The sequence below is a fragment of the Phalacrocorax carbo genome, chromosome 2 (assembly GCF_963921805.1).
Source record: "Phalacrocorax carbo chromosome 2, bPhaCar2.1, whole genome shotgun sequence".
Lineage (NCBI taxonomy): Eukaryota > Metazoa > Chordata > Aves > Suliformes > Phalacrocoracidae > Phalacrocorax > Phalacrocorax carbo.
Genome location: NC_087514.1, coordinates 112,437,400 through 112,703,116, shown reverse-complemented (window position 1 = coordinate 112,703,116; position 265,717 = coordinate 112,437,400). Strand labels below are relative to the sequence as shown.

At 44.3% G+C, this 265,717-nt stretch overlaps 4 protein-coding genes and 1 gene segment (V, D, J or C); all 5 read right to left on the bottom strand.

The window, feature by feature from the left end:
- Positions 1-2,407: 2,407 nt before the first annotated feature.
- LOC135312023 (uncharacterized) lies at positions 2,408-5,511 on the bottom strand. Its single transcript, XM_064443878.1, has 4 exons — positions 4,867-5,511; positions 4,468-4,746; positions 3,051-3,113; positions 2,408-2,940 (listed from the first exon to the last, which is right to left on the bottom strand). Exons 1-4 carry the CDS (start codon positions 4,907-4,909, stop codon positions 2,576-2,578), a joined length of 750 nt encoding a protein of 249 aa, XP_064299948.1. The 5' UTR covers positions 4,910-5,511; the 3' UTR covers positions 2,408-2,575.
- Positions 5,512-24,231: 18,720 nt separating this feature from the next.
- Positions 24,232-27,343, bottom strand: LOC135312022 (uncharacterized). The gene is made up of 4 exons (XM_064443877.1): positions 26,698-27,343; positions 26,299-26,577; positions 24,882-24,944; positions 24,232-24,771 (listed from the first exon to the last, which is right to left on the bottom strand). The coding sequence occupies exons 1-4, from the start codon at positions 26,738-26,740 to the stop codon at positions 24,407-24,409; spliced, it is 750 nt and encodes a 249-aa protein (XP_064299947.1). The 5' UTR covers positions 26,741-27,343; the 3' UTR covers positions 24,232-24,406.
- Positions 27,344-44,439: 17,096 nt separating this feature from the next.
- On the bottom strand, positions 44,440-46,619 carry LOC135311785 (Ig kappa chain V-VI region NQ6-8.3.1-like). The segment is given in 3 exon segments: positions 44,440-44,804; positions 44,915-44,977; positions 46,331-46,619. Coding segments are annotated over 2 exon segments (408 nt in total).
- A 21,253-nt stretch (positions 46,620-67,872) lies between these two features.
- On the bottom strand, positions 67,873-71,895 carry LOC104047394 (uncharacterized). The gene is made up of 5 exons (XM_064441799.1): positions 71,759-71,895; positions 70,332-70,399; positions 69,933-70,244; positions 68,517-68,579; positions 67,873-68,406 (listed from the first exon to the last, which is right to left on the bottom strand). The coding sequence occupies exons 1-5, from the start codon at positions 71,893-71,895 to the stop codon at positions 68,042-68,044; spliced, it is 945 nt and encodes a 314-aa protein (XP_064297869.1). The 3' UTR covers positions 67,873-68,041.
- Positions 71,896-112,246: 40,351 nt separating this feature from the next.
- Positions 112,247-237,002, bottom strand: AMPH (amphiphysin). 4 transcript variants are annotated; one of them, XM_064443873.1, is made up of 22 exons: positions 236,889-237,002; positions 177,529-177,609; positions 165,679-165,733; positions 158,946-159,040; positions 155,899-155,994; positions 154,433-154,540; positions 153,958-154,043; positions 151,926-152,001; positions 150,935-151,017; positions 148,174-148,312; positions 146,541-146,669; positions 141,576-141,683; positions 138,304-138,327; positions 136,645-136,668; positions 133,990-134,022; positions 132,552-132,602; positions 130,354-130,470; positions 123,707-123,763; positions 119,603-119,752; positions 118,089-118,355; positions 116,208-116,309; positions 112,247-113,430 (listed from the first exon to the last, which is right to left on the bottom strand). In XM_064443873.1, the coding sequence occupies exons 1-22, from the start codon at positions 236,955-236,957 to the stop codon at positions 113,323-113,325; spliced, it is 2,058 nt and encodes a 685-aa protein (XP_064299943.1). In that variant the 5' UTR covers positions 236,958-237,002; the 3' UTR covers positions 112,247-113,322. The 4 variants fall into 4 exon arrangements, with proteins under 4 accessions (XP_064299943.1, XP_064299944.1, XP_064299946.1 ...); XM_064443874.1 differs by lacking the exon at positions 119,603-119,752; XM_064443876.1 differs by lacking the exons at positions 123,707-123,763; positions 130,354-130,470.
- Between the last annotated feature and the right edge of the window lie 28,715 nt (positions 237,003-265,717).

Genomic DNA, 265,717 nt, shown 5'->3' with positions numbered 1-265,717 from the left:
TTTCCAAAAGTCCAGCCAAAACAATGTTCAGATGTTCAGATGTTCAGAGCCTGCGGAACTGGAAAACCACCATAATGGAGGTATTTGTGTTCATTTGTGAAGGCCCAGACGCATTAAAGGAGTATCTCACAGGATACTGAGGATGTGCACTCTGTCCTACCGCAGAACTCAGAGGCACAAAACTGTCTCAGTTTTTCTGACGTAGCTGTCAAATGGCAAATGGCAGCTTTCCTCAAACTTGTCTTTCATCATAGACCCTGATTTGTAACACTCAGTGCACCTAACCCAAAGGGCCTGAGAGTCTCTGCTTGCCAGGTGCACGGCCCCTGGCTGAGGATTTAACTTCTGCCCTGGACACACCAAGTGAGAAAGTGTGACAATAACATTGGGCTTTCTGGGGTGTTGTAGAAATTTGTCAAGAGCGAAATGCAAAGGAAGGTAAAAAAACAACACATGAAGGAGAGTGTGCAAGATCATCTGGTCTTCCCTCCTTTTAAATTCATGTAGGTTTTTTTTTAAAGAAAACACAGAGGGGATGGAGGTGTCTTTCTCTGCTAGCTCCAAGGATTCTAACAGAGAAGAGAAATTTGCAGTTGACATTTGTTCAAAGAGACGGGTGTGTTCACTGTCAGGGGAGTGCTTTCAGGACAATCAAGCTTTCCTCTTACGACAATCAAGCCTTCATCTTAAGAGCCATGTTCACTCTATTTACACTGAAATGACTGGGAATCTCCGATTTGTGGATGTTGCAGATATGGGTCAGTACTGAAATGTACTGAGTTCAGAACTTGCGGTTCAGAGTGCAAAATGACCTTTTTGTATGGCTTCTCTTTGCTGATCTAATGCTGTGACACCTTGGTAAAACCAATAGGCACAGTAGTAAGTGCCAGAATCATTCAGCGTTAAATATTTTATCCCAAGAACATAGAGGGGGTCTGATGAAGGTTTCCAAACTTCAAATCTCCTTTTATCACCACTATCATCAAAAACAGGTGACTGTCCCGACATGTACAGTATCCTCTTTGGTGGCTCCCCAGGAAGATGTTTGTACCAGTGCACAACGTCATTGGTTCTCATCCGGCAGTCCATGGTGACATGGCTGCCCTTCACCTGCGTCCGGAGCGCTGGGGTTTGCACTGGCACTGCCTGCGTGTCTCCACCTGGAAGGGGAAGCAGAGAAATTGTGTGAAGGGAAGAAACCACTGGAGTTTGGAGCCCCGACTGTGCTCTCGGCACACGGGAAGGAGAGGGGAGAGGAAAAAGGGCTTACGGGACCACAGAGAACTTGCAAGAAGGACTGGGAGCAGCAACATGTTGCCCGTGTGGGTTAAACCTGGAAATGAAATGGAGAGAAAAACGTTATAAAGCCCTTCAGGTGGAGAAAGCTCCAAACAAGTGGGAGGAGGAAATGACTCATTTGTCACATCCAATGGTCGTTCTTCAACTTGCTACCATGGCGGGGGGTTAAATTTATCGACAAGCTAAACCCCATCAGCAACGGTGTAGAAAGGAGCTAAAATAGTCAATTTGAAGTAATTTTACTTCCTCTATCAATCTGCTACATTCCTCTCAGACTTACGTGCTGAGCTCACACATAAAAAGTCCAGTGGTTCCGTGTGGCCCAGTGGTGAGCAGTGAGTGCGTGCCGTCACCCGGCGAGCTGAGGGGAGGTGCACGGTACGTGAGTGGGTGGGAGGCATTCCCCCATGCCACTAGGGACCTCCTTTTGCTGTGTCAGCTTAGTCACCCAGCTGCAGCGTGCTGAAGTGCCCAGGGTGCTCCTGTGCTGATGCTGCCCTCCACTGAACAGCGGGAGGCCATCACCCTCCAGTTACCGGGGCAGCTGCACCATGGGAAGGCACCTTTGCTTTGGTTTTGCATGTGGGAGGAAATGCACAGCCACAGGATTTCATTTTGAAGTTTGGATAAGATGCAAGCACCTCTTGGAAAGGAAGACTGGTAAACAAAAGCGAGGCTGGTGAGGGCTGCTGTCAACAGCCATGGCAGAGGGTCATCTCGATGCGTGGGGCTGATGCTGTGGGGCGCTCCCTTGTGACTGGTGAGCCTGGGGTGCGAGGGTGTTGAGGAGATTAGCTGCTTTGGCCTCCCTCCTGCTGGTGGTTGGCCACATGCAGCAAGCCGGTGGTAAGCGTGTGTTGCTAACTGGCTTGGAAAGGTGCCCATGAGCAGAGGGCTCAACGGAGAGTCAGGCAAGGAGAGACCCCTGCCCCTGTGTGTTGGCAATGGAAAGGGTCCCTCTCTTCCAAGAAAGAACTGTTGTCAAGTCCTTAATTTTGTCAGGCCTCCCTCACTCTCAGGGGAGTGCTTAGATGACAATCAAGCCTTCGTCTTAAGAGCCATGTTCACTCCATTTATGTTGAAGTGACTGGGACTGTCTTGTTTCTGGATATTACAGACATGCGTGAGTACTGAAATGATATGGTGATCGTTATCATCATATGTTTAGCGTTTGTCAGAAACAAATTGCTGTAATCCTTATCCAGTTGCAGAAAATCATGAGAGGGGAGTGGAACAGGGAACCCTCTGGATTTTGGCAGAGTTCAGATCTTGTGGTTCAGAGTGCAAAACGACCTTTTTGTATGGCTAATCTTTGCCGATCTAACACTGTGATGCCTTGAAAAAACCAGTAGGCACAGTAGTAAGTGCCAGAATCACTCGGCGTTAAATAACCTATCCTAAGACTATAGAGGGGCTTCGTAGAATGCTTCCGAGTTTGAAATCTCCTTTTATCAGCACTGTCATCAAAAACAGGTGACTGCCCCGACATGTACAGTATCCTCTTTGGTGGCTGCCCAGGAAGATGTTTGTACCAGTGCACAGTGTTATCGGCGCTCATCCGGCATTCCATGCTGACAGAGCTGCCCTTCACCTGCCTCCGGAGCGCTGGGGTTTGCACTGGCACTGCCTGCGTGTCTCCACCTGGAAGGGGAAGCAGAGAAATTGTGTGAAGGGAAGAAACCACTGGAGTTTGGAGCCCCGACTGTGCTCTCGGCACACGGGAAGGAGAGGGGAGAGGAAAAAGGGCTTACGGGACCACAGAGAACTTGCAAGAAGGACTGGGAGCAGCAACATGTTGCCCGTGTGGGTTAAACCTGGAAATGAAATGGAGAGAAAAACATTATAAAGCCCTTCAGGTGGAGAAAGCTCCAAACAAGTGGGAGGAGGAAATGACTCATTTGTCACATCCAATGGTCGTTCTTCAACTTGCTACCATGGCGGGGGGTTAAATTTATTGACAAGCTAAACCCCATCAGCAACGGTGTAGAAAGGAGCTAAAATAGTCAATTTGAAGTAATTTTTCTTCCTCTATCAATCTGCTACATTCCTCTCAGACTTACGTGCTGAGCTCACACATAAAAAGTCCAGTGGTTACATTCTGGCCCTTCCCAAGGACGTTCTCCTGACCTCAGACACCCCAAAGCTGTCCCAGAAGCACGTTTCAGCAGCCTTTCCTAGAACATACTGCCTGCTTTGGTAGCACAAATCAGGTAAGTCATAGTGAACTGTCACCTCTGAGTCTTCCTTAAAGCAGCTCCAAACTGCCTCGTCCCCTTATCCATCTACCCCAGACACGGTGATGTGACGCCAGGGTGAAGCGTGCGTGTCTCCCAGGCAGCCGTTTTCTGCCCTCTGCTGTTGCTTGTACTTTTCCTCATTTCAGAGCCCTGCAAAGGTGCCCTGCACAGGCTGCATGGCAAACGGTCACTTGGGCAGCAGCCACCACACAGCACTCTCTACGCTGGGAATGATTTCTCATTTTCTGACCCAAAAGAGATAATCAACTTTGGACTGCTGTAGTCTGCAGCTTTCTCTCGTAAATGATCTTCACAATAATTTCTTGGGGCCGTCTTTTCAGGAGAGGCACAGTATTACAGACCCTTGCCTATAACAAGGGGTCCTAGGGCGTATCGGTGTTAGAAGCAGCCCTCCTCATCACTGAGTGACCATCATCAATGAAACATTAGGGTGGGAGTGATGAGTGAGGAGCATCACCAGTATCGCCATCGTGACCTGGGTGTGAAGTCTCCCAGGCTACCTCTTCAGTGCAAATATGCCCCTCCTGTGCTGCCTGCCTGCCATTTGCTTCATTTTTGCCAGCTCAGACTGTATGTGGGGAAGTATCTGCCTTCTTGAAAGACAAAACTGTGCCACTGTCTACTTTCAGCTGTAACGCCATCACGCACAGGAGGGCTCCTTTTCCCCAGCACAGCGCATTATACCAGTTGAGGTGCAGAATGCTGCTTTTCTGTGCTTTTCTCTCTGTCAGTTATTTAGACTTACATACGCAGCATGAACCTGTTGTGTTGTTTTAGAGGCAGGAAGGTGCAATGGTGTTTCCCTGCATTTGACAGAAAGCCTGCCGCTCAGGGTAGAGGCAGCTTTGTGTACGGGCTGCCTGTGCTCTTCTGGTTCTGTGGGACTCCCAGTAGGCACAGTAGTAGGTACCTTCATCGCTGGAGTCGATGTCCCTGACAGTTAAAGTGCAGACATCTGTGTCTTTCTTTGAAGACCCAAACTTGTTTCTATAGGAACTGTCATCATAAACAGGTTGAGCTGATCCGATATACAGAATCCGTTCGGGAGCTTTGGGTGGTATATGTCGGTACCAATGTATATACGCAGACCGGAAGTCAGATATGCCCTCGGCTTTACACTCAATCCGTGCAGTTTTCGTTTGCCGTTTGGTAGTAGATACTTGGCTCTGCTTCAGAAGCACTTGTCCATCTAGAAAGAAGGAGAGAAAACACAAGGAGCGCTCTTAGCCTGCTGTTCACTCACACTCGTAAACAAGGGGTACCTCCTGCCGCTGCCCCGTGCCATGCTGTGGTGACAAGGGGAACCTACGAGACCAGGCTGCAGCCAGAGCCAGGAGCGGGAGCAGCAGCATCCTGATGGCTCTTGCTGGCGTCTGCCTTCAGGAAGAAGGGGACAGATCTCCCGACAGCAACGGAGAGCTGCTGCGGCTGAGGAAAGGAAATGACTCACTCGGGCATCATCCGGAGAGGCTCCGCTGGCAGCAGGCAGGTGACGTTGAGAAAAAGCAGCGTGGCTGCACCCTGCTGAATGTTAACAGCCCGATTATAGCTTTTACACAAGCAGCACAAACTCACCTGATTTCGCTCACTCTCTCTCTCTCTCTCATGCACTCTCCCCCCAGATTACTTTAACTCATTTAACAAAGTAATTGTGTAGTCTGAAGCAATTTTACCACTGCTTGTAAAGTAGTTGAAGGCTGCTAAACAATGTGTGGGGTCAGACGCTTTTCCTCAGTCCCACTGCCAATAAAAGGAAGCAGAAGTAAGAGCCTGAAGCTTAATGAATTTGAAGGCCCTCAAACTCCTGCTCATCGCACAAGTTGAATGCCAAAGGCCAGGAGACTACACAGCACCATCTGGGAGCTCAGAAGGAGGATTGCTGCGCTTGTGACTGTTTCTTGTCACAGGTAAGGTGAGAGGTTACAGCCCAGAGCGGCATCTCCAAATGTACCTTGTGCCAGAGGCTGGGCATAGGGTCGGTCTTTTGGGATCAGAGCACAGCGGTCCTGTGACCTTAACAATCAGTTGTTTGGCTGCAAACAGAAAGGGGTGAAAAAACTTCAGCTGTCTTTCTGTTTGAACAATGGAAGTCTGAGGATCTGTTTTATTGTTGCTGTTTGTTTTGCAGGCTAGCTGCCACGTTGGACGAGAAGCCCCGCTGAAGTCAGTTGAGAGACTTGTGTTTTTTAACTTAAATGAGGGTTTGATCCTCTCCAGATGGAAAACAAAGAGAAACTAAGACAAGATTCTCTACCTGCAGAGGAGTACAAAATGAGTATCTGATATCTGCAGTCCTGAGCGGTGCTTCAAGTTTGTTTTCACTTGCACCCCTCTGTTCTGCCACACAAATGGTGTAACTGGGGACTTATTCCAAAGATGTAGCTTGAAGGGTAGTGGGCCTAGAATGATTTTTCCTTCTGCCAGCTGGCCCACCCGGCCGCCCTGTAAACCCACCCAGAGACAATCCAGCCAGACCTATGAAAACGCCACCTTGTTGTTGGTGACGTGAAACCAGAGCTCTGCTGGTGCTGACTGTAGCGCGTGTCTGCAAAGCCCGCGCTAGCTCAGCAGGTCTCTTGGATCTGGCTGCCTGTACAGTGTGTCTGATTCAAGGCCGATGGCGAAGGTAGGGTGGGGGTGTTCCTGCGTGCGGTCAAACACTTCAGGCTCCGGTTCAGGAAGCAGAGCACGTCTTTGTGCAGGCCGCCTATGGCCTTCAACCGCTGTGCATCCCACCTCGCACAGTAGTAGGTAGCCGAGTCTTGCAGAGTTACTTTGCTCACTGTCAGGGTGCAGACAGATTTGGCAGGGTCCTTCTCAAGACTAAATTTCCTCTCATCGGACTTGTTTTCAAGGAGTGGCCTGGAGGACATGTAGGCAATGCGCTCGGGCGCTGCACCGGGCCTCTTTCGGTACCAGTGAATGAACAGGTTGTTAAAATCAGGATGGGAGACATGGCAGGTGATTAGCACTGTTTTGCTTTCTGGCTTGGTGATGGATCTTGGGGTTTGCTGCAAGACTTGTGCAGACCTGCCTGTGTGAAAGAAAAGGAAAGATGAAACCCACGAAGCTGAGATAAGAGAGTGTGTCCTTTGCCCCTGGTGGACATGCAGGCATAGGGGTGAGCAGGGCACGCACAAGAAAAACCAGCCGCCAGGAAGAAAAGAAAATACTCAGCAGCCACATTGTCACTGCCCTCCTTATGGCTTCCTTTCAGGGACAGGGTCAGGACCAGACTCAAGTGGTGGCAAAGCAGTTCTGAGTGGCAATGAACCACCCAGTGAGACTGTGCCAACTGCGATGTGTTAAATAATTATGCACAAACCATTTCCTTTGATTGACACTTAAGTAGAAGGCAAACAAACAAAAACAAAACAAAACCCACCCATTTAAGAAGAGAGCCCACTACTGAGGCAAACATTTTTCTTTTCCCCTCTTTCCCCCAAGAAATTTGCTTAGATGATCAGTAATGAGTCTTTTTTTTTTCTTTTTCTTTTTTCTCAACATACAATTTCTGTGCTCTAGCTTTCAAAGTCCGTTCTTCATACCCAGATTTTAAGGTACATTAGCTATCAGAGGGCAGAACAGAACAGATGTCCCTTGAAAGCAGGCAAAACTGCTGCCCTAAATCCCTGAGACCAGGAAGCATTTCTGGGTAATTGCTCCTGTATGTCTGTTTGTACAGACATACACCTCCATGCACCTATTGTTGCCTGCTGCTGGAGGCAGAGCGCAGGGTTGCACCCTGCACCAGGCAAGGAGGGACGTGGGGTTACACTTTGCCTCTACCTCACGCTGGTGATGCAATTCCCTTCTGCCTATCCTTCCAGGTTAATCACCTAAAGCAGCCAAGCAGGGCTTGTATGGTATTTTTCACAACTTGTCACCCTAGTGTATTCTTGCAGGTCTGCTGAGCCTGGCAAGCAGGACCCTGGAGTCAGGTGAGGTTTCCAGCCCTTGGGAGAACAGAGGAAGTTTTGTGTTAGCTGCCTGATGGTTTTCTAAGGATGTGAGGTCCCAGTAAGTGCAATAGTAGGTAGCCTCTTGCTGCTTTTTTATTTTATATCTTGTCAGAGTACAGGTGGACTCCATCCCCGCCTTCTCGTCCCAGAAAATATCTCTGTAAGATTTGTCATGAAAAGAAGGGTCCCCCATTTGCATGTCCAGAACGCACTTTGTTGTTCCTCCAGGGTTGTGTTGGTACCAGTGGAGGAAGGTATTCAGAAAGTGTGACCCAGAGAAACGGCAGCTGATCCGCACGGTCATTTGCACGGCTCTGCTGGTGGAACGTTTTGGCTGCCTGAGGCTTTGCATCCATCCGCAGGGAAAGCAGAGAAACAGCACTGTTGTGACAGCAGCAACCAGCCCCCAGGGCTCAGAGATTGTCACTCTCCCAAACCCCTGCAACTTACATCACCAGCAAAGGGCTGATGCAGCCAGAAGCACCTTCAGCAGCAACTTCTGGGTCGTGTGATGCCAAGCCTGCCTCCGTGAACCAGCCAGGAGCAGAGTCCGTCCCCAGCAGAAGGGAGCAGCACATAGGAGGACAAATGAGTGATTCAGGTGGCCATCACCCAGTGGCAGCTCCTCTAAATGCCTTGAGCTTTTTGGGGCCATAGGAGGTCTCCTCTGCCTCTGTATGAAGGTTCCATGACCCACTGAAGTTCCCAAAGGTAAGTCCGGTGTGAGCAACTACAGCTTTTCTTTAAGGAAACTGCCTCAGGACTGTACCCAGGTCCTGGGACTGTAGCCCTTGAAAAGTTGAGCCAGAGCCACTGAGGAAGGGCTGTGAGTCAGATCAGCTCCAGCCGTATATTGGGGTGTGAAGGTTCCAGCGCGGAGGTCACACTGGTGGGCGGTGAGTCTGTGCTGTCCCCCAGAGGTCTGCAGGAAGTGGGAGGCATTCCCCCATGCCGCTATGGATCTCCTTTTCCTGTTTTCTGTTTCAGCTGCAACATGCTGAAGTGCCCAGGGTGCCCCCGTGCTGGTGCTGCCCTTCACAGAAGGACTTAAAGTCTGTTCTCCCAAAGCCCAGGGTTGTGTTTTTGCCCCGCTCCCTCCTCTCGGGAGCCTGAACCACACCAGCTCACGGTCACCGCAGCCAAGGCTGTCCCATACCTTCACATCCCCCAACAAGTCCTCCCTTGTTTGTGAGTTGGAGGGGCAGAAGACCACCCTTCCTTGTTGGCTGCTCGGTCACCTGTGTTTGGAAGTTGTTGTCAACTCACGCCAGAAACCTCCTAGATGGTTGTGAGGAACCCTCACATCCCGCAATGTGAAGACACAAGGCGAGCAGCCTGCAGTTAATATCTCAGGTCACATGCTCTACAACCTATTTTTCAAAGAGTTAAGCAGGCCAGACACATGAATAGTGAGGCGTTACGTATTCAAATCTTTCCAAAAGTCCAGCCAAAACAATGTTCAGAGCCTGCGGAACTGGAAAACCACCACAATGGAGGTATTTGTGTTCATTTGTGAAGGCCCAGACGCATTAAAGGAGTATCTCACAGGATACTGAGGATGTGCACTCTGTCCTACCGCAGAACTCAGAGGCACAAAACTGTCTCAGTTTTTCTGACGTAGCTGTCAAATGGCAAATGGCAGCTTTCCTCAAACTCGTCTTTGATCATAGACCCTGATTTGTAACACTCAGTGCACCTAACCCAAAGGGCCTGAGAGTCTCTGCTTGCCAGGGGCACGGCCCCTGGCTGAGGATTTAACTTCTGCCCTGGACACACCAAGTGAGAAAGTGTGACAATAACATTGGGCTTTCTGGGGTGTTGTAGAAATTTGTCAAGAGCGAAATGCAAAGGAAGGTAAAAAAACAACACATGAAGGAGAGTGTGCAAGATCATCTGGTCTTCCCTCCTTTTAAATTCATGTAGGTTTTTTTTTAAAGAAAACACAGAGGGGATGGAGATGTCTTTCTCTGCTAGCTCCAAGGATTCTAACAGAGAAGAGAAATTTGCAGTTGACATTTGTTCAAAGAGACGGGCGTGTTCACTGTCAGGGGAGTGCTTTCAGGACAATCAAGCTTTCCTCTTAAGAGAATGAAGCCTTCATCTTAAGAGCCATGTTCACTCTATTTATGCTGAAATGACTGGGAATCTCCGATTTGTGGATGTTGCAGATATGGGTCAGTACTGAAATGTACTGAGTTCAGAACTTGCGGTTCAGAGTGCAAAACGACCTTTTTGTATGGCTTCTCTTTGCTGATCTAACACTGTGATGCCTTGGTAAAACCAATAGGCACAGTAGTAAGTGCCAGAATCATTCAGCGTTAAATATTTTATCCTTAGAACATAGAGGGGGTCTGATGAAGGTTTCCAAACTTCAAATCTCCTTTTATCACCACTATCATCAAAAACAGGTGACTGTCCCGACATGTACAGTATCCTCTTTGGTGGCTCCCCAGGAAGCTGCTTGTACCAGTGCACAATGTCATTGGTTCTCATCTGGCACTTCATGGTGACAGAGCTGCCCTTCACCTGCGTCTGGAGGGCTGGGGTTTGCACTGGCACTGCCTGCGTGTCTCCACCTGGAAGGGGAAGCAGAGAAATTGTGTGAAGGGAAGAAACCACTGGAGTTTGGAGCCCCGACTGTGCTCTCGGCACACGGGAAGGAGAGGGGAGGGGAAAAAGGGCTTACAGGACCACAGAGAACTTGCAAGAAGGACTGGGAGCAGCAACATGTTGCCCGTGTGGGTTAAACCTGGAAATGAAATGGAGAGAAAAACATTATAAAGCCCTTCAGGTGGAGAAAGCTCCAAACAAGTGGGAGGAGGAAATGACTCATTTGTCACATCCAATGGTCGTTCTTCAACTTGCTACCATGGCGGGGGGTTAAGTTTATTGACAAGCTAAACCCCATCAGCAACGGTGTAGAAAGGAGCTAAAATAGTCAATTTGAAGTAATTTTTCTTCCTCTATCAGTCTGCTACATTCCTCTCAGACTTACGTGCTGAGCTCACACATAAAAAGTCCAGTGGTTCCGTGTGGCCCAGTGGTGAGCAGTGAGTGCGTGCCGTCACCCGGCGAGCTGAGGGGAGGTGCACGGTACGTGAGTGGGTGGGAGGCATTCCCCCATGCCACTAGGGACCTCCTTTTGCTGTGTCAGCTTAGTCACCCAGCTGCAGCATGCTGAAGTGCCCAGGGTGCTCCTGTGCTGATGCTGCCCTCCACTGAACAGCGGGAGGCCATCACCCTCCAGTTACCGGGGCAGCTGCACCATGGGAAGGCACCTTTGCTTTGGTTTTGCATGTGGGAGGAAATGCACAGCCGCAGGATTTCATTTTGAAGTTTGGATAAGATGCAAGCACCTCTTGGAAAGGAAGACTGGTAAACAAAAGCGAGGCTGGTGAGGGCTGCTGTCAACAGCCATGGCAGAGGGTCATCTCGATGCATGGGGCTGATGCTGTGGGGCGCTCCCTTGTGACTGGTGAGCCTGGGGTGCGAGGGTGTTGAGGAGATGAGCTGCTTCGTCCTCCCTCCTGCTGGTGGTTGGCCACATGCAGCAAGCCGGTGGTAAGCGTGTGTTGCTAACTGGCTTGGAAAGGTGCCCATGAGCAGAGGGCTCAACGGAGAGGCAGGCAAGGAGAGACCCCTACCCCTGTGTGTTGGCAATGGAAAGGGTCCCTCTCTTCCAAGAAAGAACTGTTGGCAAGCCCTTAATTTTGTCAGGCCTCCCTCACTTTCAGGGGAGAAGAAGAAATGACTTAAGGACCAGCAAGCTCAACAAAGTGATGATGAAAAGAGAAATACGAAATGGCGTTTATGGTGAAGGGAGGGAGGTGCAAGGAAAAGGTTACTCATCTCCGCAGCATCCCATGATAGTCTCCTGCGTGGGCAACTCTTGTTAATCAGAGTGAAAACTGTGTTGGCAATTGATTGCTGAGGACCTGAAATCCAGCCCTTCTTGCCAAAACCTACCAGGACATGTATAAAACAGAAGCAGTACGTTGTTATTCTTCTGATCACAGATACCTTCTGGTACGTTGTGGAATAATCGCTGGGGGTGACTTAGAAATTACACTTATGTTTTTAGCAAAGGTACATCATGGAAGAAGCTTGCAGGGGAGGGTGCGGCTGACAGGTCAGAAATCCATTCTATGGCAGTTCCCTAGGCTCGTAACATTAGACGTCAGCAATGCCAGGGGAACTTGGTGTACTGCGTCTAAGAGGATTTGTCCAGAGATGGAACGGTGTGGAGACACTGTGGCCAGGCTCCGTGACCATGGAGCTGATACACTGCACATTTGGCCAGGCTCTGTGGTCAATGGCAACTCGCGGTACCATGGAGCTGGTACACTGCACATTTGCTACCTTGAGCCAACACTCTGTCATGCTTTTGACAAAAGGCTGTCCTTTTTGTCATTATAATACCAAAGCACACCTCCATCCCAAAAGCTACCTGCCTCTAAGGTGCAACCACCCCTCACTGGGCAAAGCAAGGAAACTTTACACCAGTCATAATAAAGGTATGTATGACTAGAGTCACTCAAGCTCCACCTGAAAGGTCAAAAATAGTATAAATTAGGCTTAGAGAAAGGGGGTGTTGGGGAAGACACCATCGCGTACCACTCTGACTTCTGGGACCAGTCGATGGGCTGAGCCTCTCTTTTACCCTCACTGGGACGCCTTTGGGTAAGATTTGAGCACTTGGCTATATGTGCTGGTTTTGGCTGAGAAGGGGTTAATTCTCCTCACTGTGGGTGTCGGCTGCCTTTCCAGCTTCCCGCGCTCTGCCGCGTGGCGGGGGGGGCTGGGAGGGGCAGGGCCATGGTGGGGACGGCTGACCCCAACTGGCCAATGGCAGGTTCATTCCATACCATGTGACACCATGACCAATATATGGAGGGGGGGCAGTGGCAGCACGCGTGAGCGGCGCGGCGTCGGGTCGGCGGGCGGCGAGCGGCTGCGGCACGGGCGGTTTGTTTCTGCGGTTCGTTCCCCCTCTCCCCTCTCCCCTCCCTTCCCCCCCCTCCCCCGGGGCTTTGCACCTCTCGTTGTTCTCCTTTACATTGCTTTTCTACTGTTGTTTCTTTTAATTTTAATTATTAAACTGTTCTTATCCCAACCCACAAGAGTTACCCTTCTGATTCTCTCCCCCATCTACCGGTGGGGAGTGAGCGAGCGGCTGTGTGGGGCTGAGCTGCCGCTAAACCACGACAGTCTTTTTGGTGCCCAACGTGGGGCTCAAGGGTTGGAGATAACAACAGCTGCTGGTCACAGCACTATGTTGTCTTTTTTGCAGTTGGTGTTAAAAATCGGTGTTGGTTTGTTGAGTCTCCTGTGTTCTGCTGTGATTAGTAATGTTTTGCCTGCAAGATTTGTTATACAAACACTCGTTTTCAGCTTTATCTGGTATTTGGGGTTTTTGCTGAAACCGTTACTGTACTTCGGATACCACCTTGTTGAGGCAATTAGCAATTATACCTCCTCCTCTGAGAGATTTTATATGGAGGAAATACAGAATAATACCTTTGCAACTTTGTTCTATGATGTCTGTGCCTTTGTTACAACAACGTCTTTGTATCTTGAACATCCTTGGGTGGTTAAGGTGCACTTATTGTTAGTTTTTGGGCATGTTGTTTTGGTTTTGACTAAGCAACTTAAGAATATCACCCAGAAATCTGCCCCGAGGCTTGATAGTTATGAGTGGCAGGGCATGTGGGATAGCATGGGCAAATACCTAGGGCAGTGGGCACCCCCAGTGTTTTGGAGTTTCACCCCCGAACAAGTGCAGAATCCTAAAAAACTAGTAGAATATTTGGAGAAAGTATGTTGTTACGCTGGGAACTCCAGAGAGACACAGATAACTGCAACATGCTGGGGTCTGGCCCATGCATACCGAGCCCTGCTCAACAGCATTCAGTGCCCCCAGGGGGAAGAGAATGTCTCTGGATTGAAATGCAAAGTGACTGGCACTGCAGACAATCCAGCCCGGACGACAGGCACTGCAGCCACTCAAACCCCCACAACAAGTACCGGAGCTAGCTCAGAAAATAAACCCGTACCAGTATCAGTTGCCCCCATACACAAGACGAAATATTGGAAGCGGACATCAACTCGTTTAGAACGGGATGATGAAGAACCAGGGCCATCGCGGGGAGAGGAGGGAGAAGTAATAAATGAAATAGAGACCACCCGATCCCTGTCCTTAAGCGAGTTGCGAGATATGCAAAAAGATTATAGCCGTCGTTCAGGTGAGCACATTGTCACCTGGCTGCTCCGATGCTGGGATAATGGGGCCAGTAGCCTGGAACTAGAGGGAAAAGAAGCCAAACAATTGGGATCCCTTTCTGGGGAAGGGGGCGTCGACAAAGCAATTGGAAAAAAACCACAAGCCCTCAGCCTCTGGAGGCGACTCCTGTCTGGAGTGAAGGAAAGGTATCCCTTTAAAGAAGATGTTACATATCGCCCAGGAAAATGGACAGCTATGGAGAAAGGCATCCAGCATCTAAGGGAATTAGCTGTGTTTGAGGTGATTTATGGTGACCTGGATGATCAACGGTCATCCAAAGATCCAGATGAAGCCGAGTGCACACGACCCATGTGGCGGAAGTTTGTACGGAGCGCACCATCTTCGCATGCAAACTCATTGGCAGTGATGTCCTGGAAAGATGACGAGACACCAACGGTGGCAGAGGTGATAGATAGACTCCAGGATTACAACACAAATATCTCTTCCTCGCTTGTCTCTGCTGTGGAGAAACTATCCCAAGAGGTCCAGCAACTCAAGGAAGATCTGTCCTACTCCCCACCTCGACAGAGCAGTGTCTCAGCTGTTAGGAATAAGCGTCCTTTGGCTCAAAGAAGGGGATACACACCACGGGCCACCCTATGGTTCTACCTGCGTGACCACGGAGAGCACATGATGAGGTGGGACGGCAAGCCTACCTCGACCCTACAGGCACGAGTACATGAACTGCAAGGAAGAACAGTCACTCAGGAAGGCTCTTCCAGGAAAGCTGCTGCTCCAGTTTCCAGCGAGCAAGTCCCCAGACAGAGGAGTAGAAGCGCAGATTTTATTTCTAAGTGTAATAGAGGGACTCCTGATTCACATTTACAGGAAGTGAGTTGTGACTGCCATGATCAGGACTAGAGGGGCCCTGCCTCCAGCCGGGTGGAGGAAAGGGATAACCGGGCTTACTGGACTGTGTGGATCCGATGGCCTGGCACGTCCGACCCACAGGAGTATAAAGCTTTAGTGGACACCGGCACACAGTGCACCTTAATGCCATCAAACTGTATAGGGCCAGAACCCATCAGCATTGCTGGAGTGACAGGGGGATCCCAAGAGCTAACTGTATTGGAGGCCGAAGTGAGCCTAACAGGGAATGAGTGGCAAAAGCACCCCATTGTGACTGGCCCCGAGGCTCCGTGCATCCTTGGCATAGACTACCTCAGGAGAGGGTATTTCAAGGACCCAAAAGGGTACAGGTGGGCTTTTGGTGTAGCTGCCTTGGAGACGGAGGAAACTGAACAGCTGTCTACCTTGCCCGGTCTCGCAAAGGACCCTTCTGTGGTGGGGTTGCTGAAGGTCAAAGAACAACAGGTGCCAATCGCCACCACAACAGTGCACCGGCGGCAATATCGCACCAACAGAGACTCTCTGATCCCCATCCATAAACTCATTCACCAACTGAGGAGCCAAGGAGTCATCAGTAAGACCCACTCACCCTTTAACTGTCCCATATGGCCAGTCCGAAAGTCTAATGGAGAGTGGAGACTAACAGTAGACTATCGTGGCCTGAATGAAGTCACTCCACCGTTGAGTGCTGCTGTGCCAGACATGCTAGAACTTCAGTACGAACTGGAGTCAAAGGCGGCCAAGTGGTATGCCACAATTGATATTGCTAATGCATTCTTCTCAACCCCTCTGGCAGCAGAGTGCAGGCCACAGTTTGCTTTCACATGGAGGGGCATCCAGTATACCTGGAATCGACTGCCCCAGGGGTGGAAACACAGCCCTACCATTTGCCATGGACTGATTCAGACTGCACTGGAACAGGGAGAAGCTCCAGAACACCTTCAATACATTGATGACATCATTGTGTGGGGCAGCACAGCGGAAGAAGTTTTTGAGAAAGGAGAGAAAATAGTCCAAATCCTTCTGAAAGCTGGTTTTGCCATAAAACAAAGTAAGGTGAAGGGACCTGCACGAGAAATCCAGTTCTTAGGAATCAAATGGCAAGATGGTCGTCGTCAGATTCCAATGGATGTGATCAACAAAATAGCAAAAAGGAAACACAAGCTTTCTTGGGCGTTGTGGGTTTTTGGAGAATGTATATTCCAAATTACAGTCTGATCGTAAGCCCTCTCTATCAAGTGACCCAGAAAAAGAATGATTTCAAATGGGGCCCTGAGCAACGACAAGCCTTTGAACAGATTAAACGAGAAATACTCCATGCAGTAGCTCTTGGGCCAGTCCGGGCAGGACAAGATGTAAAAAATGTGCTCTGCACTGCAGCCGGGGAGAATGGCCCTACCTGGAGCCTCTGGCAGAAAGCGCCAGGGGAGACCCGGGGTCGACCCCTAGGGTTTTGGAGTCAGGGATACAGAGGGTCCGAAGCGCACTATACTGCAACTGAAAAAGAGATATTGGCAGCATATGAAGGGGTTCGAGCTGCTTCAGAAGTGGTTGGTACTGAAGCAGAGCTGCTCCTGGCACCCCGACTGCCAGTGCTGGGCTGGATGTTCAAAGGAAACACCCCCTCTACACGCCACGCAACTGATGCTACGTGGAGTAAATGAGTTGCACTGATCACCCAGCGGGCTCGAGTAGGAAACCCCAGTCGCCCAGGAATCTTGGAAGTGATTGTGGACTGGCCAGAAGGCAAAGATTTTGGATTATCACCAGAGGAGGAGGTGACACGTGCTGAAGAAGCCCCACTGTATAACAAACTACCAGAAGATGAGAAGCAATATGCCCTGTTCACTGATGGGTCCTGTCGCCTTGTGGGAAAGCACCGGAGATGGAAGGCTGCTGTATGGAGTCCTACACAACAAGTAGCAGAAACTGCTGAAGGAGAAGGTGAATCGAGACAGTTTGCAGAGGTAAAGGCCATCCAGCTGGCCTTAGACATCGCTGAATGGGAAAAGTGGCCAGTGCTCTATCTCTATACTGACTCCTGGATGGCGGCAAATGCCTTGTGGGGCTGGCTGCAGCAATGGAAGCAAAGCAACTGGCAGCGCAGAGGCAAACCCATCTGGGCTGCCGCACTGTGGCAAGATATTGCTGCCCGGGTAGAGAAACTGGTTGTAAAGGTACGGCATGTGGATGCTCACGTCCCCAAGAGTCGGGCCACTGAAGAACATCGAAACAACCAGCAGGTAGATCAGGCTGCCAAGATTGAAGTGGCTGAGGTGGATCTGGACTGGCAGCATAAGGGTGAACTATTTCTAGCTCGATGGGCCCATGACACCTCAGGCCATCAAGGGAGAGGTGCAACATACAGGTGGGCTCGTGATCGAGGGGTGGACTTGACTATGGATATTATTGCACAGGTTATCCACGAATGTGACACATGCGCTGCAATCAAGCAAGTGAAGCGGATAAAGCCTCTGTGGTATGGGGGACGATGGCTGAAATATAAATATGGGGAGGCCTGGCAAATTGACTATATCACACTCCCACAGACCCGCCAAGGCAAGCGCCATGTGCTTACAATGGTAGAAACAACGACTGCCTGGCTGGAAACATATCCTGTCCCCCACGCCACTGCCCGGAACACTATCGTGGGTCTTGAGAAACAAGTCCTGTGGCGACATGGCACCCCAGAGAGAATTGAGTCAGACAACGGGACTCATTTCCGAAATAGCCTCATAGACACCTGGGCCAAAGAGCATGGCATTGAGTGGGTGTATCACATCCCCTATCACGCACCAGCCTCTGGGAAAATTGAACGGTACAATGGACTGTTAAAAACTACACTGAGAGCAATGGGGGGTGGAACATTCAAGCACTGGGATACACATTTAGCAAAAGCCACGTGGTTAGTCAACACGAGGGGATCTGCCAACCGAGCTGGCCCTGCCCAGTCAGAAATCCTACATACTGTGGAAGGGGATAGAGTCCCTGTAGTGCACACAAAAAGTATGCTGGGCAAAACAGTCTGGGTTCTTCCTGCCTCCGGCAAAGGCAAGCCCATTCGTGGGATTGCTTTTGCTCGAGGACCTGGGTGCACTTGGTGGGTGATGCGGGAGGATGGAGAAATCCGATGTGTGCCTCAAGGGGATTTGATTTTGGGTGAAAACAGTCAATGAACTGAATGGCACAATGTGAACTGCTATATAATATTGTGTGTCACCTCTGTGTTGTATCAATGATATCAGAGTACGAGCCTCCCAACCCATGGAAGATCAACTATGAAACAAGCCGTGCAGCAGTGATGGAACGATGGCTGACTCGGTATGCAGCAACCCAACGCCACACACCATCTCTCCCACCCGGAAAGACTGATACAACAGATGGAGCCCAGAGTCATGGACTGGGTGAACTCAATGGACATTTTAATGGACATTTTACAGGGAAGGTCCATGAACTAAGGGAATGATGTCTGTGTATTATGTTAAAGGATGGGAAGAGGAGGGGTGGTGGTTGGTTCGGTTGTATTGCATCATATGGGACCTGGTCATGGTGTAAATGGTATGGAATAAGGGGTGGAGAATGTGCTCGTTTTGGCTGAGAAGGGGTTAATTCTCCTCACTGTGGGGGTCGGCTGCCTTTCCAGCTTCCCGCACTCTGCCGCGTGGCGGGGGGTAGCTGGGAGGGGCAGGGCCATGGTGGGGACGGCTGACCCCAACTGGCCAATGGCAGGTTCATTCCATACCATGTGACACCATGACCAATATATGGAGGGGGGGCAGTGGCAGCACGGGGGAGTGGTGCGGCGGCAGGTCGGCGGGCGGTGAGCGGCTGCGGCGCGGGCGGTTTGTTTCTGCGGTTTGTTCCCCCTCTCCCCTCCCTCCCCCCTCCCCCGGGGCTTTGCGCCTCTCGTTGTTCTCCTTTACATTCCATTTCTGCTGTTGTTTTTTTTAATTTTAATTATTAAACTGTTCTTATCCCAACCCACGAGCGTTACCCTTCTGATTCTCTCCCCCATCTACCGGTGGGGAGTGAGCGAGCGGCTGTGTGGGGCTGAGCTGCCGGCTAAACCACGACACTATATCAAGTGTTTCCCCGGGAAAACTTATAAACCTCTCTATAGCTTCACTTTAAACCTCCAATGCATTAGAGTCATACTGCATTTGCTTAACGCACTCGTCGCCTAGCAGTGTTACTAATTTTCTCGGTATTTGTGTGTGTCTTGTAACCAGCAATTCCATCCCCGGTAATCCAAAGAACCTGTGTACCTGTTGCTTTAATAAATCGTACTATACATTAATCTAGCCGTGAGCGTTCTCATTGAATGTGACCGGCCTGGGCAGCTGCCACATTAGTTAATGACAGCAGTTACTCTGAGGGGTGGTTACATCTACAGTCCTTAGAAATTAAACCGTTGACCAAGTCTGAGACTGGATTTAGCTGTGCCTAGACTCCTCTCTGAGAAGGAGTTTAGAAAGCAAGGGGGTCCTGTCTGAACCTCGTGACTCAACCGTAGGGTCTCCCCCTAGCTACTGCTCAGACTCAACCATTGCTGAGGTTACACTCTATCCCATCGTCCAGGTCATTGGTGAATATGTTGAACAGGGCTGGGCCCAGCACAGACCCCTGGGGAACGCTGCTAGTTAGGGGCCTCCATCCAGACTCTGCCCCGTTGATCATGACGCTCTGAGCTCTGCTGTTCAGCCAGTTTGATGGAATTTAACAAAGTTTAAAAGTGGTTTGACAAGGGTCAGTACGTTTGGTGGCAAGGTTCACCTTATTAATTACTACATGGGAAAACGTACAAACGAAAATGAGGTTAGGCTTGAGTTAGAGAGATTCACAGAGAGAGTTAGAGACACAAAGAGTGAGGAGGACCCTCCCGTTGAGTTGTGACGTTCAGAGTGGTCCCCCCTTGCTTTCTAAACTCCTTCTGGTGCACCCTGAGGTGTGGCTGGGTCCAGTCTTAGCCTCAGACTTGGTCAATGGTTTATGTCTAATGCAATTATCCGTACAATGTTTGTAGTAGCATTGAGTAGCTACATGGATTAATAATATTTCATAGTGTTAATTCATCATGCTCGCAGTCACTTACTGAGGACCTGGTGCGGGTAAGGGATTGTCATGTTTTTAGGTGGGATAGAGTTAATTGTCTTCACTGTAGCTGGTATAGTGTTGGTTTTGGACTTAGTATGAAAATAATGTTGATAACACACTGATGTTTAGTTGTTGCTAAGTAGTGCTTGTACTGGTCAAGGACTTCTCCAGCTTCCAGTGCTCTGCTGGGTACACAAGAAGCCCGAGGGGAGGGGGCACAGCCAACAGAACTGATCCAAACTAGCCAGAGGGATATGCCGTATCATATGATGTCATGCCCAGTATATTAACTGGGGGGAGCTGGCCGGGGAAGCAGGGATCGCTGCTTGGGGACTGGCAGCGATGGTCGGTGGGTGGTGAGCAGTTGCATCACTTGTTTTTTTTTCCACCAGGTTTCATTTCTCTCTCTCTCTCTCTCTCATTATTTTCCTTTTCAATACATTATCATTATTATTACTGTTATTATTATTATCATCATCATAACCATTATTACTATCATCACTATTATTACTATCACTATATTATTCTAATTATTGAACTGTTCTTATCTCAGCCCACAAGGGTTTGCTTTTGCTCTTCCAATTCTCTCCCCCATCACACTGGCGTGGGAGCAGTGAGCGAGCGGCTGTGTGGTGATTAGTTGCCGACTGGGGTTAAACACCACAAGAGGGATCCCTCGGCCTTGGGTAAGGAAGGATCTCTCAGACTCAGGTAAGGAATGGCTACCCTTGAGAGACATCCCTGCTCAAGGGAAGAGTCACCTTGTGTGCAGTCCAGCTGCAATTCAGGGAGAGCTCAATCTGGGCCCATCCTGATGGTAGTATTTATAGAGTGAAGTAGTTGGCTGCTATCAATAGTAAAAGCAAAACAGGCGTTTTTGTGTTACCGCTTCTATCTCCTGTACTTTGGTTATCTTGCATTTTTGTGTTTCGATACCAGCCTTTGAAAGATTCAGCAAAGCACCTTCACTCTCTTGTATGTGAGGCAGGGGCTTTCCAGCTCAAAAATTCAAGGACGTGAGGCCTGTGGCGCCTCAGTCAGCCCGAACCAAAGTACGGCTAGGGGTCAAGTGTATCCATCACAACATCCCACCAGGCGCCATGGAGTCCTGTATGTTCAGTTCAAGTGCTCACTGACTTGATCCTCCTCCACCAAGGGCACATCTTCCTTGCTCCAGTCTTCTCCTGGGGTCTCAGGGGCGTGGGAATCCTGAAGTCTGGCTTCACAGGTGAATACTGAGGCTAAGCAAGCAGTGCAGACCTCGGCCTTTTCCATGTCAATTGTCACCACTTTCCCTGCCCTACTGAGCAGCTTTGCCTAGTCTCTCTTTTGCTGCTGATGTGCTTGTAGCATTCTTTCTTGGTCCCCTTCACACCCTTTGCCCAAGCCAACTCCAGCTGGGCTATTGCTTTCCTAAGCCCACCCCTGCATGATCAAACTGCAGCTCCATATGCCTCCTGGGCCTCGTGCCCCTCTTCCACCTCTTGTACACCTCAGTTTCATGCCTGACTTCAGGTAGGGGCTCTTTGCTCTTGCATGAAGGCCTCCTGCTGCCTCTGCTTGATTTCCTGCTTGTCAGGATGGGCCTTTCTTGAGCTTGGAGGGGAGATGCTTGAATATCAACCAGCTCTCCTCGGCACCATGCCTCTCCAGTGGTGTACCTGATGGGATTCTTCAAAGCAGATCTGTGTAGGACTTAAGGTCTGCTCTCCCAAAACCCAGGGCTGTGTTTCTGCCCTGCTCCCTCCTCTCGGGAGCCTGAACCACACCAGCTCACGGTCACCGCAGCCAAGGCTGTCCCATACCTTCACATCCCCAACAAGTCCTCCCTTGTTTGTGAGTTGGAGGGGCAGAAGACCACCCTTCCTTGTTGGCTGCTCGGTCACCTGTGTTTGGAAGTTGTTGTCAACTCACGCCAGAAACCTCCTAGATGGTTGTGAGGAACCCTCACATCCCGCAATGTGAAGACACAAGGCGAGCAGCCTGCAGTTAATATCTCAGGTCACATGCTCTACAACCTATTTTTCAAAGAGTTAAGCAGGCCAGACACATGAATAGTGAGGTGTTACGTATTCAAATCTTTCCAAAAGTCCAGCCAAAACAATGTTCAGATGTTCAGATGTTCAGATGTTCAGAGCCTGCGGAACTGGAAAACCACCACAATGGAGGTATTTGTGCTCATTTGTGAAGGCCCAGACGCATTAAAGGAGTATCTCACAGGATACTGAGGATGTGCGCTGTGTCCTACCGCAGAACTCAGAGGCACAAAGCTGTCTCAGTTTTTCTGACGTAGCTGTCAAATGGCAAATGGCAGCTTTCCTCAAACTTGTCTTTCATCATAGACCCTGATTTGTAACACTCAGTGCACCTAACCCAAAGGGCCTGAGAGTCTCTGCTTGCCAGGTGCACGGCCCCTGGCTGAGGATTTAACTTCTGCCCTGGACACACCAAGTGAGAAAGTGTGACAATAACATTGGGCTTTCTGGGGTGTTGTAGAAATTTGTCAAGAGCGAAATGCAAAGGAAGGTAAAAAAAAAAACACATGAAGGAGAGTGTGCAAGATCATCTGGTCTTCCCTCCTTTTAAATTCATGTAGGTTTTTTTTTAAAGAAAACACAGAGGGGATGGAGGTGTCTTTCTCTGCTAGCTCCAAGGATTCTAACAGAGAAGAGAAATTTGCAGTTGACATTTGTTCAAAGAGACGGGTGTGTTCACTGTCAGGGGAGTGCTTTCAGGACAATCAAGCTTTCCTCTTAAGACAATCAAGCCTTCATCTTAAGAGCCATGTTCACTCTATTTACGCTGAAATGACTGGGAATCTCCGATTTGTGGATGTTGCAGATATGGGTCAGTACTGAAATGTACTGAGTTCAGAACTTGCGGTTCAGAGTGCAAAATGACCTTTTTGTATGGCTTCTCTTTGCTGATCTAATGCTGTGACACCTTGGTAAAACCAATAGGCACAGTAGTAAGTGCCAGAATCATTCAGCGTTAAATATTTTATCCCAAGAACATAGAGGGGGTCTGATGAAGGTTTCCAAACTTCAAATCTCCTTTTATCACCACTATCATCAAAAACAGGTGACTGTCCCGACATGTACAGTATTCTCTTTGGTGGCTCCCCAGGAAGATGTTTGTACCAGTGCACAACGTCATTGGTTCTCATCCGGCAGTCCATGGTGACATGGCTGCCCTTCACCTGCGTCCGGAGCGCTGGGGTTTGCACTGGCACTGCCTGCGTGTCTCCACCTGGAAGGGGAAGCAGAGAAATTGTGTGAAGGGAAGAAACCACTGGAGTTTGGAGCCCCGACTGTGCTCTCGGCACACGGGAAGGAGAGGGGAGAGGAAAAAGGGCTTACGGGACCACAGAGAACTTGCAAGAAGGACTGGGAGCAGCAACATGTTGCCCGTGTGGGTTAAACCTGGAAATGAAATGGAGAGAAAAACGTTATAAAGCCCTTCAGGTGGAGAAAGCTCCAAACAAGTGGGAGGAGGAAATGACTCATTTGTCACATCCAATGGTCGTTCTTCAACTTGCTACCATGGCGGGGGGTTAAATTTATTGACAAGCTAAACCCCATCAGCAACGGTGTAGAAAGGAGCTAAAATAGTCAATTTGAAGTAATTTTTCTTCCTCTATCAATCTGCTACATTCCTCTCAGACTTACGTGCTGAGCTCACACATAAAAAGTCCAGTGGTTCCGTGTGGCCCAGTGGTGAGCAGTGAGTGCGTGCCGTCACCCGGCGAGCTGAGGGGAGGTGCACGGTACGTGAGTGGGTGGGAGGCATTCCCCCATGCCACTAGGGACCTCCTTTTGCTGTGTCAGCTTAGTCACCCAGCTGCAGCGTGCTGAAGTGCCCAGGGTGCTCCTGTGCTGATGCTGCCCTCCACTGAACAGCGGGAGGCCATCACCCTCCAGTTACCGGGGCAGCTGCACCATGGGAAGGCACCTTTGCTTTGGTTTTGCATGTGGGAGGAAATGCACAGCCGCAGGATTTCATTTTGAAGTTTGGATAAGATGCAAGCACCTCTTGGAAAGGAAGACTGGTAAACAAAAGCGAGGCTGGTGAGGGCTGCTGTCAACAGCCATGGCAGAGGGTCATCTCGATGCGTGGGGCTGATGCTGTGGGGCGCTCCCTTGTGACTGGTGAGCCTGGGGTGCGAGGGTGTGGAGGAGATTAGCTGCTTTGGCCTCCCTCCTGCTGGTGGTTGGCCACATGCAGCAAGCCGGTGGTAAGCGTGTGTTGCTAACTGGCTTGGAAAGGTGCCCATGAGCAGAGGGCTCAACGGAGAGTCAGGCAAGGAGAGACCCCTGCCCCTGTGTGTTGGCAATGGAAAGGGTCCCTCTCTTCCAAGAAAGAACTGTTGTCAAGTCCTTAATTTTGTCAGGCCTCCCTCACTCTCAGGGGAGTGCTTAGATGACAATCAAGCCTTCCTCTTAAGAGCCATGTTCACTCCATTTATGTTGAAGTGACTGGGACTGTCTTGTTTCTGGATATTACAGACATGCGTGAGTACTGAAATGATATGGTGATCGTTATCATCATATGTTTAGCGTTTGTCAGAAACAAATTGCTGTAATCCTTATCCAGTTGCAGAAAATCATGAGAGGGGAGTGGAACAGGGAACCCTCTGGATTTTGGCAGAGTTCAGATCTTGTGGTTCAGAGTGCAAAACGACCTTTTTGTATGGCTAATCTTTGCCGATCTAACACTGTGATGCCTTGAAAAAACCAGTAGGCACAGTAGTAAGTGCCAGAATCACTCGGCGTTAAATAACCTATCCTAAGACTATAGAGGGGCTTCGTAGAATGCTTCCGAGTTTGAAATCTCCTTTTATCAGCACTGTCATCAAAAACAGGTGACTGCCCCGACATGTACAGTATCCTCTTTGGTGGCTGCCCAGGAAGATGTTTGTACCAGTGCACAATGTTATCGGCGCTCATCCGGCACTCCATGCTGACAGAGCTGCCCTTCACCTGCCTCCGGAGCGCTGGGGTTTGCACTGGCACTGCCTGCGTGTCTCCACCTGGAAGGGGAAGCAGAGAAATTGTGTGAAGGGAAGAAACCACTGGAGTTTGGAGCCCCGACTGTGCTCTCGGCACACGGGAAGGAGAGGGGAGAGGAAAAAGGGCTTACGGGACCACAGAGAACTTGCAAGAAGGACTGGGAGCAGCAACATGTTGCCCGTGTGGGTTAAACCTGGAAATGAAATGGAGAGAAAAACGTTATAAAGCCCTTCAGGTGGAGAAAGCTCCAAACAAGTGGGAGGAGGAAATGACTCATTTGTCACATCCAATGGTCGTTCTTCAACTTGCTACCATGGCGGGGGGTTAAATTTATTGACAAGCTAAACCCCATCAGCAACGGTGTAGAAAGGAGCTAAAATAGTCAATTTGAAGTAATTTTTCTTCCTCTATCAATCTGCTACATTCCTCTCAGACTTACGTGCTGAGCTCACACATAAAAAGTCCAGTGGTTACATTCTGGCCCTTCCCAAGGACGTTCTCCTGACCTCAGACACCCCAAAGCTGTCCCAGAAGCACGTTTCAGCAGCCTTTCCTAGAACATACTGCCTGCTTTGGTAGCACAAATCAGGTAAGTCATAGTGAACTGTCACCTCTGAGTCTTCCTTAAAGCAGCTCCAAACTGCCTCGTCCCCTTATCCATCTACCCCAGACACGGTGATGTGACGCCAGGGTGAAGCGTGCGTGTCTCCCAGGCAGCCGTTTTCTGCCCTCTGCTGTTGCTTGTACTTTTCCTCATTTCAGAGCCCTGCAAAGGTGCCCTGCACAGGCTGCATGGCAAACGGTCACTTGGGCAGCAGCCACCACACAGCACTCTCTACGCTGGGAATGATTTCTCATTTTCTGACCCAAAAGAGATAATCAACTTTGGACTGCTGTAGTCTGCAGCTTTCTCTCGTAAATGATCTTCACAATAATTTCTCGGGGCCGTCTTTTCAGGAGAGGCACAGTATTACAGACCCTTGCCTATAACAAGGGGTCCTAGGGCGTATCGGTGTTAGAAGCAGCCCTCCTCATCACTGAGTGACCATCATCAATGAAACATTAGGGTGGGAGTGATGAGTGAGGAGCATCACCAGTATCGCCATCGTGACCTGGGTGTGAAGTCTCCCAGGCTACCTCTTCAGTGCAAATATGCCCCTCCTGTGCTGCCTGCCTGCCATTTGCTTCATTTTTGCCAGCTCAGACTGTATGTGGGGAAGTATCTGCCTTCTTGAAAGACAAAACTGTGCCACTGTCTACTTTCAGCTGTAACGCCATCACGCACAGGAGGGCTCCTTTTCCCCAGCACAGCGCATTATACCAGTTGAGGTGCAGAATGCTGCTTTTCTGTGCTTTTCTCTCTGTCAGTTATTTAGACTTACATACGCAGCATGAACCTGTTGTGTTGTTTTAGAGGCAGGAAGGTGCAATGGTGTTTCCCTGCATTTGACAGAAAGCCTGCCGCTCAGGGTAGAGGCAGCTTTGTGTACGGGCTGCCTGTGCTCTTCTGGTTCTGTGGGACTCCCAGTAGGCACAGTAGTAGGTACCTTCATCGCTGGAGTCGATGTCCCTGACAGTTAAAGTGCAGACATCTGTGTCTTTCTTTGAAGACCCAAACTTGTTTCTATAGGAACTGTCATCATAAACAGGTTGAGCTGATCCGATATACAGAATCCGTTCGGGAGCTTTGGGTGGTATATGTCGGTACCAATGTATATACGCAGACCGGAAGTCAGATATGCCCTCGGCTTTACACTCAATCCGTGCAGTTTTCGTTTGCCGTTTGGTAGTAGATACTTGGCTCTGCTTCAGAAGCACTTGTCCATCTAGAAAGAAGGAGAGAAAACACAAGGAGCGCTCTTAGCCTGCTGTTCACTCACACTCGTAAACAAGGGGTACCTCCTGCCGCTGCCCCGTGCCATGCTGTGGTGACAAGGGGAACCTACGAGACCAGGCTGCAGCCAGAGCCAGGAGCGGGAGCAGCAGCATCCTGATGGCTCTTGCTGGCGTCTGCCTTCAGGAAGAAGGGGACAGATCTCCCGACAGCAACGGAGAGCTGCTGCGGCTGAGGAAAGGAAATGACTCACTCGGGCATCATCCGGAGAGGCTCCGCTGGCAGCAGGCAGGTGACGTTGAGAAAAAGCAGCGTGGCTGCACCCTGCTGAATGTTAACAGCCCGATTATAGCTTTTACACAAGCAGCACAAACTCACCTGATTTCGCTCACTCTCTCTCTCTCTCTCATGCACTCTCCCCCCAGATTACTTTAACTCATTTAACAAAGTAATTGTGTAGTCTGAAGCAATTTTACCACTGCTTGTAAAGTAGTTGAAGGCTGCTAAACAATGTGTGGGGTCAGACGCTTTTCCTCAGTCCCACTGCCAATAAAAGGAAGCAGAAGTAAGAGCCTGAAGCTTAATGAATTTGAAGGCCCTCAAACTCCTGCTCATCGCACAAGTTGAATGCCAAAGGCCAGGAGACTACACAGCACCATCTGGGAGCTCAGAAGGAGGATTGCTGCGCTTGTGACTGTTTCTTGTCACAGGTAAGGTGAGAGGTTACAGCCCAGAGCGGCATCTCCAAATGTACCTTGTGCCAGAGGCTGGGCATAGGGTCGGTCTTTTGGGATCAGAGCACAGCGGTCCTGTGACCTTAACAATCAGTTGTTTGGCTGCAAACAGAAAGGGGTGAAAAAACTTCAGCTGTCTTTCTGTTTGAACAATGGAAGTCTGAGGATCTGTTTTATTGTTGCTGTTTGTTTTGCAGGCTAGCTGCCACGTTGGACGAGAAGCCCCGCTGAAGTCAGTTGAGAGACTTGTGTTTTTTAACTTAAATGAGGGTTTGATCCTCTCCAGATGGAAAACAAAGAGAAACTAAGACAAGATTCTCTACCTGCAGAGGAGTACAAAATGAGTATCTGATATCTGCAGTCCTGAGCGGTGCTTCAAGTTTGTTTTCACTTGCACCCCTCTGTTCTGCCACACAAATGGTGTAACTGGGGACTTATTCCAAAGATGTAGCTTGAAGGGTAGTGGGCCTAGAATGATTTTTCCTTCTGCCAGCTGGCCCACCCGGCCGCCCTGTAAACCCACCCAGAGACAATCCAGCCAGACCTATGAAAACGCCACCTTGTTGTTGGTGACGTGAAACCAGAGCTCTGCTGGTGCTGACTGTAGCGCGTGTCTGCAAAGCCCGCGCTAGCTCAGCAGGTCTCTTGGATCTGGCTGCCTGTACAGTGTGTCTGATTCAAGGCCGATGGCGAAGGTAGGGTGGGGGTGTTCCTGCGTGCGGTCAAACACTTCAGGCTCCGGTTCAGGAAGCAGAGCACGTCTTTGTGCAGGCCGCCTATGGCCTTCAACCGCTGTGCATCCCACCTCGCACAGTAGTAGGTAGCCGAGTCTTGCAGAGTTACTTTGCTCACTGTCAGGGTGCAGACAGATTTGGCAGGGTCCTTCTCAAGACTAAATTTCCTCTCATCGGACTTGTTTTCAAGGAGTGGCCTGGAGGACATGTAGGCAATGCGCTCGGGCGCTGCACCGGGCCTCTTTCGGTACCAGTGAATGAACAGGTTGTTAAAATCAGGATGGGAGACATGGCAGGTGATTAGCACTGTTTTGCTTTCTGGCTTGGTGATGGATCTTGGGGTTTGCTGCAAGACTTGTGCAGACCTGCCTGTGTGAAAGAAAAGGAAAGATGAAACCCACGAAGCTGAGATAAGAGAGTGTGTCCTTTGCCCCTGGTGGACATGCAGGCATAGGGGTGAGCAGGGCACGCACAAGAAAAACCAGCCGCCAGGAAGAAAAGAAAATACTCAGCAGCCACATTGTCACTGCCCTCCTTATGGCTTCCTTTCAGGGACAGGGTCAGGACCAGACTCAAGTGGTGGCAAAGCAGTTCTGAGTGGCAATGAACCACCCAGTGAGACTGTGCCAACTGCGATGTGTTAAATAATTATGCACAAACCATTTCCTTTGATTGACACTTAAGTAGAAGGCAAACAAACAAAAACAAAACAAAACCCACCCATTTAAGAAGAGAGCCCACTACTGAGGCAAACATTTTTCTTTTCCCCTCTTTCCCCCAAGAAATTTGCTTAGATGATCAGTAATGAGTCTTTTTTTTTTCTTTTTCTTTTTTCTCAACATACAATTTCTGTGCTCTAGCTTTCAAAGTCCGTTCTTCATACCCAGATTTTAAGGTACATTAGCTATCAGAGGGCAGAACAGAACAGATGTCCCTTGAAAGCAGGCAAAACTGCTGCCCTAAATCCCTGAGACCAGGAAGCATTTCTGGGTAATTGCTCCTGTATGTCTGTTTGTACAGACATACACCTCCATGCACCTATTGTTGCCTGCTGCTGGAGGCAGAGCGCAGGGTTGCACCCTGCACCAGGCAAGGAGGGACGTGGGGTTACACTTTGCCTCTACCTCACGCTGGTGATGCAATTCCCTTCTGCCTATCCTTCCAGGTTAATCACCTAAAGCAGCCAAGCAGGGCTTGTATGGTATTTTTCACAACTTGTCACCCTAGTGTATTCTTGCAGGTCTGCTGAGCCTGGCAAGCAGGACCCTGGAGTCAGGTGAGGTTTCCAGCCCTTGGGAGAACAGAGGAAGTTTTGTGTTAGCTGCCTGATGGTTTTCTAAGGATGTGAGGTCCCAGTAAGTGCAATAGTAGGTAGCCTCTTGCTGCTTTTTTATTTTATATCTTGTCAGAGTACAGGTGGACTCCATCCCCGCCTTCTCGTCCCAGAAAATATCTCTGTAAGATTTGTCAGGAAAAGAAGGGTCCCCCATTTGCATGTCCAGAACGCACTTTGTTGTTCCTCCAGGGTTGTGTTGGTACCAGTGGAGGAAGGTATTCAGAAAGTGTGACCCAGAGAAACGGCAGCTGATCCGCACGGTCATTTGCACGGCTCTGCTGGTGGAACGTTTTGGCTGCCTGAGGCTTTGCATCCATCCGCAGGGAAAGCAGAGAAACAGCACTGTTGTGACAGCAGCAACCAGCCCCCAGGGCTCAGAGATTGTCACTCTCCCAAACCCCTGCAACTTACATCACCAGCAAAGGGCTGATGCAGCCAGAAGCACCTTCAGCAGCAACTTCTGGGTCGTGTGATGCCAAGCCTGCCTCCGTGAACCAGCCAGGAGCAGAGTCCGTCCCCAGCAGAAGGGAGCAGCACATAGGAGGACAAATGAGTGATTCAGGTGGCCATCACCCAGTGGCAGCTCCTCTAAATGCCTTGAGCTTTTTGGGGCCATAGGAGGTCTCCTCTGCCTCTGTATGAAGGTTCCATGACCCACTGAAGTTCCCAAAGGTAAGTCCGGTGTGAGCAACTACAGCTTTTCTTTAAGGAAACTGCCTCAGGACTGTACCCAGGTCCTGGGACTGTAGCCCTTGAAAAGTTGAGCCAGAGCCACTGAGGAAGGGCTGTGAGTCAGATCAGCTCCAGCCGTATATTGGGGTGTGAAGGTTCCAGCGCGGAGGTCACACTGGTGGGCGGTGAGTCTGTGCTGTCCCCCAGAGGTCTGCAGGAAGTGGGAGGCATTCCCCCATGCCGCTATGGATCTCCTTTTCCTGTTTTCTGTTTCAGCTGCAACATGCTGAAGTGCCCAGGGTGCCCCCGTGCTGGTGCTGCCCTTCACAGAAGGACTTAAAGTCTGTTCTCCCAAAGCCCAGGGTTGTGTTTTTGCCCCGCTCCCTCCTCTCGGGAGCCTGAACCACACCAGCTCACGGTCACCGCAGCCAAGGCTGTCCCATACCTTCACATCCCCCAACAAGTCCTCCCTTGTTTGTGAGTTGGAGGGGCAGAAGACCACCCTTCCTTGTTGGCTGCTCGGTCACCTGTGTTTGGAAGTTGTTGTCAACTCACGCCAGAAACCTCCTAGATGGTTGTGAGGAACCCTCACATCCCGCAATGTGAAGACACAAGGCGAGCAGCCTGCAGTTAATATCTCAGGTCACATGCTCTACAACCTATTTTTCAAAGAGTTAAGCAGGCCAGACACATGAATAGTGAGGCGTTACGTATTCAAATCTTTCCAAAAGTCCAGCCAAAACAATGTTCAGAGCCTGCGGAACTGGAAAACCACCACAATGGAGGTATTTGTGTTCATTTGTGAAGGCCCAGACGCATTAAAGGAGTATCTCACAGGATACTGAGGATGTGCACTCTGTCCTACCGCAGAACTCAGAGGCACAAAACTGTCTCAGTTTTTCTGACGTAGCTGTCAAATGGCAAATGGCAGCTTTCCTCAAACTCGTCTTTGATCATAGACCCTGATTTGTAACACTCAGTGCACCTAACCCAAAGGGCCTGAGAGTCTCTGCTTGCCAGGGGCACGGCCCCTGGCTGAGGATTTAACTTCTGCCCTGGACACACCAAGTGAGAAAGTGTGACAATAACATTGGGCTTTCTGGGGTGTTGTAGAAATTTGTCAAGAGCGAAATGCAAAGGAAGGTAAAAAAACAACACATGAAGGAGAGTGTGCAAGATCATCTGGTCTTCCCTCCTTTTAAATTCATGTAGGTTTTTTTTTAAAGAAAACACAGAGGGGATGGAGATGTCTTTCTCTGCTAGCTCCAAGGATTCTAACAGAGAAGAGAAATTTGCAGTTGACATTTGTTCAAAGAGACGGGCGTGTTCACTGTCAGGGGAGTGCTTTCAGGACAATCAAGCTTTCCTCTTAAGAGAATGAAGCCTTCATCTTAAGAGCCATGTTCACTCTATTTATGCTGAAATGACTGGGAATCTCCGATTTGTGGATGTTGCAGATATGGGTCAGTACTGAAATGTACTGAGTTCAGAACTTGCGGTTCAGAGTGCAAAACGACCTTTTTGTATGGCTTCTCTTTGCTGATCTAACACTGTGATGCCTTGGTAAAACCAATAGGCACAGTAGTAAGTGCCAGAATCATTCAGCGTTAAATATTTTATCCTTAGAACATAGAGGGGGTCTGATGAAGGTTTCCAAACTTCAAATCTCCTTTTATCACCACTATCATCAAAAACAGGTGACTGTCCCGACATGTACAGTATCCTCTTTGGTGGCTCCCCAGGAAGCTGCTTGTACCAGTGCACAATGTCATTGGTTCTCATCTGGCACTTCATGGTGACAGAGCTGCCCTTCACCTGCGTCTGGAGGGCTGGGGTTTGCACTGGCACTGCCTGCGTGTCTCCACCTGGAAGGGGAAGCAGAGAAATTGTGTGAAGGGAAGAAACCACTGGAGTTTGGAGCCCCGACTGTGCTCTCGGCACACGGGAAGGAGAGGGGAGGGGAAAAAGGGCTTACAGGACCACAGAGAACTTGCAAGAAGGACTGGGAGCAGCAACATGTTGCCCGTGTGGGTTAAACCTGGAAATGAAATGGAGAGAAAAACATTATAAAGCCCTTCAGGTGGAGAAAGCTCCAAACAAGTGGGAGGAGGAAATGACTCATTTGTCACATCCAATGGTCGTTCTTCAACTTGCTACCATGGCGGGGGGTTAAGTTTATTGACAAGCTAAACCCCATCAGCAACGGTGTAGAAAGGAGCTAAAATAGTCAATTTGAAGTAATTTTTCTTCCTCTATCAGTCTGCTACATTCCTCTCAGACTTACGTGCTGAGCTCACACATAAAAAGTCCAGTGGTTCCGTGTGGCCCAGTGGTGAGCAGTGAGTGCGTGCCGTCACCCGGCGAGCTGAGGGGAGGTGCACGGTACGTGAGTGGGTGGGAGGCATTCCCCCATGCCACTAGGGACCTCCTTTTGCTGTGTCAGCTTAGTCACCCAGCTGCAGCATGCTGAAGTGCCCAGGGTGCTCCTGTGCTGATGCTGCCCTCCACTGAACAGCGGGAGGCCATCACCCTCCAGTTACCGGGGCAGCTGCACCATGGGAAGGCACCTTTGCTTTGGTTTTGCATGTGGGAGGAAATGCACAGCCGCAGGATTTCATTTTGAAGTTTGGATAAGATGCAAGCACCTCTTGGAAAGGAAGACTGGTAAACAAAAGCGAGGCTGGTGAGGGCTGCTGTCAACAGCCATGGCAGAGGGTCATCTCGATGCATGGGGCTGATGCTGTGGGGCGCTCCCTTGTGACTGGTGAGCCTGGGGTGCGAGGGTGTTGAGGAGATGAGCTGCTTCGTCCTCCCTCCTGCTGGTGGTTGGCCACATGCAGCAAGCCGGTGGTAAGCGTGTGTTGCTAACTGGCTTGGAAAGGTGCCCATGAGCAGAGGGCTCAACGGAGAGGCAGGCAAGGAGAGACCCCTACCCCTGTGTGTTGGCAATGGAAAGGGTCCCTCTCTTCCAAGAAAGAACTGTTGGCAAGCCCTTAATTTTGTCAGGCCTCCCTCACTTTCAGGGGAGAAGAAGAAATGACTTAAGGACCAGCAAGCTCAACAAAGTGATGATGAAAAGAGAAATACGAAATGGCGTTTATGGTGAAGGGAGGGAGGTGCAAGGAAAAGGTTACTCATCTCCGCAGCATCCCATGATAGTCTCCTGCGTGGGCAACTCTTGTTAATCAGAGTGAAAACTGTGTTGGCAATTGATTGCTGAGGACCTGAAATCCAGCCCTTCTTGCCAAAACCTACCAGGACATGTATAAAACAGAAGCAGTACGTTGTTATTCTTCTGATCACAGATACCTTCTGGTACGTTGTGGAATAATCGCTGGGGGTGACTTAGAAATTACACTTATGTTTTTAGCAAAGGTACATCATGGAAGAAGCTTGCAGGGGAGGGTGCGGCTGACAGGTCAGAAATCCATTCTATGGCAGTTCCCTAGGCTCGTAACATTAGACGTCAGCAATGCCAGGGGAACTTGGTGTACTGCGTCTAAGAGGATTTGTCCAGAGATGGAACGGTGTGGAGACACTGTGGCCAGGCTCCGTGACCATGGAGCTGATACACTGCACATTTGGCCAGGCTCTGTGGTCAATGGCAACTCGCGGTACCATGGAGCTGGTACACTGCACATTTGCTACCTTGAGCCAACACTCTGTCATGCTTTTGACAAAAGGCTGTCCTTTTTGTCATTATAATACCAAAGCACACCTCCATCCCAAAAGCTACCTGCCTCTAAGGTGCAACCACCCCTCACTGGGCAAAGCAAGGAAACTTTACACCAGTCATAATAAAGGTATGTATGACTAGAGTCACTCAAGCTCCACCTGAAAGGTCAAAAATAGTATAAATTAGGCTTAGAGAAAGGGGGTGTTGGGGAAGACACCATCGCGTACCACTCTGACTTCTGGGACCAGTCGATGGGCTGAGCCTCTCTTTTACCCTCACTGGGACGCCTTTGGGTAAGATTTGAGCACTTGGCTATATGTGCTGGTTTTGGCTGAGAAGGGGTTAATTCTCCTCACTGTGGGTGTCGGCTGCCTTTCCAGCTTCCCGCGCTCTGCCGCGTGGCGGGGGGGGCTGGGAGGGGCAGGGCCATGGTGGGGACGGCTGACCCCAACTGGCCAATGGCAGGTTCATTCCATACCATGTGACACCATGACCAATATATGGAGGGGGGGCAGTGGCAGCACGCGTGAGCGGCGCGGCGTCGGGTCGGCGGGCGGCGAGCGGCTGCGGCACGGGCGGTTTGTTTCTGCGGTTCGTTCCCCCTCTCCCCTCTCCCCTCCCTTCCCCCCCCTCCCCCGGGGCTTTGCACCTCTCGTTGTTCTCCTTTACATTGCTTTTCTACTGTTGTTTCTTTTAATTTTAATTATTAAACTGTTCTTATCCCAACCCACAAGAGTTACCCTTCTGATTCTCTCCCCCATCTACCGGTGGGGAGTGAGCGAGCGGCTGTGTGGGGCTGAGCTGCCGCTAAACCACGACAGTCTTTTTGGCGCCCAACGTGGGGCTCAAGGGTTGGAGATAACAACAGCTGCTGGTCACAGCACTATGTTGTCTTTTTTGCAGTTGGTGTTAAAAATCGGTGTTGGTTTGTTGAGTCTCCTGTGTTCTGCTGTGATTAGTAATGTTTTGCCTGCAAGATTTGTTATACAAACACTCGTTTTCAGCTTTATCTGGTATTTGGGGTTTTTGCTGAAACCGTTACTGTACTTCGGATACCACCTTGTTGAGGCAATTAGCAATTATACCTCCTCCTCTGAGAGATTTTATATGGAGGAAATACAGAATAATACCTTTGCAACTTTGTTCTATGATGTCTGTGCCTTTGTTACAACAACGTCTTTGTATCTTGAACATCCTTGGGTGGTTAAGGTGCACTTATTGTTAGTTTTTGGGCATGTTGTTTTGGTTTTGACTAAGCAACTTAAGAATATCACCCAGAAATCTGCCCCGAGGCTTGATAGTTATGAGTGGCAGGGCATGTGGGATAGCATGGGCAAATACCTAGGGCAGTGGGCACCCCCAGTGTTTTGGAGTTTCACCCCCGAACAAGTGCAGAATCCTAAAAAACTAGTAGAATATTTGGAGAAAGTATGTTGTTACGCTGGGAACTCCAGAGAGACACAGATAACTGCAACATGCTGGGGTCTGGCCCATGCATACCGAGCCCTGCTCAACAGCATTCAGTGCCCCCAGGGGGAAGAGAATGTCTCTGGATTGAAATGCAAAGTGACTGGCACTGCAGACAATCCAGCCCGGACGACAGGCACTGCAGCCACTCAAACCCCCACAACAAGTACCGGAGCTAGCTCAGAAAATAAACCCGTACCAGTATCAGTTGCCCCCATACACAAGACGAAATATTGGAAGCGGACATCAACTCGTTTAGAACGGGATGATGAAGAACCAGGGCCATCGCGGGGAGAGGAGGGAGAAGTAATAAATGAAATAGAGACCACCCGATCCCTGTCCTTAAGCGAGTTGCGAGATATGCAAAAAGATTATAGCCGTCGTTCAGGTGAGCACATTGTCACCTGGCTGCTCCGATGCTGGGATAATGGGGCCAGTAGCCTGGAACTAGAGGGAAAAGAAGCCAAACAATTGGGATCCCTTTCTGGGGAAGGGGGCGTCGACAAAGCAATTGGAAAAAAACCACAAGCCCTCAGCCTCTGGAGGCGACTCCTGTCTGGAGTGAAGGAAAGGTATCCCTTTAAAGAAGATGTTACATATCGCCCAGGAAAATGGACAGCTATGGAGAAAGGGATCCAGTATCTAAGGGAATTAGCTGTGTTTGAGGTGATTTATGGTGACCTGGATGATCAACGGTCATCCAAAGATCCAGATGAAGCCGAGTGCACACGACCCATGTGGCGGAAGTTTGTACGGAGCGCACCATCTTCGCATGCAAACTCATTGGCAGTGATGTCCTGGAAAGATGACGAGACACCAACGGTGGCAGAGGTGATAGATAGACTCCAGGATTACAACACAAATATCTCTTCCTCGCTTGTCTCTGCTGTGGAGAAACTATCCCAAGAGGTCCAGCAACTCAAGGAAGATCTGTCCTACTCCCCACCTCGACAGAGCAGTGTCTCAGCTGTTAGGAATAAGCGTCCTTTGGCTCAAAGAAGGGGATACACACCACGGGCCACCCTATGGTTCTACCTGCGTGACCACGGAGAGCACATGATGAGGTGGGACGGCAAGCCTACCTCGACCCTACAGGCACGAGTACATGAACTGCAAGGAAGAACAGTCACTCAGGAAGGCTCTTCCAGGAAAGCTGCTGCTCCAGTTTCCAGCGAGCAAGTCCCCAGACAGAGGAGTAGAAGCGCAGATTTTATTTCTAAGTGTAATAGAGGGACTCCTGATTCACATTTACAGGAAGTGAGTTGTGACTGCCATGATCAGGACTAGAGGGGCCCTGCCTCCAGCCGGGTGGAGGAAAGGGATAACCGGGCTTACTGGACTGTGTGGATCCGATGGCCTGGCACGTCCGACCCACAGGAGTATAAAGCTTTAGTGGACACCGGCACACAGTGCACCTTAATGCCATCAAACTGTATAGGGCCAGAACCCATCAGCATTGCTGGAGTGACAGGGGGATCCCAAGAGCTAACTGTATTGGAGGCCGAAGTGAGCCTAACAGGGAATGAGTGGCAAAAGCACCCCATTGTGACTGGCCCCGAGGCTCCGTGCATCCTTGGCATAGACTACCTCAGGAGAGGGTATTTCAAGGACCCAAAAGGGTACAGGTGGGCTTTTGGTGTAGCTGCCTTGGAGACGGAGGAAACTGAACAGCTGTCTACCTTGCCCGGTCTCGCAAAGGACCCTTCTGTGGTGGGGTTGCTGAAGGTCAAAGAACAACAGGTGCCAATCGCCACCACAACAGTGCACCGGCGGCAATATCGCACCAACAGAGACTCTCTGATCCCCATCCATAAACTCATTCACCAACTGAGGAGCCAAGGAGTCATCAGTAAGACCCACTCACCCTTTAACTGTCCCATATGGCCAGTCCGAAAGTCTAATGGAGAGTGGAGACTAACAGTAGACTATCGTGGCCTGAATGAAGTCACTCCACCGTTGAGTGCTGCTGTGCCAGACATGCTAGAACTTCAGTACGAACTGGAGTCAAAGGCGGCCAAGTGGTATGCCACAATTGATATTGCTAATGCATTCTTCTCAACCCCTCTGGCAGCAGAGTGCAGGCCACAGTTTGCTTTCACATGGAGGGGCATCCAGTATACCTGGAATCGACTGCCCCAGGGGTGGAAACACAGCCCTACCATTTGCCATGGACTGATTCAGACTGCACTGGAACAGGGAGAAGCTCCAGAACACCTTCAATACATTGATGACATCATTGTGTGGGGCAGCACAGCGGAAGAAGTTTTTGAGAAAGGAGAGAAAATAGTCCAAATCCTTCTGAAAGCTGGTTTTGCCATAAAACAAAGTAAGGTGAAGGGACCTGCACGAGAAATCCAGTTCTTAGGAATCAAATGGCAAGATGGTCGTCGTCAGATTCCAATGGATGTGATCAACAAAATAGCAAAAAGGAAACACAAGCTTTCTTGGGCGTTGTGGGTTTTTGGAGAATGTATATTCCAAATTACAGTCTGATCGTAAGCCCTCTCTATCAAGTGACCCAGAAAAAGAATGATTTCAAATGGGGCCCTGAGCAACGACAAGCCTTTGAACAGATTAAACGAGAAATACTCCATGCAGTAGCTCTTGGGCCAGTCCGGGCAGGACAAGATGTAAAAAATGTGCTCTGCACTGCAGCCGGGGAGAATGGCCCTACCTGGAGCCTCTGGCAGAAAGCGCCAGGGGAGACCCGGGGTCGACCCCTAGGGTTTTGGAGTCAGGGATACAGAGGGTCCGAAGCGCACTATACTGCAACTGAAAAAGAGATATTGGCAGCATATGAAGGGGTTCGAGCTGCTTCAGAAGTGGTTGGTACTGAAGCAGAGCTGCTCCTGGCACCCCGACTGCCAGTGCTGGGCTGGATGTTCAAAGGAAACACCCCCTCTACACGCCACGCAACTGATGCTACGTGGAGTAAATGAGTTGCACTGATCACCCAGCGGGCTCGAGTAGGAAACCCCAGTCGCCCAGGAATCTTGGAAGTGATTGTGGACTGGCCAGAAGGCAAAGATTTTGGATTATCACCAGAGGAGGAGGTGACACGTGCTGAAGAAGCCCCACTGTATAACAAACTACCAGAAGATGAGAAGCAATATGCCCTGTTCACTGATGGGTCCTGTCGCCTTGTGGGAAAGCACCGGAGATGGAAGGCTGCTGTATGGAGTCCTACACAACAAGTAGCAGAAACTGCTGAAGGAGAAGGTGAATCGAGACAGTTTGCAGAGGTAAAGGCCATCCAGCTGGCCTTAGACATCGCTGAATGGGAAAAGTGGCCAGTGCTCTATCTCTATACTGACTCCTGGATGGCGGCAAATGCCTTGTGGGGCTGGCTGCAGCAATGGAAGCAAAGCAACTGGCAGCGCAGAGGCAAACCCATCTGGGCTGCCGCACTGTGGCAAGATATTGCTGCCCGGGTAGAGAAACTGGTTGTAAAGGTACGGCATGTGGATGCTCACGTCCCCAAGAGTCGGGCCACTGAAGAACATCGAAACAACCAGCAGGTAGATCAGGCTGCCAAGATTGAAGTGGCTGAGGTGGATCTGGACTGGCAGCATAAGGGTGAACTATTTCTAGCTCGATGGGCCCATGACACCTCAGGCCATCAAGGGAGAGGTGCAACATACAGGTGGGCTCGTGATCGAGGGGTGGACTTGACTATGGATATTATTGCACAGGTTATCCACGAATGTGACACATGCGCTGCAATCAAGCAAGTGAAGCGGATAAAGCCTCTGTGGTATGGGGGACGATGGCTGAAATATAAATATGGGGAGGCCTGGCAAATTGACTATATCACACTCCCACAGACCCGCCAAGGCAAGCGCCATGTGCTTACAATGGTAGAAACAACGACTGCCTGGCTGGAAACATATCCTGTCCCCCACGCCACTGCCCGGAACACTATCGTGGGTCTTGAGAAACAAGTCCTGTGGCGACATGGCACCCCAGAGAGAATTGAGTCAGACAACGGGACTCATTTCCGAAATAGCCTCATAGACACCTGGGCCAAAGAGCATGGCATTGAGTGGGTGTATCACATCCCCTATCACGCACCAGCCTCTGGGAAAATTGAACGGTACAATGGACTGTTAAAAACTACACTGAGAGCAATGGGGGGTGGAACATTCAAGCACTGGGATACACATTTAGCAAAAGCCACGTGGTTAGTCAACACGAGGGGATCTGCCAACCGAGCTGGCCCTGCCCAGTCAGAAATCCTACATACTGTGGAAGGGGATAGAGTCCCTGTAGTGCACACAAAAAGTATGCTGGGCAAAACAGTCTGGGTTCTTCCTGCCTCCGGCAAAGGCAAGCCCATTCGTGGGATTGCTTTTGCTCGAGGACCTGGGTGCACTTGGTGGGTGATGCGGGAGGATGGAGAAATCCGATGTGTGCCTCAAGGGGATTTGATTTTGGGTGAAAACAGTCAATGAACTGAATGGCACAATGTGAACTGCTATATAATATTGTGTGTCACCTCTGTGTTGTATCAATGATATCAGAGTACGAGCCTCCCAACCCATGGAAGATCAACTATGAAACAAGCCGTGCAGCAGTGATGGAACGATGGCTGACTCGGTATGCAGCAACCCAACGCCACACACCATCTCTCCCACCCGGAAAGACTGATACAACAGATGGAGCCCAGAGTCATGGACTGGGTGAACTCAATGGACATTTTAATGGACATTTTACAGGGAAGGTCCATGAACTAAGGGAATGATGTCTGTGTATTATGTTAAAGGATGGGAAGAGGAGGGGTGGTGGTTGGTTCGGTTGTATTGCATCATATGGGACCTGGTCATGGTGTAAATGGTATGGAATAAGGGGTGGAGAATGTGCTCGTTTTGGCTGAGAAGGGGTTAATTCTCCTCACTGTGGGGGTCGGCTGCCTTTCCAGCTTCCCGCACTCTGCCGCGTGGCGGGGGGTAGCTGGGAGGGGCAGGGCCATGGTGGGGACGGCTGACCCCAACTGGCCAATGGCAGGTTCATTCCATACCATGTGACACCATGACCAATATATGGAGGGGGGGCAGTGGCAGCACGGGGGAGTGGTGCGGCGGCAGATCGGCGGGCGGTGAGCGGCTGCGGCGCGGGCGGTTTGTTCCCCCTCTCCCCTCCCTCCCCCCTCCCCCGGGGCTTTGCGCCTCTCGTTGTTCTCCTTTACATTCCATTTCTGCTGTTGTTTTTTTTAATTTTAATTATTAAACTGTTCTTATCCCAACCCACGAGCGTTACCCTTCTGATTCTCTCCCCCATCTACCGGTGGGGAGTGAGCGAGCGGCTGTGTGGGGCTGAGCTGCCGGCTAAACCACGACACTATATCAAGTGTTTCCCCGGGAAAACTTATAAACCTCTCTATAGCTTCACTTTAAACCTCCAATGCATTAGAGTCATACTGCATTTGCTTAACGCACTCGTCGCCTAGCAGTGTTACTAATTTTCTCGGTATTTGTGTGTGTCTTGTAACCAGCAATTCCATCCCCGGTAATCCAAAGAACCTGTGTACCTGTTGCTTTAATAAATCGTACTATACATTAATCTAGCCGTGAGCGTTCTCATTGAATGTGACCGGCCTGGGCAGCTGCCACATTAGTTAATGACAGCAGTTACTCTGAGGGGTGGTTACATCTACAGTCCTTAGAAATTAAACCGTTGACCAAGTCTGAGACTGGATTTAGCTGCGCCTAGACTCCTCTCTGAGAAGGAGTTTAGAAAGCAAGGGGGTCCTGTCTGAACCTCGTGACTCAACCGTAGGGTCTCCCCCTAGCTACTGCTCAGACTCAACCATTGCTGAGGTTACACTCTATCCCATCGTCCAGGTCATTGGTGAATATGTTGAACAGGGCTGGGCCCAGCACAGACCCCTGGGGAACGCTGCTAGTTAGGGGCCTCCATCCAGACTCTGCCCCGTTGATCATGACGCTCTGAGCTCTGCTGTTCAGCCAGTTTGATGGAATTTAACAAAGTTTAAAAGTGGTTTGACAAGGGTCAGTACGTTTGGTGGCAAGGTTCACCTTATTAATTACTACATGGGAAAACGTACAAACGAAAATGAGGTTAGGCTTGAGTTAGAGAGATTCACAGAGAGAGTTAGAGACACAAAGAGTGAGGAGGACCCTCCCGTTGACTTGTGACGTTCAGAGTGGTCCCCCCTTGCTTTCTAAACTCCTTCTGGTGCACCCTGAGGTGTGGCTGGGTCCAGTCTTAGCCTCAGACTTGGTCAATGGTTTATGTCTAATGCAATTATCCGTACAATGTTTGTAGTAGCATTGAGTAGCTACATGGGTTAATAATATTTCATAGTGTTAATTCATCATGCTCGCAGTCACTTACTGAGGACCTGGTGCGGGTAAGGGATTGTCATGTTTTTAGGTGGGATAGAGTTAATTGTCTTCACTGTAGCTGGTATAGTGTTGGTTTTGGACTTAGTATGAAAATAATGTTGATAACACACTGATGTTTAGTTGTTGCTAAGTAGTGCTTGTACTGGTCAAGGACTTCTCCAGCTTCCAGTGCTCTGCTGGGTACACAAGAAGCCCGAGGGGAGGGGGCACAGCCAACAGAACTGATCCAAACTAGCCAGAGGGATATGCCGTATCATATGATGTCATGCCCAGTATATTAACTGGGGGGAGCTGGCCAGGGAAGCAGGGATCGCTGCTTGGGGACTGGCAGCGATGGTCGGTGGGTGGTGAGCAGATGCATCCCTTGTTTTTTTTTCCACCAGGTTTCATTTCTCTCTCTCTCTCTCATTATTTTCCTTTTCAATACATTATCATTATTATTACTGTTATTATTATTATCATCATCATAACCATTATTACTATCATCACTATTATTACTATCACTATATTATTCTAATTATTGAACTGTTCTTATCTCAGCCCACAAGGGTTTGCTTTTGCTCTTCCAATTCTCTCCCCCATCACACTGGCGTGGGAGCAGTGAGCGAGCGGCTGTGTGGTGATTAGTTGCCGACTGGGGTTAAACACCACAAGAGGGATCCCTCGGCCTTGGGTAAGGAAGGATCTCTCAGACTCAGGTAAGGAATGGCTACCCTTGAGAGACATCCCTGCTCAAGGGAAGAGTCACCTTGTGTGCAGTCCAGCTGCAATTCAGGGAGAGCTCAATCTGGGCCCATCCTGATGGTAGTATTTATAGAGTGAAGTAGTTGGCTGCTATCAATAGTAAAAGCAAAACAGGCGTTTTCGTGTTACCGCTTCTATCTCCTGTACTTTGGTTATCTTGCATTTTTGTGTTTCGATACCAGCCTTTGAAAGATTCAGCAAAGCACCTTCACTCTCTTGTATGTGAGGCAGGGGCTTTCCAGCTCAAAAATTCAAGGACGTGAGGCCTGTGGCGCCTCAGTCAGCCCGAACCAAAGTACGGCTAGGGGTCAAGTGTATCCATCACAACATCCCACCAGGCGCCATGGACTCCTGTATGTTCAGTTCAAGTGCTCACTGACTTGATCCTCCTCCACCAAGGGCACATCTTCCTTGCTCCAGTCTTCTCCTGGGGTCTCAGGGGCGTGGGAATCCTGAAGTCTGGCTTCACAGGTGAATACTGAGGCTAAGCAAGCAGTGCAGACCTCGGCCTTTTCCATGTCAATTGTCACCACTTTCCCTGCCCTACTGAGCAGCTTTGCCTAGTCTCTCTTTTGCTGCTGATGTGCTTGTAGCATTCTTTCTTGGTCCCCTTCACACCCTTTGCCCAAGCCAACTCCAGCTGGGCTATTGCTTTCCTAAGCCCACCCCTGCATGATCAAACTGCAGCTCCATATGCCTCCTGGGCCTCGTGCCCCTCTTCCACCTCTTGTACACCTCAGTTTCATGCCTGACTTCAGGTAGGGGCTCTTTGCTCTTGCATGAAGGCCTCCTGCTGCCTCTGCTTGATTTCCTGCTTGTCAGGATGGGCCTTTCTTGAGCTTGGAGGGGAGATGCTTGAATATCAACCAGCTCTCCTCGGCACCATGCCTCTCCAGTGGTGTACCTGATGGGATTCTTCAAAGCAGATCTGTGTAGGACTTAAGGTCTGCTCTCCCAAAACCCAGGGCTGTGTTTCTGCCCTGCTCCCTCCTCTCGGGAGCCTGAACCACACCAGCTCACGGTCACCGCAGCCAAGGCTGTCCCATACCTTCACATCCCCAACAAGTCCTCCCTTGTTTGTGAGTTGGAGGGGCAGAAGACCACCCTTCCTTGTTGGCTGCTCGGTCACCTGTGTTTGGAAGTTGTTGTCAACTCACGCCAGAAACCTCCTAGATGGTTGTGAGGAACCCTCACATCCCGCAATGTGAAGACACAAGGCGAGCAGCCTGCAGTTAATATCTCAGGTCACATGCTCTACAACCTATTTTTCAAAGAGTTAAGCAGGCCAGACACATGAATAGTGAGGCGTTACGTATTCAAATCTTTCCAAAAGTCCAGCCAAAACAATGTTCAGATGTTCAGATGTTCAGATGTTCAGAGCCTGCGGAACTGGAAAACCACCACAATGGAGGTATTTGTGCTCATTTGTGAAGGCCCAGACGCATTAAAGGAGTATCTCACAGGATACTGAGGATGTGCGCTCTGTCCTACCGCAGAACTCAGAGGCACAAAGCTGTCTCAGTTTTTCTGACGTAGCTGTCAAATGGCAAATGGCAGCTTTCCTCAAACTTGTCTTTCATCATAGACCCTGATTTGTAACACTCAGTGCACCTAACCCAAAGGGCCTGAGAGTCTCTGCTTGCCAGGGGCACGGCCCCTGGCTGAGGATTTAACTTCTGCCCTGGACACACCAAGTGAGAAAGTGTGACAATAACATTGGGCTTTCTGGGGTGTTGTAGAAATTTGTCAAGAGCGAAATGCAAAGGAAGGTAAAAAAAAAAACACATGAAGGAGAGTGTGCAAGATCATCTGGTCTTCCCTCCTTTTAAATTCATGTAGGTTTTTTTTAAAGAAAACACAGAGGGGATGGAGGTGTCTTTCTCTGCTAGCTCCAAGGATTCTAACAGAGAAGAGAAATTTGCAGTTGACATTTGTTCAAAGAGACGGGTGTGTTCACTGTCAGGGGAGTGCTTTCAGGACAATCAAGCTTTCCTCTTAAGACAATCAAGCCTTCATCTTAAGAGCCATGTTCACTCTATTTACGCTGAAATGACTGGGAATCTCTGATTTCTGGATGTTGCAGATATGGGTCAGTACTGAAATGTACTGAGTTCAGAACTTGCGGTTCAGAGTGCAAAATGACCTTTTTGTATGGCTTCTCTTTGCTGATCTAATGCTGTGACACCTTGGTAAAACCAATAGGCACAGTAGTAAGTGCCAGAATCATTCAGCGTTAAATATTTTATCCCAAGAACATAGAGGGGGTCTGATGAAGGTTTCCAAACTTCAAATCTCTTTTCATCACTGCTATCATCAAAAACAGGTGACTGTCCCGACATGTACAGTATCCTCTTTGGTGGCTCCCCAGGAAGATGTTTGTACCAGTGCACAACGTCATTGGTTCTCATCCGGCAGTCCATGGTGACATGGCTGCCCTTCACCTGCGTCCGGAGCGCTGGGGTTTGCACTGGCACTGCCTGCGTGTCTCCACCTGGAAGGGGAAGCAGAGAAATTGTGTGAAGGGAAGAAACCACTGGAGTTTGGAGCCCCGACTGTGCTCTCGGCACACGGGAAGGAGAGGGGAGGGGAAAAAGGGCTTACGGGACCACAGAGAACTTGCAAGAAGGACTGGGAGCAGCAACATGTTGCCCGTGTGGGTTAAACCTGGAAATGAAATGGAGAGAAAAACGTTATAAAGCCCTTCAGGTGGAGAAAGCTCCAAACAAGTGGGAGGAGGAAATGACTCATTTGTCACATCCAATGGTCGTTCTTCAACTTGCTACCATGGCGGGGGGTTAAATTTATTGACAAGCTAAACCCCATCAGCAACGGTGTAGAAAGGAGCTAAAATAGTCAATTTGAAGTAATTTTTCTTCCTCTATCAATCTGCTACATTCCTCTCAGACTTACGTGCTGAGCTCACACATAAAAAGTCCAGTGGTTACATTCTGGCCCTTCCCAAGGACGTTCTCCTGACCTCAGACACCCCAAAGCTGTCCCAGAAGCACGTTTCAGCAGCCTTTCCTAGAACATACTGCCTGCTTTGGTAGCACAAATCAGGTAAGTCATAGTGAACTGTCACCTCTGAGTCTTCCTTAAAGCAGCTCCAAACTGCCTCGTCCCCTTATCCATCTACCCCAGACACGGTGATGTGACGCCAGGGTGAAGCGTGCGTGTCTCCCAGGCAGCCGTTTTCTGCCCTCTGCTGTTGCTTGTACTTTTCCTCATTTCAGAGCCCGGCAAAGGTGTCTGCACAGGCTGCATGGCAAACGGTCACTTGGGCAGCAGCCACCACACAGCACTCTCTACGCTGGGAATGATTTCTCATTTTCTGACCCAAAAGAGATAATCAACTTTGGACTGCTGTAGTCTGCAGCTTTCTCTCGTAAATGGTCTTCACAATAATTTCTCGGGGCCGTCTTTTCAGGAGAGGCACAGTATTACAGACCCTTGCCTATAACAAGGGGTCCTAGGGCGTATCGGTGTTAGAAGCAGCCCTCCTCATCACTGAGTGACCATCATCAATGAAACATTAGGGTGGGAGTGACGAGTGAGGAGCATCACCAGTATCGCCATCGTGACCTGGGTGTGAAGTCTCCCAGGCTACCTCTTCAGTGCAAATATGCCCCTCCTGTGCTGCCTGCCTGCCATTTGCTTCATTTTTGCCAGCTCAGACTGTATGTGGGGAAGTATCTGCCTTCTTGAAAGACAAAACTGTGCCACTGTCTACTTTCAGCTGTAACGCCATCACACACAGGAGGGCTCCTTTTCCCCAGCACAGCGCATTATACCAGTTGAGGTGCAGAATGCTGCTTTTCTGTGCTTTTCTCTCTGTCAGTTATTTAGACTTACATACTCAGCATGAACCTGTTGTGTTGTTTTAGAGGCAGGAAGGTGCAATGGTGTTTCCCTGCATTTGACAGAAAGCCTGCCGCTCAGGGTAGAGGCAGCTTTGTGTACGGGCTGCCTGTGCTCTTCTGGTTCTGTGGGACTCCCAGTAGGCACAGTAGTAGGTACCTTCATCGCTGGAGTCGATGTCCCTGACAGTTAAAGTGCAGACATCTGTGTCTTTCTTTGAAGACCCAAACTTGTTTCTGTAGGAACTGTCATCATAAACAGGTTGAGCTGATCCGATATACAGAATCCGTTCGGGAGCTTTGGGTGGTATATGTCGGTACCAATGTATATACGCAGACCGGAAGTCAGATATGCCCTCGGCTTTACACTCAATCCGTGCAGTTTTCGTTTGCCGTTTGGTAGTAGATACTTGGCTCTGCTTCAGAAGCACTTGTCCGTCTAGAAAGAAGGAGAGAAAACACAAGGAGCGCTCTTAGCCTGCTGTTCACTCACACTCGTAAACAAGGGGTACCTCCTGCCGCTGCCCCGTGCCATGCTGTGGTGACAAGGGGAACCTACGAGACCAGGCTGCAGCCAGGGCCAGGAGCGGGAGCAGCAGCATCCTGATGGCTCTTGCTGGCGTCTGCCTTCAGGAAGAAGGGGACAGATCTCCCGACAGCAACGGAGAGCTGCTGCGGCTGAGGAAAGGAAATGACTCACTCGGGCATCATCCGGAGAGGCTCCACTGGCAGCAGGCAGGTGACGTTGAGAAAAAGCAGCGTGGCTGCACCCTGCTGAATGTTAACAGCCTGATTATAGCTTTTACACAAGCAGCACAAACTCACCTGATTTCGCTCACTCTCTCTCTCTCTCTCATGCACTCTCCCCCCAGATTACTTTAACTCATTTAACAAAGTAATTGTGTAGTCTGAAGCAATTTTACCACTGCTTGTAAAGTAGTTGAAGGCTGCTAAACAATGTGTGGGGTCAGACGCTTTTCCTCAGTCCCACTGCCAATAAAAGGAAGCAGAAGTAAGAGCCTGAAGCTTAATGAATTTGAAGGCCCTCAAACTCCTGCTCATCGCACAAGTTGAATGCCAAAGGCCAGGAGACTACACAGCACCATCTGGGAGCTCAGAAGGAGGATTGCTGCGCTTGTGACTGTTTCTTGTCACAGGTAAGGTGAGAGGTTACAGCCCAGAGCGGCATCTCCAAATGTACCTTGTGCCAGAGGCTGGGCATAGGGTTGGTCTTTTGGGATCAGAGCACAGCGGTCCTGTGACCTTAACAATCAGTTGTTTGGCTGCAAACAGAAAGGGGTGAAAAAACTTCAGCTGTCTTTCTGTTTGAACAATGGAAGTCTGAGGATCTGTTTTATTGTTGCTGTTTGTTTTGCAGGCTAGCTGCCGCGTTGGACGAGAAGCCCCGCTGAAGTCAGTTGAGAGACTTGTGTTTTTTAACTTAAATGAGGGTTTGATCCTCTCCAGATGGAAAACAAAGAGAAACTAAGACAAGATTCTCTACCTGCAGAGGAGTACAAAATGAGTATCTGATATCTGCAGTCCTGAGCGGTGCTTCAAGTTTGTTTTCACTTGCACCCCTCTGTTCTGCCACACAAATGGTGTAACTGGGGACTTATTCCAAAGATGTAGCTTGAAGGGTAGTGGGCCTAGAATGATTTTTCCTTCTGCCAGCTGGCCCACCCGGCCGCCCTGTAAACCCACCCAGAGACAATCCAGCCAGACCTATGAAAACGCCACCTTGTTGTTGGTGACGTGAAACCAGAGCTCTGCTGGTGCTGACTGTAGCGCGTGTCTGCAAAGCCCGCGCTAGCTCAGCAGGTCTCTTGGATCTGGCTGCCTGTACAGTGTGTCTGATTCAAGGCCGATGGCGAAGGTAGGGTGGGGGTGTTCCTGCGTGCGGTCAAACACTTCAGGCTCCGGTTCAGGAAGCAGAGCACGTCTTTGTGCAGGCCGCCTATGGCCTTCAACCGCTGTGCATCCCACCTCGCACAGTAGTAGGTAGCCGAGTCTTGCAGAGTTACTTTGCTCACTGTCAGGGTGCAGACAGATTTGGCAGGGTCCTTCTCAAGACTAAATTTCCTCTCATCGGACTTGTTTTCAAGGAGTGGCCTGGAGGACATGTAGGCAATGCGCTCGGGCGCTGCACCGGGCCTCTTTCGGTACCAGTGAATGAACAGGTTGTTAAAATCAGGATGGGAGACATGGCAGGTGATTAGCACTGTTTTGCTTTCTGGCTTGGTGATGGATCTTGGGGTTTGCTGCAAGACTTGTGCAGACCTGCCTGTGTGAAAGAAAAGGAAAGATGAAACCCACGAAGCTGAGATAAGAGAGTGTGTCCTTTGCCCCTGGTGGACATGCAGGCATAGGGGTGAGCAGGGCACGCACAAGAAAAACCAGCCGCCAGGAAGAAAATACTCAGCAGCCACATTGTCACTGCCCTCCTTATGGCTTCCTTTCAGGGACAGGGTCAGGACCAGACTCAAGTGGTGGCAAAGCAGTTCTGAGTGGCAATGAACCACCCAGTGAGACTGTGCCAACTGCGATGTGTTAAATAATTATGCACAAACCATTTCCTTTGATTGACACTTAAGTAGAAGGCAAACAAACAAAAACAAAACAAAACCCACCCATTTAAGAAGAGAGCTCACTACTGAGGCAAACATTTTTCTTTTCCCCTCTTTCCCCCAAGAAATTTGCTTAGATGATCAGTAATGAGTCTTTTTTTTTTCTTTTTCTTTTTTTCTCAACATACAATTTCTGTGCTCTAGCTTTCAAAGTCCGTTCTTCATACCCAGATTTTAAGGTACATTAGCTATCAGAGGGCAGAACAGAACAGATGTCCCTTGAAAGCAGGCAAAACTGCTGCCCTAAATCCCTGAGACCAGGAAGCAATTCTGGGTAATTGCTCCTGTATGTCTGTTTGTACAGACATACACCTCCATGCACCTATTGTTGCCTGCTGCTGGAGGCAGAGCGCAGGGTTGCACCCTGCACCAGGCAAGGAGGGACGTGGGGTTACACTTTGCCTCTACCTCACGCTGGTGATGCAATTCCCTTCTGCCTATCCTTCCAGGTTAATCACCTAAAGCAGCCAAGCAGCGCTTGTATGGTATTTTTCACGACTTGTCACCCTAGTGTATTCTTGCAGGTCTGCTGAGCCTGGCAAGCAGGACCCTGGAGTCAGGTGAGGTTTCCAGCCCTTGGGAGAACAGAGGAAGTTTTGTGTTAGTTGCCTGATGGTTTTCTAAGGATGTGAGGTCCCAGTAAGTGCAATAGTAGGTAGCCTCTTGCTGCTTTTTTATTTTATATCTTGTCAGAGTACAGGTGGACTCCATCCCCGCCTTCTCGTCCCAGAAAATATCTCTGTAAGATTTGTCAGGAAAAGAAGGGTCCCCCATTTGCATGTCCAGAACGCACTTTGTTGTTCTTCCAGGGTTGTGTTGGTACCAGTGGAGGAAGGTATTCAGAAAGTGTGACCCAGAGAAACGGCAGCTGATCCGCACGGTCATTTGCACGGCTCTGCTGGTGGAACGTTTTGGCTGCCTGAGGCTTTGCATCCATCCGCAGGGAAAGCAGAGAAACAGCACTGTTGTGACAGCAGCAACCAGCCCCCAGGGCTCAGAGATTGTCACTCTCCCAAACCCCTGCAACTTACATCACCAGCAAAGGGCTGATGCAGCCAGAAGCACCTTCAGCAGCAACTTCTGGGTCGTGTGATGCCAAGCCTGCCTCCGTGAACCAGCCAGGAGCAGAGTCCGTCCCCAGCAGAAGGGAGCAGCACATAGGAGGACAAATGAGTGATTCAGGTGGCCATCACCCAGTGGCAGCTCCTCTAAATGCCTTGAGCTTTTTGGGGCCATAGGAGGTCTCCTCTGCCTCTGTATGAAGGTTCCATGACCCACTGAAGTTCCCAAAGGTAAGTCCGGTGTGAGCAACTACAGCTTTTCTTTAAGGAAACTGCCTCAGGACTGTACCCAGGTCCTGGGACTGTAGCCCTTGAAAAGTTGAGCCAGAGCCACTGAGGAAGGGCTGTGAGTCAGATCAGCTCCAGCCGTATATTGGGGTGTGAAGGTTCCAGCGCGGAGGTCACACTGGTGGGCGGTGAGTATGTGCTGTCCCCCAGAGGTCTGCAGGAAGTGGGAGGCATTCCCCCATGCCGCTATGGATCTCCTTTTCCTGTTTTCTGTTTCAGCTGCAACATGCTGAAGTGCCCAGGGTGCCCCCGTGCTGGTGCTGCCCTTCACAGAAGGACTTAAAGTCTGTTCTCCCAAAGCCCAGGGTTGTGTTTTTGCCCCGCTCCCTCCTCTCGGGAGCCTGAACCACACCAGCTCACGGTCACCGCAGCCAAGGCTGTCCCATACCTTCACATCCCCAACAAGTCCTCCCTTGTTTGTGAGTTGGAGGGGCAGAAGACCACCCTTCCTTGTTGGCTGCTCGGTCACCTGTGTTTGGAAGTTGTTGTCAACTCACGCCAGAAACCTCCTAGATGGTTGTGAGGAACCCTCACATCCCGCAATGTGAAGACACAAGGCGAGCAGCCTGCAGTTAATATCTCAGGTCACATGCTCTACAACCTATTTTTCAAAGAGTTAAGCAGGCCAGACACATGAATAGTGAGGTGTTACGTATTCAAATCTTTCCAAAAGTCCAGCCAAAACAATGTTCACAGCCTGCGGAACTGGAAAACCACCACAATGGAGGTATTTGTGCTCATTTGTGAAGGCCCAGACGCATTAAAGGAGTATCTCACAGGATGTTGAGGATGTGCACTCTGTCCTACCGCAGAACTCAGAGGCACAAAACTGTCTCAGTTTTTCTGACGTAGCTGTCAAATGGCAAATGGCAGCTTTCCTCAAACTCGTCTTTCATCATAGACCCTGATTTGTAACACTCAGTGCACTTAACCCAAAGGGCCTGAGAGTCTCTGCTTGCCAGGGGCACGGCCCCTGGCTGAGGATTTAACTTCTGCCCTGGACACACCAAGTGAGAAAGTGTGACAATAACATTGGGCTTTCTGGGGTGTTGTAGAAATTTGTCAAGAGCGAAATGCAAAGGAAGGTAAAAAAACAACACATGAAGGAGAGTGTGCAAGATCATCTGGTCTTCCCTCCTTTTAAATTCATGTAGGTTTTTTTTAAAAGAAAACACAGAGGGGATGGAGATGTCTTTCTCTGCTAGCTCCAAGGATTCTAACAGAGAAGAGAAATTTGCAGTTGACATTTGTTCAAAGAGACGGGCGTGTTCACTGTCAGGGGAGTGCTTTCAGGACAATCAAGCTTTCCTCTTAAGAGAATGAAGCCTTCATCTTAAGAGCCATGTTCACTCTATTTATGCTGAAATGACTGGGAATCTCCGATTTGTGGATGTTGCAGATATGGGTCAGTACTGAAATGTACTGAGTTCAGAACTTGCGGTTCAGAGTGCAAAATGACCTTTTTGTATGGCTTCTCTTTGCTGATCTAATGCTGTGATGCCTTGGTAAAACCAATAGGCACAGTAGTAAGTGCCAGAATCATTCAGCGTTAAATATTTTATCCCAAGAACATAGAGGGGGTCTGATGAAGGTTTCCAAACTTCAAATCTCATTTCATCACTGCTATCATCAAAAACAGGTGACTGTCCCGACATGTACAGTATCCTCTTTGGTGGCTCCCCAGGAAGCTGCTTGTACCAGTGCACAATGTCATTGGTTCTCATCTGGCACTTCATGGTGACAGAGCTGCCCTTCACCTGCGTCTGGAGGGCTGGGGTTTGCACTGGCACTGCCTGCGTGTCTCCACCTGGAAGGGGAAGCAGAGAAATTGTGTGAAGGGAAGAAACCACTGGAGTTTGGAGCCCCGACTGTGCTCTCGGCACACGGGAAGGAGAGGGGAGAGGAAAAAGGGCTTACGGGACCACAGAGAACTTGCAAGAAGGACTGGGAGCAGCAACATGTTGCCCGTGTGGGTTAAACCTGGAAATGAAATGGAGAGAAAAACGTTATAAAGCCCTTCAGGTGGAGAAAGCTCCAAACAAGTGGGAGGAGGAAATGACTCATTTGTCACATCCAATGGTCGTTCTTCAACTTGCTACCATGGCGGGGGGTTAAGTTTATTGACAAGCTAAACCCCATCAGCAACGGTGTAGAAAGGAGCTAAAATAGTCAATTTGAAGTAATTTTTCTTCCTCTATCAATCTGCTACATTCCTCTCAGACTTACGTGCTGAGCTCACACATAAAAAGTCCAGTGGTTCCGTGTGGCCCAGTGGTGAGCAGTGAGTGCGTGCCGTCACCCGGAGAGCTGAGGGGAGGTGCACGGTATGTGAGTGGGTGGGAGGCATTCCCCCATGCCACTAGGGACCTCCTTTTGCTGTGTCAGCTTAGTCACCCAGCTGCAGCGTGCTGAAGTGCCCAGGGTGCCCCTGTGCTGATGCTGCCCTCCACTGAACAGCGGGAGGCCATCACCCTCCAGTTACCGGGCAGCTGCACCATGGGAAGGCACCTTTGCTTTGGTTTTGCATGTGGGAGGAAATGCACAGCCGCAGGATTTCATTTTGAAGTTTGGATAAGATGCAAGCACCTCTTGGAAAGGAAGACTGGTAAACAAAAGCGAGGCTGGTGAGGGCTGCTGTCAACAGCCATGGCAGAGGGTCATCTCGATGCATGGGGCTGGTGCTGTGGGGTGGTCCCCTGTGATCGGTGAGCCTGGGGTGCAAGGGTGTTGAGGAGATGAGCTGCTTCATCCTCCCTCCTGCTGGTGGTTGACCACATGCAGCAAGCCGGTGGTAAGCGTGTGTTGCTAATTGGCTTGGAAAGGTGCCCATGAGCAGAGGGCTCAACGGAGAGGCAGGCAAGGAGAGACCCCTACCCCTGTGTGTTGGCAATGGAAAGGGTCCCTCTCTTCCAAGAAAGAACTGTTGGCAAGTCCTTAATTTTGTCAGGCCTCCCTCACTCTCAGGGGAGTGCTTAGATGACAATCAAGCCTTCCTCTTAAGAGCCATGTTCACTCCATCTATGCTGAAGTGACTGGGACTGTCTTGTTTCTGGATGTTACAGACATGCGTGAGTACTGAAATGATATGGTGATCATTATCATCATATATTTAGCGTTTGTCAGAAACAAATTGCTGTTTTCTGTATCCAGCCACAGAAAATCATGAGAGAGCTGTGGAACAGGGAAGTCTCTGGATTTTGGCAGAGTTCAGATCTTGTGGTTCAGAGTACAAAACGACCTTTTTGTATGGCTAATCTTTGCCGATCTAACACTGTGATGCCTTGAAAAAACCAGTAGGCACAGTAGTAAGTGCCAGAATCACTCGAGGTTAAAAAACCTATCCTAAGACTATAGAGGGGCTTTGAAGAATGCTTCCAAGCATGAAATCTCCTTTTATCACCACTGTCATCAAAAACAGGTGACTGCCCCGACATGTACAGTATCCTCTTTGGTGGCTGCCCAGGAAGATGTTTGTACCAGTGCACAGTGTTATCGGCGCTCATCCGGCACTCCATGCTGACAGGGCTGCCCTTCACCTGGCTCCAGAGCTGAGGGGGGGTTTGCACTGGCACTGCCTGCATGTCTCCACCTGGAAGGGGAAGCAGAGAAATTATGTGAAGGGAAGAAACCACTGGAGTTTGGAGCCCCGACTGTGCTCTTGGCACACGGGAAGGAGAGGGGAGGGGAAAAAGGGCTTACGGGACCACAGAGAACTTGCAAGAAGGACTGGGAGCAGCAACATGTTGCCCGTGTGGGTTAAACCTGGAAATGAAATGGAGAGAAAAACGTTATAAAGCCCTTCAGGTGGAGAAAGCTCCAAACAAGTGGGAGGAGGAAATGACTCATTTGTCACATCCAATGGTCGTTCTTCAACTTGCTACCATGGCGGGGGGTTAAGTTTATTGACAAGCTAAACCCCATCAGCAACGGTGTAGAAAGGAGCTAAAATAGTCAATTTGAAGTAATTTTTCTTCCTCTATCAATCTGCTACATTCCTCTCAGACTTACGTGCTGAGCTCACACATAAAAAGTCCAGTGGTTCCGTGTGGCCCAGTGGTGAGCGGTGAGTGCGTGCCGTCACCCGGCGAGCTGAGGGGAGGTGCACGGTACGTGAGTGGGTGGGAGGCATTCCCCCATGCCACTAGGGACCTCCTTTTGCTGTGTCAGCTTAGTCACCCAGCTGCAGCGTGCTGAAGTGCCCAGGGTGCCCCTGTGCTGATGCTGCCCTCCACTGAACAGCGGGAGGCCATCACCCTCCAGTTACCGGGGCAGCTGCACCATGGGAAGGCACCTTCGCTTTGGTTTTGCATGTGGGAGGAAATGCACAGCCACAGAATTTCATTTTGAAGTTTGGATAAGATGCAAGCACCTCTTGGAAAGGAAGACTGGTAAACAAAAGCGAGGCTGGTGAGGGCTGCTGTCAACAGCCATGGCAGAGGGTCATCTCGATGCATGGGGCTGGTGCTGTGGGGCGCTCCCTTGTGACTGGTGAGCCTGGGGTGCGAGGGTGTTGAGGAGATTAGCTGCTTCGTCCTCCCTCCTGCTGGTGGTTGGCCACATGCAGCAAGCTGGTGTGTTGCTGACTGGCATGAAAAGGTGCCCATGAGCAGAAGGCTCAACGGAGAGGCAGGCAAGGAGAGACCCCTACCCCTGTGTGTTGGCAATGGAAAGGGTCCCTCTCTTCCAAGAAAGAACTGTTGTCAAGTCCTTAATTTTGTCAGGCCTCCCTCACTTTCAGGGGAGAAGAAGAAATGACTTAAGGACCAGCAAGCTCAACAAAGTGATGATGAAAAGAGAAATACGAAATGGCGTTTATGGTGAAGGGAGGGAGGTGCAAGGAAAAGGTTACTCATCTCCGCAGCATCCCATGAGAGTGTCCTGCGTGGGCAACTCTTGTTAATCAGAGTGAAAACTGTGTTGGCAATTGATTGCTGAGGACCTGAAATCCAGCCCTTCTTGCCAAAACCTACCAGGACATGTATAAAACAGAAGCAGTACGTTGTTATTCTTCTGATCACAGATATCTTCTGGTACGTTGTGGAATAATCGCTGGGGGTGACTTTGAAATTAAACTTAAGATTTTAGCAAAGGTACATCATGGAAGAAGCTTGCAGGGGAGGGTGCGGCTGACAGGTCAGAAATCCATTCTATGGCAGTTCCCCAGGCTCGTAACATTAGACGTCAGCAATGCCAGGGGAACTTGGTGTACTGCGTCTAAGAGGATTTGTCCAGAGATGGAACAGTGTGGAGACACTGTGGCCAGGCTCCGTGACCATGGAGCTGATACACTGCACATTTGGCCAGGCTCTGTGGTCAATGGCAACTCGCGGTACCATGGAGCTGGTACACTGCACATTAGCTACCTTGAGCCAACACTCTGTCATGCTTTTGACAAAAGGCTGTCCTTTTTGTCATTATAATACCAAAGCACACCTCCATCCCAAAAGCTACCTGCCTCTAAGGTGCAACCACCCCTCACTGGGCAAAGCAAGGAAACTTTACACCAGTCATAATAAAGGTATGTATGACTAGAGTCACTCAAGCTCCACCTGAAAGGTCAAAAATAGTATAAATTAGGCTTAGAGAAAGGGGGTGTTGGGGAAGACACCATCGCGTACCACTCTGACTTCTGGGACCAGTCGATGGGCTGAGCCTCTCTTTTACCCTCACTGGGACGCCTTTGGGTAAGATTTGAGCACTTGGCTATATGTGCTGGTTTTGGCTGAGAAGGGGTTAATTCTCCTCACTGTGGGGGTCGGCTGCCTTTCCAGCTTCCCTCGCTCTGCCGCGTGGCGGGGGGGGGGCGCTGGGAGGGGCAGGGCCATGGTGGGGACGGCTGACCCCGACTGGCCAATGGCAGGTTCATTCCATACCATGTGACACCATGACCAATATATGGAGGGGGGGCAGTGGCAGCACGCGTGAGCGGCGCGGCGTCGGGTAGGCGGGCGGCGAGCGGCTGCGGCACGGGCGGTTTGTTTCTGCGGTTCGTTCCCCCTCTCCCCTCTCCCCTCCCTTCCCCCCCCTCCCCTGGGGCTTTGCGCCTCTCGTTGTTCTCCTTTACATTGCATTTCTACTGTTGTTTCTTTTAATTTTAATTATTAAACTGTTCTTATCCCAACCCACGAGCGTTACCCTTCTGATTCTCTCCCCCATCTACCGGTGGGGAGTGAGCGAGCGGCTGTGTGGGGCTGAGCTGCCGCTAAACCACGACAGTCTTTTTGGTGCCCAACGTGGGGCTCAAGGGTTGGAGATAACAACAGCTGCTGGTCACAGCACCATGTTGTCTTTTTTGCAGTTGGTGTTAAAAATCGGTGTTGGTTTGTTGAGTCTGCGCTGTTCTGCTGTGATTAGTAATGTTTTGCCTACAAGATTTGTTATACAAACACTCGTTTTCAGCTTTATCTGGTATTTGGGGTTTTTGCTGAAACCGTTACTGTACTTCGGATACCACCTTGTTGAGGCAATTAGCAATTATACCTCCTCCTCTGAGAGATTTTATATGGAGGAAATACAGAATAATACCTTTGCAACTTTGTTCTATGATGTCTGTGCCTTTGTTACAACAACGTCTTTGTATCTTGAACATCCTTGGGTGGTTAAGGTGCACTTATTGTTAGTTTTTGGGCATGTTGTTTTGATTTTGACTAAGCAACTTAAGAATATCACCCAGAAATCTGCCCCGAGGCTTGATAGTTATGAGTGGCAGGGCATGTGGGATAGCATGGGCAAATACCTAGGGCAGTGGGCACCCCCAGTGTTTTGGAGTTTCACCCCCGAACAAGTGCAGAATCCTAAAAAACTAGTAGAATATTTGGAGAAAGTATGTTGTTACGCTGGGAACTCCAGAGAGACACAGATAACTGCAACATGCTGGGGTCTGGCCCATGCATACCGAGCCCTGCTCAACAGTATTCAGTGCCCCCAGGGGGAAGAGAATGTCTCTGGATTGAAATGCAAAGTGACTGGCACTGCAGACAATCCAGCCCGGACGACAGGCACTGCAGCCACTCAAACCCCCACAACAAGTACCGGAGCTAGCTCAGAAAATAAACCCGTACCAGTATCAGTTGCCCCCATACACAAGACGAAATATTGGAAGCGGACATCAACTCGTTTAGAACGGGATGATGAAGAACCAGGGCCATCGCGGGGAGAGGAGGGAGAAGTAATAAATGAAATAGAGACCACCCGATCCCTGTCCTTAAGCGAGTTGCGAGATATGCAAAAAGATTATAGCCGTCGTTCAGGTGAGCACATTGCCACCTGGCTGCTCCGATGCTGGGATAATGGGGCCAGTAGCCTGGAACTAGAGGGAAAAGAAGCCAAACAATTGGGATCCCTTTCTGGGGAAGGGGGCGTCGACAAAGCAATTGGAAAAAAACCACAAGCCCTCAGCCTCTGGAGGCGACTCCTGTCTGGAGTGAAGGAAAGGTATCCCTTTAAAGAAGATGTTACATATCGCCCAGGAAAATGGACAGCTATGGAGAAAGGCATCCAGCATCTAAGGGAATTAGCTGTGTTTGAGGTGATTTATGGTGACCTGGATGATCAACGGTCATCCAAAGATCCAGATGAAGCCGAGTGCACACGACCCATGTGGCGGAAGTTTGTACGGAGCGCACCATCTTCGCATGCAAACTCATTGGCAGTGATGTCCTGGAAAGATGACGAGACACCAACGGTGGCAGAGGTGATAGATAGACTCCAGGGTTACAACACAAATATCTCTTCCTCGCTTGTCTCTGCTGTGGAGAAACTATCCCAAGAGGTCCAGCAACTCAAGGAAGATCTGTCCTACTCCCCACCTCGAGAGAGCAGTGTCTCAGCTGTTAGGAATAAGCGTCCTTTGGCTCAAAGAAGGGGATACACACCACGGGCCACCCTATGGTTCTACCTGCGTGACCACGGAGAGCACATGATGAGGTGGGACGGCAAGCCTACCTCGACCCTACAGGCACGAGTACATGAACTGCAAGGAAGAACAGTCACTCAGGAAGGCTCTTCCAGGAAAGCTGCTGCTCCAGTTTCCAGCGAGCAAGTCCCCAGACAGAGGAGTAGAAGCGCAGATTTTATTTCTAAGTGTAATAGAGGGACTCCTGATTCACATTTACAGGAAGTGAGTTGTGACTGCCATGATCAGGACTAGAGGGGCCCTGCCTCCAGCCGGGTGGAGGAAAGGGATAACCGGGCTTACTGGACTGTGTGGATCCGATGGCCTGGCACGTCCGACCCACAGGAGTATAAAGCTTTAGTGGACACCGGCACACAGTGCACCTTAATGCCATCAAACTGTATAGGGCCAGAACCCATCAGCATTGCTGGAGTGACAGGGGGATCCCAAGAGCTAACTGTATTGGAGGCTGAAGTGAGCCTAACTGGCAATGAGTGGCAGAAGCACCCCATTGTGACTGGCCCCGAGGCTCCGTGCATCCTTGGCATAGACTACCTCAGGAGAGGGTATTTCAAGGACCCAAAAGGTTACAAGTGGGCTTTTGGTGTAGCTGCCTTGGAGACGGAGGAAACTGAACAGCTGTCTACCTTGCCCGGTCTCTCAAAGGACCCTTCTGTGGTGGGGTTGCTGAAGGTCAAAGAACAACAGGTGCCAATCGCCACCACAACAGTGCACCGGCGGCAATATCGCACCAACAGAGACTCTCTGATCCCCATCCATAAACTCATTCACCAACTGAGGAGCCAAGGAGTCATCAGTAAGACCCACTCACCCTTTAACTGTCCCATATGGCCAGTCCGAAAGTCTAATGGAGAGTGGAGACTAACAGTAGACTATCGTGGCCTGAATGAAGTCACTCCACCGTTGAGTGCTGCTGTGCCAGATATGCTAGAACTTCAATACGAACTGGAGTCAAAGGCGGCCAAGTGGTATGCCACAATTGATATTGCTAATGCATTCTTCTCAACCCCTCTGGCAGCAGAGTGCAGGCCACAGTTTGCTTTCACATGGAGGGGCATCCAGTACACCTGGAATCGACTGCCCCAGGGGTGGAAACACAGCCCTACCATTTGCCATGGACTGATTCAGACTGCACTGGAACAGGGAGAAGCTCCAGAACACCTTCAATACATTGATGACATCATTGTGTGGGGCAACACAGTGGAAGAAGTTTTTGAGAAAGGAGAGAAAATAGTCCAAATCCTTCTGAAAGCCGGTTTTGCCATAAAACAAAGTAAGGTGAAGGGACCTGCACGAGAAATCCAGTTCTTAGGAATCAAATGGCAAGATGGTCGTCGTCAGATTCCAATGGATGTGATCAACAAAATAGCAAAAAGGAAACACAAGCTTTCTTGGGCGTTGTGGGTTTTTGGAGAATGTATATTCCAAATTACAGTCTGATCGTAAGCCCTCTCTATCAAGTGACCCAGAAAAAGAATGATTTCAAATGGGGCCCTGAGCAACGACAAGCCTTTGAACAGATTAAACGAGAAATACTCCATGCAGTAGCTCTTGGGCCAGTCCGGGCAGGACAAGATGTAAAAAATGTGCTCTGCACTGCAGCCGGGGAGAATGGCCCTACCTGGAGCCTCTGGCAGAAAGCGCCAGGGGAGACCCGGGGTCGACCCCTAGGGTTTTGGAGTCAGGGATACAGAGGGTCCGAAGCGCACTATACTGCAACTGAAAAAGAGATATTGGCAGCATATGAAGGGGTTCGAGCTGCTTCAGAAGTGGTTGGTACTGAAGCAGAGCTGCTCCTGGCACCCCGACTGCCAGTGCTGGGCTGGATGTTCAAAGGAAACACCCCCTCTACACGCCACGCAACTGATGCTACGTGGAGTAAATGAGTTGCACTGATCACCCAGCGGGCTCGAGTAGGAAACCCCAGTCGCCCAGGAATCTTGGAAGTGATTGTGGACTGGCCAGAAGGCAAAGATTTTGGATTATCACCAGAGGAGGAGGTGACACGTGCTGAAGAAGCCCCACTGTATAACAAACTACCAGAAGATGAGAAGCAATATGCCCTGTTCACTGATGGGTCCTGTCGCCTTGTGGGAAAGCACCGGAGATGGAAGGCTGCTGTATGGAGTCCTACACGACAAGTAGCAGAAACTGCTGAAGGAGAAGGTGAATCGAGACAGTTTGCAGAGGTAAAGGCCATCCAGCTGGCCTTAGACATCGCTGAATGGGAAAAGTGGCCAGTGCTCTATCTCTATACTGACTCCTGGATGGTGGCAAATGCCTTGTGGGGCTGGCTGCGGCAATGGAAGCAAAGCAACTGGCAGCGCAGAGGCAAACCCATCTGGGCTGCCACATTGTGGCAAGATATTGCTGCCCGGGTAGAGAAACTGGTTGTAAAGGTACGGCATGTGGATGCTCACGTCCCCAAGAGTCGGGCCACTGAAGAACATCGAAACAACCAGCAGGTAGATCAGGCTGCCAAGATTGAAGTGGCTGAGGTGGATCTGGACTGGCAGCATAAGGGTGAACTATTTCTAGCTCGATGGGCCCATGACACCTCAGGCCATCAAGGGAGAGGTGCAACATACAGGTGGGCTCGTGATCGAGGGGTGGACTTGACTATGGATATTATTGCACAGGTTATCCACGAATGTGACACATGCGCTGCAATCAAGCAAGTGAAGCGGATAAAGCCTCTGTGGTATGGGGGACGATGGCTGAAATATAAATATGGGGAGGCCTGGCAAATTGACTATATCACACTCCCACAGACCCGCCAAGGCAAGCGCCATGTGCTTACAATGGTAGAAACAACGACTGCCTGGCTGGAAACATATCCTGTCCCCCACGCCACTGCCCGGAACACTATCGTGGGTCTTGAGAAACAAGTCCTGTGGCGACATGGCACCCCAGAGAGAATTGAGTCAGACAACGGGACTCATTTCCGAAATAGCCTCATAGACACCTGGGCCAAAGAGCATGGCATTGAGTGGGTGTATCACATCCCCTATCACGCACCAGCCTCTGGGAAAATTGAACGGTACAACGGACTGTTAAAAACTACACTGAGAGCAATGGGGGGTGGAACATTCAAGCACTGGGATACCACGTGGCTTTTGCTAAATGTGTTAGTCAACACGAGGGGATCTGCCAACCGAGCTGGCCCTGCCCAGTCAGAAATCCTACATACTGTGGAAGGGGATAGAATCCCTGTAGTGCACACAAAAAGTATGCTGGGCAAAACAGTCTGGGTTCTTCCTGCCTCCGGCAAAGGCAAGCCCATTCGTGGGATTGCTTTTGCTCGAGGACCTGGGTGCACTTGGTGGGTGATGCGGGAGGATGGAGAAATCCGATGTGTGCCTCAAGGGGATTTGATTTTGGGTGAAAACAGTCAATGAACTGAATGGCACAATGTGAACTGCTATATAATATTGTGTGTCACCTCTGTGTTGTATCAATGATATCAGAGTACGAGCCTCCCAACCCATGGAAGATCAACTATGAAACAAGCCGTGCAGCAGTGATGGAACGATGGCTGACTCGGTATGCAGCAACCCAACGCCACACACCATCTCTCCCACCCGGAAAGACTGATACAACAGATGGAGCCCAGAGTCATGGACTGGGTGAACTCAATGGACATTTTATTGGACATTTTACAGGGAAGGTCCATGAACTAAGGGAATGATGTCTGTGTATTATGTTAAAGGGTGGGAAGAGGAGGGGTGGTGGTTGGTTCGGTTGTATTGCATCATATGGGACCTGGTCATGGTGTAAATGGTATGGAATAAGGGGTGGAGAATGTGCTCGTTTTGGCTGAGAAGGGGTTAATTCTCCTCACTGTGGGGGTCGGCTGCCTTTCCAGCTTCCCGCACTCTGCCGCGTGGCGGGGGGTAGCTGGGAGGGGCAGGGCCATGGTGGGGACGGCTGACCCCAACTGGCCAATGGCAGGTTCATTCCATACCATGTGACACCATGACCAATATATGGAGGGGGGGCAGTGGCAGCACGGGGGAGTGGTGCGGCGGCAGGTCGGCGGGCGGTGAGCGGCTGCGGCGCGGGCGGTTTGTTTCTGCGGTTTGTTCCCCCTCTCCCCTCCCTCCCCCCTCCCCCGGGGCTTTGCGCCTCTCGTTGTTCTCCTTTACATTCCATTTCTGCTGTTGTTTTTTTTAATTTTAATTATTAAACTGTTCTTATCCCAACCCACGAGCGTTACCCTTCTGATTCTCTCCCCCATCTACCGGTGGGGAGTGAGCGAGCGGCTGTGTGGGGCTGAGCTGCCGGCTAAACCACGACACTATATCAAGTGTTTCCCCGGGAAAACTTATAAACCTCTCTATAGCTTCACTTTAAACCTCCAGTGCATTAGAGTCATACTGTATTTGCTTAACGCACTCGACGCCTAGCAGTGTTACTAATTTTCTCGGTATTTGTGTGTGTCTTGTAACCAGCAATTCCATCCCCGGTAATCCAAAGAACCTGTGTACCTGTTGCTTTAATAAATCGTACTATACATTAATCTAGCCGTGAGCGTTCTCATTGAATGTGACCGGCCTGGGCAGCTGCCACATTAGTTACTGACAGCAGTTACTCTGAGGGGTGGTTACATCTACAGTCCTTAGAAAATAAACGGTTGAGCAAGTCTGAGACTGGATTTAGCTGTGCCTAGACTCCTCTCTGAGAAGGAGTTTAGAAAGCAAGGGGGTCCTGTCTGAACCTCGTGACTCAACCGTAGGGTCTCCCCCTAGCTACTGCTCAGACTCAACCATTGCTGAGGTTACACTCTATCCCATCGTCCAGGTCATTGGTGAATATGTTGAACAGGGCTGGGCCCAGCACAGACCCCTGGGGAATGCTGCTAGTTAGGGGCCTCCATCCAGACTCTGCCCCGTTGATCATGACGCTCTGAGCTCTGCTGTTCAGCCAGTTTGATGGAATTTAACAAAGTTTAAAAGTGGTTTGACAAGGGTCAGTACGTTTGGTGGCAAGGTTCACCTTATTAATTACTACATGGGAAAACGTACAAACGAAAATGAGGTTAGGCTTGAGTTAGAGAGATTCACAGAGAGAGTTAGAGACACAAAGAGTGAGGAGGACCCTCCCGTTGACTTGTGACGTTCAGAGTGGTCCCCCCTTGCTTTCTAAACTCCTTCTGGTGCACCCTGAGGTGTGGCTGGGTCCAGTCTTAGCCTCAGACTTGGTCAATGGTTTATGTCTAATGCAATTATCCGTACAATGTTTGTAGTAGCATTGAGTAGCTACATGGGTTAATAATATTTCATAGTGTTAATTCATCATGCTCGCAGTCACTTACTGAGGACCTGGTGCGGGTAAGGGATTGTCATGTTTTTAGGTGGGATAGAGTTAATTGTCTTCACTGTAGCTGGTATAGTGTTGGTTTTGGACTTAGTATGAAAATAATGTTGATAACACACTGATGTTTAGTTGTTGCTAAGTAGTGCTTGTACTGGTCAAGGACTTCTCCAGCTTCCAGTGCTCTGCTGGGTACACAAGAAGCCCGAGGGGAGGGGGCACAGCCAACAGAACTGATCCAAACTAGCCAGAGGGATATGCCGTATCATATGATGTCATGCCCAGTATATTAACTGGGGGGAGCTGGCCGGGGAAGCAGGGATCGCTGCTTGGGGACTGGCAGCGATGGTCGGTGGGTGGTGAGCAGTTGCATCACTTGTTTTTTTTTCCACCAGGTTTCATTTCTCTCTCTCTCTCTCTCTCATTATTTTCCTTTTCAATACATTATCATTATTATTACTGTTATTATTATTATCATCATCATAACCATTATTACTATCATCACTATTATTACTATCACTATATTATTCTAATTATTGAACTGTTCTTATCTCAGCCCACAAGGGTTTGCTTTTGCTCTTCCGATTCTCTCCCCCATCACACTGGCGTGGGAGCAGTGAGCGAGCGGCTGTGTGGTGATTAGTTGCCGACTGGGGTTAAACACCACAAGAGGGATCCCTCGGCCTTGGGTAAGGAAGGATCTCTCAGACTCAGGTAAGGAATGGCTACCCTTGAGAGACATCCCTGCTCAAGGGAAGAGTCACCTTGTGTGCAGTCCAGCTGCAATTCAGGGAGAGCTCAATCTGGGCCCATCCTGATGGTAGTATTTATAGAGTGAAGTAGTTGGCTGCTATCAATAGTAAAGGCAAAACAGGCGTTTTTGTGTTACCGCTTCTATCTCCTGTACTTTGGTTATCTTGCATTTTTGTGTTTCGATACCAGCCTTTGAAAGATTCAGCAAGGCACCTTCACTCTCTTGTATGTGAGGCAGGGGCTTTCCAGCTCAAAAATTCAAGGACGTGAGGCCTGTGGCGCCTCAGTCAGCCCGAACCAAAGTACGGCTAGGGGTCAAGTGTATCCATCACAACATCCCACCAGGCGCCATGGAGTCCTGTATGTTCAGTTCAAGTGCTCACTGACTTGATCCTCCTCCACCAAGGGCACATCTTCCTTGCTCCAGTCTTCTCCTGGGGTCTCAGGGGCGTGGGAATCCTGAAGTCTGGCTTCACAGGTGAATACTGAGGCTAAGCAAGCAGTGCAGACCTCGGCCTTTTCCATGTCAATTGTCACCACTTTCCCTGCCCTACTGAGCAGCTTTGCCTAGTCTCTCTTTTGCTGCTGATGTGCTTGTAGCATTCTTTCTTGGTCCCCTTCACACCCTTTGCCCAAGCCAACTCCAGCTGGGCTATTGCTTTCCTAAGCCCACCCCTGCATGATCAAACTGCAGCTCCATATGCCTCCTGGGCCACGTGCCCCTCTTCTACCTCTTGTACACCTCAGTTTCATGCCTGACTTCAGGTAGGGGCTCTTTGCTCTTGCATGAAGGCCTCCTGCTGCCTCTGCTTGATTTTCTGCTTGTCAGGATGGGCCTTTCTTGAGCTTGGAGGGGAGATGCTTGAATATCAACCAGCTCTCCTCGGCACCTTGTCTCTCCAGTGGTGTACCTGATGGGATTCTTCAAAGCAGATCTGTGTAGGACTTAAGGTCTGCTCTCCCAAAGCCCAGGGCTGTGTTTCTGCCCTGCTCCCTCCTCTCGGGAGCCTGAACCACACCAGCTCACGGTCACCGCAGCCAAGGCTGTCCCATACCTTCACATCCCCAACAAGTCCTCCCTTGTTTGTGAGTTGGAGGGGCAGAAGACCACCCTTCCTTGTTGGCTGCTCGGTCACCTGTGTTTGGAAGTTGTTGTCAACTCACGCCAGAAACCTCCTAGATGGTTGTGAGGAACCCTCACATCCCGCAATGTGAAGACACAAGGCGAGCAGCCTGCAGTTAATATCTCAGGTCACATGCTCTACAACCTATTTTTCAAAGAGTTAAGCAGGCCAGACACATGAATAGTGAGGCGTTACGTATTCAAATCTTTCCAAAAGTCCAGCCAAAACAATGTTCAGATGTTCAGATGTTCAGATGTTCAGAGCCTGCGGAACTGGAAAACCACCACAATGGAGGTATTTGTGTTCATTTGTGAAGGCCCAGACGCATTAAAGGAGTATCTCACAGGATACTGAGGATGTGCACTCTGTCCTACCGCAGAACTCAGAGGCACAAAACTGTCTCAGTTTTTCTGACGTAGCTGTCAAATGGCAAATGGCAGCTTTCCTCAAACTCGTCTTTCATCATAGACCCTGATTTGTAACACTCAGTGCACCTAACCCAAAGGGCCTGAGAGTCTCTGCTTGCCAGGGGCACGGCCCCTGGCTGAGGATTTAACTTCTGCCCTGGACACACCAAGTGAGAAAGTGTGACAATAACATTGGGCTTTCTGGGGTGTTGTAGAAATTTGTCAAGAGCGAAATGCAAAGGAAGGTAAAAAAACAACACATGAAGGAGAGTGTGCAAGATCATCTGGTCTTCCCTCCTTTTAAATTCATGTAGGTTTTTTTTAAAAAGAAAACACAGAGGGGATGGAGATGTCTTTCTCTGCTAGCTCCAAGGATTCTAACAGAGAAGAGAAATTTGCAGTTGACATTTGTTCAAAGAGACGGGTGTGTTCACTGTCAGGGGAGTGCTTTCAGGACAATCAAGCATTGCTCTTAAGAGAATCAAGCCTTCATCTTAAGAGCCATGTTCACTCTATTTACGCTGAAATGACTGGGAATCTCCGATTTGTGGATGTTGCAGATATGGGTCAGTACTGAAATGTACTGAGTTCAGAACTTGCGGTTCAGAGTGCAAAATGACCTTTTTGTATGGCTTCTCTTTGCTGATCTAATGCTGTGATGCCTTGGTAAAACCAATAGGCACAGTAGTAAGTGCCAGAATCATTCAGCGTTAAATATTTTATCCCAAGAACATAGAGGGGGTCTGATGAAGGTTTCCAAACTTCAAATCTCCTTTTATCACCACTATCATCAAAAACAGGTGACTGTCCCGACATGTACAGTATCCTCTTTGGTGGCTCCCCAGGAAGCTGCTTGTACCAGTGCACAACGTCATTGGTTCTCATCCGGCAGTCCATGCTGACATGGCTGCCCTTCACCTGCATCTGGAGCGCTGGGGTTTGCACTGGCACTGCCTGCGTGTCTCCACCTGGAAGGGGAAGCAGAGAAATTGTGTGAAGGGAAGAAACCACTGGAGTTTGGAGCCCCGACTGTGCTCTCGGCACACGGGAAGGAGAGGGGAGAGGAAAAAGGGCTTACGGGACCACAGAGAACTTGCAAGAAGGACTGGGAGCAGCAACATGTTGCCCGTGTGGGTTAAACCTGGAAATGAAATGGAGAGAAAAACGTTATAAAGCCCTTCAGGTGGAGAAAGCTCCAAACAAGTGGGAGGAGGAAATGACTCATTTGTCACATCCAATGGTCGTTCTTCAACTTGCTACCATGGCGGGGGGTTAAATTTATTGACAAGCTAAACCCCATCAGCAACGGTGTAGAAAGGAGCTAAAATAGTCAATTTGAAGTAATTTTTCTTCCTCTATCAATCTGCTACATTCCTCTCAGACTTACGTGCTGAGCTCACACATAAAAAGTCCAGTGGTTCCGTGTGGCCCAGTGGTGAGCAGTGAGTGCGTGCCGTCACCCGGAGAGCTGAGGGGAGGTGCACGGTATGTGAGTGGGTGGGAGGCATTCCCCCATGCCACTAGGGACCTCCTTTTGCTGTGTCAGCTTAGTCACCCAGCTGCAGCGTGCTGAAGTGCCCAGGGTGCTCCTGTGCTGATGCTGCCCTCCACTGAACAGCGGGAGGCCATCACCCTCCAGTTACCGGGGCAGCTGCACCATGGGAAGGCACCTTTGCTTTGGTTTTGCATGTGGGAGGAAATGCACAGCCGCAGGATTTCATTTTGAAGTTTGGATAAGATGCAAGCACCTCTTGGAAAGGAAGACTGGTAAACAAAAGCGAGGCTGGTGAGGGCTGCTGTCAACAGCCATGGCAGAGGGTCATCTCGATGCGTGGGGCTGATGCTGTGGGGCGCTCCCTTGTGACTGGTGAGCCTGGGGTGCGAGGGTGTGGAGGAGATGAGCTGCTTTGGCCTCCCTCCTGCTGGTGGTTGGCCACATGCAGCAAGCCGGTGGTAAGTGTGTGTTGCTAATTGGCTTGGAAAGGTGCCCATGAGCAGAGGGCTCAACGGAGAGTCAGGCAAGGAGAGACCCCTGCTCCTGTGTGTTGGCAATGGAAAGGGTCCCTCTCTTCCAAGAAAGAACTGTTGTCAAGTCCTTAATTTTGTCAGGCCTCCCTCACTCTCAGGGGAGTGCTTAGATGACAATCAAGCCTTCGTCTTAAGAGCCATGTTCACTCCATTTATGTTGAAGTGACTGGGACTGTCTTGTTTCTGGATATTACAGACATGCGTGAGTACTGAAATGATATGGTGATCGTTATCATCATATGTTTAGCGTTTGTCAGAAACAAATTGCTGTAATCCTTATCCAGTTGCAGAAAATCATGAGAGGGGAGTGGAACAGGGAAGTCTCTGGATTTTGGCAGAGTTCAGATCTTGTGGTTCAGAGTGCAAAACGACCTTTTTGTATGGCTAATCTTTGCCGATCTAACACTGTGATGCCTTGAAAAAACCAGTAGGCACAGTAGTAAGTGCCAGAATCACTCGGCGTTAAATAACCTATCCTAAGACTATAGAGGGGCTTCGTAGAATGCTTCCGAGTTTGAAATCTCCTTTTATCAGCACTGTCATCAAAAACAGGTGACTGCCCCGACATGTACAGTATCCTCTTTGGTGGCTGCCCAGGAAGATGTTTGTACCAGTGCACAGTGTTATCGGCGCTCATCCGGCACTCCATGCTGACAGAGCTGCCCTTCACCTGCCTCCGGAGCGCTGGGGTTTGCACTGGCACTGCCTGCGTGTCTCCACCTGGAAGGGGAAGCAGAGAAATTGTGTGAAGGGAAGAAACCACTGGAGTTTGGAGCCCCGACTGTGCTCTCGGCACACGGGAAGGAGAGGGGAGAGGAAAAAGGGCTTACGGGACCACAGAGAACTTGCAAGAAGGACTGGGAGCAGCAACATGTTGCCCGTGTGGGTTAAACCTGGAAATGAAATGGAGAGAAAAACATTATAAAGCCCTTCAGGTGGAGAAAGCTCCAAACAAGTGGGAGGAGGAAATGACTCATTTGTCACATCCAATGGTCGTTCTTCAACTTGCTACCATGGCGGGGGGTTAAATTTATTGACAAGCTAAACCCCATCAGCAACGGTGTAGAAAGGAGCTAAAATAGTCAATTTGAAGTAATTTTTCTTCCTCTATCAATCTGCTACATTCCTCTCAGACTTACGTGCTGAGCTCACACATAAAAAGTCCAGTGGTTACATTCTGGCCCTTCCCAAGGACGTTCTCCTGACCTCAGACACCCCAAAGCTGTCCCAGAAGCACGTTTCAGCAGCCTTTCCTAGAACATACTGCCTGCTTTGGTAGCACAAATCAGGTAAGTCATAGTGAACTGTCACCTCTGAGTCTTCCTTAAAGCAGCTCCAAACTGCCTCGTCCCCTTATCCATCTACCCCAGACACGGTGATGTGACGCCAGGGTGAAGCGTGCGTGTCTCCCAGGCAGCCGTTTTCTGCCCTCTGCTGTTGCTTGTACTTTTCCTCATTTCAGAGCCCGGCAAAGGTGTCTGCACAGGCTGCATGGCAAACGGTCACTTGGGCAGCAGCCACCACACAGCACTCTCTACGCTGGGAATGATTTCTCATTTTCTGACCCAAAAGAGATAATCAACTTTGGACTGCTGTAGTCTGCAGCTTTCTCTCGTAAATGGTCTTCACAATAATTTCTCGGGGCCGTCTTTTCAGGAGAGGCACAGTATTACAGACCCTTGCCTATAACAAGGGGTCCTAGGGCGTATCGGTGTTAGAAGCAGCCCTCCTCATCACTGAGTGACCATCATCAATGAAACATTAGGGTGGGAGTGACGAGTGAGGAGCATCACCAGTATCGCCATCGTGACCTGGGTGTGAAGTCTCCCAGGCTACCTCTTCAGTGCAAATATGCCCCTCCTGTGCTGCCTGCCTGCCATTTGCTTCATTTTTGCCAGCTCAGACTGTATGTGGGGAAGTATCTGCCTTCTTGAAAGACAAAACTGTGCCACTGTCTACTTTCAGCTGTAACGCCATCACACACAGGAGGGCTCCTTTTCCCCAGCACAGCGCATTATACCAGTTGAGGTGCAGAATGCTGCTTTTCTGTGCTTTTCTCTCTGTCAGTTATTTAGACTTACATACTCAGCATGAACCTGTTGTGTTGTTTTAGAGGCAGGAAGGTGCAATGGTGTTTCCCTGCATTTGACAGAAAGCCTGCCGCTCAGGGTAGAGGCAGCTTTGTGTACGGGCTGCCTGTGCTCTTCTGGTTCTGTGGGACTCCCAGTAGGCACAGTAGTAGGTACCTTCATCGCTGGAGTCGATGTCCCTGACAGTTAAAGTGCAGACATCTGTGTCTTTCTTTGAAGACCCAAACTTGTTTCTGTAGGAACTGTCATCATAAACAGGTTGAGCTGATCCGATATACAGAATCCGTTCGGGAGCTTTGGGTGGTATATGTCGGTACCAATGTATATACGCAGACCGGAAGTCAGATATGCCCTCGGCTTTACACTCAATCCGTGCAGTTTTCGTTTGCCGTTTGGTAGTAGATACTTGGCTCTGCTTCAGAAGCACTTGTCCGTCTAGAAAGAAGGAGAGAAAACACAAGGAGCGCTCTTAGCCTGCTGTTCACTCACACTCGTAAACAAGGGGTACCTCCTGCCGCTGCCCCGTGCCATGCTGTGGTGACAAGGGGAACCTACGAGACCAGGCTGCAGCCAGGGCCAGGAGCGGGAGCAGCAGCATCCTGATGGCTCTTGCTGGCGTCTGCCTTCAGGAAGAAGGGGACAGATCTCCCGACAGCAACGGAGAGCTGCTGCGGCTGAGGAAAGGAAATGACTCACTCGGGCATCATCCGGAGAGGCTCCACTGGCAGCAGGCAGGTGACGTTGAGAAAAAGCAGCGTGGCTGCACCCTGCTGAATGTTAACAGCCTGATTATAGCTTTTACACAAGCAGCACAAACTCACCTGATTTCGCTCACTCTCTCTCTCTCTCTCATGCACTCTCCCCCCAGATTACTTTAACTCATTTAACAAAGTAATTGTGTAGTCTGAAGCAATTTTACCACTGCTTGTAAAGTAGTTGAAGGCTGCTAAACAATGTGTGGGGTCAGACGCTTTTCCTCAGTCCCACTGCCAATAAAAGGAAGCAGAAGTAAGAGCCTGAAGCTTAATGAATTTGAAGGCCCTCAAACTCCTGCTCATCGCACAAGTTGAATGCCAAAGGCCAGGAGACTACACAGCACCATCTGGGAGCTCAGAAGGAGGATTGCTGCGCTTGTGACTGTTTCTTGTCACAGGTAAGGTGAGAGGTTACAGCCCAGAGCGGCATCTCCAAATGTACCTTGTGCCAGAGGCTGGGCATAGGGTCGGTCTTTTGGGATCAGAGCACAGCGGTCCTGTGACCTTAACAATCAGTTGTTTGGCTGCAAACAGAAAGGGGTGAAAAAACTTCAGCTGTCTTTCTGTTTGAACAATGGAAGTCTGAGGATCTGTTTTATTGTTGCTGTTTGTTTTGCAGGCTAGCTGCCGCGTTGGACGAGAAGCCCCGCTGAAGTCAGTTGAGAGACTTGTGTTTTTTAACTTAAATGAGGGTTTGATCCTCTCCAGATGGAAAACAAAGAGAAACTAAGACAAGATTCTCTACCTGCAGAGGAGTACAAAATGAGTATCTGATATCTGCAGTCCTGAGCGGTGCTTCAAGTTTGTTTTCACTTGCACCCCCCTGTTCTGCCACACAAATGGTGTAACTGGGGACTTATTCCAAAGATGTAGCTTGAAGGGTAGTGGGCCTAGAATGATTTTTCCTTCTGCCAGCTGGCCCACCCGGCCGCCCTGTAAACCCACCCAGAGACAATCCAGCCAGACCTATGAAAACGCCACCTTGTTGTTGGTGACGTGAAACCAGAGCTCTGCTGGTGCTGACTGTAGCGCGTGTCTGCAAAGCCCGCGCTAGCTCAGCAGGTCTCTTGGATCTGGCTGCCTGTACAGTGTGTCTGATTCAAGGCCGATGGCGAAGGTAGGGTGGGGGTGTTCCTGCGTGCGGTCAAACACTTCAGGCTCCGGTTCAGGAAGCAGAGCACGTCTTTGTGCAGGCCGCCTATGGCCTTCAACCGCTGTGCATCCCACCTCGCACAGTAGTAGGTAGCCGAGTCTTGCAGAGTTACTTTGCTCACTGTCAGGGTGCAGACAGATTTGGCAGGGTCCTTCTCAAGACTAAATTTCCTCTCATCGGACTTGTTTTCAAGGAGTGGCCTGGAGGACATGTAGGCAATGCGCTCGGGCGCTGCACCGGGCCTCTTTCGGTACCAGTGAATGAACAGGTTGTTAAAATCAGGATGGGAGACATGGCAGGTGATTAGCACTGTTTTGCTTTCTGGCTTGGTGATGGATCTTGGGGTTTGCTGCAAGACTTGTGCAGACCTGCCTGTGTGAAAGAAAAGGAAAGATGAAACCCACGAAGCTGAGATAAGAGAGTGTGTCCTTTGCCCCTGGTGGACATGCAGGCATAGGGGTGAGCAGGGCACGCACAAGAAAAACCAGCCGCCAGGAAGAAAAGAAAATACTCAGCAGCCACATTGTCACTGCCCTCCTTATGGCTTCCTTTCAGGGACAGGGTCAGGACCAGACTCAAGTGGTGGCAAAGCAGTTCTGAGTGGCAATGAACCACCCAGTGAGACTGTGCCAACTGCAATGTGTTAAATAATTATGCACAAACCATTTCCTTTGATTGACACTTAAGTAGAAGGCAAACAAACAAAAACAAAACAAAACCCACCCATTTAAGAAGAGAGCTCACTACTGAGGCAAACATTTTTCTTTTCCCCTCTTTCCCCCAAGAAATTTGCTTAGATGATCAGTAATGAGTCTTTTTTTTTTCTTTTTCTTTTTTTCTCAACATACAATTTCTGTGCTCTAGCTTTCAAAGTCCGTTCTTCATACCCAGATTTTAAGGTACATTAGCTATCAGAGGGCAGAACAGAACAGATGTCCCTTGAAAGCAGGCAAAACTGCTGCCCTAAATCCCTGAGACCAGGAAGCATTTCTGGGTAATTGCTCCTGTATGTCTGTTTGTACAGACATACACCTCCATGCACCTATTGTTGCCTGCTGCTGGAGGCAGAGCGCAGGGTTGCACCCTGCACCAGGCACGGAGGGATGTGGGGTTACACTTTGCCTCTACCTCACGCTGGTGATGCAATTCCCTTCTGCCTATCCTTCCAGGTTAATCACCTAAAGCAGCCAAGCAGCGCTTGTATGGTATTTTTCACGACTTGTCACCCTAGTGTATTCTTGCAGGTCTGCTGAGCCTGGCAAGCAGGACCCTGGAGTCAGGTGAGGTTTCCAGCCCTTGGGAGAACAGAGGAAGTTTTGTGTTAGCTGCCTGATGGTTTTCTAAGGATGTGAGGTCCCAGTAAGTGCAATAGTAGGTAGCCTCTTGCTGCTTTTTTATTTTATATCTTGTCAGAGTACAGGTGGACTCCATCCCCGCCTTCTCGTCCCAGAAAATATCTCTGTAAGATTTGTCAGGAAAAGAAGGGTCCCCCATTTGCATGTCCAGAACGCACTTTGTTGTTCCTCCAGGGTTGTGTTGGTACCAGTGGAGGAAGGTATTCAGAAAGTGTGACCCAGAGAAACGGCAGCTGATCCGCACAGTCATTTGCACGGCTCTGCTGGTGGAACGTTTTGGCTGCCTGAGGCTTTGCATCCATCCGCAGGGAAAGCAGAGAAACAGCACTGTTGTGACAGCAGCAACCAGCCCCCAGGGCTCAGAGATTGTCACTCTCCCAAACCCCTGCAACTTACATCACCAGCAAAGGGCTGATGAAGCCAGAAGCACCTTCAGCAGCAACTTCTGGGTCATGTGATGCCAAGCCTGCCTCCGTGAACCAGCCAGGAGCAGAGTCCGTCCCCAGCAGAAGGGAGCAGCACATAGGAGGACAAATGAGTGATTCAGGTGGCCATCACCCAGTGGCAGCTCCTCTAAATGCCTTGAGCTTTTTGGGGCCATAGGAGGTCTCCTCTGCCTCTGTATGAAGGTTCCATGACCCACTGAAGTTCCCAAAGGTAAGTCCGGTGTGAACAACTACAGCTTTTCTTTAAGGAAACTGCCTCAGGACTGTACCCAGGTCCTGGGACTGTAGCCCCTGAAAAGTTGAGCCAGAGCCACTGAGGAAGGGCTGTGAGTCAGATCAGCTCCAGCCGTATATTGGGGTGTGAAGGTTCCAGCGCGGAAGTCACACTGGTGGGCGGTGAGTATGTGCTGTCCCCCAGAGGTCTGCAGGAAGTGGGAGGCATTCCCCCATGCCGCTATGGATCTCCTTTTCCTGTTTTCTGTTTCAGCTGCAACATGCTGAAGTGCCCAGGGTGCCCCCGTGCTGGTGCTGCCCTTCACAGAAGGACTTAAAGTCTGTTCTCCCAAAGCCCAGGGTTGTGTTTTTGCCCCGCTCCCTCCTCTCGGGAGCCTGAACCACACCAGCTCACGGTCAACACAGCCAAGGCTGTCCCATACCTTCACATCCCCAACAAGTCCTCCCTTGTTTGTGAGTTGGAGGGGCAGAAGACCACCCTTCCTTGTTGGCTGCTCGGTCACCTGTGTTTGGAAGTTGTTGTCAACTCACGCCAGAAACCTCCTAGATGGTTGTGAGGAACCCTCACATCCCGCAATGTGAAGACACAAGGCGAGCAGCCTGCAGTTAATATCTCAGGTCACATGCTCTACAACCTATTTTTCAAAGAGTTAAGCAGGCCAGACACATGAATAGTGAGGCATTACGTATTCAAATCTTTCCAAAAGTCCAGCCAAAACGATGTTCAGAGCCTGCGGAACTGGAAAACCACCACAATGGAGGTATTTGTGTTCATTTGTGAAGGCCCAGACGCATTAAAGGAGTATCTCACAGGATGTTGAGGATGTGCACTCTGTCCTACCGCAGAACTCAGAGGCACAAAACTGTCTCAGTTTTTCTGATGTAGCTGGCAAATGGCAAATGGCAGCTTTCCTCAAACTCGTCTTTCATCATAGACCCTGATTTGTAACACTCAGTGCACCTAACCCAAAGGGCCTGAGAGTCTCTGCTTGCCAGGGGCACGGCCCCTGGCTGAGGATTTAACTTCTGCCCTGGACACACCAAGTGAGAAAGTGTGACAATAACATTGGGCTTTCTGGGGTGTTGTAGAAATTTGTCAAGAGCGAAATGCAAAGGAAGGTAAAAAAAAACCACACATGAAGGAGAGCGTGCAAGATCATCTGGTCTTCCCTCCTTTTAAATTCATGTAGGTTTTTTTTTAAAGAAAACACAGAGGGGATGGAGGTGTCTTTCTCTGCTAGCTCCAAGGATTCTAACAGAGAAGAGAAATTTGCAGTTGACATTTGTTCAAAGAGACGGGTGTGTTCACTGTCAGGGGAGTGCTTTCAGGACAATCAAGCATTGCTCTTAAGAGAATCAAGCCTTCATCTTAAGAGCCATGTTCACTCTATTTATGCTGAAATGACTGGGAATCTCCGATTTGTGGATGTTGCAGATATGGGTCAGTACTGAAATGTACTGAGTTCAGAACTTGCGGTTCAGAGTGCAAAACGACCTTTTTGTATGGCTTCTCTTTGCTGATCTAATGCTGTGATGCCTTGGTAAACCAATAGGCACAGTAGTAAGTGCCAGAATCATTCAGCATTAAATATTTTATCCTTAGAACATAGAGGGGGTCTGATGAAGGTTTCCAAACTTCAAATCTCTTTTCATCACTGCTATCATCAAAAACAGGTGACTGTCCCGACATGTACAGTATTCTCTTTGGTGGCTCCCCAGGAAGCTGCTTGTACCAGTGCACAACGTTATTGGTCCTCATCCGGCAGTCCATGGTGACATGGCTGCCCTTCACCTGCGTCCGGAGTGCTGGGGTTTGCACTGGCACTGCCTGCGTGTCTCCACCTGGAAGGGGAAGCAGAGAAATTGTGTGAAGGGAAGAAACCACTGGAGTTTGGAGCCCCGACTGTGCTCTCGGCACACGGGAAGGAGAGGGGAGAGGAACAAGGGCTTACGGGACCACAGAGAACTTGCAAGAAGGACTGGGAGCAGCAACATGTTGCCCGTGTGGGTTAAACCTGGAAATGAAATGGAGAGAAAAACGTTATAAAGCCCTTCAGGTGGAGAAAGCTCCAAACAAGTGGGAGGAGGAAATGACTCATTTGTCACATCCAATGGTCGTTCTTCAACTTGCTACCATGGCGGGGGGTTAAGTTTATTGACAAGCTAAACCCCATCAGCAACGGTGTAGAAAGGAGCTAAAATAGTCAATTTGAAGTAATTTTTCTTCCTCTATCAATCTGCTACATTCCTCTCAGACTTACGTGCTGAGCTCACACATAAAAAGTCCAGTGGTCCCGTGTGGCCCAGTGGTGAGCAGTGAGTGCGTGCCGTCACCCGGAGAGCTGAGGGGAGGTGCACGGTACGTGAGTGGGTGGGAGGCATTCCCCCATGCCACTAGGGACCTCCTTTTGCTGTGTCAGCTTAGTCACCCAGCTGCAGCATGCTGAAGTGCCCAGGGTGCTCCTGTGCTGATGCTGCCCTCCACTGAACAGCGGGAGGCCATCACCCTCCAGTTACCGGGGCAGCTGCACCATGGGAAGGCACCTTTGCTTTGGTTTTGCATGTGGGAGGAAATGCACAGCCGCAGAATTTCATTTTGAAGTTTGGATAAGACGCAAGCACCTCTTGGAAAGGAAGACTGGTAAACAAAAGCGAGGCTGGTGAGGGCTGCTGTCAACAGCCATGGCAGAGGGTCATCTCGATGCGTGGGGCTGATGCTGTGGGGCGCTCCCTTGTGACTGGTGAGCCTGGGGTGCGAGGGTGTGGAGGAGATTAGCTGCTTCGTCCTCCCTCCTGCTGGTGGTTGGCCACATGCAGCAAGCTGGTGTGTTGCTGACTGGCATGAAAAGGTGCCCATGAGCAGAGGGCTCAACGGAGAGGCAGGGAAGGAGAGACCCCTGCCCCTGTGTGTTGGCAATGGAAAGGGTCCCACTCTTCCAAGAAAGAACTGTTGGCAAGCCCTTAATTTTGTCAGGCCTCCCTCACTTTCAGGGGAGAAGAAGAAATGACTTAAGGACCAGCAAGCTCAACAAAGTGATGATGAAAAGAGAAATACGAAATGGAGTTTATGGTGAAGGGAGGGAGGCGCAAGGAAAAGGTTACTCATCTCTGCAGCATCCCATGAGAGTGTCCTGCGTGGGCAACTCTTGTTAATCAGAGTGAAAACTGTGTTGGCAATTGATTGCTCAGGACCTGAAATCCAGCCCTTCTTGCCAAAACCTACCAGGACATGTATAAAACAGAAGCAGTACGTTGTTATTCTTCTGATCACAGATACCTTCTGGTACGTTGTGGAATAATCGCTGGGGGTGACTTAGAAATTACACTTATGTTTTTAGCAAAGGTACATCATGGAAGAAGCTTGCAGGGGAGGGTGCGGCTGACAGGTCAGAAATCCATTCTATGGCAGTTCCCTAGGCTCGTAACATTAGACGTCAGCAATGCCAGGGGAACTTGGTGTACTGCGTCTAAGAGGATTTGTCCAGAGATGGAACAGTGTGGAGACACTGTGGCCAGGCTCCGTGACCATGGAGCTGATACACTGCACATTTGGCCAGGCTCTGTGGTCAATGGCAACTCGCGGTACCATGGAGCTGGTACACTGCACATTAGCTACCTTGAGCCAACACTCTGTCATGCTTTTGACAAAAGGCTGTCCTTTTTGTCATTATAATACCAAAGCACACCTCCATCCCAAAAGCTACCTGCCTCTAAGGTGCAACCACCCCTCACTGGGCAAAGCAAGGAAACTTTACACCAGTCATAATAAAGGTATGTATGACTAGAGTCACTCAAGCTCCACCTGAAAGGTCAAAAATAGTATAAATTAGGCTTAGAGAAAGGGGGTGTTGGGGAAGACACCATCGCGTACCACTCTGACTTCTGGGACCAGTCGATGGGCTGAGCCTCTCTTTTACCCTCACTGGGACGCCTTTGGGTAAGATTTGAGCACTTGGCTATATCAAGTGTTTCCCCGGGAAAACTTATAAACCTCTCTATAGCTTCACTTTAAACCTCCAATGCATTAGAGTCATACTGCATTTGCTTAACGCACTCGACGCCTAGCAGTGTTACTAATTTTCTCGGTATTTGTGTGTGTCTTGTAACCAGCAATTCCATCCCCGGTAATCCAAAGAACCTGTGTACCTGTTGCTTTAATAAATCGTACTATACATTAATCTAGCCGTGAGCGTTCTCATTGAATGTGACCGGTGTGGGCAGCTGCCACATTAGTTACTGACAGCAATTACTCTGAGGGGTGGTTACATCTACAGTCCTTAGAAAATAAACGGTTGAGCAAGTCTGAGACTGGATTTAGCTGTGCCTAGACTCCTCTCTGAGAAGGAGTTTAGAAAGCAAGGGGGTCCTGTCTGAACCTCGTGACTCAACCGTAGGGTCTCCCCCTAACTACTGCTCAGACTCAACCATTGCTGAGGTTACACTCTATCCCATCGTCCAGGTCATTGGTGAATATGTTGAACAGGGCTGGGCCCAGCACAGACCCCTGGGGAACGCTGCTAGTTAGGGGCCTCCATCCAGACTCTGCCCCGTTGATCATGACGCTCTGAGCTCTGCTGTTCAGCCAGTTTGATGGAATTTAACAAAGTTTAAAAGTGGTTTGACAAGGGTCAGTACGTTTGGTGGCAAGGTTCACCTTATTAATTACTACATGGGAAAACATACAAACGAAAATGAGGTTAGGCTTGAGTTAGAGAGATTCACAGAGAGAGTTAGAGACACAAAGAGTGAGGAGGACCCTCCCGTTGACTTGTGATGTTCAGAGTGGTCCCCCCTTGCTTTCTAAACTCCTTCTGGTGCACCCTGAGGTGTGGCTGGGTCCAGTCTTAGCCTCAGACTTGGTCAATGGTTTATGTCTAATGCAATTATCCGTACAATGTTTGTAGTAGCATTGAGTAGCTACATGGATTAATAATATTTCATAGTGTTAATTCATCATGCTCTCAGTCACTTACTGAGGACCTGGTGCGGGTAAGGGATTGTCATGTTTTTAGGTGGGATAGAGTTAATTGTCTTCACTGTAGCTGGTATAGTGCTGGTTTTGGACTTAGTATGAAAATAATGTTGATAACACACTGATGTTTAGTTGTTGCTAAGTAGTGCTTGTACTGGTCAAGGACTTCTCCAGCTTCCAGTGCTCTGCTGGGCACACAAGAAGCCCGAGGGGAGGGGGCACAGCCAACAGAACTGATCCAAACTAGCCAGAGGGATATGCCGTATCATATGATGTCATGCCCAGTATATTAACTGGGGGGAGCTGGCCGGGGAAGCAGGGATCGCTGCTTGGGGACTGGCAGCGATGGTCGGTGGGTGGTGAGCAGTTGCATCACTTGTTTTTTTTTCCACCAGGTTTCATTTCTCTCTCTCTCTCTCATTATTTTCCTTTTCAATACATTATCATTATTATTACTGTTATTATTATTATCACCATAACCATTATTACTATCATCACTATTATTACTATCACTATATTATTCTAATTATTGAACTGTTCTTATCTCAGCCCACAAGGGTTTGCTTTTGCTCTTCCGATTCTCTCCCCCATCACGCTGGCGTGGGAGCAGTGAGCGAGCGGCTGTGTGGTGATTAGTTGCCGACTGGGGTTAAACACCACAAGAGGGATCCCTCGGCCTTGGGTAAGGAAGGATCTCTCAGACTCAGGTAAGGAATGGCTACCCTTGAGAGACATCCCTGCTCAAGGGAAGAGTCCAGCTCTTGTGTGCAGTCCAGCTGCAATTCAGGGAGAGCTCAATCTGGGCCCATCCTGATGGTAGTATTTATAGAGTGAAGTAGTTGGCTGCTATCAATAGTAAAGGCAAAAGAGGCGTTTTTGTGTTACCGCTTCTATCTCCTGTACTTTGGTTATCTTGCATTTTTGTGTTTCGATACCAGCCTTTGAAAGATTCAGCAAAGCACCTTCACTCTCTTGTATGTGAGGCAGGGGCTTTCCAGCTCAAGGACGTGAGGCCTGTGGCGCCTCAGTCAGCCCGAACCAAAGTACGGCTAGGGGTCAAGTGTATCCATCACAACATCCCACCAGGCGCCATGGACTCCTGTATGTTCAGTTCAAGTGCTCACTGACTTGATCCTCCTCCACCAAGGGCACATCTTCCTTGCTCCAGTCTTCTCCTGGGGTCTCAGGGGCGTGGGAATCCTGAAGTCTGGCTTCACAGGTGAATACTGAGGCTAAGCAAGCAGTGCAGACCTCGGCCTTTTCCATGTCAATTGTCACCACTTTCCCTGCCCTACTGAGCAGCTTTGCCTAGTCTCTCTTTTGCTGCTGATGTGCTTGTAGCATTCTTTCTTGGTCCCCTTCACACCCTTTGCCCAAGTCAACTCCAGCTGGGCTATTGCTTTCCTAAGCCCACCCCTGCATGATCAAACTGCAGCTCCATATGCCTCCTGGGCCACGTGCCCCTCTTCCACCTCTTGTACACCTCAGTTTCATGCCTGACTTCAGGTAGGGGCTCTTTGCTCTTGCATGAAGGCCTCCTGCTGCCTCTGCTTGATTTCCTGCTTGTCAGGATGGGCCTTTCTTGAGCTTGGAGGGGAGATGCTTGAATATCAACCAGCTCTCCTCCAGCACCATGCCTCTCCAGTGGTGTACCTGATGGGATTCTTCAAAGCAGATCTGTGTAGGACTTAAGGTCTGCTCTCCCAGAGCCCAGGGTTGTGTTTTTGCCCCGCTCCCTCCTCTCGGGAGCCTGAACCACACCAGCTCACGGTCACCGCAGCCAAGGCTGTCCCATACCTTCACATCCCCAACAAGTCCTCCCTTGTTTGTGAGTTGGAGGGGCAGAAGACCACCCTTCCTTGTTGGCTGCTCGGTCACCTGTGTTTGGAAGTTGTTGTCAACTCACGCCAGAAACCTCCTAGATGGTTGTGAGGAACCCTCACATCCCGCAATGTGAAGACACAAGGCGAGCAGCCTGCAGTTAATATCTCAGGTCACATGCTCTACAACCTATTTTTCAAAGAGTTAAGCAGGCCAGACACATGAATAGTGAGGCATTACGTATTCAAATCTTTCCAAAAGTCCAGCCAAAACGATGTTCAGAGCCTGCGGAACTGGAAAACCACCACAATGGAGGTATTTGTGTTCATTTGTGAAGGCCCAGACGCATTAAAGGAGTATCTCACAGGATACTGAGGATGTGCACTCTGTCCTACCGCAGAACTCAGAGGCACAAAACTGTCTCAGTTTTTCTGATGTAGCTGGCAAATGGCAAATGGCAGCTTTCCTCAAACTCGTCTTTCATCATAGACCCTGATTTGTAACACTCAGTGCACCTAACCCAAAGGGCCTGAGAGTCTCTGCTTGCCAGGGGCACGGCCCCTGGCTGAGGATTTAACTTCTGCCCTGGACACACCAAGTGAGAAAGTGTGACAATAACATTGGGCTTTCTGGGGTGTTGTAGAAATTTGTCAAGAGCGAAATGCAAAGGAAGGTAAAAAAAAACCACACATGAAGGAGAGCGTGCAAGATCATCTGGTCTTCCCTCCTTTTAAATTCATGTAGGTTTTTTTTTAAAGAAAACACAGAGGGGATGGAGGTGTCTTTCTCTGCTAGCTCCAAGGATTCTAACAGAGAAGAGAAATTTGCAGTTGACATTTGTTCAAAGAGACGGGTGTGTTCACTGTCAGGGGAGTGCTTTCAGGACAATCAAGCATTGCTCTTAAGAGAATCAAGCCTTCATCTTAAGAGCCATGTTCACTCTATTTATGCTGAAATGACTGGGAATCTCCGATTTGTGGATGTTGCAGATATGGGTCAGTACTGAAATGTACTGAGTTCAGAACTTGCGGTTCAGAGTGCAAAACGACCTTTTTGTATGGCTTCTCTTTGCTGATCTAATGCTGTGATGCCTTGGTAAAACCAATAGGCACAGTAGTAAGTGCCAGAATCGTTCAGCATTAAATATTTTATCCTTAGAACATAGAGGGGGTCTGATGAAGGTTTCCAAACTTCAAATCTCCTTTTATCACCACTATCATCAAAAACAGGTGACTGTCCCGACATGTACAGTATCCTCTTTGGTGGCTCCCCAGGAAGATGTTTGTACCAGTGCACAACGTCATTGGTTCTCATCTGGCACTTCATGGTGACAGAGCTGCCCTTCACCTGCGTCTGGAGCGCTGGGGTTTGCACTGGCACTGCCTGCGTGTCTCCACCTGGAAGGGGAAGCAGAGAAATTGTGTGAAGGGAAGAAACCACTGGAGTTTGGAGCCCCGACTGTGCTCTCGGCACACGGGAAGGAGAGGGGAGAGGAACAAGGGCTTACGGGACCACAGAGAACTTGCAAGAAGGACTGGGAGCAGCAACATGTTGCCCGTGTGGGTTAAACCTGGAAATGAAATGGAGAGAAAAACGTTATAAAGCCCTTCAGGTGGAGAAAGCTCCAAACAAGTGGGAGGAGGAAATGACTCATTTGTCACATCCAATGGTCGTTCTTCAACTTGCTACCATGGCGGGGGGTTAAGTTTATTGACAAGCTAAACCCCATCAGCAACGGTGTAGAAAGGAGCTAAAATAGTCAATTTGAAGTAATTTTTCTTCCTCTATCAATCTGCTACATTCCTCTCAGACTTACGTGCTGAGCTCACACATAAAAAGTCCAGTGGTCCCGTGTGGCCCAGTGGTGAGCAGTGAGTGCGTGCCGTCACCCGGAGAGCTGAGGGGAGGTGCACGGTACGTGAGTGGGTGGGAGGCATTCCCCCATGCCACTAGGGACCTCCTTTTGCTGTGTCAGCTTAGTCACCCAGCTGCAGCATGCTGAAGTGCCCAGGGTGCTCCTGTGCTGATGCTGCCCTCCACTGAACAGCGGGAGGCCATCACCCTCCAGTTACCGGGGCAGCTGCACCATGGGAAGGCACCTTTGCTTTGGTTTTGCATGTGGGAGGAAATGCACAGCCGCAGAATTTCATTTTGAAGTTCAGATAAGATGCAAACACCTCTTGGAAAGGAAGACTGGTAAACAAAAGCGAGGCTGGTGAGGGCTGCTGTCAACAGCCATGGCAGAGGGTCATCTCGATGCGTGGGGCTGATGCTGTGGGGCGCTCCCTTGTGACTGGTGAGCCTGGGGTGCGAGGGTGTGGAGGAGATTAGCTGCTTCGTCCTCCCTCCTGCTGGTGGTTGGCCACATGCAGCATGCCGCTGGTAAGCGTGTGTTGCTGACTGGCTTGGAAAGGTGCCCATGAGCAGAGGGCTCAACGGAGAGGCAGGGAAGGAGAGACCCCTGCCCCTGTGTGTTGGCAATGGAAAGGGTCCCTCTCTTCCAAGAAAGAACTGTTGTCAAGTCCTTAATTTTGTCAGGCCTCCCTCACTTTCAGGGGAGAAGAAGAAATGACTTAAGGACCAGCAAGCTCAACAAAGTGATGATGAAAAGAGAAATACGAAATGGCGTTTATGGTGAAGGGAGGGAGGTGCAAGGAAAAGGTTACTCATCTCCGCAGCATCCCATGAGAGTGTCCTGTGTGGGCAACTCTTGTTAATCAGAGTGAAAACTGTGTTGGCCATTGATTGCTCAGGACCTGAAGTCCAGCCCTTCTTGCCAAAACCTACCAGGACATGTATGAAACAGAAGCAGTACGTTGTTATTCTTCTGATCACAGATACCTTCTGGTACGTTGTGGAATAATCGCTGGGGGTGACTTTGAAATTAAACTTATGTTTTTAGCAAAGGTACATTATGGAAGAAGCTTGCAGGGGAGGGTGCGGCTGACAGGTCAGAAATCCATTCTATGGCAGTTCCCTAGGCTCGTAACATTAGACGTCAGCAATGCCAGGGGAACTTGGTGTACTGCGTCTAAGAGGATTTGTCCAGAGATGGAACGGTGTGGAGACACTGTGGCCAGGCTCCGTGACCATGGAGCTGATACACTGCACATTTGGCCAGGCTCTGTGGTCAATGGCAACTCGCGGTACCATGGAGCTGGTACACTGCACATTAGCTACCTTGAGCCAACACTCTGTCATGCTTTTGACAAAAGGCTGTGCTTTTTGTCATTATAATACCAAAGCACACCTCCATCCCAAAAGCTACCTGCCTCTAAGGTGCAACCACCCCTCACTGGGCAAAGCAAGGAAACTTTACACCAGTCATAATAAAGGTATGTATGACTAGAGTCACTCAAGCTCCACCTGAAAGGTCAAAAATAGTATAAATTAGACTTAGAGAAGGGGGTGTTGGGGAAGACACCATCGCGTACCACTCTGACTTCTGGGACCAGTCGATGGGCTGAGCCTCTCTTTTACCCTCACTGGGACGCCTTTGGGTAAGATTTGAGCACTTGGCTATATGTGCTGGTTTTGGCTGAGAAGGGGTTAATTCTCCTCACTGTGGGGGTCGGCTGCCTTTCCAGCTTCCCTCGCTCTGCCGCGTGGCGTGGGGGGCGCTGGGAGGGGCAGGGCCATGGTGGGGACGGCTGACCCCAACTGGCCAATGGCAGGTTCATTCCATACCATGTGACACCATGACCAATATATGGAGGGGGGGCAGTGGCAGCACGCGTGAGCGGCGCGGCGTCGGGTAGGCGGGCGGCGAGCGGCTGCGGCACGGGCGGTTTGTTTCTGCGGTTCGTTCCCCCTCTCCCCTCTCCCCTCCCTTCCCCCCCCTCCCCTGGGGCTTTGCGCCTCTCGTTGTTCTCCTTTACATTGCATTTCTACTGTTGTTTCTTTTAATTTTAATTATTAAACTGTTCTTATCCCAACCCACGAGCGTTACCCTTCTGATTCTCTCCCCCATCTACCGGTGGGGAGTGAGCGAGCGGCTGTGTGGGGCTGAGCTGCCGCTAAACCACGACAGTCTTTTTGGTGCCCAACGTGGGGCTCAAGGGTTGGAGATAACAACAGCTGCTGGTCACAGCACCATGTTGTCTTTTTTGCAGTTGGTGTTAAAAATCGGTGTTGGTTTGTTGAGTCTGCGCTGTTCTGCTGTGATTAGTAATGTTTTGCCTACAAGATTTGTTATACAAACACTCGTTTTCAGCTTTATCTGGTATTTGGGGTTTTTGCTGAAACCGTTACTGTACTTCGGATACCACCTTGTTGAGGCAATTAGCAATTATACCTCCTCCTCTGAGAGATTTTATATGGAGGAAATACAGAATAATACCTTTGCAACTTTGTTCTATGATGTCTGTGCCTTTGTTACAACAACGTCTTTGTATCTTGAACATCCTTGGGTGGTTAAGGTGCACTTATTGTTAGTTTTTGGGCATGTTGTTTTGATTTTGACTAAGCAACTTAAGAATATCACCCAGAAATCTGCCCCGAGGCTTGATAGTTATGAGTGGCAGGGCATGTGGGATAGCATGGGCAAATACCTAGGGCAGTGGGCACCCCCAGTGTTTTGGAGTTTCACCCCCGAACAAGTGCAGAATCCTAAAAAACTAGTAGAATATTTGGAGAAAGTATGTTGTTACGCTGGGAACTCCAGAGAGACACAGATAACTGCAACATGCTGGGGTCTGGCCCATGCATACCGAGCCCTGCTCAACAGTATTCAGTGCCCCCAGGGGGAAGAGAATGTCTCTGGATTGAAATGCAAAGTGACTGGCACTGCAGACAATCCAGCCCGGACGACAGGCACTGCAGCCACTCAAACCCCCACAACAAGTACCGGAGCTAGCTCAGAAAATAAACCCGTACCAGTATCAGTTGCCCCCATACACAAGACGAAATATTGGAAGCGGACATCAACTCGTTTAGAACGGGATGATGAAGAACCAGGGCCATCGCGGGGAGAGGAGGGAGAAGTAATAAATGAAATAGAGACCACCCGATCCCTGTCCTTAAGCGAGTTGCGAGATATGCAAAAAGATTATAGCCGTCGTTCAGGTGAGCACATTGCCACCTGGCTGCTCCGATGCTGGGATAATGGGGCCAGTAGCCTGGAACTAGAGGGAAAAGAAGCCAAACAATTGGGATCCCTTTCTGGGGAAGGGGGCGTCGACAAAGCAATTGGAAAAAAACCACAAGCCCTCAGCCTCTGGAGGCGACTCCTGTCTGGAGTGAAGGAAAGGTATCCCTTTAAAGAAGATGTTACATATCGCCCAGGAAAATGGACAGCTATGGAGAAAGGCATCCAGCATCTAAGGGAATTAGCTGTGTTTGAGGTGATTTATGGTGACCTGGATGATCAACGGTCATCCAAAGATCCAGATGAAGCCGAGTGCACACGACCCATGTGGCGGAAGTTTGTACGGAGCGCACCATCTTCGCATGCAAACTCATTGGCAGTGATGTCCTGGAAAGATGACGAGACACCAACGGTGGCAGAGGTGATAGATAGACTCCAGGGTTACAACACAAATATCTCTTCCTCGCTTGTCTCTGCTGTGGAGAAACTATCCCAAGAGGTCCAGCAACTCAAGGAAGATCTGTCCTACTCCCCACCTCGAGAGAGCAGTGTCTCAGCTGTTAGGAATAAGCGTCCTTTGGCTCAAAGAAGGGGATACACACCACGGGCCACCCTATGGTTCTACCTGCGTGACCACGGAGAGCACATGATGAGGTGGGACGGCAAGCCTACCTCGACCCTACAGGCACGAGTACATGAACTGCAAGGAAGAACAGTCACTCAGGAAGGCTCTTCCAGGAAAGCTGCTGCTCCAGTTTCCAGCGAGCAAGTCCCCAGACAGAGGAGTAGAAGCGCAGATTTTATTTCTAAGTGTAATAGAGGGACTCCTGATTCACATTTACAGGAAGTGAGTTGTGACTGCCATGATCAGGACTAGAGGGGCCCTGCCTCCAGCCGGGTGGAGGAAAGGGATAACCGGGCTTACTGGACTGTGTGGATCCGATGGCCTGGCACGTCCGACCCACAGGAGTATAAAGCTTTAGTGGACACCGGCACACAGTGCACCTTAATGCCATCAAACTGTATAGGGCCAGAACCCATCAGCATTGCTGGAGTGACAGGGGGATCCCAAGAGCTAACTGTATTGGAGGCCGAAGTGAGCCTAACAGGGAATGAGTGGCAAAAGCACCCCATTGTGACTGGCCCAGAGGGTCCGTGAATCCTTGGCATAGACTACCTCAGGAGAGGGTATTTCAAGGACCCAAAAGGGTACAGGTGGGCTTTTGGTGTAGCTGCCTTGGAGACGGAGGAAACTGAACAGCTGTCTACCTTGCCCGGTCTCTCAAAGGACCCTTCTGTGGTGGGGTTGCTGAAGGTCAAAGAACAACAGGTGCCAATCGCCACCACAACAGTGCACCGGCGGCAATATCGCACCAACAGAGACTCTCTGATCCCCATCCATAAACTCATTCACCAACTGAGGAGCCAAGGAGTCATCAGTAAGACCCACTCACCCTTTAACTGTCCCATATGGCCAGTCCGAAAGTCTAATGGAGAGTGGAGACTAACAGTAGACTATCGTGGCCTGAATGAAGTCACTCTACCGTTGAGTGCTGCTGTGCCAGACATGCTAGAACTTCAGTACGAACTGGAGTCAAAGGCGGCCAAGTGGTATGCCACAATTGATATTGCTAATGCATTCTTCTCAACCCCTCTGGCAGCAGAGTGCAGGCCACAGTTTGCTTTCACATGGAGGGGTATCCAGTATACCTGGAATCGACTGCCCCAGGGGTGGAAACACAGCCCTACCATTTGCCATGGACTGATTCAGACTGCACTGGAACAGGGAGAAGCTCCAGAACACCTTCAATACATTGATGACATCATTGTGTGGGGCAGCACAGCGGAAGAAGTTTTTGAGAAAGGAGAGAAAATAGTCCAAATCCTTCTGAAAGCTGGTTTTGCCATAAAACAAAGTAAGGTGAAGGGACCTGCACGAGAAATCCAGTTCTTAGGAATCAAATGGCAAGATGGTCGTCGTCAGATTCCAATGGATGTGATCAACAAAATAGCAAAAAGGAAACACAAGCTTTCTTGGGCGTTGTGGGTTTTTGGAGAATGTATATTCCAAATTACAGTCTGATCGTAAGCCCTCTCTATCAAGTGACCCAGAAAAAGAATGATTTCAAATGGGGCCCTGAGCAACGACAAGCCTTTGAACAGATTAAACGAGAAATAGTCCATGCAGTAGCTCTTGGGCCAGTCCGGGCAGGACAAGATGTAAAAAATGTGCTCTGCACTGCAGCCGGGGAGAATGGCCCTACCTGGAGCCTCTGGCAGAAAGCGCCAGGGGAGACCCGGGGTCGACCCCTAGGGTTTTGGAGTCAGGGATACAGAGGGTCCGAAGCGCACTGTACTGCAACTGAAAAAGAGATATTGGCAGCATATGAAGGGGTTCGAGCTGCTTCAGAAGTGGTTGGTACAGAAGCACAGTTGCTCCTGGCACCCCGACTGCCAGTGCTGGGCTGGATGTTCAAAGGAAACACCCCCTCTACACACCATGCAACTGATGCTACGTGGAGTAAATGGGTTGCACTGATCACCCAGCGGGCTCGAGTAGGAAACCCCAGTCGCCCAGGAATCTTGGAAGTGATTATGGACTGGCCAGAAGGCAAAGATTTTGGATTATCACCAGAGGAGGAGGTGGCACGTGCTGAAGAAGCCCCACTGTATAACAAACTACCAGAAGATGAGAAGCAATATGCCCTGTTCACTGATGGGTCCTGTCGCCTTGTGGGAAAGCACCGGAGATGGAAGGCTGCTGTATGGAGTCCTACACGACAAGTAGCAGAAACTGCTGAAGGAGAAGGTGAATCGAGCCAGTTTGCAGAGGTAAAGGCTATCCAGCTGGCCTTAGACATTGCTGAACGGGAAAAGTGGCCAGTGCTCTATCTCTATACTGACTCCTGGATGGTGGCAAATGCCTTGTGGGGCTGGCTGCAGCAATGGAAGCAAAGCAACTGGCAGCGCAGAGGCAAACCCATCTGGGCTGCCGCACTGTGGCAAGATATTGCTGCCCGGGTAGAGAACCTGGTTGTAAAGGTACGTCATGTGGATGCTCACGTCCCCAAGAGTCGGGCCACTGAAGAACATCGAAACAACCAGCAGGTAGATCAGGCTGCCAAGATTGAAGTGGCTGAGGTGGATCTGGACTGGCAGCATAAGGGTGAACTATTTCTAGCTCGGTGGGCCCATGACACCTCAGGCCATCAAGGGAGAGATGCAACATACAGGTGGGCTCGTGATCAAGGGGTGGACTTGACCACAGATGCTATTGCACAGGCCTGGCAGATGATTATATCACCCTCCCACAAACCTGCCAAGGCAAGTGCCATGTGCTTAAAATGGTATAAGCAACCACCGACACTGGAAACATATCCCGTGCCCCGTGCCACCAGCAGGAACATTATGCTAGACCTTGACAAAAAAGTCTTATAGCGACAAAGGCCCCAAAGGGCCTGAGAGTCTCTGCTTGCCAGGGGCACGGCCCATGGCCGAGGATTTCACTTCTGCCCCGGACACATCAAGTAAGAAAGTGTGACAATAACATTAGGCTTTCTGGGATGTTGTAGAAATTTGTAGAGACTGAAATGCAAAGGAAGGCCAAAAAAACCAAACACATGAAGCAGGGTGTGCAAGATCGTCTGGTCTTCTCTCCTTCATGCCTTTTTTTCAAAAGAAATCACTGAGGGGACGGAGATATGTTTCTCTGCTAGCTCCAAGGGTTCTAACAGAGAAGAGAAATTTGCAGCTTACATAGGTTCACAGCAGGCCGTGTTCACTGTCAGGGGAGTGCTTCCAGGACAATCAAGCTTTCTTCTTAAAAGGCAAGTTCACTACATTTACGCTGAAGTGACTGGGACTCTCTTGGTTCTGGATGTTACAGCTATGTGTGAGTACTGAAATGATGTACTGATTATTAACATCATAAATTTAGCAGTTGTCATGAACAACTTCCTATTTTTCTTATCCAGCTACAGAAAATCATGAGAGAGGGGTGGAATAGTGAACTTTCTGCATTTTGGCAGAGTTCAAATCTTGCGGTTCAGAGTGCAAAACGACCTTTTTGTATGGCTTCTCTTTGCCGATCTAACACTGTGATGCCTTGAAAAAACCAGTACGCACAGTAGTAAGTGCCAGAATCCCTGGGGGATAAATAATCTATTGTAAGTCTATAGAGGGGCTGTGCAGAAGGCTTCCGAGCTCGAAATCTCTTTTCATCGCCACGATCATCAAAAACAGGTGACTGCCCCGACATGTACAGTATCCTCTTTGGTGGCTCCCCAGGAAGCTGCTTGTACCAGTGCACAGTGTTATCGGCGCTCATCCGGCAGTCCATGCTGACAGAGCTGCCCTTCACCTGCCTCCGGAGCGCTGGGGTTTGCACTGGCACTGCCTGCGTGTCTCCACCTGGAAGGGGAAGCAGAGAAATTGTGTGAAGGGAAGAAACCACTGGAGTTTGGAGCCCCGACTGTGCTCTCGGCACACGGGAAGGAGAGGGGAGAGGAACAAGGGCTTACGGGACCACAGAGAACTTGCAAGAAGGACTGGGAGCAGCAACATGTTGCCCGTGTGGGTTAAACCTGGAAATGAAATGGAGAGAAAAACGTTATAAAGCCCTTCAGGTGGAGAAAGCTCCAAACAAGTGGGAGGAGGAAATGACTCATTTGTCACATCCAATGGTCGTTCTTCAACTTGCTACCATGGCGGGGGGTTAAATTTATTGACAAGCTAAACCCCATCAGCAACGGTGTAGAAAGGAGCTAAAATAGTCAATTTGAAGTAATTTTTCTTCCTCTATCAATCTGCTACATTCCTCTCAGACTTATGTGCTGAGCTCACACATAAAAAGTCCAGTGGTTACATTCTGGCCCTTCCAAGGACGTTCTCCTGACCTCAGACACCCCAAAGCTGTCCCAGAAGCACGTTTCAGCAGCCTTTCCTAGAACATACTGCCTGCTTTGGTAGCACAAATCAGGTAAGTCATAGTGAACTGTCACCTCTGAGTCTTCCCAAAGCAGCTCCAAACTGCCTCGTCCCCTTATCTATCTACCCCAGACACGGTGATGTGACGCCAGGGTGAAGCGTGCGTGTCTCCCAGGCAGCCGTTTTCTGCCCTCTGCTGTTGCTTGTACTTTTCCTCATTTCAGAGCCCTGCAAAGGTGCCCTGCAAAGGCTGCATGGCAAACGGTCACTTGGGCAGCAGCCACCACACAGCACTCTCTACGCTGGGAATGATTTCTCATTTTCTGACCCAAAAGAGATAATCAACTTTGGACTGCTGTAGTCTGCAGCTTTCTCTCGTAAATGATCTTCACAATAATTTCTCGGGGCCGTCTTTTCAGGAGAGGCACAGTATTACAGACCCTTGCCTATAACAAGGGGTCCTAGGGCGTATCGGTGTTAGAAGCAGCCCTCCTCATCACTGAGTGACCATCATCAATGAAACATTAGGGTGGGAGTGACGAGTGAGGAGCATCACCAGTATCGCCATCGTGACCTGGGTGTGAAGTCTCCCAGGCTACCTCTTCAGTGCAAATATGCCCCTCCTGTGCTGCCTGCCTGCCATTTGCTTCATTTTTGCCAGCTCAGACTGTATGTGGGGAAGTATCTGCCTTCTTGAAAGACAAAACTGTGCCACTGTCTACATTCAGCTGTAACGCCATCACGCACAGGAGGGCTCCTTTTCCCCAGCACAGCGCATTATACCAGTTGAGGTGCAGAATGCTGCTTTTCTGTGCTTTTCTCTCTGTCAGTTATTTAGACTTACATACTCAGCTTCTTGGAAAGGCACATCTTCCTTGCTCCAGTCTTCTCCTGGGGTCTCAGGGGCGTGGGAATCCTGAAGTCTGGCTTCACAGGTGAATACTGAGGCTAAGCAAGCAGTGCAGACCTCGGCCTTTTCCATGTCAATTGTCACCACTTTCCCTGCCCTACTGAGCAGCTTTGCCTAGTCTCTCTTTTGCTGCTGATGTGCTTGTAGCATTCTTTCTTGGTCCCCTTCACACCCTTTGCCCAAGCCAACTCCAGCTGGGCTATTGCTTTCCTAAGCCCACCCCTGCATGATCAAACTGCAGCTCCATATGCCTCCTGGGCCACGTGCCCCTCTTCCACCTCTTGTACACCTCAGTTTCATGCCTGACTTCAGGTAGGGGCTCTTTGCTCTTGCATGAAGGCCTCCTGCTGCCTCTGCTTGATTTCCTGCTTGTCAGGATGGGCCTTTCTTGAGCTTGGAGGGGAGATGCTTGAATATCAACCAGCTCTCCTCCAGCACCATGTCTCTCCAGTGGTGTACCTGATGGGATTCTTCAAAGCAGATCTGTGTAGGACTTAAGGTCTGCTCTCCCAAAGCCCAGGGCTGTGTTTCTGCCCTGCTCCCTCCTCTCGGGAGCCTGAACCACACCAGCTCACGGTCACCGCAGCCAAGGCTGTCCCATACCTTCACATCCCCAACAAGTCCTCCCTTGTTTGTGAGTTGGAGGGGCAGAAGACCACCCTTCCTTGTTGGCTGCTCGGTCACCTGTGTTTGGAAGTTGTTGTCAACTCACGCCAGAAACCTCCTAGATGGTTGTGAGGAACCCTCACATCCCGCAATGTGAAGATACAAGGCGAGCAGCCTGCAGTTAATATCTCAGGTCACATGCTCTACAACCTATTTTTCAAAGAGTTAAGCAGGCCAGACACATGAATAGTGAGGCGTTACGTATTCAAATCTTTCCAAAAGTCCAGCCAAAACAATGTTCAGATGTTCAGATGTTCAGAGCCTGCGGAACTGGAAAACCACCATAATGGAGGTATTTGTGTTCATTTGTGAAGGCCCAGACGCATTAAAGGAGTATCTCACAGGATACTGAGGATGTGCACTCTGTCCTACCGCAGAACTCAGAGGCACAAAACTGTCTCAGTTTTTCTGATGTAGCTGGCAAATGGCAAATGGCAGCTTTCCTCAAACTCGTCTTTCATCATAGACCCTGATTTGTAACACTCAGTGCACCTAACCCAAAGGGCCTGAGAGTCTCTGCTGTGCATCCACTACACGCGCTTTCTACCCTGGGAATGATTTCTCATTTTTCTGTCTTTAAAGGTATGATCAACTCTGGACTTATTATTTTTTTTGCACCTTAGTGAATAGCGGTGGACACAACTAAACCTTGTCTGAAAACTAGTAGAGGAACTTCATATTGTTCTGTTGCCTTTGTGATAGACACAGGGATATCAGAGTCATAAAGCAATTTGCTTCAGCAATTCATTGCCCCACCCTTACAGATTTATGTCTTATTTGTATCTTGAGTTCTCCTTGCTTCATTTCTGCTGGATGTATCTTTGCTTGTTGTGTTGAGAGCCCTGTTTCCCAAAATTTATTCCCAGATATTGTACTAGATGGAGATCTGCTTCATTTTGTTTTAGAAGTTGGATAAAAATATGCAGGAAATAACAGACTAATAGTGGAAATCGACTCTTGGCTACGTGGCTGGTGCCATTGTGAGGGTTTTGACTTTTACGACAATGGGACGTTCTTCAGCAACCATAGACTGCTAGGGATGGATGGACTCCACCTGTCTAGAAGGGGCAAGGGAATCTTTGGCAGCAGGCTGGCAAACTTGGTGAGGAGGGCTTTAAACTGAGGAACTTGGTGGGTCAGGGCCAAAGTGGCAATGCTAATGCCATCACACAGAATGGGGGAGTAAGACAGGACAACCGGAGTAGCGACAAAAGTGCCTTAGCTGCCTCATGAGGTTACAATCAGAAGACCAACCACCTCAAGGGTGTGTGTAGCTATAGTGGGTCCTCATGTGCCCCTCCAGGATAACCTGCATGCTCAAGCACCTTTCTGAAATGCCTGTATGCCAATGCATGCATCATGGGGAATAAACAGGAGGAACCAGAGGTCTGTATGTGGCCGCAAGGCCACGATCTCATTGCAGTCACAGAGACATAGTGGGATAGCTGGCATGACTGGAATGCTGTCATGCATGGCTACATACATTTAGGAAAGACAGGCCAGCAAGGCAAGGTGATGGCGTTGCTCTTTATGTGAGGGAGCAACTGGAATGCATTGAGCTCCGCCTTGGAGTGGAAGGAGAACAAGTTGAGAGCTTGTGGGTAAAAATTAAAGGACAGCCAAATATGGGTGACACTGTTGTGGAATTTTGGTACAGGCCACCTGTTCAGGAAGAGGAAGTTGATGAAGCCTTCTACAGACAGCTGGAAGTAGCCTTGCAATCGCAGGCCCTGGTCCTCATGAGGGACTTGAACCACCCTAATATTTGCTGGGAAAGCGACATGGCGAGGTGTGCACAGTCCAGGAGGTTCCTGCAGAGTATCAAGGATAAATTTTTGACACAGGTGGTGGAGGAGCCAACAAGGTGAGGTGTGCGGCTCAACCTTATACTAATGAACAAGGAAGGGCTGGTTGAGTATGTGAGAGTTGGTGGTAGCCTTGGCTGCAGTGACCATGAGATGGTCGAGTTCAGGATACTGTGTGGTAGAAGCAGGGCAACGAGTAGGATTACAACGCTGGACTTCAGGAGAGCTAACTTTGACCTCTTCAGAGACCTGCTTGAAAGAATCTCATGGGTTAGGGCTCTGGAAGGTAGGGGAGGGGTCTAAGAGAGCTGGTCAATATTCAAGTACCGCTTCCTCCAAGCTGGAGATCAGTGCCTCCCTGTGAGGGGGGTACATTGTCTGTGAATTGGAGTTTCTCATCCAAAGTCACAGCGGGTCTTTCCACTTATATCAGTGGGATTTTGAACACACTCAAATAACTGGAGACAACCTATACACAGAAATGGACAAACACAGGGTCAATGTGGGAATAGAGTTCTTTGTGATTCAGCATCTGACTCAAATAATGATTTTTTTCCTTAAATCTTTGCTTTATAAAACTAATATGCAATAAAATACTGAATGCTTTGTTCAGAAAACTTAAATCTATATAGCTCTGACAACTTCAGAAGCACTGGCTTTCTCTGTCTCTCATTAGTGTTAGTTAAAAATAATTTTCAGACAAGGACTCCTTTCTTGTGAAGCTCCCAGAGTGTTTAGCATTCTTTAGCTGTTGCAGGAAAAAATGGCAAACCTGTTCTTCTGTGACATAGAAGAGTAAGTGAACTCAAAGTTAGTAGCCTTTGCTGGTACAGCAAATTCAGGCTGTCAGTCAAAACAATGTCCTGATCTTGAGATAAACCAGGCTGTAGCCCATCATTTCCCCTTGGAGATGATGGCAACTCCATTTCGGGGACTACTAAGATTAGATTATGATAGAAACAATATAAGAAATAATCCTACATGGAAAACAAGTTGGACTGCAGGATCTGACAGGTGTCTTCAAATGTCACTTCTAGTTCTAGAAACCCTTAATACAACTTCATAAAGACTGCTGAGAGTGTATATTTAAGTACCATATTTCTGTAAATAACTCTTGTTTGTGCTTGTCTTTTATCTGATAAATAAACTGTAGGTTAGCAGCACCTCCCAGCTGCTTATCAGCTGTGTGTCTTACCTCACATCACTCAACAGCCCAGGAAGGAAGAGACAACAACCTAGGAAGGAACGACCAGATGCTCAGCATCATGCAAAGTAGGATACTTCTCATTGACTCTCTCAAAGACCGCATTTACATTGAATTTCTCTTGACTAGCAAGAGGGAGCTGCAGCAGACAGTGCTACATGGGTCCTGGGATGGCCTCTTAGAAATCACAGGCACTATGCAGTCCCTCCTGCCCAGGTGTTCAGCTGAAGATAATTTGAAAAGGACTCTAAGATGGAGGCAGTTTTCTCCAGTAAGAATTCCCCAGCATTTACTGTGCCCTTCCCTATTTACATCTGGAAAGCATTCTGCTTCTTCAACCCTCTAGAGTTTGTATCCATAAAGTTCCTTACCTGGGGTAAAACTTGAAAACTCCCACAGGACATGCAAACTCGGCAATTTTCATTTTTGGGGAAACCTGTGTCCCAATTTATATCAGACCCAGAAAGGGTAATAAAGACCAGTCTCTCCGCATGGGGAGCGGGTCCTAGGTGACATTTGGTACCAGTGGATGTAGGTGGACTGTGATCCTCCAGTTACTTTGCAGGTGAATTTGACAGTGTCCTCTGGGAGAGGGTGGACTGTGATGTAGACTGGCTCCTGGTCCAGTTGGAGGGCCCAGAGCATACCTGGAGGGAGAAGACACAGCAGTGATGAAGCTACAGCAATAAATCCTCATGCCTGGGGTCATGGGGGTATCCTCAAACCACAGGCCCCCCATCTGTGAGGAAAAGTGACTGAACTTTACTACCTGCTTCTGCTGGCAAAGGCACATAGTGCTGCACCATGTGAAGAGGGGGAGAAATGCAAAACCTTATGTCCAGCCTGTGGGTTGTATTGCCCACATTTGTCAGCCATCACACAGGCAAATCAAGCCATTTGTCCACAAGTTATCTGCCAAGTGTCATTTGAACTTGGGACTTGGGTAATAGGACATTGCAGATGTTAAACTGCATAATTAGGCTGGGGGACAAATGAAGTGTGATATAAAAGCAAGAAGAAATATATTCTGACACCTTTAAGAATAACTAATACATACAACTTACTAGTCAAGAGATGAGCTTGGAGGATTTTCAAGAAGCCCATAATTTTTTCTCGTTCTGCCACAGCTCCTCAGAAAAGGAAGTTCAGACATGCTGGCATAGTTCAACCCTAGTGAGACAAAGAAAGACATTAAAAAATATATATACTGATACCTTGCCCCTCCAAAAAAAGCAAATGAATTGGTGAAGAGAAAAGTGATTTTTTTTCTTTTTTTTTTTACAGTGTTGGCTTAATTTCCTGTTAATAAAGAGGCAGAGAGGCGTGTGTTGATGTGGAATCTTAGTGATGTCATTGGCAAGTGCTGCCTGTGCCTGCAAGCCTCTAACCTGACCAGGTCACTGTGCTGTTGCCCTGCCCAGCAGGAACCAGCTTCTATCTCTGTTCTGCCCCTCTGTGCCATAGTATGGTTAATACCAAGCCTCCTCACAACCCTCCTGGATAATCACAGACAAGTGACTAAGGGGCAGGTTTCTGAGAGCTGGGGAGCACCCATGCAGGTCTCATCAGGCAGGGATGTGCTCTGTTCTCCTGGCACTCAGCCCTCAAACCTTCCCAAACCAAAGCTATCTACACTCACCTGTGTATGAGCACCATCCTCTTCCCTTTCATCGAGCCTTTGCTTGTTGTGCTGCCTGAGCTTGTGAGTGCTCAGACAGACAGACAGCTAGCCTCGGCATTTTTAATGTACTTAACACACTTGCAGGTCAGTCTGAGCTCGAGTGTGACAACATAACAGTGATAAGACATTCAGCATAGCTGGCCTTGAATAGGAGAACAAAAATAAAAATAGGAACAATGTCTTTATACCCTGTAAGACATGTTTTGTGCCCAAGATCTTCTCTTTTGCCACAAAACCATTTCACCACTTCCTGTGCATACTGCCTTGCCTCTCATCACAGGCAGGGAGGACACAGCTCCAGGTGGCTAATACTCCTCCTGTCTTGGAATATAAAGCACAGCACAATAAGTAAGTAGGGCTTTCCCCCAGCCCAATAAAAATCCTGCACTATCCAGTGTCTGGGACATCAAACAGAGAAGACTTTGGCATTTTACTGTTTAGTGCAGGCTTAGTTTCCTGTAAAAAAATGGGGTGTGTGGGAAGTCACACACACAGCATAACTGTGGTCTCACCACTGCATGTGTTGGGATGGTTCTCTAGACATGTCCCTCTCTCTGAGGAATGGCTTCACAGTCTGGCTGCTTCAGCGCTGCTGGCTCAGTCATGTCTGTGAGCAGCCTGGTGAAAGGGCAGTGCCGGTGCCTGACCTCAGCCCCCTCTCCCTCTCTGCCTGGTCTCAGGCCAGCTGCAAAAGCTTAGGCTTGCAGCAGTGGAGAATGCCCACTCCGGCAGCGAGCTCAGCCAAACACAAAAATGCTTGGTGATACCTAACCAGAAACCTCTCTGTGTTGAAGTGCTTGACAGGAAAGAAACCATCCTTTGCCTAGTCTTCATCTGTTTTCTTAGTGATTGAGAGGATAACTCCCCAGGGGTAGGGACAGTTTCACAGGGCATTCTTCTGAAGCATCTAACACAGCAATGGGTCGGTCACAAACCATATAACCATGACTGCAATCATGATAACTGAATTAATCTCCTGCTAAATGTTCACTTTACTACATGGAGGATCTTAGAATCATAGAATCGTTAAGGTTGGAAAAGACCCTTAAGATCATCAAGTCCAACTGCTAACCTATCACTGCCAAGTCCACCACGAAACCATATCCTCAAGCACCACATCTACCCTTCTTTTAAATACCTCCAGGGATGGAGACTCCACCACCTCTCTGGGCAGCCTGTTCCAATGTCTGACAATCCTTTCGGTGAAGAAGTTTTTCCTAATATCCAACCTAAACTTCCCCTGGCGCAGCTTGAGGCCATTTCCTCTTGCCCTATCGCTTGTTACTAGGGAGAAGAGACCAACCCCCACCTCGCTACGACCTCCTTTCAGGTAGCTGTAGAGAGCAATAATGTCTCCCTTCAGCCTCCTCTTCTCCAGACTAAACAATCCCAATTCCCTCAGCCGCTCCTCAGAAGACTTGTTCTCTAGGCCCTTCACCAACTTTGTTGCCCTTCTCTGGACATGCTCCAGCACCTCGATGTCCTTCTTGTAGTGAGGGGCCCAAAACCCAACACAGTACTCGAGGTGCGGCCTCACCAGTGCCGAGTACAGAGGCATAATCACTTCCCTGCTCCTGCTGCGCACACTATTCCTGTTACAAGCCAGGATGCTGTTGGCCGCCTTGGCCACCTGGGCACACTGCCGGCTCATGTTCAGGTGGCTGTCAACCAACACCCCCAGGTCCTTTTCCTCCAGGCAGCTCTCCAGCCACTCCTCCCCAAGCCTGGAGCGTTGCATGGGGTTATGACCCAAGTGCAGGACCCGGCACTTGGCCTTGTTGAATCTCATACCGTTGGCTCTGGCCCATCGATCCAGCCTGTCCAGGTCCCTCTGTAGGGCCTTCCTGCCCTCCAGCAGATCAACACTTCCACCCAGCTTGGTGTCATCTGCAAACTTACTGAGGGTGCACTCAATCACCTCATCCAGATCATCAATGAAGATATTGAACAGGACCGGCCCCAACACTAGGCCCTGGGGAACACCACTCGTGACTGGCTGCCAACTGGATTTGATTCCATTCACCACCACTCTCTGGGCTCGTCTGTCCAGCCAGTTTTTAACCCAGCACAGAGTGTACTTGTCCAAACCATGAGCAACCAGCTTCTCCAGGAGAATGCTGTGGGAGACAGTGTCAAAGGCCTTACTAAAGTCCAAGTAGGCAATGCCCACAGCCTTCCCCTCATCCACTAAGTGGGTCACCCTATCATAGAAGGAGACCAGGTTAGTGAGGCAGGACCTCTCTTTCATAAACCCATGCTGGCTGAGCTCGATCCCCTGGGTGTCCTGCATGTGCTGCATAATGGTATTCAAGATGATCTGCTCCATGACCTTTCCCGGCACTGAGGTCAGGCTGACAGGCCTGTAGTTCCCCCAGATCCTCCTTCCGATCCTTCTTGTAGAGGGGCATCACATTCGCTAGTTTCCAGTCATCTGGGACCTCCCCGGTTCACCAGGACTGCTGATAAATGATGAAAAGTGGCTTGGCGAGCTCCTCTGCCAGCTCCCTCAGTATCCTCGGGTGGATCCCATCTGGCCCCATGGACTTGTGAACATCCAGGTGAAGGAGCAGGTCGGTGACTGCCACCTCTTCAACAACTGGGACTTCGTTCTGCATACTATCTCCATCTCCCAGCACAGATGCGTGACAACCCTGAGGATGACCAATCTGACTATTAAAGACTGAGGCAAAGAAAGCGTTAAGTACCTCAGCCTTCTCCTCACCTTTCCTGGCAAGGTTACCTTCCGCATCCAGCAAAGGAGGGAGATTCTCCCTGGCCCTCCTTTTGTCACTTATGTATTCATAAAAACATTTTTTGTTATCTTTAACAGTGGCGGCCAGTTTAAGTTCCAGCTGGGCCTTTGCCTTCCTAATCTTTTCCCTGCATAACCTCACAACATCCTTGTAGTCCTCCTGAGTCACCTGCCCCTTCTTCCAAAGGCAGTAAGCTCTCCTTTTTTTCTTGAGTTCCAGCCAAAACTCCCTATTCAGCCAAGCTGGACTTCTCCCCTGCCTGCTCAATTTATGGCACATGGGGACAGCCCGCTCCTGTGCCTTTGAGACTTCCTTCTTCAATAACATCCAGCCTTCCTGGACTCCTTTGCCCTTCAGGACTGCCTCCCAAGGGACTCTGTTAACCAGACTCCTTAACAATCCAAAGTCTGCCCTTCTGAAGTTCAGGGTAGTGGTTTTGCTGACCCTCTTCCTTACTTCTCCAAGAATCAAAAACTCTATCATGTCATGGTCGCTGAGCCCAAGACAGCCTCCGGCCACCACATCACCCACCAGGCCTTCTCTGTTCGTAAACAGTAGGTCTAGTGGGGCACCTCTCCTGGTTGACTCGCTTACCAGTTGCGTCAGGAAGTTATCTCCCACACACTCCAGGAACCTCCAAGACTGCTTTCTCTCTGCTGTGTTGTATTTCCAGCAGATATCTAGTAAGTTGAAGTCTCCCACGAGAACTAGGGCTAGAGATTGTGAGACTTCAGCCAACTGCTTGTAGAGTACATCTGTCTCCTCATCCTGGTTGGGTGGTCTATAACAGAATCCCACCAGGATGTCTCCCTTATTGGCCTTCCCCTGGACCCTTACCCCTAAGCACTCAACCTTATCATTACCATCATTGAGTTCTAGACAGTCAAAACACTCTCTAACATACAAGGCTACCCCTCCACCTCGCCTTCCTTGCCTGTCCCTTCTAAAGAGCTTGAGCCATCCATTGCAGTGCTCCAGTTGTGCAAGTCATCCCACCATGTTTCCGTGATGGCGACCACATCATAGTTTCCCTGATGCACGATGGCTTCCAGCTCCTCCTGTTTATTGCCCATGCTGCGTGCATTGGCATAAATGCACTTCAATTGATCTATTGATCTCTTTTCCAACACAGGCATGCCACCCCTAGGCTCATCCCTAGCAAGCCTGGTTTTATCCCCTTCCCCCTTTGTATCTAGTTTAAAGCCCTCTCAATGAGGCCTCCTAATTCCTGAGCCAGAATCCTTTTCCCCCTTTGCGACAGGTGAACCCCACCTGTCTCCAGCAGGCCTGGTGCCATGTAAACTGCCCCATGATCAAAAAACCCAAAATTCCACCGCTGGCACCAGCCTCTGAGCCACGTGTTAAAGAGATGGGATTTCCTGTTCCTTTCCATATGTCTCCCGGCTACTGATGGGATGGAGGAAAATACTACCTGTGCTCCTGATCCTTCAAGCAATCACCCCAGTTCTCTAAAGTCCCTTTTGATTGTCTTTGCACCTCTCTCAGCTACCTCATCACTGCCGACCTGAACAACCACTAGCGGATAATAATCGAATCCTTTTACTAGCCTAGGGAGCTTCCCTAGGCTTAATTCTTCTTGATTAAGAGAGTGGTCCTGAGTTTTGTTCAGAAAGGAAGAGCAGCCTTGTTCCTGCCTGGAGTACTGGTAATCAGATTATATCTAGTAGGCAGATAAGAGCAAGCCAGATTGAACATAAAGGGAGCATTTTAATTGACTGAAAAAAAAATGTTTAGAAAAGTAAAGTTTGGACATTTTTCAGGACTAAAGCAAAATGTCTGATCAGTGCATGTGCTGCTCACTTTTATGTAGGAAAAAATATCATTGCACCTTAAAGCATGCAAAAGCATGTACCAAAAGCGTAGGCACTTATTTCCAGTCAAATTCAAAGTTGGAAGGAAAGATGGTGGCATCCTGTGCTAATCTGGGCTCATTAATAGTCATGGGCAATCAGGACTACGACGTCACCGCCAGCTTCTCCATCAGTGCTGAAAGCAAAGATAAAGATATTTAACTCTGCCCTTTTCAAAGTGAGTGCAAACCTCTGCAGCCTTCAAGCATTCAAACTGGGTGAAAAGAAACAATCAATTTGGAAAGCTGTCATGTTAATGAAAATCTACCACGACATTCACTAAAGTGTTACCCCTTGAATCTACCTCCAGAGTAATTGAATTTGGTGCCCATCTGGTGATGGACTCAAAGCAACTGATCACACAAATAAATTATTCTGTACTTGCACAGGGCATGAGGGTTTGCTCAAAAGAAGGTAATTTCTGTAAGAGTAAAATCTTTGAATAGCCGAAGTAATGTTATGTAAAACAGATATTGCTGCTCATCTGCTCATACATGATGCGAACATAATTAGCTCAAAACTTCAAACTCATTTCCCTTCCTTTCTTTATTAGGAAGAGTTTGAAATCTGTCAAAAAAAGGGACTGTATGTCACAAACCACTAAACCTGCTAAGGTCTGCCTAGAGCTTTTATCCCTGCAAACCAAGTTACTTCACCAGCGCATCCTCTCCTGTGCTGAGAAAATTTGCTGCCCGATGTCTACCAACATTCCCAGGGCTGATGCAGAGCAAAGAGGACTGCTGCCAGGCCACACCTAGGAGCCTGACACCCCTAAGAGGAGCCAGAAGCCTCTGGAGCTAACAGGAGCCTCCTGTGTTGTAGGTAGAAACATATTTGTACTACAGAATTGCAACTGGATTGGAGCCAGGCTTGCATTCCAGTAGCTTCCCACTCTATGCTTTCTCAGTATGCAGATGTCCCTGGGTGGGAAATAGTCTCTGACCTTCATGGTCACCTGTGTCCTGGACAGGACCTGGGTTTGAGGAGAGGTAGAGTGGTGGCCCCAGGTCTTGGTACCAGTGGATGTAGCTGGAGCTCAAGCCATCAGCCCCTTGGCCGATGCTGCTCTGCTGCAGCTACCAGCTGATGAAAGTCTGGTGCTGATCCACACGGTGCGCCCACAGCAGGTCTGGAGGCAAATGGGAGAGAGTGTGGCAGTGAGGAGATGCTGGCTGGAAATCCGTTTTTAGTCTCCCATCCTCCTACCAGTCTCAGCATCACAGCTTTCCCTGGCCTGGAAAGGCCAGCATGGCTGTCAGAACAGCAGCACTGATCCCTCCCTCTGGTCTCAGAGTGGAGGTTGAGAGCTGGGAGGGAAAGGGGAGGATACAGCCCCAGGGCTACCATAGTGAGGCTAAGGGTGATGATGGGCTTTGCTGAGCAGGGGAAGACACGCATACGTGGCCAGAGAGGCATCCTTTTGGGAAACAGCCTCTGCAGGTATGTCTGGGGCGGTCTCTGCTGTCTCTCGTGTGACCTCTTGTTCTTTCTTTCCTCTGTATAAAATGCAGAGCAATGCAGGCCTTGGGTATTCTAGTATATTTAAAAATTTATCGGACCTTTTGCAAAGGCAGGACATGTTACACAGCTCCTAAAGGATAATTTGATCCCTCACTCAATTATAATCACAGAGCTGAGTGTGTCCAGGTGTTTAACATTCACTAATATCCATATGTCCTTCACCATTCCATATTGTCTAGTCATTTTGGTTACCCATATTCACTTCAGTTTTGGTTGGATACTGTAAATTTTCTTCATTTCTTCTCCTCTATTCCTATATGCTGCCATTGAATTTCTCACAGATAGCTGCTGTGACCATCTGCTTGAGGACATATTGTTTTGTTATAGGGACATGCCAACATTTATCATTTATCTCTCTATCTCAAAATGATGTTCCTCCTGCTCAGTCTCTACACTGGTTCCTGTGGCTATCCTAATGGCAAGGGCTGAGGGGAAGGAACCCTGGTGGAAGATGCCCTACAAGCCAGCCCTGGTAGGTAGGGTTTGCAGACTAGAAGAGGCTTGTGGCTTGGTGCCTGCTCCCACATGGCACAGGAGCAGCACTTGCTGCCTTCCTTCTCCCACTTGAACCCTAGCAGGACAAATGTGTCTTCTTGTCCAGAGACTGAGGTTTTTCTCTATGGAGATGGCAGTTCCACCAGTGAGATCAGAGCTTGAGAGATGGAGGTGGAGCTGCTTCTCTGGGGCCTTCCCTGGGGGGACTCAGTGCCAATGGATGTAGGTTGCCTCTGACCTGGCTGTCACATTGCAAGAGACTTCAGCATTGCTGTCCTTGTGTGCCTGGTTTATGACAGGGTCCTGCTCCTGGCTAACAGCCCACAGCACATCTGGAAAGTGAAAAGAAAGCAGCAACGAGGAGGCCATAGTGAGAAATAGGCCCCTACCTGGGGCAGCAATGCCCATCCCTAAGCTGGGTCTGTGCAGCTGGGGTTCACTGGGGGTGAATCTGTCTTTGGGGCAATGCACATTGCTGATGGTACAGAGGAGAGAAGTTTCACACTGACGTTTTACACTCACTGAGGAATACCTAGCTATGCTGCAGCCTTGGAGAATCAGTGCATGAGCTTGCTGTGCATCCATACTTTGCTGATGATCTGTGTACCTAAATTTTCTCTTCGTTCCCTAGTTTCACAGTAGAGAAATTTTTGCTCTCTGGAATATAATGTTACCTTGCAGGGAATCAGGCACATGGCCTTATATAAAAAAGACTAGGACCTTTAAAAACATTAAAGAACATGGAAATAAATGTGTACTTACAGGGAAAGAGACAAGCTGAGGAGGCTTCCAGGAGGCTTCCATACCCAGCTGCTGCTCAAGGGCCAGCAGCATTGTGTGCTCCCAGGCAAGGAGTACTCCAGGGCTGAAAGAGCAAGTAGAAAGACAAGTCCTAAATGCTCTGATAAGAAAATAAGGAGGTTCACCAGCTGCTGTTGCTTCAGCTGTATTGGAAAGTTTCAGGCTTTGACAGTGATAGGGGACATGGAAACACATAAGGGCTGAGAGGGGATGCGCGGTCACATCATTGTGTGTGAAAGCCTGTAAAGGTGGGGTGTGCCTCTTTCTACTGAAAGGGAGCTCTACAAAGTATTTCGTATCTGAGAGGGGGGAAAACCCTAGACAAAATGTCATGTTAATTCCCATTTGGTAAAATGGAAGAGTGAAACAGTCCTCAGAGCATAAAGACTGCATTGCATTTCTTTGAAAAGCAGACAAGAAGCATGCAGAGACCACTGAATTCAATTCACTTCTGACCCCCAACACTGCACTATTGGACTTCTGCATTGCCTCCTACTGACATCCATTCCCAGCTTTAACTCACCTACATCTTGGAGAGGAAACCCTATGAGAATGATGAGAACCATGTGCGGGCATGTCCTTATTCCAGGAAAAAGCTGTAGTGGGGGTAGCTATGATGGGATAGGCAGCGCTATTCAGCCAGAGACCCTGCATCGATCAGATCTGTCTAGAAACCCTCACCTCACATTTCCTGGCAGTACCTCTTTTTTTCACCTAGACCTCTCAGAAAAGGGCAAAAACAAAGGCTAGGAATACTATGAATTTGTATGCTATTTTGCAGACCTTAGTTGAGCAGGGAGTATAGAAAAATGGTGGAATATTTACTTACTGATGTTATTCCTACAAGTCTCCTCTCTCTATCTCCTTTACTGTTTCAAGGATGCCATTAGAGGAGAGGTGCTTTTGTGCAGTGTTTCTGTAGCCTCAAGAGCCAGAGTCAGGTAACTGAGGACTGACTGGCTTGCTGATTTTGAGCACTCAAACATTAAAAGACTGCAAATATTCATTTATCAGCATTGTTTTGGCTGGAAGTCAAATAGTGCAGCACTAGTGTCTAAGAACCACAAATCGAGCAGGGCTTTCAGTCACCCCAGTGAAACCAGGACAAACCATGGGTAGATTGAACAGAGAGAGACAGAGACAGGAGACATGAAAAAATTATGAGGGAAACTGGCTTTACAAGGTCAAAGTAGTGTGAAGGAGCTAGAAAATGAAGACATTTTTTGTTCAAAATGTTTTCCCATAGTTAATAATTTAGCTATTTATTTAAACACTGGTAGGATATAAAATTATTTTAAGCAGAGGTAGCATATAATTTTTTTTTCCTTTTAAACCAACATTGCGTCTTTCAATTGAATCAGGTGAATAACTGGTTAGTTGGTGCAGATTTACCATGTTTGGTATACAGCACATATATGAGATGCAAGGATATGTTGCTCTAATGACTTATGGTACAGCTTGATAATGTCCTTTTCAGTCTTCGTTTGCCTGCAGGTTGAAGTAGCCAGTTACTGAGTACATAAAACTGTTTTTGCTTCTGTTATTGCACTGAATTTGCTCTGTGTGTCTACAGCTATGAGACACCTTCAGATAATGAGAGATATTAATGAAACAAACTCATAGCTGAAGACTGATCCAAATGACAATTTGGCAGATGCAAATTCTAGTATCTACCACCCTCTGCTGGGTATGAGGGAGTAAAACCCTCAGAAGCCCTTTCTAAGCAGCTGTGTGAATGCCATACAGCATCCACAGGCATGGATGGGCACTGAGAATTCCTGTAATACTCTGACATTTTAAAGCAAAACAGTTGTGCATCAGTCACTTTTATTTTCATGACCGCTTTTAAAGGGACAGCATTGTGATGTTCTTTCTTGGGCTAGGAGATACATGAAGATCCTCAGCATTTATAAAGCTTCTGTAAAACATACACATTTGTCCTGGTTTCAGCTGGGACAGAGTTAAATTTCTTCGTAGTAGCTAGTATGGGGCTATGTTTTGGATTTTTGCTGGAAAACAGTGGTGATAATGTGGAGATGTTTCAGTTGTTGTTAAGTAGCCCTTACACTGGTCAAGGACTTTTTCAGCTCCCCGTGCTCTGCCAGGTGCACAAGAAGCTGGGAGGAGACACAGCCAGGACAGCCGACCCCAACTGACCAAAGGGATATTCCATACTGTATGACGTCATGCTCAGTATATAAAGCTGGGGGAAGAAGAAGGAAGGGGGGGGACATGTTTGGAGTGATGGCGTTTGTCTTCCCAAGTAACCGTTACGCGTGATGGAGCCCTGCTTTCCTGGAGATGGCTGAGCACCTGCCTGCTAATGGGAAGGAGTGAACGAATTTCTTGTTTTGCTTTGCTTGTGCGCGCAGCTTTTGCTCTACCTATTAAACTGTCTTTATCTCAACCCACGAGTTTCCTCACTTTTACTCTTCCGATTCTCTCCCCCGTCCCACCAGGGGCTGCGTGGTGCTCGGTTGCTGACTAGGGCTAAACCACGACACCATTATAGGCTTAAAATACAGTGTTCTGAATCCCTGCAAAAGACCATGGACAATTTCCACTTTTGTTTATATCTCTACAAGACTTCAGGAGTGACAGCACTGTGCCAGGTACAGGGTCTGTCAGATTTCGGCCATTGAGAAAGAGAATTTTGTATGACCTCATTTGGCAATTTTGCCTTAACCTGCACAGCTTATTCCTCAGGACTACATGTTTTTTTTTATTCACTGACACACAGGCAGACAGTGTTTAAACTAAAAAACTTTTACATAGAATTTGACCTTCTTTGGAATAATTATCTGAAGTATGTGAAATATAGGAAGCCTGGAGTACATTCACCTTCTCCTTTGTAGCATGTAACCTGGAAACATAATAATTTAAGTGTACAGTGACTTACCTTTACAGTGTTTTATGTTCTTGGTCCAGTTTTACCTTGTACTACACAAGCAGTCTGTCTAGGCAAATATAGTTGCATGATTAGTCACCTGGGGTTAGCCTGGCTTGCACAAAATCCTATGCTCCTGTAGCACCAAAAGAGACCCTGGCCTGTTTTCTCCTCTGAAGCCAGGCTGAGGACATATAGGACTTTTGCATTTGTTGACCCTCTTCAGCAGCTGTGGGTCTCAGTGACTCCTGGAGACTCTACTTCTGATGGCTACATGCTGCTTTCTTGCTCTCTGCGTTGCATTTAGTGCCTGTGACTGGACAGCAAGCCTGTATACACATGGAGTGCTACTTTTACTACTGTCTAGATATTTCCTTTCACTAAAGTTTCCTTTAACTGCTATTAAGCGTCTGAATATGCAGCACAATTTCCTTTGGGATGATTTCAGCTTTGCCAAATTAATGTTAATTTCGAGGTCTTGCTGTTGGTTATGGGAGACACCATTTGGAAAGTACTGTAGTTTTCCCCATATAATGCTTCTGTGCTGATTGAACAGGTCAGACTGAAGATATCGATTCAAGAGAAACACAGACATATTTGAAATGCTGCCGGAGACACGGTACACACAGAGATAGCATCAGAGCTGAAATCACACGGGTGAGGAGCTAAGAGAATAATCTTTGAAAAGCTACTATCTCATCATACATCTATACTTTTAGAGAGATGCCGAGTCCAAAACCACAGCCCATTTCATATTCTCTAATTCTGAACCTGGTCTGAGAATACGCCTTTTCCTAAAATTCCTCTTCCTAATTAAACAGGATTTCTTTACTCCAGAAATAGCTGACATTTAGAACAGGAGCAACGTGGTTGCTATTTAATGTCACTGACTCTCTTGCACCAAGTCCATTACAGCCCTCTCATCTGCAGCAAACGTCTTGCCACCAGGGAGCACATCAGAGCTAACAGTGACACTGCTGAGTACAGCTGGCTGGAAAACACCTCCAGGTTTCTTTCAGCTGCTTTCAGAATTGTGACCTTGCTTAATTAATTTAATTACCTACTTTCTGTAGCTGGGGATTGGCTTATCAGGTGGTTTCATCAATTGCCTCCTTAGTTGTTTAAATACAAAAAGATAGATCTTTTAAATCTGCTTTAAAAACTAACAATAAAATCTGAGTTTGTCCTTCAAGCAGCGAACTCTGATGTTCTGGAGGCTACTGTGGTACTTCGGGCTGCTACAGCTGTAATACATGCTCATGCTCTGCCTGCACATGGGTGTGCAAGAGGGGACAGCCTTGTAAACTGTTCCTACAACCAGTGACTGCTCTTTCCCAACCCCATCCATCTAACCAACCCATCACGGTGACTTTCTTTAAGCATGAGCTTAATGATTCTATGATTTACTTTACATCTTTCTGGCATTAGGGGATCAGAGCATGCTGGAATCAGATGCCATGCAATGAGTAGGACCATACCCCTGCAGCCTCCCCTCCTTCTTCTTGTGGCAGGGACAGACGCACGCAGCTGTGAGGTCTGGAAGAGGTGAAGCAAGGTGGGGAGAGGAGGAAGAGGGGCAGAAAAGGGACAGAAGTGGCATTCAGCTTATGCATTTTTCATTTTTCATGAAAAGTTGTAAACCAGATAGATGAGCTACAAATGTACAATTTACTAGTTCACTCACATGAGATGTTCCTCCATCTTCAGTTATTTAGTCTTACTTGCAAGTCCACACTGTGCATAATCAGCCTGTGAAATCAGGAGGTTGGGTCCCTAAATCTTTCATGGTTTTATCTGATGTAGAATTAGAAATTATAGCTGCTGTACAAGGTTAGTAGTGTGTACTGTCTTAGGCATAAATAAGCCTTAACAGAAACCAAGATATGATGTGTTATTGTTTTACAATCATCCCAAAAGCATGAAATTCAGTAAGTTGCCAAGTCTAATATAGAGTGTTAATCAGAAAAATCCCAGAAAAGGGGGAAATAATTCTGGGCTAACATAACTCCAGGGGGAGAGTATATACACTGGTATGTAGCAGCAGTACATAACATACTGGAAAGAATTCCCCTTGCTTGCCCTAGAATAAGCTGCTATAGATCACAGAGAAATACACCCGTTTTATACTAGTCATCTCAGGAGCTGCAGACATAAAAGTGTCTGAGAGGTAAGTCTGATTGTCTAATGAAACTAGAATAAGAAGAAATTGAATAAGAAACAGTTGTTAACCCAAAATGATAAATACATTTCTATTCATTAACTCCTGTTAGAGGGAAAATTAGGAAAAGTATCATCTTGGCTAACCTATCAATGTCCTTCCTTTATTATCTGTCATCTTAATAATGAAATTTTGCAAGGCATTTTTAGAGATGCAAAATTAATAATTCTCTTCATCCTTCCTGCAAGACATCTGTTTGCTTTGTGGCTCTGGTGTGCATGTGTGAGATATGAAGACATACTTATTGTCATAATGGCATGCCATATTCATATTAACCCGCAGCACTTACATGACACAGGCATCATGTGCAATAGCATGGCTTTTGGGGCACTATCAGTGCATCAACTTATTGCCAGCAAATAATGATAGGCCTTGCAGGGAGATGTGGACATTTAATAGTTTTTGAAATTATATTTTTCTTTATACTGAGGTGGAATTAAGAAATAATCATAGAAATCATAGACAATCTCAAGTTGGAAGGGACCTGTAATGACCAAGTCCAACTCCCAGATGACTTTATGGATATAACAGGAAGGAGGAAACGATAACTACGGAGAGAATTCAGAAGTCACAGGGATTGTCCAGCTGGCCTACAAGGAGACAAAATCCTCTGCCTCAAGGATGTGGCTGGAGAGCTGCCTGGAGGAAAAGGACCTGGGGGTGTTGGTTGACAGCCACCTGAACATGAGCCGGCAGTGTGCCCAGGTGGCCAAGGCGGCCAACAGCATCCTGGCTTGTAACAGGAATAGTGTGCGCAGCAGGAGCAGGGAAGTGATTATGCCTCTGTACTCGGCACTGGTGAGGCCTTGAATATTGTGTTCAGTTTTGGGCCCCTCACTACAAGAAGGACATTGAGGTACTGGAGTGTGTCCAAAGAAGGGAAATGAAGCTCGTGAAGGGTCTAGAGAGCAAGTCTTAATGAGGAGCGGCTGAGGGAACCGGGATTGTTCAGTCTGGAGAAGAGGAGGCTGAGGGGAGACCTTATCGCTCTCTACAACTACCTAAAAGGAGGTTGTAGCATGGTGGGTGTTGGTCTCTTCTCCCAGGTCACTAGTGATAGAATGAGAGGAAACGGCTTCAAGCTGCATCAAGGGAGGTTTAGGTTGGATATTAGGAAAAACTTCTTCACCGAAAGGATTGTCAGACATTGGAACAGGCTGCCCAGAGAGGTGGTGGAGTCTCCATCCCTGGAGGTATTTAAAACCCATGTAGATGTGATACTTCAGGGCATGGTTTAGGAGACATGGTAGTGTTGGGTTGATGGTTGGACTTGATGATTCTAGAGGTCTTTTCCAACCTTAACGATTCTATGATTCTATGGCTAGCACCATGCAGTTCAGGGACTGTTACTTAAAACAGAGATGATGTAACCTACCCTGCAGGCCAGCAACAGTTCACTCACCTGCCTCATCTCAGTTCTGACATGTTAAGCGACACTTGAAGCTGCCAGCCTCTGCCCATGGGCACAATCTCCCAGAAACATAACCCTCCCAGTGGGCATGCTGTACCGGGATGCTGTAAGAGAGTCAAGCAGTATTTCTGAAGAGCATGTCAGAAGAAACCATGAAAGCTCTTTGCTGTAGACCAAAGACCTTTCCTATCTGTATACAACCTCAAGTGTGCTGTAAAGCCCTTACCAGTGGGTTTGGCACATTGACCCCTACCAAGGACATTAGAAGAATCAAGGCCAAGGGTGTTGACTTTGACTTATGTACTTATAGCACCCAAGAGGGCATAATGGTAACTGCACACAATCAGCACTGGGTAAAGAAATGCTTTGGGCTGATCACAGCATCCTCTGCTTCCTTAGGGTTATGGTTGTCACACATGACGGTCTCACTTGATTGTAGGCCCCAGTCAACCAAGTGGTGACATGGCAACCACAGGGAAACTGAAGCTGCATCGTCCAGTGCTGGTCTGTTACAGTGACCTGTAGAGCAGCTATTACTGAAATGCAAGTGTTGAGACATAGTTAAGCAGGAAACTCGCCTGGAGGCCATCAGAGCCTCACCATAAACCATATGTAATAGGTTATTATGACCACCTCAAAGTGATGGACTGGAGTCTGGAATTTATTGTAAAACTCCAAAACCAAAAGAAAGTTGTTTCCCTGGTGAGATTCTTGGCCCTGGATCACTACTGACCACCAAACCTGTTAAAGGAATGAACAGAAAACCAAAGAGCTTTCCTGCAACCTCCTTAGACTCTGATTGCTCATCATGACATTTCAAAGCCAAAATCCCAGCTACCACAGTTGAGCCATTCAGCCCCTTCACAAAAATAGTTATCATTAGACTTGCTTTTGAAAGCTACTGTATTCTGAAAAACAGAGAGAAACTAACTTTCATCATCTTCCAGAGCAACCAAAAAATCTGTTTCTTCAACTGAAATCTGACAAATTAGAAACAGAGTAGAAACAGGTACTGTTTGCATACAAAATGAGCCCCCAACCAAAATATCATGAAAAATAACTGAATTGCTTGGAAAATACAGACGTTCCTAAGTATTTGCAGCTTCCATGCATCAGCAAACACAATAGAGCAGATTCATGGAGAACTTTCTTTTCACACAAAATGAAGGGACAAGCAAAAAACTACTAAGAGGTAGCAATCTTCGGCTGAGTGATGGTCAAGCACAGACAAGCTCACTTGGTGCTTGTGGACAGATATTAGCTGGTAGTCAGAGTCTGGAACAGGAGGAGCAGCCAGGACATGTGCTGAGCTGGGGTTCAGGCCTTTCAGTGCTCTGGCCATGACTAGGGTTGAGAGCAAGAATTTAGATGGTGCACCTGCTACGGCATGTTTCTTTGGAAAAAGAGCTATTAAATTAAGATTGGATTCTCTAATACAACATAAAAACTACACAAACTTCAGTGTTACAAAACTTCAAAAGCACCACAGATGAAACAGCTTCTCTGGATCAAAGGTTTATTTTTAATGACACAGCACTGGAAAACATAAGTTACAGATGACTTTTTGATACAGGATACATTATATATCTCATTTTAAAAGGATCTGTGAAGGTATGCTGCATAAATACATATAGTGAAAATATATTGTGTTTATTTCTTCTCAGAGATTAGGTCTCCTCCTTTTTTTTTTATTATTTATTCAGCCAATTAAATAAAAAAGTATAGATTAGCATCATACCAGCTCCCCCTCCAGTTTATCTCATTGTAACTACTGCAGCTGGAAGGGGAAACCGAGCCATGCCTTCTCAAAGGTTTAGCAGCTTTGAACATGATGTTATTCATCATCTCAGAATGAAAATTTCACATTACAAACACAGATACTGTATCATGTTTTGGCAATGGAGCAGCTAGTTTTGCTTTGGAACAAAACCATTTCCTGTAATGCCAGACAGTGAAAGAGCAATGCATGTACTGATGATACTACACAGTCAAAGAACTACGATGAAGTTGAGAGAATGCATATATATCCATATGCACTTATATATACACATATAAGTTCTTGTGTATATATATATTATGCACATCCAAAAATAACATTGAAAAACGTTGCAGCAGTTAATTCTTTTTTTAAACACATGAAACTTATAATAGTTTGACCTCATTACTACAGGATAACTAATTAAATCTTCTGCAGTGCAACTCAATACAATACACTTAGTGCAGAGAAGTTAAGGTTTTGGTATTGAGGAGGCTAATTTCAGATTTCATGGGAAAGGACCAGATACAGGATCACCATAGCTCTGACAAAGCACAAACAAACCTGTTGCCACGTACATGTGAACAAATAAGGACATTTCTTTTTTATTTGATTTTTTTTCCCACGTACTGCTTCAGAAATTGCTAGCTTAACTGTTTGCATTCATGCTCATTTTGATATGTTTCCACAAGCTTTGTCTGGCACCAGTCTGTAAACCATTAACAACTTAAACTACAAAAAGGTGGGCTCCTGTGTTTCAAAGAGGTTAAAAACCTACTGACTGAGCTTCATACCACGTTCATCTGCCTGAGAGGAGAACTAATCCAGGCGGTGTGTGAAGTTCTCTGGGAAAAGTCCTTTATAACTATTTGCATCTCTGTACTGAAGCCACTCGGATTCCTTAATGCCTGTCAACCAGCCAGCCTCCTGCAAGGAAAAAGACAGAGTCTCTTAAACTTCAGGTCTCCCCTCTTCCTTGCTATAAGCTTCAGACATGAAGGCATTTCAGAGTCACATGGCTAAAAGATTTGGTGCTTTGGTTAAAAAGCAGCCTCTGATTTTGCACAGACTGTTCTCTTTGCTCTGCCAGACCACAGTTTTGTGAGAGTGAGTGACTGTGAGCATATTGTGTGGCCTTTAGCCCATCCAACCCCTAGCTGAACTCAAAACTGGATAATCAATCTTCCAGGCCATCCAGTATTATACCAGAGCTGCATTTGCGCAAGTATCTGTTAAAACTTTTCCACGGTTCCCACAATAATATTGGCGCACTTGTGCAGGAAGAGCAGAGCAGTGGGCCAGAAACATTACATAGTTGGGGGGAAAAGTAGTTTCCAATCTGATTTTTTCCCCCCCGAGAGTTCTTTTTTCTTGTTCATGTATGGGCAGCCAGAAGAAATAACAGTTCTTGCATCCTCTGAAGTTGCTCTCTTTAGAAACTTAAGCTTAGTTGATATTCAGCTATTTTCAAAAAAATTCCTGGAAACCTAAACCAGAATTTGACATGCAAAATTGCAAGCCAAACCTGCAGCCTGAGCAATCAAAAGAGAGATTTCTTACTGGAAAGTGCTGGGTTCTCTTTAAGTGTTATCAATTTTACCTGGAATAAAATCAATTCTTTTTTTTTTTTTTTTTAAATGATCAACACATTCTCATCTCACTAACTCTGTGCTTTGTTGCTTTTAAGAAGAGGAGCCAGAGCACAGCCATGATGAACAGGAAATTTCTAATGCTGCCATATTATTATTGCACAGAGAGTACACAAGGAGATAAAGTAATATAAACAGATCTTCATGTACAACACCATGTCATGATGGCTCAGTGGCTGCATGTGGTGGGGTACTGCCTCTCTGCCCCAAAATGAGCATCGTTAAAGCAGATACAGCTATGTATGGCATTGGCTGGGTACCTGTAACCAAGGGCACATTCTTCAAGCATGTGGAATATCTGAGAGAAAGGTGAGAGAAACTACAGCTTTCTAGCAGAGGCAGAGTAGACTGTACAAAGGAATGAACAGTTTTACTTATCCAGTAAATGGAGTATAACTTCCACTCAAGACTACTGGAAAAATTGGAGCCCCAGGGTGGGACTGGTTTGCTTCAAATGGGGAACACAGGTTGCTGTTACCAGCTGTATTAGAATTATGGTTTTAGACAGGTCAGTTTTGAAGGAGAATAAAGAATAACAAAGATAAGATGACTATATAAATCAACAAAGTACCTGGCAAAAGACAAAAAAATTATGCTTTATGGTGATGTTAAACATGAAGGGTAAATATGTACTGAGTAATAAAGATACGACCTGAATGCTTTCAGAAACATGAATACATAAAGGTTTATTTTCTCCATCATTGCACACAATTTACTCCAATTAATGCTAATGGAATTTCAATGCACACCACAAGAGAATAATATACTGTGGATTCACCAAGTGAAGATTAAGCATATTTAATACATAGCAACCTAAGAAAAACAGACTGAAGACAGAGAGCAGAATTTGGTATCCTTACAGCAGTGTTCTATTCTGCAAATACTGATAATGAAATTAGTTGAACTGCCCATGAGGTAAGATGCAGTGTAATTTGAGTAAAGATAACAGAATCTATGCCTATAAAAAGAGCAAAGTGCTCTGCTGAAAGAAAAATCTTTTATTCTGAAATAAAAAACAAAAACAAAAACACAAACACAAAACCCAATTACTTCTCTCTTGTATGAGAAGAAAGCTCAGCTGAGATGATGAACACCGGTTGTTACTTACCTTTGGACAGCAACAACCATTGAAACAATTTCAAGTCCAGTCCCCAGCACTCATATGTGCTTAGGGCGTTAGTATTTATACCTATTTTAAGAAATATTCTTCATTCAGAGCAGTGCTTTTGGCTACCTCACTAGGCAGGATCCAGTCCCCCACCTCTTACAGTCCCCTTAAATCAACAGGAGACTTTTCACCAAGACTACTGGCACTAACAGATGTCCACAAAGTCGCTGGTACTAACAGTGTACAGTATGGTCTTCTTTTTTAAAGCAGTAGCCCAAAATCACTTCACTGTAATACACTTTAAATTGTTTAAAATTGTTTAAAAATTCACCTAAAATGCATTGTTAAACAAAATTAGATGTCTTAAATGAAATTAAACCGTTGTTTAATTCAGGTTCAGGCTTCCAGAGGGCAGAGTTAGTTTCAGAGGCATGGTGCACACATATCAGCATCTCCATACGTGGTGCAGGTGGTGCAGGACACCACAATTTGTGTGCAGCGTCAGTGCTCTCTGAGGGTGAATTTATATTATTTCTCCAAATCCACATGTAAAAGCTCTGACCATCTAGGGACCATGTAATCAGTTCTGCTCCAATGTTAAGACAAGATGATATATAGCAACATAATGCACAATTTGTAATTCATCTTCCATGCTACGTCTTTGTGTGCATGTGTGCCTATATAAAATCCACTATAAAGTAGCATTAAAAAAGCCCTAGAAAATATGCTGAGACCAGATCCTCTTAGTAGCATATATCTGGGACTTTAGCTGTATCTGACCATGCCATTTAGTCTCAAATGGAACCAAGTACAAAGACAAAATTAGAATCTTCATGTTTTCCAACAGTAATGACGTTTTGAATACACGTTTTCCATTAACTATAATCTGTGAGAAATAAAATGAAACAAAGCAAAATGTCAACAAGGAAAGAACCACGTGTTTTTACCTGATCAGCTGTGGTCTCAGAAGGAATTACAAGTACAATATCTCCTCGTTTTAAATTAAGCTCATCACTGTTGGCTGCCTCAAAATCGTGTAGAACTTCAACCTGAAGAAAATAACACCAAACATATAGACATGATCTAAATGGAGACCTTTTCTCAACGAAATTTTCCGTTAAATCTTTATTGCAAACAAAAAGAATAATGTGCCTTCTTTACGCAAACATATGGTTATAGGTAGGTATATTCAAATCATTAATGTTGACATTGGTTCATGTTAAAGTTCATGTTCATATCCTTGGAAGCAGGCACAGCTTAAGTAAGCCTTCCTGAAACTACTGAAGGAAACCTGAGATCCTTTCCCAAGGTCACAGGATCTCAAGAACAGATGATACTGCAACACCCCACAAGTCCTGCCTCTCGGAAAAGTCCTGCCACCCTTATTTCTTCTGTGTAAGGAATTTGCTTTCAACTGTCATTACTGGATCTGAAAGAGATGGCAGGATTTTGTAAATAAACTTGGGAAAGACTTCCAGGAACCGATACTGCAGACTCTCACTCATTCTCTTGTTGTGGCCACTGGATATTATTGCAGTACACATCCATGGAAATTTGATGGGATGTACAACACAAATTTCAATAGGTGATCAAAGAGGAGAGTAATGGTAACCCTGCTTTATGTTTGTCCTGGAAAGAGCTCCCACTGACTGGCAGATGGGCATGAAAAAAATATCCTTCTTTCAAAGGGGTGATTATTAAAACACTGGCAGAATCAGCATGCCGTTGTGACCAGACCATTTTAACTAAATGGTTCTACCTCCTTAAGAAATATGCTATTCTAATTTTCTCAAAGCACAGCCAGTTTCATGGTAACTGCAATAATGAAAGAAAATGGCATCAAGAACCAGATGGCAAGCATATATTCTGCTTCTCCTTATTTAGGTCTGACCCAAGGGAGTGTGATGAAAAACAAAAGATGAACTATGCCAGCACGTCTGAGTCAGAGTTGCACGATATTGTTCACCCTCACATTAATGTTATTCTAAAAGTTTGCTGAAAATATTGAGCAGTGAAAGTAGAGCAAGAATTACTTATGGAGTGCTGTGGGACTAATTACTCTGAACTACGCAAATTATAATAGGAAGCATGTAAAGTTCATCCACCCTCAAGGAGCTTTGCTGCTGCTCAGTGATTCTGAAGTGAGAAGCATTATCAAAGAACCTTGTGAACCAGGAAACCCTATGGGTCTTGCCAGCCAAGGAGAGAATTTCTCTTACACCTCATTAAACTTTTCTGTTTGATTGCCCTAGCAGTTTATAACTATAATATTACTAAAGTCATAGAATGACATTTTAGCTTCATTACCATGAATTGTAGAAGTCCCATGGGTTTCAATAGAGCCAAAACTTCTACTATAGATTTTCAGGCCAGAAAAATGCCATTTTTAAATATTCATAGAATCATAGAATGGTTTGGATTGGAAGGGACCTTAAAGATCAAATATATTGTTAGTATATCAGATATATCGTTAGCATATATCATACAATATTGCTGACTAACTCTGGCAGTGCAGTTGTACTCAATGTATTAACTGCCAGTAGTAATTCAGTGAGATGAAAGGGTTCTTGTACTTCAGTGAGTCTTACACCTACATAAGAATATGCACAGCAACAGCAGTGTGGAGAAAATGTATCTTATCAGACGTCACATAGGAAGCAACAACACAACGTTGAAGTTGTGTTTGTGCATATTGGTGTGTGCGTGTGGCTGGCTGTTAAACTAAGCATTCTTTGGCCTCAAGAACTCATTACTCTGCCTGAGCAGACAGACACATCCACGGAAGCTAGATCTGAAAGGGTGTCTAAAAGAAAAATGAAGAAGCAGACCTTAAAGAGAAAGCCGGGTGGCATCGCAGAAGCTGCATCTTCTGCTAGCACAGGCTGATCTTGAGAAGGTGCAGCCTGCATTTCTTCAGTGGGTTTCTGCTCACTCCCACCTTGGGAAGTTACACTGGGAGAAGTGTCAGTGCCCTGAGTGCCCATCTCTGCTGTGCCGTCTTCGGACTCGTTCATGACAACTTCATGTTCTTCTCCCTCCCCTTCATTGTTTGATGCTGGCTCTATTACTACCGAAGGGATGCTGCTGACCTTTTCCTGGGGAAAAAAAACCAACAACAAAAACCCAAAAAAGCACTGTAAGAATATTTAGTACTGTATTTCAAGCAGGAAAACACAATTGTTTGTTTATTGCACCGGGCAAATATGGGAATGGGGATTTCTTTCATCCCCACAGAGGATTCTTACATTAAGACAGAAAACAGTACTTCTGCAAGAGTGCAAAGGAGTAATCACTTTCCTGTTTTCTCCATTCCCCTTAGACCTCCTAAGTCTTCTTTCTATATTACCACAAATTATTGCAGTAAATAATAAAAATGCTCTGCAGGTAGTTTGGGTTTCATTTTCAATGTGCACAGAAATTAACAGACCTTTTTCTTCCACCCTGCTCTTAACTTTGGATGGGTTTGGGTAAAGCCACAAGTTCCAGGAGGCACTGTTCTATATTTCTTTGGGAATTCAAGTCAGCAGGAGAACAATGATATAAAGGTGATGAAAGAAGGAAACACGACTTATTTCTTTGACTGACAAGATTCCTCCTGATTTACAGCAATGTAACTTGGAGCAGAGAAAGCAAAAAGGCTAAGTAGGTAGCATCGGACCAATAATGAAGCCTAGGACAAAAAGCATTTAATGAAACTTGGAGCATCCAACCTGAAAAAAACATGTTCACAGATCCTCTGCCAGACCATCCTGTTCACGTGCAACGACAGGAGGTGGCAAGTGGCTGCCCAGTTGCAGGGTCTGCTCTAGGAGCTGTTCCCCAGCTCCTCAGAGGTTGCAGAAGAAAAGGCAGTAGGCCAGATGCAGATACATAGGTTGACCACCGTGATTTACATTAAGTGAAGTAATGCTATTGATAGGACATGGTGCCAGGAGGCAAGAAAAATCCATTACTTTCTCTGCCTATTTCTCCAGAAAGCCCTGTTAGGTTATGTGATAAAGGTTGCCTCCACAGAGGAGCACAGAGAAATGACAGCAGGAGGGGAAGGCCAAACAATACCATGCCCATGCTGCTCCCATACCCATCACAGGAGCCACCAGCCCATCAAGTCCCATCTCAAGCCCAGGGGAACACAGGAGCACAGAGTCAGGCACAACTGAAATTAAGGACTCAGAAGAAGGGACACCCTGCGTGGGCTCCTCCCAGGGCTATCCCAGGAGAACCTCAACCTCACTACTGGTTGGAGCTGGGGGCACAGAGCTGCAGCAGCCTCGCCTCTCTTGGGCTGCTGGATCTGTCATGATTCCCCTAACACACCCTCCCATGCACTGACATGAGTTACCTGAGACACATCAGCCTCCTTTTCTTCTCCCTGAGCTTTGTCACCTTCAGCAACACCCTCCTGCTCAGTGGTAGCAGCACCATCACCAGCTCCTGCTGCCACAGCCGCACTGTATTCTGCTGCTGCAGCCCCCTCGGTGGCAGGTACCCCCTACAAACAACAGGAGGAAGGGACTTTTCAGGATAAGATTTCTGGATATCTGCTGGAGAGACCATGGACCAGCCTCTGCTCTGCGACTTCCCTGGGTGGTGCCAACCCATGACCTTGGTTTCATCGGGGTTTCTCATGATTTGTGAGGGAGAGCAGTGCCAGGGGCTGCCCTCCTGGCCCAATGCACCGCATGGGGAGCGTAGGGATAAGCTTGCACAGTGGAGATGATTAACAGGTGTGAAAGAGACATTTATGAAAACTCGCTAGGCACATTTAGCAGACTCCCCAGTGGAGTAACTAACAGTTTGCCAAGGCTCTAGTATTTTTTCCTTCTCTTGCCTTCAAGCTGTATTGTGGAAGAAATTCACCACAGGTTTCTGCTTAGGAGAAGGAGCTCGCAAGCTGTCCAGGTGTCCACAGGACCCTGCTAGTGGAGTCTGTCCTTGTGAGGAGGCTCCAAGCCTTCTCCAGCTACTATCATCTACCTCTAGACTTGGGCTTGCTTCAAAAATATTGCCTTAATTACACACTCCTTTCTAACAGGCAGACTTGCAAATCAGGCTATATCTGTGAGCAAATATATTCTATGGCTGGATAAAGATCAGAAATCTTCATATTCCATCACATATCAGAAAAAAATATAACCGTAACAATCTCTAGCTAGGTCAGTATGATAAAAAAAGAAACACACACAAAAGCCCATTCAGTCTGGATATGACTAAACGATTTGTGATTAGTCCACGTTGAAAAGTTAATGTGTGTTTTGTTCCAGTTCTTGAAAGGTAGATATAAAAGTACCTGACTACAGATCAATGTTGAATCCTTCATATGTTGCTGTAATCTACATATCGCCCTAGTATTTGTATTGGTATATACTAGTATGTGCTTACAGTAGCATATTAGTTATACACTTACAGTGGATTAATCTCATTCTGTCAATCCAATTGACTTCAACATGGAATTTTTAACATATGGCAGACAGCACCAGGATAAAGTAAAAACACTGAAGAAAAATTGTGTTCTAGGTACAATGTCAACCTACAGTTAGGAGAAACATCTCTGATCTCCAGTTAACAGCTGATACTCTATTTCCTCAGTTTGAACCTTCTTCCACGGATCAGGCTCTCTCAGCTACCTGAACTCAACTTGAACTAACTGCAATTGTTCATGGGCACTCTTCAGGCATTGTGTTTTAGCAATATCTAATATTCAGCACTACTCCTATTCACTGCTGTTAATTGATGTGATAAAGAAATTCTTCTGGAATCCTTGAAGGCAGAAAATACTATAGGGTTTTGTTGAAATCACAGGAGAAGCTTTAGTTTAAATTGAAAATGCTGCTGGCAAAGGATGCCCTATCATAAAGAGAAGTAACATCAAAAGACATGGGCAGATGTTGGTATCTTCTCCTGTGACTTGTAAGGCATGCATCTTGCCACCCATAGTATTACCAATTTTAGCAGCCTTGACCGAAGATGATGTTTAAATAAATGTTGAGTGTAAAAGCCCTGGAAGAGGCTAGTAGGAAAGAGGGGGAACAGGGTGCATATCAGATTGATTTTATACCCTATGCTTCTAACAGCATACTGCAGAAATTGATCTTGTTGTCTGTTGTGATTAGGATCAACAGTTCTTTCCTATTTATTAGATTTGTATAGCCCATTTTATTTCACTACGGAGGAGAATACTAATTCACATGAATCAGCTCTCAAATGCCTGGCTCTGAAAGGACGATGCTCTCACAGCCTGTAGCCATGAGTCACTAAATGCAGACCACAGCTCACAGTTGCACAATCATTTGTTCTTGTGTCTTAAGAGTACAAAACCAATGCAAGCTAGATGATTAAAAAAAACTTTTACAAAAATGCATGTGAGGTAGCACAGAATGAACCTCACTATCAGCCTCAAATAGATTTGATTAGTATGAAGAAGAAAAAAAATAAAAGGGATGCTCATCCCACTGAATTCATACCCAACTATGGTAAACCACATACTTGCATATATAATTACCTGTATTGCCTTACTTCATATTGAAAATGAATCCTACAAACCTCTTTTCTGTAGGTCATCAATAATATTAGACAGTCTAATAGTATTTGAAATTAGCTACCTCTAGCAGTATTATTGAAATTTGGACATTTGTCCCATTATACCAACCACACAGGGGACAAAGGAAGGGTCATCTAGTATAATGATGCCTGTGATAGAAGAACCACTTGACTGTCTTAACTGCAGCAGAAGTGAATGTTTCTTTACCTAGGATGCAGCCGATTCACAGGGTTGCACTCTCTTGTTAACATTGCTGTCAGCTCAACACAATGGCACAGATTCAGCTGCAGCAAGAATGAGCCCAGGGAGAGGAGGAGGAGGGATACTGAGCCTACCGCTGGGAGTCTACCAGAGGAGCTCCCTGAGCTATGCCTGCTCTCCAGAGCTGAAGGTCTTGCCCCTTGGCTAGATTTAGAAAGGGACTGGGTAATTTTTATGGCGGTTATAATTGCAGCTAAGCTAGCTAATACAATGTCAAGAGGAACTAATCATCATGCTTTAGGGAACACATCAATTGCTTGCAAAGTCTTGAAAGACTTTTGGGGCAGTACTGAGGAATTTGTTATGCAAGTTACAGTATCAAATGGATCACCCTCACTGTAGGCCAGATATCAGCTTAGCAAATAGCTTTATCTCTTATGGCAGCTCTTCTGCATACAGTAATACTGCTCTTTTAAACAGAACACCAGGTGTAACTCACCAGATAAAAGATGTCAACTTTATCAGGACAAGTGGTATTAGAATAAAGGGGAAAGATTTCAAAGAATTAGGCTTGGTGTTCAGAGGACAGTGAGGAGTATCTTGCATGTTTCTTCTTGGACCAGACTTGGGAGTGAGAAGCCGATGCTAGAGAAGCAATGCAACACTCTGTTGCACTGTGTCAACACCAAGCTGGACTTGATCTACTACTCCTATCGTGTACTTTCTTGCTAGTGTAATTCCAATGATTTCTACCCAGATGTGGAAGCGCTGGTGAGGAGTACAGTACCAGTGAGTCCCAAACTCACTTCCCAGTGTCACTGGGATACCCTGGAGCCGCAGATATATATCTGTGCAAGTCTAGTAGAGCTAATGCTGTTTTACAGCAGGGTAACAAACCCAGGCTTGGACAGCTGGACTCACCATGTTCTGAAACCAAAGAGAATGGAGCCCAGTTCATGATCTTTTTGTATATGTTGTGGCACCAAAACGAGTTACAACAAAAAAGAAGGTTGTCAGCACCTTGGGGTACAAATCCTAAGTGGTTAATAACTAGGAGTTACAATCTCTTTCTCAGTCCCTCCTTCTCTCCCTGCATTTAATATGTAGCCATTCCTCTTGTGCTGCTCTCTGTGCACATTTCAACACATTATAGTTTCACTTCTGTATGGAAGGATTCACAACAAGTAGTTTTCTCACCTCTGAAGAAATATAAGCAAAATACAGTTGTTCAAGTCCACACATGCACAGCTTAAAGTATGTCACTTGGCTTTTCAGTTGCTTTCTTGCTTTTTTCTTTTTATAAGGATATTTACAGGAAGGCTAGGCAAACAAATTTATGAGAAGCGTAAAAGCTACTGGGAATCTATGCAACATACTTCCAAATGTCAATAGAAACAGCGCTGTACCTCCTTCTACCATGGAGCTGCTTTGTTTGCTGCCCCAAGATACCTATCACTCTATACTGCTGCAACAGGCAGTTTCTAAGGCAGGTCCTGCATTAAATGAGGGGTGCTCTGGTGTTAGAATATATACCACAGATATAGATATATCTGTGCAGCGTTAGAATAGATACTGCAAGCTAGGCCACAGTTGCATCGTATCAGCCTGCATATTGACGACATGCAAATGACAAATATATTTTTTGCCATGATTCTCTTGAAGATATTAAAGCACAACCACACTTTTGTGGCTGCTCGTATGTACCTCGCTTTCTTTCTCAGCAACTCCAGTTGTCTCCTTATCCCCTGCCTCGACATTGTCCTGTATAAAGAGGAAATATGGTCATCACCTTACTCATGCTGAGGCAATGGCTGCAGAGAAATTGGTATTAATCAAGCTTAACAGAAGCACGGCACGTATGGGATGCAATGAAATGAATGGCTGGAACTAAATGGAACAGTATATAGCAGGCAGAAAGATTCTTGCTACCACATATAATCTGAAATAGAAGTCGTTATAACCTAATACCCAACAAATAAAAACTTTTACATATGCCATCATCACCATCACGCTGTAAGTGCTAAGGACAATTTTATTTACTTTTATTATCTGTATTCTCATAATAGCATCAGCTTTGAAGAACTTTTTAGTAAGCTCAACCCACCACACTGCTGACCTTGCAGTTTCCAGCAAGCTCAAGCTTCTCCCACCCAAGACTCAAACTGTTCCCATTACAACCTGCCACTGCCCCTGCAACTCACCAGTTTCAAGGTAAGCTTTCTAAAACACTTACTTCTTCCACTCATGTTGGACTGCAACTCATTTAAAGGGGCTGTTCAAAAGAGGTGGGTCACAAAGTTCATTATTTTTTTGCAGAATCAAGTTTCTCTAGGTCCATATGCAGTGGTACATGCAGCAGGTGCCTGACATTTAAAAAATTAGACATGTGTCAGTGGTTTTCCAAACGTTACACCCATTTAGGTGTTCAAGGGATTGAATACACTGAACAGTAATGGGCTCCCCCCAAGGAGTACTTTTTACCGCACAGATACCATCTAACACTTGGTCCTTTTCTACAGAAGGTCAACAGTCAAAATTGCTATAATTCAGGCCTGGTTTGGAACAGTTGGAAGTGCTTTTCTTCTGTTCAGGTTTGACTCCCTGTGGACACAGGTTATTTCTAAAGACGATCTGCTGAGGAATAGCAAATCAAAGCCCTGTTACGGAAATCCACTTTGCTAATAAATTTTGAGCCTGCTTTGCAAACACAGCTAGGTCAGATTTTTCAAAAGGGCTGTAAGGATGAAGACAAATTCTGCAAACCTATGTGAGAACACGGTAAATTGGACCGTCTGCTTTAGCTATGAGAAATTAGGACTCGGTAACTCAGGCTCCAGCTAACTGCCTTCACACGCCCACAACTGTCACTCCAAAATTTCTACAAGTTTCAGCTGAAATGGCTGAATTTTCTTTTTTAATAAAAGGATGCGGAGTTATATCACTCATGTTTTTTCTAATCTAATCTTCTAGTATTGCCTGCAGTCACCTCATAAGCCCCAAACATGTCCAGATGCCAGGGCAAGGCAGCTGCTGACTGTGGTGTTACCATAGAAACCTGTCACAGCTTAATCCTGTTAAAATTACGATGTTATATAACCTTTTTAAAAAATGATATTTTTTTTTTTTTACATTTTATTTTATTTTTTATTTTTTTGAATCTGCCAAGCCTTTGCCATGGAGTCCTTGATTTTATAGTAAGCTTGAGGAGATTGTAGAGGGTCTTAAATAGAAAAAGCAAATATCAACAGCAAAGTATAATTATTTCTCACTCTAGTGATGCATGCACGCCCACAGCCGTCTCTTTTTTTTTTTTTTTTTAACACGGAAGAGATGTACACAAACGTTTCTATTGCCATAAAAGCCTTACGTCCAACTGCAAGTCGGTGCCTTTCCTACTTTTACTATTAAAAAGTGCCAAATTTCTGCCATCAGCTATATTTACAAGTCCATTTGCCTTCAGAAATGAGCATCATCCTGCACTTTATAGTCAGGAATGTGCCAGCCTTTACCCTTCTCTAAATAACACCCTTGCAATATTCTCTGGTAAGAATCCCATCAGCCCAGCTTTGCGTCTCTTTGCAGAAGAATCTGATATATACATATTTTTAAATGAGGACTGTTTTGCAGGCTGTGTGAAAGCACAGTTTTTGTGGGAAAGGGGCAAGTAAGGAGAGCTCCCTTGCTTCCCAAAGCTTGGGACTCCCCAAAGTTAATTTGACTAGTGTGCACTCGTCAAATTAGTAGCATTTTGCTTTTGCTTTTTTGGTTAGTTGGAAGTTGGGATTTTGTGGATGGTGGGGTTTGAGAAGAGAGGCGTGGTAACATGAACTATACCATTTTTAGGGCATGAAAGCCTAGTAAAAAGGATGACTGAAATAACATCTGAGTAAAGTAACAGACTAGTTCCATAAACAGAAAAATCTGCTTCTGCAGACTTCAACAGAATGACGCTATTCTACACCAGTTCTCTCCCATATATGAGAACCATATATTTTTAATGGCCTCGTGCTCCAACTTTGCACCTACACTTGCCTGCACATTCAGAATTCAGACACAGTTGACTGCTCTTCTCTATCTAACCATTGTATTGCTCTCCCAAATGACATGCTCCACCATTTGGGCACTGTGAATTGTACCTACAGTGGGATTCAACCATAATCAGAGACCCTCAAAGCTGCAGGGTGTTTCCTGGCCTCTGCTGTACTTGCTCAGTGTCTGCAAAGAGCTGATCAGGAGGTAGTTTCATACATGCTTACACACAGCTTTGAAAATCACAGTATTTAGCTGAGTGTCTGACTGATTTAATGGGAGAACATCAGAGTCCGGGCAGCCATCAGACCCAAAGCACTGAAAGGCTCTTTCCAAACTAATGAGCGTAATGGAAGTAGAAAAGCTGATCTCTGAGCAGTGCTTTCAACTCCAAGCACTGTCTCACATGTAGGAGAGGAAGAAAGGGAAATAACAAGATTTCATAAGCTTTCACTTTATTATAATGTCCTCGTGTCATCTTTGTTTGAATGTGACAAAATGATCTGATGAGATGAGTAGTATTATTTGAAAAAATATATCTGTGATTAACGCATTATATCCTTTAGAGTGTATCTTTTGGATTTTACAGCTGCCTTTGGAGATGCTATGGAAGTAGTGAAACAACTGTTTTGATGTGCAGAAGTCCATGCAAGGACTTTTTACCATTGTTAATTTCACTTCTGTTGGTGCACATGGTCATTGTCTGCCTTTAATTACCAAACATTTTATCCACTCCCCAAAAAGGATCAACTGTTGACAGCTACTAATAAAAACTTCATTTATTCTACGACATTTGAGACCTGAAGGACCAAGACAAAAATATGTAGTGAGATCCCAGGCAGCAATTCTGATGAGCTCTTGTAACAAAGTCTTAGCAATCTTGTTGCAGATTTCTGAATTTACAAAGATTAGACATATGTGTAGGTATGTATATATATAAAATATACAAAGATACATAGATACAAATCTACAGAAATCTATAGGCAGACTATGAAACAGCAAGCAACTGAAACCAAAAATCCTTGGGTGGCAAGTGGTACCCTGTCCCCTTGACCATTCTCTCCCTCATTTAAATGAAAACCCTACCAGAAAATTTACGGTGAAGCTCCTATAATGAAGAATGCACACCATAAATTTTCTGGATTAATGGGATGTGACAGGAAACTTACCACAGAAAAATTAAACTGATTAGTGGCTGTCACTCCAAACTGGAAGTTACTAAACTCAATAGAAAATTGCCAATAAGAAAGTATCTATCAATATTTTACAGCTCCACTTTTAAAGTAAAATGGCACTCATAAAGCAAATGAATGCAGAATTGCTGTCAAGACATGACATGTTTTGATCTTTTGCAACTCAGTGTACTTTTCCTTAGCTTTGATCATATTTGTCATTAATCCTAATCTTCAAAACTCTTCTTTGCAAGTCCTGGAAAGCCCTTCCTCAAATAACAGCCCCTCAGAGCCAAATGCAGAATGACTCCAATTCAGACATTTTTTAAGATCAACTCTTCGAGCTTTTTTTCCCAAAATAGCAATGACAACTTCATATTCAAAAAGCAACAAAAGCCAAGGCACAAACCTAATAAAAACTGTTTAACTTCTATTTAATGCCTATGGTCTTCCTCCTGGATTGCTCTTAAATTGCCTGGCTCTGGCACCATGTTTCTCTCTGCCTCTCTCCCAACAGCTCTGCAGTCTTGTGCTTTGGCTAGAGCAGCAGCTGACAGACCATGAACTCAGAACTCCTCACGGACAGTCAGGCAGCAAAAGGGATCATCTGAAAAGGTCACGCCAGCTGACGAGCAGATGCATGGTGCTGCAGCCACAGCATTTAATAAGTGCTTAAGATGTGCAACAGGATTCAGAGCATTGCTTTGTCTTAGTGCAAGGCAAAAAGGAGCTGCTTCCTTTTAGAAAAATGGCAAACTTGTTTTACAGTTTGCTTCTTCATTAAATCCTTAGAGATAATCCAAATAAAACCACATAGAAACAACCTTTTCAGCTTCATTAATATCTGTTCTTCCACATTATTCCCTGCCTGATTTCCCATCCCGCCTCTCTCCACCCTCCCTCCCTCCTCCTTCATTCCAAACTATCAAATTTACTTTGACTAGACATGAGGTGTTCTGCACAATAGTTTAACAAAACACTGTCCCTCAGACAGGCAATTTCATTGTTTGCCTTACTATAGAGTTGACAAGTTATTACTGTGATTTATATCATCTGAAAAGGAAACACACAGGAGGGGAAGAGCCTGGTCTCCACAGACCATGAAGCTTTCTTAGTTCGATTATATTACTGTAAGGGGATGATCCTGAAGTCACTTGCTCCAGTGTGTACCATGGAGCCAAACAAAAAGTGAATTTAAAAAAAATGAAATAACTATTAAAAATTCATGCAAGTGTAATCAGAATTAAACCCTAAACATAGTTCTGGGGAACACACCAAGGCTGCTTCCCTCCATAGCTGTGATGCTGCTAAGAGCCTACGGAGAATGGGAAGGGCTGGACAGAGGTGGGGATTATCTTCCCTTTCCCCCAGAGCCTTCCAGAGCAGCCCACCCAGCACTGCCCTCCTTTCCTTCCACAAGAAATTATTTTTCCTCTCTTAGGAAGATGGGAGTAAGGAAGGAATGATAACTAGGCAGGTGTTACAGCTGAAGCTCAGCTTGCCTCTGCATCATCCATGCTGGATACCATTTTTTAATCTCATGGTACAGACAGCTGGAACCTCCCAAACTCATCAGTCTTTAAGAAGGTCTTTAAATTACATTTGTACTCCAGACCTTGCACACCAACACTAGTACTTCCTTCTTTTTGCTCAAAGCAGTTTCCTTAGTATCACCTGTGGCTTTTGCATGGGTCTCACACCTCCATCAGATAACCAGCCTGTCCTTGGGGGTAGAGCTAGTGGCCCTAATGCTACCCCTCTAAGTTAATGACACTACCCAACCTGGAGTCATTGATAAATGTCTCCATCAGGCTTGTAAAGTCCAAGCCATTGCCATTAATAAAAATGTTAAACAAGACCAGCTCCAGAGACAGATCCATGAGACGCTACTGTAGCTGCGCATCTGGTAAGTCTTCTGTCCATGCTCTGCGCTCCCACACCTATAGGTGCCAGCTACTTCCACTTTCTTCAGCTAATTTGTATCTACATCAGCCTACTTAATATTGCTTCCCACACGGAGTGTATCAAACGCTTACTGAAAACCATCTGCTTTTATGATGAACTGGGTATCATCATTCCTGCTTAACAGATGAACGTACACAGGGACTCACCCAGGGCCGAGAGCAGTTCAGCAAGCTGAACCTTGTTCTTCTGAGAACACTTACAGCATCAAACCATGCCTGATGGTCAAAAAGCACAGCTATACAGCTTCCACTGGCTTCTGTGGCAGAGGAACTGACCCACAAAACAACTCCTTTTTCTGTCCAGTTTTTCAGTAGTAATCTGCATATTCTAACAGTGACAAACACTCATTAGAGATTTTGAACATGTTTTTGTCTTGAGGAAAGCATGAAAACTGTCAGCCTGCAAAACCAGCTGTAATTTTCCTCTAGGGTTTCCTAGCCTGTGGGTATCACCCACCTCCAAGACCTTCTGACAGCAGTATGTAGAAGAGGAACTTCAGTGGGATAAAAAGGTTATTCACTTGGACACCTGTTATAAAAAGGGATGCTAGTCAGCAGAAAAAACCCATGCCTACCATCTCAGACCACCTCTTAATTTGTACTGGTATTGGGTGCCCTGCTTTTTTGTTCTTGCAGAGCTGTCATTTCTTCTCCTCCCACTGTTTCCTGAATGCTGACATGTAAAAATCTCCAAAATGGCACTTGGGAGTTCCCTCTTCAGCTCACAGCTGGCTTCTAAAACCATGAACCTTGTAGACATTTATATTACAATCAATTTTTCTGATATTTTCATGCTCTAGCAAGGACAATACAAGACGTACATTGGCTTAGTGCTTACAGCTTAGCTTGAAATGAAATGAGAGAAGTGGTAATAAGGTTGTATTTTTAAATGGCTTCAATTCTTTCCCCTTCTGAAGTTCATCTGGAATCAAACAATCTGTGAAACCACAATCACTCAACTGAACTTCAGTCTAAAATGCCAAACATAAGAGGAATGACATTTTAGGGCTGAAAGGAGGACATGTGCTGGAGAAGAGTGCTGTGACACAGCCGGATGCTGGGGAAACTGGCCATGGACAGACAGTAAAGAATGGAAAGGATGGCTGAAATGCAGCAGGCGCATTCACGATGACAAAAGGTGGCTCGGATGAGGCCTGGGAGGTGGCATGGGGGACAGGTCACTTACCGCAGCCTGCTCTGCTGGTTGGCCAGGCTCAGCAGGGACAGCCTCCTTTTCCACAACAGCAGTGGCAGGGGTTTCCTCGACCTTGGCTTCCTCAGGTGGAGCTTCTTCAGCCTCAGTCTTTTGTTTCATTGATTTTTAGGTAAACAGTGGAAAAATTGTTGAGGAGCACATGATAGTAGGGAGGGAGGAGGGTTATGGGAACTGTGCCTGGTACAGTGCTGCTTCAGGCTCAATCTTGCCAAGCTTTGCTGGGGAGAGGATGGCAGTGCTTTGCCTTACAGCATATAAAGGGCATTTTTATCCTCAATGTTCTATACATAAACTGAGGCAGTCCTACATCCCTCCCTCACAAAAAAAGAAAGCATCAGCTGCCTGAGTTACAGAAAGGGACGATGGAAGTGGGAGAGGGTGCTCAGTTTGCTCAGAAATGCTCCAGATACTGATGGCAAGGCCATGAGTTGAAACTGGCACTCGTGTGTACCAACCCTGGGCTTCAAATATGGGTTTTTAAAATTATCCCTTCTTCTCTAGTTCTGGCTGTTCTCAGACAATATGGTTCCTTCTCCAGTGAACGTAAGAAGCAATTAGCAGAGACTCAAACAGTTTTTATATGCACAAGGGCAACCACTGGCTGCTTGAATTCTGGCAGTGTGAAAAACATCCCTGGTTTCTTATTAAAATGCATTCCCTCCTGAGCTCCCAGTCACCCACAAGGCATCCATTTGTCAATCCACTACTGGGATTTCCACCCTTTTAAATTCTGGCCTAAGCTTCTTTTTTAGCAAGAGTATCTAGCAAATATCACCAGCCCTACAACACGTTCAGTCCTGCGGCAAAATAGCTCACAGCGAAAGTGCAATTTCCAATGGCGACATCACTTTGCAAGTACACACGCATACAAGGGGAGAGCTGCCAGCTGTGCTCAGCATATTCCATTTATAAAGATGGCTGACTCAACCAGATAAAATAACACCAGTAGATTAATTTGCCATGAACAAATTGCTCAGCATAATATGAAGCTCAAAAGCTATTTAGCTGCTTTGCAGTAACAGGCAGCTGGTTAGAAGGTCTCCTGTGATGAAGAGACAGCTTCCATGAAATTCTTAAAGATAATAAAACCTTCTCCTCCATGATATCTTTCATGAAAAAACCCCATAGCCTCTCACTTCTTTTCTCGCATATTCCTTAAGCAGACTGATTTTTAATGAGGTACAGTCTGCTTAAGCAAGACCTTCAGGGTTTAGCATAGCATGAACGAACATTCATTATATTATATCATGCTGTGCAGAAATCTCTCTGTGTAATGCATTAATGCCAGCTCTAGGGAATTTCACAAAGAAGAAATAGGACTGAAATGGGAAACACAAAATGGATTTATCCCAGGTAAGATATCTAATGAGTTTCCTGAGGTTTAATGCTGGAAGAAACTTTCAGGCTTAAAATCACAGGTAACGTGTCGTGACGCAGATTGCATTGATGTGTGTCAAGACGCTTGTGGACAAGCAGTCTTCAGACTAGTTACCACATTTCAGCTGCAAGTAAAGATACTCTCACCATGTTCAGTAACCATTATGAACATGAGCACCACCAGGGTAATTATACAAAAGACACATTAAATAATACTGAGTATCATTCTGCTGCTACGAAGTAGCTAGAGCACTCACCCAGCAATGCTGCTATTCCACATCCTTACTCCAGGCTAAGCAAAGACTGTAAGAGAAACTAAGAAACTGCCCAAGTATGATCACTTCCAAAAAGATTCTCTGCCCCTTAGAAGTAGACTGTGCCTACTATTAATTTGTGGAGAGTGGATAAAGCTACAGCAGTATTGGAGATATTTAAGCAGCCATCGTGTACTATCATGTACACCTCTCTGCTGTACACTGGACCATAGTACTCATTCTTGTAACTTCTTAAATGCAACAAATGAACAACTGTTTGACTACACCTTTGAAAAGTAAACATATCATAGAACATCCAGGTTTTCTGTTTCACTGCACTATCCTTGTGAACAACTGTTTCGGTGAGAAAAGATATACAACTACACTACAATGATATCATCCACCAACCCTTCCAGGTTTAGATTTTGTGATTTAGAGGATGGAAAACTCAAAAAAGGAGAAAACATCTTTGCACAAAGGAAAAATTATGCCATTTTTTGCAAGGCATTTAAAAAGGAAGCAAAAGCCACCACTTACCAAAGGCTCTGTCACATTCTCATTTGATTGCACTGTAAATGCAGAGGTATCCTAGATATAGAAATGAAAAACAATGGTGCAAAAATATTTGAAAGGGGATGTTTGCAGGTGTCTGTTAAAGACCTGATTTTTTTAGTGGTTTATTCAGGTAAAGGAATAAGTAAATTCAAATAGAATAAGACGAGAAATAGGTAATCTAAAAAGGTATTAATAATAATAATTATTAGTTAAGTACTATAAATATTAAATACATTCCTTTTCAATTATACATCCTATGCTTCTAAACCATGCAATGTTATTAAAGGCAGTGAAAAACCCTTCATTAAATACATATGAATTGCAAGGACTTTGTTTCAGGCGCAATGCACTTATGTCTAAGTTGTGAAACTCAGAATCTTTTTTGCAGACTACACCCGCCCATGTCTGGGGAGTACACTAGCTCTAAGCTACTTTCACATCCTCTTGATTCTGGGCTTTTATCTGAATGGTAACTATAGGAATTACTGACGCAAAATTTTACCTGCATTAAGAGGGTGCAAAAATGGAGATATTCTCCAACATATTACTCATTCAGAACCAATTAATCTGCAAAAAATTCATGGCCCAAATCCTTTTCCTGGTGCGGTCAGGGCATCAAAGTTTGATTTCTTCAGGGCAAACATTTTGCCTTAATTATTAGAGGTGGTAACCGTGGATCCTTTACTAATTTAAATATCCTGCAGCAGAATGGTTAAGCACTGCAAGACTCATTTCCATCCTTGTATAAATTCAGCCTTTTTGGGTGCTTTCAAAAAATGGTGTACAGAGTGTGCTGTGGGTGGGCCAGTCTCTAAAAGGATGCTGGAAATTAATGAGGCCCCAGGTTATCCACCTGAAACTTCAGATCTTGGCACAATCCTGGAGTTTGATAGCAAAACATGGTATCTTCATGTGCTGTATCTCTGTGATGCCTAACACAGAGTCTCACCATCAGCACAGCAGTGAACAAATAATTTAGGTTTAACTTTCAGATTAAAATATATCTTAAATGAAAATAAAGATGCAGAAACAAAGAGAACTCGTTATATAAATACATACACACAGAACCACTGGAAGTATCTGAACCTAAGGAAACCACACTTTACAGGATTTTGGTATTATGAAAAAAAATCTACAAAAGAGAAAAATTAAAAAACTAAACCAGCCCTTTTAGGAGCAGAAAAATCAGTCCCACTAAGGTAGTCAGATCTTTGCTATTAAATTCCGTCAGGCCAAAGTACCAAGAGTATCAGCATCATTCTAGTAACATCTAGGAATAATTTCTGAGAGAGATAAGGTTTAGATTTAAGTCAGTATGACATCACTGTGCAGCTCATCTGTAGAACAGATTTTCTGCCAATCCTAATCCCTTCCGAACAGCATAGAAAAAAAATAATCTCAAAACATGTTTATTTCTTACCTGTGCAAATCCATTAAATGCTGCACTGGGTGCCTAAGTAGAAGTGAAGATCAGAAGAAATTATCATTTATTTACTAAATCAGAACATGAGTCAAAACATTTTTATTTGCAAAATAAAAATGTAGGCCAGACATTATAAAAAGAAGAAATAAAATAATAAAATTAAGGGTAAGGCAGCAAGAAATTTGACGACAGTGCTATTTGATAACAGGTGTCACAGGCTTAAAGAAAACAACAACAAAAAAAGCAGAGTAACTTAAGTATTTTTATAAAATAACAATTAAAAAAACCTAGGTGCATTTAAAGTTATACATATAAAACAAAAACTGTGAGACACAAAGTGCCTTCACAGTTCAAAGCTTCATTCATCGTTCTGAAACACATTTTTGTCAGCCTGCTTCACCACACGGCTGAAGGGCACCACACTATGATCAGTAACACGGCAATTTTTCAAAAAAAGAATAGCACAGGCTTAGCAGGGGCAGTGGGAAACACACAAATGGATTGTTTTTAAACAACGAGGTTACGCATGGCCTAAGGAACTCTTTGTCTAGACTAGGCTACACACTGGGGTAGGTACCTCTTCTTTATCAGCCTCAATTTCCTGGTACAACAATCCATATCTCCGGTTAGCAATTTCATCTTCAGATAAATCTGAGTTGTTGGTCTCATTGTCTTTAGGACTAGTTGAACTCTCGGTGCTAGCATTTCTGGAATTTCCCATTTGAAACAGAGCCAAGGGTCTAGCTATCTCCTTGCTTGGTCCAGGATTGCTAATGCCTGCCTGCTCCCCAGGCAAGCCTTGTTTTACTGGTGCCTCCTGACTTTTATTGCTCATGCTCACACCTACTTCTCCCCAGCTGTTATCAGTCCCTCCCAGGTCTTGTGTAGACCATTTATCACTAATGCCTAACCAAACATTTTCCATGTTACCTTCCTCTGAGTCTTGCTGCTTGGGGAAAAAGGGCCAATTATCCAGTCCATTGGTTTGGCCATCTGACAGACTAGAAAAGCCCCATGAATCATTAGTAACTGTTGGATCCCAGTTTGACAGCCAGGGGTCTGTTTCCAAGGTTTCAGGAAGACCGCTGCTGCTAGGATGCTCTTCTGCAGCTGCTGCTGCCGCCCTACCTGTCACTTGGTCTTCTGCATTATCTAGGCAAGGGTTACTGCAGCTTGTGCTAGAAGCATCAGCTGTCTCAGGCAGCAATGGCCACTCTTTTCCAGCAGCAGCTTGATCTTCAGCAGCAGCACTACCATTTGGGAGGAGGCTGATGTTACTGCCTTTGGTTCCTTTACCGGACTCTTCTGCACTGAATAATTCAGCGTCACACAGAACATTTCCAGTATTTGTAGGGTCCTTTTCTGTGTGGTCAATTACCTCTAGGTCAACACGTGCCATCATGTTTATACACTCCTTGGATGTACTCTCTTCAGTACCACTGTCAGTTTGCTCTAAGCTGTCCTCAAATGTCCTTTCACCGACCTGATCCCAGATACCAAAGACACTCTCAGGTTCAGCACCAGTGTCTTCTATAGTTTTACAGCTGTACACTACTATTGTGTCCCCACCTTCCAGCCCTGTGCTCAGCAATGGTATTTCTCCATCTGCCTCCTCAATGACATTGACCTCTTTGAGTCTTTCTTCCCTTGGGTTTTCTAGGGTAGCAACAGTAGCTCTCCCAGCATCCCCATCAATATTTTCCAACTCATACAAATTTTCTACCTCTGTGCTGACTAAAATTTCAAGATCAGATTTTGCTAAACCCTCAAGAAATTCTGCCTCACTGTTTCCTTTGGTTTCACAACCTTGTTCTTCCAGTTCCTCTGTACCTTCTACCTCCTTGTAGTTAATAGCTCTGGTCTCTACCTTTTCACTTGGTTTGACACCTGCCCACTCTTCTTCCTCCTGCTCTGCCTCTTGCACATCACATGGGACGGGTTCATCCAACAAGCCATTGGTTCCCAGGATGGGTGTCTCAAAACCAGTTATGTTCTTTAAAGGCTGATTGGTCACCACATCTTCCCATGGAACATTTTTGGTATCCAACTGGTCCTCCAGTGAAGTCCTCTGGTTTTCATTTACAGAATCTGACCCAGATGCAGCATTCTCCTGCTCACCTACAGCAGGCCAAACACTAGCAGGCAGAGTACCCGTGGATTTGCTTGAGGTTTGCTCTGCCCCCAGGGAAAGCAAAGAACCGCCTGCAGTAACTTCCTGGCTGACACTGGGTGTGCTAACATCTAGGCCCCAGTTGAGTGAACCTAGATTAGTTTGAGATCTGTTAATATCTTCTGATGACCCACTGTTTGGGGTTTCCTCCATGACCAGGTTACACAGGGAAAGACTTTTTGAAGAATCAGGCTTTAAGCAGACAGAAAAGCAAAGAAAAAACACAAGATGAAAAAGATACAGGCTGACTTGATGAGAAAACAAAAAGTTTATATTTTACTACAGCAATTTTAATTTAAAGAATGAAAGCGACTACATTAAACCATTTAAGGAAAAATTCTGTAGTTTGCAACATTTGGTGGCAGTAGATTGCAATGTAAAAGAGCACCACTGATAGACAAAACCAGAAAATTATGTATTACACCACACTGATTAAAGCACGTCTCTAGAGTGGTTGCGATTTTGGGGAGAGGTTTGCTTACCGGCTGCACCAACTCGCTGCTTGTCTGTATAAAAGAAAATCATACATATAAAACAGAAAAAATAAGAACACGATGTACTTTGTTACAGCAGCAGTTCTTTAATTAGAAGTTCTCTAACCAGCAGCAGTTACTAAATTGGCATGGGGAAGAGGCAGTGGCTCCCCTCCTGCCACTCCACTGAAGACTAATCACAGCCCCCTAAATTTAAGCCTCATTTCCAGCCTCTGGATTACATTATACAAGAAGTTCTACATGTCAACGTATAGATCACACCTTGCTTTCCTCTGTGAGCCACTGACATTTTTATTGCAGGTACCATATCACATCTCAGTTGAAAATTGGGGTTGTTCTGTGAGATGGTGAACAAGGAAGGAAGCAATCCAAGGGGCAGCGGACCTCACTTGTGTTTACACTAAGGCATTAGTGCATCAGTCAGGCAGTGCAGAGGGCCCTGAGCATGCAGCTGTGATTCCCCATCACCCTGTGCCATGCAGTGGCATTTACATCCACACAGAGTAAGGCATCAAGTCACAAAGCCTGCTGCCTACACTGTCACTTTGAACAGATACAAACGCTGCAAGGAAGATCAACAGCTACTCTGCACTCAACTTATTAAGATAAACTCAGTAAAAGGTTGAGTATCCCTAATTTCAAACATTTAGCTGTGAAGCTCACTTCTTACTTTTTTTTTTCACTAGATCAAAGAGGAAAATAATTATAATACAGAATACATAATATTAACAAGGTATAAATAAAACTGTGAAAGGAAGACATTGATAAAGCTATCCAATATAAGTCTAGAGCAATAAATTCAAAACATTTCTGGGTTATTTTAGCTTGTCTAGATATTGGCAGCCTTGAAATTTTGGCTAGCCTACATATGTGACTGATTTTTCAGTCCTTAATTTAACCTTTCCAATAGAAAGAGATGAGCATTTAATATACATCACATATGCCATGTATTGACAGAACAGTGCTTCATGAGAAGCATCCACAGATTTCTGTGCTGGCTGAAGCTGCAAAAGGTCAAAAATGAGCATACCAGGCTCTGTGTCAAGTCAACCCAGCCATCTCCATGATGTGAAGTCAAAAGAAAGCTCACAAAAATGAGTTGTTTTCTTCCTGCAGATCATTGTATCTGATTTGGCACCAGGAGGAAGGAGGAAGGATTTATGCAGTTTCCTAAAGTAGCAGCTTATTTTGTGAATAACTCCAGTTCACTGTATGCCCCGAAAGACAAGTTAAATTCTCTCTTCATTCCTGAATTTTGAGAAAATGCTTGTCCGTTGGGTTAAAGTCCTGAGGAACTACACCTTCAGATAATTAAAACAGGTGACCTGTCATCCATTCCTACCCTCCAATAGCTGTAATTCAGGCATGAGAATATAAGCAACACATGCTTAGCTATAATGATTGTGAACCTTATTAGCCTAGTCTTCTGACATCATTTTGGTTTCACAGGCCAAGCAACAGAGATTATTTTTGTTGTTGTGTGTTTTAAAAGATCCCCAGTGGCTTCATAAACTTGAAAGTGTTTGTGACGGTCCATAATTTCTTTATCTTGGCTTTTGGTAAAAACATTATAAATCTGAGTTTAGGGTGTAACAAAATCAGAGGCACAGAAATATCCCAGTTCTCAATGATAAATGTCAGGCTTACCGTCCATAGATCCCATGGCAATGTCTGAAAAAAGGAGCAGAAAAAAGAAGCTTTAGAAAAATACTGTTCATATACTGTATGCTCAACATGCTACATAGCTGTGTGCATTAACCATAAAGAAATTATTTATATGCGTATTTATAATACATATTCTATATATTAGCACATAATATACTTTTTGGTCAAGTGGGATGGGCGGTATGTGCCGGATTGTGGTATTTCCCACTTCAAAGCAGTTGTTGCTTTCCAGCAAACTCCTACCGCCCCGTGCTTGAGTAACAGCCAGATTCTGAGCTGATGACTGAATGATTTTCAACAGGTACAGGGGTCTCTGCAAAGCGTTAGCTTTGAAGAGCTTACATGGGTCAGGTCAGGTTTTTAGCCAGATAATAAATGGTTCACCTATCCACTGATAACAAGTGGGTTATCTTATAACTCTGACACCAGGAAGGAAAATGGCATGCTTTGGGGGAAAGAAAACAAGAGAGTTGATGAATGTTTTAATTTTCTTGTTCAGTATGTTAAGTAATAAATGTTAGTGACCTCTCTGCAGAAGAGCTGAATGGATAGATGAAAGAGAAGTAGCAAACTTCATGCCAAATATTAAGTCCCCCCCACATGAGAAGGAACTCTGTTGGTTGGTCTCAAAAGCTGTCTGAGATGCCTTAAAACATATCTACTATATTCACACCTAGGTTAAAGTCCATGAAAAACACTAAAGACATTTGTAAAGTAAAATGTAAAATTGTCCTGAAATATTTGCAAATGTTAAATGTGGCGTCTAACATTTGACTAAGAGAAAGGATTGCTGCATTTAGCTTCTTGTCTGCTTCTTGTAAGGATAGAATGGCTCCCTGAACAACTGCTTTCACAAACAAAACACACAGTAATAACTCACTACTCAGATTTACAGCAAATTAACATCAACAGCCATTTCTCAAGCAGTTTAATTTTGTTTAAGTCCAGGTATGTGCTTCTTCAGTGGAAGTAATTCACAAGTGTACCTGCCTTCTCCACTGTAACATTATTAGCTGAACATTCAAGCATTAAGGAAAAATGATAGGTCTCTTCTTATAGAGCTAACGGGTGCAGACTCTAGCTGTCCTACAGACTTCGATGGAAGGAGAGATTGTTCATTTTTCATTTTTTCATTTTCCCTTCATTGCTGATGAGGCTTTTATAATGAGGGGGAAGGAACATACTGAAGGAATGGGGAGACAGACCACAGCTAGCAAACGGAGGCGAGGGCCAGGCACGTTTAGAAAGGCCACTTCTGAAGCAGTCAGGAACAGAAAAGCAAGTGAAGGAGGGCAGCCTGGGGCTCACTTACTGTGATCTGATCACCCTGGCAGAGCAGTGGAGGGAGGTAATTAATTAAATGATGAATAGGGAAGTCATGCCAGGCCTCCGGAGGCATCATAGCACAGATGACTGCTGTTTTCACATCACTACTTCAGCAAAATTTGCTGAAAAGAAAATATCCATGATTGAGGCAAAAACTATATGCATATAGAAAGACCACTTAAGGCCCTCTTAACCTCCCTGCAAAGTAGCACAGGAGTCTCCAAAGACTGCAACCAGTGACTGTGGCAATATGTGCTGCCACAGCAATGACCCTGCCACATCCAGTAAGACTGAGACCCAGACTGCAGGGCTATCTTCCCTTCTTCTAAAAACATGGTGCTCTGGCTCATGCACACGCTTTTGTAGATGTGGACCATCCTTCCTTGTAAGTATTTTTTGGGAGGAAAGGCAAAAGGAGAGGAGACACTGAAGGCACTCAGTGAATGCTTCTTGTGCACCTAGATGAAAAAATACAATGTACTTTTCTACACTGAATTATATTCTGTATTTCAGAGTACAGCTGAAACTAAACTAACTCCTTTCCACTGAAGTAATAAACCCTTCGACAGTCTCTACAATATGATGCCAGGAAAAACATGCTCTGTCACAAAAGTTAAATGTCTTTGGTTTAATGATCCCGCTGCTCTAATCAGTGTTATTACAAGACAATCTGAAAGTGTAGAGTTAGCAAAGTCACAGCTAGAGTCTTCTGTCACACTGAATGTAAAGGAATTTCCTTGCCCTCCCCTGTTTAGAGGGAGCAAGAAAAATAACAAGAAAGATGCACAAAGCCTCTGCTATAATTAAACACTCCTCCTAGCAAACCACAATGAGAAATTTCAGCTAATGTTCAGAGTGCTGACAATACACTGTTTATCTGACAGTGCATAGCCCGTCAGGGATCACTACAGATCTCATTATGTAACTAGGACTGCACACAAAATAAGAAATTAATTAACTGAGGAAGAGAACACCAGAGAACCAGGACTATCTCAGCCTTAAAGCTTCTTGTCTTCTCACTCCTTTCTTGCTGTTGCATTCCTGAGGAGCTGATTAGTCCTCTCATGTCTCACAGTACAAACCAGGTTAGTGATAGCCACAGGGATAAAAGATTTTGCTAACAGTGTGTTACAGTTGTTTCCTTCTTGGCATACAACACAGCGCTCCAACTCTGCTGGCCAGGAGAATTTCCCTGCTGTACTAACAGCCCTACTGGCAGTGAGGGTGAGTTCTGGATCTTAAAATAGCAGGTCCCCAATAGGGGACCAATGAAAATCAGCAACTTGTTATATCAACCTTTTTTTTTCTTTTCTCCCTTTTTTCATATCTCTGCAAGAAACTACCATGGCAAATATGACCGTAAAACACACAATTCCTTTAACACAACATCTTGAAAGGGAACACTCTACTCCATCCTCTCATTTTCCTTGAGGTAGGTCTAAAATAGATTTAAAAAGCAAAACCACTCAATATCATATCCCGTTTGGTACAGAAACTCCATTACAGCAAAGGAACTGCATACTAACTCCATCACACCTAGGTGCCCTGAGGCATCTTTCCAGACACAAAGAGCCAAAGCCAGGTCAGAAAAATTGCCAGAAAAACAGGTGCTGGAGAATTATAATGTTGGCATTAAGAGCTATTCTAAAGTTGGAAAATAACAGCATGCCGAAGTCAAGGCCAAGGTACCAGCAACCGTTCTCATTGGCGGACATATCATTTTACCACTTGACGATTTCCTCTCTTTTCAGTACATCATCAGCTACAGGGTCACTGAAGGGGAAAGATAGAAGGCTGACAAGAGCTGCTCAGGAAGATCAAGTTTTTCAGACACTGCAGATTCACTGCTCATTAGTACACAAGGCAAACCTTTGCTATCAAACAGCACGTTGCACTTATATGCTTCGCCCACCTCAAGGCAGAGATACCTGAGACATGGGTGAATGAGTAACTCCTGTTGATACAACTTCTGGCTTGAAAGGGTCGAAGTCCAGATCTAGCAAAGATTCCTCTTTCTTAGCTTCAGGAACTTCATTCTGTTAGAAGAGAAACATAACAATTGAAAAACTCATCTTTCAAAAGCTGCTCTTGGCAGCCAGGCTTTAAGAGGCCCAAGAAAAAAAAAAACAAAAACAAACATCACAGACTTTCTGGCTGCAGTGCAAGCCAGGATGGGAGGAAGCTCTGAAGACTTTCCTGAGCTTTAGTGTAACTTTTAATTTTATTTTTATGAGCTTCGCTCTTACAATGCCTTTGTTTTCTGTGTAGTGCAGCTTTGCCATTTCAGGCTAAACAAATCACAGCCCTTTTGAAAAGTGCTGAATGTTCACTGTTTGACAGTGAAGGCTCTTTTAAAGTGCTTTGAGTCAGACACCAAAATTAAAGACTACATAAATGGCACCCAGTGTCCATACAGTGTAATAAGTGAATCTCTCCCCAAATACAAACATCAGTAAAAAAGCCAATATAGAAGGACATAAATGCATCTGAATAAAATTTCAATTCTGAACATTATTACCAATTAACATTCAATGCTGTCCTTAGCTCTAAACTTTAGGAAACATCTTACATAACACTAACTAAATCTTGCTTCACTGATCTGCTCTTCACAAAACTGGGTTACATGGTAGAGCCTTTACTGTTTGCAATTAATGAATCAGCCAAGGCCTCTGAGATCGCTATAAATATATAGATTGGTTCAAAGGGCTACAGGTCTTTCCCTCTGTAAAGTAACATGAACAAATTAGTGTGCTTCAATGTTACAGTGAAACTACAGCTGAGATTTATTAATTCCTAATGATAAATATTCCAGCAAGCATCTTAGCTTTGGTAACAAGGCTAGTACTGACTACTGCTAGTAGTTCAGTGTTTACTAAATAGTGGAAGAAGCTTGTCTTTTGATGTACAGAATATATAGATAGTAAAGTATTCATTAGAATGCTGTCTTGAAAAGTCTCCAGATTAGAAATTATACCATAGGAACCTATTTGTACACACAAATTCGCATATAATCTTACATAAGAATGGTAACACAGGGTCAGACCACATAGCCCAATGTCCTGTTCCTGACTGTGACCTAAGTGTACAGCAAGGGGAGTCTACTACAACAGGGCAGTCATAAGAACAGCAAAACTAGGAGATAATAATGAAAACAATGATGATGATAATAAAATAAACACATAAGCCTTTCTATTATTAAAACATCTAAGAGTGTAAACTTAGTGTTTAAAATTAGTGTTACTATTGGTAAACAGATGTTCAAACGTAGGTAATTAATGGCTTCCATATGCCACAGGACATCTGAGCTCTCTGTGTCCCCTGAAAACATGATCAAAATAGCTCCCCCGCTAGAAATGACAGAGTGACCTGGAACTCTTCAGTTTGGAAGAGGAATGCTAGGGGTGGTGTGAGCCGGATCTCCATGGCTGCTCCATGAGTCCTCCAAAGCAGGAAAGCAGGTGGCAGTGAAGTTGATGGGGCAGATTCGGAATAAAGAAAAGGTGGTGGTACCCCATGTGGCACAGAGTTCAGCTAGGGACCTCACTGCCACCGGATAGTGTGAATACAAAAAATTTACATGTGCTGAAAGACTGAACAAACTTGAGGCAAAGTAGTCTCTTGAGGATTACTAAATATGTAGAAATTATGTTGAGGAAGTCCCTGAGCTGCAAATGGCTGGAGGCTGAGAGACTATAGAAGGGGGTGTAAGAAGTACCAGCTTTGTGTGCCTTATTTTATAGTCTTCCCTTGGCCTCTGCTTTTGGTCACTGGTAAAGACAGGTAACTAGTCTGACACTCTGAAGCCAGTGTTATGGTCTCACACTTCAAGAAGTCAAAACCAAAGCACCCCTCCCCACCAGTAACCAGCATAATATTCATTCTGCCATGTTTTTCATCCGATGTATTCAGATTTCATCACATGTGTCCTTGAGGCACTAGCACTCATATGGTCATACTACAGCTTGATGAAAAAACACAGCATTAGTTAGCATATCAGAAATGAACGGAGATGGAAAAGTTAATTATCTGTCAGTGAGGTTTGAGAATGAAGTTGCTATTTATGAATAGGAGTCTTACTTAGGCCATGTGTGATGACAGCTAAGATATCTGTAGTGACAGGGTACTGATCACTGACTGCAAAAATTACCATTACCCTCAGACTGAAGTGAAGAGAACACTTGTCATAACTTTAGGAACAAAGGCCCAAATAAACAGCTAGAGTAAACTGAGATGTTGTGTTTGATGGAGATTTAGGAGAAACAGGAACCTCAGGAAATCCCTCAATAAGGGACAAAGCTGTGACAGAAAGGCCGGCGTTAATTCCACCATAACACGATGAAGCATGAATAAATGCCACATTTGAAAGAGATGGCTGTGGCAGAAGCAAGACGGTACCTTTCAGAGGACATGTATGCAACAAGGGACAGAGAAGGCACAAGAAACCTGCAGTGACCACCAGAACTGCCATCCCCTCTCTGCACGCAGTCTGTACAAGCCTTAAAATAGCCCTAGCAGATATGAGTTTTTCACTACAGAGCTGTCGGACACACTCAGACACATTAAGTACCTGGAGGGGGCATGTTATAAAGGCCTACAATGTCCAAGCTAGTAACTGGACAGCAGGGAGCAATATGATGTGAAGAAAACAAGAAATAAAGCAAGGAACACTCATTTCTAAATGATCCTTTCATCCAGTCACCCAGATATCACATCTTCTCACCTCTTTCTTTTTCTTAGCAGTAATTAAATCCATCCTTGACAACGAATAAAGTGGAAGTATGAGCTGCTTTGTTGAATCAGGACCAAAATATTCAACAGCATCAAGCAGAACTGTCTTTCAGCATCTTGCACAACACCGAATGCACTAGTACTGCTTGGTAAAGAAAGATGAAGACCAACAATTACAGGTTATTTGTGTTCCAGAAGAGAAAAGTGTTTGGCCTGTTCTAATCCTCTCTGAAACATCGGATAAAAGCAGCAAAGCTCTATTCACCAGCCTGTTGGTTTTGTGCCTCTGCATGAACACAGTTCCAGGGACGCCAGCGGTGGTCCTTTGGGAAGTCCTGCACCATTAGAGGGCTCTGTAGGCTCAACAGCTTCTTCCATACTGCCCAGCAAGCACTCTGGGAGTACAGGAGATGCCATAAGCACCAAGAGGAATAAGTAGTCCATGTTTCCTGTGGATTTCATGCAATATATTTTCAATAACTGGTTCTCTTACAGAAGGATATAAAATGTATACATCATACTATTTGGGTATGCCTGTACATACTCAGAGATCTCAGATACAGTGAGGATGCTTTAGTGATGGATGTGGGTTTTGTGGAGGGAGAAGTGTAGATGTTTCATGAGAAGGTGGCCAGGGAATAGCTTAGGTTATTCCCAGGTTATTGACTGCGGAGGAGGGAGGGACATAAATCACTCGCTGAAGGGAGATCAATTTTTCCTTGAGAGACAAGGGAAAGATTTCAGTTCTCAGGAGCATGCCCCACCTCTATTATGGCATTCCATTTTTATACCAATCTCTCATAGAAAGGATGCAAAGATTCTGGAAATGTGACTTACACTCACTTAAAGCCCCATTCCAGTGTCAGCTTTTAATAGAAAAACAAACCGGTTCCATTTCTGCTTCCTTGGCTGGCCTGACTGGTGAAGGTTAGGTGGATACCGCAGTTAACGCAGGGGGCCACATCTAGCACAGGTTACACCAACTCTTACCACTGATGTCAAGGCTCACGTTGCCAGAGTGATAACTCCCATGATGTCAGGGTACAATGACGCAACAGAACTGCAATCTCCCTTAAGCAGGAGGGCCCAGCAGCGGCTGCATACTGGGAGCTGCCATTAATTCTATAATTGCATGGGGACTCAACTACAAATAACTCTTTTCTCTTCCAAATAGATCCCTATGGACAGCAATGTCTTTTTCTCCCCTCCACAAGAAAACAAAACACACATGTTCAAATTCTCTAAAATTATTTTGTTGTTCATTGCTGTGCCTACATGCTCCTGTGTTGTCAGATGAATTAGTACAAAACTAATAATTCACATGAAAACAAAAATTCATAAACATTCTGTGTAAGCTTCAGATCTGCATATTTCTCCCCTGTCTATCAGACACAGGCTCATATTTCAGAGTTGTAATTATCATAATAGAAAGGGCCCATTATTGAACAACCAGCAGTTACCACAACTACATAAAAGCTGAATAACTGAATACAAATCATACAGACTTGTTTTACACAACTCTGGCTTTTCTGTTTGTTATATGCAATTTTTAAAAATTCCATAATTTCATAATAATGACATATAAGTAAGTTTGATCATTTCTCAGCTGTGTAACTAACGTTTCTGTGAGTGAAAAACCAAGTGAATAAATAATCTAGCCGGAGCAGCCTTTTACACCTGCAAGAAATTAAAACAGCCAAGTTCCATTTTGTTTAAATCACTCAAAACAAAAAAGGAATACTTCTTATGATTTTGATGGAAGAAAGAGAAATAATGAAGGATCACTGTAAAGTGCTACTCGAGGTGCTTAGGATTAGAAAAAAAAGCATCTTAGATGAACTCTCAGCTTCTAATGTAACCTGGATGCAGTTAAATCTCAAACATGGCTACTTCGCAGTATTTTTAGCCAGGCCTCTCAGGAAATCTCTCATTTTTTTTTCAATATGTTAGCAATGCTAGCCCTTTTGAGTGATTATGGTGGTCTATTCAGAGATAAAACGCCATATGTGTGACCCTTTCAAGATAACGTATAATGGTAATTGTGCCCCTGCCTTCTACCTGCACCTGCCTCCTCGCTCCCCACAGAGATCAGCCCCAAGGTCACTACCTTGGACAACTCAGGATGACTGCAAGGTTGGACCCATACACCATCCTCTGAAGCTTACCTGTGATGGGGTTGTCACATTGATTTCTGGGACAAAGTTGTCATCAAAGAAGTTAATGATGTTCTCCTGTTGCAACTCCTTCGTGGGTGTGAGCTTAGGCAGTGGTGGGACTGGTGGACCTTTCCTCAGCTAGGCAGACAGCAAAAATGTCACAGACTTGTTCAGGCATAAAAGAAAGAGCTTTAAACTAGGCCTAAACAATTTGTGTTAGGTTTTTTTCTCTGCTGCTTCACCTTAAATGTGGGAATAAGCCATGGGTTGAAAGGAACTGTTTGGTTGTTCATCACCAAATGCCTTCAAATAAACATTTTGGGAAAAGCAAAATAACTCTATGTCTCAAACTCATTCCAATTCAAAATTTAATATTTTAACAAAAGCATTTCTTGGCTGATTTGTTTTTTTGCTGTGACAGGCTCACAGTGCAAGACACTTCCTCTCCTATGCAGCACATAGTTGAAGAGTGATGCTGCACAGAACCAGGCCTCTGCAGCTTTTTGGCTTCTCAAGTTCATTCCTGCTTAGCTTTGGGATTTTGTCTCTGCCCACCTGCCACTACCTTTAAAGCCTACTTAATTCTATGACCAATATCGTCTCTGGGAACCACAGCACATCAAAGGTGCTTAGGTTGCTAATTCCCCCTGCTCTCCAAAGATTCACATAACTATGACAACCTAATTGCTAGAAATAATCCCAAATACTATTGAATAATTTAAAAATCTGTCAAAGTACCAAGAAAAAAAATCCACCAAAAAATCCTCAGGTGTTATAGTGACATAACATCATTGGCACCAGTAAGACTAAACTGAGTCCTACCAGATAAATATGTAGGCATGAGGTGTCACATTTTGGGAGACCAGAGAAAACAAGAGTGCTCAAATGAAACCAAATCCAAAATCAAATTTCTTCTAATATTCTCCCACCACAGAAATAGCAATCAGCACAGAAGCTGTCCCAATTCTGAAAACATCAGTAACATCAACACAAGTCTTTGATATGTTCACAAAGTATCACATACAACTCTTATGCTACAGATGAAGCTGATGCATGAAACCAATTCTTATTTTGCCATACTGGTGAGAATAGGAATCACTCCAGTGACTCCAACATTGTCAAAATTCTCAATCCAGTGCTACACAACCACTAAGACTTTAGTTATCAGTAATCATCACAGCAGTATTTAAGCTAGCTCTATTATTTACTGTTTTAGAGGTTGGCCAGACCAGTGATACTCACAGGCTAATTTTTTTCCAGAGTAACCATAGATTTGAAGATGAATGAAGAGCAGAAATATATAATGAACTGAAATTCATGAGGGGGTTTTAGAAATAGGTTTTTCAAACTACTTCTGCTGGGATATGGGTCCTTACAGACTCTGCAACTTTTTAAGAGGGTTTTGCTTTCTCACAAGTACCCCCAGTTCACTGGGCACCTTAAATTTTCTTCATTCCCCCTTATACAAAAACCACTTTCCACCCATGCTCGTGACACAGGGACGAACAACCAATGAACAGAACAGAGTGCAACAGAGTCAGTGGCATCCCTGTCATTCCCCAGTCACAGCCTAGATGAAAAATCCACTCAGCTATCTTTTACTGCACAACAGGCCAGTTTCTGCTGTTAGGTTTCCACTTACCTGTGTGGGTGACTTAGGCCGGGCTGGTGCTGGAGATGCTGGTGCCAGCATATGATTAGGACTAGCAGTAGGGCTAGGCAGGGGTGAGACCTCCTCTGGTGGTGATGGTGTTTTTGCAATGCGGAGTGGACCTGAATCACTAGACAGAAACAAAGCAATGGTGAGGACATACATATCATGCTGAAGTATTACCTTGGGAGTTTGATGCAATAATTAAACTGCATCCCTGACGTAATGCCAGTGACCACAAAATACAGCACACACTGGAGACGAACTGAGCCATTATATAATGACAAAAACTAAAACTGAAATTAAATTCAGTTAAAATTCAGTGATATACAGTGTCAAAGGAAGTTTTAATTTTGAGTGATCCTGATTTTTGGCACATCTGTTTACCTGATCATTGTAACTTGAGGGAAACAGAGTACCTGCATTTCTTCAAATTCTGTATTTGAAACAATATTTCACGTATAGACTTGTAACTATCATAAAATGTGAGATGGAATTATTCATTTCACACAGTTCTCAGAATAAAACACTCTAAAGATAAAAATCCCAGGGGAAGGCATAACAATGAATAATGCAAATAATTTTAAAAGCTCAGCAACTTCAGAAAGGTTCCAAATAAAATAACACACAACCAAGATTATTATAAGGATATCACTATTTAGAGGGACGACTCACCACAACTATAAACAAGCAGTAGTCAAGAGACTTCAACAGACCTCTGCTGATACTAAGATCTGATGAAGTCCTGAGAAAGGATCTGCCCTTCCCATGAAAGGACCTGGTGCAAACACTGAGACATATTCAGCTACCTAGAAATGCCGAAAGCTTACAGCTCGGGGAGGCTATGAACTACAGCACTCAACGACCACAGTACTCAGTAAGAGAAGAGCGACTCCTACACATCTTCAGGGAGAACAGAAGCACTACCTGATTGAGGAGACCACACCATAAACATGTTCCTAATGCTAACACAAGAAAATTAATTCTTTGGACTTAGCTCACACTCACCACCTCTTTCTGTGGAAGTATTAAAAAAGAAAAAATAAGCAGTTATTAAGAAATTTCTTTCCCAGGTACAATATTTGCCTTCAGGATAAAGTATTTGGTAGTGTACAAGTTTTTAAGATGTTTCTTTTTATCTAGTTCTTTAAACAAAAGATTAGGTACTGTACTTGTCTAGTATCCACTCCTCATGCATATAAAATTGAAAGCTGTTTTATCTTACAAAGACTCATTCCTAAGTAGTCTTTTAGAGCATCATAACTGATAATGGAAGTCAAAATCTATCCAGATTTTCACACAGTGCTCTGTGAACAGTACAGCAAAAGACAGTAACATTCTAACTAAAAAAAATGTATTTTTAAAAAGCATTTTCAAAATATATTAAGAAGATCACACTGCATTAACCTATGTCTACTCATTTGCAGTAATAATTTTCTTTTCTCTCATTGATGGAACGAGTAATTCAGTGGGAACAAGCTAGACATGGTCTAGGAGACACAGGTGGACAAAATATCTGTTTGTTACAAAAACTGCTTTAAGTTTTCCAACACTGCACTATTTTTAATCCCATAAAAGTGTTTTACAAATCCTTTATGGAAACATAGTCCAGCTCGTGAGTCCATCCTAAAGGGGCTAGAAGTGGTGATGCACGAGCTAACAACTCCAGAGGCACTGTCTGAGTATATATGAGCATGGATTAACAGTGAACTAATCCAAAACAGTGTTGGACACGTTCTTAATAAAGTAGTTCTGAATTTTGCATTAGGTAAAAAAATTCAATATTTCATTCTTTGTTCTTCCAAAGTGAGGTCAAAACAAACAGAAATATCAGCCCTATGTCTGAGGCGGATGTTATGTTGTTTGGTCAGTTTTAATTGTTGATAAACTGAGTCCATCTTGAGAGCAAATCAGCAGTAGCTATAACATTGTTCTGATTGCTTCTGATGAGCTGGGATTGGCTGGAAATTCAGGATTTATGTATTCACTCTAAATATCATCATGTTTGGTAAGTTTCACTTAATTTCAACCTCTTCTGTCTATCACTATTACAGTACCAAGAGATCAAATTATGGCAGAAAGGCTCCATTTGTTGCAAGCGAAAAACCAAAAATGCTGCACCGGCATTCACTGACCTTAAGAAAGCATCCTCTGATTTTAAACTTTTTTTGCTTTTGTTTTTACTTTAAGACAAGTTTTCTCTTGAAAGTCATTAAAATATGGTATTTTTTGACATTCTTTTTGCTTTAGCTTTTCAGCTTTTATCATGCACCCTCAGGTCAGATTTTTAACTTTTCCCCATGAGCAGAAGAGGGAAAAGCTGACTTACAAAGGTTGGGATTCCGACCTAATCATATGCCTTTAGGAGCTAAAAACACACCTAAATATTTCAAGGCTTTAAAAAAAGATTATGAGAGTTAGCAAGAATGCTGTAAACTAAACATCTAAGAATAAATGAGCTATATAGTTAGCTGGTGTAAATTGGTGTAACAGTCTATAACGAACTAGGCCAGCTGAGCATCCGGCCTTTCTTTTTTTGAAAGGACAAATAAGTGGGTGATGAAGGAGGTTTTGCACCTTTATTCACGTTGAGAAGAACTTGATCCAAGGTACCTTTACTATCCTGAACAAACAGACCCAGTGACCGTGCTCTGTGCAGCAATCGCTACACATGGTGTAGGTGATTGCTACACGTGCTGAAACCCAAAAAGCCTACTGCAACGTAATTCATTACAAAATGCAGCAAATTCACCTTGGTGCCCCTTGAATGGTGAAGGCCTTGTCTGCATGCTGATCTCCCAGCTTTGTCATCACTTCATATAGTTTGTGACATAGCTGTAAAAACAAAACACTTGCTTGAGTGTGTATGAAGCACTAAAGTAATGATTAAAAACACAGGTGATAAATCTGGTCTGATAGCTGATATCCTGATAATATATAATCTGATCACTTTAAAATGGCATGTAGATCCTTCCAAGAATACTCAGTGCCACATATATGAAAGCCAAAGTTGAAACTTATCAAAATCCACAGAATCAATGACATCAGCAGTTCTTCAAAAACATAAGCTGGTTTTCAGAGAAGTTTATACGTGTGACTGACTGCTGCCTGATTTCCGAAGAAGGGGATCACCTAAAACTTAAAGCAACATGGGGAGCCAAGAAGATTCATGTTTTCCCCTCAAAAACCTAATCCAAATTTATGTGGAACTTCAGTCAAGAGAGTTTCCCAAACAATTTTGATTCCTTTTGGTAGGTTACTCAGCACCTTAGTACTTAGCAAGGTACATTCAGAAGATCCTCATTGAAACTGCTTGATTAGCCTAACAGTCACAGATACAATGTTGCATTGCTGACAAGATATATAGCAGTCTTGAAAGGAATGCTTGACATGTTTTTCTTGTACTGATTAAAGCAATGAGACAGTCAGCAATTGGGCACGGAAAAAATACTGAAGGCAACAGTATGCTAAAAAGAATGGAGAAGCCGTCAAAACATAAAGTGAATTTAGCACTGCAACTGATAAGGCACTGTAATCCAAAATTGTACGGGCTACCCTTTCCTCAAGGAGAGTACAAAAACGGCAGGTAGAAATCAACACACAGGTTATACTACAAATCTGGATCTAGGGCAAATTCTCACATGTGCCTCTGCTAAATTTTTTTGTGCTGCATTACTAGACATTTGCTTGCTGTTATGCATATCACATAATCCATTATACATGAGATATTAATTTTTACTCACTAAAGCTATTTCCTTGTGAAACTTGGCTTCAAGGCTGGATACATTTTTGAAGGTGTTCACATAGAAGCCAACTCGCCTATGGAGGATGGCACAAAGAAAGGAAAAAGAGAATAAAAGGTAGGGGTCGGAGGGCCGCAAAGGCAAATTAATTTCTTTCCAGACTACAAGTGGTATTCTTGACTATTATTGTCAGCAAAGCGAATAATTAGATCAAATGTCAAAATTTCAGACTAGTTCATTCATGGCTATTTCTGTTTGTGTTAAAAATCATCATATTTCACACCGCACAGAGTAAACCAAGTTGAGACTACTCCACAGTAGGGGACTACAGCTTGTTTTAGAGAGGGGAAGACTGGAAAAGGATTGGCACAAGTGGGACACAAGCACACGGAAGGCAAGATGCTCTGGGCATGCCATCTCCCACTGGGCAGCAGGCAACCGTTGACTAAAAGGAGAGAGGTACCACTCTGGCACTGTGAGTGCCTGCGCCCTAGATGCTATCGCAGCACCTAGGTGATGCGGGTGTGTCTGGAGGCAGCTTTAAGGTATACAGCTCCATACAGCCTGGGGGTGGGTGTCCCATGCTCAGCCCTCCTTAAAGAAATCAGCCCTGAAATACATGCATATGTATGTAAGAGAAAATAATTTCTAATATAGACTAGACATTTTTGCACATGCAGTCAAAAACCTGCTTGCTTGGGGTGAGTGATTACATACCTCTTGTGCACTTTGAAAGTGGAAGGTGTTTTCTTAGGTTTTGAATTATCCTTTTTCCTATTTAAAACTTTCATGTGTAATTGCTCCAGACTTTTATTGACAAAAATAATCTTTGGCATAAGAATAAGCCTGCAAAATGTCAACTCAATGTATTATTTTCTTCCTGAAGAATTGTAATAACCGGAAAAAAAGGACTCTGAAAGCAATTGCTTTCTAAATTATGGCTATTGGTCAAATTAAGTTCTACCTTTTCCTGTGACTAGTTAGTGGGCAACACACATATTAAAATAAAAGGGTCCTTACTCTAAATCATTCATATACAGTTTTACTTTCAGTAAGCCCATAAATAAATATCTTGAAGTGCTAAGAAGCTTTTCAACAGAAATAGGCAGAAACACACCAAGAAAACCCTCTAAGGATCTGAAATGTAATAGGAATTAATTTAGAAGGCAGAGAAGACAGGATAGTTCAGTGACTCACAACACATTTCCACTCCAGACTGTCATTTGTTAAAGAACACAGCATGCTAATAAGATGCTTATTTTTCTACTGCTTTTGTTCTCCTGTTCATTTTGTCTGCATTTTCTGTATAAACACAATTAACGATTAAATATCTTAAATGAATGATCGATGCCATGAATTGTTTGTACATCGCAGACATAGCAGAGCAAAAATATAAAATGTGTATTCTGATGTAGTTACAATGTTGTTTTTCCCATCTTCTACCATTTTGGTAGTACCTTATAGGAACTTGGAAACAATAATTACCATAAAATCTTTATACCTTTGTAAGATTCTTTGTTTCAGTACCTTTTACAGAAAAATGACCTATAAGTAGACCCACTGCAAATCTAGAAAAGCATTTGGCTGCTCTGTACAGTTACTTTTGACAGTGGAAATACTTGATCCTTCTTATTAACAAGTGTCCGGGTTTTTTTCTTGTAAGGATCATGTATCCACCACTAAGGTGTCTGGGAAAGGTTATGGAAGCAGTTGGTTGTAGTCATGATCTGCCATTCTGTGCTCTGACACAGTTCTTTACCCGCAAAATGGAGACCTTTTTGTACCTCAGAATGAAGATATGATAAGAAATCTTAACTGCCAAGGTACACTGAAAGAAATAAGCATAAATACACTTACATTAAGTATAATTTTAGATCCTTAGCAGGCATTTTCCCTTTTATTATTTCAAAAAGATAATGGATTGGATCTTCAAGGAGCCATCAAACCATTTTCTATCAGTTCATTAAAATCCCCTGGTTCCCTTTCCTTACTCCCCCTTTAGGCCTTCCAGACAATATCTGCCTAGGCTTACCGTGACCACAGAGTTGGCAACTCTTCCTGTAAATCAGTGTTAAACTCCTCAAACACTTTCTGTGCTTTTTGGAATTCTTCTTCTGCCTAAAACAAAATGAAACAGGGTAACTTCTGCAATCTCTATGATGTAGCAAAACCTGCCAAAATTGGTTTTGTGTATTTTTTTGTGTCTCTTTACAATTTTTATTAACAAAGGATGTGACTCAGTCCTACACCATGCAGGCGAAGACAGGACTTGCTGTCCCCAGTCTCATCAAGACAGAAAGTTAGGGCTCAAATGGGACTCATTCCTGAAAGAGTCTATGTGTTCCCTCCACATGCACTAGAATACTTAATACACATTTATGCTTAAGGATACCCTTATTTCAATTTCTGAGAGGAAAAAGAAAAGAAACTGTGCTCTGTCTCTGCACAGAAACAATTGCCACCCGTGCTCCCTAAGTCTTCTGCCAGCATCCTCCTGATTGTGCTACCTTGGTAATTCTGCCTTCATCTTTTCTTTTTGAGCTCTGCAGGGCTTCTAGATGATGCCTTGCACTGTCATAGTCCACCAGCTTTCTGCTTCGTTTTGCAATGCGAGTCTGTACAGGGGAAGAACTGAAAGTCAGCACAAAAAGCACTTTTTTAAAAGCTATTTTACCTGCGTTGTCATTAATGTTTTTGACATATTTTTATTCTTCCTTATCTGCTGTTCATATCTGAATTACTATATCATGCAGGAACATGGGAATGGTAAAAGAGACAAACTAATCACCTTATTTTAAATAAGGAATTAATTTACAGATGGTTTGGCAAGGTTTTTTGTGGGTGTAGGGCTTACAGGCCTTAAAAGCAAGATACCAATTTTATGCAGGTCTTGTCTCATTCTCCAGAATAAGTGGATCTGTTAAACTCATGGTAACACCACTTTTTTCCCTTACATGTAGTGTGCAAATTTAATTAAAAATTAACATTTTTTTTCTAGAGTTGGAAAAATGCTTAAAATATACTTCTCAGTATAGTTGCTCTGACACATAACTAAGATAACTGGAGTTCAACATACAATAGGAATTCTAATTTACCTGCTATGATTCTTTTAAAGCTAAACAAAAGTCCTTTGATATATACTGAATTTACAAAGCTATATATTATATGGAAAGTCCACATGCTGAGAGGGCTTAAGCACAGTTTGATTTAGAAGCAAGTTTGAGACTGAATGTCAGTATTGTTGGGATTTTTTAAATTATTTTTTCTTTAGTCCCTGATATAAATGACTAAGGGGATAACTGCATGATACCTACTCAATTATAAACCATCACAAAGAATTGCCAGCTATGTCCATATGGTCACATTCAAATATAAAAGTATTTACTTCCCGCCTGTAACTATTCTTTATCCCCACACATTTCATTTAGCAACCATCTCCCTGGACTGTACACTAGACAGGCATCTGGGAGAGGCTAGAATCTGCATAACAGTCTCTCCTGATGTGTATTACAAAATCTTTTTATAACTAATTAAAAGTCAGGAATCATGGCTTAGAAAGATATTTAGATACCCACAGGTGCATCTAGCCAATAACAACAGGCCTGCTTTTCATGTTGTAATTTGTCTCGCGTTTTAACAGTTGAAGAGCTTAATGTGTCCCTGTTGAATTTAGTGAGAATTATCTCATACCAAACAAACAGGATCAGGAAAACACATCAAAGTTTTACCTACATAGGCTAATTTACTTCCAAGGACTACTGCATGAAAAATAATTTTGTTCACTTGGAAAAACAGTGCAGCCTGATGTCAGGGATTTGCTTACAGAACATCATCTTTTACATTGCAGAAGAGAACGACTTCCACTTCCCCCCTTTTTTTTTATTTTTCTTTGCTTGTAATCTCATTTTCTATTTATTTTATGACTCAGCAATAATTTTTACAAATTGTTCTTCACAGGAAATTATTACTGTACTTTGATATCAGGAAATTGTCCTAGATATGTATCCAAGGTCAACAATGACCCATCCACCAGTTTTTGATGGAAGTCTTCCCAAAGTTCATCACATTTCTGTAAAGATAGAAAAGAGAAAAACACGTTTAGTAATTTAATTCCACTCCAAACCTAGGAGAAATACAAATGTAATTGGCAAAGATTAATCTTTCTGAAGTTTTGAAATATTCTTTATGGCAATAAATCAGAATGTACTTAAAAGGCAAATGAAAAGGAATACCTTGACGTTGCAAGTTTTAATTCACAACTAAAGAAGATTTAGCTTAATAACTAGTTTGTATTTTCATTCTTTCAAATAGTAACTGCTATGTGAAAAGGATACCATGGATTCAAGGTCTTCCTCAGGGTTTCAGGTCCCTGAGGGACAACAACACAGAATCAGAAGCTGCTCTAGTTCTTATGCTGATGATGAACCTTCCTTACAGAGAAAAGAAGTACAACTAAAAATAGAAGAGTAAAGGGAAAAAAATAAAATGGTTTCATATCAATTACAAGGATTTGTAAGCTTAGCTTTGCTTGGTCATTCTTAAAATTAAAGCTGTAGACACCCACCCTAAGAAATGTCTTTCCATCCCATACTTTTTTTGCCATTACGGTACATTTGATGAAATGGCTGATGCACAAAGAACTCTACCTCGCACTGCTAGAGAACTGGGATGCCAGATCTGAAACATGCCAACATCAGTAAGCAAAATAAACAAAATCCCCCCCAGAAGCTAAAATGCTTTTCTCCAGCCTCCTTTGCAGCTCTGGGGTAGTCACCAAGAGACACTCCTTGTAGTTTTCTAGTTTTTAAGAACATGTTAATGCAGCAGAAGTGACGAGGATCCTGTGGGAAGCAGGATGAGACTCCTTGCCAGGAGCAAATCCTGTTACGTAAAGACATAGTGCTCGAGGTTCTGGGGTTCTCAGTTGAACAAGTCATTAGCATGAGTTAAACATCCTGATGCCCCTTTTCTTTACATGTTTCAAAAATCTCTGAACTCCCTGCTTTGATAGGAGGGAGGCTAAAGGGGGCCAGTGCTGCTTTACAGGGCTGTTGTCCTCACCGGCAAGTCCAGAAAGCTATTCCCTAGCATTTGTTTTATCATAAGCTACTATAGGGCATATTATAAATGCCAGCATTCAGTTCATTCATTTCCTACCCTAACAGAGTCCCTAATGAAATATTACAACCTATTAATCCTGCTTAAAAGAAATACCTCATTTATTAACACAATATTTAATCATAGAGGTCTACAGAGCAGCACAGCATTAGATCATAGGAAGCAACTGACAGACTTGCGCATTTGCCTTTGTATCTTGGCGATACATATTTTGGACAAATTAAAATCATGAAGGTTTTCTGAAAGATACTGGTTTCAAAAAACATTGCTGAAGAGTCCTTTAAGCCCTCGTCTTTCTTACTATACAGAATAAGGTCATTTAGGTGAATCTCTTTTGGAATGATCATTTATACCCTGGACTTCACAAATATATCATTCTTTCTTACTCTATGTTGAGGGATGCATAAATCTACATTTGTGATTATAACAGGACAAAAATCAGGAACAGAGATTTTGTAACATTGCCCATGAGTCCCTTAAGAAGAAACATCTAACATTTATCCCTATGTCTAACAGAGATTAAGAGCCAAATTTTGGTCCTTTCACACACAATTTCAAATTTCCAAGTGTAAAATCTAATAGTCTACAGATACAAGATGAGGTGCTACAGCAAGATGCAGCAGGAGATCTTCCAGCTGTTTAGGCTAAAATAATATATATGGTATGGTATCTAAACTAATACAATTTGGAAGCTGGGTGCTTTTGAAATCAAAAACACGTCATGCCTTCAGCAGCAGGGAAGTGTAGAGGAAGGCAGCCATAGAGAAGAAAAACAATCATCATGCAGTATTCCAGTTTCTTGTTAATCGTATTTACCAGGAGGCCTTGCAAACTGAATGCAGGTAAAAGCTGCACTGATAACAGTTTGCACTTTCTTGTTGCCACCAGCACATTTGCTGACAGACTCCCCCAGAATTAAGGCTGTTTAAGCACGCAATTCAGACCACCTCAAGTCAAATTCCTGCAGCGTCCTCTAGAAAAGCCTATTCTTCTCTAATCACTGGAGGAAGCTAAAAAACCTAAAATGAATAGTGCCCTGCAGCCTAATTTGCCCCTAAATTCCAGATTCTTGTCAGAAAGAGGTGAATTTTCCTCTCTTATGAGGAAAGGCTGAGAGACCTCGGTCCGTTAAGCCTGGAGAAGAGAAGACTGAGGGGGGATCTTGTCAATACTTATAAATATCCAAAGGGTGGGCGTCAAGAGGATGGGGCCGGACTCTTTTCAGTGGTGCCCAGCAACAGGACAAGGGTCAATGGGCACAAGCTGGAACACAGGAAGTTCCACCTGAATATGAGGAAAAACTTCTTTCCTGTGAGGGTGACAGAGCAGTGGAACAGGCTGCCCAGTTCTTCCCTGAAGATATTCAAAACCCGCCTGGACATGTTCCTGTGCCCCCTGCTCTAGGTGTCCCTGCTCAAGCAGGGGGGTTGGACAAGATGATCTCCAGAGGTCCCCTCCAACCCCTACCATTCTGTGATTCTGTGAATGTCCCGTCAGATATCCTGTTTAGTGCGACTGGCTCAACAGTTGTTACATAGTACACAAGGATAAGCAGATTTGATAATTTTTGACATTCAATTGAATAGAGAATCCCAACTGTAAAACTGCATATAAGATACTTTGTATAAACTGTCAATCAGTTGCTATCAGGACCAATTCTGCTCACACTGATGCTGATCTTAGTGGGTGCTTGCACCAGCTAGTCATAAAACAGGCATTACAAATGAGGCATCTGGTCAGCAGGAGGTGCAGTTGACAAGACTAATAATTTATATGCTCAGAAAACAGGATTTAATGTGCAATGAAAAATTAAGAAAAATTTGGGATATACACTTCTCCTCAACAGCTCAGATTAATCCTTTTGCAGCCAAAATACTTTTTTCCTCTTTCCACACATCCTACCTCTCCGATCATTTTCACGTCTTCTCGTCCGTACCAATCTGGCTCGTACACTTCGTGAAGAGACTCTGTAAGCTTCTTTGAGGCATCTTGCATGCCTGTAATTAGACAGGAGGAACATATAACTGAAAACTACAAGAAACAGTTGCTAAATATCTTTATTTTGATCCACATGTACCTACTATACTGTTCCCACTGGCACTTTTAGAGCATCAAATTCAAGAGTTGAAACAAAACCTTTATTTTTACCCAGCTCCCCAAGGTTAACAAGAAATGTCCCTCACAGAAGGATTAACCCACATTTATATGCAGGAAAAAGGTTTCTATCAGATTGGGGATTCCATTCTCTATTCTGAACTAAACATATCTGAACATGAATAACAACTCAGAGGGAGGTCCTGCCCAATAAAGACATTTAATACCTGCCTGAAAGACTAGCACTGAGAAGGCAATCAAATGGAAACCTGCCTTTGGTTATTCACAGCTCTTCCAACGTACAGAACAGTTTCCTACCTTGCTCACAATAAGTGCCATATTCCTCTGTGTGGAAAAGGAGGCATCTCCAGGGTGGTACAGTTAAAATGGCAGAGATTTATGGGAATTGCTGGCTATAAAAACAGACTTAGGAGAAAAGCTAGAAGGGGTCTGGGCTAACCAAAAGTGCTCCCCAGAATGGAGAGGTCACACATAGGCAGAATATATCTCAGGATTTCTGTTTTTCCTTCTTTTCAAAGATATTTAAGTCTCAGAAGCTTTCACATGTAAAGTGAGCGGTTAGGAAAAAGCAGCTTGTTATTCTTGTGCCCACAATAATGATGGTGACCTAAAAGTATGCAAATAACAAAGCAAAGGACTGGCAAGAGCTGAGGCAGTGTCCACAAGTCTAGGGAAAAGAGATGCCTGAACCTGGGGAGAGTGACGTAACGGACCTGGTTTTATGAAGAATTATCTTGCATGCGCACCCACTAGGTTTAAAATATGCGGAGCCCAGCACTGATGTACACTTGCAGCACAGAGAAGTGCACTGAGCCAAACTGCATCAGTCACCTTTGGAGCTCTTGCTACCACAGGTGAAACAAGAACAAGGACTATGGATGGTTATTGCTCTGTAAGACACAAAGGAGCTGGCTTAAATGTAAAGTAGCTTCAATGAAATCACAAGAAAGCCTAAATCTATCTTCAGTGAGGTCAGTTTGACCCCAGTGAATAAATTACTGCCCTCAGTGAAGGCATTTGGGTTTGCCTTCCTGTTTTGATGGACCACAAAACAATAGATGTTGAAAATTATTCCGAATCCGGTGAAACAAAACTCATATCACCTAACATGTTAAGTGTCAGTTCAGAATCAGTAATTTAAAAATTACTTTATTTCAACTGCTTTGCAAAATCTAAACAATACTGCTGATTTTTTTACCTAGCATTAATTTTTCTTTAAAAAACCACATTTTTTCTCCAGCCAAAGTCTGTTTGCTGCAGCAAATCTGTGCTGTCTTGAAAATGTCTCTAGTGTGATCTTCAGATTTAACTGCTCAGTGGCTGAATTTAGGAATAACTTTGATATTTCTGTTTTCTGAACAAAGAAGCATTTAGGAGTGGAAGAGGAGAATTCATTTGAAACTTGAATGTCTCAAAGAGCAGACTTGACCTAGTCAGTAGCTACTCCACCATGCACTCCAAAACACAGACTGGAGATATGACAGGAAAATAAATGTAATGATGCATAATTCCTAATATAAAAATGGTGGTCTATGGAATGGGTAGGACATGACAACAGATACTGAAAAAGCTGAAAGTAGATGGCTGTTCTCAGACCTTGGGTTCAAGGGAGAGAATGGCATGGGAAAGGGGGAGAACAAGTACAAAGGAAATCCTGGTATTCAGAGAGTAACAGCTTCCACCCTTAAATCCAAAGGTGCTGTGCCAAACAGAATAATTTATCTCTTCAGGGATTGTCTTGGGATGCTTTTTAATGACAAAGCTCAGCTTAGAGGATTGGTATAGCACATGAACTGAAGACACACTTCTTTCATTTCTCCTTTGTGGTTAATGCTTAGGATGATGCATCATTAGCTAAGAAAGGGTTCCTGAATGAAGGGGCTTTTTTGCCTAGAATATGCCAGATTAAAGCAAAATACATATGATCTTCACATATTTTCCTAGGCAAGACTCATTTAAAATCTTTAATACCTCTGCAAATTAATCAGCTCAGGAGGTACAGCAAAACCAGCACAGTACTGCTGTACTTAAGAAGGTTGCTTCTGTCTACTCAGGGTGAACGCACAGACCAGGAAGGTTTGCCCTGCTCACACTTGATCCTTTCTGATACCTGAACTTCTGCCCTGAAGCACGCTGCGTGCTAAGCCTCCCACATAGGTTCCTGTGGCAGGCATGCTAGCACAGCTGCTCTCTAATCCCTCCTGCAGCTTGCATTCAGCTCAGTCACAGACCAGGCTTGGGTAAAGCACATTTTCTTATGCAGACTTTCTTTTTTTTTTAAGTACTACAGGACTCAGGCATATATCTGCTGAAGAGAATAAGTAAAAGCCACAATATCCCACACTTGAGTCATATCAAAGTTGCACCGACTTTTACACTTGTTTCAGTTCTGAGAATCTGGTATTCCTTCGTTCTACCAGATTCCTGTAAAAACATCAATCAAATCCAGCTGCAGCACGAGGCAAGTGAGCATTACAGTACTTGGCTTCCTCCATCAGGGGCTTCAGTCTGAAATTTCCACAGACCAAAAACATCCGTCCTACTCCCCTAATACTGCATTTATACTAGCTTTACTGCAATACCCCACGTAAGTGCACAGGTAAATACCAGTCTGGTGGCTTCCCATTCTTTTTTCACACCTGTAGGCACAAACCTACAATGTCCAATGATTTTTTATTTGGCTGGTTTTCACACAGAATTATTGGTTAAGCACTGATACCTTTTATGCATTATTCAGCACTAAAGAGGATTAGTGTCAGCCATAGACTGCAAGCTGTCTATCTCTGCTGTTTTTAACTGCTGTCACTGAGAAAGATGACTTATTTAAAGCACGTCATTAAAGTACTAAGAAATGTGAAAAGAATTCTTACTGCCAATGAACAGCTAGAAATTTATATTTAATATCTATTGTTTCATTTAGTACTGCTCCTTCTTAATAATTGGGTCACTTATTTCATAACTACAAATGCCAAAATAATTGAATTGCTGAGCAAAAATGATGCTAAATAATCCAGTTACTGAAGTCTGAGGCTCTTTCATTAAATCAGCCCTCTTTCTATGGGAAAGAACCCCTGTCCCTGGAACCCTGAAGGACTCCTGGAGGTGCCCAGGTGGTAGGCATCCTAGGGGTGGCAGTGCAGATACGTTCCCATTCCAGTGCCCTAGAGACAGCAGAGTGTAGGTGACTTTGCCATCACAATTCCAGTGTATTCAGGCTCCCATGGAGATTCAGACTGGCCTGGGACTCCATGTTGACCATAGGACCCATATACTATGGGGTTTCTTCACTCCCCGGCAGGGAAATCTAGACTGAATCACGGAGAAAATTCCATTTTCCTGACGGAGCAAAGTACATTGGTCTGGCTCTTGATATTTAATTATTTGAGTGGGGAAGAGAGCTTCATGTGAGGTTCTCCAGGGAAATAACCTATCCTGCCATAAGGGTTGTATCTGATATTGCGAGTTATCCATTAGAGATTCCACTGGAAGAATACAACCCTTTCATAAGTCATTACTAAATTTTACAGAAAGATGATGAATAGTTTATTGCTTCTAAGAAATTACATTATTTTAAGATTCGTGTGTAGGATATGTGCAGTTCTGTCAGTCACAGACTGACAACTAGGCAGCAGAACTGCTTACAGACCTCCAAAACCTCTCCTTCCCTTCCTCTAGACCAGTTATTATTTCTCACTATGTTAAGTCACTTGAAAAGTATGGTTCTTCGTTTTCATGGTGAAGGATTCCTTTTCACCTCTGCCACCTTGCTGCCTCTATACAGATCCAGGTCTGTATCTCCCTATCTCTAATGGTACTTGTAAAGAGCTCAGGGTAGAGAACAGGAGGCTGATTTAGGGTTTCTTTAGCACTTGGCCCACAGAACTGTTCAAGTCACCAACAGCTCTCAAAAGCTTAAAAAAATAAATCATGAAGTAGACAACCCAGATACACGTTGCCAAGGAGACTGGAAGAGACAGAAGACTGAGGCATGAGATGGGGAATAGTACACAGTCTCGTCAGTATAAACACCACTGATACATAGCAGACATTAAACTATCATGCTTAATGATATGAAACTATATGTGAAATAAAGCAGCACATAAAAGCCATTCACAAGTTCAACAGCTTTATGACATGGTTCCTCTGAGTCCTTGAGTAACCAGCAGTAAAGATCAAGTTCCAGCTAAGACTAGGAAGCATTCCTGAGAGAGGAGTCTGAATACAGCAAAAATTCTTTTCTTTTAAGAATGTATGATACTAAACCTCAAACTGTTAAGTATATTAAAATGAAGGGATAGAGGGTTATAAGAAGGCTCAGTTGACAATTCCTTGCTTAAATTGTGCCTAGATCTCATACTTCTGACTTCCAATACCCAATCAGTCAAAAGCCACACAGCAAAATGAAACTTATTATTAGAGTTCACAACATAACCACTTCATAAAATGCTTTTAAAGTCAGCTATCTTGCCAGTTCCTGAAACCCTTTCAAATGAAATGCTTTTCTCACATCTGTAAGGGTACAAGGATGTCAAGTGCATTATTTTCCAATGATATACTGAACTTGTTCCCTGCAAAACGAGCCCCTGATGACAGCATGCCTCCAAGGCTCAGATGTCCTAGCTGCAGAAATTCCACTCCAGTGGCTAAATTCAGGGGTTCCCATGCTTTTGTGCAGAGCCACCCCAAAATGTTTTAATGATGGCAGTCCTTGAAAGAATAGCAGCAAAGAGGCCATAGCAGTTGCTGGCTTTGCTTCTGCAATTCAAAATCTGGAAGAGCCTTTGCCACTGCTGAGCTAGTCAGCTTTGGGGAAGCCCCAGCCAGAGCTGTCTTTGTGGACTACGGTCTTGGGCTGTCCTCCCACTCCACAGCATGAAGGTGTGCCAACATGTGTGCCAAGGATGCCCACTGGTGGCTTGTTGGCTTTGGAGAATAACATTTTAAAGGTGTTTGCAAGCTGCTTATGACTGGGTCTTTTTTAAGACATGAAGATACTGAGGTGTTAGCAAACACTCTTCATTCTCAGTATGAAAGCCAGTCCAAATTATTTTCAAATATGGACTTACAGGCTGCAACAAGAAAAAGATGATGAACAGAAAAGCAAGTTAAAAACAAAACTCAGTGCAAAGAGTAGCCCACTAGACAGTAAACCAGCAAAAGGACCACGAATGCACAAAGTACTAGGAAAAGAAGAGAGAGAAAGAAAGAAAATGAAACAGACAGGAGGATTGTTGTCACCAACATGGAAATCAAAGCAGCATTTAAACAGTCAGCCTACATGACAGAAAAGCCATCTGGCCAACAAACCACCTCATCACGCTGCTTCTTAGTTTCCATCTGATAATGGGAGTGGGGAAGGGATGACTGAAAAATAAGAATGTAAAACCAGCATCCAATGGGTTCCAAACAAATGACCGATGCTGACATTTCCTCTAAGAACAAAAGACATTGTTCAAATCCCTACAAGGCAAAATACCTCGTCTGGTATAGGATTTTCCTTGCCCAGCCCACCCAGAAAATAGATGGTCAAAGACATTAAGCTACTGCTTTCCCCCCCATTTTATAATTCCAACCAAATAAGAGGTTTCTTCCCTGCCTGCCAACAGCTGCTGAAGCTTTATTATGGAACAGTGATTTCCAGGGATGTTAATACTGGCTTGTAACATTTTCCCTACTGGACTCGTGCCAAGTTAAAAATATATGCACATATATATACAGACATATATATTTATCACATATATATATATATACACATATTTATCTCAAGAAGCCATTACTGTCTCTCTGTCAGTCACCAACTCTTACTGCCTTCCCTTTAGCACCTGGCCTTAAACTCCTCCAGAGAGAGGCGGTACAAGAAAGAGAATACTGTACGGTGCTAAGTTGAGTGTGCTGGATTTATGAATTTCCAGTAGGATTTAAATGGCTGCTTACTTGATCTGTGATATTTAAGCACTAACCGGTGAGCTTCTGCTACTTGGATTTTCAATGTAGCATTGAAAGAGATCACATTTGATTTTTAAATGTAAAAAAGGATTAAGCAGGCAAAAATACATGAGAAATCACGTCATCACAGGGAGCGTGGTTTTGGAGGGAGGAGATCATCATCCAACTAGTAATACCCGGAAATGTTACTGTTGTGGAGGTCAAGAAATCCCTTGCCTTGCATGGGGTATTTCATATTCTAGCATTGGCAAAGACAAGTAACAAGATGCATAGATTTTTTGGGTGCTCAAAACACATGCAATGTGAAAATCTGGGCAGCAGTCCTGCACACAAAGGACAGCCAAGGATGAGCTGTGAATGCAAGACTGTACACACATGGGTTGGTGTCAAAGGTGCAGAATCCCCAGCAACAGGCTAAAAAGCCTATGCCAGATCCAAAGCAGAAATGTGGACTAGTAATGACAGAAGCAATATTACTTGTATTTGTCTCTGTATACATTAAACAAGCCTACTTGTCTCAATTTTTTTAAAAAAGCTTGCTTTATGAAAACATGATGTAAAACTTAAAAATCACCTTTGATGGCTGCTAAATATCCCCTCAGTTCTCTCTGGAGCCTGGAACCCTCTGCCTAGAAAAGGGGGGAAAAAAAAAAACCCAAAAGGCAAGGAAGTTAAAACACATTTCAGTTATGGTATTGAAAACACATTTCAGTTACATGTTATACCTTGAAACATGCATGCAGTATGTCAAACAATAAAAAGCAATTTCAGTAGGTATCTGATGAATAGTGTCACATATTGCAAACACGCATAGGTTCATACAGAAAAGGTGACCTGGCCGAGATGTTATGCATAGTGTACTCTCTAGGCTAAAATTTCTGGTTTTATTTTATCAGTCATCTGCACAGGGAAGAATTCCAGCCAAAGAAAGACTGGTTTATTTTACAGCCAAGGTCCCATTCAAGTCAGCCTGGCCAATGTCCTAACCTGAAACGCAAAGAAGTATAATCACATCCGCTTGAAACCACTCAAATGAGGATAGTCTACATTTGCAGAAAATCCATGCCCTTACATAAATGGCTTACTTCTTTTGCAAACATTTTGACAAGTGTTTTAACATTTTAATATTTTGCTACCAAATAACTACTAAAATCCAATAGCATTAGTTATTCTGCTTAGCCTGGCTAGCGCATCTTGCAGTCTGCTGTGAAATCTCAACTGTTTGTTTGGCAAATACATCAAGACGATCTTTATTTTATAACAACAGCCTTTGAAAATCTCAGAATAGACAAAACAAAACAGGTTGCTTTATCTCTGACTGTATCACAAGTTGGACTTTGCAGCTCCAAGGATTTACAATAAAATCTGTGCTACACTATAGCACATACTTTATTGCTAAAAAGCTGTTGTCTAAGTCACCTTCAATAGCCTGAAGATTTTTGAAACACTCCACATTAATTGGTTCCCAATATCCTTCAATTTTTTTTTATTTAAGTAGTTGGAAACTATAGGAATATCAGCTTGCAGTCACATTTTCTCACATACAGCTACACCATATGGAAAAATCAGCTGCAAAATATGACTGACTGCTTTGGAGTTTTTCTCATATTTTTTGTGTGAAAGTTAGACCCCAAAATGCTGCATGTGTGAATACTTTAGAAGGCAGAGTCTCAACTGGTATAAGCTGTTGTGACTCTGCTTAAGTCAAACGACTTCTGATGTCAGTAAAGGATTTGCTATCAGCGGCAGTGATGTTCAGAGTGTTCAGACACAGAGAATCATAAGAAATTCAGGTTGAAAGGGACCATCTGGAGCTTAGAATCCATCTACCTGAGCCACATTAAATCCAAACAGTGGTTCTCAAAAAATACTCACTTGCCTCCCCAGTACACACACCTGCAGATTACATCCACCAAATTCACTTGCCTCTCCCAGCTCCCTGCAGGGAACTGGAGGCTTTTAGAACAGGATCAAAAGCCCCCAAACTGCAATGCACCATAAGAAGAGAACAACAGTTTTAAGGTCCTGGATATATTAAAGTATTTAGAAGGTAAAAATGCCCGAGTGGGCAGACTGAATGCACTTTATGGATTCAACAAACAGAAGGTTGCTTTTTCACTATTTTGCTCTGAAACAAAACTCTTTTTTGAACATAAATCCATTAATCAACTAAATGTTGAGCACAGGTATAGACCCACCAGGGTGATATCTGAGAAGCTGCTGAATAACAGCAAGAGCACAGCAGCACTCAGACCACCAATCTGTCTCTGGTTTGGGACTGTATTTGATGCTCTGAGGATAAGCAAACCCTTCCCTTGGTTCAGGATCAAATTTACATATCAAAGCAGGAGCCAGACAGGCACGGGTTGAGTAATCGGTGGATTAAACCTCAGGCTTAATTACTTACAACACAATAGAAAGTTCTGAAAGTAGTGGTAGCTTGATGTTGTGTCCCTTAAGAAAATATATACATGCACATCTTCATACTGCTTAGTAAAAAGTGACACCCTAACGCATCATAACAACACATTTTATCATCCTACACAACATGGTAGCATCCTAACACACTTCAAAAGCTGACTTTTTTCTACTTCTTTCTGTACTGGAATGGGAGGTAGAGAGACGACAGAAGTTGACAGCTTTCCATGGAGCAAGGCATTAAGTGAACAACACTGCCACAGATGAAAGGAGATTGAACCCAGGGGCAGAATTTCTCGCTCTAAGATCTAAAAAGGAGTACCAGTAAACATGCAGCAGAAAGAGGAGGGAAGTTCCCCTTTTATGCATACCAGTCTCCTCCTGGGAGGATGCCTTGTACTCTGAGAAGCCACATGAAGGTATAGAAATAATCTTCTCTGGCCTGACCACTAGTATAGCCTAGTATAACTTGTGGTGAAAATGGGAAGTAGATACTCACAGCAACTCAATTCTTCATCGTGGTCCAGCTGAACAGCTGCCCATGCAATAACAATTTTTAGTTATTGAAGAATTTCTGTTTCAGAAGCAGCAAACTGCAGCTGGAAGGCTCAGAACCCTGTTAGCTGTCCTCATGTCCAGTAAATGGCATATATTTACTCATACGCGTGCCATTTTGTCACTAACTAGCACACCATGAATGGCATGTCAGGGACAGGCATTGCTCAAACACCATGTTTATAACTGTACTGTTGTGCAGTTTTATGATCGGTACCCTAAACCACTATGAGATCTACTGTAGATGGTTAGCGTCGTGAGTCATCAGCAACCACTGCTTAGGAAATCATAGAAGAAGTCAAAGCAGTAAATCATGATGCAAATATTTTGCTATATGTGCTGTTATGAATTCTGACAATTCATTCATAAGACTAATATTAGCACAAATCTCCCTCAAGTTATTAACAGGTCACAAGCCACTGAAACACCGAAGCAGCATAGAGCCATATGAATGTTCCCTCATTAGCAAATGTTGTATGACACGTGACATTAAAGCACCCATGGGCAAGGGCCAGCTCCTATTGAATTTGAGGGCAAACATCTCCATTTCAATGGCAACAGAATTAGACCTTTCTATAAAATACCAGAAATAAAAATCTGTGTCAGAAGTCCTCAGTCCTGTGAATTATGCAAAATGTGCCTCTGGTATACACATTTTACTATAGTAAACCTGCTATTAGTAAGGGTAGGTACACTTTTTTCACCTAACAGACTAATTAATATTCACAGGATTAAAATACTGCATTGGTAGCTCTGCACACCTTGCAAACCATGGCAAACCATCGTGGTTTTAAAAAGCACTGTTTTTAAGACTGCCACATATTTAATATTCCCCCTTCCTGATGCTTACTGATACATCTTTTCTCCTTTCTGGTCTATCATATGAAAGAATCTGGTGGCTCCAAAACCACTGCTCCAAGCATCGTCAGTAAGGCCACAAATTTTGTTAATTGAGATGCAGCTGCTTGAAGAAGAATGAAAAGTTGGTGTCTTTTTGCAGATGTTGTGCTCCTCTGAAATGAGATCTCCTAAGAGAGCACTGATGCTTCCTTTACCTTTTCATAATTTCTTTTATTTGTTCTACATGAGGCAGCAAAATTAGTCAGAGTTTTATAATATGCAAGAAAACTCCAGAGAGTACGCTATCTCAATAGCACACTTAATAGCAAGCTTCTGACAATCAGGTTGTTTGATAACAGCGGACACATTCTCAGCGGACTCCAGCACCAGAAATCACTACTCTTATCTTACCTGGTCAAACTCAACATACAAATTTCCAGAAATCTGTAAGGCAATCCTGTTAAACTGCACACAAGAGCAAGGGAGGCATGCTAACAACCCAAAACAACGTCCCTCACAAGGACAACTGACATAGGTGCCTATAGTGATGTCCCAAACAACTAGTTACTCTGAACACCGTAGCATACAGTCAGTGCCACTGTCAGCTCCCCTTTTCTACTCTCTGGTCTTATTATATGGTCAGTGTTATGTAGCCAGTAAATACACATGCACCCAGTGAGATAAGGAGGCTCAGTGTTTCAGGATCCTGTCATCTACAGCCATAGGTCTCACACACCTTTACAGCAGCATTAACCTTTTTCAGTACCACTGATTCTTGGGTATGGCTACTTTTGGTTTTCTTTTTAAAGAACAGTATTTAAGCATGTCTTAGCACTGGAATTAAGACAAAGAGTCACAGCACTGTTGGCTGGAATACTGATGAGACCTACAAAAATTTAATTACTAAAACCATAAAAAACATGGTTTGTGTCTTATCAGCTTTTGGTTCCTGATGCGTTAGAAAAATCGTTGCCTCCACTCAGAAATTAAAGGCCACCTTGCCTCCACGAAAGCTGGAATTGGATGACCTATTTTCCAGGCATCATTTATTCACAGCTTTGAAGGGACAACAGAAGAGTTTGATTTTTCTATCACGTCACATACAGGATGTAAACACAATACATCTTTACAGGAAAGGTCAGCACAGCATGTGCTTGTTACCAAAAACAAATAAATCACTCCACTTAAGTGAGAGTCAAGATCACTGTCAATGCTGAACCCTGAGCATAGGTTAATTAATAATCTGCCCTGTAGAAATTCAAACCAGATGATTATTAATGCAGCTGTAAGTCTAATTTTGTCATTCCATCACTAAGACATCAGGGAAATACCTCAAAATAAACCATTTTCTGTATCACCTAGAAGACATTCTTTATTGTAATGTGCAGTTCTTAGCTGCAATGTAAGGCAGTACTGTCTCTGTTTGCGAACACTCTAGGTAGTATTTACTGGTAGTTCTTTTAGGGAACTCAGAAGTATGAATGCAAAGGGCTATTGCATTAAGTGAAGCTTAACAAAATAAGAGGCTACTGGGACAAATCTGTAATTCAGTATGAAATATATCTGCATATCAGAGTACCCTATTTTACCATTTCTCAGTCTCCTCATAGTTCTTAGAACTGTCTCCCAAATTTTGGAATCTTTTTCTTAAAGAAATATATTTCTTCTTTTTGCTTTCTACAAGCTGTAAAAGACTTGGATTTTGAATTATTTGTTTAGTGCATCACTTGGAAAAAAGTTGGGTTTGCAACATTCTCTGGAAACAGAGGGTTTTGGCATCCCGGTACCTGTCAGGACAACACCAAATTTGTGGTCCAGCCACTAAGAAGGCTCAAGACTGAGAATGTCATCATTCTGATTATTAGGTAACATGAAGAGTTGAAGCAAACTGCATCAAATCAAACAGGCTCCTGAGATAATTTGGACTAATCCAAAAATTATGAACTCTAAAGTTAAGACCGGCAAGCTGTGCCCCACATAGTAGTGACTCCCAGTAGTCAGATGAGAAAGCTCTCTGCCCGCAGTGATGCTTAACTAACCCACCCTTTTACTGAACCAACAGTCCCTGTTTCAGACGAGGACTGAACAGAAAACAGTTGGCACCCTCCTTAAATGAAATCCCAACCTTCTTGCCTCACAACTAAACCTCACCCTCCCTGAGCTAGGATCCTACTTTCATTACCTATTACGTCTTCCTACAAGCATATTCATGTCCTCAAAGAAGGGCCCAGGATAATGGTTTTAATGAAAATTTGGGGTGTGCAAAGCCAGCAAGTGCAGAGTCTACAAGTCTATGGTTAAACATAATCTATACATATTAAATGTCAAGTTAGACTTTCTGAACATGTACTTAGCCTCTGTTTATGCCTCTAGCTGCATATCCATAACCACGTTCTTAAACAACATATATAAGCTCTGTATTAACAGGTCTGGTGGAAAACTGTCTAGAACTGTTTGTTGTGAACTGGATCACCTTCAGTCCATGTGTTAAATCCCAGAGCTGGGCTGTGTCAGCTATGCCCAGGGCTGGTTATCCCAAAGGGCTCCTGAAGAAACATATACCAGTCTGCTTTAAAAATAGTCAGAAATAACCATTTGACAGCACTGCCCAGGAGAAAACAATTAGCACAGTTACTAAAGCTGCAGAGGCATAATAGTTTATATCAAAGGGGTAATCAAAACTAGCCCAGTGTGACAACAGTTTATATTTGGAGCAATCAGTAGGTAGAATCTAAAAAGCAAAACATTGGATCAGTGCTTTCTCCTTTGAAGTGAAGAATTAGTCGGAATAGATCCGGGATGTTCCTGTAGGGATAATTTTGAAGCAAAAAACAGAGGGCCTTGTCTTCCTGGGTATCCTGCCTGCTAGGAAATTAGTGAGGATGAGATGAGATTTAACAGCCCACTATGTCTCTTCTAATCCTGGGAAAAATGCACCTTCAGACATAAGATAATTATTAAACATACATTTCAGGACAAAATGGTAATCAGCAAAGAACCCCTTCCCGTAGCCCCCAAAATACTTTGCACATTGTATTACTTGTATTTGGCTTAGTGGTCATCTAGTATCTGAAGCATGCCCCTGAAAAGATGGCCTGTCAGATGTAGTCCCTCTGAATGCACTTTGCAACTACTTCTTGGCATGCAGAAGCTCCCTCCCACTAGTATAGATTGTGCTTTCCTGTGTCTGGCGTACTTCAGAGTATCTAACAGGGACAGCATTTGGCATCAACTTTGTATAGCAAAGGAGTCTCACAAGTATCAAGAATCCCCTGCAGTTTAGTATGGGATTCCACAAACAACCAAGGAAATCTGGGTATCAGCTAAGGGAAAACAATCTCTCCTACTCCAAGTAATTTTAATGCTCATATTTTTTGTTTGTTTATTGCCTGGATTCCTTTCTCTGTCTCAAGCCTGTGCACAAGATCAGTAAAATAAGGGGCCTAAGGGAAGGACATAAAGTAGGTTTAAAGATGGTCAAGTAGGCATGTGGGATGCCTAATAATTCCCAGAGGAAAGAGGGTGTTGCAGAATACAATGAATTTCACAGGATTACAAAATATATTGAAGATCCCCTTCTTCATCATGTCCTTCATTCAACTGCAGATTAAGATACCTATGACTGTCTACGTGAGTCAGATGCCTCTCCTCCTCTTAGAGCCAATGTAGATTGCTTCAGTGCAACCTGTGGAGTCAGGAAGGCAATTAAGAAAACTCTAAAGCCAAAACCAATCATTCAGCCTAGCTGTCTAGTGTCTTTTGTGATGCCCTGCAAGACATCCACAAATGGCAAACATAACCTGTCCTATGGCGCCTGCCAGCTTTGTTGAACAGCATTTGGAAGCCAGGAAGGACACAGTAGGGCCTCAAAAGTGGCAACAGATGCCAACATTTAGACAACTGACTCACAACCCTCACGGCAGCTGCCTAACTTGGTGGGGCTATGCCAGGAGCCATGAGTGACCCCAGCAAAACCATGCCCTTCACTGATGGGTGCCATCCTGCAGGGTCTGGGCCAGGTGGGCAGAGTCGGGGCTGCTTAAGAGGCTTCACTGACATCCCCTGACTTGGCTAGTGTTTGAACCAGGTCCAGGGTCTGCCTGGGAGATCCAGACAGGAGCACCAGAAGACGCAGCTGAAGCATGGGTCCCCTAGGCATGTCATCCTGCACACCTATGACATGGCTCAGGAAGGGACTATGTGCCCAGGGCTGAGCTAAAATGGGACTCCTAGACCCATGTCCAGGGTTAAGAGTCCCAGATGGGGCTGATCAGAGCCATTAAGGGCCATAGACGCCCCCAGGTGACTGATAGGTTTCTGTCTTAGCCCTCCAGACTAGTTCAGCACAAGCACCTGGAAAGACCCAACTCAAATACAGACATTCACATCCAGGTGTTGCAATCTGGAACTGGATGGCCCCTCCAGAGGCAGGGTTCGGCTTCCAAAACATGTGTCTGGTGCCCCTGGATATGCTATGTGGTGCTCAAGAGGACCAGGGAGCCAGCAGGTATGGCACAGGACTGCAGGCAGAACCACATGCCTCTGTTTGGAGAAACCACTGGGGGCCAGGTGAGACATTGCAAGGCTCATCTGGTGCCTGTGTGTAGGTGGTGAATCTCATCTTTGGTGTCTTTGGTCATTAATAAATTGCAAAGAATCAGTGGCATGTCTGATGCAAAAAGAGCACTTCAATGAACGTTAATTGTCCCACAGAACACCTTCAAGTCAACGTCATGCTACAGCTGTATGGCAGCTAAGCATGTTTGCGTGAAATTAAGACCTAGCCAGGCTGGAACTTTTCAGGACCCCTAACAATTACACCTGATAAGCAGCTCTTTCTGTGAGGCACACATTAAGTAAAGCAGTCCACAGTAGCAGGTTCTGGTCACCCAACAACAGCATAAAAAGTCTCTTAATTTTCACCTAACTCTATAAACTAGCAACAGCAGCACTTGACCTTTTACTTTATTTTGACAATGTCATGGGCAGCTGCTTTTGTAGTAGCAACTGGTATATCTGTGTGTACATATACAAACCATGATTGTTTTAAACATTAAAATATAGTTTAACTGTAGTCTGTAAAATAAGTCTCATAACTACATAAGGAAAAATAATGAGACATAAATATGCATAGACACAAAACAGAATATTGATCTCTTACAAAAATGAAGCAAGCACTGTGTGTCATTAAAACATACTTGGCGATAAGGAAATTGCTATTTTACTTCCTGCCAAAAGAAAAGAAAGTGTAAGATACAGTTGCTTGAACAACAGAATACAGATGAAATTTCAGGTAAAACCCCAATGGACTTGATGATATTTTCACAGTGGAGAAATATATGCAGGAATTGCCTCTTTTTTCCCCCTTCTCTGAACTTCAGGGTCGATTCAGAAGCTGAGAACATCCACAATTAGTTGTGCTAAATCAAGAGAAACGTCTAAGCATCAAGACGTTTCTTGCAATACACTGAATATCTGTGTCATATATGAATTTTTATACGTTTTGTTTGTTCCACAAGTTTTGATTTAGAGTGGCAATTTCCAGTTTACAACTTAAGTGGAAGGTGAATAACAGCTGTATTCACTGTTAAAAATCAGAATGTTTTTCCTGGTGGTTTCAGCTACAGCAGCTTACTGCTTCTGATAGTGAAAGTCCTGAGGCTCTGCAAAGCCACTGTGCTCTGTTCTCTCCAGACATGGGATGACTCAGTTTCTCCACAGTGATTCATCTGGGTAATTCAACTCTGGCTTGTCAAGTCCAGGGGGACTCTTATCCAGCTGTATTCAGAAAAAGATGGAAACATATCACTGAGGAGTCTAAATAAGATTTTCGTGCAGATAGGTCTGCTGGACATATCCTTACACAGAGCCTTGGTACATACCCACCATCCAATCTGCTATTCAGGCAAGGAATAGCATGTTAAGATTTCAGTTTTTCAATTATCTGTTTCCTGGGTAATGAGCACTATGGTCTTTCCTTTCCCTGAGCTGAACTGGGAGTCTTCTTTTATTATCCTTGGAGAGTATTAATAAAAAGATCATTTTACCCATAAGATCAGTTGACCTCCCAAGTGTTGCAGGCTCAACAAGGTAGGGAAACAAGAAAAACAGACCACTTTCACAGCTTTCAGCTTACCAGGATTCCCAGAGCCCACATGGTACCATCTGCTACAAAGAACTTACAAAGAGACACAGAGTTGAAGTGACAGCCTTCCTCAAAACCAAATGGAGGTAGATGAGATGGCCAGGAAAGAGCCAAATCACTGCTAAATGAGACTGTAAGAAACAAAGTAAAGTTTGGACCTTCTCTCAAATTGCCTCTTCCACAGAGAGGCCCAGTTAGGTCAGCAACTGCCATGGAGACAAATAATCCTGGAGGGAACCTGCAAAAGAAGGGACAGCCTCTAGCAGCAATGGTTCTGCTTGCAAGACACCTGAAGGGTCCACATCAACAGTTCAGTGGACCTCAGCACAAAGAACAATCACCTAGACTCCCTTTTATTCTTTAAAACCTAGAATTTAATTTTATTTTTCCTAAGGGCTCTAGAGTTGCAGAGATAATCTTGAAAGCAGGACTGAATGTAAACCAAGAAGAAATGGCTGCCTGAGTTCACAGAAGACAGCAGTTCTGCAAGGTATTAATCAGTAAGGGTGATAATTCAAATGCACGTTGTAATGCTTCGTATCTTTGCATTGCTACTAAGTTGTAGGTCAAGGCACGGACAAAACTAAGAAAATTTAAGTAATTTATATGCTTCTTGTTGGTGAATATGGCAGAAACAGTGCTTTTGCAGCATTTTTTTCCCTTGTACTTGAAGAACTGAGCACAACAGAACTCTCAGAGCAAGCTCAGCAGAGCACAGTAACCACATGTGATTAGTTTAATAAATATACAGTCTCTGTCATTTGGTGTGCCAGTGGACCTAGCCTAATTTGCATGTGCCCCTCAAGAGAGTTGTAGTAGTTCCCTCTGCACTCACTCCTCCCTATCCAGTTCCTCCCCTGGCCCCAAGTCACATTCACATCCAGATTTAGCATCATGCAGTTCCTGCAAAGTCCTTGACTGCTTATTACTGTCTCTCTGTACATCAAAGGAAGAGGAAATAAAAAGGAAGAAATGCTAAGATCCTGCTTAGCCCTTAGCAAGACTTTCAGCTGAAAATCACCATTTTGGAAAATTCTTGGTAGAGGACAGAAAAAAAAACCCACCTGAGACATAATTTTGTTTAAAAATAATTTTTTTGTTCTTTCATCTCTAATTTTTTTCAGAATTTTTAGCTAAAAAACTATCCCACAACACTCTGTTTCATTATGAGGATGCTCCAGCTGCTCCTTCTGCACTCAATAAGAACCTTACAAATACACCTTTTTTCTAGTAACACAGTTACTGGCTGTGCAAATAGCTGGGATATTGACAGCAAGCATAACTAGCAACATAAGGACAATCACGAATAAAGAAATACTCCTCGAGAAATTTGAGGGAGGAACCACCCTCCTGAGAGAAACAGGTTCTTCTACTTCCCATCATTATCATCACTGGGGAAGAGCAAAGACCTACACAACAGGCCAGTGGCTCCCGAAACCTCCCTCTCTTCTACACTGAGAGGAAAATAAAGGCTAAGTGACCATAGGATGCAAAAGAGTTAATAAGCACCCAGCAGTCAGGATGCAGGGTTTGTGTTTACATGGAAAGGACAGAAGTGCATGTGGTAGATAGGACTGATTCAGGGCAGAAATTGCAAACTCTGACATGAGCCAATTTTGACACCTTGTAAAACGCGTGGGAGTAGTTCTCTTACCCTCCAGTGACTTTCTATATGAGCTCTAAATGATAGCTCACAAAGACGACAGGTACCTCAGTTCATACTTATGTAAGAAGACTGTTTTCTTGGTGGCATTAATGCAGCTCATAGTTGGCATTAATTTGTACTGGAAAGCTACAATATAATTATTCACAATTAATCACCTCAGAGCCAAAAAGTCTGTCCACAAAGTAAGGATTAATTGAGGTTAGAATTTAGGATTGCATTGGGAGTAGATTAGAAACTCTTCAGGGCACCTTTGTTTTCATGTCTTGTGTTTACAACACTAAAAGCAATTGAGCACTGCTCCCCAGTAGTGCTTCATCAATACTGTCACCACAGTCCCCTGCACTGACAGGGAGTGTAACACAGAGCAGTTGAACTATTAATCTATTGTCTTTGTATAAAACTGCTGATTTTATATACCACTGATGAAAACAATCCACAAAATGAAACCAAGGAAATATTTCTTTCTAAAAAGGAAACTAAAAAGCTGTATTTGGTCAGGGTTAGGTTCTGCTCTCGACTATGTGTCGAAAATGTGGCATCTTTCCATTGATCCCAAGCGGTTCAAGCATGATGGCGTTATATACAATTACAATATGTCCTTTTATTATGACTGCATTTCTTAGCCCTCCGCATGCACCAATTCAACTGTTCTTTCCATTTGAAAATAGCAGAACAAAATCTTATAGCCCGCGAAAAAATTCTTTTTACCTGTTACCCTGTAACATCATCTTCAAAATTGGAGTTCAAACACACTCCGTTCTTCTCAAGACACAACTAAAGAAACTGGAAAAGTAACTGACCTCTTGGCGTTTGAAATTTTGAACGTATTCTTCAAACTGTTCATCTTTCGTTTCATCTGCTTTTCCTAGTTTTTGAAGTACCTGCATTGAAAAGAAAAAGAAAAAGAAAAAGGAATAACTTAATATTTATGTCACAAAACAAAAATGCTGCTACTTTTAAACACTTCTGTTCTTGCAGTTAGGCTTAAATAACATTTTATTTTTGTGGGTATTGAGTGCACTACTGTTTCCAAAGTACACACAGGAAACCATTTTGTCAAAATAAAAAAGGATAAAAGCAGAAGTATGGGGTTTGTGTATGTGTGTGTGGAAATGCACTTCAAAGTATGGCATCCTTGGGGGGTATGTGGTTTCTTTAATGAAGCAACTTTTCTTTCAGGAAGGAATGCCAGGGTTTCAAAGCAAGGAAGAATGAGAGAAATTTGCTAGCACTGCAAGTTGTCCTCCCATTCAGACAGACAAAGAAAGAAAAAAAAAATCAAATTTCATTAGGTTTTTATCTCTTTATGGCTCATTATATCAAATGGTATTAACATTTTCCTTATCTGCATGATTTTCAAGATCAAGTCATACAGTGAGAATAAAGAACTGTGAGGCTGCATGAGAAATGGTTATGACTGATGCTTATTTAAAACATCTATTGGTGTTTGTATTTGCTCCCCTCACTAATTCAGCAGTGGATTGTCATCCACTAGATAATAAATATGCTGCAACATGTCAGCAATAAGGGCTATTCATGTGACAGCAATCTCAAAAGTAATTTGACACAACTACACTTTACACTGTATTTAACTACAATAAATGCATTCTATTATTAAACCCAGCTCTATCCATTAATTTTAACGTTGAAGACTTATGTGTAGCTGCAAATAGGCTTCAGCCTTCTTGTCAAGCAACACCCAGTGCACTGTATGTGGGATGAACCATCTCACACAGTCACGTTAGGATTGCTCTCCCAAGACAAAGCATCCAAGGTTTCCATTTTCACGGGAAAACACAAAACAAATTTAACTCCCCTCCCAAACTGAAACAGTAGCAATTAGCTGATACTATGAATAAACATATAAACATCCCCTCCTATTCCTCTCAAAACAGTCCTGGCATATTCTCTCTCCAACTGCCTGCCTCTCCCAACCCCAGCCAGCTCCACACCATAAAACCAGGCTACACAAAGGTGGGGCGAGCACAGCCACAGTGGAAACCAGGGGTCAAGATGACCACGAAGGGGATGCAATGCTACCTGTGGGCCTGGCATGTGGAACTTCAAGGAAGTTTTGACATATTTACAGCAGAAAGACAGAAAGAATTACATCAGAGAAGAAAAAAAAAAGACAAAGACTAGTCTTTTGCTGCATATAGCTGTATTTTAGCTTTTCATTCCCCTGGCTCATTTCAGCATTTTGGGTTGCTTTTAAGCCTGCTGCTGACTAGTCCCAAAGACCTCATATGCTCTTACCACCAATCTCTTCATAAAATATTAAAAAGTATTACAGATGGCTTTACAGAGGAATCATTTAATTTAATGTTTCATCTCATCACACGCCTTCACATTGCTCCTTGTCACCAATGAGCCAAACAGCCTGCCCCCAGCTGTGGCACAGCTTTGATCAACACCATGCAGCGCTCTGAAAATCCAATGTTTCCTTTTCAAAGAGGTGGCTACCAGGTAAGCCTCCTGACCACAGCAAAACATTAAAGCTCTGTTCACAGGAACAAGTAGCAGACAATAACTCCAATAGTGAATTGAAGTCTGAGCGATTTGTAACATAGGTAACAAGCCACAGCAAGAAAGGTTGTCATGATAAACTTTTTCTCTTTCCCAAAATATTAATGGCACATACCCATGTCTCCAGATGTGCACTCAGGTCCAATAGCACAAGGCTCAGAGGGGAACAACCTACCTCTCTCAGCACTTACCTCCTATGGTTTGTTTTTTAATTCTATCTCCAACTTTCAACTTCTGAACAGGTATTCACTGAACTGAGATTAAAATACAGTGTTAGAACTTGGCCTCGACAACCACCAACCCTGATCTTAACCCACAGTTACATTAAATAACTATTAATATCATAGCTTCCCAATTTTCCTAATCCTAACCCAAACCATAATGTAAATATTCACTTGGAACTGTAAGTACCAAGCCAGAGACTTGGCATCAGCTAATAATACTCACCCTCACAGAAGTCCTGCAGCCCATGCAAAACACACAGATAACGGGTTCACTCACTCTTTTTCTAAATTTAATCCTAATCCTAACCCCACAATCCTGTATAAAGACAGCCGAGCAGACTGTGGCGAGAATATACTGTTCCTCACAGGCCCCTTTTGATCCCATCCATACAGCCCCATGGACCACTCAACATGTAGCATGGCCTTTTACAACTAACCTTTTCCTAATTCATAAGCATAATTTTACAGCTGGTAGTCTAAATAGAGAGGTAACTAGACAGGGTAAGTCTTAGAAACTGATCTACCTTTCAGCACTTATTTGTGCACTTTTCTCTCAAAGTGGAAGTCTCTTGTCAACAGAAGTCTATAGTTTGTAGTTTGTTTTTGCTCAGTTTGGTTCCTACCTACAGGGTGTCTTTGGGATAGGCTTTAGGCCAGATGAAGAAGGCTTGTCTACGCTACACATGGGTTCCTCTAACTCCAAACTCTCTTGTGGACAGGCTGAAAGAAATTTAGACACATTGTTCATCTTGTTATATAGAGTACCTAGGTCAAGATTAGAATCAGGGTCTGGTTTAGGACTAGGGTTAGGAAAAGGAAAGTAGACAGCCTACTAGCATTAGGTTTAAATATTGGTCAAGAGAAAATAGTCTTAAAATGCCTAGGTTACTGGAATGCATCTGATGGCCATTACAATTAAAATAAAGGCTGTGCTCAGGAGCAGCCAGTGCCTACGCTCCCCTTTAAGCCTCAGTTCAACCACCCTTATAGATAAGGATTAGATTTAGTAACAGGAATAGCTCAGTTTATTGGTGGCCCCTGAGGACAGGAGAAGGGTAAATGGACAGTGTTTTACAACAGCCTTGGAGTGCTCTACAATGTCCCAAAGACAGGAGATTTGGACAGATAAGTGGCTAATATTTTATTTCAGGTCCATGTAGTAGGTAACCCATGTCATGGATTTGAATTCAGGCATTAGAAAAAGAATGAATAGAGGAACCAAAGCTATTGCTGAACATTCAATGGCCCATAGGGCTATAATGAGGCCTGGATTCAGATAAGGCAGGTGGCTAGCATTTTTTTTTCCTTCTTAGCATGCCCTCAGAAAGAAATAATATTTGGGGTTGGGGTTAGCTTTAGGAACATCTATCAATGTGTATGAACAGCCTGTACTATTTAAATATGAAATAATTTTTTAAAAATTAAAGAAACAGTCATGAACTAAATCTCAAGGACTCTGTAGTCTTCTAAGACTGTATAAAATAGTTTGTGAAGATGATCAACCATCCAAAAAAGAAATAGGCAAAAAGCTATCCCATTTTATACAATGAAACTGAATCATCTACCGGGAAGTATCCTTTTAAAATGCCATAGAAAGACAACAACAACAACAAAAAAAAGACAAGAATTTGAAACAGCTGCTTTATTTTTTTCTTGATTTAACTGTAGTCTCCAAGTGTGATAGCGTACAATTTGCTTAATGCAGTGAATTACGTTCAGGATCTAAAATGAATATCAGAGTTGACCCAGCATGTCACTAAGACTATATGAACTAAATAATTAAGTCCAATCAGCATTGAGAATGCAGTAAATAACCTACATGTTGTTGAGTGAATATATGTATAGATAAATTGCCTGGCAATGTAGTACTGAGATAAATAAATGGCAGATTCTAGAGAAACACATAAAATTTGATAAGAACATCAGGCATGTCTGATATTATTCATAAATATCATCAAGAGTACATGTCTAGACACAAAATGCAAGAATATTTCCATTTGGGGATGTTGTATCCTCAGTAACCCTTTTGGAAGACATAAGACTGAACAGTTCCCCTTTAAAGTCATTTGAGTACCTTCACTTACCAAATAATACATTTAAGTTCTATAAGGATCTGAAGTGTTAGGAAGAAAAAGTCAATAATTTGCTGATCTTGAACTAAAATGATCAGTTGTACAATGACTGTGAACTGAATGTTGCTAAATGTCTGCAACATACCAAAGAAAGGAAAGGAATATAATAGAAAAAATTACAGATGAGCTTGTGTAATTTTGATTATATTGAAAACTCATGTCTTGTGGCAAGGAAGAGAGCATTATAATACCTGATGAGACTACCACCCTGACCAGCCTACCCATCCTCCTCTAAAAAAGTTTCTAAGACCATAACAATTCAAGGAAGAAAGAAAAAAAAGGGGGGGAAAAGAAACTGAAGAAACTGATTCTCTGATGTAAACTGTGGCCACCCAGGAGCTGCCTCAAGAGCAGCTCAGCTCCCTGCTCAGCAGCAGCAGGGTGGACAGAAGCTGACAGTAACCTAATCAGACATCCCAACATGCGTCATCCTCAGTTATGCATTAGTATTCTTAAAGAGCAACCAACATGTTCAAAGTCACTTAGGGCAGGAGGACATGACAGATCAGACAGGGCTAACCAGGAGAAGACTTTATGAGAAATTCCTAGGACTATTAAAACACTGAGAAAGCTATGCTAATCTAACTTGCCATAAGTAGCACTATTTAAGGACATTACAGAGTAATTCCACTACAAAACGCAAGACGAACACTTGTGAGAGTCCAAAACCTTTGTCATAAACTCACTGCCCAAAATATTTTGAGAATAGCAAAGTGCTCTAGATCTCAGCAGATGCAAACTCATGCACCTACAATGCTGTTCCGCAGCACTTTTTTTTCTAATACAGTACGCTTCTTCATCCTGTAAAAGAAATAGTAGGGCTTGTCGTGGTTTAATCCCAGTTGACAACCAAACCCCACACAGCTGCTCACTCGCTCACCCCCTGCAGTGGGATGAGGGAGAGAATTAGAAGAATAAAAGAAAGAAAAGTCATGGGTTGAGATGAGAACAGTTTAATAATTTAATAATAATGAAAGACTGTAATGAAGAGAGAAATAAAAATCAGGAAAACCAAGTTTTGCAACCGCTCACCATCTGCTGACCAATGCCCAACCTGTCCCTGAGCAGCAATCCCTGCCCTCCAGCAAACTCCCCCTGCTTATATACTGAGCGTGATGTCATATGGTATTGAAAATCCTTTTGGCCAGTTTGGGTCAGCTGTCCTTGCTATGCCCCCTCCCAGCTTCTGCACCTGGCAGAGTATGGGAAGCTGAAAAGTCCTTGTCTTAGTGTAAGCACTGCTTAACAACGAAAACATCAGTGTGCTATCACATTATTCTCATGCTAAATCCAAAACACAGCACTATTCCAGCTACTAGGAAGAAAGTTAACTCTATCCCAACTAAAACCAGGACAGGACAGGGCTGCATGATTAATATGTGCAGATTTACAAAGGAGTTTCAATATGGTACTTCTGGGCAGAAATTGGTTAAAATGAAAGCAGACCATTCAGAAGAAATCATTTTAGAGTTATATATGTGCAAAACATTATATGGATTCTGGCAAATGCTCACAAAACTCAAAGAAGTATTTGCTCAATGTAAAACAGAAGCTTTGAAAGAAGCTTATGTGGCATGACAAGAACACTTATCTGAGGTGAACAAAAGAAACACAATAAGTTTGAAATAATCGTGATTATATTTCAACTTACCCAACTACAAAATAGTATATGATAACTCATACAGAAAACATATAATGACCCCAAGCTTACCACAGCCTGACAGTAATTCCAGACAGACAAAAAAAGCCCCACTCCCACAAAATCCAACCCTTTCCCCCTAATCCCCCCCAACCTAGCACCTCCAAGCTTAAAACCACTAAATTTTTCATGTGATGGAATGCTATACAAAGCATCCAATGCCACAAAACCATAAAAAAAGTGTCACATTAGAAAAGCTAAGCATGATTCGTGATGCCCAGCTGGTATCTGAGAAGTGTAGGAACAAAGTTTAAGAAACCCTGTTTGTTCCAGAAATAAAAGCTGGCTTGGAAGGCAACATATCAAAGTATGAAATATGCAACAGAACTAACTCCAAAACGTATCTAGTGACTCTCACTCAAGCGTTAGAGCAGGGTGCTAAACACAAGAAATAGAACAAAAATTCAAGACTTGCTGAAGCCACATGAGATTCCCACCCCCTCACCATTAGCACATGGGTAGCTGAAGCGAAACCAGAGGGTAAATCATTACAAGCATGTTACTCAGTCATTCCCCTGCAAAGAGGGGCAAGAGGAGACAGTGAATTGGATTATAGATATGCAATTGTAAAGCTGACAGACCTACATGTTTAGTCCATCTAATAAAAAGACTCCTCTCCAGGGAGGTAACATTCATACCTATCTACTCAAGATCTACTTGGGTGGCATTTAAAAGCAAAACAATTTCTTTTTTTTATAGTGATTTCAAAGTCTACAGTCTTATCCTGCCTCCACTTCACTCCGGCGCTGAAATCTCAAAGTATGGGCAGAACAAGAAGATGGGAAGAGAGGTATTTTTCAGTATTGTTACATGGCAGGATTAAAATATGTGCAATGTTTTTAATAAAAAATAGGTCGGATTTCCTAATTAAAAAATAATAAATAAAAGATTCTTTTAAAACTTGTTAAATTTCTGTCTAGTGAGAAATGAGTGAGAAAAAAGTGAGAAAACCTCCAGTATTTAACACTTTCTTTTTAGGGTGAAAGCCTCGGCTTTCCAAACAAGCTCAGTTTTTTGGCTTAGCCAGAAACCATACCATATTCAACGTTGTTAGGATTTCGTAAAGTAAGTAGAACAGCAACTAGAACATACCCAGTAAGTATTAATTACCATTTTATCACAGAGTTAAGATATGCATGTCTGAAATAGCACAGTGTACTGCTGTTTCAATTCTGCTACGAATATTTTGATTCCAACATAGCTCCAATGCAACAAGCTCAATCGCTTCACTTTTCCAAGAGGTTGATTTTCCACACTATACAGCCTATACACTTTCCAAGAACTTAGGCCTGCCTTTGTACTGCTGCTGCCACTACTACCACCATTGCGTTCCTCAGAAACACAGCTGACAGTGACAAATGTTTGCCCAAACCTCTGTTCTCATTAATATCTGCTGGAGGGTTGTGGGGAAAAAAATCCCTTTGTCATTAACAGACTCTCAAAAGACCGGAAACATGTTTAAAAGAGCACACTAAGCATTTTACTAAGAAGGCTATAGAAAATGCAGAAAGACACTGCAATAAAGGTCTTCACTGATAAGCAATTGCTATGTGTGGTGCTGGTTTATCGCAGAACCGCTCCAGGCATCCTGAGGACTGCATCTGGCCACCAGCCTGAGATGGGAGCTGAGTCAAGAAGGGTGATGCTGTGGCCTGTTTCTGAAGTCTCAAGAAGATCCACTGGTGCATAAAACACAGAAATGACAATTTAAGAAAACACACTTTAAAACATTAAGGAGCAAACAATGACCCACCAACCCAGAACACACAACTCTTTTTAAAACGAAATAATTGCTGTGGAGACGGCCAATAAATTTACAAGAGCTCAGTCAGACACAGAAAGAAACAGAAGACTTGCAAAAAACATCTATGTTCTCGCCCTCCTCTGACCACTCCCTCTTCTTCCTCATCTTCAGCAGAATCTGCAGTCCGGATTGTTTCTGTTACTGATCTTAAGAAATTACTAAACTTGTCACATTTCCAGATTAATGTTCGGTGATCTGTAGTTACCACCCCTTTTTTTCTGTACACACTTGCAGAATTAATGATATAGAGAAAGCCTGAGCATTCAGTAATTTACAGCCAACGTTCATTGTCAAGTAATATATCTTATATCTCTATTAGTGTACACTGGTATTTGTTCCCCAGCCTCCCATTTAGGTTTCCTTTTCAACTGGGCAAAATAATCCTTATTTGCCCACCATTTACAGCCAAATTTCATTGCTGAAGTTTCACACACTGAATCACATACTAGGAGAAAGGCTGTCATGGTAAACTGCAATTTGGGAATGTACCATTTAGCAGAGGACTGAGATTCCACAACTGCTATCCTGATGTATGACAGACAATTTCTGCTGTACAGAGTTACAAAGCAAATGAGAAGTGACAGGATCACAGAATAGTAAGGGTTGGAAAGGACCTCTGGAGATCATCTTGTCCAATGCCCCTGCTTGAGCAGGTATGCCTAGAGCAGGGTGCAAGTCATATCCTGAACTGCATTAATGCATGAAATATGGCCCAAACAATGGAAGAGGGTAGCTGATAGGTACCAGGCACTCTCCAGTATGGAAGAGCATAAAAATGACTCTACAAGTCAGACTAATTGTGCGTATGATCTACCAACCTATCTTCACCCCCTCCCAAAGACACCGCCTAGGGAAGGTACATGAGAAGCGTGCAGTGACAGTCCTGCAGAACCCTCTCCCAACCCCTAACAAACTGCATTTCAATGAATTCCTGATGTGGTCTCTTTATATTTTATAGCCTTGATGGATTTTTCTTATTTATGGATTGTCCTGCTGCTTGTGCAGCCCTGGTAAGGTATTCACTGTTGCAAGAAGCATGAAGGTTCGCTTTTTCTCATGGCTGCTTTTCTTTTGTTAATTTTTTTTTTGTCAGCTTTTGCTTGCTGGTGCTTTGGGTATTGTAAAATACCACAATGCCTGGAAAGTTTGCTAACAAATGAGAAGAGTACTGAATAATATCCAGACAACCATACAATACTATGATATGGTCTCTTAATCAAAATTGGAAGAGGGAAATATGGTCTTTCTACACAGTCTAAATGACAAATGTGACCATTATGCTGTGAGAGATGATTATTATAACCTTTCTGCAAATTACAGGATGTAATTGTACATTATTGCCCAGATGATGTAAAAATGCTCGAGAGACGCACAAAATAAACAAGACTGGTTCCTCTCAGAATAAAGCTACAGACTTCTACATTAGTCCTTGGTCATTTGGTTAAAAGCAGGAAGTACTTTACAGAGACCACTGACTTGCATATCGCAGGGCACTACAATGCACAGCCCATTCCTCACCTTTTCCTTGTAACTTCCAGCAAATTTGGTCTACTGGAAGTAGGCACCCTTGCAAAATTTAACATAATAGTACCTGGCTATTGTTCTGCGTAAGTGAGATCCTAAGAGGTCCAGCAGTAAAGCTTAGCTGGGCAGTAGGAATTTAAGGAGATTGAAGGATGAGCTTTGGAGTTTGCAAGGCCTTGCTTTGCTGGTGAGAAGTGAAGGGATACTAACAGCTATGACAATGTACTGCTAGGGACTTCTGCTTGTCTCCGGGGACCTTCACAGGTCTAATGCTACGGGGGTCTCCCACATGGTATGGTGGCTCATCAGACACTCTCTGTATGTAATCTGAAAGGTGCTTATCCCCAATGGATGTGCAAGCCTGGCACAGCTTCCAAGAACCACCATGTACTAAAATACACAGAGGCAAGCTGTTAGATGAGCTTTCCCCAGTCTGCTCTGCATAACTAGCCTGTATAATAGAGGACAGCATCCAGGTAGAGAGGTTGGAATGGTGCATGGCAGGTGATTTTCATGGGATGTAGCTAATCATCATGTAGGAAAACAAAATGGAAAGAAACAAGAAACAACATAGACCAAGCTTAGATGTAGAGGGAAAAGAAAAGTGTGAAATCAAAGAAATAATTAAGAGGAAGAAAAACCATTTAGAGAGAATAGGGACCAAGCTAAAAGCAAAGAATCAACTTTGAGAAAATGTGGGGTTTATTCATTTGCCTTCCCATAGGCATCTCAGATGGCACAGGATGTCTCAAACATCTCTGTGCAGGTGGCAAACATAACACAGGACCTGTGGAAGTGTCTCCTGGTATAGCAGCTTGAGGCGAGGCAGGATACAACTCAAGCAGCCTATGTGTGGGCAGATGAATTGAGCTATTAATATCACAGCAACATCTACAATCCTCAAACTTTTGAGTACTCTTTTTCCCCACAAAATCTCTCAATGCAGTAATAGTTCCTTCCTTGCTCACTTTACCATTGGGGAAACATGGTACAGGAAAGGCAAGTAACTTCTACACCAAGTTAAGAGTAAGTTAATCACAAGCAGGGTACCAAAACTGATTATTCTAGACTAGCATCTTAACCTCTGGGCTATCCTCCTGTGAAAAGGAGATTCATAGTGTAACCAGGGTGATGAAGTTAACCAACCATGGATGCTGCTATACTATCCAACTGAACATTAAGTCGGGACAATCAGTGTATTCTTTGATCTGTATTTTAGTCATTAGTTAATCATTAACGCAAATGAAACAATAGACAATGTGTTTCTGTCAGAACCTCTCTTTTAAGGCTCAAAGCCTAATTTTTAGATCCCAAACCCTTTCTTTTAGGGTCCAAACTTCTGTTTTAAGGATTAAAGCCTCATTTTTTAGGTAGCAGTGATTCAGGGAATAAATGGTGGGCATTACTAATGCAATCTAGTGTAGCTCAACAAATGCTGTGGCCCGGAGCCAAAACTTAGCCAGGATAATGAGGTAGCCTTAACAGGAACAGCCTGCACAATGACTAAAACTTGTTGCTTTGGGGGAGTCAGAAAGGCCTCAAGGTAAGAAGCGCCTAAACAAGTTACGATGACATTTGACCTTAAGAAAAGCAGATGTACAGAACTATAAAGATAAAGAACAGCAGAGCAAACACTAAACCAGAACAGACCATCCCTCAAGGATAGTACACACACAATCTCAGATCTGAGTTTGCGCGAAAACAAGTGTTAACTAGCGGACACAGTGAGGAAGAGTATATCCTTCATCCAGAGACCCCTGACGACCACCCAAAGACACCAACAGGCATGGGCAAATGACATTTGCATATCATGAATATCTATATCTTTTATTGGAAAACTAATGAATATGTACTTAGAGCATGTACTTAACCGGCACAATAAGGTCTGACATTATGCACGTTAGGAGGAGCGATCCCCCATGCATCCGGCACCATGAATAAAGAATGCCTGCCTTTTAACACTACATTGGTCTTACGAGGTTTATTCCCGATTTCAGTGACAATAGTACAGAAATCTGCTGTGGGCAGATTATCTGCATCAGAGCTATACAGAAGAGGAAGAGTGAACGAAAAGGCATCTTAAAGAACTGGAAAGACAATCTGTTTGCCCTTCTCAGGCTATTGTTGCTCTCACGCTTCTTGAAAAGATTGATCACTTCTTTTGGTGGAACAAGAGCTAAATTTAACCGCCTGCAAAAATAGCAATAATATCCTTGGCTGAATTTCTGTGTCCTTTACTGTATCCCAAATAAATAAAAAAGCCACTCTGCTGAATTAATCAAAAACCCATCAGTTGCTGCTGCTTCTGACTATACTCGGCTTACTCATCTGGCTGAAAAGTACCTGGATATGTTTCTATAGCAGTAACCAGAGCATCTCAAACTTGTAGAAACTGGTTATGAATCCACTTACACTCTCCTCATCACTTTATTTTCCTCTTTCTTACCAGTTCCTCCACTTTCCTACTCCCTTTGATTTGTCCTCTACACCTACTTTTGAGCAGACACTTTCCTTAATACTGCTCTGTCCAAAAAACAACAACCATGGAAGAAATATGTTATTTACTGCCCTGATAAAGTTTCACTCTGTTCATGTGACAACTTCATTTACCTGATGTTTCGGCCCTATTTGGGCTGCCAGCTTTTCAAAGGAGAGACCACCTCATCCTTTACCCATGTACAGCACCAAAGAAGAGGGATCATCATCTTGATTTGTTTGATACAGCTACAAAAAAGCTAGGATTAATAATAATTTATCTTCTGATGTTTACGTTCGCTGGGTGACCAGCTAGCACTTTTGCTGTCTATTTACTTATTACTCCTAGTCCTTAGAAAGCAGGGGGAAAAAAAAGGCTAAAGCAGCCATTTGAAAAACTTTTTTCCCCATGTTTTAATGCATAAAAAGTTGCAATGGACTGTGACATAATTATCATTCACAAAACTTATAATTATTTAAATCAGATTTGAATAATTATAAAACAATGGAGTAGATTGCCTATATAGAACTTTTTCAGAACTAATCTCTGAGATCTTGTAAATAGAACATTAAAATCAACTACAGAGACATTTAGCACAAAAATCTTTCAAGCTGGAAGCAGCCGCGATGCAATAAACAAATCTGTTTCATATACAGAAGGGCCACTAAAGCTCATCCTTGCACAAGGAACCTAATATAATTCATCCTACCAAAGTCCTCAGCAGTGCTACCTGACAGGCAATCTGTTATCTCTAAATTAATCAAGTTTTTCCTGGGCCAAGATGACAGATATCAAATAAAAAACTATAATTTATCTGTTGGATACCACAGTTTTGTTTTCTTAATTAAACATTTAAATTCTAGCTGGAAAAAGACAACTTTGTTCTTTACAGACTGTCTCTCTGGATTTATCACATGAAGCACATAATGCTTTTCCTGTCTGTTGGGAGTCAAGTAAGAAATAATCAAGCAAAAAGCTTTTCAGTCACAAGGCCAAAATAAAGGTCACATTCAATATAACAGACCTTAAATTTAAAATGCACATGTATTCTCCTACTGTCTAGTTCCACAGGATATGTATAACGAACGCTTGTTTACTTTATTTAGCTCTGGTGATATGTTTTCAGTGGATCAAAGAACTTAAGGAAACCAGGCTTTCACTTTAAGTAGTGATGCTTTTCAGCCTATTTCCCCTTCTATTCACATTGCGGTACATGATTTTCTGCACTCAGTTCCAAGGTCCAGTAACAGTATTTCCTATTGGTCTTGATTAAACTCAGACTGAACCAATTTATAAGAAAAGAAATGGATTTTGGCACAAAGTAGATAAAGAGTGTTAGCGGTAAAATATAATGTCCCCACAGCAAAATGATACGAAGTTGGTAAATCTCATTGGATAGCATTATAGGTATCTCCAGGTTACTTCTCATCACAAGACAGACAAAAGGTAATTTACAAATGGAAGTAATTTCTTCAACCTGGAGGAAGAACCAGATAAAATAATAAAAAAATCTGATTAAAAAAAGATATTTTGATTTGATGTAATATGTTTTTCTACTGGTTGCCTGTGAGATTATAATCCACATTCTTAGACCCAAAATTACAGTTCCATCAGTAACCCTGCGGAGATGATGACAGAGACAAGAGTTCAGCCATTCCTGACACGGGTAATTAACAGAGCTCACGCATTTCCCATTCTATGGCCTCAAAGGGTTAACAGGTGAATTTACTTTCCTTCCACTTCACCATTACATCTACAGGCTACTAGTGGTTTTGTGTCTTATCAGTTTGGCTTCTAAATTAATTCATATGCTCAAAGTAGCGATACAGATGCCTAATCTTGACTGCCTCCTCCAGTCTGAGCTGTGGCATTTCCAGAGATACTTTTACACCTTGAGAAAGGTGCTGGCTGAGGCTAGAAAGAAATGCCCACATTTGGTCCAGCATGCACTGAGGTGTGGATGCTGCCCACCCTGAGGCTCCTGCATGTCCAGCAAGGACAGGATTTCTCTCTGCAGCCTCAGGGCAATCTTCATTACAGGACTGATAGTGGAGCCCTGGGGAAACAAAGCCCAAAGTTTCCAGCATGGTTTGACGGCTTGCCAAGAGAATATTTCACCACCTGTTAAGACAGACTCATGTCATGCCACACATAGCAACGCAGAACACGAAGATAACTTTGTCTAGTACTTTGCAAAACATTTTCCAGATTGATGTTCATCTGTGGAGGAATTTACTGTTTCTTCATAGATCAAGAATACATTGCACTTTAAATATCAGTGATGTGCCTGACATGGTAACACTTGCTGATGAGCTACTATTTACCTTTGAGGTGCTCTAGACCTGTCTCCTCTCTTCTCATCCAGAGGAAGACAGTGACACTGACATAACACTGCCAGGTGAATTCAGTCCTCTCTAGATGGAATGATAAATAAGTTTGTTTTGAAGTATTGAGGAAATTATCTCCCAACAGTATGAAAAATTAGACAGAGCATATACACTTCATTCAACTAATTTAAAAACTCAGGAAATCTTTGAAGCCACCCAGGTCTATCCTTTTTTAAAAATGTACTGATCCAAAAGAGATTAATTTCTGACTTATTGGAAGTATTTGTGAAAGCATAATCTCATTACAATCAAATTCCCCAAGGCCAGCTCTGCAAAGGGATAATTAAACCAGCATAATAGGGCTAGCATTATGTGCTAGTCAGATATTTCTGAAGAAAGGTACCAGTTTTCTTTCTCATTGCTTTTTAGAATTATTCAGCATTTTTGCATTACTGAAGGTCAAACAGTACCTTACAACATTGAAGTATTCTAAAGCTGCTCAGCTAACATAACATATTTCTACTTTTCTCATTAATTGCTGCTAAGGATAAGCTTGCCTGTTCTCAGGAGTTTATATGCATCATTTCTTCATGCTCAGGTCATGGCCCTTTAGTTATTGAAGAAATTTATTAGAAGTTATTTCATGCAGACACCTGAGGTGGGGGGAACACCACAAACGAAACAGGACTTCAGGGTGATACATAAAATGAGAAAAAGCTCTGAACTGAAGCTGAGGTCAGCAAGGACTTCAGCAGTGGTAGTGTCAGTGCTCCAGCTGTGACACCTAGAATTTTGCACAAGATGCTGCAGGCAAATAGGGCTTCATCCTCTTCCATAGGGCCTGGGGATAAGACTCCACAGTCAGCACTTCCTGGACATAGCTCAGAGCTGCTGAATGTGGAAACAGATGTGCTATTGCTCAGATCAGCAGCATGTAGAGCACAGGTACGGCCCGCTTTTCAGAGAAGTCCCTTCTTTGCCGAGCAAACAGCAGTTCTGTTCTACTCAATGTGCTTCTGTGAAAACAACATATTTAAAAGCTCTCCAACAGTCACAGTTTCCAGGCAAAAATGTGTCCAGAAAAGGAGCCTATCTGCTGACGCTGGAAAAAAACTGGCAGGTAAGCATTGCTTTACTGTGAGAGATGCCATGTTCTTCTGGGGTCGCTGCTCACCTGGAGTCAGAATCACATTCTGATGCCTTTCAGTGGTCCTTACTTAGGCAAACACCAAGTCAGAGGTTTGCACTATAGTGAAAGCATAATTAACAAGGAGAGAGAGATCGGGTTCTGGACAAAGGACATTTTCAATACAGAAAGAGGTTTAAGACAGGTAAGAAAAAATATCACAAACTCTGTAAGTGTAAGGAAATTTAGAAAATAACACTTCCAGAATTGAGACAAAATAAAGTAACAGTGTGATGCTATGGCCATATGACCTGTTAGCAGAGTCACCAAGGCATGCTGGAGAAACAGCAGCAGCAAAGACAAGCTGGAGTGACCTTCATCAGCAAGTCCTATGCTGTGAGGCCTCTCAAAATCTTCAGAAGCAAACTGTTTGCACTGAACCTGAACCCATGCATCAGTGAACAGCTCAACAGAAAAATTCATCATCGCATGTAAGATGGAAGGAACTTCTTCCACAGGAAACAGGCATAGGCTAGCTACTAATGAAAATAACTGGGAGTATGGTACATAGCTAACTTCAGCTGGTACAACTGGAGGGAAGAAGACACTAATAGTCTTTCACACCGTGTCATGGAACAGCACAGGGCAGTGGCAAACAACTCTAGTCTTTCCTTTGAATATCAGCTGTGCTGGTGTCCTACATCCAGTGGCAAAGATGGAAATGATGATCACCATTCTCCTTAAAATCACTTTCTTTAAAAAGTATTTATTTAAATAATTTGAAAGACCGATATAATTCCTGCCTTCAGTGTACTCTATTCTCTGTTGAGAAAATACCATTATTTCAACCTTCCCTTGTGGTCAAGTTTTCTAATATTCAACTATTCTCTTGGCTTTTCTCTAGATTCTTTCCAGCCTGTAGGTAACTTTCTTCTCTAGCAATAATATGTCTGAGTTTCCTCAAATTACTCCAGGTACTTGAATTCCCTTTGATTTTGCCATCTTTTCAGAGGCTTTGAAAATCAGTCATATGTAGGAAAATAATTAGAAAAAACACTCAATGTATTTTAAAATCAGTGGTAGAAAGCAATGTGTTAAGCACTCAAAATCAGCTTACATGTGAAAATGGATCTGAAAATGGTGTTGGTCATGAAAAAGCAGCAAAGGAGATTACACTACAACAATTTGATATTCAGGGCTAAATCCTATGAAAAACCACCTTGCACATCTCTCATCAAAAAGATACCAATTCCTCAGTGTCTCACTATATTTGGAACTCAAATGTACACTCAGTCCAAATACTCCTATCCACCAAGATCACTATTTTCCAAGCACCTCTTACAAGCACTCCGGGATTGGATTATAACACCTCCATGTCTAGGGGAAGGAAACTAAGGCACAGGAATTGATTAAGCAGCTGTGCCAGCCTTTAATTAATCATGCAATATGCCAAAAGGAGAGCTTTAAACTGAGCATGTAGACGTTATGCATCAACACTGTGCCTATACAAAAACTATTGAGCAACACAAAGAACTAAAAAAGCATGAGTAAGAGTACAAGTGTATAAAAACATCCAAGTCTCAATTATTTCACTCAGGTAATTAGATTTGTGGATCTGAACGTGTGAGAAAGATGAGCGGGATTAGTTTCTCTATCACTCCCAAAAATAAAGTGATACATATGGCAACGATTACTTAATATTGTCTGTCATACCTACTCAAGCTCTCACATTTCTTGCAGCAAAAAAGTTGAAAGTTAAAGATACTAGTGCAAAAATAAGTAAATCAAAGCTTACTGGAAATATTTCTCTAAGTGTAAAGCCTAATTTCATTTTTTCTTTTGTATCAAATGCAGACCCTGAAATTTTCAGCTTTGTAAAATAGCTTCTACAGCAAGTAATTTCTTAACAAAGACATTTTTAGAGTGATTTTGATTACATGCTTTCATAAAGGATGCTTTTCACATAATGAACCATAATGGCTTTAAAAGTCAAGCAGAACTGTGGGCATTTATAAATACAAATTTAACCTCTGGCAGCTACTAACAGATCAGAAATGCACCACAGTCGTAGCATTTTGATCATTTATAGGAATTTAAAGGAGTTTTTCTAGGAATACAGAAGTATTTGTCACCCACAGGTACTGAAGCATGGTAGACAGGACTACTTTAGGAAACTCATGATGTTCTTAGGTGTCTTTAAAAAAATACTTTAAAATATTTTAAAATACTTTACAAATACTTTAAAAAATATATTTAAATGTATAGAGACATTGTTTCAGACTAACAAAGATTGCTCCATGCACTGTAATAGCACAGAAGCTTACTTAATGGAATACCTAAAGTTGCAGGGATAAATTGTCTGTCCCAGGATGTTTATCTCAAGTATCTTCAGGGTTGCCTTGACTGAGCAAGATAACAGCTTTAATAATGTAAATCCCTTCAAAGCCAATGGGATTAATCACGCAGGGGGAACTATACTGTGGTGTTGAGGCCTTGCCCACATGGTGCAGAATCAAAGCCCACCAATCTCGTTCGTTGGAAGGCTTCTGGAAAATCCAGCCTGACACCAAGGACTTCCCAGCATTTACACTCTGGGTGAATATTCTGATTACTCAATGCCTTATGCTGTTGCAAGATAACAGCAAAACAACATCTAGGACCTTGAGTACTGCAATGAAAATAGATCCAAACAACAACTGTGTACAAAAGGAAGGAACTTTCCTTCTAAAACCTGCAAAATATAGACTGAAACCAGATGGAAGTGATCCACACTTGTGACTGTCCCTGTTTCACCTGCCTGTATGGTGCAGAAAGTCCTCCAGTTTGCACCAAAATGTGTTTGGATTCCCTGATCTCTAGAGGTCCCCCTTCAGCAAGAATGGAAGCATCATCCTTTATAACCAAATATAATTACTGTCTTTATCTGGTATTTTACTCTGTTAACCAGATGCTAAGAAACATAGTATCAAGAGGATTTGTGAGAAGTTTGAATAAATATTTTTAATGTCAAGGTGAAGACTGCTACCAAGTTAGCCTCATTTTTATCTGAAATATCTATATGACACCTAACTTAGGGCAACAAAGTATATACACCATACTTGATCATCAGATCTGTCCCTAGAAAGCCAGCTTTCTGCTCAGTGCTAGAAGATATTGATAGCTGGCTGCTGAGGTATGCAAAAGGGATGGCTACAAAAAGGCTAGAATGAGATGTACCCTGCTGCATGGTGTGCAAATCCTTCTTCTGCACATGATTCCAAATTATTATAATACAGTAAAGGAGTATTATAGACTTCCTCGTGATCCAACAGACCTATGAAGAAGTACTTGTACTTCAATCTGAGTCCCATCACTCCCCTGTTGCCAAATTCCACCTCCCCACTCTTTTCTTACAAGGTGATTAGGATGGTACTTGAAGGCAGCAGCTCCCAGAAAGACTATGGTTTCCAGGGAAATAGATGATTATTTTCAGAATCCTCTTATCTACTATAACAGTAACAAAATACTCTTAATAGAAAGATTTAATGGATTCCACAGCACAAAGTCCCATAATAGATGACATCCAGAAGTTGTGGAAGATGGTCAATACTTTGCTTATTAGATTACACACTATAAGATGCAGTCTATTAAATTTTGCCCAATGCTTGTCTCTGCAAAGACAGTGAGGTTGCTGGTAAGAGCTAAAATAACCACAGTTCTCCACAGGGACCACAGGAGGCAAAAAAAATGGTACCCACATCTATGAATTTTTAAAAACAAAATACTTTAAAGGCCTCTGTAATCCATCAATCAATGCGACCATGGCATATCCCTTGTCCAATCCTCTTTAGGGGGGAAAAAGTCCCTCCAGGTATTTGCAGTGATTAAGTTGCTTATTCTGCAGGCAGTTTACATCCTTAGACTATGGACCAGAGATTTTAAAAACTGTCAGACCAGCTTTTTCCCCATAAGGGAAAAGGTTATCAAGTCATTAATGTTGTAGTTAGATTGGATTTACCCAAATTAACTAACCCCTGGCCTTGTCCACAAAATGCAACTATTGCAGCAGCACTCTGGGACACAGCTTCCTCCTAAATAAGCAGCGTTTGCTGCCTTTAAACAGAGACTGTCTTCTCCTTCAGCAAAACAGTAGGCACTTTAAAGATATATATATATAAACATACATTAATATACATATATACACACACGTATATATATGTTTGCAAAATTTAGAATGGGGCCATTGCACTGATTTCCTGTCACAGGAGCAGTTTAACATTAAACAATCAACTTGTACTTGACTGCAAATCCTTATTCTGGAGCAAGCTGCTAGTATCACCACCGCTCTGACCCTGAATATGGATGCCCGCTGTAATCACAACCCTATAAGCCTTCAAGAACTGCAGGAATGAGGCATCCGCGGGTAAGTTTGCTCAGGGATATATATACACATACATACATATACACAGCCATATTTATATATATGACATGTATCTATATAGTTACACATACATATAAACATGTGTGTTTGTCCAGCAGCACATATGTACAGACACACAGATATATCTATACACACACGCAGCCCCATACCTGTATATATCCTCTCCAGTATACTCCACCCTCAAGCAGTCATTCAATCCATGGTACTAGAGTTAATCTAAGTTAAAACAAAAACAAAACAAAAAAACCCAAACAAAAAAAGCAACACCCAGAAATGTATAGAGTGCCAGGTCCCCAACACCGTTTTGATCTGGAGATAGACCATCATCAGTTCTCCATCCTAATGTAGACACAGCCCTTGTGTCCTGGCCTCCAGGGAACTGATAAAGACAAAAGAAATTGCACTGTGTGCCATTTTATCCTGGATGGGAGAGTCCTGGGGCCAGTTTCTCCTTCAGGTGCGCACATCTGGGTAGTGCAGCATAACTTAACCCCAGCTTACATAGAACCTCTACTACAAGTAAATGGTATGACCCTGTTCAGGTCTCATGTACTCCAGGAATGTCCAATTTTGGAGTTTTGGTGGTGTTTTTTAAAAAGCATTAAGAAATTGCAATAAGTATGGATCACATAACCACAATTCTGTTGTTCACCCGTTTTCAAAGATTCTGTAGAAGACTATTTTTTTACTCATCCTTTATGTTACAATCAATGCGAAAGTTTAAATAAAAACATAAATATTAAAATTGCATAATTACAGAATAATTGAAATCTTAAAACTACTTTCCAGCCTCCTTGAAATATATAATTTCTAAAAAAAAAAAATCCACGTATATATACATAAGGTGCAAATTAATACAATAAATTGAGCAAAACTTTTTTTAAAAAAAATCTGTCTATGTCTGTCATGTCTATCAGACTTCCTTTTACAATGCGAGGAACTCCATTTGTACAGAAATCTGAACCACAACATTAAGGAAAGGTAACAATATCAAGTACCACAAGCAAACCTCTTCTGTCTCCATTAATAAATTAGAATGCTGTGAGAAAATAAAGCAGGAAAAGCTTTATTTAATACATTATAAACTCAAGGAATCAGCTGTTAGTGAGCATAATTTTACAGATGTAATTTCCTAATTCTTCATAACAATCCCAGAGCTGGGAAACAGAAACCTGAAATTGACTTATGACCTATCTTTCTGTGGTCTGAACTACAAACACACATTAACATCTGATGCCTCTTTCAGACATCATGTCATGCTGAGTGATAAAACTTTTATATCAGCACTCCTGGTCTATTTATGCCCCCTCCACTGTAATTTCAATGTGACTCACGCTAACTTAATCCATGCAATGCTCTTGACTGCTATGATTCCTGTAGGCCTGCAGGTAGATTGATGAAAATATGAGCAGGTGATTATGTGAGATATTCCTAAACTGTGACAGTGTTAAGGCAACACAAGCTGACAAGATGCAACCTAAAGGAAAGGTTGCCTGAATAATGATGTTTCTCCTCCAAAGGTAGTTCTTGCCAGGTTAGCCACATGCTCCTCTATAAAGACCCAGGACTCTACATCAAAAACTTGTAATATGCAAAGTAATAACAGGAGAGAGTTGTTATTCTTAGCTTTGTGCCTGATTATAACTTTTATCTTTTTTTTTTTCCTTTGGGAGATGAATTTTATGCACTAGATATCTGCTAAGACTGATAACCACAATGGAAATCCTGGATGCTGCAAGAAATCATATTAGTTATTCAGTAGATGCCATTACTTCCTCAAATTTAAATTAATCCCAGCACCTCAGCAGGTTGCTAAGCGGCCATCAGAGATGCTACATTTTCATAAAAGTAGTGAAGCTAAATCTTGTTAGTCCCAAGTATTGATCACAGCATATTTTTCACAGCAGTAAGAATAAAACCATCCAAGTTGTTATGTTCTACCTTTCCTAACTTTCTCCTTTCTCCTGTTTTCCTCTTCCTGCCCTCAGCTGTTGTCGGCACTGCTGCGTACTGTGAGATATTCCCCACATCCTTCAAAAGGAAGCTGTATTTCAATAGTGCCTGAAATGGTTTCTGCATGAAACACTGCGGTCCTCATGGACGATAAAACAATATAAACGCAAAGCTGTGTGATTAATGTAAGGCTGTGTGATTAAGTGCGAGTCAGTGTGATTAACAGGGCTACAACATACGAGTCCTCTGCTTTCTCTTTCCATAATTAACTTAATTGATTCTAAATCTGCTCTGAAATTAGGATGACACTATTTAAAGCAAGGTTTTCAGATTCAAAGTACCATGTTGGTACAGCATTTCTCGTTCTAACCTTCAGCTATTTACTATTTTGTTTCAGAATAAATACACGTCTGTGAATGCCTGAAAATCCTCTGTCACAGTGGCAGATTCCTGGGGAAATCACTGTGCATGGATTGCAACACTGGTCTAAATATAAATGTTTCGGAGATTTCAGGGTCATGTTTGGGTAAGAAAAAAATAGACAGTTTTGCCATAGTACTACATGAATATGGACAAGGAAGGTTTTTCATTATCAGGTATGAAAGTAGCATTTGAAACTATATGAAATCTATTAAAATTTCTCAACCCCTGAAGACAGACAAGGAAGAATCCAGCTTGGGTGCTCAGAAATCAAGTAAATAGACATATACTGCTCAAAGCAGTAACCTTCTAAAAACCAGTTATCCTTAACAGGAGTCAAGCTTGGTCACCCAAAAAGCTATTTTTTTCTTATGACCACTTCCCTACATCCACCAGGCTGTCCACAGAGTGGGAGAACACTGACAGTTCACTAAAAGGTTATGCTGCTGCTGCAGGCAACACCAGGCACCACTCTGGGTTCCTTGTTCACATGGCGTAAGTCAGAGTCAGCTTTGCTGCACACAAATTGCTGCGGGCTCACAGCCTTATGTAACAGCATCCAGCGACCTTCCCATCGCTACCAGTTCCTCCTCACCCTGCTGAGCAGGACCGCCTCATCACAGCACCCACACGCAAGCATTAATAGCCCAAAACAATAGAAGGAATCAGTAGAACAGACCAGAAATATAAAAGAGATCCCAAGAGCTGCTGCCTTTTCTTTTCGCTTTTTTCCTTTTTATTTAGCTTCCTTTCTTTTTTCCCTTCTTTTCTTTAAGGCAGAACTCTTAGACAGATGAAGAACTCATGACTGTGCAACTGCATTAAAAAATCACTGCACGTAAATCACATTCATTGAGAAACAGTGTGAGAAAAGAAGCGTGGAGATGAGAACAGTTTACTGCAGAATGCAGGACCCTGCATCCTAGGTAGAATTAAGCAGCCTCACACATATGAGGAGTCACAGTAAGATCTTGCAGTACCACAAGAATTTGCACTTCAAATGCAATACGTACAATCAGTGCAAAAATGTTAACAAAAATAAAAGATAGATCCTGGTCTTAGTAGTGTATTTGGGTTACAAATTACACAACATCCAGAGCACCTAGGCTATTTATTGAACATATAAAAAATTATTCACGTTCCTTTTCCAGGCTAAGTAAAGGTGGCTTGTCCACCTAAGTAAAGACCACTAATTAATGTCTTTTGGCAGGAGAGATGATGCGTCATGACTCTGAGTCCATTAACGTCCCTACATACTATCAATACCCTCTAAAAAGCTTTTGTTCATCGTGTCTTTCCACCTCTCACCCTTGACACTCCTGGGGGGTCCAGCTTCCACCTTAGATAGATAGATATAAAAAATCAGTTTATTTACAATTCATTAATTAATACAATTACAATTAATTAATTCATCAAGATCTTGTAATAGTCCTTGCTTGACTAGCAAATATATGTTACCTCACACACTTCTGGAAACATGGCCAACCTATCAGTCCAGGTGGAGCGATGATAAGATGCCAATCCATCAACCTTTGAGTTAATGAACTGCATTCCATACAAATTTAATCCCTTCCATGAATTTCTTGTGATCTTTGATGTTTTCAGTGACCACGTTATCACACAAGTCCATAGGACATGTTTGCATGGCCACCGATAAAAACAACCTGCATTGTCTGACCCATTTTGCCAATGTAATGTGAGGGTGAGGTAAAGCCAGACAGGACCACTTTCCAAAGCTGTCAGAGTGGGCCCCCAACTATACCTGTGGGCTCCAGCTCTGGGCAAAGATACACACTTGATGCTGGAATTTGTTTCACCTTTATAGATACTATCGAGTGCCGGTGAAGGCAGTCGATAGAAAGGAAGGAAATATGACTCACTCACACTGGGGCAGAGGTCATCTTAGTTACCCCAAATGGTATCCACACAAGAAGGTGTGGCGTCTGCAGCTATGCCCAGTTAGTAACTATGAATCTGTCTTAAAAGAGTTATAGTTACTTCGCAATTACATGTCTCAGGCTCAGCCTGAGCCCTGTCCCACTGAGGGGCTGTCTCTTGTGCTGTCCTACCTTCCAGCCTGTGCTGATCAGAAGCAGCTGGGAAGTGCTGAGCATATTCACAGATATGCTGAATAACCCCTAGGAAATAAGCTAGTCTCTGGTCAGAGTGGATTTTCCCATCACTCCCACATCTTCTCTTGCCAGTATGCAGTGCATGTTCAACACTATTCTATGCTAAGAGTCCTTCTCTTCTTGATATAGCCTTTCTGACTGGAAAAAAAAAAAATCAAGAATATTTGTTTTTCCATAGAAATGAGTCTGTCTGTTCTATTAAAGAACAAAAAAAGGGGGGAAAATCTCAAAGGGATATTGTTTAACTTAAAAGAAAACATAAAAAAAACCAGCAAACCAATTCTTAGCACGGAGGGGACCCTGCAAAACTTCACCTCCAAGTCAAGGCAACTCGGAAAGCCATCGCCATTAAACTGAAGGGATATCAGAAGGGAATCTATCAAGTAATCAAAGAGACTAAGAATAAGAATGCAACCTCCAACTCTGCTGCCATGATAATTTAGAGAAGAATTTGAAGTTGCCACAGGGGAATTTATGCTGTCACCTTGTACAAGATAGAAAGCCCAGGAAGTACTGGAAGGATTACTATATACAAGTAAAAGAGGAGTGCAATGTGTTTTCCATAACATGCCGTAAAATGTAAGGCTTTAACTTCACAGCATTTAACCCATAAACCTAAGAAATCTACTTTTTGCCCAAACAACCATGCAATCACTGCCAGTTAATTTCAATGCAATTATTTCTCCTCTGAGCAGATTTTACATTCCAAAAAGCTGCCAATAGGGTAAAGATGACAACAAATAGGTGAGGACTGAAAGACAGTTAGGCATTCATATGGCCACAGTTCAATGACCCTGAAGTTGAGCTACAGTAAAAAATATTTAGAAATTAAATTGCAAGGTACCTCAATGTCTAGTTATGGACAGAAAAACCTCATCTTTGGATAAGCTGCAACCCTTTATAGCCTGTCCAAAAAGCTACAACATCTTTTGCCGGTTTCCTTTGTCATGAGGTAAATTACCCTCAAAAGGATTTTTCTACCAGTTTTGATTCACAGCATACTGCAGTAAGACTTACTGTACCTAACCAGGCATGAGAAAAGTTAAGAGTCTGTGAGTGCAGATTTTTAACAAGGGTTAATCTGAACCCAACAGGGCCATTCTAAACACTTCAAAAAGCTACTATTTGAGAAACTTCCCCGTGCACCATATCATTACAAATCACAAATCTGGAAACTCAGATACAGCTTTCCAATAGCTGAAGAGCCTTAGCAATAGCTGTGATATGAAAGGTAAAGAATATTAAACTCTTCAGAGTTGCCACTTTGTACCTGGCCAAACTTAAAGGAGATCTATATTCCTCAAGACAGTAGATGTTGGGAGAAAGTGTTATGTACTACGTGTAGCAAGGGACAAGGCAGCAGAATGTCTACCTTGCCCCTTGTATACTGATGGTGCTGAGATTTCTCACCAGCTTTCAAGCCCTAGATAGCCTTTTGCTGCCAGAATTCCTCCTTTCTCTTTTTGTGAACGCAAGGATGGAACAATTTGCTTTAAGTGAAAGAGACATGCTGGACATGGTGCTGCCCTGCAGTCCCAACCCACACTGCTTCATGGCTGTGGGTTTTAATCTTCTTCTGTGGGATCCAGAAAGTCTGATCTTTGTACAATGCACAAAGAGGCCATTACATTGACATCTCCAAATTTTAACCTGAATTTGAGGTAAGAGCTGAGCAATTCAGGGATGAAATTCTTTTGAGAACAGCTAATTTGCTCAGTCAGCTGCTTTCATACAGTTTAGCAATCTATGCAAGAAACTGAGCAGGAGTCCATAACTAAGGAGAATCAGAATTCCCCTATTCAAAGCCAGAAATTTTTTCCTCTCTGTCTACAAGGATTGCCCCTTTTGAAGTCCACTTCTGCTTACATTGACCTTTTATTGAAGAAGTGCAACTCCTGTGTGATTAAAAACCATTATATAAAAATACCTCCTTACTTAGCAGAACAATTTCCAATGCCTTTCAAGACATGTCTAATCTTGGCCTTTGAAGTGCAATTATTATACCTCATTTTGTTAGAATTGCTATGCCAATAGAGAACTGGATTTTATTTTACATTAAATTCACCCACAGATTTTGAGAAAGATACTCTGGTTGAAAAGTCTGTTTTATCATCAATGAGTATGATAGCAAGAACTTTAGTGAATTCCTACATTTTGGGTTCTGTATACCAAGATATCGGACTAGAAAAGGTTTGGGTTTGTTATCTGTTTTTTTAGGGGGGGTGCTTTTTGTTTGTTTTGTGGGTGGTTTCTTGTTGGGGGGGGGTGGGGGGTGGCGTGTGTTGGGTTTGTTTTTGGTTGTTTTTTAATTGTAAATTGAGATGCTTTAGTGTTGAGAAGCAAGGTGAACAAATGTGCCATTTCTAGAATTTCTTTCTTCTCCAGACCATCCCAAATTTAGTTTTTCACATGTAAGGGATAAAAAGATAGGTATGGAAGAATATTACTGAAAAACTGAAAGCACATCTGGGTATGCAATAAAACCTCTATTACGTTCTCAACATTTATTGGGTAATTTACATGACCTTGTTTGCAGTCAGAAATATCAGAGTATCTTTCTAATGATGTAGTGGTTGAGCTGGTATCAGAACAGTGTATCTTCATTTTCTTAATCTTTTCCTTAGAGATCAGATAAACGCTTCTCAGATGATAATATAGTCTCTGACAGGAAGATGCTGTTGGTTCTGTAGGAAAAAATGTACTCTTGGAAAAGAAATTTTGTGGGACTGAGGCATCTATTCAGTTGTTTTTCCTTCCTGAAAAAGAAAAGGGCTTTTTGTAAACAAACATTTTTCACAACCATGCTCAGCCAGGGTCTGCTGCTCTGGTTGAGCTCCTCTGCACCAAGCTGTTCTGCTGACTCACCGCATCCCTGGGCAAGGTGAGTCCCGTCACTGCCAGCTCAGGAAAAGGCTGAGCATGGGAATGGAAATACACACTCACTGTCACCCCTTGAGGAAGCTGTGGGAAGGAGGATGCTGCCAGAAAGAGAACTTATGAGCAGCTGACCTTAGCTGGAAGCCCTCATTGAAGGTTACCTGCTTCTTACTTTTATTTAAATATAGCACAGGGGAGCACCAAGACAGACATATATTCAGAGCCTCCATGCAGGGTGGCATACCAGTGACCCATGGCTAGAGTATTTACATTGACTTTTGGAAAGAACATGGAGTTTTTTCTTCCTGAGAAAATGTACTGGCTGTACTGTTAGCCATATGCAGCATTTAGTTTACACTTGCCCGTTAACTGAGTCCTTGGTTTTCTTATTAAAAAAACCCAAAATCTAATTTCTGCTATTGGAAAGACCAGATTGCTGCAGAAAATTACAATCCAAGAAAGATCAAATTTTTTTTATTTATTTCTTATAATTTGATATTTTAATTATCCTGCTGTCAAATGTCTAGAGTTGTTGCTTGACTTAAAGGATTTGGAAGCTGTTACAGCAAAGGCAGGAGGTAGATACCATAGCTAAATGAATACCAGATGGCTTATTGAAAAGCATAAACACAGGGGTATGCAGAGACACCAGGCTTGGGTGCGTTTACATGGCTTTGTTAGAGTAGCAGCTCCATCTTGCCTAATGAAACCCCTCTTCAGCTCTCAGGCACATTAACATGGCTGTACAGCTCTTGAGAGACATAGCTTTGGTATCACTGCACTTTCTTTTATTTTATCACATAGGCACACTTGGTTATAAGTTTGGTTGCATGTTAGCAATAGATGATCAATTCTGTGAATGAAGAAAAGACTGGCAGCCATAAAAATAGCAGCAACCTTACCCAGATATGAAAAATCAGGGGAAATTTATTGTGGCTTTTTCTGTGTTCTAACAGGTTTAAATAAATAACTATGACTAGGGTTTTACCGAAGTAACCTTTGCTAACTCAGAAAAACATCTTTCAGGGGACCCTTAACAGTACAGCACACAGCCAAACTGCTTCTGTGAATCATGGCTTTGTATGTTGAAAATCTCATTGACTATGAACAGGTATCATACAAGGTTACATCAGGATTTTCTGTCCTTGTATAAATACTCCTGTGCAAGAGTGAGACACTGCACTGAGCCCTAAAGGTATATCATGCAAGAAAACAAGAAAACTAGTCAGCATTTCTGAGAGAAAACAACTGCTACTCCCCTAAATTAAACATGCATAGAGACATAAATCTGATGTGCAGCTCTGCTCTCTGCCCCTTTCTCTCCACCTACCGCCCATTTCCTTTCAAAAGTTCCCTTTTGGTTTTCTCTTTTATTCTGTACCAGCATCTCTGAGATTTCTGGTTTCTTGCTCTCTCCTTAGTCCAACTGTCATTCCTTTCTCTCCCAAGATATTTTCTCCCCAACTCATCTTCCTCTCACCATCTTTGTGATCACCTTTTCTTTTAGGATAGGTGCTCTTCATCTCCAAACTAAAAACCTCACCACACAACCTACCTTGGCACTGCCTCTAGGACCCATTGCCTCAATTAAACAGAAGCTTTGCTCATGTCCAGAGAAGCAATTTTTTTAGCTCTTCGTTAGACAGGCAGGTTGATGAGCTCCTCTTTCCAGTTTAAATCAAGTATATTTTTGTTTTGTACTAATAATTTGTTTAAACTACATGATAAAAAAATACCTGTGTGACTAGTTCAACTATTTTTTTTAATTTGTTCTTTAATAAATGCAGCCTATGTGTAGACAAGGCAGTGAGTGACCACGGAACACACAATTAAGAAATTCAATTAGGAGGTTACAAAACCCAAAGGAAAAAAATAAAAAAAAAAAATCAAAGAGCTATTCAAAAAGTGCAATAGAGCAATAACTAACTTTAAGGAATTGCAATCTGTTCAAAAACATAAAGGAAGAAAAGCAGATTAAATTCAGAAATGAATATTATTTCCACATGAATAATTCCTTCAGCTGTAACCAGACACCTGCTCATGCTTTGGTATTGTCATCTCCAGCTATCTGGAGGCCTCCCTGTGCAGTCACAGCAGTGCTAGCCAGCCTCTTAGGACTGGGAATCACTCCCATATTTATACAACAGAGGTAAACAGTTTCATATTCGTAAGGCCTCTCCTGGGAATAAGTCACAGGAGGCTTGTATTTTTGCAGGAATAGCCTGCTGCTGTTTGATGTGGTTAACTTTCAGGAGGAAGATGCTGTTTTAGTGCTTCTCTTGCTCTGCATTTCTTGCCATATGGTCAAACAACCAGCAGATTTTTGGGTAGTAGCATGAAGACAATTATAAAAGAAAACTGCTTCAGTGTCCATCCCCCTCAACCAACAATCAGTACACAATATTCCCATTATTCCTAAGAGCAACAAACAATAGTAACAACTGCCTGATCTAGAAATTGCATTACAAACAGTGGTGAAAACTTCAACCAAAGAATTTGTTTGCATTATTTTTCATTTCCTGCACCATTCCATTTTTTTCCTCCTCTGAAGATGGGGCTATGAATAAATAAAATCAGGGCTTGAGGCTCTTTTTTTGAACTTAGCAGACCTCAGAATGATCAATGCTGGCTGTTCATCATGCTTTCAAACCCTTGGTAGCAAAATACTGCTTCTACTCTTCATTAACAAGTTATGAAGCATTAATCGCTAGTTAATCACATGAAATGCTTATTAGCAGTGTACAAATCAGTAGCTTGCAAAAAGTAATTTGTAATAAAGATTGCTCCTATTAACTTATATCAATTCTCCTTGTTTATCTCAACATTTTACTATCTCGCCATTAAATAGGCTAAATTGCTCCTCAAAAAGAATTCATTTCTTTAAACATAACTGCCAGCTAAAGTAAACACAGAAGATTATCTGAACCTATTTCAAATAGAATATAAAAATATTGCTGCTTGCTGGTAAAATGACTAGTTCATCTACGCATTAGCCTTTCAGATACTATATTTTTATAAACATTTTACATATGGTATAAGTGGTCAATCTTTTTTGAGGAATGCACATACAGTTCCCTGACGTGTTTTCTTCCTTCACGTAAGCCAAAAATTAGCAAAAAAGCTATTCAGCAGGAACACAGCAAGATGAGAGGAGTGTCTCACAGGGCAGTGGGCATCGGAGTCCAAAGCTCTGAGGCAGTATGGAGGAGATGGTAGGGGAGACAATCAGACCCATGACTCAAATTTGTAACGTTTCAGATAATAGTTTTGGTGTCTGGGAATTTATAGAGGATGTGAGCCAATACTGTAAACATTTAAGCGTTTTCTTAGCAGTGAAGGATTATACTAACCAGAAAATGCCAGCAGCTCTGAAAGTCCACTCTGATCTGTTCAGCCACGAATTTTAAGATTGCCTCAAAAAGATGAACTTCAGTTTGAGTTTTTTTTATTTGCCTAACAGCATGTTTCCTCTGTGTACAGAAAGGGCCCACCTACCAAGAATAATGTAGAGCCATACAGAAGTATTTCAGCAAACCTAGAGACCAGAAGCATGGGGTCTCATGCCCACAGTACTGCAGGTACCCAGACATTTGGCTCAGGGAGCTGGATACCACCGTGTGGTGCTGCACAGCGCAGAATGGATATACCTAGACGCCCAGTGCTGATGCTTCCTCAACAGAAACCTTGAGCTAAAATCACTGCTTTGGACTAAAACTCACTGAACAATGTGTCAAAGGCCTTAAAACAAGCAAACAAACAAACTGAAATGCAATCCCAAGCAGGTATTAGGAGGGCACTCCTCAAATACCATGCTTGTGTTCCAACATTTGGTACACACATATCAACAAGGGCCACCTTGGACCACCCATCGGGGAAACTGTAAGCACGAGGATGTTGAATAAAGACTGCCATGAAATCATCTGCAGACAGTTTCAAAAGTTGTATTTCCAACCATAAATCTACTAAAGATGCTTTGACATATGTAGAACCTTGGATGCTTTTACGCTCCTGGAAAAAATACTGATGGCAAGATGCCAGGTATTTCAACTTCGTGATGCCAGGTGGAGAGAATGCATGACACAGGAGAGCGTAGAAGGTGAAATGCTCCTCTTCTGTTTATCTCCACAGACACTGGCTCTGGTCTTGGATTTTTACACCTCTGATTTCAGCCACAATACCCCAGGTAGAGCCAGGCACCCCAGTCAGCACTCACTGGAGGCTCGGTGCTGACACAAGACTACATGTCTATACCTTAAAATGCATCCTACCAATGACCTGTTATTCCTGCTTATTTCCTATTGAAATTTTCATATTTTTCATTAAAAATAGAAAAAAACTCAGGTGAACCAAATCAGCAAAGACCTGGACGTATGAAGAGAGGTATACAATATTCTCCAAACTACTGGCACGTGTATGTTCATTTGAAAATATCTATAGAGATAGTTGTTTCAAGATTACATTTACTCAGGTGAGCTCTTTCAGTCTGACGCTTCCCTTTGATGTTAAAAGAAAGGGGGGAAAAAGCAGCAAGTACTGTTAACTTACACTGTAGATTACACTTCTGATTATATTTCACCCCACAGTAATTTAATGACTCAGGGTTTCTACATAAACCATTGCTCCACACATAATTGTTCCAGTTATGTTTACTATTTCCACCTGATTTCTATCATGGCATTTTTATTCAATCTTTTCTCCCATGCAGGAAGAGGTCAACAGGATTGCAGGAAGACTAGAATTATCTTACAAGTGACAGGGCTCTAGGAAATGAAGATGATTTGTAGGGGGCACTAGTTAGCAAGACCATACTGGGGTCAGCAAGCAAGTATGCCTAGTCCTTCAGCAAGCTGGTACTGGGGAAACATGTTGGTTCAATGTCTGGAGCACTTTTGCTAGTGCAGCTCACAGCCTTTTAGCAAATTTGAACATGGGATAATCACCTTGCTAGGCTAGCCCCCTGTAACCACATCATGCCACTTCACTAAACTGCAGTGGAGTAGGTACATCAGAGCAATGCAAGACTCAGAGACATGTATTTGGTAACCCATTGCATGATTTTCCTCAGCTTGTTTCGTGGTCTTTACAACAAAGGGCGCATTTGCTCAATAAATGTCTCTCAGCTGGATGCATCTATAGCTTATGCATTTAGGTGCATCCTATTTCTGATGCCTACACACTGTTCTCTGGGAGTTACACGTTCATCAAAATTAAAATATGTTCCCTGGATTCAGGCATCACAATCAAGGCTTGAGAGCAAAACTGTGAGCAATCAACACATTAAAGCATTCATGCCTTGGCAGAAGACAATAGTGTTCAAGTCAAGAAATAATTCATGCTCGAAATAAATAATTAAGGGCTATATTGTACCCTTGAGGTAGAGCCCTATCTTGGGAGTAGCTCAGATATACCACCAAGCCTGGTGCCTTCTGCAGCCTTCAAAGGACTGTCAGAACAGGGCAAGATGATACCAGGCTTGAACTCCTTTTCTCCTTGTAATTGATCTGTAAGCCAGAATCTCACTCACAGTCCAGATCCTGCAAACAGCCTGCCATTAGCAGTGCCACACTGCTCAGTGAAAAGGAAACGAAGTATATGCTACCTGCAGCCTACCCAGGCCAGTTCGTAACTGAAGATAGCACTTCTAGCATATGACAACTTAAGGTTGGAAATTTCCTTTTGGATCCTCCCAGTGCACTAAAGAGGTCCCAAAAGTCAGATCTTGACATAATTATTACGCCATGTCACAACAGATCAACTTCTGTGACATGTTCTCTCGCTTTGCATGGTGACAAGTAGTGAGACACATTAATATTGCTAACAGAGCAAAATTTAGGGAGGAAAAAAGTATTTTTACGGTCTGCCTCTAAGTGGCAGGGATATCCTAAGTGACAGGGTATTTTATGTTATTGTTTTATCCCTCTTCCTTCCACAGTAGTGAGGGCAGCTACAGTCTCCCTGCAGATGCTCACAAAATTCATCTAGCAGGAAAGAGCATTTCCAAAGAAGCAAAGACTGACAGCTCAGCAAAAGTTAAAGAACTTAAAAAATAATTGATAAGGTTTCCCTGCAGGCATTATTATTCCAGTGGCTCATATTTTACCTAAAAGCAGCAAAACTTTAGTCTTGTTCATAAACAAGTTTATGCCAGCATTCAGATTCAAGACTCTGCAATATAAATATTTATAGACTGGCTTTTGCAATTTGCCATGTTCTAGCACAGACCTTCATTAGCAAACCATGACAGTGGTTTAGTGAAAGAGAAGTCCAGAGTTCCAGAAAATACAGCAATTCCCCTTCCATTAACATGGGAGCTGTTCTATTTTGCATTTTGAATACATCAAATGCACACAACTGTGTGCATTTTGGGATGAACTCCAATCTTACTTCAGTCTCATATTGGTGCGATTTAATTTCTTCACATTTAAAACTATCTTAGTGCATTCATAGTCCTTATATATATGTCCTTCAAGTCAAGCCACAACTTATGGACCAAAATTCTGAAGTTGTGTGATGATTAAATTTTACATATATGCTTTTAAAGAAATTATAATCTAGAAAAGAGTTCCCACAAATTGAACAGACACTGAGCTCTCTTCAGCCATCCCAATTAAGCCCATAAAAAGTGTACAGTCAAGATACCAAACTCTGGGGAGCATAGATCTCTAATTTCAATTCCGTTTTAAAAATTGCTTCCAGAAGAAAACCAGAAAACTTCTGAGAAAGCACAATCACCAGAAAGACTGCTTATAAAATGAAAGTATTTCCAAACTCATTATTAGATTATGATTCTTCCACTAGACAGGACACAAACCTTACAGCGCTCCTAATAAAGACCGTGTGCAAGCATGCTTCTTAGAAAGAGACAGCAGAGAATCAACATTTATCTAAAAAAGCAATGTTATCAGTGCTCTAATTGTGAATCTTACTTCAGACAATAGAGTAATTCCTTTCTCAGATATGGTATTTTCCACATACGGACTCTTTGGAGTCCCAGGTGGTGCAACTGAAGGTTGTCTTGCAAGCTGAACTTTGACGTAATCCATCTTTGAATCACACCACAGACCAATCAACTGGAATAAGAGATGCAAAGCCACTGCAAACCAGGCTTCAGTATTTCTGGTGTTCATGAGACCCCATGCGTCCAATAACTTCACCATGAAAATGTTACATTTCCACATGCATCAGAAGCTCACTATGCAGATTTGACCCCACCTGCATGAGGAGCATGCATTTCTTCAGGATTTGTTACTACCATGTCATACACTATTAGGCAGTAATTAATTCATAATTTGATTTTTCTCCTCTGTGTGTGTGCATATATATATATGTAAGCATTTGATGTACGTGCAGAGCTGAGGAGCCACTGGTGCAAGGCTACCATCTGTGGGATTATGACAGGATGCATCTGTGACTGAAACCCCTAAATGGTTAGTTTTACTCTACTGATTATTTTGCTCTTCTCCCTGCTTTGCCATATGCAGTGCTTTCAGACAATTTTCCCTTCCCAGGGAAAACTGTTTTAATGAAATTTGTATACACCATACCCAGTAATACGTAGCTCACTTTTGTTTCATGTCATTTACGTGGCTCAGAGTTTGCAGGTATGCTGTTTTGAAGAAAAGAAAATATAATAGCAGGCTGCCAGAGCATATTTGCCCTACATTATGGCTTGACCCCACAACTGCTCTCCCAACAGTGAACACCGATATCTGGAGAAACAAGATCAATATAAGACAGCAAGAAAAATACTTAAAGCTAAAAATTATTCTCCCAAATAAAAACATACAATCACATATGGAATTCAAAGACTTTGACCCACTTCCCAAATCTTTGTCTGAGTTGAGGCAGAGTGTCCAAGGATACCTGCCACCCTTCATGTAAGTACTCCACACTAGCCTGATGCGCTTACCTTTCACAAGTATGAAGCGTCAGATTTTACTGCTAATTTTTTTTTTATCCTTAATACTATTTAGTGGGTTCAAGCCTTTAGTAAGACTCACTTTCAAAGAGGTTCTGATCTACCTTCCTATACGGGAGCTTGATTCATCTTAACAGGCCAAAAGAAAAGTTTGGTCCTCTAAATTAAATAGCATAAAGCTGTGAAACAACTTATGTTTAAATTACCCTTACTGCCTTTTGACTTCTCCCATCAGTCAGATGAAGATTAATTTATACCTCAGAACTGTACAGAGTAATAGACCTCAGGACATCATTTTTCCATATGCCGGCACTGAAACAGGATTCACATATGCTTGTAAACTGACACATTGGTCAGACCTGTTCTATAAAACACAAGTAAATAATATACAGCATAAGAGATTTCCATGACTTGGTAGCCAGTTTCAGTGCTTCATTATCCCTAAAGACAACATTTTTTCCTAATAAGCAGCCCAAACCTTTCTTTCTTCACATTAAGCTATTTGCACTTTGTACTACAGCCAGTCAACAGAGAAGACAGTTGATCACCATCATCTTTAAAGGTAAGCAAAAGCAAGTAGTTTCACACATATGAAGAATTATCATATCTGCACTTAATGTTTTCTGTTCTAGATCAAGAAAACTATTCCCTCAACCCCTTATTATGTTATTTTTCTCCCTGAACCTCTGTGTACATCTTCTATGTATTTTTCAAGGAATTGTTGCCCAAAGCTATGCAAAGGACACCAGCTGGGTTCTTAACATCTCTCACTTGAGTAATTTACCTTCTGCATTTTCATAAATATTTCTCCACCAGCCCTGATCTTCACCAAATGGAAGTTCTTGTTCCTTGCACTGGCCTTGTACTGTTGACTTTCGTTCACTTTTACTGCACTGCAGCTTGCTGGTTCTGTTTGCCAGATTACCTTGGATTATCACCCCATCCTCCATTTTGCCTTGGGAAACCTGCACCGCTCTGAAGTCAAACACATTGTCTATTCCATCCAGCGATGATAGCCACAGGGCCAAGTTAGCATGATGTTGGAGATGTTAGCCAGAGCCTTTCTTCTCTACCTGCTTCTTAGCAGAAGTGATAATGCTTGCACCAAACAATCCTCTCTTTAGAGACGTCCTCCTTGATTCTGCTCACTCTCTCCCTGCTAAGAACAGGGCTTTCTGACATCCCTGGATTTACCCTCCTCCCTGTAACACACTTGATGTCTTCTCTACCATTGTTTCAGTAACCATCATGCTTTCATCTGTCCTTTTAGGACTCCTTTTCATAGGTAGGAGACGGAAGTGTTGTTTGTTTCTCTCAACAAGCTGTTGTATTTACACAAACCCAACTTCTTGGTCAGCTGTTTTGAAATATTTTCAACACTTCTACACATAGGTGGATTTCTGAAATACTGGAGCAACTATTCAGGGTCTGTTCCCTTCCACTACCCTACCTGTCCCTGTAACTCAAACAGAAGTCATTTAAAGTCATCTTCTGAGCATTCACAGCAAAAGTGCTCTAGAAGAAGCATGTGTATTTGCCCAAGATACCTCATGCTATATGCTATTCAGTCCAGCATCCATTAAGACATTTGTTTGATTGACAATGATGCAGCTCAGCATTTCATTAATCTTTTTTTCTGCTTGGAATTCCCTCACATATCTACACTTTTTACTAACCTCCCATGAGGTTGTAGCTGGATTCCTCTATAGGGCAGCTGTAATGAGCAAGTCTCCTGTCCGAACACTACTGAAAACAATCTCCTGAGGCAAGCACTCCAACTTTTCATTGGAAGTGTCACACAAAGACTGAACAGCTGACAAAATAGCAAAAGAAACAGAAATTTTGTTTTTAAAAAATATAAGAAAAATAATCAATATGGGCAGAATGGCAGTCCTTGTTTCGCGGTGTCAAATGAGAATGCAAAGAAGAGAGCGCCACTTATATTTTGAAGTAGTCATTTGTTGAACTTCTACCACTTAACTAAAAATGTATCTTATTTGAAGAAATCAGCTTTCCCCAATACTTACTGACTTAATAGGGGAAAATAATATTTTTGTTAGTTTTAAAAATAGATGTTATTCTGGTTTTATGTCAGTTAGGCTGCCAAAGTACTTTAATTCACAGAAGTTAAATGGAAAATGAACTTCCAGTAGGAACGTTTAATAAAAGTTAAAATGAGGTGCCCTGACTTTATGCTGGAGACTGACTTTTTAAATACAGGGCTTATGGAATGGCAAGAAGTAAAATTAGTTTTGTTGATTTTGCTGTGAATTAAAAGTATAATGAAAATAATTTTGGGACAGGATTAAAGTAATTGCCAAAGTGTACTTGATATTTTATACACTAAGGGGCACTTTCAGTCAAAACTTCATTTTGTTCTCAACTTAAAAAAGAGTTTCAATGGGAAAATTTCTGCCACCCATAATAATTGCATTCATGCTTCTCACAATTTACACCAGAGGAATCATTTGTTGAATATTGAAATTACTTTGTCATTGTGTTGATTTGCAAATGCAATTAAAAAACAGAAAAGTTTCTCACATCCCAAAAAATACCCTACAGAATGCTACAAAAATAAAGCTTAATGCTAGAAAAATTAGAGAAGTGATAAAGATTAAAGTCTTTTTAAAGTTAGTGAGATCTAAAGATTTCTTGACATCCTTCCACTGTAAGGGCAGAATTGCTGACACACCAGCTTTTTATCATCCGGGCTGTGTAAGGCTAACAGCTTTCTGTTGCCTCGTTTGTTCTGTCTATAGAGAAAAACAATGGCCCCCAATGAAAAATGCATGCAAGTACACAATATTAGAGGTATTTTTTGACTGTCACTGGACTCAACCTGAGCTCTTCATATGAAACTTCAGAGAAGGACTGAAGTCATTACTCAGCAAAGAGATAAAAGAGGTTTGAACATTGTTTCCTGAGCTGCCCTATGCCTTAAGGGTCTTGTGCCCACTCTTTCCCATCCCCATTTACTCTGGGGGTAGAGAAAAAAATTAGAAGATAAATATGACCTATCCAGGAAAAAGAAAAGAAATGCTATGTTCTGGTTTGTGCTTTGTTCAAAGGGAGAAAAATATATACTGTATGCACTTAATATTGCAAAATACACCAGTAGTTCACAAATCTTTGGATCTGTTTCAGAGATGACATATATACATTTTTATTTGTAAACTTACTAAAGGTACAAGGGATGCTATAAACTACTTAATGCAGACCTCTAGATCTGTAGCCTGCAGCAGAACAGAGCATTACCAGTGGATTTACAGTTGGTCTGCACTTTAATAATGCAGTTAACATAGTGAATGCCAAACAGACCAAAAACTGCAGAATCAGTTAGTAAAAAGTATAAGGTAAAGAACATCTTGTGCTTCAGAGTATCTGTTCTGTCAGGAAAAAAAAATAAAATAGAGGAACATAACAGAATTGAGAGCAAAATATGCTGCAAAAGCATAAATATATTAAAAATCTAAACAAATACATAGTCAAAAATCTATCAAGGGCTATTAAATATGAAGCTATACTTTCTGACAAAGGGGAATGGTGGAAGAGGAAATACAGTCTTCTACTGCCCTCAGCCTATATTTGCTCAGGCAGCGAGATCCTCCGAAAGACACACGTATTGTGATCCATAAGGTCTTGGTTCAGACAAACCCTTCAGTTTGTGCTTACCTTTAATCAGATGCGAGCCCAGATTAATTGCCCTTTTTTTTAAGTTTTTTTGGCTTATTATCCCAAAGTGGAGATGAAGCAAAGTACATCTAAGCCTATGCTCAGGAGCCATATAAGAAACCAAAGGAATAGGACTATTTGTTTAGCAGTTGCTGCCTCAGGTTCATCCTTGATAATGGTCTGGAGCCCTTCCTAGGGTCAGCACTCTCCAGATAAGACTTTTCCAAATGTAGTAATGGTCCATACAGAGGGTTGTAGTTGCTGTTGATACCTCTGTAGCCTATGACAATTTCAGGTAACACTCCCTGCTTAGATGGCTGAAGTTGCTTGCCATCTACTGCCATATTGTAAAGCACAATCAGCAAAGTATCAAGTACCACTGTAAATCTCTTCGCAGCAAAGCAGCAAATGTAGAGATGGCCCAGAGCCCACACAGGTAAGAAAAATAATGTGAATAGTAGCCGCCACTCATTATGGATAAAAACATCTGAAAAGTATTTACTCAGATGTTACTTTGTTCCTACTCAGGCAGTGCTTCTGTTTGAGAGAGTTTGCTGGTGTTAGGGTACAGGGCAAGCAGGGCCACACCATGAAGGGGCTGAGCTGGGAGGTTTAAATGAGATCCTGGGCCCACAGACAGGCATGGGGAGAGGCTGGGCAGGGACAGTAATGGCCCCTCGGGGCCCAGACAGCTGGAATGATACTGAAACAGCATATAAACACCTAGTTTTGACACCTACTTTTTGTGTTTCCTTTTTTCCCCAGTGCTTTTGGAATCATGGACAGCACTTGCCTTGACTAACTGAACATCTTTGTCCACCTCTCAGGGCAGCATAATCTTCAAACAGGCAAGATCTGTCGTATGTGTGGTGATACTTCCTGTATTTACATGTGCGATCCTTAAATACATTTTCAGGAAGGCTCCACATGTACGTGGGACTTTCCCATGGCACGGAAGCTGTCACAGCAGGAGCGGCACATTTAACGCAGGTAGAGTCACCAGCAGTTGACCAGCTTTTCACCTTGTATAAGATAACAAACACAAAGCCAGCAAAGGCAGCAGGCTGACATGAGCTTACATCCCTGTATTTCCACTTCAGGTTATACCATGTTACCTTCAAATCAGTAACTTTGATATATATCATACACAGGAGAAATTTCTGTATCATAAACCTGGCATCAAGGATAAGGTGTGAAGAAACATTCTTAATCTTCCCAGGTCCAGGATTCCCACACAGGAAGGTACATGCTCCTGTGTTGAATACATCAATATAGCATACAATTACCAATGATACCATCTGGTAGGAGTGGCTGATATGCCAGAAGGTTGTGCTGCCATCCAGCAAAACCTGGACAGGCTGGAGAGCTGGGCTGGGGGGAACCTCATGAAATTCAACAAAAGCAAGTGCAAGGTCCTGCCCCGGGGAGGAACAACCCCATGCACCAGTACAGGTTGTGGGCTGAGCTACTGGAAAGCGGCTCTGAGAAGGACCTGAGAGTGCTGGTGGACAACAAGCTGACCCTGAGCCACCAATGTGCCCTTGCGGCCAACGGTATCCTGGGGTGCATTAAAAGGAGCATGGCTAGCAGGTCAAGGGAGGTTATCCTCCCCTCTACTCTGCCCCAGTGAGACCACATTTGGAGTACTGTGTCCAGTTTTGGGCTCTCCAGTTTAAGAAGGATGTGGAACTGCCTGAGCAAGTCCAGCAGAGAGCTACCAAGATGATCAGGAGGCTGGAACATCTCCCTTCCTTGTGAGGCAAGGCAGAGAGACCTGGGTTTGTTCAGCCTGGAGAAGAAAAGACTGAGGGGTGAGCTCATTAATACTTATATCTGGAAGGGTGGGTGTCAAGAGGGTGGGTCCAGACTCTTTTCAGTGATGCCCAGCAACAGGACAAGGGGCAATGGGCACAAATTGGAGCTTAGGAAGTTCCACGAAAATATGAGAAAAAACTTCTTTCCTGTGAGGGTGACAGAGCACTGGAACAGGGTGCCCAGGGAGGTTGTGGAGTCTCCTTCCCTGGAGACATTCAAAACCCACCTGGACAAGTTCCTGTGCCCCCTGCTCTAGGTGTCCCTGCTCAAGCAGGGGGACTTGACAAGATGATCTCCAGAGATCCCTCCCAACCCCTACCATTCTGTGATTCTGTGAACCGTAACAGCACACATAGAAGAAAGTCTAGCCTGAAACTACTCCCACACAGTAAATGCATCCAGGAAGTGTCAAATAAAATGTAAAAAATTTCCACACAGATGTACTTTATGTAGAGAGCTGGAGAAGGAAGGTGTCTGGGGAAAGCCTTTCCTCCCTGCTATGGGAAACAAAACCATTTCCACCCGGTATATCATATGCTCAAGGATGTTATTTCTTGTTCTTGGACTCTCCAGAAACATGGGAGAATTAACAACAGAGCACAAACACCAGAAAGTTGCTAGGTTTTGCAATTTAATGACATTTTGGCTGCTGCTGTAAATAAAAGCATTTTACAGTGACAGAATGGCACTCTGAGTGCATCACATGGGCAGGCTGAAGCTAAATATGTTGAAGTATTCCTAAGTTTTCCTAGTCAGTATGCAAAGTAGGGTTCTTGATTTACTAAACTATTCCATATAGTCCCTCCACTGAGGTACCCAGTAATTTTTTCCCTCCTCCCTGTTCCTCTGTCCATAACTCTCAGTTCTTCCAACCAAAGAAAATTGCTGCTGGTCTCCACCACTGAGGATCTGCACCCTGAGAGTCATGTGCTCCCTTGCAGGGATGAAGGCCAGGACTGCAGGACAGACACAGATCAAGGGCAATGATTCTTCTTCACTATTTGAAGTTCACGAGGCACTGGTAGTGCTGCCACATCCACTTCTGGGCTACCTAGTGAAAGAAAGATGTGGGAAAACTAGAAAGAGGCCAGTGGAGGACCACTGAGATGCTCTGCAGGCTGGAGCACTGGGCATAAAGAAGGGAGCTGGTTTGTTCATCCAGGAAGAGACAAAGCTAAGGGAAGAAAACCTGTTTTCTATTTCCAAACACCTAACTAGACATTACAGAGAAGACCAAGCCAAGCCCTACTCAGAGGTTCACAGAGAAAGGGATAGAGGAATAGTCACAAGCTGCAACAAGAGAAATTTTGAGCAGATATGAGGGATAACAGAAATCACCATGAAATGGTAAAGTGCTGCAACAGATTGTTCAGAGAGGCTGGGCAGTCTCCATCCTTGGAGATATTCAAGATGCAACTGGACACAGTCCTGAGCAACCTGACCTGTCTTTGAAGTTATCCCTGCTCTGAGCTGGAGGTGCATAAGTCAGTATCCACAGGTCTCTTCTGACCTACATTATTCTACAATTCTAAATCCAAATTTGAATGAAGGATCAGCTGCTGGTCTGACTGAAAGACAGAGGGAGAGAAAGAAGGGATGGGAATGGGAACTGTGCAGGTTGTGTATGTGATTGAGAAATGCCCAAAGGGAGAGAAGGGGAAAGCATTTTCTCCCATTTTTAGTAAACACGTCTTAGAAGATAAAACAATCCAACCCTATCCTTCTTCCAAAATAGGAAAACAGCCTGATACACTGTCCTCTCCTGTTTCTTGTGACAATATTGGTGTTTTGGGGTTTTTTTATTGATTTTGTTTGTTTTATTAGACAAATCAACATAAACAGTTTGCATTTATTCTGCAAAAGTCAAAGGAGAAGGACAAATGTCTTTTAAGCTCAACCCAAAGAATTACTGACCTACACATTGAACACCTTCAGCCAGGCCTCAAGTGAAGTGATAGGTTTAAGGTGTAGACTTGTATAAAAAGAAAAGGGAGCAATTAAACTGCACACATGTTCCAAGTATTGTCAACTGATGGGTACAAACAGACAAGGAAAAATTAGCAAGATTATAAACAGGGACAGACAGCCCCAGGCTGATCTATTAAGCCCTCTGTATTTGTGCACAGGTGTTCATTCTAAGGGGAGAAAGCAAAAGGCTTGAGCAAGTGAACCTGCATGCACCCATGCACAAAGTCAGTGTCAGGCATTTGCCCCTAGTGGATGTAGCAGCTATGCAGGTTTACTCAAATTTGCTGAAACAGTTATAATTAGCCACGAAACTCACAGTATCAGCAAATTAGAATTGATTTATGCAGGGCCATGGGTAGGTCAACCAGAATTTTATGATCCCAGGACAGATTTGCTGCTGACGTAGCCAGGCAAACTCCCTCAGAGCAAGGAGAAACCCCAGCTTATAACTGCTCAGGAACTCACAACATGGCTTCTGATATTGAAGGGATCCTCAAAGTAAAAATTCCTCTTACCTCAGAAGATATGTATACACACTACTACACCTATAAGACCAGGTGTGATTTGCAGAAAGCCATGCAACCAGCTACAACTTAAATCCAGTCCCATGCAGAGCCAGTACAGAGAATACACGTACCATTAAATCTTGTGCTAGCACAGTGAACTGGATTATATATTTAACCCACAGACCCTCATCCTGCTGGGAATAAAATCAGCATGAGCAGAACCAAATCTTTAAAGGATAGTTATTACAGGGATATGATATCAAGTTCATCACAATTCATAATAGGCATAAAGCCTAAATACTATGATGGATGTAATTGGTGTTTCTTAATGCCTGGCTCTGATCTGAATTCTTTTATTCAGACTAAACTCCCACACAATTCAATTCAAGATCAGGTTTTGTATTAAAACAACTCAAAACATTAAAAGAAGACAAAGGGAATAAATTGAGCCTAAGTGGAAAGCTGGTTGACACTATTTTTGCACATTTCTTCCTGCTGTATGTACATGGGAGCAATCTGCATAGTCCATTACATTTCCATAAGATTACTGATAAGAGTAAAATACCTCTCAGTATGAATATGAATCACAGAAGTGTTCTTGTCAGTGAAGGACCATTCCCCTGATTTATGCCATACAAATCAACCCCTGCCTTTTCTTTTGAGGGGGTTGAGGAAGCAAGAGCTCTTATCACTCCTACGCTCATCAGAGACCAAAGGATCAGTCAGATCCCAGATGGGAGTACAGACATTTCCTCATGTCTCTGGTAAAACTAGCTACTGCAGATTTTATGGACCAAGCAACAATACATACCCACACATCCAGGATTAGAAAACAACCCATTGTTTTGAAATTATTATGTTCTTTACTATAGCTCAGGTTTACATAACACAAAGAATAACTGGATTTTATGTTCTACAACACATAGACTCTTCTGGAAAATATGAGCTATCAACTGTAAGTCTTTACCATTTCTCATTTTTTATAATACAGCTATAAAAACTTATGCCAGGCAGTGTTGATTTTTGTCCATATTTGAACCCTTCTTTTCTCCATGTCTGAATCTTTCTCTTCTTATTTTTTAGTATAAGAAAGTTAATAGGAACTTATTAATTTTACCTTTAATTTTAAATAGATAGCCCTGTTACCAAAAAACGCGGTAAAATCAGAAACAACTCTTTAACACCAATTTAGTATTAAAGAGCAGGCACTCTTTATTCACAGCGCCGGGCGCACGGGGGATTGCTCCTCCTAACGTGCATGCCTTACACACCTTTCTCATCCAATTTATAGATCAAAAATTTACGTATTCATTCATATTCATTATTGTCCTTTCTACTGATTGGTACAAACTTGCTCGTTCCATATTTAGATTACTTTGCAGACTCAGTTGTCCTCTTCTATTGCTTTCTTGAGTAGGTGGTATTACTTGGGTCAGTGGTCCGTGAGTTGGTGGTCGCGATTTCCCCTGCTGGAATTACCTTTTACCCTTTTGGCTCTCAGTCCCAGCAATCCTGGCCAGTTTTCTCAGTCCACTACACAAAACTACATATTTCATCCTTTTCTGACACAAGCACATTGTGTATTGTTTTGTTCACATTAATGATTACCTAGGGACTAAAATACAGATCAAAGAACACACTGATTGGTATACCTCATGTCCCCAGACTTAATGTCCAGTTGGATAGGGCTGTACAAGGAGTAAAGCAACATCCATGGTTGGTTAATTCTATCGCTCTGGTTAGAGCCCCACTGAAACTTAAATTCTCACCTGGAGGTGCTGGCTTTTGTTATTGTGTCACTTTAGTCCTATATCAGCACTACCTTGTGGTATCAGACCCAGTTCCTTCATCGTTTACTAAATTGTAAATGCTTTAAGGCTGAGTTCTTTAATTCTCATAGCATCATACATTATATAAAAGTTATCCAGCCATCTGTTTGGGTTCAATTTATATTAATGTGAGTGTTTGCTCTCCATATCCACATAAAGTTACAACAAAATTCTGTTAAGACTGCATATGTGAAAGACAATTTATCATCTTAGTTCTTAAGTAACATGGAAAAGGACATTGTAGAGAAGCTATGATGTTCTCCTAAAACTTTGGATAGGAGTTGCATTTTGTTGTGGAACAAGATCTGCAAAGAAAATCTGTGTATCCCATTCAGGACAGACCGACCCCTACAGCAAATGTGATAAAGCTGGGGGGACCTATCTAGCAACTTTACCTTGACCAAACATTGGCTGTCTACTAGGTTCCCATTGCAACCAACTTAACTGAATGCTGGCCTACCATGGGAAGTTTCCCAGTGATATTTCTCATTCCCTTCAGTGGATTACCAGTGCCTTTTACATGTCTGTGGTTTGTAACTGTTCAGCAGCTTTGCTGTTGTGCACGCTAGTCTGGCCCTAAAGTCTTCTCTTTGTGCACAGAAGCATTAGGTTAGGGATAAGAAAACAACATGCTCTCACAACTTATTTTACTAATATCATAAAGACCAGACTAACTGCTTTAGGATATGGACTCAATTTTTTCCTGGGTGAACATAAATGCAATCCCTCTCTCCTGTAATGCACAGAAATACCTCCCCTGCCCAGAAATGGGACTTTACACCTTCAGGTGAGACCTTGCCTAATGCCACACCAAATGAAGGCTTGGAAAACTCCTTTTTTGCTAGAGGAAACACTGGATGGAAATGAGGATGCAGACAACATACCGTGCTTTCACAGAGTACCCTAAAACTACTCTCTGCATCCCCCCAGTCACCATTTCAAGACAACTGATGAGTACAAGGTGGAAACCTCCCGTACAACACTTAAGCACATACTAGCATCATGGAAAGGTGTGCTCAGGAATAAGAAACTGAGTTATAACCAACCCTAAATTAAATGAGAAAGGTCAGTGGGAACTGAGCTCTTTTGAAAATCCTAGAGCTAAAAACTTTGGATGAAACATACTCTGTGTAATGCTTTTCAGTAGTACAGCAGGTCATTTTTGCCTGATAAGGAACCACCTTCTCACTTGCAGGTATAGCTAAAGCTAGTTTAGATGTAGACATAACCTGTTGGTGTACATATCTTAGAGTGGAAAGGAGTTTGTGACTCTTTAGAAAGCCCTTCCCCACCTTTCTGCTATTTCTACTTTTTATTTTATAAGACTTAATAAAAAAAGACAGAAATCCATCACAATCCACCAGAGGTGGTTTTTTGTCAACACTTAATGATAACACCTTCCCTGAAGCAGAACTGAAAATACCCTGAGTTTCAGAGAGAGGAGGAATAACAACCACTTTGCATTCAAGACTGACTTTTCACTGCTGTTTTTTTTCTCTCCAGATCCATGTACAAATATTCCAAGATGCATTAACATGTAATAAAATCTGCTTGATTGGTGACTGTTTTCATGCAAGTAAGGAGTCTTTCTGTATAATGGAACGTAAAAAAAATCCTTCTTTAAGCCAGAGGAGGGAAAGTCTGTGCCAGGTTTATATTATTACTTCAATCCTGCAAACAATTCTGATAACAGATACTACTGAGCAATCCAGCATCACTGTTAAGCAGAGTACTTCATGGTAAGCCTTTGGTAGGATGGACCACTGATGAGCATTAGCAGACATTGGTCCAAGTGCTTTGAATCAAACTGCAAATTGGATACTAGAAGGGGGAAAAATTATTTATTGCTCACAGAAATAGATCCTTCAGAGAAGTGACTTAGCAATCTCAATACTGCACAGTGCCTTCTTTAAAATATACTTTTTAAAATGATCCATTTTTAACTCTTTCCTAGATAAACACTGGGAAAACAGCCCTTACTATAGAACTCAGAACCGAACAGCACAATCTGAGTTGAAACACTGAACAAAAGACACCATACTCAAACTTGCATTCATCCTGCATTCCACAAACACATGTTCTTGATCCAAGATATTTTTCAGCCAGAGCTGTTCCTCTCTGTCCTACGACACTGCTATGGCATGACTCTTGGAGATGTGACTCCTTAGGGAGTTAAGATGCCATAATGGCACGTGTGTTTGTCAGCTAACAGTTGTCTAAATTCCTTCCTGATTTGTTTCTCAGTTTGGCTGTCAAATCAACCCAAATTCTCAGCCAACTTCCGAATTACCATTTATTTTTGCCCTAATATGAAGCTTTCCACAAAAGATTCTGGCACTGTGCTTGCAACAAATATGATCTTGGATTGGTGCTATAGGAAAACATGATGCCAGGGTGGTGTTAAGAACAAAACCCTCTTCAGTTCTGCTAAAAGTCAGCAAGGTTTGCCTTCTCTGAAACATGCTTTTCAGACCCTGGAAGTACAGATTTCCTAGGAGGGGGTTTTTTTAGTACAAGAACAGAGGGCAGAAGTAAGTTCAAAAGCCCTGGGGTACACATAACACCTTGACTTCACTGAATCTGGAGTGACAGCACTGCTGGGCTAACCTTAAGGCGACCAGTTGGGTGAAGTTCCTGTGGACTCATCTGGAGCTCCAGATAAAAACAAACCTTGTGAATGGAGCCCACTGTGGACTCCTTCAGCTTGCACATTTGCACTTCATGCACTTCTGTCTTAATTACTAGGCTTTCACCTCCTCTGTCTTTCAGCATTTCCCCAGGTACTCAGCACTGCCTGTATAGGATGCTGTCTCTTTATCCACAGCTCCCCACTACACAGGGAGGACCTTGGTCAGCCCTGCAGACCCTGAGGGAATAGCACTGTTCCGGCAGTACCATCTGTCCCTCCTCTCACGCACAACAGGAGGCAAATAAAACAAAATGAACATTCAGTACTCTTTGAAAGCCTGCAACATTCAGAGGCTTGGTACTGATTTTTAAACGCACAATCATCTCTGAAGTGTGCAGCTGTGCTCACCTATCAAGTAACCAGATGGCGCAACAGAAGTCAAACCATTCTCTAAATGGCTTTGGTGGTTAAGACTGCAACAACTTGTTTGGTTAGCCATACAAGAAGAGAGGAAGGGAAAGAGAAAGCAGCAAGGAAAGGATGATGGGAGAAGGGAGTGACAACAAAGGAAGAGGGGAGATGAAAAACATGAAGGAAGATATAACTGTCCTGATATCAACTCTGCACGCCCATTTTTGTGGAGAATTAAGTAGGACAACGTTTAGAGATGTGCTATCAAGAAAGTTACATTTTGGCATTTTGCAAGAGGGTCACATCATAAGGAATATATTCATTTCTTTACTAATTAATCCAGAAACTATTTGAGAATATAGAGGGAGGGCTGCACTGTTTTTTAAAATCAAAAAAATTTCCCTGCACTGTTATACTTCCACGTTTCTTGAAATCCAAAATCCATATTTCAAATTCGTATCTTATCTCCAAATGTCCAGCTTGGTTTCAGGCCTCAGCCAGCCATCTTCTCACCTGGGCATCAACCTCATTCTGTTGTGGTTGTTTTCCACTTGCTGGTTCACATATAATGAATCCACTCCTTTACTGCTTCCTGAATATGGTCCTGCAGTGACCATGCTGTGGTTGCAGCAGCTAGCCATCCCATACCTGCCTGGGGTCCCTTTGGTTACTACCATGCACTTTTCTCCCTATATATTTCTTCCCTGAGTAAGGTCAGCCGTGGGAACATCTGCCCTAACACTGCACCATACCAACCTGGCTCTCAACTGAGCCACGCTCCTGCCTCTCTTCAGGCCTCAATACACCCATGAATTTTTCTTTTCCTTTGTTCTGCCGCTGATCCTAGCACTTCTGTTTGCCCTGTGATAAGAATGTGGTTAGTACAGATCTGAAAAACATGAGGCAATCAATTAAATTCTTTCCTAATTAAACTCATGAACCATTTCTTATGATTTTTACAGGACTAAAATTTCTCCTACACTTAAATTATTTTGTGCTCACAGCAGATCTATTTTAGCAGTATACCTTTTAAATTCTAAAAAGTTCATCCAAACTGCATAGAGGGGCTACATTAGTGTGAAAGAAATAACACCCACCTAAACCAACAAGGATTTAGATGACAATGGCAAGCTAAACAGCTGGAAGCCTAGTTTAAATATAAGCAACAGCATTCATAGAGAGATCTGTACAGGTTTAATAACAGTATCGCATTCTTGTTTATTCTTCTACATGACCTGCATGCAAATAAGTCTTTAAACAACCTCCTAAATCTAAACCTAATGTATGCATTTTATGTGAAAAATCAATGTCATTTCTCAGAAATCACAGACTGGTTATTCTTCATAGAAGATGGATCACATTTAGTCAATTAAGCTTCTTCTCTGTATGCAGCATTTCATTTGCTTCTACTTTGTGCTTAATGTGTATTAGCCCTCATGCATGTGGGTCACTTAACTGGGCTTTGCTGTGACAAAGTGTGAATCATCAGTAGAAAGAACCGTGTTCCTATGGCACTGCAGACCATCACCTACCTCAGCTACATACTACTAACTACTTATACTTCTGTAAGGACACAAGCAAACGCTTACTGAAGATCACAGTCTAGAAAGGAAATACAGATTCTCTGTGTTCTTTAGGCAATTTTTATTTTCTTAAACCCCTATTGTTTTAAAAAGTAAGACATCAGTCTAGTCTTAACGTGTTTTTTCAAATTGAAACCTGGGAAAAGGAGGATTGACATTCTCTTGTAAGCATGGGCAGACACACATGTATACACTATAAAGATACCATTTTGTGAAATGTTTCTGTAAAAAAAAAGGGGGGGTTGTTTGCTAATCTGAACTAGAAATAGTTTTTCAAATGGTTGTTTTAGTGACAGCCCAAGACTTTGGCAGGCCTTCCTTTCCTCTTTGTTTCACAGATAAAGAGGATTGATTGGAGTTCAGGGACTGTAGCGCTGCCCTCTGCATCACTTACAAAGCACAGATTTAGCAATCTTTTGGGTACAAAAAAGTGGGGTGAAAATGACTCCAAGCTGAGACTTCAGGGGAGTATCAAAAGAATCTGCTACAGAGACAGCGAGAACAAAGCAGAGGATCTTATCTGGGAGTAAGCAGGAGTTTGTCAGAAAGGAGATGGTGAGAAAAAGAAAAACAACAGAAACAACTGAGAAGTAGTAACAGGGCACTGGGAGTCAGACACCAGAGATTTGAAGATTGGTCCAGGCCCTGACTTCTTTGTGCCCCTGCCCAGAGAAAGCATGATGAACTCCTCTCTGATTGCCCCACCAACATTCTTAGAAAATATCTAAACAGAATTTTACCAACTAAGTGCTTGTTCACACCTGCCCCCAGTTCTGCAGAGTCTCACAGATGCTCCTGCCCTACAGGTAATGGAGAACAATTACTGAGAAAACAGAAAGAAAGGTAGAACAGCCAGGAAGAAGAACAAGCTACTTCCTGCATTAGCTTTCTCATAGCACAAATAGACACTTCAGGAATCTGTTATATGTGTCTTTACCACAGGCCTATGTTTTACCTTACCCTCTTAAACAGATTAATAAAACTCCAATTAGCAGAGACTCAACACGACAAAACAGCACAAATGCTTTTCCAAGTTGGTCATTGGCTTATGATTCTGGCAACTATTGACTAACTAGCTACTCATTAGGTCAGGGACAAATTATCTTGTATTCAAGAACAGCAAAGGCTCAGTGATGCACAGCACTGATGCTGCAGAACATTTAGGGAAGAACAACCCAGCACTTGAAACACTTTGCATTGGAGGCTCCAAGCAGCTGAGTCTGCAGCAGAGCCAAATGACCTAAACAACAGTTCCCTAGGGAAAAATGCTCCCTGTGTTGAAGCAGCAGAGCCATCTGCTACCCTTTCTCCCCCTACTCCACAGTCCCTGAGGTGAGTGGGAGGACTGGCATAGCAGGCTTTGACGGCTGCCTGTGCATATTTCAGGCAGATGAAAAAAATCCCCCTTCCCCACAGAAATCTCCAGGCAAATTCAGGGAGTTATGGTACTCTTCACGTGGGCAACTGCAAAGAAGTGTTAAAAGGCATCTTTCACTTTTTATTTTCATTTTCTACCAAACTCAGGCTGACAACCAGAATCTACCTCCACCTTTTAATTTGCACATTAGAAACTACAACAACTGAAAGCAATCAATATTTTAATAATAGCTACTATTTGGCCTAGTTGGGAGGGTCATATGATAACTGCAGTTAGATCATAGGGAATACTGACAGGAAAACCACTTTGTATATTTTGAGGCAAGAAGCAAGAACACTCTCCTCTACATCAAGCAAAGCTAGAACAGGGAACAGAGGGCTTGAACTGCAAAAAAAGGACATTTATATTAAGTGAGAACTGTCTGAATGGAGGTGCCTAAGCAATGGTGTAGATCATCTGGGGGAAGGTGCAAAACCACCACCATTACACACTTAAAGGTGGCAAGAAAAATCACTCCTAAAGAATAATACAGCTGATACTGATTTGGTTTAGAATAATGGGCCAGCTGACCACTTCCTCTCCCTTTTCTACAACTTCTATGAAAAGAAAGATGTTTAAAAACAGGAAATTAAAGGTTTTATTAAACTGGATCCTGAAACTAGAAGAATCTTAGCTGTGTAGTTTAGACTGTACCCTTCACATGACAAATTACTGACCTCTAATTGGTTTTGTTTGTAAACTCAGATTAATCTCTGAAGAGCTAATTGTTAAGTTGCCTCTTCATTGTATGTGCTTGTGCCAGCAGGGCCATAAATGTTGAGGTCTGTCATGACACCATAATGACTTTAGAGTACTAGATTTTATAACTTCTGTGCAGCCAATGTTATAAATCATTAGACAATAATTTCCTTTTTTGAACCCAAGGTTGCTGGAACCATATCATCGCATTGCAGGCAGGTCAGCATAGGTACAATAAAAACCTTTCACAAATATATTCTTCATGCAGATATCCATCTCCTGCCTCAGCACTGATGTAATCAGTAACAGAACACATGATGCGTACAGAATCGTCAAATTGCCTGCTTGGGGAGGGGAATATATTTTGCCTTTACGGAATCTCCACCTTTACAACAATTTAAACAATACTTACATTTCCAAAGTTCCCATAAATTGGAGTATTTACTGCTTTAACTTTTGTATTAAGCTGAATGTACTACTGACTAGAAACTCAACATCAAAAAACCTCATTACTTAAGTTTTCAAAAGCTACTCAAGAAACACCCAGGAACAAGCCTTACAGAACCTGAGTTTCTGAAATGTTGAGATGTCACCAAATGAGTTTACTATCAGAGGGTGATCAAACTCTTCAACAAGCCTCCCAGAGAGACGGTTGATGCCTGTCAGTGTTCAAGAGGCAGTCGGACAACATCATTCATACCATACTTAAACTCTTGGTCAGCCCATTGGACTAGATGAGCATTGTAGGTCCCTTCCAGCTTAACTATTCTATTGTATTCTTATTCCTACCTCCTCCTTTCCCTAACAGTACATACCAAGGAAATCTGATGACATTTTTCCCCAGCCCAGCACTAGCAGAAGGCATTCAATGGGCAGTTGTGTCCCATCATAGGCATTGGTTCTGTCACCTTGTGGGAAGGAGGCACGTACCTTCTGATGGGGGTGAGAGCTGTGGATCGGCTCAAGGTAACTAGAACATCTGCACAAATGGGTCAAAAGCAAGTGGAAGTGCAGTTTTTGAAAGCCTTCTGCGTCCATCCAGTTTACCTAGGTATCTGCAAGATCGCAAAAACCCACATCTCTGACACTAGCGAGGCTCAAAGATCAAGCCATCAGTCTGAAGCAGGATGTTCTCCTGAACTATATATTGCAAACATTTCTGAGGTGAGCAATACATGTTCTTTTCCCTGTGGATTTCTTTTTTCACTGTGTATACATGTTTTCAGAAACACCTGAGCTGTTTCTTCTGGAAACACATTTTTGTGCTATACCAGAAGAACCTGAGAACAGTACTCCTTCAGAGAGAAGATCCCTCTGGCTCAATGTTCTTGCCTCCAAAAGGGCCAAGCACAAGCACCTAAAGGACAGTGTATGAGTAGTGCAAGTCTATTTGTGCCAGGGCCCTGGGGGTGCTCATAAGCCTCAGTGGATGGGACCAGCCTCCCCTGCCAAGGGCCCAGGGGTCATGTCTCAGCTCAGCCTGGGGCCTTCAGTCCCTGCCTGAGCCATGCTGTAGGTATGCCTGTCTCTGCCCCTGCCTCCTGGATGGGCCTGGCCCCTGCATTGCAGAGACCTGCCCTCCTGGATGGAGCCCTCTGCCCTAGGTCAGAGCTTGTCATGCAGAACTCAAGCCATAACACAGCATTGCTCCTCTTCTCTCTCTAACCTGCGCTCACCATGAGTCAAACAACGACGACACTGGCCTAAAATGCTACTTTCAAGGACACATAACACAAAGGCTACAAGTGGAAACAGGATGTTATTTGTATTTTTCTGAATCTGTTTCAGAGCCAGTGCTCACAAGCATTAACACATCACACATGTGTAACTAGGAGCAGGCTGATGTGTTCTTCAGTTCAGCTTAAAAACAACATCCCTTGCAGTCTGGCAAAGGCAAGTCACAGAGCTGCAGAAAGTAGCAGCAGGAACACAGGCCAAGCAGTCCCTGTTTCTTGGAGAGTGAGAACGTGAAGGATGAGGATCAGGACTGACCACACACAAAAAGAAAAAAAGGAAGATGATGTGTGGCACCGTGGAGAATCTTCCAAAGTATGGCACGTGGCGATGACAAGCACAATTTTGCCTTCCAAAACCTGCTCTGCTGTTCCTCTTGGCCAGTGATGCAAGAAAAGCGCTCTCGTGCCTGCCCTGCGCTCGTATTGCACGAAGGGAACACTGGAAAGTGGCAGCTCCTGGTGGTGCAGCAAGCCTGGAGCCCTTCCAAGCACAGGCTGTTTTGCACAAGCAAGAATCCCCAGGGAAATGGAGCCAAGGGAAGAGCAGAGCTCGCTTCTGCTCCAAACTTGCAATGGGCGAGAGCCAGAGAGAGCCAGGGCACTAGTGGCACCTTGGAGGTGCAAGAGCAGCAGGCGAGAACCGGGCGAAAAGGGCCCAGAGGAGCCCTGACAAGGGGCTGTGCTCAGTGCTACAGAGGACAAGAAGCAGCCCCCGGGGGCCACCCTGGGGCCTGCCCTGGGAGTCGAGAAAGCTTCCTCCCCCCGGATGCGGGGCACGAGGGCCACCTTCGTGGAGCACGAGCAGCAGGCACCTCGCCAAAACGGCCTAAAGGAGCCCTGGCAAGGGACCGTGCTCATTGCTGCAGAGGAAGGCAAAAACCCCCAGGGATGCTTGCTAGCCCACCATGGGGGAAAAAAAGCCTTCCTCCCCCCAGCTGCAGGGCACGAGAGGCCACCTTCGTGGTGCACGAGCAGCAGGCAGTGACCCAGCTAAAAGGGACCAGGGGAGCCCTGACAAGCGGTCACGCTCCATGCTGCAGAAGAAGGCGAAAAACCCCCAGGGACCAGTGCCAATCTGCCCTGGGGGAAAATTCCTTCCTGACCCCAGCACTGGCGATCGGCTGTTCCCTGAGCATGTGAGCGAGACCTGTCTCCTTGTCCCACAAGCTGGTCATGCCTCCCAGGAGATGCCCAAGCCCTATTCTCCCTCAGAAGCCCCTGAGATGGCTCCAGGCTGAGATTGGCCACATAGTCCTGGCCTGACTGACTGTGGGCGTGAGAATCCTTCCTGCGCCTGCTGGGACACCAGTGGGTGCTCCGAAGCACTGCGACCCCTTGCAACATCTCTGCATCCCTTTCCTTGCTGCTGCTGCCCTGGTTCCACAGGGGATGAGGACGGTGAGCTCTGCAGTGCTCCTCAAGAAGGCATTGCCTTGGTCTTGCGCTGCTATCCAGCTGAAAAGGCCTGATAGCCTTGGGTACCTCCAGGGGTTGGTGGTTCTTCTCATCTCCCAAGGGGCTTGCGTCTACTCCCTGAAGGCTGAAGCAGGATTTCCATCCAGCAGATGGGCTTTGAACGTGGCCCTACCGGGAGCTGGCCTTGCAGCAGAGAACCTCGTCCAGCCTCTCTCTGGTCTTCCTTCTTCAGCCCCCTCCAAGTAATTCCACCAGCTCTTCAAGGTTTTTCTCTCAGATGTCTTCAGGCTGCCCCCAGGCCAGCACTGGCAGCGGCCACTGGACGCTGCTCCCTTTTATCCTGTCCCGGGGCATTGTGACTGTTGCGTTGCCGGGTGGTGGCCCTGTGACACAGGGATGACAGGGCCCCCCATGTGCAGCCCCACCCACCAGCCCTCTGCCCAGCATCGTTTGGAGGAAAGCTTTTGGGTGCTGGCCCTTTGCCCAGGAGGCCCAGGGTGCTGTCCCTGCCCTTGGTGGCCATACACCTGGCACAGCTGCTGTGTCCCCCGCGATGTGTCCTCTGCCACTCAGCTCCAAAGGACAAACCCAGTGCTGTCACTCTTCTCTCAGGCTGTTGCAGAAACCAACCCTGCAGCCCAGAGACCACCCCTCTTAGCTGTCTTCTCTGTACCAGAGCTAACATCTACGGGGCTACCTTGGGCTTTCAGCCTTCTGAGTTGGAGGACCACAAGCATGGAAACAAGAACTTTCCATTTGTGGACACTGAAACTGTAAGGGACCAGCTGCATCAGCTGAATGGTCATAAATCCATGGTGCCTGATGTGATTCATTCCATATTATGGAAGGGACTAGCAGATGTTACAGCAGGACTCCTCTCAATCATCTAGAAAAGGTCTTGGGATACCCTTCTACAATAACGTCACCCACCTAGTGGATGAAGGGAAGGTGGTGGATATAGTTTTTCTGGGATTAGTAAGGCTTTTGATAGTCACAGCATCCTTCTGGACAAGTTGTCCAGCTCTGGGATAAGCAGATTCACAGTGCATTGGGTGATCAACTTTCTGAACAGCAGGGCTCAAAGGGATGCAGTGAACAGGGCTACAGCTGGCTGGTGACCAGTCACCAGTGGTATTCCCCAGCATTCAATTCTAGGGCCAAATCTGGTCAATATTTTTTCAATGATCCAGATGCAGAGGTTAGTAACTTTGCTGGTGATACTAAACTGGGAGGAGCTGTTGACTCTCTCAAGGGACAGCAGCCTTGCAGAAGGAATCTGTATAGATTGGAATACTGGGAATTCCCAGTAACATGGGAATGGCTCAAAGCTGTGTCTGTCAGGGGGGTTTGGACTTGTCATGAGGAAACATTTCTTTCCTGAAAGGATGGTCAAACCCAGGAACAGGCTTCCTGGAGAGGTGGTCAATGTCCCAAGCCTGTCAGTGGTTCAAGAGGCATTTGGACAATGTCCTTTATACCATGCTTGAACTCTTGGTCAGCCCTGAAGTGGTCAGGCAGTTGACTAGATGATCATTGTAGGTCCCTTCCAGCTTAACTATTCTATCATTTTCACTTAGAAGTGTTGGGTTACGAAGGGGATGAACAAGAAGATAACTAGTGTGATAAATTGGGTTAGCATCTTAAATTTAAGTTTCCAGAGGAACCTAAGGATACAAATTCAGCATTTTCATTCAAGTAATCTTATGCTCAGAACTGATTCAGCCAGCCTCAGTTACAAATACATCCATTCAGGTTTCACTATAAACATTTAAGAGTGTCAGTGTTTTGTTTACTGTTATGACTGTAGGCTCCTAAATTGCTCTTATGCTTTTAAAACTTTTATCCAGATTCTTCAGCTGACTGTTGGCAACTTCCAGTAGATACTGCAAGATCAGCACATCCATGTGTCCTGAATTTGGGGGGGAAGTCACTGAAGACTACAGTGAAGAGCACTGTAATTTAGCACATGGGACACTTATTGATTCAAAAATCAGGATGCCAGGGCACATTTGCTACCTCCAAAAGTACTATCATCTCCGTGACATGAAAAATGGAGTGACCAATTATTATTTCTGCTTGTTTAAAAATCACATTTCATTTTGAGTACTAGCCTGCTACAGCTTGTTTTGGACAACTGCCTTCCTACCCTCATTAGCACTTCAGTTCATGAGTAAGTGCACAATTTCTTACTGTCTTTAGCCTGACACTTTTGGGTTTTTTTAAAATGTCATTTGCCCTATCAAGCCATTAGCATATTTACCTCACCCATTTCCACAGTGTGGAGCAATCTAAATATTTCTATGATAAGAAAAAACAACATTATTGATGTTATCAATAGCCTGCTCTATCACAGATGGATGATTGCTTTGGTTTTAACTAGGAAAATAGCATCAAAGGTTGCATTCATGTAACTCAGATTTAACACTTCTAATGCAAGACAGATAGGTTTGCACAATCTGAGATGTTTTCACATCAGTTATTTAGCTTTTGTCATTGTGTATTGTATTTGTATTTTATATTGGCACATGTGCCACCTATGCCATGCAACTTAAATTTCTCCTAGACTGCAAGGAACAGAAGATAATGACAGCATCTTTAGAAAAATAGTTTCTATAGATTAAGGTTTGTTTTACAGCCACTCCATGTTTTTAATACATGTGTTACATCAACAACACCTAATAGAAAGCTTGTATAAATGCTTTATAAACACAATTGCCTATAAGGACACATTAAGTAAACTGAAGGTGCCCAAATCCAATATAAGCAACAGGATAAAACAACTCAGGATATATTTCAAATCTCTTTAAGCCACTGTGATATTACACACCTGTCACAATGCCATCTTATTCACACCATCAGAAATCAGATAAATCAGACTTAAACCCTAGATACAATTTACTTGTCCTCAAGCACCCAAAGAAAACAAACAAAACACAATCATTCTGTATCATTCCCATCTGGGGGCCTTTTTTTTTTTTTAAAGTAAAGTTTTAGCAAAAATAATAAAGGGTTTTATGTTGTATAACCACAAAGGAACTCAAATCTAACCAGAAGTGTAGGCACAGGAGAACAGATTCACACAGCTCACACAACAGCTACACACGCATGCCATGAAGAGGGAAGCAAGGATACAGAGCTACATGGTATGTGACCTACTCTGTGTCAGGCCCCTAACAGCTTTTACTTCCTGTAAATAAGCAATGTTTAGACCCACTGACATAAGAAACAGCCACCACAGATGCAGCAATGAGGCCAAAATTGCCAGGCACCCGATTGCAACACATGCAGATGAAACCAGACAAAATTTTCCCCTTGTTAGCGTGGCTGATCACCAAAGCAAAGGTAGACCAGACCATTCATCAGAGCCCACCATCATCCCTGGTTTGCACTCAAGGTGCCCACCAGGCTCAACACAGCCACCCCTGGGCTGGCGCACGAGCCATCTTTGCCACGACACCACGACCTCAGGCACTCAGATCGGGGCATGCTCTGGTATGCCCACACATTTCTGCAAACAAGACCTTCCATGTTTGAACAGACACAGTACATCTGATTTTTAATACTTACACCAATGCTTTATTAGAGAGAGTTAATTGTAACAACACTACTAAAGACACAAGGAAACAAATGCATTTTTAGGCTTCTACTCCAACTACTAACCCAGCTCAACTCACACCATAAACCCATCAGATCTCTTCAAACTATTAAAGACTATATTATGTGTTTTACTTGAAAACAGTTGCAGTCCAAACCTGCATGAATGGAAATGCATCGTGACTTTGGTATTGAAAAGTCTAGTACTTTATGACCTTGTGGGCTATATAGGAGTATTTGAAAGGGAAAATGCACCACCACTTGCCTGTGACAGTCTCAACTATTAGATTCTTAATTAATGACATGATTACATATGAGACTTTGCTACATATTAATTGTCACAATTTTTATTCCCTTATACATCTGCAGAGTTCATTGTGTGGCAAAAAGGAAGTGGGGATTTATAGGCAGTGAAGTATGAGAAATAGCGGTCAAAATAATTTCTTTTAGTTCTCCAGAGTCCTATTACATATAGCATGTAACAACAGAGGATACATGCTAGCAGGGTGTAAAGGTTTTATTAGTCCTCAAAAGAGAGGGTTTGCAATGCTTGCCGACAACTGTACCTCCCAAATTCATGCCAAGGACAGCCTTATAACAAACCATACTAATAGCTGATACGGATGCTATATAGGTTTGATGTCTGTTATCTACAGTCCTGTTCCGAGACACCCAACAGCTAAACAGGAGCTACTTGTGTAGAACATAGATACCTACCGGTTTTTATTAGCAAAGCTGAACGGCACAAATAATGGCTAACAAGGCCCTCATCTTTTATCCCATACTCCTGCAAATTTTCCCCGACTTTGCCGTAGCCTGGAAATGAACAACCGGCGAGACAAGAATCGGCGCCGAGTTCTCCAAGTAATAACCCCCCATCAGCTGCACAACATTTCGACCAGCCTCACGACATTTTGAGCAACTCCCCAAAATTGAAGCAGCTGCTACGGAAGGCGCGGGCCTCCGCCCGCACCCCCGGCCCCCCGCGGGCTCCCTGTCACACGGCTGCGGATCGCTTCAGCCGCGGATGAGCCGGCGCGGGTATTAAGGGAAACGCAATCCTCTTAGGAGGGCTGGCGGCGGGGCGAGGCGAACCCCGACTTCCCGCGGGGCCTCCCCCGGCGGGGAGCCCCGCTCCAGGCGAAGGAGCGGCGCCTCGCTGGGGCCTGCGGCAGGTGGACACCGGCACGGCCCGCACCGCCGCGTCCCGGCGGGGAGCGACCCCGGAGGCGGCGGCACGGCCGGGGGGCGGCAGCCACCGTTAAACGGGCCAGTTACATAACGATACACCACCCCCCACCCCGAGCCTCCCCTTCCCGCCACGCACCTTCTCCTGGGCACGGTTGAGGCGTTTCTGGACGTTTTTAGCGAAGATGCCGGTCTTCATGTCAGCCATGGCTGGCGGCGGGGATGGGGAGGGTGGGGGGAGGGGGGGTGGGGAAAGACGGGCGAGGCAGAGCCCGGCGGCGAGCGGCAGGGATGGATGGAGGGAGGGAGGGAGGGAGGGAAGGCTGGCGAGGAGGAGGAGGCTGAGGAAGAGGAGGAGGGTGAAAGAAGGAGGAGGAGGGCCTTAAAGCCACAGCGGGGAGAGGCGGGGCCGCCGCCGCCCCAGGTGAGGCGCGTCCCGCCCCCGGCCCCCGGGAGGCGGCCCGTGGGCACCCGCAGGGCGGGCAGAGCTGTCTCCAGGGGGTGAGGCGATTCCTCTCGGTAATGCAAAGCGCCAAGAGACATAACGGGGTCGAAGGCGCCCAGAAGCCTCAATCGCTGCAGCGGCTGGCGGCCATGTCCACTACCGGCACAAGCCCCCCTCACACAGCCGAAGGGCGCCAGGCACCCGCTTATTTCCCGAGAAATTTCCACCAGGTCAGAGTCTCTCCCTGTTTCCAAGCTCCTCTGGCACCTTTCACTCTGGTTTCAGGGATGCATCATCGTAGGCCTCCAGCAAAACAGTTGGGCACTGCGGCTGGGGGTCCTGCACCCCTAGCTGGGCCCAAGCGGGGCTTGCTGGCACAGCCGTCGGGCTCACAGTGCCCACGCTGCTGGATCCAAGTGATACATGTTGACTTGCCATCGCACTGCTCTCGGCATCCTCCTCCTATCCATCGCTCGCTCCTGTCTCGGTGTAGCAGTGAACAGCAATAAACTGGCTCCAGGCCAGTTTCAGATTTTTGATCTTCTCCTAAAATTACAACTTCCAGTCAAAACTAGAGGGCAGTCGCAACAAAACTCTCCATCCTCCCTTGACACTGAACCAGCCCAAAATATTTCAAATAGAGAATCGCTTAGCCCCAGTGGTCACTCAAGGTCAGCAAAGTCACTCTTCCTAGATGCCGTGGCCCCAGATCAACTTCTGGCATTTATTTCTGCTGTTTGGCCAAGCACAGAGTTCCCTGATCTGGAGAGCAGAAACCAAGCGGCAAACACAGCAAAGCAATACAAAGAAAAACACTACAATACAAAGCAAAACACTGAAACTCCAGGCTCTGAGCCTGAGCCTGTATTCTTCTATAGGGGGCGGTTCTGTGCTTGTAATTCTTTTCATTGATTTTTTTCAGATTAGTACAAAACACAAGCCAGAAGGTCTTGTACCTGCCAAAACAAAATGCCTCATAGACCTCGTAAGTCTGGATATGTTCCTGGAGACCTTGTATTTCTGACATCTGTCCAGTCCCAGACCTGCAAGACACATTTTCATGTAAAATTAGGAGGCAGATTTAGCACACTAAATCTAGTTACTACTAGACCAAAACTAGTTGCTGCAGCAGTAACAATGTTTATTACAAAATTGTGACAAAATTGTGATTAAGTAAGGTAGGCACTTACTTAATTCTCACATCAGCATCTTTTAAAAAGAAGAAAAAATACAAAACAAAAGCAGAAAACCAAACAAAACACATCATAGCAACCAAGGAAACTATTTTATTTGAAAGATCACAGGCAGTCTCGTGTTAGGCTGGTGAAAGATCAAAACAAAATCCCAGTGTGCACAGGGCTCCCGAATTCTTTGAAATAATTTTTCACATCTTCTTCAGAGTTTTACTTTCTAGCCAGTTTGGCTTCTGATTCCAAAAGGATCACAGTACTTCAATAATAAAAAAAGTCATGAAAAGAGTTGTTCCTAACTTTGATTACTGGTGCATTTTCGTCACCAAAGGATAACCAAGGTAGCGCATATCACCAGCAGAGTACGTTATTGCATTTGGGTCGTTACGGGGAGGGAAGACACCCTCCCATGCCTTTTTGTCCCAAGCTGTCTGATATAACAATAGTAGATCCCTCACTGCCAAGCCTGAAAATGCTTTTTCACGCTGGTGGATGAGGAGCATAAAGATGCACGGGCTGTACTCAGTCATACAGCCACTCCCTTCCTCCCCTGTCAGCCAACCTGCGCTGGCTTTTCACCATTTACCAGCCTTGGAAAACAGCCAGAGATGGTTTTTTCACTGGCCGGTTTATCAATGCACATGTTACTCTCCATCAGCTAGGTTTTGGAATGTAATTATCAGCAAACAATCAGGCTGATCTCCCTATACAACCTATCCGTCACATATAACATTTATTGTTAATCTCTTAAGAGAAAACTTCCCCATTAAGACATATTTTAAAGCAAATTTCTTTCTCTGTGTTGCTGATACCTTAGTCTGACATAGATGATGTTTAAAATGAATAATCATTTACTACAACTTACCCTGCTTGTTTCCTCCTTATATTTGTGTTGTTATTGTTTACTTGGAGTTATTTTAAAATGAGATTTCACTTTGGTTTCACTCTTGAATAGCAGGCATGACCAATTATTCATTAAAAATACTCCAGTGGAGTGGTGATTTTTGAACATAAAATCTCTAAGGGGAAGGGAGAAGGTAATCACCACTTTTGCCAGGTGATAGACCCTGTTCACCCAAAATGTTAGTCAGAAGAAGAAGAAACCTGCATCTCTTCTGACTCATCAGCAGTATGGTTTTTCATCACACATTTCTGCTTTTCTGAGCACTCTTCATAAGTGTAAAGCAATAAAATTAGAAGACACTGGTCCATAGGAGTCAATCTTACAATAACAATAACAGAAAAAAATTGGCAGGTGTCTTGCAGCCACCTTCACTGCAACGATAATTGCAACGTAGATATCAACTGCTTCGGAGTAACACAGCAACTTTCACCTCACAGAGCTCTAGAAACAGCAGCATATGGAGGCTCACAACGCACACCCCCAGACATGGCAGATACATCCCCATCACAAGCACACCACTTTAATAGTCACGACGGTGGCAAATTGGGGTGGGAAATGAAGATTATTCAAATGAAGCTGCAGGACAGCCTGGGAGTTGAAATCACACTGTAACTGCAGATTTTGGGAGGCAAAATGTATGGACCCAAAATCAATGCCAGTTGAGACAAACAGATTAGCAATCGTGGGAACGCAGCATGACAAGTTAGATGATTTCAGGTGTACAGGACCTGAATTTTAAATCTCCTTTTGCAAACAACAGTTTGGTACTATACTTGCAGTTGAGGTCCGCATATAATTGGCAGTAGAAGACTCGCTACATTTTCAGGGCAGTTTCTGTAGGTCTCACTGCTATTTAGAAGTGGGTCACAGAGAAGAGAGCTGCCTGTCAGAATGACAGGACAAGGAAAGTAAAGAACATGGTGGAAAATACACATCAAAAGAGAAAATGTTTTCATAAATTAAATGTAGTGCCCAACGCTGTAAAAATCCAGTCCAGAGGAAATTTTTAATAAATAACTGAAATTAAAAAACATACATGTTCTATATTTAAAGACATTGGCATTTTTTTTAATTAAAATTCGTATTATTAAAGTCAAATATTCTTTTTTTTTTTTTTTTCTTCACTGCCATAACTTCAGACTAGCACCTCTCTCTCAGGCATTACCATGCTGACATATGTTGAACCTGTACTTACATTCTGGCACAGAATACCAGCTCCATCACTGAGAAGCATTTTATCTGAAAGGTGCCCTTCAATTTCAGCTTCATTATTTGAAACTGCCTGGCTTCACAGAGCTGCACACAGGTAGGCAGCGCTTGGCACTGGCCTCGCTTTGTTCCCCTGGGGGTCTGACCTGCCACTGACTTCAATCAACAAACAGCTGGATCGACAGCCCAGGCTCTGAAACCCCCTGAAACAAGGGCTCGGTGGGAAAGCAGCACTAATGAGGAGCCTGCAGAGCTCGCTCGCAGAACAAGCACCAGTGATGCCTCTGGATGAAATTCGCTCCTGGGTAGCACCCATGGGACATGGATGTCTCTGCTGGACTTCTGCAGGGGGCAGGTGTGTTCCTTCCCTCCTTCAAGTCCTCTTCCCTGAAAAAGAATAAATTAGAGAAATGAGCTTCAAATAGAGAAAAAAAAATATGCTGGAGAGAGAATACCTGGAATTACTGCTCTCTTTGGGCTAATCTTTCCAGGTTTGAGGCTGCACAAGTAGGTAAGACATGACAAGAGATCCAAAATCTGTTAGGGTTAGCAGATGGGGGTAGCAGTGAATGATTAAGTATCACTTAATACCAGGCATTTTTACTTTTTACATAGTTGGAGTGTCAATAAAATAGGAAAAGATTAGGGCGATGAGAAGGACAAGCTTTCCTGAGATTCAAGAACGAGTTTCTTCATGGCCAGAGCTACAGGGATCCACAGCTCCCTTCCCCCGTGAGGGTAACTGCCAACCCGGACCCATTGCAAAAGGGGCTGCACAAAGAAATTGGCTTTAGGTTGTATCATTTAGGCAGCAACAGTATCTTGATAGATGGTGTATACAGGACCCATTCCAGCATTAGCAATAAATGCTGAATAGGATACTCATGCTCTGGTTAGCCTCATCCTGATGTGTCAGGTTTTAAATTAAAAACACAAGGAATGGTACAGAAGATGAATTTTGGAGAATCATGCTGAAAAAAGATGAGCTTTCCCACATAAATAGGAGAAACTCCCATAACACAATTAATTAATTAAAAAGAGGCTCCCAAACTAAGACTCTTCAGAAGCATGTAATTTTTCTGAAAAGTACCACTTTTAGCTGAGATTCAGCCTCCCTTTGTCTACCTCAGGCACTCAGAGGTCATTGAAAATTGCTTTTGAAAAATCTGGGCATAGATGTGCTTTACACATTTAATCTTCTCAGTCAGAAGGTCACAGGCCAGAACCAGAATTATCTGCCCTTTATATCTGCCTCTGCTTTAAATCATGGAGTCAAAAGTCGGGTTTTAAACCTATGGACTCTCTGAAGATATCCCTAGTTTTCATTATCAAGGATCCTTATTCAAATCTCTCCACTCTTCTTTCTTAATAGATGGTTTGTTCTTAATTGAGCTAGACTGGTCCTGACTCCTCTCACCATAATCCATAAATTGTTCCAAGGAATCCCAAACTGAATTTAATGCCTGTGCTCTGCATCAGAGCTTTGGGAATGCCAGCACTTCTCTCACCAAAAGTAGTAAGAGCGGGACACTGAAAAGTTGCAGCGCACATTTCTACTTGCAGGAAGAAAGTCTTTTATTCACAACAGCTCCAGTTATGTTATTATTCATCCTAAAGGTATCCCTGATAGATGCAGGGGGAAGAAGTCCCTTGAGTCAATTAAAACAGTCCTACCTCTAAATGGCCTGACTGGCTTAAGAGATTGTTATTTAGCTGTGGCGGGTATATTCTTCAACATATTTGAAAAGTTGCGTTCTAGGTTTGTTTATTTTTTTTTCCAGAAACCTAGCTCTGCAGTATTTATAAGACCTATAAGCAAACAGCAGGGACTGAAGGCAAGATAGTCTTTGCACCCAGGTCTCAGCAAAACTTTCTTCGGTTCTTCCCCAGACTCCATTTCTGATCCTTATTATAGATGCATGCATGATAATAAATACTCCACTCATTCAGCATCTGTCTCTGGAAGCAGATTTTTCTGAACTGCTTCAATCATTAGATGAAATGGCACTTTGGATGCTAACAGTTGCTGTAACAGTCACTATAGGAACCAATCTCTAACTGTTGCAGGCTTCCTCGTCCTTGGCATGTGAGACAGTGATTTTTCTCACACTGTGGAGGAAAAAAAGTCTTTAGCTAATAATGTTATGCTAGTCTTATTTTAGAAGCAGCTTTTTGCACCTTTTTTCATCTTTTATCAGAGGCAGCCTTGGTAAAAGTTAAAGTTATACATCATCCAAATTAAATTCTAACACCTTCTCCCTTCCCTTTCCCCTCTTCAAAACAGTATTGAGAAATGTTCACACATGCTACTCTTCTCCCTGTTGTATCTCAGAAACGGCACACAGCAAGACGAGAGAGCTCACTACGCAGTAATGATATCTTCTAACTGTACGTCTCTTATAAACAGTGCTTTGAGGAGGTAAAGCTTTAGTAAATCTTAATCACCAATAGATTAATGACAATTACATATCAATTACATATCAATTAAATTTTGAAAAACCCTGCAAAAGCCTTTAAATGAATACAACTTGTATAATCAATAATGAATGCATTGCTCTGTGGAGAGAGGTCATGGACTTCATAGACTTCTCTGTATTCCCTGAACACCTGTAAAACAGGGAGATAAAATAGAATTTGTCATACTAAGGAAAATGAGGAACAGGGTCAGAGAGCAGACTGAAGGCTCAGGCCCCTTGGTGCTGTACTAGAATAAAGATTTTCAGTGGATGGGGCAAAGATTTGCAGAAAAGAGATGACTAGAACCTGGTGGTGAATATTTTTCACTGTGCGCTGATTTCTCTTCACCTCAGTATCTCATTGTTCAAAACCAGTATTTTCAGGTACCCTCCTACTTTTCTTTTAAAGCAGACAATCCAGTGATCTCCCCTTCAACATCAAGGGAAGAATCTCTGTTCAAGGTTGATAGAATAGTAGATGAGCATTAAATAAATTTAAGAGTGTTAGTAACATAAGTGCAGATGTCAATAGTTTCACTATGCCAGAGCTGATGTGCACCAGCTGATGTGCACCTTAAGAAGGAGCTCAAGGGGGCTGCTGAGGAAGGGTGTGGAGGCATGGATCAGAGCAGTAATACACAGAAAGCTGATTATTTCAGTGTAGCTGGTATCACCCATGAACAAATCTTTGAAGCTTCCACTGCTTCTGTACGTCAAGCATGAAACAAGTTTCTTCTGATCGTTCTCTTAATGTCTGCCAAAATCCCATTTTTCCTGTTAACCAGTATCTGATAAAATGCTTCTAAAATCCAAAAGCAATATTAAAATATATGGGCATTTTTGGAAAGGAAGAAGAGGAGTCTTTCTGGAAAGTCTTTTTTTTCTCTTTACACCACCTTAGACTTGGGGTGAGGTTGACTTTGTCTCACTCCTCCTGCTGGCCTCAGAGAGAGCTGAGGTGAGGTGCCTGGGGCTCTACCTGGCAGACTGAAGTCCAGCTCTGTGCCTGTCCCTGCCATGACACCTATGTTGAAGGTGCTTCTGTGGGCAGACCCACAGCATGAGCAGGCATGCAACTTCTGCCCCTTCAGTTTAATCCCTGGGGCAGGAATGAGATGAAAAACTGAGAGGAGATGATGTGATGTCTCAAGAATTCATGGGGACACTAGTGATACTAGTTTGCTTCATGAGGACCAGACCTATTAACCATTCATACCAAGTTTTCCCCCACATGGTCCCTCCATCCCTTGACAAAAAGACTGGGGTGCCAACAGACCTGGATTTCTGAGGCAAACTGTACTACTTGAGAGATTCCAGCCTGGCTGCACATTTTTGGTCTCTTTACGGGTTTTCACTGGGACTGCAGGGAAGTAAGGTCCACCTAACCCCAGAAGACTCCCTCATAGCCCACCGCAAAGCCAGGAATGGCTGCTGCCGCTGACTGCTGACTAACTGCCCTCTAGCCCAGTGGTCATAGCACTCTCATGGGATCTGAGAGACGAGGCTTTAAGTGAGGTCCAAAACCCATGTCTCCCTTTGCAGAACAGATGCTCCAAATGCCAGACTATTACTAGACAAGTGGGTGGTAATAATCTCACCTCCTACCCTTCCCACCCAGCGAAGAAAAATCATTATTTAAGGCGTCAGGCACTCAGTTCCAGTTTCACAAATATGCCTAGCTACCCTCACGTTCACGTGAGAAAAACATCCCTGTCTTCAGCATTTCATAGCAACTGGCAGAGGTATGCTTGCAGTCGGAGTCGCTCTAAGGAGCCCATTTGCAATCCTCCTCCTCAGGTTGCAGCCACACGTGAGCTGAGGGCTGGTTTTGATACAGCCCAGCTGCACAACTCAGGCTCAGGCTCAGGCTCCTGAGATAACAGCTGAGATGTGAGGAGACACTGTGAGAAAGCACGTTGGCTAAAGATGTGCAAAGCATGGAAGATAAAACAGCAGGCAGAGACAAATTTGTTGAGACTGAGATAGACAGCAAATTGAGGAAATTTCACAGGGAAAACTGTGACCTGAAAAGGTATTCAAATATAAGAGAAAAACAAGGGCTTGGAAAAGCAACGTGAAGGTTCAGCCCATTGCAAGGAGGGATGGAGTCCAGCCCTTGGCCTGCCAAGACTCATCCCGCGCTTTGCTGGGCTGGTGGCATATTAGCTTAGCACCTCGCCAACCTTAGCTATTAGACAACAGCAAACTGCTTTGCAATTTTAAGTCCTGTGTGTGTGGGATATACTGTGTAAACCCTGCTATTAGTTTCCATCTGCTCATAGTAAAAGTTGCCTGAAAAAAGTGACTGAGGGAGTCTGGGTTGCACAGTTAACGAGTCTTTTCTCCCCCTCCCACTCCTCAGAGCTCAGGAAACTTTGGAAGCTGTCTTAGCCCCTCTAGACCCAACTTTGCAATGTAATGTGGGCTCTGCAGATCTAAGCTGCTGAGCTTTTTATTTGCATCTGGGCCTAACGACCTAGGTAGGAGACGAAAGGTGATGGTGACATATGGAAACGTAGGGGTGAGCTGGGAGCAATAGGATGTGATGAAGATGAGCAAAACCAGACTGAACCAGGTTGTTATAGTCTAGATGTGAAAAGATATTTTAAGCCATGCTTTATGTTACATGACTCATCAAAGTATTGCTTAACATGTAGAGTTTACATGACACATTTCCACATGCTTTGAGATATAACTCAAAACCTTGATCCAAAAGAGCAGCGCCGCCAAATCCTGAGCTCCAAAATTAGCCCGCAGATGTCAGAAGGGCAGTAAGATGGGATCATTCAACAGCACGAACCAACATGATCCTTCTGTTGACATAATCTTTTGCAACATTTATTACTTTGAAAAACTCCCTTATATAAAGAGTTTGGAAAAGGTAAACAGAACTCGGCAAGAGAGAGGTAAAAGGCTCGTATTGAAGCATCTCACGATGCAAATGAACAGAATCTGGTTTCCATATTGCTTTCATCTTTATAACTAAGATAGAACACATTTAACTTAGGTACACTATGAAAATGGTTTTAGAAGTATGCAAGAAGATAGGAAAATAACTTGGACAAAAGCTTTCAGTCTGTGTGGGGAGTGACAGGTAAAGGACCACACAGTGCAACAGTGCCAAACTTATTGCCTGGTTCCCACAAATAGATCAATAGTCAATTAATGTTGGTCTCCCTTGTAATCTGATGAGATCAAGAACCAGCCCTTGGTAGAGACCAGGTGGAATTACTTACATTTTTAATGGATTTTTAATTACAGTCATAGAAAACTACAAAGCTCCTTTGAAGTTCTGGGGCTTCGAGGCCTGTCCCAGCTACTATCAAAGTCAATAAAAAGTTCTGCTTGAGTTTAATAAGCTTTGGCTTAGGATTTCATACTCTGAGGCAGAGGATGCATCTACCCACGTGTTTTGTCTCTGTGCAACACAAACCAACTTTAATTGCAACATAGGCTTTGGTACTACCCAACCTTAATGTGCAGTTGCCTATGCAAAGACAATGAATGAACAGTTTTGCTCTGAATTTTCAGTGCAGCTGTTACGTTTAATTTGTTTTTAATGTGAATTTCAAGGCACACATTTTTCTTAGTGAGTCGGTGTCATTAGGTGAAAGTGAAAACATGCTCCTTTTGAAATGGAAAAACTCCAAGCCTAATCCCTCTAATTGCGTTGCATTCTAGAGGGAACAAAATTAAAGCACGAGGCCAGCGTTTAAGATCGTGGAGGAAATCAAATTCCTTTGTAAGCCTTTACGGTAATTGTTTAGCGTGAGTTTCATCTTCCCTCCCTGCAGCCCTCTACAGGTTAGACCTCTGAATAGAAATTAGGCTCTGTGTAGACAAAGGGATGGAAGTACTCCTTTCCTAAGGCAAATGACAGCAATTGCCTACAGCCCCCACGCTGTGAACTTTAAAGCTAACATTTTTAAATGGAAAAATTTGGACTGATGAATCAAAGTCATCACCAAGAAGAGCCACAAAGAAGACTGAAGTAAAAGTCTAGCCAGGTAGATGCTGCTTAGTGCCTGGAAGGCCAGAGGCTGGAAAGGGGAGACGGAGAAGAGGTTGGGATGCATATCAAATAATGCTGTGGTATCTAGTTCAGCCAGCGTGGTTCAGGCAGGTGGCCATAATGAATGTTTAAAGAGATGTGGCAGGTGAATCGTAATGGAAGTGGAAGTAATGCTGGTGTCAACGTGAAACCATAGAAACATTGTTCAAAACCATAAGTTCAGAAGTTTTAAATTTAAAAAATATTTTTCACTGTCCCAGGATCACAACTTCATTTTAATGCTATGATATTTACACTGGTGATCCATTGTGTACATGACAGTCACACCACTGCATTTATGAATTCCAGGTATACATCTCTTGTGAAGTATCCATAGAAGCAGTCCCCATATTTTACTGTAATATCTTAATAAATCAGGTCATGCACTTTATGACTGTACTGGAACATTTGTCATGAGAGGAACATATTAGGAACAGCCATTTATGAATTCTAAGAGGTGCTGTGCACAACTCACCACTGGACAAGGAAAGGCAGCTGCCCGAGAGCTGACATAATTTCAAAATAGACAACAAATGGCAGCATGCAGAACACAACTGGTTTCTTCCTACACCTACAGAGATCTTTCTAAAGTGCATAATTAACTTCATTAGGAAAATCTTCTTACCATTCTTTGCTAAATCATCTGCCTATGGAGAAATTGAAAAGTTGGATGATCAGAAAGGTTATATCAGTTAGCCAGACCTGTGTGAATTTGATCTGATGTTTATTGAAGGAAATGAGACTCTCTCAACTGTCTTGTATGAGCTGTGTGTCGAAGTCTATAATTCAGTGAGTTTTTGAGTAATGTGTAGATGATGACACAGGGCATGTGCCGATAAGAGCTAGTGATGGGAATATATTTAGTGCGTTGTAGCACTCATCAGCAGATAACAGAGGAGGGACAGCTAATGACAGGATAAGCTAGAGAAAACAGACCCACCTGGAGGAAACTATTTGCTCTAAAAAAAGCACATTATAAATTCATTAGTGCTAGTAGCTAAAACTACAGAAGTTTGAAGTATCATTTCGGGGAGGATCTCCAAGTTTGAACATTTGGTTTCAACCTGAATTTTACTGAGCACTGAGAAATATAAAATAAAATTAAAACTCTAGAAGCAAAGATCATGCCTGTAGTATAAATTTTTTCCCACCCATTTCTGCTCTATTATCAAGTTAAAAAGTGATTAAATGAAAAACATATTTATGTGCATATCAAAATGTAGCATATGAAAGATGCCTAACCAGAACATTTTTACTCCCTCCCCCCCTTTTCTTTTCCCTCCAAGGTGCTCTCTAAAATATTCAAGTGAAACTGATTCAGTTTGCAAAGCAGGGATATTTCTGCACTCTGGCAGAATACCTACCAGCAGCTTGAGGCGTAAGTCTATTGCAGACACAAAGAAGCAATCCTATAAACAGATTAATGCAACATTACGAGGAGGTTCTGTAGCTGGTTACACACCACCCTCTCGCTTCTTAAAATACACAACTGAGAACAAACAACCAGAATATATATTGAATAAGATAACGCCATTTAGGAGACATGGTAGTGTTGGGTTGACGGTTGGACTTGATGATCCTAGAGGTCTTTTCCAACCTTAATGATTCTATGATTTTTCTGTTCCTTTTCATAGTTAAATTAGGCTTAAATGTTGTATTGAAAAGAAGGATGAATGCTTGAGTCTAATTAAAATTACTGCAGTGATTTTAACTATCAGTGTGCTGAGGTTCTGCTTTCATAAGTCTTGTTTTACACAGTTGATCCAAATGGAGTCCAGAATAACAAAGAATTGCAGACATAAAACTGAATATATCTGAGGTATAGTGTCCGTAAAAACCAAATGGACTGTGTTATCACATAAAATAGAAATCTACCGTTACCTTTTTGTTGATAAGCACCACTAAAAATCTGCCAAACCAAGTTTCTATGCCATTCTGGCTGAGTTTTGTTATCCTGTTCTCATAGGTGGAGATCACAACCACAGACTGTCACTCATCCATGTTGGCCTTGTGGTTCAGGCCATCCTCGAACCATCCCCACTTGCAGTGCTTTGATTCACGCCCCAGAGCAGTCACAACATGCAAACCATGCTCCTTTTGGATGAAACTAAACCAGAAAATGTGCTACCAGAGTTGATCTTGTTTAAGTTGCTTCTGGGTGCACAGCCCACAAGACCAAACTAGACTGGTTCTGAAGCAAGGCAGGTAAAGCATCTGTAATGCAGACACCAAATCCTCAGCTGCTTTGCTCCATGGACCAACTCCTCTCACATCACACTGCTTGCTGATGCCAACATAGTCAGAGATTGCTTTTCTCTGTTTTTCAGCACCAAGAAATCACTCCAGAATATGGATTTGTGCCACCTCACTCTGGTAAGCTTGCACCAAGGTCAGAGTGCGAGACAGAGATTTTGCTTTCATCACAGGAAGGTTTTGTGCTGGGTACTTTTGCCTGTCTTATTTTTTCTCTTGGCTTTTTTTTTTGTTTGTTTTTTTGTTTGTTTGTTTGGTTGGTTTTGAGTTTATTCTGGTTCTATTTTACAGTTCAATCACATGATAGAAAGATTCACAACACATTAAAAAAAGTTGCAAAGAGTTATATTAATTTCTTTATGAGAACCACATGAAAAGGACATAGAGGAAGCCTATGTACTGTGCACCTTTACATGTATTTGTTTATTTTAACCCAAACAGCGAGCTATCTCATTCTAATTTACAAGGTTGTCTTGACCTTTATGCATGTATCAAGTCATTGTGGTGCCCAGGGTTCTCAGAATAGCACCAGCTATGAATTTTCTCCTTCATTGTCCTTCTGAAACCTAACCATCTGTCATTCAGTGAGATTTATTGGCTATTTGAAGTGAAACAGGAATTGAACTGTTGCATTCTCAGGATTGCTGCTACCTTGGGTATGGGCTTCTGTTGTACCAACCAGTAGCCTGAGGAGCTGACAGGAGCTGCAGTGTGACATTCTCAATGACAAATTTTGGCTGAGTGAAATCATTGATTCTATTTGCTTTGGTGCCAGTGACCCTTTTAAGAAAAATTAATAACAGCAGAGCAATGACGGCCACCTCAAAAGGACTGTAATGCTCCCTTCTAGTACATCACCTCCATTCCCCACGCCAAACACCAAGCAGCAGCCAGCCAGAAGCCTGCTACATTGAGATGCAGTAGAAGGGGAGAAGAGACAAACCCTGGGACAAGTCCTGGTTTAAGAGAAAGAAAGAACAAAATTTTCTACGTTGAGCAAATAAAATGAGGGATCCTGGTTCACTTCTCCTTCATGCTCAGAGTAGGAACCCTTAATTGCTTTTACTGGCTCCATCACCAGGGAGAGCGTAGGGTCTTGGTGCAGCTCGTGCCACATGAAGCAGTTCAAATGGCCTAGGGTAGGGGACCTCGTGCACAGCAAAGACTGGCACATCTCTCTTATGTGAGCTGCCACCATGGTAGGTGGGGCAGCATCTGACATCAGGGGGAGGGAAGAGAAGCCTGTTACAGTGTGCTCATGCTGAACCTGCCAGAGACACGCACAAACACAGGTTTTCTGCTGACGCACCGACGTGCCACCGGTTGCTGCCACAGACGGTACCCTGTGGGCTCCATGCCTGGACAGAGGACACTTACCTCCATGCCAGAAATCACTGAGGTTCCACAAAATGTTTTTTTTCAAAGCTCCTTCCTGTTTCCTCAAAATGTTTTAACTGACTTTAAATCAGCTTCAAAACAGGTTTGCTACCTTAGAACAGATTTGAATTTAAAAATTTTTACTCTGGTTCATTAACCCAGAAACCTCTTTCTGTCGTTGCAGGGATCATGGGAAAACTGGCTGTGTACCTGATGAATGCACATCAGAAGAGGAAATTCAGTGGGGACTGAATGAACCTTTGCATGGAGCCATTATAGCCCCAACATAATTTATCTTTTGTTTGTGAAACTTGTATTAAAGATAGATGAAGGCTTTTTGTGTGAAGAAGCAGTGGAGAGGAGCACTAGCACAAAAAAGAGGAAATAAATGCTGTAGCTTATCTCATGTCCACAGCAATTTCAGCTGCACAGCTCAACCTTTTCTGGAACAGCTGTCTTTGTATCAGGCGAGAAGCAAAAGGTGGTAAAAGAAATTCACATGTTCAGTATAAGTTTTAAATGGTAAGATCTATTAGACCCTACATGTAGACCTTCAAGGGACCTGTAGGATCTAGTATTGCGTCGAAATATCTAAAAGCAGATTCTGTACCTCCAGACAACGTGCTAGTCCTGTAGGGACAACTCTTAAGTGACAGGAGAGAGGATTAAGCAGCTTAATGTTTCTTCATCTCTGGGTTACTATATCTTTTGGTAGGGAAACATTTTGGCCACAAAGTATTTTTGAAAGATTCTTCTCACATCTGACAAAATGGTATTAAAAATAGCAAAGGCTTCCCCTAGAGCATGGAAGTTATTATCTACTTTCCCAAAGGTATTGTCCATATTATAATCTACACTTCAATTACTGGTTTTTATTTCCTCAAAACCGTGTCTTTTGATTCCATTTCTTTCCTAATACACACTTCAATATAAGACACCAAGACTTACCACGCCAGAGCAGGTCCATGAAGCCTTGTTAGAATTTGCTATGGCCTTTTGAGATGGAGGAGATGGAAACTGGGATTTCATATGGAAATTTACAAGTGCAGACACCAAGGAAATGTGCAGTAGACCAATATTTTGTGGTGTATGCACTCTGCTCTTCCTAATAATTTCTCTGATTGGCATGCTCTTTGGCTGTCACGGAGACTTTTTTAGAACTGCATACAGTGACTCCCAGGTCTCCATGCTCAAATATCTAATTTGAAACCTATCATTGTCTTTAAGCTAATGCTTTAATTTTTATTTTCTTCCTCTTTTATAACTGAAATCGGGTGAAAATTCAATAAAATATCTCCCAGTCAGAGGAAAAGATCCTTTATGATACGTTGAAGAGAAGAGAAGGGATTATAATTCAGTTGCATGGGTCTTACAATGATCATCTAATCCAACTGCCTGACCCCTTCCTTCAGGGCTGACCGAAAATTAAAACATGGTATGAAGGATGTTGTCCAAATGCCTCTTAAAAACAAAATAGTTCAGGACTTCTTTCCAAGAGGATAACCTCGCCAGAAACAGCACAGTAGCAAACATCATTTGATGTCCCTTGGTGCATTGGTAAGGAACAGTGAAGAAATCATCCCTATGTCTCTGCAGGGTTGATGCTGAGGGAACCAAAGTGCTATCTTTCACCTCTGGCATCACCACAACCAAATGAACGTTTATGGTATAAATGCCCTTATTTACATAGTCTGAATGTACAGATTAATTTACAGGAATGCCTGGTAGCTGTGCCCAGCGCACAGCCATCGAGGGCAGGGACAGCCCCCTGGGCCTCCTGGGCACAGGGACTGCCTCAGGGCCAGCACTCCAAAAGCTTTCCTCCAAACGATGCTGGGCAGAGGGCTGGTGGGTGGGGCTGCGCATGGAGGGCCCTGTCATCCCCATGTCACAGGGCCACTACCCGGCAACGCAGCAGTCACAATGCCCCGGGACAGGATAAAAGGGAGCAGCGTCCAGTGGCCGCTGCCAGTGCTGGCCTGGGGGCAGCCTGAAGACATCTGAGAGAAAAACCTTGAAGAGCTGGTGGAATTACTTGGAGGGGGCTGAAGAAGGAAGACCAGAGGCTGGACGATGACACTGGAGGTTCTCTGCTGCAAGGCCAGCTCCCGGTGGGGCCACGTTCAAAGCCCATCTGCTGGATGGAAATCCTGCTTCAGCCTTCAGGGAGTAGACGCAAGCCCCTTGGGAGATGAGAAGAACCACCAACCCCTGGAGGTACCCAAGGCTATCAGGCCTTTTCAGCTGGATAGCAGTGGAAGACCAAGGCAATGACTTCTTGAGGAACACTGCAGAGCTCACCGTCCTCATACCCTGTGGAACCAGGGCAGCAGCAGCAAGGAAAGGGATGCAGAGATGTTGCAAGGGGTCGCAGTGCTTCGGAGCACCCACTGGTGTCCCAGCAGGCGCAGGAAGGATTCTCACGCCCACAGTCAGTCAGGCCAGGACTATGTGGCCAATCTCAGCCTGGAGCCATCTCAGGGGCTTCTGAGGGAGAATAGGGCTTGGGCATCTCCTGGGAGGTGTGACCAGCTTGTGGGACAAGGAGACAGGTCTCGCTCACATGCTCAGGGAACAGCCGATCGCCAGTGCTGGGGTCAGGAAGGAATTTTCCCCCAGGGCCGATTGGCACTGGTCCCTGGGGGTTTTTCGCCTTCCTCTGCAGCATGGAGCGTGACCGCTTGTCAGGGCTCCCCTGGTCCCTTTTAGCTGGGTCACTGCCTGCTGCTCGTGCACCACAAAGGTGGCCTCTCGTGCCCTGCAGCTGGGGGGAGGAAGGCTTTTTTTCCCCCATGGTGGGCTAGCAAGCATCCCTGGGGGTTTTTGCCTTCCTCTGCAGCAATGAGCATGGTCCCTTGCCAGGGCTCCTTTGGGCCGTTTTGGCGAGGCGAGGTGCCTGCTGCTCGTGCTCCACGAAGGTGGCCCTCGTGCCCCGCATCCGGGGGGAGGAAGCTTTCTCGACTCCCATGGCGGGCCCCCACGGTGGCCCCCGGGGGCTGCTTCTTGTCCTCTGTAGCACTGAGCACAGCCCCTTGTCAGGGCTCCTCTGGGCCCTTTTCGCCCGGTTCTCGCCTGCTGCTCTTGCACCTCCAAGGTGCCACTAGTGCCCTGGCTCTCTCTGGCTCTCGCCCATTGCAAGTTTGGAGCAGAAGCGAGCTCTGCTCTTCCCTTGGCTCCATTTCCCTGGGGATTCTTGCTTGTGCAAAACAGCCTGTGCTTGGAAGGGCTCCAGGCTTGCTGCACCATCAGGAGCTGCCACTTTCCAGTGTTCCCTTCGTGCAATATGAGCGCAGGGCAGGCACGAGAGCGCTTTTCTTGCATCACTGGCCAAGAGGAACAGCAGAGCAGGTTTTGGAAGGCAAAATTGTGCTTGTCATCGCCACGTGCCATACTTTGGAAGATTCTCCACGGTGCCACACATCATCTTCCTTTTTTTCTTTTTGTGTGTGGTCAGTCCTGATCCTCATCCTTCACGTTCTCACTTTTCAGGAAACAGGGACTGCTTGGCCTGTGTTCCTGCTGCTACTTTCTGCAGCTCTGTGACTTGCCTTTGCCAGACTGCAAGGGATGTTGTTTTTAAGCCGAACTGAAGAACACATCAGCCTGCTCCTAGTTGCACATGTGTGATGTGTTAATGCTTGTGAGCACTGGCTCTGAAACAGATTCAGAAAAATACAAATAAAAATAACATCCTGTTTCCACTTGTAGCCTTTGTGTTATGTGTCCTTGAAATTGGCATTTTAGGCCAATAAAAGTGTTATTGTTATTGAACTTATGGTGAGTGCAGGGAGGAGAGGGAAGGGAGAAAGGGAAAAAGAATTGGAGAAAGACAGGGAGAAAGGATGAAAGGGAGAGAGAGAAGTGATGCTGTGTTATGCCTCGAGTTCTGCATGACAAGCTCTGACCTAGGGCAGAGGGCTCCATCCAGGAGGGCAGGTCTCTGCAGTGCAGGGGCCAGGCTCATCCAGGAGGCAGGGGCAGAGACGGGCACACCTACAGCATGGCTCAGGCAGGGACTGAAGGCCCCAGGCTGAGCTGAGACATGACCCCTGGGCCCTTGGTTAGGGACGCTGGGGCTGGGGGTCCCAGGGGAGGCTTGACTCAGCCACTGAGGCCACTGTTTATGCTTGGCCACTTTGGAGACAGAATATTGGGCCAGGTGAACCTTTGCTCTGACGGAGTATTGTTGTTCTCACGTTCTTCTGGTGTAGCACAAAAATGTGTTTCCACAGGAAACAGCTCAGGAATTTCTAAAAATGTGTACAAGGAGTAAAAAGCAATCCACAGGAAAATGACTGTGTGGAGCTGGACTCCAGCAGGCTGCTGAGGGGTGAAAGCCCCCTTAACACATCTCTCAGGCTCCACCCTTCATGCTTTGCTGCCATCAAATGTATGAAACAGTGAGGTTCATGGTCAGGTCTTTTGAAATCAGATTGCAGAAAAACAGCAAGAGAAGTTCAAGAAATGTAGGTTTCCTTGTCCACATCATATTCTGGATTTCATGGCACCCCTGAAGCAGAAAAAGCTCTATCTCATGGCATAGTCCTACGGCCCCATCCTCCCTACCAGCTGAAGCTCTGATGGAAGAGACATCCCCTACATCAGATAAACCCTGCGTGAAAGACTGCAGGTAGGAATAGGTAACACAACGTCAGGTGGAGCACCATGAGTTTCTGCTCCAGTTTGGGAACATTGGAGGAGGCAAATGTTCCTGGAGGCATGAGCAGATGATCACAGGGTGACTGTGAGCCACGAATGTGATACAGGCAAATGCATTCTTGTGTGTCAGGCAAGGAAGGCAAGCATTGTGCAAAGGCCTGGTGAGAACTCACCTGTACCACTATGGCCTTTTCTCACTCCTTGGGTTAAAGAAAGACAAATTCCATCCGCGATGAAGGCAAATAACGTGAGATAATCACCTCTTTGGCTGGTTATGCTGTGTTGGATGTGGTTTGCCCTCTTGGCTGCCAGGGCACACTGCTGACTCCTGGTGAGCCTCCTGTCAGCCAGCACCCCCAGACCCCTTTCTGCAGGGCTGCTCTCCAGCCACTCGTCCCTCAATTTAGACTTGGGTCTGGCATTACTCCATCCCAGGTGCAGAATCCAGCATTTTGACTTGTTCAATTTCATGCCACTGATGATTGCCCAATGCTCCAATCTATACAGATTCCTTCTGCAAGGCCCCTTGTCCCTCGAGAGAGTCAACAGCACCTCCCAGTTTAGTGTCATCAGCAAACTTACTGAGGTTGCATTCACTCCTGCATCCAGATCATTGATAAAAGACATGTTCTCAGTGAGATTTCGTTTTTAACGCTGGCTACTTTTGTAATGTTAACAAATGTTTTTCTTTTTGCTATCCAGCCCTTTTCCAGATGATTGGTGATTATGCTGAACACCCTGAGCCGAACACTTATCCCTGTGGAACTTTACCAGCAATCACTCCTTCCTTATGAAAGCTGATCATACATCAAGTCTCATTTTAAAGAGAATTAAATCTATTAGAAACCCTTTACTTCTTGTTTCAAGGCCATTTTTTAAATCCCATTGAAGGATTTTAAGATGAGCTTTTGGGTTTATTTCAAGTGTAAAACTATTATACCATCTGAATCAGTTATTGACAGGTTCATCAAGTCCTAGAAACTCAGATAAATGGGAAGCATAACATCCATCTCCATAGTCCATGTTCACTTCTCCCCAGTGTAAGATATAAAATAGATATATCCAAGTGCCTTTTTTTGTAAATAGCACTTCTATTGATTTATTCAGCGAAGAAGTGAGAATTACTGATCTGTACTTCTACGGATTTTTTCATGAAGCCTTTCAGAAAATATTAGTGCCATATTTACTACTTTCTGTTCTTCTAGTATTAGGACTTAAAGACATTTAACACATCACAGTTAATCATACAGCAATATCCCATTTTGAGATCCACCAGAGTTTTAAGTGAATACCTACTGATGCATGTGGTTTGATACTACTTAGTGATTTTTTTCCCCACATTTTCTACAACTAGTTTAATTTCAGAAGTTCCCATGTTAAAAAAAGGCTCCAGTCTAGGCTTTCCCTGAACGCTTTCATAATAAATACTTATTCAATACTTACTTCAAAGAACCCTGCTGGGGTCTCTCTTAGTTGAAACCCTTTTTTGCATCCATTGTCTACAGGTGGCCTTATATACAGCTTGCTGGTGGGGTTTTTATTGTTAGCTTTCCCACTTTTAGCATATTGCTCCTCACTGAGTCTCTTGGCCTACTTTATTGTGGCTTAACATTAACTTGCCGGAATATAATGTTCTTTTCTGTTTTCCTTCTCTAGACACAATGGGTATTTTTGGAAGCAGATCTGTTTGCTTCTAAGTACTCCCTTTACTTTGCTGTCTATCGTGGCTTGCTTTGGAAAGGGGAGATGCTTTTAAAAGAAGTCCACTATTGTGAATTTAGCATTTTTCATACCACTTGTAAACACTTAACAGCTTTTAATTTGCTCCCACATTTTTGTATAGTTCTTTTTTTTGATATTGTTGTTTTTTGAACAGTTAAGCTTTACTGTGACAGATTACTTTCTTGCTTCTACATCATACAAGGACATTGAATTTGATCACAGGCCTCACGTAGTACGTGCCTTTCAGTTGTAGCGTTCAGGTTCTGTGCAGTTCCCAGGGCAAAAATCAAGGATGCTTCTCCTTTTGTGCTCTCTGATGAGGTGCTTCGAGGGGTAGTCATTTGTAGTACTCAAAATGTAGTTTTCTCATGATGCCTCACCGTGACTTACACAGGCACGGTTGAAGTCTGCCACTGTTATTGCTCTTTCTGTCCTTGACTCCTTGCATTCCGTGCTACCATATTGGTCGGGTGGCTGACAATATATCCCTACTGTTATTCTGCTTTATAGGCAGGCGTAATATTTCAGGTCATTTCTCATTCTCTATTACCTGTTGATAGTATTAGTTGATTTACCTCTTTTGATTCTAATTTTCCTAAATGTACAGTGCCTGCCTTTCACTCACAAGGTTTTTTCTGATACCTCTACATAATTTGAATGTTGGTATCATGGTACCATAGTGATACCTTCTTCTCAGCAGAACCTGAAGCCTGGACTAGACAACCTCCAGAGATCCCTTCCTACCAGCACTTCTATGATATACATTACATCTTGCTCTGAATTTTATGTTATCCAATTACAGGTTTTAGGGTTTCTTTTTACAAGATTCTTTTTTTACTGTTCCCTACCTGAAATATATTAAAATCTGTCTTTTTGCTTTACAGAGTTTTTGTAGTTTCACCCTTAGAGTCTTCTGGGTGAAGACTAAAAAATTCCTTGTTAGTCTTTGGTTTAAAACATTTCTAACTTACTTCAGTGCCAGAAACTTAATTGTGTACCAGCTTAGGTGGAACCCACTTCCTTATAATCTTAAACCCCATTTCACCACGCTATTTTCTCGAGTATATTTTGGGACACTGCCTTTCTAGTTTTCATGTTTCAGCTACTGGGAATGTTTGAGAAGTGTTACCATGAGGATTTTAATAGATTTAAGCGTTTTATATTCTTAACCCATTTTAGGTTATTTCTCGTACATGATCATGTGCTGGCCACAGTTACTATGAATACTCTTTGAGACAATAAAGCCACCATCACAATGGACAAAAAGGGAAGTAAGAAGGGCTTTTTCTTTGGTTGGTTGGCTTTCTTTTTCCCAAAAAGATAGACAGAAATTTGCAGTAGACCAGAATCAAATGATAAGCATGACATAACACCAGAAATCAGTGACAGTTTTAGATGTCATTTGCTGGGATTAATTCCCAACAAAATATACAAAATCATCTCATCACCTCCCACTGCATGAATTGTAAAATGGTAACTGAATGAATAGTAAATTAATTCAGTAACACAGCTTGATTCTATTCAGTGGCTGCAGTCACAAAAGAACAGGTTGGGGTGAGGAAGAAGAGGAGAGAGGAAGGATTCGATATTGAGAAAAATCTGTTTAAGAAAGCCTGATAATTTTATTTCTTTACCCAATCTCATTGTGCAACAGAACTAGATTTTCATTCTTCAGATCCAACAGCATGAGCCTTTCCAGTATAACACTGCAATGCAGCATATGGGAAGAAGCATTCAAAAACAACTACAACTATCAACACACTCATATTTCACAGGAACACAGGAACAAGGTATTATCTCTTTAAATGACCTCATCATTTTGTTTTAATACAGTTTTGGAAGTACACATTATTAATTAAAATGGTTTTCACTGCTTCCTAGAATGATAAATCAGAGCTATAAACCTCTTTGATGGTGAATCCTATGGATGACCACCAAGCTCCACTATTAAAGTTATTTTGTACTACATGCACCTAGGCAGTTACAGACTCTCGCAGCCAGCTCAAAAGGAAAAGTTCCTGACCTAATTGATTGAATAGTATTTACTCATCATGCAAACTACTATCTAAGGAGGGTCAGATGCTGTCCTCATTTAAGTTGAGGCAAATTTGTCATCAGTTTCAGCCGGAACAAAACCTGTCTCATGTTTCCAAAGCTCCAACGCATACTTCAGCAAAGGTCCTTCTCACATCAGTTTGCAGCCTTGGGGCCTGTGAATGCTGAGCTGCCTTGATGTGTGGCTGTTGAGCATGGAAGAGATGCACATCCAGACTACTCACTTTTCAGACTGCTAAAGGTGAGTGATTCCTATCATGAAAAGTAAACCAGAGGGAACAGCAGTGAATACAATGCACCCTATGAAAGCAGAACTTCCATTAAGCTCTAAAATAGTTGCAGAGGATTTTTTATATGCTGATGCTTGGCTTGAGTCACAGAATCACAGGTTGGAAGGGACCTCAGGGATCATCTAGTCCAACCTTTCTAGGAAGAGCAGAGTCTAAACAAGATGGCCCAGGACCCTGTCCAGATGACTCTTGAAGGTGTCCAACGTGGCCGAGTCAACCACTTCCCTGGGGAGATTATTCCAATGGTTGACTGTCCTCACTGTGAAAAATTTCCCTCTCGTGTCCAATCGGAATCTCCCCAAGAGCAATTTGTGTCCATTCCCCCTTGTCCGCTCCATGGGACTCCTTGTAAAAGAGTCCATCGTCTCTGATCTCTGCCATCTAGCAGAGGCATTACAGCCTGCTTTACATATAGTTGACAAAAAAATCTGGTTGTTTCAAAAAATAAAATCAGTACCTAATCCTCTATAGTGATTCTGCTTAAAAAAATAAAATTTATCCCACCCTTCCCCAAAAAAGGGCCTGCCATTTTTTCCTCTTCCTACCACAGCAATGTATTTTCGTTCATTCCTCCTTGGTACTTAGAGACAAGTAAGTGTCCAGCTTTGTCCTTCATTCATCAGTAATGACAAGGTGTTACATCTGCTTGTTGAGCTGATGTAAGATTAACAGCTTCAAAGTCGCCTGCCATGGCTCTTGGTGCAGTTGTTGGTTATGCAAGTGAGCAAGACAAGCAGCAGTTACCTGTGACAGAAAGAGGCAGCAAAGGAAAATTTGCATGCCAGAAACGTGCTTAAACGCAACTGCATTTTTACCACTGCTAAGGAAATCTGTGTTGTTTCTGTGAATGACGACTGTAAATACTGAATAAGGCTTCTGCCAAGCCAGGTCCTTAAGAACATCTGCCCTTTTGTTGGGGACCATGATCTAACCCTATTGTAATCTATATTAGCTTCATCTCTGGACTAAGCTGCAGCATTATAAAATACCCATGCACAAAGCCTTCAGCATGACAAAAAATTTCTGGATTATCTTTGAAAGGCCATGTCAACCAGAAGAGCTTCCTGAAGACCAGAAGAAAGCAAGTGTCACTCCTCATGGCTATAGTCCTTGTTTTAACTGATCCTCTGGGATACCATCATCTTTAAGAAGGGCAAGAAGTAGGATCTGGGGAACCACAGGCTCATCAGCCTCATCTCAGTCCCTGGGAAGGTGACAGAGCAACCAGTGCTGGAGCAGGGGGACTCGACTAGATGATCTTGAGAGGTTTCTTCCTACCTCAATGATTCTTTTGGCACCACTGAAAATTACTGTTATTCTGGAAAGTTTACCGCTGAAGGAAAATGTTTTCCTTGACTTGACACTAGGGAATTAATTCCCCCAGGAACTAAGGATGAGAAAAAATTTGGCTACCTTCCACATGACATACAAAGCATACACTTTTGATCTTGGCTGCTTTAACACATACACAGCACCGTGTCTGTGTTTGCAGATACTGATGGAAAATCACCACTCAATTCAAAACAAGGCACTCACTCCAATGCATGTACTTTGGCGGGGGTGGAGGGAAGAGGGGAGAAGGAGAAAGAGAGAATGAAGACGGGATAATGTAAACAGAACATAGTCCCCTTAGAGCATCACAAGAAAGTTTTCAGATACTGCAGAGAGAAAGGAAGTCTGCACAGCATACAACTGAGTTATTCCAGAAATACATTCTTGGCTCAGCTTTACATATTGCACAGAGAAAATGCTTCCCAAATTTGGTTTTGTTTAACTAAAGATCTCCACTACTTTGCAGAAATTCCAGATGAAGACTCTTAATAGCTGGCATTGGGCACACTAAAAAGTGCTTCAGTGACTCTTGTGCCAGCATGTGCAAAACCAGCTGCTACTGAATGGGTCCTACAGAGTAAAAACAATATTGCCACCTGCGCCTTCCATGGCAAGACATGGTAATATGTGAGACAGTTGCTCATTTTAAAAAGTATTTCGCTTAATCTGATTTAAAAAAAAAAAAATCCACAACTATTTATTGTGGCTCTTGTCCCTCACTGCTACCAGAGACAGACAAACCAGCATCCTATGTGAACACTATTTGGAACACATCATCCAGCTGACATCTTGCTAAATGCTATTTTACAGCCATCAGCCACCAAGATACCATTACCTTGTCAATGTAGTTGGACTTAAATCCCACTGGGATCAGACTAAAAGTAAGGGGAAAAAAAACCCAACCAACAATTCCACTGCCCTCTGCAGCTCCTGCCACTTTCTAGCCCTTAATTACTCTACGACACCTCCAACTCTGGCAGCTCCTCCAGGCTGGAGGGGTACAAACCTCCACTCAGCAGATTTCTGACTCCTGCTGCTGCAGCACCACAACTGGTCAGAAGCTCAGCCCAGCAGCAGTCGTCACTGGCAGCCTTATCCATTCAGATTGCAGACTCCTGGGGGAATGTCATAGCCTAAACACATCAGAGCATCTAAGACCTGCTCTATTGCAAAAGCTTATTATGATTGCCATTTACTGAAGTCTTTTAAGACTAAATTTAGGTCATTCCCACTATGACTCATTGACTTCTCTTAGAACTTCTCACACATGCTATTCTCTTGTGCGTTTGATGCCTCAGACACTTCTTCAGATGTCCTGTTTTCTGCATAATTTAATATTTGATTCTGGTAAAAGAAAGCACACATTGTCTTGAAAAACAGAATAAAGCATAATCTAGGGATTTCTCTAATGCCAAGAGAAAATTAATCTTTCATGGCACAGTGGAATAAGAAGAGAGTCCCAAAAGTACAGAATTAAAGAGTCATTGTCTAAATGTGGTACTTTGTTTCTTACAAGTCTTGTTTGAATTGTTTTGAGAGTACAGAATTTATTTAGAGCTAGTATTTGGCAAAGATCTGCTCGAGGGGGAAGCTCTTCTAAAGAGGAAGGCACCCCGATGCTGTGTCTAGCATTTGTAAACACAGGTGAAAGTTATGCTGCATAGATATGAAGTCAGAAGTGTACAACAGAACAGGAGAGAGGGAAAACAGGCTTCTCAGAGAGATTTTCTCATTCAGGTAATGGTCCTTGTTCAGCAACAGGTAAGAATTTTCCTGCAAGTATTTTTTTCAAACTGCTATCAAATGACACAGGGAGGGACCAGGCCAACCAACTTGCAGAGATGACACTGTATTTTCCAAGGTGACTCAAACATACCACACTTGAATGTTAAATCACAGCCTTTCAGAAACAGGAAATCTAACATGCACTTTTCATTTAAGAGGTTATTTTCAATTCCAGTTCCCTCAAATTGCAGTCAGGAGCTCTACTCACCAAGGAGAAAACCACTGTGATAGTGTACACAACAGCAAAGAGTAAAACAGTGCCTGCTTAAAAGACTCTAGCTGAATAACCATCAACTCTAAGGTAGAAATTGATTAAATTTCTTAAGACGAAAACTTGATAAGCCAACCTGCTGTCTATACAGAGTATTGACAGCCTCTATCCAGTTGTCAGCCAAAATTTAGAAAAAGATGTTGCAGCAGTCTCCTATTAAAAATACATTACAAAACATAGCAGACAACTAGATATTTCTTGTTCTTTGCCTTACAGTAGTCCTTGACAAATCTGCAGTCAAGTCCCTGGCAGCAACTGTCCATGAAAGCACTTATTTCAAATAGGAATATGATGTGGATCTAAAAATGAGCAAACAACTCATTTTGTCTTTGCTCTGGCTCTGTAACACAAGAACAGTCTCAGACACTGAACAACTTACTCCTGTTCCAATACACAAACCCCCCTATGTTCAAGGTTTCTCACAGGTGAGCAGCTGTCAGATGCAGCTACAGCTAGAGGACATACCTTATATATAGAATGACTCCTTGAAGTATTAACTGACCCACTGATTCATGTAATGCTGGGCATTTGCGACCACCAAACTTGCCCAAGCACCAAACACAGCTGATTCAATACATCACTGATCTGACAGAGGAGCTCCCTCAAGCCCACCGAGACACAGCTGCTAGCCAGTAAACACATGAGATTCAGCTGTAGCAGGAGATGGCAAAAGCCAGCCATGCACCTCTCAACTTTCATGAGACCCAAAAGATCCGCAGAGCCTGTCCAAGTCCCTTTCAGACACTGGCTATCATCCATAAAAAGATCACCCAATAAATTATTAATTTATTACATGAGAAACAGGCACCTCTTACTAATCCCACAAATTGCTCGCTAAAGCTTTACTCCTGGCAGGTCTCTCCCAGTCCTCACAAGTCTGGTAGGAACAGATTAACTCCTCCTTTTGCAGAAGTCAACCTCTATCCTCATGTGTCACTTTTAAGTGAGCTCTCAGCAGGACTAGCCAGCCTCACGCTCACCAAGCACTAGCTTCTCGCTCTGCAGGGCCCACCAAAACCTTCAGTGTAGCCCAATATTGCCACCAAGCCTCTCACACAGCATTGGGGGTCTCAAAATCATAAAACAAAGACAGATGAGAAAAATGATCCGAAGACTCATAGACTCAGACAAAATACTTTTGTCTCTTTGATATGGCAGACCAATACATTCTTCCTTGATCCATCACATACCCTTTCAGTTAGCTTTATTGGTCCCTATTGAAGAAATAACACAGAACTGGATGTGTCAGTGGAAAAACTAATATTTCCCTTGTTAAATTTACCTTAAATTTGCCTTAGTTAGAAGCAGAAGCACTTTGACAAATGGACTGACATGTGAAGTAAGCTCTGGTGAAACTGGGTAAGTGCTATTCTGTACTTTTCTGAAGGGTTATGTAACTTTAAGGCTACTTCTCAGGCAGAACTGTTCTCCAGAAGAAAAGCTCTTGGGTAGCTGAATATTTTAGACTCTAAACTCAGACATCTTCTATGATGTGAAGGTTTCTTAGGAAGAAAAGTGAATCAAAGTCAGGACTTTGTACATTTCTTGCTGAATATTAATGACCAAATTTGGAATGCAGGAACATGAAAAGGGTAGTCCCTGAAGCCCAAATGAAAGAAGCTTTGGATTTAGAGATTTTGATTAGATCTACATACAGTGATTTTAAATTACTCGCATAATGCAAAGAATATGCCATAACGCAATATGATTGCTGGCGATGGCAGGCTAGCAAACTGAGTCACTGAACACTCAAATGCTTTAGAGACTTTAAGGCCAAGCTGGAATAAATAATATACCTGCTTTAAATTACCATATAACTCTGAGCTACAGAACACTTTGTGGAATAACTGTATAGGAGTAATTTGACTTTTTCCTCCTGCAAGCTGGCTTATGGCATTGCATAGTTCATTCTTAGGGTATAATACAGAAAAGCTGCTTAATGCTACTGAGAAAGAGGATCTTTTAAAAGTTTCTCAACTTACCTACAGGCCTGCAATAGCTCAAGTATCATGGTGAAACAGCCCCTGCCTGAGCTCACTGGAGCACTTCGTTTACTAGGAATCAAAGCAGCTTTCCTGATCAGTGTAGTAAAGAATGGATAAATGAACAATATACCTGAGAATATGTACTAGCCACTGAAAATGAACTGCTACAGAGCCAGGCAGTAATTCTTATGGGTGAAGCCTGACACTTACAGACTATGCTCTGCACTACAAAGCTCCTATCCTTCTGTTTTTCCATCTACTGCATGTCCATAAATAATCTGCACCTTCTTTTATTTTTTCCTCAGCTGTCTGTATTATCACAATAGAATATGATTGCTATGTTTTTGAGAGGTCTATCCTTTTAATGATAATTTTGCCTCTGTAACCATGCAGAGTAAATCCTAGCATTTCTAATACACTTAAAATTTTATTCCAGTATTATACAGATCTACACAGTGGACAACAAAAATCACTCTTCAGACTGCTAGACCAGCTGAGCCTGGAGGATATCAAAGAGTATATTGGATATACATAAACTAGAAATCCAGGTTTCTACAATATAAGTCATTTTGCAGTGTACCTACATGGGAGTAAGGCACAGAAGAACTTAAAGGTGTTACATTTTCCCATTGTACAGACACACTGCAGTATCACTATATTGTCGTTTCAGAACTTAGGATGTTAACTGCTTGTTTAAACCTCACAATTTGATGGTAAAACAATGTATTTTTACTTTCAAACTCCAGTTATTAAAAAGAAGAAAAATATCTTGGGAGTCCTGAAAAATTACTTTTCTTAGGGAAAAGATGCTTATATTTAATCAGATAACACTATAAAGAGATTACATTACTGTGAAGACATTCTGAAAGCTCACGTCCTTTGGATCAACAAAACAAAACTGTTGAAATTAAAAATAATTTTTTTTTTAACATCCAAATATATTTATTTAACTTAGCTATTAAGTTGCTAAGGCCAAAAGAAACT

What these genes read in the sequence shown, in the direction of transcription:
- LOC135312022 (XM_064443877.1), bottom strand. Translation starts at nt 26,740, where the DNA reads ATGCTGCTGCTCCCGCTCCTGGCTCTGGCTGCAGCCTGGTCTC. An exon ending in CATCGACTCCAGCGATGAAG is followed by an intron (nt 24,945 to 26,298) that starts GTACCTACTACT and finishes TTTCATTTCCAG; the next exon opens with GTTTAACCCACACGGGCAAC. An exon ending in TGCAAGTTCTCTGTGGTCCC is followed by an intron (nt 24,772 to 24,881) that starts GTAAGCCCTTTT and finishes TTCCCCTTCCAG; the next exon opens with GTGGAGACACGCAGGCAGTG.
- LOC104047394 (XM_064441799.1), bottom strand. Translation starts at nt 71,895, where the DNA reads ATGTCCTCCAGGCCACTCCTTGAAAACAAGTCCGATGAGAGGAAATTT. An exon ending in GCTACCTACTACTGTGCGAG is followed by an intron (nt 70,400 to 71,758) that starts GTGGGATGCACA and finishes TTCTTCCTGAAG; the next exon opens with GCAGACGCCAGCAAGAGCCA. An exon ending in CCTGGCTGCAGCCTGGTCTC is followed by an intron (nt 70,245 to 70,331) that starts GTAGGTTCCCCT and finishes CAGCAGGCTAAG; the next exon opens with AGCGCTCCTTGTGTTTTCTC.
- AMPH (XM_064443873.1), bottom strand. Translation starts at nt 236,957, where the DNA reads ATGGCTGACATGAAGACCGGCATCTTCGCTAAAAACGTCCAGAAACGC. An exon ending in TTCACAAGGAAATAGCTTTA is followed by an intron (nt 151,018 to 151,925) that starts GTGAGTAAAAAT and finishes TTGTTTTTACAG; the next exon opens with CTATGTCACAAACTATATGA. An exon ending in ATGTGACAACCCCATCACAG is followed by an intron (nt 141,684 to 146,540) that starts GTAAGCTTCAGA and finishes CTCTTCTAACAG; the next exon opens with AATGAAGTTCCTGAAGCTAA.
- LOC135312023 (XM_064443878.1), bottom strand. Translation starts at nt 4,909, where the DNA reads ATGCTGCTGCTCCCGCTCCTGGCTCTGGCTGCAGCCTGGTCTC. An exon ending in TCTGGCTGCAGCCTGGTCTC is followed by an intron (nt 4,747 to 4,866) that starts GTAGGTTCCCCT and finishes CCTTCTTTCTAG; the next exon opens with ATGGACAAGTGCTTCTGAAG. An exon ending in TGCAAGTTCTCTGTGGTCCC is followed by an intron (nt 2,941 to 3,050) that starts GTAAGCCCTTTT and finishes TTCCCCTTCCAG; the next exon opens with GTGGAGACACGCAGGCAGTG.